Consider the following 267,668-nt stretch of genomic DNA (forward strand, 5'->3'; position numbering starts at 1 on the left):
TTTACGAATACAGACTAACACGGCTGTTACTCTGAAACCTGATATTTGTATCTAATTTCTCTGTTTGGCTGCCATGAACATAACAAGGGGATGAGCTGAGGATCAGCTAGAGATTGGCTATTGCCCTGAAACATGCAGATTTAACTGGACAAAACTGGACAATACAGATTTTTGCATTTTTGTATCCAAGATTCATTTTAACTAAGACTGTTCTCTAGAGTTTCCATCGTTGGGGAGGATCTGAGGAGGGAGGAAAGGTCTCATTCCACATAAAACAGAAAAAAAATAAAAGCAGCTTTTATCCTTGTGGGTAGAGAGTTCTTCCAAAGAATGATCAGCATTCTTTGGACCCCTCCTCCTACTTTCCCACCCTGAAGGACCCAAGCTGCAACCGCAACTCCTTTAAGCAAGAGAGAGGGTGGGATGCCCATTACCTCTTTAATCAGTCACTGTCAAGTGACATCAATTGCACTATATCCAGAAGGGCTGAACACGTGACCTCTGGATACAATGCCAGAATCAAGCTTGAACCGTCCTTGGCACTGCAGAACACAAATGAAAACACTATGTTTATGGAGCCCTTTCCACTTAAGGATCTCAAAGCCTTCTACAAACATTAATGAAAGGGCCCTCTCAGCCAGGGAAGTGTTCTTTCCTTGGAGCACAATGAAGCCCCGAGATGTAAGATAACTTGCCTGAGGTCACACAGGAGATCTGTGTCAAGCCAGAAAAAAGACCCTAAGTCTATTGACCCATGGGCCTTGTGTTTTAACCCAAGACCATCCTGCCTCTAGGCCAGTCCCATGTAGTTTTAAACACTCTTTCCTCTGTCCCTCCCAAGTACTGGGGAAGGATTATGATTAATACACAGGGCTCATATTCAGCCCTGAGTTGCATGACTGCAGCAAAGCTGTCTTTTGTGGGACTGCATGGATGCAAGTGAGAGCACAGGTCGACCCACTGTGTCTTATTTACACAGGACTCTTTGCCTATCATATAAGATGCCTCTTATAGCATGGGAGCTGAGGGGAAGCAGAATGCAGGGAGAGGCAAACTGAATACAAAAAAAAGGAAAGGAGTACTTGTGGCACCTTAGAGACTAACATGTCCGGTTCTGTGAGATGGCCTGGTTCTCCCCAGCTCAGCAGCAATGGGACAGGACAGGCCCTCCCAGTGCAGCTGCTGCTTAGGGCCGGATCTACAGTTTTTGCCGCCCCAAGCAGTGAAAAAAACTGCCGCTGCGGATGGCAAAGGAAAGAAGCTGCCGCCGATTTGCCACGGTGGCGGGCAGAACAGAGAAGCTGCCGCCAAATTGCCGCCGCGGCCGGAGGAACTGCCGGCCCTTTTTCACTGCCACCCCAAGCACCTGCTTGGAACGCAGGGGCCTGGAGCTGGCCCTGCCGCTGCTGCTCCACAGGCCCATGACCTCACCGTGGGGTTGCACTGTGCATGTCTGGGAATGTCTCCGAAGGTGAATGTGCCAAAGATTAGTCTTGCAGAGTTGAAGCAGATGCTTGCCAGAGGCATGTCCAAACCAGAGCTGTTTACTCGCTTGATCAGTAATAATATTGTTTTCTCCATGTGACAGCCCAGGGCATTTCAGTCAGCCTGAGACCAGGAGGAGACTTTCAGTCTCACTTCTGCTGAATGAAGGGTGAGAGTAGGAAGGCTGTCCATTCTTACTCTCCCCCTCCCATGAAATCACTGGGGGACTGGGGTTGGCAGTGGGTCTACTTGCTGGCTGCTGGAAGGATCAGGTGCATGAGAGCCATGGGCCAGATAGTCACTTGATGAGAAATGGGATTGGGGGAGGAGGGCATGCCAGCGAGCCAGCCTCAAAGAGATTTGAAAAAATATATACATGACCTCCAAGCCAGGGGTGCTGGATCTAGGGGTACTGGGGCTACAGCTACACCCCCTGGCTTGAAGTGGTGTCCATCATATACAGGGTGTACAGCTTGTTCAATGGCCCTGAGTACCCCCACTATACAAACTGTTACAATGCCACTGCTCCAAACTGCCCTCACCAAGATTACGACTACAGGCACAGGGGAGGTACCATTAGGGTATGTCTACACTACGAAATTAGGTCGAATTAAAGAAGTCGGTTTTGTAGAAAGCGTTGTTATACAGTCGATTGTGTGTGTCCCCACACAAATGCTCTAAGTGCATGTAGTCGGTGGAGTGTGTCCACAGTACCGAGGCAACCATCGACTTCTGAAGCGTTGCACTGTGGGTGGCTATCCCACAGTTCCCGCAGTCTCCGCCGCCCATTTGAATTCTGGGTAGAAATCCCAGTGCCTGATGGGGCTAAAACATTGTCGTGGGTGGTTCTGGGTACATATCGTCAGGTCCCCATTCGCTCCCTCCCTCCGTGAAAGCAAGGGCAGACAATCGTTTTGAGCCTTTTATCCTGAGTTACCTGTGCAGACGCCATACCACGGCAAGCATGGAGCCCGCTCAGCTCACGGTCACCATATGTCTCCTGGGTGCTGGCAGACGCGGTACTGCATTGCTACACAGCAGCAGTTTATTGTCTTTTGGCAGCAGACAGTGCAGTATGACTGGTAGCCGTCGTCGACGTAGTCCTGGGTGCTCTTTTAACCGACTTTGATGAGGTCAGGGGCGCCTGGGCAAACATGGGAGTGACTCAGGCAGGTCATTTCCCTTGTTTCGTCTCATGGCGATTGAGTCCTACCAGCAGTGCACTGTCTTTTAATCTACAGCTAGCAGAAGACAATGGCCAATAGTCATACTGCACCGTCTTCTGCCGAGCACCCAGGAGATGACGACGGCTAGCGGTCGTACTGCACAGTCTGCTGCCAGCAAGATGTATGAAGATAGATGAAGTGGCTCAAAACAAGAAATAGACCAGATTTGTTTTGTATTCATTTTCTCCTCCCTCTGTGAAATCAACGGCCTACTAAACCCAGTTTTGAGTTCTATCCTTGAGGTTTTGAGTTCTATCCTTGAGGGGGCCATTCAGTTTCTCGCAAAGCCACCCCCTTTGTTGATTTCAATTCCCCGTAAGCCAACCCTGTAAGCCATGTCATCAGTTGCCCCTCCCTCCTTCAGGGGAACGGCAGACAACCGTTCCGCGCCTTTTTTCTGTGCAGACGCCATACCACGGCAAGCATGGAGCCCGCTCAGATCACTTTGGCAGTTAGGAGCACATTAAACACCACACACATTATCCAGCAGTATTTGCAGCACCAGAACCTGGCAAAGCGAGTAGGCGACGTCAGCGCAGCGACGAGAGTGATGAGGACATGGACGCAGACTTCTCTCAAAGCACGGGCCCTGGCAATGTGGGCATCATGGTGCTAATGGGTCAGGCTCATGCGGTGGAACGCCGACTCGGGGCCCGGGAAACAAGCACAGACTGGTGGGACCGCATAGCGTTGCGGGTCTGGGACAATTCCCAGTGGCTGCGAAATTTTCGCATGCGTAAGGGCACTTTCATGGAAGGAGTCAAACAACACGGCTGGGGTAGTGGTGGCTGAACCCCCTAAAATGGCATGCAGCTCATCATAGAAGTGGCATGTTTTGGGCTCTGACCCGGAGTGGCTGTTCGCCTCTCTTGTTTTCTGGTAGGCTTGCCTCAGCTCCTTAAGTTTCACACAGCACTGCTTCGGGCCCCTGTTATGGCCCCTGTCCTTTATGCCCTGGGAGATTTTGACAAATGTTTTGGCATTTCGAAAACTGGAATGTAGTTCTGATAGCACGGATTCTTCTCCCCATACAGCGATCAGATCCTATACCTCCCATTCGGTCCATGCTGGAGCTCTTTTGCGATTCTGGGACTCCATCATGGTCACCTCTGTTGATGAGCTCCGCATGGTCACCTGCAGCTTGCCACGCTGGCCAAACAGGAAATTGAAATTCAAAAGTTGGCGGGCCTTTTCCTGTCTACCTGGCCAGTGCATCTGAGTTGAGAGTGCTGTCCAGAGCGGTCACAATGGAGCATTCTGGGATAGCTCCCGGAGGCCAATACCGTCTATTTGCGTCCACAGTACCCCAAATTCGACCCAGCAAGGCCAATTTCAGCGCTAATCCCCTTGTCGGGGGTGGAGTAAGGAAATCGATTTTAAGAGCCCTTTAAGTCGAAAAAAAGGGCTTCATCGTGTGGACGGACAGGTGCAGGGTTAAATCGATTTAACGCTGCTAAATTCGACTTCAACTCCTAGTGTAGACCAGGGCTTAGAGAGGAATATTTGGTGGTCCAATAGGCCAGTACTTGGCTGTGCATAGTATTTGAGGGCCTACATTCAGGGGCATCCAAATATGCTGTGTCATCTGAATACAGCAACTCAAATCCAAATTTCAGCCATTCATTATTATGGATCTGTAACTAAAACAATGTTCTGTAAGAGATAACCCTAGGAAATGTGTAGCACCAGTTAACACAACACAATGAAAAGGAGATCGGCCAGCCTAAACTTAACTCTTCGTGCCCTGCACCTCCTGCATATAAAATTCTCAATTGTCCTCTCAAAGTGTGCATAAGCCACTTCCCTTAACATGCAGGGCAGTTGTACACGCAAAAAAGAAGGAAACAGGAAATAGGCAACATCACTTAAAACAAATAGCTCAATAAAGTCTGATTCTTCATGCAAAATCCCCGAATTTATTGCAGTAGTGATCTTATTCTATATAAACCAGCCAATGTATTTAAAGAAATACAATTTCTTTTTTAATGAACATCAGTGCATTGTTAGAATGAACCTTTACTTACAAGACAGGACATTTCAAGTAAGTAGGTTTCTATTTTTTTTTTAATAGGTACTCATATTTCTCTCTTCTGTTTGCTCAGCTAATCGTACCTGATCATGCAGGCTTGAGCCTGATTTATGATGAAAGATTATCTGAGTGATATTGAAATCACATGCCGTGTGGGTGTGGGCGTAAATCCTTGAAGTATGCCAGCTCCATGGACTGAGTAGTCCGACCTGTAGGATCAGGATAGGAACTTGCTTTTTTGCTCTACAGTGAGTTCGCCAGCTGGTGTATAAGAGCAAACTAGAATCCTGCACTATCTTAAAAAACTACTGATAAGACTGCATTTTAGTAAAAACTGAATTGAAATGAGGAGTGAAACTGAACTATCAGGTGGCAATCCCATTACTGAGCACGAACCAGCGTATAAACAGTAATGTTGTGATCTAGGATTGCTATACTGAAATGAGTACATTTTAAGATAGATTAAAGTTTAAAGTAATTGTCATCTTCCTTTAGTTGGCTTTTGTCATACCTGAAAGGATACGTTAAAATACTGTTCTACACTGAAGTCAGTCTTTAAAGTCACAAAAGGCTTCCTCTCTTCTAAATGTCATTGCCAGAGCCTAAGATCATGGGCAAGAAAAGGATGTGGTCACTGCATGCTGCCACCAGCCGCCCCATCAGAGATGTTTTAAATAAGGTGAGTCAAACATGTCTTCAGAGCATAGTTACAAAACAAGGAAACCACTGATGAGTAATGGCCTCAGACAGACCTAATTAACTCGACTATATTTTTTTCATATGTGCTTCCATTCAGGCAGTAATAATGATGAAATTCCTGCAGGTCTGTGTAACACCTGCAGCCACAGTGAATGCAGAGGCTCCAATACAGCTGGTTGGAATGACCCCCACCCTGCTTGGAGCTTCTGTGGTCTCTAGTGTACCAGCCTCAATATCCTCATCACCTCCCGTTTGCATAAAACATGAGTATTTTGTATGAGCTGCAGTGGGGAAAGAGGACAGTCAGGTGGGTGTGGCTAGTCCACAGTCAGCCTGCAGCAAGGGAGGGCTGGTGGCATGCTCCTCCTCGCGGCCCCCATTCTCTGGTGCCTGATGGTTTTTGTCTGGTTATTATTTCTGCAGGGCCTTAGGTAGAGGGGAGACAACACAGCAGCAGAGAAAAGGAAACTCTGTACTTGGGGAGCATTATTTACCACAATTCAGGCCGTGACTGCTGCTTCACCCTGATTAGGTTTGGTAAATTACAAGTATGCTTTGAGGCAGCGGTTCTTTAAGGTTTGATAGTCTAGGAAGTAGCTAATGCTGAGGAACCCATGGGGTCCTACCACTGCGCTTTACCCTGTGTCTAACCACAGTCCCCTGATAATGCTTCAAGATAAGCACCTGGGGTGGCATCCACGAAGGCACTTAGGTGTTGCAGCTCTGACTGTCACAATGCCTAACTTTTAGCCATCTAGAAAATCAGCCACAACGCTGAGATCCACAAAGCCAGGTTAGGTGCCTAGGCACCCTATACAATGGATGAATTGAACTTACATGAGAGGAAAGTGATCAGGAACAGTCAGCATGGATTCACCAAGGGAAGGTCATGCCTGACTAATCTAATCGCCTTTTATGATGAGACTACTGGTTCTGTGGATGAAGGGAAAGCAGTGGATGTATTGTTTCTTGACTTTAGCAAAGCTTTTGACACGGTCTCCCACAGTATTCTTGTCAGCAAGTTAAGGAAGTATGGGCTAGATGAATGCACTATAAGGTGGGTAGAAAGCTGGCTAGATTGTCGGGCTCAACGGGTAGTGATAAATGGCTCCATGTCTAGTTGGCAGCCGGTGTCAAGTGGAGTGCCCCAGGGGTCGGTCCTGGGGCCGGTTTTGTTCAATATCTTCATAAATGATCTGGAGGATGGTGTGGATTGCACTCTCAGCAAATTTGCAGATGATACTAAACTGGGAGGAGTGGTAGATACGCTGGAGGGGAGGGATAGGATACAGAAGGACCTAGACAAATTGGAGGATTGGGCCAAAAGAAATCTGATGAGGTTCAATAAGGATAAGTGCAGGGTCCTGCACTTAGGATGGAAGAATCCAATGCACCGCTACAGACTAGGGACCGAATGGCTAGGCAGCAGTTCTGCGGAAAAGGACCTAGGGGTGACAGTGGACGAGAAGCTGGATATGAGTCAACAGTGTGCCCTTGTTGCCAAGAAGGCCAATGGCATTTTGGGATGTATAAGTAGGGGCATAGCGAGCAGATCGAGGGATGTGATCGTTCCCCTCTATTCGACACTGGTGAGGCCTCATCTGGAGTACTGTGTCCAGTTTTGGGCCCCACACTACAAGAAGGATGTGGATAAATTGGAGAGAGTCCAGCGAAGGGCAACAAAAATGATTAGGGGTCTAGAGCACATGACTTATGAAGAGAGGCTGAGGGAGCTGGGATTGTTTAGTCTGCAGAAGAGAAGAATGAGGGGGGATTTGATAGCTGCTTTCAACTACCTGAAAGGGGGTTCCAAAGAGGATGGCTCTAGACTGTTCTCAATGGTAGCAGATGACAGAACGAGGAGTAATGGTCTCAAGTTGCAATGGGGGAGGTTTAGATTGGATATTAGGAAAAACTTTTTCACTAAGAGGGTGGTGAAACACTGGAATGCGTTACCTAGGGAGGTGGTAGAATCTCCTTCCTTAGAGGTTTTTAAGGTCAGGCTTGACAAAGCCCTGGCTGGGATGATTTAACTGGGAATTGGTCCTGCTTCGAGCAGGGGGTTGGACTAGATGACCTTCTGGGGTCCCTTCCAACCCTGATATTCTATGATTCTATGATTCTATGATGGGGAGAGAGAGGCACCTGAGAATGAGATCCACAAAAGCCAGCACGCTAGGGGAGGAGTGGCTGACACTACGTAATGGGAGACGCTGATGAGAAGGGTGTGTGCTAGGCCCTGCCCCCTCATCGGGCATAGATAGGTGCCTAATTCCAGGCTGCAGGGAGGCACCTATCTCTGCTTGAGATCTATGACCATGAACCTGCTGCCTGGAGTCAGGTGGCTGAGACACATAAGCCACTTCGCTGTGGGACTGAGGTAGGTGCCTGCAATTCTCCACACAGAACTCGAGGTGGGGGTGGTGTCACCTACCTTCTTACTTGCAGTCCAGTGGTTAGAGCACCCACCTAGAATGTGGGAGACCAATTCCCCCCCTCTCTGCCAAAGGAGGAGAAAGCTTTTCAGTTGGGGTCTCCCACCTTTCCGGAGAGTTCTGGGACAGCTGAGCTATGGGCTATTCTGAGGTGGGGTTTCCTCAGTCTTTGCTCTTGAAGCTGTTCCACTGTGGCTAAATAATGAAAGAGTCATTGGAGCAGGGGGACTGGCCCCATGGTCTCCCCACTCCCAAGTGGCTGTCCTAACAATAAAGCTAGAGTCATTCCCTCACTCTCTATTTCTCTGGCCCAACAACGGCTCCATTGTGGATATTTACATAGTCACTGGGCTAGAAATGATTCTGTAGCTCAATTGTTAGGACATCTACCTGGGAGGTGGGAAGACTGTAGGGCCAGTCCCCCTGCTCCCTGACTCTTTCATTATTTAGCTCCATTCTAATCCTTTCTCCCCATTTTGAAGAGAAGGGAGAATTGAACTTGGGTCTCCCACACCCAGGTGAGGGCTCTAACCACTGGCTAAAATTTATAATGTGAGTGGCACCACTACCTCCTCTGCCTCAGTTTGAATGGGACCCAATCCAGCAGGTGTGCTCAGAAGCGCCTACCAGCTCGGGGCCCACATGCAAGTTAGATGGCTGAATACCTATTTCCTCCCAGTTTGTGATGTAGGAGGGAGATCTGTGGCATAGGCAGTAGATAGATATCCGGACGCCTACAGTGGGGCAGTAGTGGGCATGCCCCAATGGCTAAACTTAGGCATGTAGGGAACTTTTACGGCAGAAAGCCAGGTGCCAGGTGAGTTTAGGCATCAGCCAAGAGGGAGTTTTGTGGATCACAGTGGTGCTTTACATAGGGATTTAGGCACCTAACTGTGGAATTCAGGCACCTACATTGCTTCATGGACTGCACCCGTGGCTCTTTGGGAAATGAGGGAATCTCCTTCACTGCTGCTGCTGCTCTTGACCCTCTGTATTTTGAGTATCAGCTGATGATGAAACTCAGATGCCATAAAATGATGTATAATAAAGCAGCAGTGCCCAGGCAGTAGGAAGTGAGGGAATTCTGCACGGTGGGAGGAGCAGTCAAGGGGAGTGTGAGCCTCTGACAGGAATACACAGAAATATGGGACCTCTGACTGATCCTCAGCAGTGATGGTAGGAGCTAATTGTGAGGAAGGATTACAAGTAAAATGAACAATTATCAGAAGGATAGCCGTGTTAGTCTGGATCTGTAAAAGCGGCAAAGAGTCCTGTGGCACCTTATAGACTAACAGACGTACTGGAGCATACGCTTTTGTGGGTGAATACCCACTTTGTCAGCTGCATGATGTACAATGAACAATAATCAGAAAGCAGGGGATTCGGAGCAGGCAAAAGACCCAGGAACACTTACTGGCAAAGTCAAATTGATCCAGAGAATAGCAGGGAGGGAGGTTGCTCAGATTTTGTTTACCAGGCTCAGAGAGAGCACAATAAATACTGTCACTCTTTCCAAGACACTGAGTAAAGATGGCTCCCTCCTACCTTCCTGACAACGTGGGATAGGCTCAGCCATTCAGAAATAACATGTGACTTGTTAATTTTGTACAGAGTCATGGAACAGGATCAGTGGTGTGACATGAAAGAAGAGCCAGTTCAAATCATGCCTTTAATTTAACTGCGGGACATGTAACATGCTGCAAAATATCATCACCCTAACTGCAAAATGCTGCAATACATATACATGGCCAAGTACATCACTGCAGTCTAGATATAATTTGCTGTTGCAACAACCACAGATAGGGCATGAAGAATGGAGGCAAGTGTTACATTTACTCTATTCCTAATCCTAGCCAAACATTTCATGTTCACCTAATTCTGATCTCAGGTACTGAGAGAGTCTAGGCTATGCAAATACGGTCTTTGCATAGCACTTTCTCTCGAATGATCTCAAACCGATTTACAAACAGCAAGTAAATCGCACAACACCATTATGGAACTTTGTTCAGAAATTTGTAGGACCGATAAAGTTTACAGTGTTGCCAGCTCTCACATTTTATCATGAGTCTTGTCATACTTCGTGGTTTTCTTAAAGCCACAGTCTCTGGGGTTATGTGAGTGGGTGAGAATCTCAGCTTTAATTAAAAAAGAAAGAAAGTAAATGTATGGTCCTTATGGCTGAGATAAAAGCTGGAAACTGTGACCTGAATATACCACAAAGACTCAAAACCAGAAAGCAAATATAAAGAACCCGACAGATCTTTATTTTTAATCTAAGCCAATCACACGATTTTTCAATGCTTGCGGTTGGCATTACTGAAGTTATTGTGGTGCACTGCAAATGGCTTCCTGATTACACAGCTCTTAATAGGAGGAGCCCGTGCAAGAGCCTATTCCTATCACACAAAGGAATTATAAGGAGACAGGTGGAGCTTGTAATTCAATAGATGGCCTATGGGGCCTGGAGTAAGAATCCTGAAGAGGGGCCTCTGACGGACTGGTATATTCATACTTACAGTTTTAGTACTGTTAATACATTTAGTAAAGTTTACGGTTTAATTCCTCCTTAAATCCATTCAGATGTCCATCCTCATTCTCTGTCCTGATAGCATTAATGCCAATTATCCACACACAAAAAATCCATCCAGAAAGGCTAATGTGTTTAAACACTGCTTATTATAATTAGACTGTAAGCTCTTTGAGCCAAGGACTCTCCTACTCCACGTTTGTACACACAATGGGCATTACAGCCCAATCCCAACTAGGGCCTTCAGGCAATACAACTAATTATTATTTCTGTTCAGACTACTTTGTTCATTCTTAATGTTGCAACAAATCAGCAAAGTCTACGCAGTGAGTCCTATTGCTTACTCAGTGCCAGTTAGGTTCATCAGGGCAGGGAGTCTCTCTCTCTCTCTTGTGCATAGCACAATAACAGAATCATAGAAATGTAGGGCTGGAAGAAACTCCATGATATCACTAAGTCCAGCCCCCTGTGCTGAGACAGGACCAAGTAAACCTAGACGATCCCTGAGAGGTGTTTGTCCAACCTGTTCCTAAAAACCTCCAAGGACAGGGATTCCAAACCTCCCTTGGAAGCCTGTTCCAGAGTTTAACTACACGTATAGTTAGAAAGTTTTTCCTCATATTGAACCCTTTCTGCCGATTAAGCCCGTTACTTCTTGTCCTACCTCCAGCAGACATGAGAACAATTGATCACAGTCCTCTTTATAACAGGACTTAACATATTTGAAGAAAGTTATCAGGTTCCCCCGTCAGTCTTTTTTTCTCAAGACTAAAGATGCCCAGTTTTTTTAACCTTTTCTCAGAGGTCAGGTTTTCCAAACCTTTGATCATTTTTGTTGCTCTCCTCTGGACTCTCCAATTTGGCCACATCTTTTCCAGAGTGTGACACAATTGCACTGCCCCAAGAGCAAGGCAGGAACCAGGGTTCCTGCTTCCCCTGCTATGCTGGTGCAGCTGGCTGGCACTTTGTGAATGCAAGCCAGGGGTGAAAGTAAGTCGAGTGACTTACCGGTACGCTAGGGCCAGCTCTAGCCCCTGGAAGGGGTGGGGCCTAGGGCGGAAGGGGCGCGGCTGAGGGGGTCAGAGCCAGCCCCAGTCCACCCTGTAAGGTAAGTGCCCCCTTCTCCTCCTCCCCCACCGGGGTAGCAGCAGCAGCCTGGGGCTCCGGGGGCTATTTAAAGGGCCCGGGGCTCCCCTGCTTCTACTGCACCAGTCCTTTAATTAGCCGCCAGAGCCCTGGGGAAGCGGCGGGGCGCCAGTGGCTATTTAAAGGACTGGGGTGGCAGAGGCAGCTGGAGCCCCAGCCCTTTAAATAGCCCCTGGAGCCCCCACTACTCCAGGGTTCTGGGGGCTATTTAAAGGGCCTGCAGCTCCCCTGCTTCTACCGCCCCGGTCCTTTAAATAGCCCCCAGAGCCCTGGAGTAGCGGCGACGGGGCTCCGGTGGCTATTTAAAGGGCCGGGGCAGTAGAAGCAGGGGAGCCCCAGGCCGTTTAAATAGCTACCGGAGCCCTGCAGCCGCTACCCCAGGGCTCCAGCAGCGGGGCTCTGGAGGCAATTTAAACAGCATGGGGCTCCAGCCACTGCTGGGAGCCCCAGGCCCTTTAAATTGCCCCCGGGGAAGCCGGGCTGCCCCAGTACGGTACATTGGCTCTTGCTGGTACGCCGCACCGGGGCGTACCGGCTTACTTTCACCTCTGATGCAGGCCAAGGCTCCACCCACTCACCACCCGTGCCCCCTCACTCCCTGCTCACCTGCACTGGACAGGAGCCAGAACAGGGGTTCTCACAGCAAATTTTTTGGTGGCCAACTCTTGCTGGTGGCTGCTCTGAATTTTTCCTAAAATATTTTATTAACTTTAGGAAAAACAAATAAATATGCACATCTACACATCCAAATCATTGTAATTAATTTATGTGGAGGGTTTTTTTTTGCAGACTCAATAATAAAAATAAGGGACAGTTGTCTCTCTTCTTTACTGGACCTACACAGACTAGAAATACAAATAAGGTGCTTTGCATCGTTTGCTTTTTTGGTTGTTTTTTTCCCCAGACTTGCTAGCTAGGAAGTCTGCTACTGTGAAAACTGAGAGTTGTATATTTGTTAATATCACTTTTCACAGCAGACTTACGCAGCCCCAGCAAGCTGGGGGACAAATTAAGCCCTGGATAGGGAGGTGAGGGGAGTAGGGAGGGGAGGGATGAGTGGGGGGCTGGAGGAGGCAATGGGGTAAGGGGCGGCATGTGTGGGGAGAGGAGCCCGGGGCCAGTGTCCCACTGCATAGCTGGGGACTGGAGGAGGCAGTAGGGTCAGGCGCGGCGTGGGGGGTGAGCTCAGGGGCTGGACCTAGCCTCCCCCAGCTGGCGGTTCACACACTGCCCATGACTGGACTACAAATAGTAGCTTACTAGTGCAGGCACAGGCGCCGACTTCATGGGTGCTCTGGGACTGGAGCACCCACGGGAAAAAATGGTGGGTGTATCACCCACTGGCAGCCCCCCGATCAACTCCTCTCCCGCCTCCCAGCACCTCCCGCCCACCGCGGGCCCTGCCAATCAGCGCCTCCCCCTCCCTCCCAGTCCCTACTGCCTGCCATGGATCAGCTGTTTCATGGCGTCAGGAGGCACGGGGGCGGGATGGGGAAGGAGTGAGGGCACAGCGCACTTGGGGGAGGGGGTGGAACTGGGTGGGAAGAAGCAGGGCAAGGGTGGGGCATTGGGGGAAGGGGTGGAGTGGGAGTGGGGTCTGGGGGAGCCCCCCCGGGTCAGATTAGAAACTCGGTGCCTATGAGTGCAGGGTCTGGCAATCCAGAAGCCCTGCTCAGGGGAATAAGGGTCTTCTTATGTTTCCTTAATCCCCTGCACAGGTGCTCAGTGGCTCATGACTGAGCCTAATGTGAGAAATTTTGTAAGTTAACTAAAAATCAGTAAGAAAAACTAGATGAAGACTAGGGTTCTTCAACCTCAAAGTGGGATGGCAAGATTGATTGGTAGCAGTCTAATATGAATCACTGACTTTTAAATAGATGAGTAAAGGCCTAATCCAACACCCACTAAGGTCAATGGAAAGATTCTCACTCACACTGGTGAGAGCTGAATCTGGCCAGAAGGCAGTAACAATAAAAAAAGTAATTATAATGAATTGTATGATTACAGGAGACTAATTTCCCAGATATGGACTGGAGAAAAACTGCTACTAATAATAGTAGGGCTGTGATGTCTGACAAATTTCTTCACTAGCCACTGAATCAGCAAGAGGTAATGCCATTTTAGATTTAGCATTGGTAAGTACTGAGGACCTCATAGATGAACTGGGGACAAGCTTGGTTTGAGTGATCATGAGTTAATTCAGTTTAAACTAAATGGAAGGATAAAGAAAAATAGGTCTAAAAGTGGGGTCCTTGATTTCAAAAAGGCAAACTCTAAAAAATTAAGGAAGTTAGTTAGGGAAGTGGACTGGCCTGAAGAACTCAAGGATCTGAGGAGGCTTGGAATTACTTCAAGTCAAAGTTGCAAAAACTATCTGAAGCCTGCATCCCAAGCAAGGAGAAAAATTTGTAGGGAAGGGTTGCAGACCAAGCATCTCAAATAGGTGATTCAAAGAAAGCAGAAAACCTGCAAGGAATGGAAGGTGGGAGGGATCAGCAAGGAAAGCTACCTCTTGGAGGTCAAAAAGTGCAGGGACAGTGAGAGCTGCCAAAAGCCAAGCAGAGTTGGACTTTGTAAAGGAAATTAAAACCAATAGTAAAAGCTTCTTTAGCCATATAATAAAAAGAAAACAAGGAAAGAAGAAGTGGGACTGCCAAACTCTGAGGATGGGGTGGAGATTAAAGATAACCTACCTAAGTATGGCCCAACACCAAAATGAATACTTTGCCTCAGTTTTTAATAAGGATACTGAGGAGCTCGGGAGCAGTGGCAGGCTGGCTAATGAGAACAAGGATATGGAAGTAGAAATTACCAATCCAAGGTGGAAGCCAAACTCAAACAGCTTAATAGGAGGTTTCAGAGTAACAGCCGTGTTAGTCTGTATTTGCAAAAAGAAAAGGAGTACTTGTGGCACCTTAGAGACTAACCAATTTATTTGAGCATAAGCTTTCGTGAGCTACAGCTCACTTCATTGGATGCATACTGTGGAAAGTGTAGAAGATCTTTTTATATACACAAAGCATGAAAAAATGGGTGTTTACCACTACAAAAGGTTTTCTCTCCCCTCACCCCACTCTCCTGCTGGTAATAGCTTATCTAAAGTGATCACTCTCCTTACAATGTGTATGATAATCAAGCTTAATGGAACCAAATCAGGGGATCCGGATAATCTCCATCCAAGAATATTAAAGGAACTGGCAATGAAATTGCAAGTCCACCAGCAGGGATTTTTAAGGAATCCATGAATTTGGGGATTGTACCCTATGACTGTAGAATTACAAATATAGTTCCTAAATTTAATAAAGGGGAAAAATGGAATCTTGAAAAATATAGAGCTATCAGTTGGACCTCAATTGTATGCAAGGTATTGGAATAAATTTTGAAAGAGAGAGTAATTAAAAACACAGAGGTAAATGGTAATTGGGATAAGATACAAGATGGTTTAACAAAAGGTAGATCAGGCCAGACCCACCTGATCATAGGCACTGACTTCCCCCCTTTTCCCTGGGTGCTTGACCCCCGTCTCTGCCCCCAGCCCCGCCCCCACTCCACCCATTCCATGAAGCTCTGCCCCTGCCCCGCCTCTGCAACATGGGGCACAGGTCACTTGCTGGTTTGAACTAGAATAAATGTCAAATTCTCTGTAAGTTGAAGTCTTTAAATTAAGATCTGAGGACTTCAGTAACTCAGCCAGAGTTTATGGGCATCCTACAGGAATGGGCGGTTCTGTGGCCTGCAATGTGCAGGAGCTCAGATTAGATGATTATGAAGGTCCTTAAACTCTATGAGTCTATCATATGATACACTTTGTTCATTTAGACAAATTTAGTTTCCTTTGATTGTCTAGGATATTACTTCATAGTATTCCAGAAGTAGCACTTGGTATTTTGAGACCACAGTAGAAGACTCTGTTATGTGAGTCCCATGTTTTGTGTGTGAATTATAGTGTAGGTAGAGTAGTGAAGAGTTGTTTAGGAAGAATCCACTGTAACACACATTGTGATTCATAAGACACTACACGGGGGGAGGGGGAGAGGGAAATCACAATTTTGCTTGAACAAACATTTGGTAAGATATGAAAAGAAATCGAGCAAGGATTATTGCATAGTCAGAAAATGCTGAACATTAAGTAAACACAACTTTATATATTCTAAACTACATAAATAAATGCAAATATTATAAATGTCATTTATAATGTATCTGGATCAAGCTATTGCAATAAGTTTATACAGAGTATCAAATACAACAATATTTTGATATCTTTTTTCTGTCTTTCTTATGAAATGTTTGTTTCAAAAACCAACTAGTGTTGTTAAGTGGTAACAATCGTTCACACAACCCAAGGGCTTAAAAGAAAGGAATTGATTGGTTAAGGACATCATAAATCTTACATTGCCCACATAACATTCGTGCACATTATTATTATCAAGTACAGCAAAATGCATGTTTCATCACACATATCCTTACCATTGACAAAATATACCATATAAACCATTTCTGTAAAAGGGACATAACAATTGTATGTGGACACACACACTGATCAGTCTCAAGCACAAGTCCACATACATACATACATACATACATACTGTAATTTTACCATACATTGACAATATTATTCACTTTTCCTGTTGAAACAGTGTGACATAGAGGCCCATTTGTGGCTCACTACTCTGTGTCAGCAACTCTTGTCAGGTCTGACATATTCACACACAGGTGTTATGATATTTATTTAAACAGTGACATGTAATATATCATTTGAAATTTAATAACACACTGGTCATTAATGTTACTGTACAATGTTTGTAACAACTAGGTAAGTGAAATTATGAATACGCTCTAATATTATGTCCTTGAGTCTGTAAACAGACAAAGGTGACAAAACGGGTTTCTTCTACATGAAGGGGAAAGAAAATACGGTGGCAGATGGCCTGTCTAGGAAAGAGGGCTCTGACCAGCTGCCTCCAGGTCAGCCAGTGGGTAACCCTCCTGCACCTTTGTGAGGGGAGGGGGCTGTGATCCTAAGAGCATCCCAATGCCAGAGGGGAAGGGACTCACTGGTATCAGGTAGTGAATTGCACCTGGCCTGACCAATTCAGTGTGCCCCAACTCACTATGGTCATAATCTGTATTTGAGGTTGTCATGTAAGAGATCATTGGAAAACTAATAATTCACAGATAATTAATTATGAACATATGCTGGAATTATGCCTAAAGTGTGTTTAAACCAGGTATGTCAGGGAGAGTTGGTAAACAGGTCTGTCTGAGACAAAGGAATGTGTACTTGATTCCCTGACCAGCCCAGTCTTCAGGCAAAAACAATAAGGTCCATTAGGACCTATATATTAGGCAAACAAAGCTATTAAGCAAACAAGTGGGAGGAGAAAGAGCATAGCACTTGAATACATAGTGTGGCTTAGTGGATAGAACACTGGACTGGGACTCAGAAGACCTGAGTTCTAGTCTTGCCTATCACACAGTTGTGGCCAAGTGGTTAAAGCAGTAAACTAGCAATCCATTGGGATCTCCCCATTCAAATCCTATCAACTATAGAAGCATTAGAGTGTTGTTACTGTTGTTGTCTTACTGCCTGAGCATCCGCAGAGCCAACTGGAGCCAGACCGGGTCTCACTCGTAGGCTGCGTACACTTAAACTGCTGCTGTGACACTGCTATAGCACTTTGAAGTAGATCAGAGGTGGGTTAACTTTTAGTCTCCCTGGTGGTCTAGTGGTTAGGATTTGGCCCTTTCACCACAGTGACCTGGGGTTTGATCCCAGTCAGGGGAGATTACACTCTTCAACAAAAATCTCCCTTCCATTCCTAACTTGCAATTCAATAGAAAAAATGCAACTCCTTGTCCTTCTTCATGACAGTAGCAGTCCCAGTGGCCTAATGGATAAGGCATTGGCCTTCTAAGCCAGGGTTTACGGGTTCAAATCCCATCTGGGGTAAGCAGGATTTTAACTACAACAGGGTTCAAAAAAAGAACTCAATAAATTCTTTGAGAATAGGTCCATCCATGGCGATGGGCAGGGATGGTGTCCCTAGCCTCTGTCTGCGAGAAGCTAGGAATGGATCACTTGATGGACTTTCTTCACCACTAAACTTCATGTTGCCTTCCTCACAGCTTAAATAAGCTTTACTTGGAGGGGTAACCCTCAGAAGAATTCATTTCAAAGATGTATTGGTCTATAAAGACAGGGGTACTGAACCTCAAGTGAAACACAGTTGAATCAACTGATTGTATACAATATTACTGCATCGTAACAGTGTAGAGAGTGAGGTCTTTTCTGGACGCAAACAACACACTGGTGATTTATACAATTGTGTAATGTATGTACTAACACTATATGAGGAAATATGGATACTTCATGATATTGTGCTTTAAAGTATGTGGCCACACAGGGAGAAACAGGTTCCCTCTCAAACAGGAGAGAAGGCAGTTATTTACCTGTCTCCTACATAAGCATGATGGAATCAAAACAATGGAAGCTCCATTTACACGATGGGACGCCCCCAGGAAGGGAAAAAGCAGCGTGAAGTCACCCTGCCTCTTGAAACAAAAGTCACTGAACATGTGAAGATACAGTAACTCCTCACTTAAAGTCGTCCTGGTTAACGTTTCATTGTTACGTTGCTGATCAATTAGGGAACATGCTCATTTAAAGTTGTGCAATGCTCGGTTACCCCATCTCCATAGAGCAGGGGGGACACACAACAGGGCTCAGGATGGAGGGAGCTTCCTGGCAGCAGCTGTGGTCTCAGCTTGCTGATTAACTTAACAAGGCAGCATACTTAAGAGTGGGTCAGTGTACTTAAAGGGGAAATGCGCATCTCTCTCTCATACACACACGGTATGTGTCTCTGTCTGCCATGCTGTCTCCCCTCTTTCCATTCCTGCTGCCTTGTAGAGTGTGAGGCTATATTAACAACAAGTTAACCCCTTGAGGGCTCAGCCAATTGCTAGTTCATCATTTAGCAGTAAGGCATTCCCTGGGAAATATCCCACCCTCTGACTCCATCACCTCAACCAAGCTTCACAATCATCATCGCTGTGTACGAGTATTAAATTGTTTGTTTAAAATGTATACTATGTGCGTGTGTATATATAAACTATAGTCTTTTGTCTGGCAAAAAAAAAAATTTCCCTGGAACCTAACCCCCCCATTTACATTAATTCTTATGGGAAATTGGATTCGCTTAACATTGTTTTGCTTGAAGTCGCATTTTTCAGGGACATAACTACAATGTTAAGTGAGGAGTTACTGTATAAGCAAAGACAGAAACCATCTTTGGCATCCATCACTAGACAGACACAAGGGAACAAAGCTCTTGCAAGCTGAGAAAGATGGGTCCTTCCAGAAGTCTCTGGAAACTGAATATAGGTGAGAAAACATCTTGAGCAAACCCTGTAATTTGCTAGATTAAGTTTTATACTCTCAGATGCGTGTTTTCACTTTTATTTGCTTGTAACCCTTTCTAAATTTACTTGTTTTACTTGGCATCACTTAACCTATGTCCTTTCGTTAATACAATTGTTTTATTTTTACTATAAACCAACTCAGTACTGTGTTTAAATGGAAGGGTATATGTACCCAGTTAAGTAAAAAAGCTGTGATGTGTTTTTGAGTCTTTAGGGCAGTGGTTCTCAACCCGCAGCTCCTGGGCTGCTTGCGGCCCAATCAGCACACAACTGCGGCCCATGTGACATTCTCAGGACCATACAGGTAGTATATATATTGTGTGGATGCGGCCCACATAACAGAGAGCTGCATATGCAGCGCACAATGGTAAATAGGTTGAGTACCATTGCTTTAGGGGAACAAACTAATCTTATTATTTCTCTGAACTGTCCAGAAATGGGCTGGACACTGCGGAGCACACAGTTTTGGGAAATTCAGGACCAGGAGTGTGTTGGGGTCACCCTGCAAGTAGTAATCGAGTCTGGTGGAAGCCAGAGTGGAACTGTAGAGCTGTACACAGATTGCTGGGTCAGAGCTGCTGAACCAGGGCCAGCTAGCACACAGACACTCAGGCTGTGACTTGCATGCATGTAGGCTGGTTGTGAGCAATCCAGGCTGGGAACTGCAGCGGCAAAGCTCTGTGAGGCACACCGGGTTGCAGGGCAAGTTACGACACAACCATTCACTGGTCTGGATTGCACACCTCAAACCCGGTAACAGACAGACATATATATATATAATTGTAAATATATATATATAAACAAACAGTATTCTCAGAAAACCACTATTACAACTAGCGTGTGTGGCTATTAGGGATAGGTAATTTTATTTATTCATTGTTAAAAAAAAAAGTCAGATTTTAAACCATCAAGTTGTGTAACAAGTCAATGTAAATCCATGTAAGGCCCCAGTGCAGCAAAGCACAGGCTGACCTTGAGTTATCTCATTCGTCATCCCATTCATATATTAAAAAATTGCTCATGTGCTTAAGTTAAGCACATGCTAACATTCTTTACCGGATCAAAGCCTAACTGCGTGATGTCAGTCCTCCATTCCCTAGTCCCTTTTGGTTTTTTAATCACATTCCTCTGTTGCCTCCTGGGAACTCTTCAAGGCAGAGTGTTTATATGGGTATTGGTACAATAGCTAGCACAGTAGGACACCAATCCTGAGAGAGGACTTGTGTCCTACTTCAACATAAATAACTACAGTGCAATCATAATCAATAATAATTAAAAGAACCAAAATTTGTATTATCAGTTGATAAATATATTAATGGATTATTTCCCCTTAACATAAAGTAATAAAAATAATATATAAGAATAACCCGGGGTCAAAGGTAAGGTTGTGCTGCTGTGATTAAATATGTTTATCTTTGCAGTGGATAAGAATAATGTATTTATGTGGGGACTGTCCCATTTATGATGTCCTTAACTATTAATTTCCTTGCCTTTAATAGCTATATTTTGCAAAAGAAGTAATGTATAACTACACTGTTGTCATTTAGCAACCTTAACTTTTTCAAAATTAATGTTTTAGGTTTCTATATAGATATAAAGTCATCCTTAACCACTGATACATATGGGGGGGGGGAGGGAAGCTGTTGCTTTTAATTCCTTTTTCCTAGTGAAAAAAAATCAAGATATAGTTCTGATTTACAGAATTATGCAATTCTGTTTTACAGAACACCATTGACTGCAGAACTCTGGGTTCCACACAAACCCTTCCCACTGACCCATGGAGTGCATTTTCCCACAGTGTTCTGGGTTTTAAATGACATTGCACTGTAGATATAGGAAAAACCTAGTTCTGATACTATAATGTGGCAGATACAGAGCTGTGCCACTCCACAGAACTGCAGACTATACTGTAATGGAGGCCAAAAGAGAATTTGCTTTTCACAACACATGAAGATTTTTTAATTATCACTTTACAATATTTTCTTTCCAACTTAACAAATAGCTACCTATACCTCAAGGAGGATTAGCCACATGTGCTGTTTTAAAAACTCAGCCATCTGAGCTATCTGTGTGTATAAAAAGTCTTAAAAATACATGAAACATGGGGAAAGTATGTATGGTTCCTGCATGCCTAATTCAAAAACAGCTGAATTGACCCAACTTCCCACACACAAATAACTGTTTAGTGAGGATCAGGTATATAAAGTTTCAGTTTAAAAAGAGACATTTAAGAAAAAGTGACAACAGGAGGTTATAATGAAAGTTGAGTTGTAGCTTTGCTGTGCAGTTTCTCCCCATTTGCTATCCAAAAGCAACGTACAACCTGTGGTTTCACAAGCTAACATGCCCCATATTAAAATGCCCAAGGTTTCCACTGCATGGGCTGCATAACTGAAGCACAGTGAAACCGTACCACACATTTTCACTAATGGCAGCCATTCAAATTCAAGTATTAACAAACAGTTCTTGGGAAAGTTAAAATTGATTTGTTCCTTCTTTATAACAACTCTTAAACGCTACCCAGTTCCCTGGAACACTTCACCAAAGGCCAGTTCCATTTTGTAAGAAACAAAACTTCATAAGTAATGCAGGACACATGGCAAAGCTCTCACTTGGAGGTGGGCCAGTCCCAGAGTGACTCTCTCATCATCATATCACTGGGCTGCAAGAAGTGTGACCCACATTATTATTTTTATTTACTCTTTATGGCAGCACTCACAATGTGCTGGTACTTTCCAGACACGCCTGGTCCCACATGGAAAGCATTTATGGTTATAACTTTGCCAGAAGGCAAACAAAGTCGGATGTTAAAGTTTTAACAGATCCCATGATAAAAACAGAATTTTCACCAGGGGATTTACTAAAGCTATGTCTACACTAGAGAGCCGACAGTGGAACAACTACCGATGCAGCTGTGCCACTGTAAGATGGCTTGGGTAGCTGCTCTGTGCTGATGGGAGAGAGCTCACCCATCATCTTAATTAAACCACCCCCAAAGAGCGGCGGTAGGTGAAGGTGCTGTGGATACACAAGACCTCTAAAAAATCATACCCTGGGTATCTACAGCTGGACGCTCAAAAACTGAGGCATCCAAAATCAGAGGCCACTTTTGAAAATTTGGTCCCCAGTCACTTGCCCCTGGTCACCAATAAGCTAGTCGAAGAGATGGGAATAGAATCCTGGTGTCCCCACTAGCCAGAGCAATACTGAGTGAGGGAGCAATACTGAGGCCTTGCCCACACTACACAGGTTCTGCTGATGCAACTATATTGGTATAGCACTACCAGCAGAGCCGCTTAATGTAGACTCAGTGCATGTCAACAGGAGAAGGCATGCTGCCAGTAAAGCAATGCCACCTCCTCCCTGAATGACATAAGCTATGCTGGTAGAAGCCCTGTTGTATCTGGCGTAGCTGGGTCTACACTGGGGGTTTTACTACCACAGCTATATCAGCTAGGGGTGTGGCTTTTTCTCACCCCCCCGACGGACACAGCCATGCCAACAAAACTTTGTACTGCACACCTGTACAACTGCTGAGTGATTGCCACTGCTTGCAATGCAGTCTTACCAATGGGGCACGTAACCACCACAGCCTTTCCTGCTTTTTTGAACTGTATTGCATAGGCCCAACATTACACCTCTTCTGAAGCACAGTATGTCACCATCACTGCAGAGGAGAGGGTTTTCTGGGACCGATCCTAACAGAATGTGCTCTCCTGTGATGCCACAGCAATATGAAAGGAGGAGGATTGAGAAGGAAGCAACATTGGGGAGCAATTTTCTGAATTTAAAGAGATATTAAGAAAATGTTTCATAAAGGTGAACAGTGCCTTATGCAAAACCCCCAAAAAACTAAACTTTATGCATTTTCCATTGAATTGTACAGAGGTACACCTGTACCCGCAGTGCAAGAGGCCCTGAAAATATGCAGAACGAGACATGCCTTTCCCACACTATAAAAAGTTTAACCAGCCAATTCTTGGTGCGCTATATACACAGGGCTGTCAACCCACCTGCATTGGTCAAGGCTTCACCTGCAGCTGCCCTCCAGTCATCCACAATCAGATCAGAGCCAGAAACTGTTTTAAGAGTGGCTCAAGATAGCATATCAGAGTATGTAAATCATGAATGCAAAAAGCAAATTCTTGGTTTCAGCTCATTCAAGGTCACCTTGTTTTGCGTCTAATGTGCCGCAATGCTGGACACTGACATTTTTTTCTCCATTTTTTTGTCAAACTACCAGTTTTGTCCTGTTTTACATTTAATATACAGATTATTTTCTGATCTCCAGTTTATACAAAAAATCTGGAGTCTCATTCTCTATTGTGCTGCACCTGTGCATAGTGTGTGTATCTACTCTTCACCATATGCACCTGTGGAAAGTGTATCTACTTTTCTGATTTGATAGCATTGTACAATACAAGGAACAAGGCAGTGGAAACTCAGGCCTCCATAACACCTTCCCCAGTGGGATTCTGTAGGTAACATTTCATTCCTTACTAATATTAGGCTGTTCAGCTAAGTCTTCTCTCCGGAGTTTTGCTCTTGTACAGTTTGGTTATCTACATTTAAGTGCCCATACTTGAGTTCCGATTGTTCCTCTCTCTCCTATACATAGACAATAAATTATAAGGATCAATACGAACTCCTTCCATTTGATCCTCACATCTAAAATGAGCTGTCTGTGAGACTTACTAAAGTGTTAGTTTTCCAAATCAGAGACACATATAGGAAACCCTCCCTCTTGGAAGGGTGGAGCAAAATTGGATCAATAATTTTCAGGACAAGAAACACTGATCAAGCTAAAACTGGCTTTAATTGGCAGCCTATCAAGCTGTACCATTGTCTAAGTCTTATTAGTGGTCACTCAAAGCTGGGAGGATTTTTTCCCTACCTTTGAAATTACTGAAGAAACCTGAAAGAAATCCTTATCAAATGGCTTGATCCAAAACCCACCGAAGTCAATGGGAGCCCTCCCATTGATTCCAGTGTATGTCTTTCCATTGTCTTCAATGGACTTTGGATTAGGACCCATCTCTACAATGGAAAAACCTATTGAGTAGTATAAGTGAGGGGCAAATACGTCAGCACAAAATAGGGTGACCAGAGTCCCAATTTTATAGGGACAGTCCTGATTTTTGGGTCTTTTTCTTATATAGGCTCCTATTACTCCCCCCTCCCGCCGCAATTTTTCACATTTGCTGCCTGGTCACCCTAGCACAAAATGTGAACTGGATCTTGTAAAGTAAGAGTTAACCCACACAGCCAAATGACCACTTCAAGTGGTAGGCAGTAAAACCAAATTCCACTGCATATTTATTTAGTTTAGTTAACTGGACTTCTGTAAGGGCTCTGTAGTCTTTGCACTGGTTCATAACAACATATCATAAAGCTTAAATGGTATTAGCAAAGACAAATTATTCATGCTTACATTTCCAGATCTTTGTCCCTATGGAAACTAGTGCATACAACATTATACCTCTATTTATGTAAGGTTACTGCAATTACATGCATTAGGGGAATTTACCTGATTACATGCCGCCGTGAACTGTAAGCATGACATGTCATTGCACGCACAACTGGGGCTGACCAGGGCTTCTACCTGCTGAAAATCTGAACCTTAAGCTTATCTTATTTTGACTCAAATTATTTTTTAAAAGTTTTATAAACCATAACTATAGTTCTGGTTTCTAATGTATACAGGACATCAGGTACACCGTCCCCCGGCCTACAAGAAGAGGTACATAGGGTAATACATCATTTATTAACATTAGGATAGCCAAATTCATCACCATCACCAGGCGCTCATAACATAACTGTCAGATTACAACTATGATGCAACACTAATTACACAAATTTACCAGCAGGTTTTCATTTGCATCTATTCACACCCAAACATTTATTTTAGTTTAGATTTCATAACTGTTATTTGGAAATTAAACTCCTCGGACAGTGTACACTGGGGACAAAAGGGCAAATAAAAACAATATTAATCTGCTTCTTCAAAGAAAACCTGACATTTCTAATACCTATCCCTTTGGATGTTCATAGCTTAAATATTCTATATATACTATATTTAAGCCACTTCCTTGAATATTCAAAGGGATAGGTAATAGAGACATTAGATTTTCTTTGAAGAAGCAGATTAATATTATTTGTTATTTAGCTTTTTGTCCCCAGTTTACACATACCATGGAGTTTAATTTCCAAATAGACGTTATACAATCTAAACTAAAATAAAGGTTTGGGTGTGAATACATATTCCACCCTTTCAAAATAAAGCAGGGAACAATTCTTCTAATAGTTTATGTAACATACTGAAGCTATAATTTGAAGATGGATTAAAACAAAACATATAAACTGGTAAAATTAAGAAAAATTCAATGCAGTGAAGAAATGAATTAATGAATGATGTAGAATTACAGTGATTGCATTTTTTAAATAATACTATCCCAAGTTGGCTCAGAATCACTCACCTTCTTTCTTGCACTTATATAAAAAGATGTATAGTGGCAATTGGGACATTTATAATAGTTTGGGGGGGGGTTGTTTGTTTGTTGTGATTGTTCAGAAAAGAGAACTGGGAGTATGATTTTGTTTTGGTGGTAGTAGATTGTAAGTGACTTAGACAATTGCTATCTATTTACATAATACCCACTAATATTACACAGCCATATTAGGTTTGTTAAACATGAATTGTTATGTAGGTATGTGGATTACACTCAATACACAGATCAGGTACAATTTATAAACACATTTGTATATTACCTTAAGAAAACTCCCTGATGGGATGGAAGGAAGGGCAGTAATTAGATTAGAATTATTTTAATGAAATTGATTCCTTCCACCAGAGTTAATTTCAGAGCCAGGATTTTCACCCCAGACACACAATCCAGGCCTCATCATTTGTTTTTCCTCCAGCTGGGACACCCTGGTGCACTGTCCCAGCAGAGAATTGCTAGTAGTATTAACAGTAGATGCTAGAAGTTCTATCAACATTTAGTTCTGGGAAAAGCACTAGGTGGTGGAGAGCACGGGGAAGGGGGAAAGGAGTGGGAAAAAGGAAAAGAAAACAGGGGCAAGAGAAAAATCAGAAAAGAATGTTTCCTGGCAGTGGAAGGAGCTCATTAGCCTGAGCCCTGAAAAGCCACTTCAGACACTGGGAATCGGGAGGGGTGACAGGCAATTCGATTTAAGGTAAGAAAATAAATGGAGCCTAAATGTTACTTTTAGAATTTGTTCCCCCTACCGGTAGCCACTTATGTGACATAGCCCCATGCTGAAAAATCTGTGAAAGCAGGGAACAATTCTTCTAATAGTGTATGTAACATACTGAAGCTATCATTTGAATATGGATTAAAACATAGGGAAAGTAACCCTGCTCTAGGATGGAAGTTAGTTTGGTTATTTCCACACAAAAACCCACCTTTACACAGAGTTTCCCTAGAAGCAGAGAAGTCCTACCTCATAGAAGATCTTCTCTTCTCCACAGCAGTCTTCGGGTGTCTCTGGAAAGATGTGTCTTCCGATGGGGTAGTGACAATAGGATATCTCTTCTCCGTCCTCTGACTTGCTCCCAGTGCTCTGGCTGATAGGGGAAGGGAGGAGAAAGGGGAGATGCTAATCCCAATGCGAATACAGCATTTATCACTTACTGGCCGGTTGCACCCTCAGGGGATTACCATAGCATGGTGCAGGGCACTTACTACAAGGGCTTTCCTATTGAGAAAAGTTGCAAGAGTTTAACTAACTCAGTTCAAAATCTATCTATCAAAATGCTCTTAAGCCAGTTTATCCTTTCCTAAAATCAGTTTGTCTTGCATTGATAACTGACCAACTTAAGAAAAACTAGTGAAAGCAAGGGTTAAAATGGTGTAAGTTTATCTACAGGAATGCATCTCAGTTGATTTAGTTAAACCAGTGAAACTTTTCTAATATAAACCAGGCCAAAATCAGGTGAAGCTTTGCTATGAGTGGAGTGAAAATCCCAGGGAATGGGTATAGAAGAATTCTCAAAATTCATTTCATTCCCCTCTAAGGCGAGTTTCCCTAAACCCAGGCTTCTAAAAGGGGCTGGAAGAAAATAAAGACCCTAAATGAGATGTACCAGCTTTGTTTTGAAGGCATGTCCTTGCACACAGCTCCATCCTCCCTGAAACACTCCAAGGAGGATTCTTGTGTACTTAAATACCCTGTCTGCACATGAGAACAGAAAAGACAGACAGTTCCTGTCTACAGTAGGCAAAATGGAGGTCAAGCAATGGTTGAATGTAGCACTGAGCATTTGCATCATCTGTAAAACTGTGTCCACACCCCAATGCCATCCTAGGAGTTTTACAAGCATTGGGACCATTGATTGGTAGTGTAAGGATATGTCACCACTGCTGAGGCCATGTCTACACTACACCAGCACAGCTACAGTGCTGCAGCTGTGCCACTGTAATGTAAATGCTTCCTACATCGGCAGAAGGGGCTTTTCCATTGCTGTAGATAATCCACCTCTCCCAGAGGCAATAGCTAGGTTGATGGAAGAGTTCTTCCATCGACCTAGCCACGTCTACACCAGTGGTTAGGTCAACCTAACTATGTTGCACAGGGTGTGAACTTTTTTTTAAACAGCCCTGGGCGATGTGGCTAGGTTATTCTAATTTTTAAGTGTAGACCAGGCCTGAGACTATACCTGCATAGTTATGTCAGTGTAGCTATGCCCAGGGGCGCCAGAAGAGAGGGGGCCAGGAGGCCACGGTCCCACCACTTGTTACTGGCTATAAGGGTGAGCAATGGTGGGAGGGGGTGGCGGGATCTTGGGAGAAAGAGGTGGCACAGGGGTGGGGCCTCGGGGGAAGAGGCAGCGCCTCAGGGAAAGGGGGAGTGCGGGGGGCAGGGCCACGGTTCAGGAGCCAGTGGCCCCCCTACTTTCAGGGAGCTTCCATCACCCCTGGCTATGCCGGCATACCTTGTAGTGTAGAAGCAGCCTACCCACACAAGGGGTCTTTCTGTCATGTAGAAACACCACTTCCCTGAATGAAGTTAGCTTCATTAGAAGCCCTCTTCCATCAACATAGCTGCGTCTATGCTGGGGGTTTTGTTGTCATAGCTATGCTGTGGAAATGCTGATATAACTTTTCAGTGTAGACTAGGCCTAAGTCTTTTGTTCATGTCAGTGGTTCCAGTGCAGCCTACAAAAAACAGTTACCTACCTTTTGTAACTATTGTTCTTTGAGATGTGTTGCTCAAATCCATTCCATTCTAGGTGAGTATGTGCCCACGTGCACAGTTGTTGGAGATCTTTTGCCATAGTTCGGCCGTGGTGCCTTCTGGAGTGCCGCGCTCATGTGTCAGTATATCAGGGTGTAAGGCCGGCGGCGCCTCTCAGTTCCTTCTTACCGGCAACTCTGACAGAGGGGCAGGAGGGCAGGTAATAGAATGCACATGAGCAACACATCCCAAAGAACAAAAGTTACAAAATGTAGGTAACGATTTTTTCTTCTTCCAGTGCTTGCTCATGTTGTTTCTAATCTAGGTGACTCATAATTAATATCCATGGAGCCGGGCTCAGAGTTCAGACGTGCGGCTGGTAATACTGCTCTACCAAAGCCGGTGTTGTCTCGGGCTTGCTGGATAAGCGTGTAGTGAGATAAGAACGTGTGAATGGATGACCAGGTAGCAGACATGCAGATATCTTGAATTGGCACCTGGGCCAGGAAGGCCGCTGAGGAGGCCTGCGTCCTAGTCGAGTGGGTGGTTACAATCGCCGGTGGAGGCACTTTTGCCTGTTCATAGCAAAACCAGATGCAGGCGGTAATCCATGATGAAATCCTCTTGGTGGACCCCTGATGACCTTTCATTCTGTCTGCCACCATGACAAACAGCTACGTTGGCTTACAGAATGGCTTGGTCCTTTCAATGTAAAAGGCTAGTGCTCTTCTGACTTCCAGAGAGTGCAATCTACACTTCCTCCTGAGACTTATGAGGCTTTGGGAAGAAGACAGGCAAGAATATGTCCTGGCTCATGTGAAATTGTGAAACAACCTTGGGCAGGAAAGCTGGGTGCGGTCGCAGCTGGACCTTGTCCTTGAAAAACACTGCATAGCGTGGCTCCGAGGTAAGTGCCCTAATCTCAGAGACCCTAAGGGCAGACGTTACTGCCACCAGGAAGGACACCTTCCAGGAAAGTGGAAGCAGGGAAGAAGAAGACAATGGCTCGAAGGGGGCCCACATGAGCTGCACCAGCACTAGATTCAGGTCCCAAGGAGGGACGGGGTCCTGGACATGGGGGTAGAGTTGCTCCAGACCTTTTAGAAACCGGACTGTCATGTCATGAGCGAAGACCAACCTGCCCTGAAATGGAGGGTGAAAGGCTGATATAGCGGCCAAGTGGTTCAGCTGCAGGAGATTGCTGTGGTTCTGGGACAGCAGATCCGACCAGAGAGGCAGCTGCAGCGGGTCTGCCACCAAGAAGTCTAACAGTGTGCTGAACCAGTGCTGGCGAGGCCAAGCTGGGGCTATCAGGATTACCTTCACCCTGTCCTGTTTGCTCTTCATGAGGACTCTGTGGATTATCGGCACCGGTGGGAAGGCATACATCAAAGCCCCTGACCACGGGAGTAAGAAGGCATCTGACAGGGTGTCCCTGTCAAGCTCCTGAATCAAACAGAACATGTGGCATTTCCTGTTCTGACGAGTTGTGAACAAGTCCACTCAGGGAGTTCCCCACCTTTGGAAGATGATGCTGACCACCTCGGGGTGGAATGATTGTGACATTCTGTACCTCAGGGAAATACCCTGCACCCCCATGTTCATCCTTATAATATGATTATGTGGTATCCAATGCAAAGTTTGTCATGTCGGGTGTCTTCAGAAGGCTCATGATGCACCTAGCATTGTTGTTATAGTAATGTTATAGGTTGTAATTTCATGTATATAGTTATGAGGCTGAAAATGTGTCCTCATTGCTTAAAACAAGCCCAGGCAAAAACTCTCCAGGAGCAGAGGGGCAGGTCACACCTCATCAGGGCATGTATAGGACAAACCCAGCCCAGCCTCACAGGAAAAAAGGACACTGGCCTAGGCAGCAACAAATGATCTGTTGAACTCTTGAGTGAGTCACCCCCCTTCCCTTGGTCAGTTTGGGACTACGATGAAGTAATGCTCACCTGACTCTGAAGGGGTGGGGGGCAAAACCAAGAGGGAAGAAAGAACATGATAAAAGGGAGAGACGTTTGCCATGCTCTTCCTCTCTCTTCCACTTCCATCTACAGACATCACCACCATGCGACTGAAGCGCAGATCAAAGGGGAGAGCCTGGGTGAAGGGCAACCAGCCAGCCTGTGGTGAGAAGCATCTAAGTTTGTAAGGGCACTGAAAGTGTTAAGATCAGCTTAGAATGTATTTTGCTTTTATTTCATTTGACCAAATCTGACTTGTTATGCTTTGACTTATAATCACTTAAAATCTATCTTTGTAGTTAATAAATTTGTTTGTTTATTCTACCTGAAGCAATGTGCTTGGTTTGAATCGTGTCAGAGACTCCCCTTGGGATAACAAGCCTGGTGCATATCAATTTCTTTGTTAAATTGATGAGGTAAGGCTGGCTCCCAGAGTCAAAGACTGGAGTGACCTAGCAGATCACCTGTCCAGATAACACCAGGGGAACATCATAGTGACCATTCATGGCAAGACAAGAAGGTTCTGCTGAGGCAATCGGCTAGTACATTTCTAGTCCCCGGAAGATGCATGGCCACATGATGAATAGCACGTTGCACACAGAAGTCCCAGAGCCAGAGAGCTTACTGGCAAAGGGCCGACGACCTGGCTCTGCCTTGCTTGTTGATATAAAACATCACGGTGGTGTTGTCCATCAGGACGTGTACCACTTTGCCCTTGAAGTGGGACCGGAAAGCCTGGCAGGCCAACTGAACCCTCTGAGCTCCCTGACGTTTATGTGGAGGGAGTGATCGTCCCGCAACCAGCGGCCTTGCGTATGAGCTCACCCACATGGGCTCCCCAGCCCAGGTCCGAGGCGTTGGAAGCCAGGGTCAGCGACAGGGACAGGACTGCAATGGGAACTCCCTCCAACACTGACCCGGGGTCCAACCACCATTCCGGTGATGACTGGATGTGGTCTGATACTCTGATTGCCAGGTCCAGATTGTGCTTGTTTGGGATATAGCCAAGCTCCCCTCCCTGCCCGGAGTTATTTCCTGCAGCCGCCATGCTCCCCTCACCCCCTGCCCCACCCCGGAGTTACTTCCTGTGGCCGCCAAACTCCCCTCACCCTCCACCCCCCCTCAGAATGTCGCATCCCTGCTCCTCTGCCTACCTCCAGGCACTTCCCACTGCCAAACAGCTGTTTGACGGTGCTTAGGACTTTCCAGAAGGGAGGGGGGAGGAGCAGGGAGCCACGCGCACAGGGGAGGAGGCGGAGAAGAGGTGGGGTCGGGGCAGGGATTTGGGGTAGGGGTTGGAATAGGGGTGGGGAGGGGGTGGAGTTGGGGTGGGAAGAGGCGGGGCAGGGGTGGGGCCTCATGGAAGGGGTGGAGTGGGGGCAGAGCCAGGGGCAGAGCGGGGCGCTTTAACAGAAGTAATTCTAAAAGTAAATGAAGGTTTGGCCTTCGAGTGAGGTGCATTACTGAGTGTTTATATTTTATTAAAACCGCTCGGAAATGACTTCTTTGAAAAAAAGAACACTCATGGAAGAAAAGAGAGTTTTCCAAGACAAATGGGAGAATTTATATTTTTTCACAGAGGTAAAAGATAAAATTCAATGCCTTATTTGTCAGCAAACAATTGCTGTTCTCAAGGAGTACAACGTGCATTGGCACTATGACACGATGCACCATGAAAAATATGATGCATTCACTGGAAAAATTCGAGAAGAAAAAGTTCGGCAATTTAAAGCAGTATTTGCCAAGCAAAGAAATTTCTTTTAGGAGATTAACAAGTCTAGCGAAGATTCAGTAAGAGCAAGTTCTGTTGCAGGCAGAACAGGGCTTAAAACCCAGAGACTGGGGGATGCCCTGCCTAGAGCAAAGTCCCCGCTGGGACTCTAACTCACTAACTACACTACTTAACAACAACTTGTTAACTAACTAACTGTAAACAAACTATTTACAGGGCACTGAGAAAGGATGACGGGAAGAGCCCCTATCCACTTGCTCCAAGCAACTGTCACGGGTGGTAAGAAGGAATGGAGAGGGTGTAGGGCTGGCGGTGCCTGATATACCGGTGCATGAGCGCAGCGCTCCAGAGGGCGCCACAACTAACCCTACGGATACCGCTAAGGAAAAAATTTCCGACGACTGTGCACATGGGCACTCACATACCGAGAATGGAATCGACATGAGCAAACACTCGAAGAGTGGTATTTTCAGAGTGGATGGGAGGCAGAGGTATTGGAATCACACTGATACCGTCACTCCCCAGAGCTCTATCCTACAGCATAGTATCTCCCTTTTTGGCCACTGTTCTGCAGTGTCCCTCCTTCCCAGGCTTTCCATGAGGCAATTTGACAGGAAGTTACTCACTGCTATTAAATGCCTCGCACTTGCACTAGGTGACAATAGTGCATACTTGGTAACTAGCATCCATTTCTCAGAGACTGTGCATATTTCTTGATGATTTGATTCCAAACTGACCTCAGCAACATTTTAAATCAGCACACTTACACCCCTAACAGAGTGCACCATCTCAAACCAATGTTCAGTGTAACCAGAGCCGTAACTAGGCATTTTAGCACCCAGTGTGAGCAACCATATTTGCATCCCCCACGCGACGCATTGGGGGACACGCAGTGTCATGTGCCCCACTGATTTTTTGGTTGCACCCCCGCCCAACCCAGACAGGATGGGTGGTCCATTGAGGTGAGTCAGGAGGTGAAGGTGGCATTCCCTCCCCGAGCCTCACCATACAGAGCTAGCCCCACCGAGCCCCATTGTGGCTGGTGTCAACGGCCTGAGTCGCCCGCGCAGCTTTGTGCCTTAGGTGGCTGCCCCACATGCCCCACTGTGATTACGGCTCTGAGTGTAACCAGTAAAATATCACACAGGACCTTTGTGGAAGTCAGCATATTTCATTACAAGCTTTTATTCATAAGCAAAGAACAGAAATGGAGGCAGATATTTGATGATGTGATAGATTTTCAAAGATTTCAAAACAAGCTAACGCAGAGCAACTAACCAGCTAAGACATAATGAGACTGTTACTGTGGACATGCACATAGCAAAGAGTAACTAATCTTATGTTTAAAAAGAGTTATTAAAACCTCCTATGACCTTGTCTAGAATCGGGAGAAAGGTGTTTTTAAAATTATATTTGCTAACAGGATTTGAAGCGCCACGTAGCATAGCCACTGCTTCACACCTTGTACATTATGTGGTAACCTAGGTTACAATATGACCAGCTACTGGAATTTGAAGATGTTAAGCAGTGGCTACATTAAGTTCTATGTGGTGTTTCAAATCATTCTTATCTATTATTTATATTACACTGGTGTCCAAAGGTTCAAATCAAGATCAGGGCCCTACCATGCTAGGCATTATACAGACCCATAACAAGAAACAGTCCCTGCCCCAAAGAATGAACTGTCTAAATGGACAATGGGTTAGAGATGACACAGAGGCACAGAGAGGAGATGTAACTCGCCCAAGGCCACACAGCATGTCAGTCGCACAGTTGGGAAGAGAACCCAGGTCTCGGATCAGTGCCCTGTCCACTAGATCCTACTGCATCTTAAGTTAGCTAACAATTTAAAAATAACTCTAACCACCTTTTTAGCTCTTCTAGAGAGGGCCTAAATGGGACACACTTATTTTAGGTAGCAATAAACCACTGGTGACATCAAACTTCTCACTTTGGTCAGGGCAAAGTCACGGGCTGTCAAGCGCACAGCCTGAAAAACTGGGTGAGGCTCTGATGAATTCTATAGGAGCTGGGGGGCAGGGAGGGATTCTGCTCTATTTGATTCAGGTACTTATGCCTTGCCTATCACCATGGTATCTAAGTGCCTAAGGGAGGGGGGAAGGGAAGGAAAAAGTAATTCTCTCACCAAGATTGTGAACAGCTACAGAGCTGGGTTGCAGCAACCCCTGAAGCTATCGTGCTCCTACTCTGTGGGGAGAATGACCGGTGGACCCCTCTCCTATTCTCCCTTGGAGGGGTGCAAGGACGTTCCCTGTATACATTCCACAAATTCTCCTCTCACCCCAATGCAGTCAAATTAGACAGAGCTCACCATGCCCCCAGAAGGTTATGGAGAGCAGAATTTGTCCCATAATGACAAACAGCTGATGTTTGCCCGTTCCTGGACCCCAGCAAATGCAAGCGCTGCTGAGGCTACATATCTCCAAGCAAGATTATCAAATGTATAATTTTAAAAACTATTGTTTGCCTGTCTATTATACAGTATTAATAATGTTGATGCTAGCTAGTATTAAAGAGACAAGGTATGTGAGGTAATATCTTTTATTGGGCCAACTTCTGTTGGTGCGAGAGAAGTTTTTTGTGCTTACACAGAGCTCTTCTTCAGGTCTCTCTCACCAGCAGAAGTTGGCCCAATAAAAGATATTACCTCACTCACTCACCTTGTCTCGCTAATATCCTGGAACTGACAGGGCTACAACAAATCTGCATAAGCTAGTATTAAAGCATTTAGAGTAATCAGATAAAAAGTTTTTTTATGAATTAGTTTCTTAAGCAGTTCCTGTCACTAATTAATAATGTAATGACAATTTGGATCACATTTTGAACCAGCCTCTGCATTCGCACAAGGGCAAAAATCATTGCTTGCATATTGAGTCACCTGTTCTGCAAATATAGACTTTTGCCTGTGGAAATGGAAGCACCCACTTTTGTGGAGACCTGCCGATAATTTGCCTTTGTGTATTACAGAGGATGCAACTCAGTTGGATTTCATTTGTTTTTTCAATTTGGCAAGACCCATCAGACATTCATCTCTCCCTGCTCTCCTGGCATTTAGATGTTCTGGATCAGCTGGAGTTTTTTCACTCATGGCCTGAAATAAAGAAAATAGAAGATTAAACCTCCTGTTGCATGTTGGAAATTTCTTACCAAGATTGTTTTTATCGGTTTTCTCCCCTCTTCCAATTAACATCCATGCTGGTAATTGTCATACGGGTTCTGATTCTGTTGACAACAGACAGTAGGGTCACAAGGGCCATTAGTTGCCTGTTTAAGGCCAACATGCCTCTTTTTCATGGAAAGGAGGATACCGTTAATTCATCTTTTTTCCTTTTTGCAGGCTGTCCAATCCACTAGTTAGAAGTTAGTTAATCTCTACGGTGGACAGTGAAGATCTGACAGGGTGGACAGTGAGAAAGACCTGAAGTACTTGGAGGTGGGAGCTCTCACCTTTCACTGTAGTTTGGAGAACATTCTAGCCTAATATTGTGTGTCTACACTAGAAACGCTACAGTGGCAGTGTTGTAATGTAAACACTTCTTATGGTGATTGAAGAGGTTCTTCCATTACTATTATAAATCCATCTCGCTGAGAGCCAGCAGCGAGGTTGATGGAACAATTCTTCTGGTAACCCAGTGCTGTCTACATCTGCGGCTTAGGTTATCTTAACTCCATCTCTCAGGGATTTGACTTTCTCACAGCCCTGAGCAGCATAGCTAGGTCAACCTAGCATTCTAGTATACACCAGCTCTCACACAAGGCCATGTAAGTCTATCGGCAGCAACTTGGCATTAACCTATCTGCTTGGTTTGCCCATGAGGCAGCGTCAAGTCCTTCTGACAAAACCCTTTTATTAACTTGGAAGGAGGAGACCCAGCCTTGGCCTTTTAGGCAGCTAGATACGTGCTCTAATCCAAGTACACATGTAGGAGTTTGAAGACTTGATTTTTTTTTTACTCCTCATAAACCACGTTTATGAAGGTGTCACTTTTTAGGAGTGCAGCCTTAGAGAGATAAAATTATAAGGTAAGGCACATCCAAGAAATGAAGCTATCACTTTTTGCAAGCGTGGGGTCAAGAGCAGGCTGAAATTATTAAATGGGCTTCCAGTGCTAAAAGCCATGACAAGGTGGCAGGCTGCACCTAGAGGCAAAAAACAATACCTAAAACAACGTGCAGGAAAGTGGACCCTAGTGTCTGAGTGCAAGGATTAAGGACCTGAAGATCTATATGTTAAATGGATCACTGCAAGAAGAGCAACAGTAGGTAATAAGCTCGTGCCAGCTGCATGTTACTGACTGATGTGCTCTTAGAGAGGGAAGTATTTCCGAAAGTACAGAGACAGACCCAATGCCATCTTTGCCAAAAGGAGCGGCCCATAGTTCAGAAATTTAAAAGATAAACAATGAGCAATATAACAGAAGCCGGATAAAACTCGGGCCCAAGTCATTTGCAGCACTGTTTTTGCCAGGAATAATAATTCACAAGTTGCAGTTATTCTAGAGCAACATGGGGGGCAGAAAGCAGCATAAAAAGTGTTTAATGTTTTGCCATTGGGGAAGGTTCCTTGTAAGCCTAGTTTTGTCCATGTCTTTGATGAAGCCCAAGGAAAAAGGAGAAAGAATCAGCCTGAGGCCAAATGGGAATATAGCACTCTGAGAAGATCACAAAACTCTGTTTTTATGCTTTCATTTATAGAGGCATTAAGAAGGATGATAGATGGAAAGGCATAGTTTGCTATCTATTGTTGTTTCCTGATTTATATTGATTCAGCAATAAACCCATGCGGTGATTATATATTTGAAATCACACTGGTGATGAACTCAGATGCAAGATAAACAACCGTGGGCCCCAATCCAGCAATGCACATAAGGAGGTGCTTAACTTTAAGCATGTGAGTAATCAAGTTAGCCATGTGTCTAAATGCTTGGCAGATTAGGGTTTTAGTTAATAGAATATATAAATAAAAGAATAAAAACAAGAAACTGTTATCATAGAATCACAGAATCATAGAATATCAGGGTTGGAAGGGACCTCAGGAGGTCATCTAGTCCAACCCCCTGCTCAAAGCAGGACCAATCCCCAATTAAATCATCCCAGCCAGGGCTTTGTCAAGCCTGACCTTAAAAACTTCTAAGGAAGGAGATTCTACCACCTCCCTAGGTAACGCATTCCAGTGTTTCACCACCCTCCTAGTGAAAAAGTTTTTCCTAATATCCAACCTAAACCTCCCCCACTGCAACTTGAGACCATTACTCCTTGTCCTGTCATCTTCTACCACTGCAAATAGTCTAGAACCATCCTCTTTGGAACCACCTCTCAGGTAGTTGAAAGCAGCTATCAAATCCCCCCTCATTCTTCTCTTCTGCAGACTAAACAATCCCAGTTCCCTCAGCCTCTCCTCATAAGTCATGTGTTCCAGACCCCTAATCATTTTTGTTGCCCTTCGCTGGACTCTCTCCAATTTATCCACATCCTTCTTGTAGTGTGGGGCCCAAAACTGGACACAGTACTCCAGATGAGGCCTCACCAATGTCGAATAGAGGGGAACGATCACGTCCCTCGATCTGCTCGCTATGCCCCTACTTATACATCCCAAAATGCCATTGGCCTTCTTGGCAACAAGGGCACACTGCTGACTCATATCCAGCTTCTCGTCCACTGTAACCCCTAGGTCCTTTTCCGCAGAACTGCTGCCTAGCCATTCGGTCTCTAGTCTGTAGCTGTGCATTGGGTTCTTCCGTCCTAAGTGCAGGACCCTGCACTTATCCTTATTGAACCTCATCAGGTTTCTTTTGGCCCAATCCTCCAATTTGTCTAGGTCCCTCTGTATCCTATCTCTGCCCTCCAACGTATCTACCACTCCTCCCAGTTTAGTATCATCCGCAAATTTGCTAAGAGTGCAATCCACACCATCCTCCAGATCATTTATGAAGATATTGAACAAAACCGGCCCCAGGACCGACCCCTGGGGCACTCCACTTGACACCGGCTGCCAACTAGACATGGAGCCATTGATGACTACCCGTTGAGCCCAACAATCTAGCCAACTTTCTACCCACCTTATAGTACATTCATCCAGCCCATACTTCTTTAACTTGCTGACAAGAATACTGTGGGAGACCGTGTCAAAAGCTTTGCTAAAGTCAAGAAACAATACATCCACTGCTTTCCCTTCATCCACAGAATCAGTAATCTCATCATAGAAGGCAATTAGATTAGTCAGGCATGACCTTCCCTTGGTGAATCCATGCTGACTGTTCCTGATCACTTTCCTCTCGTGTAAGTGCTTCAGGATTGATTCCTTGAGGACCTGCTCCATGATTTTTCCGGGGACTGAGGTGAGGCTGACTGGCCTGTAGTTCCCAGGATCCTCCTTCTTCCCTTTTTTAAAGATTGGCACTACATTAGCCTTTTTCCAGTCATCTGGGACTTCCCCCGTTCGCCACGAGTTTTCAAAGATAATGGCCAATGGCTCTACAATCACATCCGCCAATTCCTTTAGCACTCTCGGATGCAACTCGTCCGGCCCCATGGACTTGTGCACGTCCAGCTTTTCTAAATAGTCCCTAACCACCTCTTTCTCCACAGAGGGCTGGCCATCTACTCCCCATGTTGCGATGCCCAGCGCAGCAGTCTGGGAGCTGTCCTTGTTAGTGAAGACAGAGGCAAAAAAAGCATTGAGCACATTAGCTTTTTCCACATCCTCTGTCACTAGGTTGCCTCCCTCATTCAGTAAGGGGCCCACACTTTCCTTGGCTTTCTTCTTGTTGCCAACATACCTGAAGAAACCCTTCTTGTTACTCTTGACATCTCTTGCTAGCTGCAGCTCCAGGTGCGATTTGGCCCTCCTGATTTCATTCCTACATGCCCGAGCAATATTTTTATACTCTTCCCTGGTCATATGTCCAACCTTCCACTTCTTGTAAGCTTCTTTTTTATGTTTAATATCCGCTAGGATTTCACCATTAAGCCAAGCTGGTCGCCTGCCATATTTACTATTCTTTCGACTCATCGGGATGGTTTGTCCCTGTAACCTCAACAGGGATTCCTTGAAATACAGCCAGCTCTCCTGGACTCCTTTCCCCTTCATGTTAGTCCCCCAGGGGATCCTACCCATCCGCTCCCTGAGGGAGTCAAAGTCTGCTTTCCTGAAGTCCAGGGTCCGTATCCTGCTGCTTACCTTTCTTCCCTGGGTCAGGATCCTGAACTCGACCATCTCATGGTCACTGCCTCCCAGATTCCCATCCACTTTTGCTTCCCCCACTAATTCTTCCCTGTTTGTGAGCAGTAGGTCAAGAAAAGCTCCCCCCCTAGTTGGCTCGTCTAGCACTTGCACCAGGAAATTGTCCCCTATGCTTTCCAAAAACTTCCTGGATTGTCTATGCACCGCTGTATTGCTCTCCCAGCAAATATCAGGAAAATTAAAGTCACCCATGAGAACCAGGGCGTGCGATCTAGTAGCTTCTGCGAGTTGCCGGAAGAAAGCCTCATCCACCTCATCCCCCTGATTCAAATATTATTCATAACTTGTCACATAGGTATGCCAACAATCAGACCTCCAAGTTCAGCTCATCAGAACACACAGACGGGAACAAAAGCTACAGAAAGCAGATCTCTTACTGTTGTGTACAACCACTAATTATCTATGAACACTGTGAGATGCATCTACACTAGCTCTCAGAGTTCTACCAAGGCATAGTGAAAAGCTTATAATAATGCTACGTAGCTCTTAGATAGTACTTAAGGGTAAGCATGTCAGGGTAGTCAAGCATGTCAGGGTGGTGGAATCGCCTTTCTTAGACATTTTTAAGGTCAGGCTTGACAAAGCCCTGGCTGGGATTGGTCCTGCTTTGAGCAGGGGGTTGGACGAGATGACCTCCTGAGGTCCCTTCCAACCCTGATATTCTATGATTCTATAAGCACTGGAACAAATTATCTAGAGAGGTTCTGGGATCTCCATTATTGGAGGTTTTTAAGAACATATTAGACAAACGCCTGTGAGGGATGGTCCAGAGATAATACTTAGTCCTGCCTCAGTGCAGGGGGCTAGACCAGATGACTTATCTAGGTCCCTTCTAGTCCTACATTTCTATGATTTTTCATCCATAGATCTCAAAACGCTTTGCAATGGGATTTATGTTATGTCAATTCTATTTTAGCATTTTCAATCAGTCCAAGTGTATACCCCCACTGTGAAATACAGATCAGAGGCACTTTGAAGAGTCACTCAAACAAGTGATCACTTCAAAGAAATTAAAGCCAACATTTGTTATTTTGATTGTCCTTATGACATCACATCAATCCAGTCTTGTACACTCACCTGGCTGATTTGCTGCTCAATTTCACCTGAAAAATCTGGTACTGGCCCAAAGGTGTTCAGAACATGTATCATTCCTTCACGGTATCTTTCACAATAATTTGTCATTCCTAAAACAGGAGTGAAAAAATGTATTTGGTCTGTTCCAAAATAGAAATTCCTACAGTTTGTTTCAATAATATAAACCTTTGTGCTTAAGGACTGCCTGGATAGATATAAAGTACTTTCAGCACTAGTAGTATATACATATACACACACACACCATGTTTAAAAAAAACACTTAAATTTGCAAAGTCAAGTCCTCCAAAGTTAGGAAATGTCAGATTTAGGATTGCCTGTGCAACTTTCATTCACCCCCACTTATGCATTTTTATTTATTCTTTTCCAAGGGATCCCTGCCTCATTCAGTGCACAGGAGAAATGGTGCTCTGGGAATGACTCAAGTTTTCACAGGGAATGAGGCTGTTGCTTGTAGGACCCCAGCGTCATTTGCTACAGAAGTTGACAGGTACGTATGTAGTGAAGAAGACAGGAGAGAACTGCTGTACAATCTTTGCTGTTGCAGTTGAATTGGTTACCAGTAGCTTGTAGATTTCTACAATGTGATTTGCAAAGCTGGAGTTTCAGGAGTAAGTTGGGGCATAGGTGCCGACTCCGTGGGTGCTCTGGGGCTGGAGCATCCACAGGGAAAAATTGGTGGGTGCTCTGCAGCCACCGGCAGCTCCCTGCCCCAGCTCACCTCACCTCCTCCCCTGAGTGCGCCTTCCCCGCTTCTCCTCCCAGCACTTGCTGCTGCGAAACAGCTATTTCGTGGCGTAACAAGCTGTGGGAGGGATGGGGGGAGGAGGGGGAACGCAGCACACTCAGGGGAGGAAGCGGCGAAGAGGCGGGGCCAGGGCAGGGATTTGGGGAAGGAGTCCAATAGGGGCAGGGAGGGGGCAGAGTTGGGGCGGGGACTTTGGGGACGGGGTTGGAATGGGGGCGGGGCAGGGGTGGAGTTGGGGTGGGGCCGGGGCTGGGGGGAGGGCACGAGCACCCACTGGCGCCAGGAGAAGTTGGCGCCTATGAGTTGGGTGCGGTTTCTCGGCAGATTGGGACAAAGCATGGAAAGGAGCCATGGGATAGAGAGACACTGCCACTAGGGAGAGGGGCTGGGAAACAGTGACACTGGACAAAAACAGAAAGGATGGTCTCATGGTTAAGACTGTTGAAAGCCACCCAGGAGAACTGGATGCTATCCCAGCCACTCTCACAAAGTTCCTATATAATGCTGGGCAAGTCACATAGGCTATGTTTTCAATTTTCACTGCAAAGAAAGGACTATTTTTACACTGAGATAGCTAACAAGATGTCTTCACTAGGATTATACATCGAGAGAGCTAAGGCACTGTAATTTCTACCTCGAGGTAGTTAGTTACGGTCAACCCTATACTGCCTGCCTCATGAAGGCACTTTACCAAAGGGTTTCCACTACTGGCAGATCAGTTTGCTCCCTTTCCCCAGACACAAACAGGCGAGTGTTGACTCACAGTGGAGAGACTCATGTGTCCTCTTGTACTCAGTTCATGAAAACCCAAGGAGCTAGTGTGGTGTAAACCTGGATATCTACGGTGAAGGTGGAACTGATGCAGGATTGAGGAAGGGGTGTCTGGGAAAGGAATGTCTGACACAGATCTTTAAAACAATGTAAAGACTTGTAGTTTTTTCTTCAGTCACCCCAAAATGAGATGTTTCACAAAAATATGTATAAACCTGGTTCCTGCCCAAAGAAGCATGGAATCTACAGTCAACACAGCACCATGACTAAGGGTCGCAAATAGAGCTGGCTGGAAAGGGGGACACCTTTCCACACTTTTCATGTTTTTAAGAAAAAGTTTAATCCCAAAAAGAGATGAAACATTAAAAACATGAAACTTTTTGCAGAAAGAGATTTTAAGAAAAATTCCATTTCAGGAGAGCCTAAACAGAACTTTTCAGCTTTACTGATCCTACTAAAGTGAGAAATAAATGATTGGCCGATGAGAGGATATTTCATGGCATGATCAGATAAATTAGTACTCAAATCATTCATTAGGCACTGCCATAATAGAGGCACAAAAGTTCTTCCTCACTCTCGAGTGGATCATATTAAGTTTGAGAAACTCTCACCTTTTGCAACCATCTAGAACTTGATGAAAACTAGTTCCCTACATGGTAGCACAAAACACTTCACCACTAAACCAGTGGGCAGGACAATACAAATCATCTACACTGTTGAGTGAAATGTATTAATAACAAGCATATATTTCAACTATAGCTGAGTATATAAAAGCCACACCCAGCTATATTTTATGAAGCTCAGCAAAGAAAGTGACTCTGGATCATTGTTTGATGTTTCTTTTTCATTTTGATATTTAGTGCTTTTTACATTTCACACCCTGTTCACCACAACCCTACCCATCTTGGAGAGATTTCTAAAATGAGCAAGAATGCCCACTAGTGGTAGAAAAATCATAAGTTTCACCATAAAGTTGAGGCCATGTGCTGCTCTTAATCTCTATCCAACTCCTGCTGATAGAAGTGGAAATCCCCACAGTGGATGGTGGACAGCACATAACCCTAAAACTGCATATTATTATTTTTATTCTCACACTATTTAGAAGTCCCTCATAGTCTCAATACCCAGCACATGTGCTAAAGCATTGCCTCCCAAATGATGGGTCCCGACCCACCAGTAGGTTGCAGGAAGGGTCTAGGTTGGTCACGGATGTCCTGGAGCTGCCCTCTATAGCCCCCTATCCCACTACTCTTACATCCCCTGGGCAGCAGATAGCACTATGGGGAGCGGGGTCTGGGTGGCAGCACCAGCAACATGGAGGAAGCACCTTTGGGCACAGGTGGGACAGGGAGAGGATGCTGACTGTCTGCTTGCTGCTGCCTGGATCCTGCTCTGACTTCCCCTGGGCAATGGGCAGCAGTGCGGAGAATTGGAGCCAGGCAAGGGCAGCAGCAACGTGGGCGGAAGCAGCTGGGCCAGCAAGCAGATCAGTCACCAGCCTGTTCATGCCCCAGAAGAACTCCCACATGCTCTCACGCAGCAAGCAGCAGTGTGGGGAGCAGGATATAAGGGGTGGTGGGGGCTGGCAGGAGTAATGGCTGGTCCCCCCAAAAGAGAGAAAATGCAGTTGGCGTGTCACCTTAGTAAACAGTTTGGAAACCACTGTGCTAGAGTTAGGGCCAGATTCTGATTTTGGTTTTGCATTTCACTAGTATAAATTTGTAGTAACTACACTGAAACAACTGAAATCAGAAGAGCCCATATCCCCCCATACCCTTTTTACAGATTTAAGCATTTAAAAATTATATTTATGACCACTTATTCTCTTATTGGACAGCTGATTTTTCACAGAGATTGAAGTAACTCTGAAAGCTTAAAAACAAACATATAATCTTACAGAGTCTGGACAAACTTCAACAGATTAACAGATAGCTCATTACACACACAAGGAGGTACTGTGTGCATTAAAATAATACTGTGATAGATAAATGAGAAAAGACTCTAAAGTACGATATTGATGTTTATTGCCAGGTAAAGGGCGGATGGCATTTCTGTGTGGTGGTACCATGCCAAATCTTAAAATAACCAACTCGGTAAGTTGAAAGCGGTAAGGAACTTATTGGATCTGAAATCAACATTCACCATCATCATGTTAAGTTGAATGTCCATAGTACTTCCCTTGTTTTTATGGGCTTCCTTTCTGTCTGTTCCCATTCAGTTCTCAAGTTTCTGTCTCAATGCCATTAGTGACTTGAGATAGGCATTTTGTTCTGTATTCAAGACTATTGGCACAGTACTGTATGTTCAAATCTCTTGCTTGAATAATAGGGTAAAGTGATCTAGGTAATAGCCTTTGGTCAGTCAATTTGCAAAAATGGGGGAAAAGAAAATAAGAGACAGAGTAAGGGAGGTTAGGGGGTCGGAGCATTTGCAGGTGGGTGGTTTGTAGGAAGACCTTCGGGTATCCTTCCCACAGCCAAACCAACACTGTTCTCCAGGAGTATCCTTATGAGTCAGGTTCTCCTCTCCCAAAAGAGAAGACTATCACTTCCTCCACTTCCAAAATAAATCCCTCTCTCCCCACATCCAAAATTTCATCCTTCACGCCCCTCCCAAAGAATTCCATTTTTATCCTCACTAATTCTTCCTGTATCTCACCTCCCAAATCCTATGTTGATTCCCTCTTTGCTTACTGACCTGAAGCAAGGCTAGGCATCAGACGAGCTGCTAGGGTGGATTTCTGGCTGAAGAGAGATGCTGGCTGGCTGGCTGCAGGCAGCTGTTGTTGGGTTGGTGGGATCTGCTGGGCTAGGGAGACTGGTAAGAGGAAGAGAGAGTTCACCTACACCTCACCCTCTCCCCATTTGTTGCAAATTGGAAGATGAAGCTAGTGCTGTAGGTCCAGGAGATCTATCCTGGGGAAGGAAGAGGGACCTAACACTGCTAGTTCTCACACTATCTAAAGCAGTGTTGGAAGAGCAAGGACAAAGCTGGTACAGAATTGAAGCTGATGTCCATTGGTTGCAATGAGGCATGGCATCCAGCAAACGACGCTGTTAAATCCTCTCTGATGAGAGCAATCAGTGGCAGCACTGTCTGCTGGATCCTATATAAGCAGATTCTTTGCACTTCCAGCCTGCATCAGCAGGACTGGGAGCAGATCAACACTCCAGATGATGAAAGGAACCAAGCAACCAGCGGGGGGGGGAGGGGAAATTTTTTGTAGCGATAATCAAGGTGGGCCATTTCCATCAGTTGACAAGAACATGTGAGGAACAGTGGGGGGTGGAGGTGGGGGGAATAAACATGGAGAAATAGTTTTACTTTGTGTAATGACCCACTCCCAGTCTCTATTCAAGCCTAAGTTAATTGTATCCAGTTTGCAAATTAATTCCAATTCAACAGTCTCTCGTTGGAGTCTGTTTTTGAAGTTTTTTGTTGAAGAATTGCCACTTTTTTTTTAAGTGAGCTGTAGCTCACAAAAGCTTATGCTCAAATAAATTTGTTAGTCTCTAAGGGTATGTCTACACTACGAAATTAGGTCGAATTTATAAAGTCGTTTTTCTAGAAATCAGTTTTATATATTCAAGTGTGTGTGTCCCCACAGAAAATGCTCTAAGTGCATTAAGTGCATTAACTCAGCGGAGTGCTTCCACAGTACCGAGGCTAGAGTCGACTTCCGGAGCGTTGCACTGTGGGTCGCTATCCCACAGTTCCTGCAGTCTCCGCTGCCCATTGGAATTCTGGGTTGAGATCCCAATGCCTGATGGGGCTAAAACATTGTTGCGGGTGGTTCTGGGTACATATCGTCAGGCCCCCGTTCCCTCCCTTCCTCCATGAAAGCTAGGGCAGACAATCGTTTCGCGCCTTTTTTCCTGAGTTACCTGTGCAGACGCCATACCACGGCAAGCATGGAGCCCGCTCAGCTCACTGTCACCGTATGTCTCCTGGGTGCTGGCAGACGCGGTACTGCATTGCTACACAGTAGCAGCAACCCATTGCCTTGTGGCAGCAGACGGTGCAATAGGACTGGTAGCCGTTATTGTCATGTCTGAGGTGCTCCTGGCCACGTCGGCCAGGAGCGCCTGGGCAGACATGGGCGCAGGGACTAAATTTGGAGTGACTTGATCAAGTCATTCTCTTTAGTCCTGCAGTCAGTCCTATTGAACCATCTTATGGTGAGCAGGTAGGCGATACGGATTGCTAGCAGTCCTATTGCATCATCTTCTGCCGGGCAGGCAAGAGATGAGGATGGCTAGCAGTCCTATTGTACCATCTTCTGCCGAGCAGCCATGAGATGTGGATGGCATGCAGTCCTTCTGCACCGTCTGCTGCCAGCCAAAGATGTAAAAGATAGATGGAGTGGATCAAAACAAGAAATAGACCAGATTTGTTTTGTACTCATTTGCTTCCCCCCCTCCCCCATCTAGGGGACTCATTCCTCTAGGTCACGCTGCAGTCACTCACAGAGAAGGTGCAGCGAGGTAAATCTAGCCATGTATCAATCAGAGGCCAGACTAACCTCCTTGTTCCAATAAGAACAATAACTTAGGTGCACCATTTCTTATTGGAACCCTCCGTGAAGTCCTGCCTGAAATACTCCTTGATGTAAAGCCACCCCCTTTGTTGATTTTAGCTCCCTGAAGCCAACCCTGTAAGCCATGTCGTCAGTCGCCCCTCCCTCCGTCAGAGCAACGGCAGACAATCATTCCGCGCCTTTTTTCTGTGCGGACACCATACCAAGGCAAGCATGGAGGCCGCTCAGCTCACTTTGGCAATTAGGAGCACATTAAACACCACACGCATTATCCAGCAGTATATGCAGCACCAGAACCCGGCAGAGCGACACCGGGCGAGGAGGCGACGTCAGCACAGTCACGTGAGTGATCTGGACACAGATTTCTCTGAAAGCATGGGCCCTGCCAATGCATGCATCATGGTGCTAATGGGGCAGGTTCATGCTGTGGAATGCCGATTCTGGACTCGGGAAACAAGCACAGACTGGTGGGACCGCATAGTGTTGCAGGTTTGGGACGATTCCCAGTGGCTGCGAAACTTTCGCATGCGTAAGGGCACTTTCATGGAACTTTGTGACTTGCTTTCCCCTGCCCTGAAGCGCATGAATACCAAGATGAGAGCAGCCCTCACAGTTGAGAAGCGAGTGGCGATAGCCCTGTGGAAGCTTGCAACGCCAGACAGCTACCGGTCAGTTGGGAATCAATTTGGAGTGGGCAAATCTACTGTGGGGGCTGCTGTGATGCAAGTAGCCCACGCAATCAAAGATCTGCTGATATCAAGGGTAGTGACCCTGGGAAATGTGCAGGTCATAGTGGATGGCTTTGCTGCAATGGGATTCCCTAACTGTGGTGGGGCCATAGACGGAACCCATATCCCTATCTTGGCACCAGAGCACCAAGCCGGCGAGTACATAAACCACAAGGGGTACTTTTCAATAGTGCTGCAAGCTCTGGTGGATCACAAGGGATGTTTCACCAACATCAACGTGGGATGGCCGGGAAAGGTACATGACGCTCGCATCTTCAGGCACTCTGGTCTGTTTCAAAAGCTGCAGGAAGGGACTTTATTCCCAGACCAGAAAATAACTGTTGGGGATGTTGAAATGCCTATAGTTATCCTTGGGGACCCAGCCTACCCCTTAATGCCATGGCTCATGAAGCCGTACACAGGCAGCCTGGACAGTAGTCAGGAGCTGTTCAACTACAGGCTGAGCAAGTGCAGAATGGTGGTAGAATGTGCATTTGGATGTTTAAAGGCGCGCTGGCGCAGTTTACTGATTCGCTTAGACGTCAGCAAAACCAATATTCCCACTGTTATTACTGCTTGCTGTGCGCTCCACAATATCTGTGAGAGTAAGGGGGAGACGTTTATGGCGGGGTGGGAGGTTGAGGCAAATCGCCTGGCTGCTGGTTACGCACAGCCAGACACCAGGGCGGTTAGAAGAGCACAGGAGGGTGCGGTACGCATCCGAGAAGCTTTGAAAACCAGTTTCATGACTGGCCAGGCTACGGTGTGAAAGTTCTCTTTGTTTCTCCTTGATGAAACCCCCCGCCCCTTGGTTCACTCTACTTCCCTGTAAGCTAACCACCCTCCCCTCCTCCCTTCGATCACCGCTTGCAGAGGCAATAAAGTCATTGTTGCTTCACATTCATGCATTCTTTATTCATTCATCACACAAATAGGGGGATGACTACCAAGGTAGCCCAGGAGGGGTGGTGGAGGAGGGAAGGAAAATGCCACACAGCACTTTAAAAGTTTACAACTTTAAAATTTATGGAATGCCAGCCTTCTGTTTTTTGGGCAATCCTCTGTGATGGAGTGGCTGGTTGGCCGGAGGCCCCCCCACCGCGTTCTTGGGCGTCTGGGTGTGGAGGCTATGGAACTTGGGGAGGGGGGCGGTTGGTTACACAGGGGCTGGTAGTGGCAGTCTGTGCTCCAGCTGCCTTTGCTGCAGCTCAACCATACACTGGAGCATACTGGTTTGATCCTCCAGCAGCCTCAGCATTGAATCCTGCCTCCTCTCATCACACTGCCGCCACATTTGAGCTTCAGCCCTGTCTTCAGCCCGCCACTTACTCTCTTCAGCCCGCCACCTCTCCTCCCGGTCATTTTGTGCTTTCCTGCACTCTGACATTATTTGCCTCCACGCATTCGTCTGTGTTCTGACAGTGTGGGAGGACAGCATGAGCTCAGAGAACATTTCATCACGAGTGTGTTTTTTTTTCTTTCTAATCTTCACTAGCCTCTGGGAACGAGAAGATCCTGTGATCATTGAAACACATGCAGCTGGTGGAGAAAAAAAAAGGGACAGCGGTATTTAAAAAGACACATTTTATAAAACAGTGGCTACAGTCTTTCAGGGTAAACCTTGCTGTTAACATTACATACATAGCACATGTGCTTTCGTTACAAGGTTGCATTTTGCCTCCCCCCACCGCGTGGCTACCCCCTCAACCCTCCCCCATCCCCGTGGCTAACAGCGGGGAACATTTCTGTTCAGCCACAGGCAAACAGCCCAGCAGGAACGGGCACCTCTGAGTGTCCCCTGAAGAAAAGCACCCTATTTCAATCAGGTGACCATGAATGACCTCACTCTTCTGAGGATAACACAGAGAGATAAAGAACGGATGTTGTTTGAATGCCAGCAAACATACACTGCAATGCTTTGTTGTACAATGATTCCCGAGTACGTGTTACTGGCCTGGAGTGGTAAAGTGTCCTACCATGGAGGACGCAATAAGGCTGCCCTCCCCAGAAACCTTTTGCAAAGGCTTTGGAGTACATCCAGGAGAGCCGAGAATGCCAGGGCAAATTAATCATTAAACATGCTTACTTTTATACCATGTGTAGTATTTTAAAAGGTACACTCACCGGAGGTCCCTTCTCCACCTGCCGGGTCCAGGACGCAGCCTTGGGTAGGTTCGGGGGGTACTGGCTCCAGGTCCAGGGTGAGAAACAGCTCCTGGCTGTCGGGAAAACTGGTTTCTCCGCTTGCTTGCTGTGAGCTATCTACAACCTCCTCCTCCTCCTCATCTTCTTCGTCCCCAAAACCTGCTTCCGTGTTGCCTCCATCTCCATTGAAGGAGTCAAACAACATAGCTGGGGTAGTGGTGGCTGAACCCCTAAAATGGCATGCAGCTCATCATAGAAGCAGCATGTTTGGGGCTCTGACCCAGAGCGACCGTTCGCCTCTCTGGTTTCCTGGTAGGCTTGCCTCAGCTCCTTAAGTTTCATGCGGCACTGCTTCGGATCCCTGTTATGGCCTCTGTCCTTCATGCCCTGGGAGATTTTGACAAAGGTTTTGGCATTTCGAAAACTGGAACGGAGTTCTGATAGCACGGATTTCTCTCCCCATACAGCGATCAGATCCCGTAGCTCCCGTTCAGTCCATGCTGGAGCTCTTTTGCGATTCTGGGACTCCATCATGGTCACCTCTGCTGATGAGCTCTGCATGGTCACCTCTGCTGATGAGCTCTGCATGGTCACCTGCAGCTTGCCACGCTGGCCAAACAGGAAATGAGATTCAAAAGTTCGCGTTCTTTTCCTGTCTACCTGGCCAGTGCATCTGAGTTGAGAGTGCTGTCCAGAGCGGTCAAAATGGAGCACTCTGGGATAGCTCCCGGAGGCCAATATCGTCGAATTGCGTCCACAGTACCCCAAATTCAACCCGGCAAGGCCAATTTAAGCGCTAATCCACTTGTCAGGGGTGGAGTAAGGAAATCGATTTTAAGAGCCCTTTCAGTCAAAATAAAGGGCTTCATCATGTGGACAGGTGCACGTTTACATCGATTTAAAGCTGCTAAATTCGACCTAAAGTCCTAGTGTAGACCAGGGCTAAGGTGCCACAAGTACTCCTTTTCTTTTTGCGAATACAGACTAACACGGCTGCTACTCTGAAACCTGTCATTATGCAAGGCACTGAATACTCACAGACACTTGTCAACTGGAAACACAAACCCAGCTGAAACAACAAGAAGTCGTTGTGGCACCTTAGAGACTAACAAATTTATTTGGGCATAAGCTTTCGTGGGATAACACCCACTTCATCAAATGCATGGAGTGGAAAATACAGTAAGAAGGAATACTGTATTTTCCACTCCATACATCTGATGAAGTGGGTTATATCCCACGAAAGCTTATGCCCAAATAAATTTGTTAGTCTCTAAGGTGCCACAACGACTCCTCATTGTTTTTACTGGTGCAGACTAACACAGCTACCCCTCTGAAACCAAACCCAGTTGAGAAACACAGGCACAAGTGATCTTAATTGCATGACTGAAAGGAAAAGTTAACAAAGATGTAACAGATAAAGAAGCACACAGTTTCTGTGCCTTGCCATTTCATTACCTGTCTGCTGTACCAAGCAGAGAGAAAATATCTATGTGATTTATATGCTGAGTTATAAACCCTGAAGAGGATGGAAAAACCGCAAGAAATCAGCAGATGAAAAATGAAAATATCTAGAATGGACCTTGCTCTCCAGAGTGGAGATGCAACTTCGCAAGAGTACACAACAGTAGATACTTTAAGTGGTGTTTAAGTTGATTGGTATGCAACTGGATTGGCAAATTGAAGGATCTACACTGAGGATTCATAATTCCATATTGGTACCAAAATTGCTTATTCAGAGAGTAGAGATGTAAGACAAGTTTCCATTCCGTGACTAACTGAAGATATAGACTTAGGATAAAATTTATAACTGTGCCATTACATTCTGTGATTATTTCACTACTGTGTGACTATATTTCATATATATTCTTGGTTTGCAGTGATTTGATTTTTATTTCTTGATATGGTCACATTTTGTGTTAACAATTCTTTAAAATTTTGTAACCACCTCTATTTTCTGTCATTTACCATTTTTTGTTCATTTTATTGTGGTTAATAAAATTAACAAAATTCTAAAGGTATTTTAAATCTGTATTTTGGCTAAGCAAGCTCATGCTTCAGGGCTTCAGCCTCCACCTGCAGGGGTCAGGAAGGGATTCCCCCAGAGTATTCTGGGAGGTTTATTTTGTAAAATCTTCTAAAGCATCGAGGATGGTCCTGGCTGCAGATTGGACCCTGGGTGGGGTGGGCCAGAGGATTCTCTCTTTCTCAGGTGCATAGCTGGCTGGTTCTTGTTCACATTGTCAAGGTCTAACTGATAACCACATGTGGGGTCAGGAAGAAATTTACCCTTAGGTCAGATTGGCAGTGACTTCAATGGTTTTCGCCCTCCTGTGAAGTGTGTGGGTGTGGATCATTTGACAGGATTATCTGGGTATATCTCACTTAACCATTTCCCTTCCATTGCAGGGGCTTCAGGCACTGGTGCACCTCAGTCCCTCCTATTCTCTGCCTGTGGCATGTAATAGTCTAGTCTCCTGTGGGCTGTAATACTGTGGCCTAATTTCGGTTGTTGGGTTTAGTGTGCAGGTGATGGGTGGTGTTGGTGGCCTGTGACATACAGAAGGTCAGACTAGATGATCTGGTGGCCCCTTCTGGCCTTAATATCTATGACTATGACTAACACAATATCTTTAAAACATGTGAGAAACATCAAGTGGTATTGTTAATTGATCAACTGCAGTGGCTTAGGGCATTGCATATAACACTTGTACTCACGCACCTAGACACATTTATCAAATTGGTATCAATGTGAATGAACCTAGAACCCCTGCACACACCCGAAGAGAGTGATCTTGTATTTGCACCTCAGCCTCTGGTGAACTTTTCTGACTTGTTCTTCCGCTGCTGGCCCTAAAACCGGGCTAAATTACATGTAGGGGAATGTTTCCAAGGGATTGGGACAAAAATTAGTAACTCAGCCTAAATTACTGAGAGTTAAAAAACAGAAACTTAATCTAGACTCAGACAAAGAGTTGCTCAATATCCACCCCTTCTGTGACAGATATGGCAATCTCCTGCAATATCCTTGAAAGCCCATATTGTGTTACGTTTATGTATTATGTCAGCCGGGATTGAATGTAACCTCCCTGGGGGAAGATGAGACATATCATTGGGGTTCATTGTTTTAAATGGATGATTTATGTATGATTGTGTTCTGCTCCAGTGGGGAACGCAGCTACCACAGCTCATCCAGGAAATAAACAGTGGGTACCAATTAAGGCAAATCAGCCAGATGTAGCGTCCTCGAGAGGTACCATCTCCTGGCAAGCACATTCAAACCACATTCTCCAGAGACCAACAGACATAAAAAGGACTTTTAGATAAACAGCCTGAGTTTAAACTGACTCAGGGCCTTCTTTCTGATCCAGCAAATGGCCAAGCAGGATTGGGGGTAATCCTTGTGGAAGGATTGGAAGGAATTGACTTGCATAAGATTGATGGGTGACCTCTAGTCATCTGTTAACATGTATATAGGAACTTTTATCAGTTTTTATTATTGGTGTTTATATGTTTTCTCTGTAATGTTATTACCTCAAGAATAAATGTGCTTGCTTAGAAACTGTGTGGTAATTTATAACTGCAGAAAATACACTGGTTATAGCCTTCTTAAAGAAAGCAGGCACTGGCCTGTTTAGGCAGCCTGGCTTGTTGAGGATCACGTATAAATCCAGGGGAGCTATGCAGCCTAAAAACACCAGTCAGGAGGGAGAGAGACGCAGGTCTCTGTCAAAGAAAGGTGATGACTGGGAGCCAGAAATCTTCAAGTGTTGCCCTCAAGGGACATGGAAGGGGGAATACAGGTGCAGTTACCCTGAAACTGTGAAAGCTTTCATATGATTTCAAGACGTGAGACCTACCTTATTATGAAAAGAGAAAAGACATTTACAGTCTATTTTACACTGGCCTGAACTGTTAAGACAATATTAGCAAAGCTTTATGCAAGAAATCCTTGCCTTGAAAAGTATTATATTTAAGTCTTAAGGGATAAAAATTGCATACCTTCTGCATTGAGATGCATCGTTTCAAGCGGCCCTATAAATGCATACCGCATTCCCAATCCATCAGACATCACAAGGTCTAGATCAGCAGGAGATATTACTCCTTCCTAAGTGGCAAAAGAAGGACAGAAAAATCTCAAAGTGCACAGAATTTTATAGAATTTCACTTAGTTTCTTTATTTAGAATATAATCTGTTATAGCAAAATAGAAAATACTACCAAATAGAAAAACAGATCCCCAGACACATCTCTCTTATAACAGGACTTATTGTTGTTTAGCATTTATATGTATTAGCGAATTTAAGAGGTGGGTTTTTTGCATATGATTGTCATGTTTTAGCACCAAATTATATTCTTTGCAAATCTAAACAAATGAGTCTCTTCTGTGATCCCAGGGGTTGCTTAGGACAGTATTTATTTTTAAGGGGGAAATAACCAGAAAGAGATATGAAATTGCTTGGAAGTTCTGTTTAAGTGTATTCATATTTTATTTATTCTCTTCCCCAACATCCCACCCCAAAAAATAAGGGAAGACCCCAAAACCACAAGAAGTAAAGGAATAGAAAAGGAAAGGAAGGAAGGGAAGGAGGCAGGAATGGGAAAAGAGAGCGACATCTCAGTTTCCATCCACTAGGGATTCATCAAAATTTTCTAAGAAGTCAGACCAAATCTTTTCAAATTTGTCTAAAGTTCCTCTTCTCCAGAATGTTGCCCACTCTTTAGCTGTCAGGGCAACCAAGTCGCTGAGCCATGCTTCTATCGCAGGAGGCAGTCTGCTCTTCCACCTAAGCAACATGAGTTATTTGGTTACAAGCAGTGCTCTAGAGAACCAAGCTTTCCACGAGTTGGAGAGTTTCCAAGATGATGGGATATATCCCAGAACACAATTCTGGGAATTAGTTTTTAAGGGGCTATCCATTATCTCTTCATCCTCCTGTCTACTTCTAGTCAAAAAGATTGTATCCTGGGACAGTCCCAGGATACGATGAGCCAGTGTGGCTCTGAGAGACCCACATCTCCAGCAGCAGTTTGTTCTGACAATGCCCAGGCACTGTAAGCTATCCAAAGACCAATGTGAACAAAATATAATCTTCTGATGGATCAACCTTCATCACAGAGCAATAGTAGAGTTATTAATGTATTGCAAGACAGCTCCACATTGGCTAGGGTTCAAGATATACACAAATCTTAGTTCCAGGCCTGGAACAGACAATCTAAATTAGGGAAGTTCTTTTGGACCAGGAAGTTGTAACAGGCTATAGCTGGTTGGCTGACCCTATGGAGCTCTCTCCACAACAACAATTCTGGAGTTTCTCGTGCTCCCGGGGCATCAGGACCAAATATGTCCTTCAAGAGATGCTTAAGATGCAGGCAATGCCATGCAGCTGGACCAGGTACGTTGTAATGTCGTTGGAGTGACTGGAATGGTAGCCAATACCGTAGGGGACATTTTACAAACAAACATTAACACACTGAACCCAGTATTCCTGTGAGTGGGAGGGGATGGACCAGCTCCTGTTCCAGCAGCAGCCAGGGAAAGGTCTGTTCTGTTCCGTCTGGAGCCACCAGGCTGCCTGGCTAAAGATATAGACTGTATGATAATGATCCAGATGAGATTGGGAGTTACAATCTACACAAAGCAAGTTTTGGCCCCCCACCCCCAGAGAAATATTGTAAAAATTTTGTTGCGTTTTCCTAAAATAAAACTGAGGAACAGTAACTGGGAGATCTCTCAGGACATACAGTAGTCAGGGAAGCACATTCACTAACTTGTCAGACCACTTTCTATTATTTATTTACTACATCTGCATATTACAAATTTTAATTAATTTTAGTCATTATGTGCTTTTCTCAGGAGGTAGGAAGCAAAGGACATAGTATTGCTGAGCATAAGATCATTGACAGAACCAAATCAAGAGATTATTTTATCAAAATCCATATACTGCAGCAGAACTTTTGAATGCAGGAATCTCAGCTAGTGTTCATGCCCCCCTTTTATTCTCTCGCATTTGTCCCCCCAGTTCCTGGCTCTTACTGCAAAATAATCATTTTGAGAGAGAGGGCAGGTTTCTCATTGTCCCTGAAACCATTCCAAGGAATTAGCTGGGAAAACGATGATTAAAGATAGACAATGCAGGTGTCACTCATTTAACTGGAAACTGACTACATCATGTATGGAACTTTACTCAGCCTCAAACTGCCTGGGTTCTCGAGTTCACTGCCAACCTCAAGTCTCAGATCTGGCAGGACACTGAGTCTGTGAAATGGAGAACCTTCTTGTTGAAAGCTCAGCACAGCAGTCACACCCCTGGGGTACACATACAAAGAAGCCATCACACCTCATAACCAGTTGGGACAGACACATCATTTCTTTTCTACAGGTTACAGCGCCTCAAATCTTTTCCTGAAAATAATGTTTTCTTTATACTGATGTTTCTTGCCCTCTCTCAGATTAGAAAGCTAAGACTGAACTAAGACCATGTTCTACCCCATTCCATCAAGCCTGCCCACTTCGCCCCAGTGGACACCTAACAAATTATTCTCCTGGCTGCTGGGAAGGTAGAAGAGTTGTCAGGCTTCTTCTACCTTTTTTTCTCCCTTCTTGCTGTTTGAGGGGAAAGGGATGCTATTCTCCTCCCCTCCTGGTGGCCTACCTCTTTTCCGTGGCTGATAAGGTTTGGTTGATGGAAGGAATTCCTTTTTACTACTCCCTCCTATAAAGCCTGAGCCTGTGAGCGCCCTCAAATCCCACTGCTTTCAGTGGGAGTTAAGGGCACACAGTGTCTGTCAGGATGAGGCCCAACATGAGGGTTCCACCTGTCCTTTCGCTGAATGCTATGATTCAATCGCAAACTGAGGTCCAGAAACAAGAACTTCATTGCAAACCCCATAAAGGTATAACAGCAGGATGCTTTACCTCTCACATCATCTACAAGACTGGGTAAGTACACAACCACTGAAAAGCAAAGAACTGACAGGCTAATGACACCATAAGCCTTACTTGATGAGCACATCCTCACCGAGTACAAAGAAATGGAGATTTCAACACCACAGCCTTAAAAGGAGCTCTTTAAAGGTCTTAATGTCAAATCTCAATTGGTTAGCAGGTGTTGATCCTGTTAGAGGATGTAGCACTCAGCTGATTCATTGTTGCAGGTGGCTTGTTATTATTAACATCACCCTGTATATCAAGGAAAAGGTCATACAATTATTTGTTTTACAGTAATGCCTAGATGCCCCAGCTAAGAACAGGTCCCTTCTCTGCTAGGCCCTGAAAAGCTTGCAGTCTAATTAGACAGGACAGACAATGGTGGAAAAAGTGATCTCCATTTTACAGACAGGGAACTTAGGCACAATGAAGTGACTTGTCCAAGGTCACACAGGAAGTCTGCGGCAGACCTGCGAACTGAACACAGGTCTCCAGAGTCCCAGCCTAGTGCTTCATCCACAAGATCATCCTTCATCTCTAGAGCAGCTTAGAATCGCATTTTAAACTGAAACAATTTTTAAGTACTCCCAACTGTTTATGGAATTTTTGCATTTGCAATCTGGGACAGATCAGTGAAGCCATGTTAACCACCCAAAACTGTTTGCAAATGGAAGTAGACTTTGGATGTAAACATAACAAATGACAATGTTCTAACAAAACATGGAGCTTTGATTAATGTTTCATTTAAATTAAAAACTGTAAACATAATGGTATAATATTTAACTCCAGCATCAGGCAGGATTCTCACAATAGCTCTGAATCACTGTAAGATCATTTTCAAATAAGAAATAAATTAGTCTCTCTGCTACTATAGACCCACCAGTTTCACAATGCTGAGATATGAAGAGCAATACACTCAAAACCATTAAACTACAATTCTGCTCTCAGTCCATATCTTCCACAAACTTTATGGCTCGCTGAACCTGAAGACACTGTCTCATCCAGTCAAAATGTTAATAAGAGAAGTAGATGGCCTTCCAGCTAGATGCATGACAGATTCCTTCAGCTGAGGTTTCACATTACCCTAGTGAAGTGGGCTCAGCTGTTCAAAGAAAAATGTTTTCTTCTCTGCTGCCAGGCAGAGCACTATAAAAACAAAAGCCTTTGTTTCCTTAGCTTTATGACTTCTTCACAAATTAAAGAAAATCAAATAAGGAATCCACTAAACTAATTCCCTTAGGGAATGTTCCAGCTCCCATTTAAAGTGAAGGAGAGTGTTAGCTGGTGGAATGATTCAGCAAAGGGGAAAGGAAAAAAGCTGCAGTCAGCAAGGTGTTTTCCTCAAGGGTTGGTGCTTATGGGAAGAAAGTAAAGAAGAAAGACTCCCAACCCACTGTGCTTGGGTGTGGAACCCAACCTTCCTGAAGGCATTGTCCCCCTCTGCCTCCCAAGCAGTCAGTGATAAGCCTGTCGGCTGAGCACTTATGCAAATGGCAAGAGGAAGCTGAGCTATAGTGAAATATATGTTCATCTGGAGGTGGTGGTAACCCTGCAACATGCATAGTCATTGACTTTACTGGCAATAGGATCAGCGCCTTAGGTAGATCCTGCTTTCACCACAGTTGTTAATGACGTCTTCCTGGTTATGCTGCAGGGCCTTTGCTCCATCCTTGACCTTTAAGCTGCTTGTGATGCCACTAATCACATCCTCCTTGAAATTTTATTCTCCCTAGGCTGCTGCAATTCCGTCCCTTCCCAGTTCTTCCCCGATCTGTCTTGTTGTTCCTTCAGGGTGTCTGACTATTGCAGGGTTCTTCTTCCCTTTCTCACTGTCTGTGAGGGGACGGGTCTCACAGGGCTCCACCTCTGGTCCCCAACTTCTCTCGTGAGCTTATTCACTGCATGGCTTTAATCACCATCCATATGCCTGTGACTCAGAAGTCTACCTCTACCCCATCTCTTCACCCAATCTCACATCTTGGCCCATCTCTCTGACAATGGCGTACCAGCAATGTAACTTTTGCATGGCCAGAACTGAATCTTACCTTTCCTCTCAAACCCTGCATGCCAGCCTCTTTCTTTGTTGACAGCATCACCATCCTCACTCAGGCCCGTACCTGAGATTTATCTTTGACTCAGTCTTCTCTCTGGCCCCCTTGTCTAAATCCACTGCTTCTTCCCCCGCAACATGTTCAAGATCCAGCCATTTCTCTCTGAACATCACTAAGACCGTCATCCAGGCCCTCCTCTCCCAGCTTGACTATTGCCGCCGCCTCCTCCTCTGGCCTCGCTGACACCTATCTCATCTTCATCAAGTCCATTAAAAACACAGCTTCCTGTCCTGTCACTCTGACTATGTCACTCTTCTCTTTGATCCCTCCACCAACTCCCCCATGTTCCATTTAATCACATTCAAACTTCTTGTCTTTATCTTTAAGGCCCAGCACAGCTCCGCGCCTCCTTCCTTTTCTGCTCATGTACCTCACTCCATTGCCCCTTCATCCACCCCACTTCCCAACAGCATTAGCCTCAGTCATCCATTTGTCCAATTTTTCCCACTGGCATCTTTGAATCTTCTTTCATGCCACCCTTCATGTATGGAACACCCTTCCCAAACTAGCCAGTGAAGCCACTACCTTGTCCTCCTTATTCTGTCTTAAACACTGTAATACAAATAAAACAACAGATAACAATGATTATAGAAATAAAGATCCCTGTCAATACTCAGGGAATGTCAAAGCTATTCAACTGAGAATGGAGAGGTACAGAGGCTAGGGAGTGAAGCCAGCGTACCTGGTTGCTATGAAAGCTAACTGAATGGACACAAAAATGACTGCCTTTGCAAGAGGCTGGTAACAAAGGCCAAATGACAGGGCTTCCAGTTCTTCCCTTCTCTTCCTTTAGATTAGACAAGCCACAAGTAACCCACTTTTAAACAAAAAATAAATTGAAACTGTTACCAGGTCTCATATAGAGGAAAATTACAGAATCCTAAAATGTACATTCAAGTTTCATCGGCAGGGAAAGGTTCTAACCAGGAGCTCAAGTTTGATGCTGGTTTCAAGAACCTTAGTGTGAGCGGATCATTACCTCCTGAAAAACTGCCTTGTTACTCCTCACGATTTCCGTGGCCATGTCATATGAACCACTCCAAACACCAGCTTCATATTTGTAATAAGGTCTTGAAGATCAATCAACAAAAGGAAGACAGTCCTCAATTTTAAAACAAGACCAAACTATCTCAAAGCAACTATTGTAATAAATGATCTTGGGTGGCAGGAAGAGTTCCCTACAGCTTTATGGTTATCTTTTGAGTAAGATAGAGCCCAACTGTCTGATTTTGAAATATAGTCCCATGCCACTGTACAAAGGTGGGGTACTGATAAGGAACTGTAAATGGATTCCGCTGTTATTTATACAGTGCTGTGGGTGTGTACAGTGCTTAGCAAATAAATTGATAGGTCCCTGCAACAAGGATCTTACAATCTAAGATATAACACAGCGAAGATGATAATGGAAGTAAAGTGGAAGGATGAGGATTACAACAGCAAAAAGTCTTTGAGATATGCTAATTGTTCCTCCCTTTTAAAAAACGTATAATAGCTATAGCTGATCTATACAAAAATCCCAACAATAAACATGAAGTTTGTTCCCACAAGCAAGCCTGAAAGAAAGGGATGCTTGTGTGTTAACTTCTCCTGGAAGGCACCCGTGGTGATGGGTGACCTTGAAAACACAGACACAGGCAGAGACCTGGAGCTTGAAACATACTGACCAAGTATAGCAAAAGTAGGACCACTGTGAATCTGGAGTAAGGGGAGGCAAGTGATACTGAAGTGCTGTGGCCACAAATGCTTGAGCGGTTTGAGTGCTGCTGTGACATATAAGTCAAAATAGCATGACAAAGTGATTTCTGACAGACTTTGAATGGTCTGCCTTTCTTCTGTCAGACATCTCATTCCAGTGGTCTTGCCTCAGAGTGGCTGATGGCAGTTATTGGATACTCCATTTAGAGTAAATTGGTAACGCTACTGCTTTTGAAGGCCTAGTCTACAGTAGAAAAGGTTTGCTGGTAAACCTATAAGGATAAACTCTTCTAGTCTAGATGCAGCTTATACCAGCAAACATTTAAACATCAGCTCCCCAAATGAAATAAGCTGTAGTTTAATATATACATATCATACCTTCAACCAACATTATTGTACTGGAAAAAGTTTTAAGTTTAGACCAGGACCAAGGTTCCCTAGCTCAGTTCCCAGCAGAGGCAGTCCTCAGCAGACTGAGAAGGCAGCTGCTTGTTTAAAAGGAATTGGTTTAATATTGTTATATGGACCACTAATGTATTCTTCAAGTGGACTCAAGACACTTTCATGAAGACTGCTGGTCTGTCTAGGTACAAGTATGGCCCTTATCACCACAGCATCTGAGCACCTGATAATACCGCCAAGGAACTGTTACCGTACATTGATACTGTGGTACTCCATCAACAATGCATATTTTATTTATTTATTTCTTCAGTACCCACCACAACCAAAATCAAGTCATAAAAAAAAAAAAAGACTCATTTTGACAGGTGGCTAAGTAAAATTATTGCCCCCATCCACCATAAAAAGTATCCTTAACCTAACATGCTGGTTGTTAGTTCATTGACTGCTTTAAACAGGCAAGCGCTCCGCAGGCTGCCAACTGGCTTTCTAGAAAATTCTAAACATAGAGCTCCTTTGCTGCGTCACACTGGAATTGGAAATAGGATTTATTCAGTGCTAATCATTTTTGTAGATGGATTATGTGCTGTTCCTTTTGGAGAACTACTTTGGCAAAGTCAATCTCTGGGCAATGGGGAAACTTGCATGGAAAAATCAGGACACTGCAACTGAACCCCAATTAACTGTACCCCAGCTAAGGTACTATCTAGAAACTGAGTGTGACAAAAACTGTGCCCATTTGGTCCCTCAACAAATGCTTTCAGGACTATTCACTAACCATTAAAAACTCTGCTGAAACCTTTGAGACCTTTGGAACTGGGGAATTTGGATGATGGGCAGTGGTTGACGGAGTGGGTTGGAGGGGGGCGATGTATTTTCAGGATCTAGGTGCCCAAAAGAACAAGAATACCCATTTTTCTCCCTGAAACATAATTCCCTTTGTGGATGTTTTGCAGCATGCTCCTTAGAAGCAAATCTTACCTAACAATACTCATCTAAGCATAGTTCCCTCCATAGTTCCAAATGGGCACAGCCCCAACGCAGAGCAGTATTTAGCAGACTGTGATAAAGTCATCGTTCATGCTGAGAAGCATGCTGAGTGGGAGCCAGAAAGAGATTATTAAAAGCAAAATATAGTAAAACATGCATGCTCAAAGTTGCCATGTTACTCATGTTGTTGTGGTTAAATATGTAAATTGCTTGTATTAGCATTAAACTATCCTTCCATGCATAACACAACATTCTTGCTCAGTTGCTCATGAGGAATGCACCAAGCAGGGATAGGTGGTAGATAAGAAAAGGGTTTGTTTATTGGCTAAGGTTTCCGATGCACGAGGGCAACATGCTTTGCTAAAAAGTATATAACCTTTGCATAATCTGTATTCGGGGTTCCCCTCCTGGCTAGCAGGGGGGCACCACGCTCGAGCGTAATAAACTTAGTGTCTTTTGGGAACTCTGCAGTTGTAGACTTTGTTTACGTGCCTCAGCCTAGATTCGAACTGTGCGTGACCTATCAGGTATAATTCGCAGCATTTGTGTGCGTGTCCTACCAGGTGTAATTCGTAGCATTTGTGTGCGTGTCCTATCAGGTATAATTCGCAGCATTTGTGTGCGTGTCCTCTCAGGTGTAATTCGTAACATGAGCATGTTGCTGACTAATAATGATGGTGCGTTACTTTTAACTGTTGCATCATACCCATAAAACTGAATTTCAGACACACATATTTTTTACTGCTGGGATAGTTTCATGTGAAATATTCTACTAAAACTTAAGTCAAACAGTTTCAAATTGTCTGGAATTTTAAATGGAATATTGTGATGGCGTGTATATACTTCAGAACCATATGAACAGGAAAGGAGCTAGATCTCTTAATGAACCTTCAGGTGTGGCTCATTAAGACACAACCATAAAGAGGGTGTGGGGAGGGGGAGAGTGGTTTTTGGCAGCAAAGTTCTGAATTTTGTCTCACATTGAGTAGAAGGCCTATGATGGAATGCTCTAAAAAAAGCAAAGGATGAAGCTGGGTGGCTACTTTTCTGGGTGCAAAAGGAAGACTTACAGGGTATGTCTTCACTGTACAGTAGCCTGTGTGATTGGCAACTGGGTCTCAGCACCTGGGTTAGCCTAGCCCACGTATGAGCATTCCCACTGCAAAGCTGTATCGGCACAACTGTGTCCTCACTGTTTCTGCACTCTCACATGTGTCTCTAGGGGCACATCCCAGGAATCTGTTTGCTGAGACACTCCAGGATTCTTTCCCAGTCAATTGCAGGAAAAGCTGTCAGTCCTTCAGGGGGAACTATGGGATGGACACTGGAGTACTATCAGCACTTGAGTGATTTTTGCCTGCATGGTCATTCTAAAGTTTGTGGTGGGAGAGGAGTGGAGGTGTTGTAGCCCAAGTTAAAGTGGAACTCTGGCTCTAATCCACTGCCCAAACTGTGTAAGCTAGTCCAGGCTTGAAGCACCACCAAACTCAGGTCAGAGATTTCTCTGTGAGTATGGTGGAGGGGGTGGGCTAAGTAATAGCCAAGTAAGAAGCCAGATTAATTGTGCAGTGAAGACATACCCACAGGGTCAGATGTTCAACTAGTGTAAATCAGCATAGCTGCATTGATGTTAATAGAGCTCTGCTGATTTACACCACAGTTTGGCCCACAGTGTTTATCTGATCCTGCTGAGAAAGGAACCCGTGTTTTTATTTTTTCCTGCTACAGAGGGAAAATTTAGAGAGAGTCAGGTTTTCAGAAGTGTTTGTACCTGATTTGGTGCAAACTCTGATGTATATATGCAAACCCTGATTTATGTACAGGTGTGCGTATGCTTGTGGAAATCTAATCCCTACTGTTCTTCTGAGTTTACCGAGAAGAGAAAGGAATAGCCATGAGAAGAGGAACCTATGAACTAATCATTCAAGGTACTTTTCTGATCATCAGAGAATAAGAAGCTAAATCAAACAGAACTGATCTCTTCTGGAATAAGGGCATAGCCCACAATTTCTGGGGTGATGATCATCTTAAACAATTTTCTATGTTAAAAACATGCATCTTTTAATATTTATTTCTGAATTCTCCAAGCAAGTTCTCTATTAACTAGTTGACACCCGCCCTAACATTTTAGAGTGATAACCACTACGTGCAACTACAAGTGCTGACGCTGTAGAACCTTCTACTTTCTATGTTTTCTAAGCCCTGGTCTACACTAGGATTTTAGGTCAAATTTAGCAGCGTTAAATCGATGTAAACCTGCACCCGTCCACACCATGAAGCCCTTTATTTCAACTTAAAGGGCTCTTAAAATCGATTTCCTTACTCCACCCCTGACAAGGGGATTAGCGCTTAAATCAGCCTTGCCGGGTGGAGTTTGGGGTACTGTGGACACAATTGGACGGTATTGGCCTCCGGGAGCTATCCCAGAGTGCTCCATTGTGACCGCTCTGGACAGCACTCTCAACTCAGATGCACGATTGTCTGCCGTTGCGCTGACGCAGGGAGGGGCGACTGACGACATGGCTTACAGGGTTGGCTTCAGGGAGCTAAAATCAACAAAGGGGGTGGCTTTACATCAAGGAGTATTTCAGGCAGGACTTCATGGAGGGTTCCAATAAGAAATGATGCACCTAAGTTATTGTTCTTATTGGAACAAGCAGGTTGGTCTGGCCTCTGATTGATACATGGCTAGATTTACCTCACTGCACCTTCTCTGTGAGTGACTGCAGAGTGACCTAGAGGAATGAGTCCCCTGGGCGGGGAGCGGGTTGCAAATGAGTACAAAACAAATCTGGTCTATTTCTTGTTTTGATCCACTCCATCTATCTTTTACATCTTTGGCTGGCAGTAGACGGTGCAGAAGGACAGCATGCCATCCACATCTCATGGCTGCTTGGCAGAAGATGGTACAAGAGGACTGCTAGCAATCCGTATCGCCTGCCTGCTCACCATAAGATGGTTCAATAGGACTGACTGCAGGACTAAAGAGAATGACCTGATCAAGTCACTCCAAATTTAGTCCCTGCACCCATGTCTGCCCAGGCGCTCCTGATCGACCTCACAGAGGCGACCAGGAGCACCTCGGACATGACGATGACGGCTACCAGTCTTACTGTACCGTCTGCTGCCACAAGGCAAGGGGTTGCTGCTGCTGTGTAGCAATGCAGTACCAAGTCTGCCAGCACCCAGGAGACACACGGTGACAGTGAGCTGAGCGGGCTCCATGCTTGCCGTGGTATGGTGTCTGCACGGGTAACTCAGGAAAAAAGGTGCAAAATGATTGTCTGCCCTTTCTTTCACGGAGGGAGGGAGGGAAGGGGGGCCTGACGACATGTACCCAGAACCACCCACGACAATGTTTTAGCCCCATCAGGCATTGGGATCTCAACCCAGAATTCCAATGGGCAGCGGAGACTGCGGGAACTGTGGGATAGCTACCCACAGTGCAACACTCCAGAAGTCGACGCTTGCCTCGGTATTGTGGAAGCACTCCGCCGAGTTAATGCACTTAATGTACTTAGAGCATTTTCTGTGGGGACACACACACTCCAATATATAAAACCGATTTCTAAAAAACCGACTTCTATAAATTCGACCTAATTTCATAGTGTAGACATACCCTAAGTTCACGGTGGATACCACACTGTAAATGTACTGAGACTATGGAAATATTGACCCAGAGATGGGTAAAAGCAAAATCAAATGTGGATTGAAACATCTTAGGTTTGGAGAAGATAATTTTGTCTTATTTGTGTGTATATAAAACTCATACCTATTACTGAGAGGTTTAAGTGATGGAAGGCTAGTATTAAAATTGGATCACAGTGCACCTGCTCAAAAGCAATGAAGTTATCACCTCTTTTCTGTGTGATACGCATGTGTTTTAAATATTCAATTTTAATAAGGTATCTAGAATTGTGAGAGGTTTAAGAATTCACAACTCAGCTGACTGAAATGTATGAAGTCTTCAGAGTTTTGCCCACAAAAATTATGTGCTTGTTTATTCTAGAAATACCATGGCAGATTCTCAGCTGATGTAAATTGTCATAGCTCTACTGGATTCAGCTAAGGATCTGCCCCATCATGTCTAGATTTCCCTCTCTTTGTCGGAGGACCTCAGCAAGATCATTCAAAGGCCTGCATGGTGATATCATAAAAGGACAAAACCTGAGCTGTATCTCTCCCTAGCCCTAATTAAGAACTCCAGAAGAGGATAGGCTCGATATTCCTAATGTGGAAAAACAAGCAGGATATTTTTAAAGGATATCTTCTACAGCATAAATGAGGGGGAAAAGGCATAAACTCTACTTTTGCTTTGCTGTTCACCTTTAAAAGGGATTAGGAAATGCACAAAGTAAGCAATTTTCCTTAGCTTCTCATCCCTTTAAAGCAAAGAAACAAAGAAAATGCTAACAGGTTGAATAAACTGTTGTCAGTAATTTATTCATACCATCATCTTCTCTTAATCGTAACCTTGGAATCATTGGACAAAATGATTTTTTTTGGCATTAAAACTCATCTCTTTTGTAATCTAATCTACTTTTAAATAAATATTCTAAATTTCTCTTTAACCCCTGACATTGATTGTACATTGTAGCACTTGATAAGAGATTCCATTGGCTTTCGTGTAACATCTTCTAGAGTATGATCTATTGTGGGTATGTAGGACTAGGTGTATGCATCTTTCTGAACCAGGCTCTGGAAGGCACAGGGGATGGACCACTGACAACATCCCCAGCTCCAAAGGAATTCTTCTTTTTAGGACAGCATGATTAAAATATTCCTGTTTCCCCCTTGCATACAGTGCATATTTACAGAGGAATAAGATTACTTGTTTAATTATGCACGTGTATTTGTATTGTTTCTTTAAGTTTGCTTTAACCATAGCACAATATAAAATGAACAATAAAATGTGTCCTGAACTAAATCTTCTCCTACTTGCCATTTTGCAATGCTGTAAAGAGCAAAATACTGGGAACTACATCCTTCAAATCACATGCAAGATACATCACCAAATGAAAGTCAAGATAAACAAGCCTAAGTTCTGAAGATCAGAACAGGGCCTTAAGCTTAACATATTTGATGGATCTGATACATACAGTAGAACCTCAGTGTTCTGAACACCTCAGGAATGGAGGTTGTTCGTACCTCTGAAATGTTGGTAATTCTGAACAAAACATTATGGTTGTTCTTTCAAAAGTTTACAACTGAACACTGACTAAATACAGCTTTAAAACTTTGCTATGCAGAAGAAAAATGCTGATTTTAATCATCTTAATTTAAATGAAACAAGCAAGGAAAAAATTTCCTTACCTTGTCAAATCTTTTTTATAAATCTCTCTTTATTTTTTAGTCGTTTATGTTTAACACAGTACTGTACTGTATTTAGTTTGGGGGTTTTTGTCTCTGCTGCTGCTGCTGCCTGATTGTATGCTTCCAGTTCCAAATGAGGTGTGTGGTTGACCAGTCAGTTCGTAACTCTGAGGTTCTACTATATGTTCATTTCTCCTCTAAATTTTTCTGCTACTTCTGAGCTGAATTCTGCACATACACCTCAGTCCTGGAAAGACTTATGCATATGACTGTGTATTTTCTGCAGATGTGTAAGAGTTTGCAGGAATGGAACCAAGGTTACCCTGGTGTCCTTTCACTGACATCAGTGGGATTGCTCCTATATAACTGAACAGAATTTGGCTCTGTAACATAAAAGTGCCATGAATGAGTTCATGCTAAGTAATGATCACCACTGAAAAACAGCATAAAGTGAGAGAAACTGCACCAAATTTAAACAAGTTAAATAACTGTACAGTTTTTAAATGATTGCTCTTAAATCAGATCTCACTTTCAAGGATCCGTTGTATCTCTACTAGTGCATTTCCATCAACAATACTTTACGGGCTAAATTGTGGATCCCCCTGCCAGGGTGTAGTGAATGAGGAGAGGTCACAGGAGACACCCAGATTCTAAACACAACATGCCCTTAAGTGCTAGCCTGTTTGACCAGCCAGCATGCCCAGTGATGCCCTTTGCCCCCAAGAAGGCATGACCACTGTCTTACCTCGCTTGCACACCTGCTGGAGTTAAGCAGCAAGTTGTGTGAGGCATATAATATTTCTTTATTAAGAGCAGTAATATTGCCAACCCCAAGAGTTCAAAAATCATGAGTCAGACGCCCTCACAAAATCAAGCCATTGACACAATATATGTACATATATATGGGGGTTCTTTTAACTGTTTTTTGTACCTTTAGAGTTCACATTTACAAGATTTTCTTCTCATCCTTGAGGGCTAGAAAGTGACTTTTTTTTTAAATGAAAGCTGAGATTCTCGCATAGCAACATGACTCCAAGAGCTGAGGCGTTTAGAAAAACACCAAGAATCACAGAACTTGCAATAAAATTGCAAAAATTGGCAAGAAAGTAGTAGGGAAAGCTAGGAACCACAATGTCCCAATAATACTTGAGTTATTCTATTTGTATAATCTCACAGAATGTAAATTTAGTCATCAAGTGGTTAATGATTACAACCATAATTGTCTGAAATATAGTTATGTTATAAGAGAACAGAATAGCGGTGGGGCAGGGGTGTAAAACTTGGAGGTTTGGGTAAAACCTAAGCAAGCAAGTTTCATGCCTCTTTGTCAGCACTATCTCCTTAGTGGTCAAAGTCCAACTCTAATTAAAAGCAAGCTAGAGAATGCAAAACTGTAAGTCAACATTTTAACAATTAACTAGGAACTTTCAAGTTCTTAACACTTTGTACTCAGTATTTTGTCAAATATGGCCAAAACTTTCAGAGAGTTAGGCACCTAAATCCATCTTTAGACACAAAGTCAGAGGCCTGATTTTCCAAAATTCTGGACACCCATATAATTTACAGCGAATTCAAAGGGGATTGGTTTTCTTACCATCTTTGGTAATCAAGCCACTTATTTTGGTGGCTAAATATACTTATTGTAGATGCCCAACTTTAGGTACCTAAATTTGAAAATTTTAGCCATATATACACAATGCCACGAACACTTAAAGTCCTAGTATCATTATTTCACAGAAACCAAAATTTTGGATATTGAGTGTAGTGAGCAAAAGTTTTCCACTGTGGGAGCAACGTGTGCATAAAAAGTGCACACATGCCTACGATACTGTATTTGCATGCACAATCCAGTGTGCTTTACTACTACTGATTTGCATGTGCAGTAGTTCACTTTGGGACCTCAAAAGAGTATTTGCACTCACAATTACAGATTTTGTGGGAGAAATAGGTAATGTGTATGTACTTTTCTGGGTGCACCAACAACTAAAAAATTGGCCATCATAGAGGAATCCTTCAAAAAAAGGTTAACATATGCTTAAGGGAAAGCTCTTTTAACATACCCCAACACTCAGTTTGGTTTTGTCCTGACTGCTTCAAAGAACTTCCTGCATAAAGTAATCAAGCTCTGGGAGGGGGGTGCAATTCTTTAAAAATTATCTTTCAAAATACTTTTAAATTGTGCATCATTAAAAATTATCTTAAATAGGGAGCATTCAGTACTACCCAACTCCAGGGTTTTGATGTGATGCTTATGTTACTGGAGACACTAAGGGGTGGAGGGGTGGGGAAGGAGGAATTCATTAGCTTTCCAAGATCTGTTGGAAGCACCTGCAATAAAAATAGCTCAGAACTATGGACTCGATATTTTTGATCAAAAGTTCAAAATACGGAGGAAAGTCCATTAAAGCATAATCCCTGAGGGAGCTAGATGCTCTGCTGCCCCTCTGAGCACATCCTCTTCCTCCTGAGTCTCTTCAAAGGCTCTACATCTCCTTCCACATTAATTCCTCAAATTCCAATCGCCCACCTTCAAGGCTCTACATACCACTGCTTTTCCTACATTTTCCTCTTGCACCACTCTGCCACTCAGGATTTATGTTGTGTTAATTCTGCTTCCCTTCATGTCCTCTTTGCATCCTCTGGCACCTCTGTCATTTCTCTAACCTTTCCTCTCCACTTGCAATAACATCTTCAATCTCATTTGCCATGCAGCCTCCATCTCCTTCCTTCAAATTCCTCCTCAAAGTTCACTTCTTAATGGACTGTTGGATGGGAACTGACAGAGTATAAATAAAACAGATCCATCCACTAACCACATAGAGGACGAGATGACAGACTAAGGACTCTTCAACGTCTGTTTAAAGGTCCACAGTGCACCTGCCCTGCATAAAAATGCTGAAGAATCAGACCAGGGCAAGGCATTTGCAGATTTGTAGGTTTTTGGTGGGAGGGGATTTGTCTGTCTCTTAGGTATGTAAAGGCACATATCACCAAGGTACCCAAGCACTTATTAATCTACATTGTTCATTAATTGTGTTGACACTAGTAATACATATGTCTTTATATGGAGAAGAATAATAAAATTATACAACAAAGTCAGTGGGGTCTGATCCAAGTGCAGAAATTATGGCAAGTATAATGGCAGACAAAAGTGAAACTGGGTGCTGAGAGTAGAAAAAAACAAGCATGATTAACATATGCCAGTAGTAAGGTCCTTAACTTTCCAAACCTCAGCCTCACTTGAGACAATTATCCACTGGCGAGATTGCAAAGCTGCAGGCATTATACACTCACTTATGAGGCTGCTGGAAAAAGTGAAGGCTGATCATCTCCCTGAGGGCTTTGATAAAGAAATTCAGGAAAAATAACCAAAAATATACTCCAGACTCTTCCAGCACACAGGGAACACATGAACCAAAGATTCCAAAGGGCCCTATGAACTTGTGTCCTTAGAAACTTGAGTGCAGCCTGAGATTTGCGGATGAGTGTTCTGTTCCTGGAGGTTCAACTATCAACGATTTAAACACTTCACTACATTTCACTCTCTTTTGAGTTGAGACAGAGTAACTGTCTTATTATCCCACTTAACACAAATGGAGGACAACTTAAAACTAACATATCTGAGGGGAACCTACACCATAATACATGGCAATTAGAATCACAGCATTGTTACACTTTCTTCTTTAACTAAAACATTGAAATATCTTATACTTCAGAACTTCAAGCACCATTTTGTTCACTATTTGAACTTATTTGTCAGAATTATTTGTTTATAAAAAGCAATTCCCATTATACATTCCAGGTCAGTCAATACCCCACAACATAGTATAAACTGGTTGCAGCCTTCTTATTCACTTCCTGATCTAAACTATTAGACGGTGTTCCTGTGGGACTATGAACAGAGGCTGTGCATCAGTTATGGGTGAACTGAAATATAAATATAAAATTTGTAAAGTGCTTTGCGATCCTTCAGGAAGTGTGGTAGATAAACATCTAGTTATTATTACTCTAATTATGATGACTTACAAACTTGAGATTCCTGTGCTTTTTTATTTTTAAACAGCTTGAGAAACCAGAACATTCTTCAAGAAAAAAAACTGGCCCTGTTCAAAACACAATTTAATCTCCCACAGTAATAGTGGGTGCACTACTCATCTCCTCCTGCTGAAAGGTCATACTTTGTGGCACAGAACGTGTTGCTGTGGGAAAAGTTGCAGTGTCACAAACAGATGATTATGAGCTAAAAGTCTGAATGGGAAGGAGGTGGAGAAATCTGTCTTTAAATACCAGTATCAAATAGCTACCCGAAAGAGGAATTCCTGAAAGGTAAATGGATTTCTATTTAAAATATTATTTTCATTACCCTTTCACTGAGCGCAAAAAGTATGCCAATAACATTCTGAAAGCAGCAGGAAATGAAAAGAGACAACCTGAAAATCAGTATTGTGGTTTCTGACCCTTTAACCTTGCTCTTCTGGCTATTCTGAAAATGACCATATTTTGGAACAGCTCTAGTGTTTCTCGTTTTGCTATTATTTAGCTTTTCTTCCTCTGTCTTCAGTATTTAATAGCATCAAAACTTCTAATTTTTGTAAAATTTACATACTTGTCTTTATTTTCATGTAATCTAAGGGGCTGAACATTTAATAATGATGAAGACAGAAAGCTAAAGGAAATTTAAATACTACAATACTCTTTGTTTGTTGTGCCTATAAAACTAGTAGCATATGTAAAGAAAATGAAGTTACACGTACACCCACGAGTCTCCATGCCTCACTTATAACTGCATACTGGAGACGGTTCAGAACAAACCCATCTATCTCTTTGATTAATCTGACGGGTGACTGTCCAATCTTCTTCATCAGAGCATGGGTTTTATCCACCGTAGAAGGCTCTGTTTCTGGATGGGGAACCAGTTCAACCAGTGGCACATAATAGGGTGGATTTACCTTAACAAGAACCAACAAAAAAAAATTGTATTAATTAACATTGTTACATTGAATCAATTAAATGTAAAGCCTATTTTTACTTGTACAATTTTATAACAGAATGGGCCTTTTCCAATAAACAGGATGGGCCTGATCTTCAAAAGTACAAGGCACTCACAAAGCCAGTTCACAACAAGAATGGCATGCACTCAACATATCAGAGAATCAGGCCCTGGGGGACAAATCCACCATGGCTGTAACTCCACAGAAGTCAATGGAGTTACACCAAGCATGAGCTCACTCCAATATTATCAGTGTACTTTATGCGAACTCAATTCAATTAATTCATTTCTAATTTTCAAAACTGTTTGTTATTCAGATGCTGATTATAAATAACATACCTCTTTTCAAGGGAGCATCTCAAAGGAAAGATTTTCCGCAATAATTTTGCTGTTGTCATAAGTGACCTACACTTCCAAGCAGTCTACATAACTTCTTTTCAAGATTCATTTATTTTACTTACTAAATTATATTGACCTGCCCCCTAACATACTCTGGGTGCATTAGTGAATATGACATAAAACGCTATTCCAAGAAAATTACAAGACAGAGTGCCTCTGTCAAGGTTCCTTCCCCACTCTGAACTCTAGGGTACAGATGTGGGGACCTGCATGAAAGACCCCCTAAGCTTATTCTTACCAGCTTAGGTTAAAAACTGCCCCAAGGTACAAACTTTGCCTTGTCCTTGAACGGTATGCTGCCAGCACCAAGCGTTTTAAACAAAGAACAGGGAAAGAGACCACTTGGAGATGTCTTCCCCCAAAATATCCCCCCAAGCCCTACACCTCCTTTCCTGGGGAAGGCTTGATAATAATCCTTACCAATTGGTACAGGTGAACACAGACCCAAACCTTTGGATCTTAAGACAGTGAAAAATCAATCAGGTTCTTAAAAGAAGAATTTTAATTAAAGAAAAGGTAAAAGAATCACCTCTGTAAAATCAGGATGGTAAATACCTTACAGGGTAATCAGATTCAAAACACAGAGAATCCCTCTAGGCAAAACCTTAAGTTACAAAAAGACACAAAAACAGGAATATACATTCCCTCCAGCACAGTTTATTTTACCAGCCATTAAACAAAAGAAAATCTAAAGCATTTTCTAGCTAGATTACTTACTAACTTCACAGGAGTTGAAAGGCTTGCATTTCTGATCTGTTCCCGGCAAAAGCATCACACAGACAGACAGAACCCTTTGTTCCCCCCCGCCTCAAAATCTGAAAGTATCTTGTCCCCTCATTGGTCATTTTCAGTCAGGTGCCAGCAAGGTTACCTTAGCTTCTAAACCCTTTACAGGTAAAAGGGTTTTGCCTCTGGCCAGGAGGGATTTTATAGCACTGTATACAGAAAGGTGGTTACCCTTCCTTTTATATTTTTGACAGCCTCCAAAAACTACACCCATTCATTTAACAAAAGAGAAATCTCTCCCAGCCATATCCCAATCCCAAACAGCATTTCTCACCACAGTCAAGAACTTTATTATGTAAACATTAAGGAATAATTAAATAAACAGTTCATTAATGTTCTTGAATTCTGAAAGAAAGTTCTATAAACACCTGGAAATTGTACCCATGTTCCTTTCCAGCAGTCCATGGAGCCACAAAATAACTGGCACCCATGTGAGTTTCAGCAGACAGTTCAAGGACTGCATGGGCAGATTTCTGTCAGTGGCTGGTTCTCATGCCCTGCTCTCAAGTTCTTGTAAATGCAGCTCTCATGACCAATAGTATTGTCCAGCAAGAGCACCCAAAATGCTATAAATGGCCACTATACATAGCATTTGCATACACCGGATTGTAATAAAGCACCAATGTTGCCCCCATCCCCTATTGCAATTGTAATCACATTCACTTTTCCTCAACTGTGCTCATCTCAGTGCAGACTTTGGTGAGCAATGTGGCCCTTTCTCCAAATTATCCATCTATGGTACTTCTATAGCCCTCATTACCACAGCACCTGAGCACCTCACACTCCAAAATTAGGAAAATACAGCTATCTGCATTTTACAGAGGGGGAACTGAGGCACAGAGAGACTAAGTGACTTGCCCAAGATCACATGGAAAGATTGTGACCAAGCATGGACTTGAACTCAGGTCTCTCATATTTGAGACTAGTGCCCAGACCACTGGACCATCCTTCTTGTTATGAAGAAGCCTTTCTACACAGATCCTGAGCTAACAGGGGGCCTGATTTTCAGGTATCTGAACCTCCCACTGACTTCAGCTGGATTTGTGAACCCTCTACCCTTCTGAAAGTCAGGTCCTGAGCACTCAGCATTAGCCCTTGGGCACTCTGGACTTCTTTCAGGAGCACTCAGCAGCCTGCAGGATACCACCCTGGCATTAAGACTCAGATTAAACATGTAGGATTAAACATAAAGCAATTAACAGAGTCTGTCGGAATACTTACAGGATGTGCCACAATACACTGCTTCACATGTTTAAGGCCAGTGAACAGCTTGGTAGGCAAAAGCGTGGAAGTTGAGCTGCTTAGGATAACATCATTATTGACAATAAGATCTAAATGACCAAAAATTTTCTTTTTTAATTCTAGTTTCTCTGGCGTGCATTCCTGGAATAAAAAGTAGTAATAATAGCATTAGAAATCCTCCAGTTAATACTAATTATCAATACATTTATTTATTTTTCCAATGTATATACTTTTGAAGCTTCCAAAGAGATCTAGGCAACCAGACAAACAGATTTAGATGTACCCGCCAGCCATAATACTCTTCTCAGATCAACTCATCCACTTAGGACAGGCCTACATGAGGAAATTGACAAAGGAAATAATTCTTTTGCTATGGTAGGCCAATGTAACTTCCCCACGTTGATGCTCTATTCTGGAATAAAAGGGACTTTATTTCAGAACAATTCTTATTCTTCAGCATAATTCTGCTGTAGCAATGCTGGTTAATCTCCCTATGTAGGCAAGCCATAAGTGAACAGATAGGCAATGCAGCGTGCCTTAAAAGGTAGACGAACTCAGGATCTGTAGGACCAAGGAGGATGAAGCACGTTTCAGGGATCAGGACCCTGCACTGGAAATGTCTGCCAGTGGCCCTGAGACATGCAAAGCTAGGGATTGTCATCTGAAGTGCCCCAGATGACTTCATCTGTGAAGGAGAGAAGAGGTCTCCAAACCTTAATGGGCACTGTAGGTCAAAATACTCAAAATAACTAGCTGGAAGTCAATGCAGTCTGTGGAGCACATGTATGAAACTTTACTAAATGGGTGGACAGCCATGTTCTTCACTGACTGAAGTTTTTAAATGGTCTCCCAGTGCAATCCCATGCAGAGCATGCTGCAGTAAGCCAGTCTAGAAGTAACAAAGGCACAGAGGATGACTACAGTGAAATCCATATCCAAGAGCCAAAGTCGCAACCTCTTTGCCAAGTGAAGATGGCAAAAAATAAAAACAAAACAAAAAACACACACAACTCTTTTCTACACGCTATGGTTGCTCTCTGGACACCCAACAGTAGGCAGGGTTCAGAATTTCTGTAACAAAAGGCAGGTTTAGCCCCTCAATAAAAGGGCAGATAACATTTCCATCATCTCCTGGGGTCAGAGCCCCAACCCACCCATCAGCATTACTCCCCAGTGTTACATTATGGAAAGAGATGGGGGAGTAGGCTTACACTTGGTTTATAAAACTTCAGATGGACTCTCTGTGGATGTTTGGGATACGGAATTCCACCAGACTGAATACAAATAGGTAAAAAATCTTTTTTTTTTTAAATCAGTTTGTGTGGAATTTTACTAAGCTTTAAGTTATAAAATGTCCATGACTCAGAAAGGATAAGTGAGGTCATTTAAGAATGGTAGATAGAGTCCATTGTAATAAATTCCATTATCAAAACAAAATGATACTTTGCTTGCAATTCCTGGATCAGTTAAGATAGCAAGTTGGTTAAATTTAAATAGTTTCTTTTAGCAAAGCCACAGATGAAGAGAACTCTGCAGATACTGTTCAAACTAATAAAAGAGTTGCACTGAATTGCTTTATTGTGAGAACTTATTGTGAGACTCTCTACCTGAAATACTATGCCTTCTTTCAGATCATATGATAATCAAAAGGGGAAAGCTCAAAACTGTAGGAAACCCAAACCAGCTATGATTATGTAAGGTTTCTGAATGGAACATTTGCTTGAAGTTTCTTGTATAGTGACACAATTGTATTCAATCTGTTGGACCAGTGGAATAAAGTTTCTGTCCTTGTGAAGCATGGAATTATTTTCTCAATCAGGGATCCTGACTTCCTGAAGAACAGAGAGAAAATTAAGCCCTAAACAGTCTATTAATCTGGAACTTCACTTGCTGTCAGTTAGAAAACTTGGAGAAATCTGTAGCTATTCTGTTTACCTTCAGAAAAAGGAGATCAAATAATAAGTAGTTAAAATACAGTACTAAGCCTCTCATATGGTCTCTGGAATAGTCAGTGCAATAAGGTTAGAGTCCATCTGAATGCATTTTAAGTGACACTGTATATACCTGTGCCTGCCCCCCCACCCCCACACTTTTTTTGAGGCTATCACGCTTCTCTTTTGCTGCAAATAGTACACCCTTATTCCAGGGCTCTAATGCTTGAATAAGATCACTATAACCCAACTTTCAACTTAATTAAACCTTACAATAAACATATTTTGTAACAGCCTCACAAGAACATGCCAATTTGTTGGCTTTCAACAACAATGCCCTGGAGAGGCTGCACTGTACAAAAGTTTGTTTAATACCTTTTAGATTTTAACCAACTTCCGAACAGTGCAAACTTTCCAGTGAATCTAAAACCACTCTGTGAATCTAAAATATAAATTCATATAATTCAGAGTAAATACATGTTCAAACTGGAAACACTGACTCCACCTGCCAATTAAGAGCCCGATCCTGAGAGATCTGGCAATTCTAAAAGGGTAGCTGTACACTAGAATTTTTTACCTCAAGTTAATTTATTGCTATGCCTCAGCCTTGGGTAGAAGTACAAATGTTTGTAACCCAGAACAAAAGCCTCTAAAAACTTAGCTACCTCCAGTTAATTGGCAATCAATTAACTTGTGGTCAGAAAGCCTAGTGCAGACAAACCCAAAGACTTCAAGTAGATTGAATTATCTTGTACAACTTTGCTACATTGTGCATTCAACAAACTTTTTAAAAGCCGTCTCTAGCCTTCATAATCTTAACTTACTGTACCTGCCAAAAGCAAATTCATAGGTACTGTGTCAATGTCTGGTACTCTATAACAGCTAAAGGTGTTTATTATTATTATTATTATTATTATTGATATGGTCTTCTGATACTAGTTCAATTCTTTGTAAGACAGACCAAACAGGACATTCTCTCAGATCCTCGTTTTTAGTCAAAACTACTAAACATACCGGTAGTTGTTTCAAAAACTCAATCAGTGTTTTTTTTGTGATTAAGTCCTAAAGTTAATGTACAGTAGTAATACATGACCGTTTGCTAAAATAAATGTTTCATGGCTGTTACAATATTTATGAGCCACTTTCATTAAAGATTTTCATGTTTAAATGTGAATGCCTATTCCAAAGTTGCTGTTTCTGCATGTGCATGCAAGTAATTATTATTTAGTATTTTCACTGCAGTATCATCTCATGGCCCCAGTCAGGGACCAGAGCTCCATTCTTATAGACACCGAACACATATATAAGAAGAAGTCCCTGCCTCAAAGAGCTTACAATCTTGGCCTGGATCCTGCAGTGGTGCTCTGCATGAGCAAAGAGGTCTGACTCCACAGATCTCATTGCAGGATTGTGGCTATAGTAATCCTAAACACAATTTTCACTATTTGCTTGTCTGTACAGTTGGGTAATGCGCCCAATGGGGGTGTGATTTCTAAAGCACACTAATGAGTTGCACATTAATTGGTCTGTGAGGACTCTGCCAGTGTGCATTAAAGGTTCCCCAGCCTGCTTTCAGAAGCATGTTAGGGAACCTTCAGTGTGCACCCGCAGCGTCTACACTGACCAATTAATGCGCAATACATTAGTGAGCTTTAGAAATTACATCTCACAGTGCACACTGCTGCCTATTTTTCTGTTGCATGGGGTTGAGCAACTCTTATGTAACGGAGAGTCTCAGCTTCTAGCCTCAAGGAGCTGTTTGTTTTTTCTTAAATGAAAAACCTGTGGGGTGGGGGTGGGGGGAGCTCTGAAAGGAAAAGCACAAATCAACATGGCATAATGGCACCTGAGGTCTTCCCTTAACCACTGGCTCACTCTTCCGCTTTTCAGCATATAAAGCCTGATTTCAAGAAATGCTGAGCACTCACAGATAGTCCCATTGACTTTTACTGGAATGATGGGTGCTCAGCACTTCTAAAAATCAAGCCCATAATGTCTTTCCTGTGGCTATGGGAGTAACTGCTGAACCAAGGAAGCTGTGACAAAGAAATCCTGATCACTTTCTGATGATTACAAAGTGTACTCTGGTTATGTGAAATTAGCTAGAGGTTTCCCTACACTACAGACCCTGGCAGGATGATTTCTCATACATATACTTTACAGCAGATCATTAATCTCTCTGACCACTGCAGCACTACTGTGACAGGAGCTATGTCCAGTCTAGCCCTCAGCTAGTGGGACAGTTGTTGAGATGCAGCAGTGAATGGAAGGATTAAAACACAAGAAGAAACCTTCGGACTCAGTAAACCCCAGCAGAAAAATAAAGTGATAAGTCTAATCACTTTTTCTAAATACCTTCAGCTTCTTTCATAGATAAAATCCACTCAGAAAAACAGTGTGAAAAGATAAACAGAGAATTCAAGCATAGTTATTGCATTATCATCCAACTACTGAAATAGCTAAGAAAGCCACCTGGATTTAAAAACAAAAGGCCTGATAAGCGTAAACCTACATAAAGAATATGGAGGCAGCTTATCAGTGTATTGATAGGCACCACCAAATATTTGGAAAAGTTATTTGGAAATTTAGTCAAGAATCCCTTGAAATTCTCTCATTGTGTCACTTAGCTATAAAGCTGGTGGCCACAGTAAGTTAAAGATAATTTTGTAAGACTGCAGCATATCTTTACTAGAAAAGTGACTCCTGTAGAAAGCAGGCCACTCTGGAAAGAAATAATGTGCACACTCCAAAGTTACTGTCAAGAAATAGTCCAAGCTTAGCTCTATGCAAATTGAACATTATAACTTAGGAGCAAATTCTAGTTTTCTTCCAAAATTAGCATTTAAGATTTTTGGGGGGGGGGAAAGGACGTACGTGGCAGTACAGGAGTACATCCATATTTTGGCTAACCCCTCCAATAGGAAGGATGCATGCGTAAGAGCTGAAATACATGATGAGATAAACTGCAGAACCCATACATTCATTATGAAGTGGGTCAGAAAGGTACTGACAAAAGTGGATTCAACAGTACAACAAACAGATGGTAGTACATATGTAGAATCCCCTCTTTGCACACACAGTTTCATACATTCCAGTGAGGAAAACAAGAGACTAAGATCCATGCAACCAAGCTATGGAGTCCCAGTTAGTCAATGTGCTTACTAGAAAAGGGGAGAATAAGCAGAAATTTGGTTAGGCTACACATCAGGAAACAGGATGTTCACTGAAACAGAAACCATAATTCTACGGCTGCTGAGCAGTTCTGCAGGCTACGCCCAGCACGAGTTCACCAGAATGCTGAAGAGGTGTAGTCTATGATCAAAGCCACAAGCACAACAGAGATTTGTGTCTGTATGGCACTGGAGACCTGCATAATCAGTCATAATAAGTGAACCACACAACAGCAGACTAGTGAAACTGTGCAAGGTACAATAAGACTAACAAAGGGTGTGATTCAGCGCCCCCTGAAACTAATGAAGAGGCTCCTCATTGACTTCAATGGGCCTTGAATGAGTCCCAAAGCAACACACAGTGGGCATGAATACTGGGTAAATGAACGAAGGTAAACTGTGGTAAACCTGGCATATTCATTTTGATAGTGGTATGATCGCCAAAAACTCATATTCCCTAAAAAGCTGTTTCACGTCAGAAAGTTTTACATATAGTTTACTGATCTTGTCTGAAGAAGTTTTAAGTAAAATAGTTTTAAAATATTAGGTCATCCAACTTCAAAGTCTTTTACTTATGATTCTTGGTTCTGCTAGCTCAGGCCTCTGCTGCAGGATTGGGACCTATATCGTACTTTTCTTCTCGAAGTCCAAAAATGTAAATTAGAGCTAGGGAACAGGTGGCCATTTTTCTTGCATTTATATCATATCCTGATGTGCAGTCTTCTCAGTGAACAATAATTATCTGCCTGAAGCTAGCAATTCACACACTGAAATCCTAGAATTTTAAGATTATTCTTACACCAGTGTTTACTGTCTACAAAAAAAATTAAAATTAAATGGTTAGTGTATAAGAAGGATTACAAAATGAAAGTTAGTGGCGCATTTAGACTGCAAAGTTTTGTTTTGCTGGTTGTTTTAAAGCAGCTTCTGGAACAAGCAGAGAAACAAAATTGCTATTTGTAGTTATTACAGCCAAGATGAAAGCACCAATTTTGTTTCCAATCCTAAATTATTGTTATATGTGCCCATTACTTTTGCAAAAAATATAATGAATAAAACTGTAAAAAAAAATATTGTTGGCAAATGTAGTTTTCATTGTCATTCTAATAAACAGTTAAATGATAGATACACCAAAATATATCTAATAACTTAAATAAAGAGAAGAGCACTTCCAAAGATTTACACTTATTTAACAAATCAGTTAAAACTTTCAGCATTGTGAAAATGGCAATACCTTTGAATTTTTCCACTGATACACTTTTGGGATGGTTTTGTTTTTAATTAAAAAACTGCAGATAAATTTATTTGCATGCATTTTATTAAATCTCCAGGACATAGAAGATAGTTCAGAAGTGATTGATCTAAATAAAAAATGGTAGAAAGCTTGCCAAGACCATAGAATACACCACCACAGACAAGTTGATAGAAATCAGACAGTGGCTTCTGACTCCATAGAATGCCAGGCACACATTTTCCCACACTTCACTGTACACCTGTTAGCAGCTGCATCATCTTCCTGCTGAGTAACTGTGTTTGTTCCACAATTGTGTTTTGTTTTCTATACGATGCACAATGTGAAGGGGCTGTGCCAAGGTTCCTCCCCCACTCTGAACTCTAGGGTACAGATGTGGGGACCTGCATCAAAACCTCCTAAGCTTACTTTTACCAGCTTAGGTTACAACTTCCCCAAGGTACAAATTAATTTTATCCTTTGTCCTTGGAATATCCACTGCCACCACCAAACTCTAACTGGGTTTACTGGGAAACGCAGTTTGGACACGTCTTTCCCCCCAAAATCCTCCCAACCCTTGCACCCCACTTCCTGGGAAAGGTTTGATAAAAATCCTCACCAATTTGCATAGGTGACCACAGACCCAAACCCTTGGATCTGAGAACAATGAAAAAGTATTCAGTTTTCTTACAAGAAGACTTTTAATAGAAATAGAAGTAGACAGAAGTAAAGGAATCACCCCTGTAAAATCAGGATGGTAGATACCTTACAGGGTAATTAGATTCAAAACATAGAGAATCCCTCTAGGCAAAACCTTAAGTTACAAAAAAGACACACAGACAGAAATAGTCATTCTATTCAGCACAATTCTTTTCTCAGCCATTTAAAGAAATCATAATCTAACACATACCTAGCTAGATTACTTACTAAAGTTCTAAGACTCCATTCCTGGTCTATCCCCGGCAAAAGCAGCATACCGACAGACACAGACCCTTTGTTTCTCTCCCTCCTCCCAGCTTTTGAAAGTATCTTGTCTCCTCATTGGTCATTTTGGTCAGGTGCCAGCGACGTTACTTTTAGCTTCTTAACCCTTTACAGGTGAGAGGATTTTTCCTCTGGCAGGAGGGATTTTAAAGGGGTTTACCCTTACCTTTACATTTATGACACGCCCCCCAAATCTCAGCTAGGGTGAAACACTGGCTGGGATTTCTTCCTGGAGCTCTAGGAAAAACAGAGTTAATAAGACACATGCATCTCTAAATATACTACCAAGTACATAAAGACTAACAATATTTTCCACATCTCAAGAACGATTTTAACCAGTTGAGTCTGGGAAACTTTCACGGGAGAGTGCATCAGCCACTTCGTTAGAAGCTCCTGAGATGTGTTGGATGTCGAAATCAAAATCTTGGAGAGCTAAACTCCACCGAAGACGTTTTTTGTTATTTTCTTTGACGGTGTGAAGCCACTTCAGTACAGCATGGTCCGTTTGCAGGTGGAAACGCCATCCCCAAACATATGGGCGTAGCTTTTCCAGAGCGTAGACAATGGCGTAACATTCTTTTTCAGTGACTGACCAGTTGCTTTCCCTCTCAGACAGTTTTTTGCTGAGAAACACTACAGGGTGGAATTCTTGATCAGGTCCTTTCTGCATTAAAACTGCTCCCACACCACGCTCGGACGCATCTGTGGTTACTAGGAACGGTTTGTCAAAGTCTGGGGCCCTTAGTACAGGGTCAGATATGAGTATCGCTTTAAGCTTGTTAAAGGCCTTCTGACACTTTTCGGTCCACTGAACGGCATTTGACTGTCTCTTTTTGGTTAGGTCTGTCAGTGGGGCGGCGATTTGGCTGTATTGCGGTACAAATCGTCTGTAATAACCGGCCAAGCCTAAGAAGGATTGAACCTGTTTCTTTGACTTTGGGACAGGCCACTTTTGGATAGCATCCACTTTGGCCTGTAGGGAGCTGACAGTTCCTTGACCCACCTGGTGTCCAAGGTAAGTCACTCTGTTTAGGCTTATTTGACACTTCTTAGCCTTAACAGTTAGTCCTGCCTCCCTTATGCGCTCCAGGACTTTTTGTAGATGTTCCAGGTGGTCTGCCCAGGAATCCAAAAATATGGCCACATCGTCAAGGTAGGCGACTGCATATTCTCCTAATCCCGCTAGGAGACCATCTACAAGTCTTTGGATGGTGGCGGGTGCATTTTGCAGCCCGAAAGGGAGTACATTAAATTCATACAGCCCGAGATGTGTGGTGAAGGCTGACTTTTCCTTGGCAGATTCATCTAGCGGTACATGCCAGTACCCTTTGGTTAAGTCCAAGGTAGAGATGAACTGGGCCCGTCCCAGTTTCTCTAATAGTTCATCTGTGCGTGGCATTGGATAGTTGTCTGGGCGAGTTACAGCATTTAGATTACGGTAGTCCACGCAAAAACATATTTCCCCATCTGATTTGGGAACTAGAACCACTGGAGATGCCCATGCACTTCCAGAGGGGCGGATTACACCCGTCTGTAACATATCCTGGATCTCCCGTTCTATAGCAGTTTTAGCTTGAGGAGACACCCGGTAAGGTTGGACTCTAATTGGGTGAGCATTACCTGTGTCAATGGAGTGGTATGCCCGTTCAGTCAGTCCTGGGGTGGCTGAGAACGTTGGCGCGTATCTAGTGCACAGCTCCTTGATCTGCTGTCGCTGCATACGCCCAAGGGTCATGGAGAGGTTCACCTCTTCCACACCACCAGCACTTTTCCCTTCGTAGTAGACACCTTCAGGCCACTCAGCGTCGTCTCCTCCCTGGGCTGTAAACTGACAAACCTTTAATTCTCTGGAATAAAAGGGCTTTAGAGAATTAATATGGTACACCTTAGGCTTTCGGTTGGAGGTGGGGAATGCTATGAGATAATTAACAGCTCCCAGGCGCTCCTGGACCGTGAATGGCCCTTCCCACGATGCTTCCATTTTATGGGCCTGGAGCGCCTTTAAGACCATGACCTGGTCCCCTACTTTGAAGGAACGCTTTCTGGCATGTTTATCATACCAGGCTTTTTGCTCTTTTTGAGCATCCTGTAAGTTTTCTTTAGCAAAGGCTAAAGAGGTTCGGAGGGTGTTTTGTAGGTTGGTTACAAAGTCCAGAATGTTAGTTCCTGGAGAAGGTGTAAATCCCTCCCATTGCTGCTTCACCAACTGTAATGGCCCCTTAACCTCATGGCCATATACGAGTTCAAATGGGGAAAACCCTAAACTGGGGTGTGGTACAGCTCTGTAGGCAAAGAGCAACTGCTGCAACACTAGGTCCCAATCATTGGAGTGCTCATTTACGAATTTACGTATCATGGCCCCCAAAGTTCCATTAAACTTCTCCACCATGCCATTTGTTTGATGGTGGTAAGGAGTGGCAACCAAGTGATTTACCCCATGAGCTTCCCAAAGGTTTTCCATGGTTCCTGCCAGGAAATTAGTCCCTGCATCTGTGAGGATGTCGGAGGGCCAACCTACCCTGGCAAAAATGTCTGCTAGTGCCTGGCACACACTTTTAGCCCTGGTGTTGCTTAGAGCTACTGCTTCCGGCCATCGGGTAGCAAAATCCATGAAAGTCAGTATGTACTGCTTTGCTCTGGGTGTCTTTTTCGGAAAAGGACCCAGAATATCCACAGCTACTCGCTGAAATGGAACTTCAATGATGGGGAGTGGCTGGAGAGGGGTTTTGACCTGGTCTTGGGGTTTTCCCACTCTTTGGCATACTTCACAAGACCGGACATAGGTAGAAACGTCCTTGCCCATTCCCTCCCAGTGGAATGAACCCCCCAAACAGTCTTTGGTCCTGTTCACCCCAGCATGGCCACTAGGGTGATCATGGGCTAAGCTCAAGAGCTTGGCCCGGTATTTAGTTGGAACTACCAACTGTCTCTGAGGATGCCAGTCTTCCTGGTGTCCACCAGAAAGAGTTTCCTTGTATAAAAGTCCTCTTTCTACAACAAACCTGGATCGATTAGAAGAGCTGAGAGGCGGTGGGTTGCTCCGTGCTGCCGTCCAAGCTCTCTGGAGGCTTTCATCTGCTTCCTGTTCGGTCTGGAACTGTTCCCTTGATGCTGGAGACATCAGTTCCTCACTGGATTGTGGACCTATGCTTGGTCCCTCTGGAAGCGATGTAGGGGATGGGGCTGTTTCCGTTGACTGTGAACCGCTCTCCCTGGGACACTATGTTGGGGTTCAGGCTCCGGCTGAGCCTCTTGTGTAGGGTTATGGGCTGCTGCCGGTTCAGGTTCAGTGGGGCCCTCTGGTATTGAGGTTGCAAGTACTGGATTCAGTGCTGGCAAATGGTCTGGTGCTGGTTGTTCCGGTGGTTCCGGTTCTGGGACTGGTTCCGTCTGGGTCTCTGGGACTGGCTCCACTACTGCTGTTGCAGACATTGGCCTGGGGTCCGGGTCCATCACCTCTGACCGGGTCCTGATAGAAGTTTCCGGAATAGAGCTAGGCCTCACGGCTTGTTTAGCCTGGCTACGGGTGACCATTCCCTCCCTCTTGGCCCGCTTCACATCATTGGCCAAGTCTTCCCCCAACAGCATGGGGATGGGATAATCATCATAGACTGCAAAAGTCCACGTTCCTGACCAGCCCGGGTACCGGACAGGCAACTTGGCTGTAGGCAAATTGAAAGAGTTGGACTTGAAGGGTTGAATCGTCACTTGGATCTCTGGGTTGATTAAATTGGGGTCCACTACGGAAGCATGGATAGCTGACACTTGTGCTCCGGTGTCCCTCCACGGGGTGACCTTCTTCCCGCCCACACTCACAGTTTCCCTCCGCTCCAAGGGTATCTGGGAGGTATCTGGGCCTGCGGACCTCTGGTGTGATCCCGGTGCAATGAACTGTAATCTGTTGGGGTTCTTAGGGCAGTTGACCTTTACATGCCCCAGCTCGTTACATTTAAAACATCGTCCAGCTGACGGGTCACTGGGGCGAGGTGGGTTGCTGGAGAACGGGGTGGTGGGACGATAAGGGGTCTGGAGGGTTCTTTGGGAGGTAGGTGGGGCTTTGGGCGGCCCCCGGTAATAGGGTGTGGTCTGGGGTTGTCCCTTCTGGTCTCCGCTCCAACTGCGACCAGTTTTCTTCTTCTCGGCCACCTCCACCCATCTGGCTCCAATCTCTCCTGCCTCGATTACAGTTTTGGGCTTCCCATCTAGGATGTATCTTTCTATTTCCTCAGGAACACCCTCTAAGAATTGTTCCATTTGCGTTAGGAAGGGCAAATTTACCGGAGATTCAACACTTGCTCCTGATATCCAGGCATCCCAATGTTTCACAATGTGGTAGGCATGTCGGGTAAATGACACGTCTGGTTTCCACCTTAGGGCTCTGAACCTCCGATGAGACTGCTCGGGTGTTATCCCCATTCTGACTCTCACCTTAGATTTAAACAGTTCACACTTGTTCATGTGTTCTTTAGGCATTTCAGCCGCCACCTCAGCTAAGGGTCCACTGAGCTGCGGCCTCAGCTCTACCATGTATTGGTCAGTAGAGATGTTGTACCCAAGGCAGGCCCTTTCGAAGTTTTCTAGGAAGGCCTCAGTATCATCGCCTGCCTTGTAGGTGGGGAACTTTCTGGGATGGGGAGTGGTACTTGGAGAAGGATTGCTAGGGTTTGTGGGTATATTCTGCTGAGCCTTTACCTTCTCCATCTCCAGTGCATGCTTCCTCTCTTTTTCCCTCTCTTCTTCCACATGCTTCCTCTCTTCTTCCACATGCTTCCTCTCTTCTTCCTTCTCCTCTTTCTTCAGCCACATGAGTTCTATCTGTCTTTCATGTTCCCTTTGTTTTTCCTTAGCCTGAAATCTGGCTAATTCCAGCTTTTGTCGAGCCGTGGATTTTGTCATCTTAACCTCTCTGTTTTTTAACTAACTTTACACCCGAGGTTTAGAAATAAACAAACAAAACTTGGCTGTAAAATTTTGCTGTGCTGGAATAGAATACCTATTCTCTGATAGTGATTGTCAGCCTACAGAAAAAGACAATTCCCTTGTCTCTGCTCTGGCCTCAAATCAAAGCAAAAAGCCTCCAACTACTTGGAAACCTGCATACCAGCAGCCCAAAGGAAAAAAAAAATTCCTTTTCAAACTTGTGCTCCTTGTAAAAAAAAAAAATCAAAATCCTAAAAAAAAAAACCCTGCCACTTTTGTCTCCAGGCAAATGGGTAGAACACCCCCCCCATTTACTTTTAGGGATAAAAAAACTCTTCTGGTTTGGAAGACTGTGAATTTCCCTGCAGGAGTTAAGTACCCTGCCTCCATGCAAAGAAAACCTGCAATTCACAAAGATAATCCCCTTTTGTCTCTCCTCTGGCTTCAAAGCAGAGAAAAAACAAGCTGCTTTCAGTTTCAGCTGCTTTCTGGACCTCCTTTCCAGCAGCCCCAAAGGAAAAAAAAATCCTTTTTAAAATCTGTATTTCTGGTTCAAAAAATCTCAAATTGATCTCAAAATGATTTCAGGTTAATCCCACCACTCTGCCACCATGTCAAGGTTCCTCCCCCACTCTGAACTCTAGGGTACAGATGTGGGGACCTGCATCAAAACCTCCTAAGCTTACTTTTACCAGCTTAGGTTACAACTTCCCCAAGGTACAAATTAATTTTATCCTTTGCCCTTGGAATATCCACTGCCACCACCAAACTCTAACTGGGTTTACTGGGAAACGCAGTTTGGACACGTCTTTCCCCCCAAAATCCTCCCAACCCTTGCACCCCACTTCCTGGGAAAGGTTTGATAAAAATCCTCACCAATTTGCATAGGTGACCACAGACCCAAACCCTTGGATCTGAGAACAATGAAAAAGTATTCAGTTTTCTTACAAGAAGACTTTTAATAGAAATAGAAGTAGACAGAAGTAAAGGAATCACCCCTGTAAAATCAGGATGGTAGATACCTTACAGGGTAATTAGATTCAAAACATAGAGAATCCCTCTAGGCAAAACCTTAAGTTACAAAAAAGACACACAGACAGAAATAGTCATTCTATTCAGCACAATTCTTTTCTCAGCCATTTAAAGAAATCATAATCTAACACATACCTAGCTAGATTACTTACTAAAGTTCTAAGACTCCATTCCTGGTCTATCCCCGGCAAAAGCAGCATATAGACAGAGAGACACAGACCCTTTGTTTCTCTCCCTCCTCCCAGTTTTTGAAAGTATCTTGTCTCCTCATTGGTCATTTTGGTCAGGTGCCAGCGAGGTTACCTTTAGCTTCTTAATCCTTTACAGGTGAGAGGATTTTTCCTCTGGCCAGGAGGGATTTTAAAGGGGTTTACCCTTCTCTTTATATTTATGACAGGCTGTATATATGTAAGGTAAATAAACTGCTGCATGTCATGTCTGATAAGTTTTGACACTTGTCTGTGTACTGACTATTTTAGAGAGTTTTAAGCATTTTACTAAGATTAATATTTTGTATCCCTGCCATCTCTACAGCCAGATGCCTTGGTTACTCTGGACCAGATTCGTTGCAAGAGGAGAGGCAACTTATGTCTGCTTCAGCCCTGAGGGCTGTCCGATCTCTTGCCCTTGTTGTTGTGGATCCTAAGGGCTATTGCAGTATGTAGTGCTGCTGGACCACAGGACTGCCCTCACTACTCCCACCCATAAAATCTAGAATGCCCCATATAGGAGCATTCCCAGGAGGGCAGGATGGCCCCTATGCACTGATTAAGACAGTGCAATAGGGCTGTAGTACAGGGATGAATTCTCCTGCATTAATCAATCAGCCTATACAGGTCTCAGAGAGAGACACATAGACACAGAGACAGAGAGAGAGAATGAATGCATTATAAAATTTAAAAAACCTTAAAAATGATTTTAAAAAATGACTTTTGTACATCTACAATTAAAAAAACAGCATATAAAAAGTCCAATATCTCAAGACATTCCAGGCCCAGAAGCAAGTGCTGCGTGTTGCACTGGGACGCTAGTATTCTCATTTCCATTGCCTTAAAGCTCCCATTTCTAACCTTTCAGCATTGTGAGATAATAGACTTTAAACTTCAGGATTGAATATTGCCTGCCCTGGCTATCAGACCCATATCACATGTCAGGGGGTCGGGACAGTGGAATATGTAGGGAAAGAAGGAAATATTTTTCTGTCACACTGTCAAAAATAAAATAAATAAAGTAACTCCAAAGTAGCTGTTGGAAGCAACTCAGACATTTGTAACGTTGGAAGCAGTCTCAATGGAGATGGATCTGTGTGTTCCAAAGTGCATTATAAATATATGCCATTGCAGTTTATCTCATGGATATCATCTCCACATATGCAGTATAATGCACACATGCAGCTATCTTAGTGAAACTTTTGTTTGGGAATATATTATGGATTCACAGATTTTCATGCCAACAGGAACCATCATGATTATGTAGTCTGAGCTGCTGCATAACACAGGCCACAGAATTTCAGGACCGGATGCCACTGTGCCATACCAGGGTACAATTCAGACTAATGAGTAGCCGTGCCATCCCTGCCCTGTAACAGGGGTTTCACTTTACAATGCCTTGCTGCTGTAGCATCAGCCTGGACTGTTCACAAACAGCCTCCAGACTGTAAGTCACTCCCAACTTTGTCTGTGTGTGCTGCAGCCAACTGGCCACACTTTGATTCTTACCAGCCTTAAAGCCTACCACAGGGTGACCCCAACACACTCCCAATTTCAGATTTTCCCCAGAAACATATATCCTGTACTGTCCAGCCCTCTCCTGGACAGTACAAATACACTAAGTCCATTATTCCTTTAACAGAATAATATGCACACAACTTGTTACCCCAAATGGAATAACCCAGACACTTCAGCTTTGAACACATTGGGTAGGATAAAACAATAAAACAAGTTTATTAAATATAAAGAGATACATTTTAAGTAGGGCTGTCGATTAATTGCAGTTAAGTCATGCAATTAACTCAGAAAAATTTATCGTGATTAATCGCACTGTTAAACAATAGAATACCAATTGAAACTTCAGCCAATCACTCAGACAAACAAGTTTGGTTATAATTTGCAGGAGATAATGCTGCCCGCTTCCTGTTTCAATGACACCTGAAAGTGAAAACAGGCATTCACATGGCACTGTTGTAGTGGGCGTTGCAAGATATTTACATGCCAGATGCACTAAAAATTCATATCCCTTCATGCTTGAACCACCATTCCAGAGGCCATGCAATCATGCTGATGATGGGTTCTGCTCGATAATGATCCAAAGCAGTGCAGACTGATGCATGTTCATTTTCATCATCTGAGTCAGATGCCACCAGCAGAAGGTTGATTTTCTTTTTTGGTCGTTCGGGTTTCTGCATCTGAGTGTTTCTCTTTTAAGACTACTGAAACCATGCTCCACAGCTCGTCCCTCTCAGATTTTGGAAGGCACTTCAGATTTTTAAACCTTGGGTGGAGTGCTGTGGCTATTTTTAGAAATCTCACATTGGTACCTTCTTTGTGTTCTGTCAAATCTGCAGTGAAAGTGTTCTTAAAACGAACATGTGCTGGGTCATCATCCAAGACTGCTATAACATGAAATCTATGGCAGAATGTGGGTAAAACAGAACAGGAGACATACAATTCTCCCACAGTAAGTTCAGTCACAAATTTATTAACACATTATTTTTTTAACGAGCATCATCAACATGGAAGCATGACCTCTGGAATGGTGGCCGAAGCATGAAGGGGCATACGAATGTTTAGCATCTGGCACAAATACCTTGCAACCCGGCTACAAAAGTGCCATGCGAACACCTGTTCTCACTTCCAGCTGACATTTTAAATAAGAAGCAGGCAGCATTATCTCCCATAAATGTAAACAAACTTGTTTGTCTTAGCAATTGGCTGAACAAGAAGTAGGACTGAGTCGACTTGTAGGCTCTAAAGGTTTACATTGTTTTGTTTTTGAGTGCAGTTATGTAACAAAAAAATCTACATTTGTAAGTTACAATTTCACAATTGAGAGATTGCGCTATAATACTTGTATGAGGTGAACTGAAAAATACTATTTCTTTTGTTTATCATTTTTACAGTGCAAATACTTGTAACAACAAATAATAATACAAAGTGAGCACTGTACACTTGGTATTCTGTATTGTAATAGAAATCAATATGTTTGAAAATGTAAAAAAAATCCAAAAATGTTTAATCAATTTCAATTGGTATTCTATTGTTTATCATTGCGATTAATTGCAATTAATTTTTTTCATCGCAATGAATTTTTTTGAGTTAATCGCATGAGTTAACTGTGATTAATCGACAGCCCTAGTTTTTTTTTATTATACAGGTATTATAAAGCATCCATTAAAGTGTTGGCCAATCTAGTTGTTTTTTTTAATATAATGACTAACTCCTAACTCAGTTACTGCAAGTCTTCTCAAGGCTAAAGAAACAAAAACAACTCCTCAGATATCCAAAATGCTTTAGCTCATACTAATGTGAAATTTGATGCTTGCTAAATACACTGGCTCTTAAAATGACAGAAAAATCTCTACCCGTATGATACTGTACAGATAACCACTAACTCAGTAAGGTGAAACCCAGAATCTTGAAAGAAACATTTTGTACTTTTCTACAGTTCAGAAAACAAATAAGCTATCAGTATTCTAGTTCCCTCAATTTCAGATTACTGTACTTGAAACCTACTGCATGCTGTTCGGAGCAAGTAACTGCCTTACAAGTGTCTGTTCAACTTTACTCAATATAAAATACAAGAAAGGGTACATGGACACTAATTTTCAGAACTACATTACTTAACTAACCTCCCCCGTCTTCCACTTCTGTGTTGTACCCTTTAATATACTCTATTAACTAGACAGCTGAAGTACTTTACATATGTATATCAGAGACAAGGTGGGCTAGGTATCCTTTATTTGGACCTTTTATTCTGTTGGTGAAAGAGACAGGCTTTCGAGCCTTTAATATCCTGGGACCAACACGGTTACAATATTGCAAACATATATAACAGACAGAGAGATCCAGCATGATCTTATGCAGGGAAATCTTCTAGAGGATTTTAGGTTGTATTTATTTATTTTGGGTGGGGGAATCTTGGAAGAGAGGAGATGATGCAATTCCACAGCCCAAAGCCCGAAAATGATGAGGCTGCTGTCAAAATGGAATACCAGACCGAAATCTGCAAACGATTTGATGTTCTAGCCCTTGCAGATGAAAGCCTTGAACACAAGCAAATAAACAATTTGTACGACAGTTTCCAGTCTTCTGTTATGGCTGTCACCAACAAAGTGCTGGGAAAACGGCATCTCAGACCCAAACATCAATGGATCGGTCAACAGACCCTGGATATCACAGAAAAATGATGTATGACTTGCTTAAAGGACCAACCAAGAATACCAACTCCTCAGTACCTTGCATAACACAGCTTTAAAACAGGACAGTAAGACGTTTTGGGCAAAGAAGGCTCAGTTGATGAAAGCTGCATCTGCCAGAAACAACTACAGCACTGTCTATAAAAAACAGCACAACTTAAAAGCCAGTCCATGAAACAAACTTTTGCTTGTCAAAGATGGATGTGGTAACATACTGAACCCCAGGGCAGAATGTCTGAGTAGATGGAAAGAAAACTTTCACGAGCTTCTTAACCACCACATCCGCTCTGCAGATCTGCAGCTGCAGGAGCACCTGAGAGTCCAGTGACTGCCTTTCCACGTAACATAGAGGATGTCCCTGTCAAGGAGGTTCAAAGCGCAGCCTGTAAACTCAAGAATGGCCATGCTGCCAGTATTTGTCTTATAGCTGCTAAGCTGATCAAGCGTGAAAGGGATTCCATATTGGAGTGGCTGACTCACATTAGCAACAAAGTACGGATTCATGAGAAACTACTTGTAACAGAGACCTGGCTCCTCCCCCATCCAGTTTGCTGCAGAAACTTCACAGACTCCACCAGGGGTGATCTTAGTGACACTTTATTTCTATTTTTCTTCACCAGTATCACCACAGTCCCCCATGCTCCTGCCTATTTACAATCTTTGCTGAGCTTCAGGCCCTCTCAGCAGGACCTGAGGGGAACAGAAGTCTCCCAACTCTGAGGCCTCTGTATGGCTAGGCTCAGCTAGCTCTGTTCCTCCCTCTCTCCCCCCTCCACTTTCTTCCTGTGTCTCTTTTATCAGCCCTGGGATGATGGGGCCAACTGAGTTCTTACCCCACCTAGCCCACGAGGCTGATTAGATCATTACTCCCAATCAGCGTCTCCTGGATCAGAGTGCAGGCTCACCTATTCACTCCCTGCGTTCTATCACATGACCGGACGACTGGTGCTGGGGGATTATTCTCCCACTTTGGAAAGGGAAAGGCGATGCTCTGATATGTTCCCATCAACTCAGCATCACTTCGCTTTCCATTCCAAGCAAACTGTTCATGCTGGTTCTTCTTGAACGTGCTACGCCTGCCAAAAGCAATCTACACCGTCTACAACAAACCAGGTTTATGCCTGGATGATCAACCACAGCGCAGATTTTTTCAATAATTTGTGTAACAGTAAAAGTCCAAGGGTTTTGTCCCAGGAAAGATGATGTGTCTATAGTCTTTATTGATTTAAAAGCTGCCTTTCCCTCTGTTGATCATCGCTCCCTTTGGCACTACCTCCATGGCAAACTCCTTAATCTTCCTGAGAAATGCACTGCCATAGCGAGAGTTGTGTCTTCTTCGGTACTAGGATGTCCAACTGGTTTGAGTGCAATAGAAGTGTCTGTCAATGGTGTGTGGCTGCCCCTGATTTGTTCAACACCATTACTGACTGAACGACGGAAGCCATCACTAGCGGCATACGTTAAGCTCTGAGGCTTTTTCTGCAACCATATTAGGAGATCAGCAGTCATAAGCCCAGAAGCAGGAAGACACATCCTCACATTCCATCTAAATTACATTAGAATAATATAATATCGGGCTGTTAAGAAGGAGATCCTGTCCTAACAGTACCTATCACCATCAGATAAAGACACAGATCTTAAGATGTTTAAAGAAAACTTTGTTTGACAGCATTCTGTCTAGCAAGGAGTCACCTATCAACAGTTGTGGGTGTAAAATCTGTACCTCGTTATTGTTTTGCTTTTATAGAATCATAGGACTGGCAAGGACCTTGAGAGGTCATCTAATCCAGTCCCCTGGCCTCACAGCAGGACTAAGTATTATCTAGACCATCCCTGACAGTTGTTTGTCTAACCTGCTCTTAAAAACCTCCACCACCTCCTTAGGCAAATTATTCCAGTGCTTAACCAACCTGACAGTTAGGAAGTTTTCCCTAATGTCCAACCTAAACGTCCCTTGCTGCAATTTAAGCCCATTGCTTCTTATCCTATCCTCAAAGGTTAAGAAGAACAATTTTTCTCCCTCGTCCCTGTAACAACCTTTTATGTACTTTAAAACTGTTATGTTCCCTCTGAGTCTTCTCTTTTCCAGACTAAACAAACCCAGTTTTTTCAATCTTCCCTCATACGTCATGTTATCTAGACCTTTAATCATTTTTGTTGCACGACACACAAAAAACGTAGCGTGGCCACTTTTTACAAATTTGTGTACAGTGAAGGGTGCAGACTGACAACCAAGACAAAAGAAATAACATGCTCCAGTGCAGAGATTCTTAAGTTCTGGCAGAAAGTGAATAAGATGAATTCAAATCATTTTTCACTTTTAGCCAACTACTATAAGGTTCTAAATGATCAAACTTTGATAATGGGTTATAACAGCTAGCAAATATTATTATGAGGCCTGATAAGGCATCAGGATTTTAAGTCTCATATTAGCTGCATGACAATTTTTTTTTTCAAATAAAAAAGAGTTAAGCAGATAAATGAAGATATATATAGGTTTAAAGTTTACTGTTTCGGTGTGTATTTAACAGTGTGCCCCCAACCGAACATGACAAAATATTGCAATAACCTTTGTTTGCTAGAAATGGAAAAGTCCTCAACTCACCTGAATGAACATAGCACCCTCTACTGCTGTCTTTAAGTCAGTACAGCCACTAATGAGAGACAATTGCTTCTCTGCACTCAGAGTTCCTTTCAGCATTCCTGACTTTTCCAGCTCCTTCATTTCTTTGCTAGTGAAAACACAGAATACACATATAAATTTGTTACACCGCATGCTCTTTTTACCAGCTGGCAACCATATCTAGCCATCCTTTGAAAACTGTATTTTTGTTATTTTGCAATGTCACTTTATGAGTTTGATAAGTTTAAGTGCATGGTTAACAGTTAATGCTTCCCAGTTGGAGGAGAGAAAGAGTTAAGGAGAGCACAGTTGAAATCACTGGGGAGGGAGCGGTGAAAAGTACATGACCCCCTACACACAACTTTTTCTTACCCTACTTATGTCCTCCTCAATATGGCTCTAGGATCATTCTTGGTTCCATCAATTTTTTAAATAATCAAATAGTGTGATCCTGCACCATTGAAATCAATGAGCTTTGCTATTCCCTTCAATGTAAAGAGGATCAGGCCCTTACTGTGGTTGCACTGGAGGTAAGAGTGACAGTCAATAAATGGTCCATCCTGAAATGGGCCTGTATCACCAAGCCGACTACACATAAAGTGTCTGTATTTTAGGACAGATCAATTTCTACAGAAAGAGGGAACATACTTTGATTGCATTAATGGACTGTAGAGCATCAAGCACTATTTTATGAAAGTGGAGGTCTGTACTATTTTAAACCTAATATTTCACGTGTTTATAACATGAAGTTAACTATGGTTTGTTTTAGAACTTAGTATATGGTCATAGCCTGGAAAGAAGGCGTTTTCTATTTAACCTTTGCTTTCTTAGGGGGGAAAAAGCCACTGTTAGAGGAATCTCCTACTCTCATATATGCTAGAAATACTTTTTATGTTTTTAAATGCAATTTTGTGGGGCTTGTCCCTATGCTGTCCCTTATGTAACTTCTCCAAATCAATTATCTGAGCCACTACTCTGTCTTCCTTCAAATGTGTTTTTTAAGATTAATCTCTATTGTAATAAGAAAAGGAGTACTTGTGGCACCTTAGAGACTAACAAATTTATTTGAGCATAAGCTTTCGTGAGCTACAGCTCACTTCATCAGATGCATTCAGTGGAAAATACAGTGGGGAGATTTATATACATAGAGAACATGAAACAATGGGTGTTACCATACACACTGTAACTTAACTCACTTAAGATGAGCTATTACCAGCAGGAGAGTGTGTGGGGGGGAACCTTTTGTAGTGATAATCAAGGTGGGCCATTTCCAGCAGTTGACAAGAACGTCTGAGGAACAGTGCGGGGGGGGAGGGGGAATAAACATGGGGAAATAGTTTTACTTTGTGTAAAACCCATCCACTCCCAGTCTCTATTCAAGCCTAAGTTAATTGTATCCAGTTTGCAAATTAATTCCAATTCAGCAGTCTCTCGTTGGAGTCTGTTTTTGAAGTTTTTTTTGTTGAAGAATTGCAACTTTTAGGTCTGTAATCGAGTGACCAGAGATATTGAAGTGTTCTCTGACTGGTTTTTGAATGTTATAGTTCTTGACGTCTGATTTGTGTCCATTTATTCTTTTACGTAGAGACTGTCCAGTCTGACCAATGTACATGGCAGAGGGGCATTGCTGGCACATGATGGCATATATCACATTGGTAGATGTGCAGGTGAACGAGCCTCTGATAGTGTGGCTGATGTGATTAGGCCCTATGATGGTGTCCCCTGAATAGATATGTGGACACAGTTGGCAATGGGCTTTGTTGCAAGGATAGGTTCCTGGGTTAGTGGTTCTGTTGTGTGGTGTGTGGTTGCTGGTGAGTATTTGTTTCAGGTTGGGGGGCTGTCTGTAAGCAAGGACTGGCCAGTCTCCCAAGTTCTGTGAGAGTGATGGGTCGTCCTTCAGGATAGGTTGTAGATCCTTGATGATGCGTTGGAGAGATTTTAGTTGGGGGCTGAAGGTGATGGTTAGTGGCGTTCTGTTATTTTCTTTGTTGGGCCTGTCCTGTAGTAGGTGACTTCTAGGTACTCTGCTGGCTCTGTCAATCTGTTTCTTCACTTCAGGAGGTGGGTATTGTAGTTGTAAGAATGCTTGATAGAGATCTTGTAGGTGTTTGTCTCTGTCTGAGGGGTTGGAGCAAATGCGGTTGTATCGTAGAGCTTGGCTGTAGACAATGGATCGTGTGGTGTGGTCTGGGTGAAAGCTGGAGGCATGTAGGTAGGAATAGCAGTCAGTAAGTTTCCGGTATAGGGCTGGAGAAAATGCCTTATAGCGAGAGGCTTAAAGTGCTCGATCAGTTTAGCTTATTGAAAAGAGAATTGAGAGGTGACTTGATTTCAAGGTGTAAGTACCTTCACAAGGAGAAAATACTGGGTACCATAAGGTTCTTGATTAAAGTGAAGAAAGACATAAAAAGAACCAATGACTGCAAATTAACACATCTAGGAAGAAGGAACAGAGGCCATACCTACTGCATTTGGGGGATCTATCCTGGAAGGCAATGACACTGAAAAGGTTTTAAGGGGCATAGTGGACAAACAACTCAACATGAAATGCCAGTGTGATGATGTTGCAAGTAGGGTTAACGTGATCCTTGGATATATAAACAGGGGAGTAAGAACAGGGAGGTGTACAGTATCTTTAATCTTTGTACAGTATTGATAAGACTGTGTAGAGTTATGGTGCCCATATTTTTAAAAGAATATTGAAAAATTGAAGAGGTAGCAGGGAAAAGCCACACAAGTGATTTGAGGGCTGGAGAATATGCCTTATAGCGAGAGGTTTAAAGTGCTCAATCTGCTTAGCTTAAAGAGAACTGAGAGATTACTTGATTTCAAGGTGTAAGTACCTTCACAAGGAGAAAATACTGGGTACCATAAGGTTCTTGATTATAGTGAAGAAAGACATAAAAAGAACCAATGACTGGAAGCCAGGGTGGATAAAAATCAATGATTTAAATAAAAAAAATCATATTTTTTTTAATTTAAATCAGATTTTTTTGATAAAATGCTTTTTGAGGAAAAAACCTATCTAAAAATAGTTTTAATTAACGTACATTATAGCTCAAAGATCTCTCATCATGGAATAGGGATTATAAATTCTAATGCTATAGTATGAGACAATATATTCATGCAATGTTTAAGAAAAGTTTTGTAAATGAGTTCCAATAGTTCATGGATTAGGGACTCAATCTTATGGGTTAATCTTTCTATCTACCCAATGGGACTCAATGCTCAGTCTAGAAGATACCATCAGAGATGCTTAGTCTTGCAGTTTTCAAACTGTGGATTTGTGTTTCCAGAGATAACATGCTTGTTAACAGCAAAAATGTTTTTAAATAAAATAATAAATAAATAAATATATAGAGGTAACAGATCTCAACCCTATTGTCCCTCTGCAAATTTGCATACATAGAGTCAATCCCTTACCTCTCTCTAGAAGTGCAAAGTTTCAAAAAGTTCATTGAATAGAAGATTGTTGGGGGCGGAATAGATCTGGACAAGGAGAAGAAGTCTGGAGATAAATGTGAGAAGGGAGGGACAGGCAGTAAAAACAAAAGTGAAACTGTTTGAGCAGCATATTCCAGAAGTCTTGGGGTCTTTCTGAGTGTAGCCTTCATTGATTTGAGATCTACCATACCACTCTCTCACTAGAAGGGAAAACCCATAATGGCAGCAGGCTGTAAAAGAGACCCAGTTTGGGAATATTTTAATGAAGTTCCTCTACCTGTGGGTAAGACAGGCAGGCGTGCAAAATTCAAACAGTGCAACAAAGAAATGCAAGGCCTGGTTGCCCGAATGAAACAACATCATGAGAAGTGTTCCTTCTTAGGAGTAAGCTGCGCTGAACATGATGAAAGGAACGTGTCTGAACATGCAGGATCTTCAGGTTGGTAAACTTTATTTCATACTTCTTTCTTAAGGACTGTCCCTCTTCCTTCTGGACTGTTCTTGAATTCTCATGTTTAAGCAAAAAAAATAATTGTTACTCTATGGCACTATCATTTTAGATGCAGTTGTGATAAATAATAAATGGCTGAAATAGGCAGATCTTTTTTTACAATTTCACCTTTAAAGTAGTACCGAGTGTCAGTGAATGCAATGAGTAATACTAAATGAGCAGTATGGTAATAATAATTAAATAACTGCATTGACTTATTTTGTTTTGGAGAATCCATCCTCAACATACAGGATTCTGAAGACTATCCACCTTCAAGATCACAATCATTTTCTATAGTTTCAGAGTTATCTGCCAATGACAGTGTTTCAGTCACATCATGTATGTCACAGAGCCACAGTATATCACCTGTAGCAAAAAGAAAAAAAAATCTCCATCATCCAGAAACAACCATAGATAAGTTTGTGATAAGAACCAGCAGATTACAAAAAGAGGTTATTGATGAAAAAATTGCCCCGTTTGTTCGTGCAACAAACTCTCCTTTCCGTATGATTGAGAACCCACACTTCATTAACATGCTTCAGTCATTAAGATCAGGATACAGTCCACCCAACAGAGGAGATGTTGCAGGCAAATTGCTGGATAAAGTGTATGAAAGAGAAACTGAGCAGTGTGCAAAAGGTCTAGAGGATAAAATTGTTAACCTGAGTCTTGATGGGTGGAGCAAGGTCCACAATGATCCTGTTGTATGTGCTTGTGTGACAACAGAAGAAGGGAATGTCTTCCTTACAGAAACAATTGATACATCAGGAAATGTACACACAGCAGAATACTTACAAGAAGTAGCAGTAAAAGCTGTAACAAACTGTGAAAAAAAATTCAAATATCTAGTATGCAGGTTGGTCACAGACAATGCTGCAAATGTATCCAAGAAGAGAAAAAAATTTAGAAGAGAGAGTGAAGAGACTCCCAGCTAATAACACACAGTTGCAGTGCTCATTTGATGCACCTCCTAGCCAAAGATTTCAGTGTTCCAGAAATAAAGGCTAATGTTGTTGAAATTGCAAAATACAGTAACTCCTCACCTAACGTCCTCGCACTTAACGTTATTTCAAAGTTAAGTCGCTGCTCCATTAGGGAACATGCTCGTTTAAAGTTGTGCAATGCTCCCTTATAACGTCGTTTGGCTGCCTGCTCTGTCCACTGCTTGTAGGATTCTGTGGAAGAGCAGCGACTTTACAAGGGAGCATTGCACAAGTTCCTCTTCTCCGCCTCCTCCCCCTCCCTCCCAGTGCTTCCCTGGCACCAAACAGCTATTTGGCGGTGCTGAGGACTTTCTGGGAGGGAGGGAGAGAGCGGGGAAAGCGCTGTGTCTCCGCTCCTCCCCATCCCTCCCAGAAAGTCCTAAGTGCCGCCAAACAGCTGTTTGGCAGCAGGGAGGTGCTAGGAGGGAGGGGGAGAAGCAGGGATGTGGCGTGCTCCGGGGAGGAGGTGGAGTAGGGGTGGGAAGAGGTGGGCCTGGAGTGGAGCAGTGATGGGAAGAGGTGGGCCTGGAGCATCCCGTGGCAAAGTCAGCACCTGTTTTTCTGGGGGGAAGCTGCCGCTGCTGCTGCACAAGGTGCTTCCTAGCGTTCTTGCCTGCCTCATTGTCTGCAGTGGGCTGTGTCTGTGTGGGGTAAGCCAGGGGCACCTCTCAACCACAGTACAGTACAGTACCGTACAGTATATAATGCCTTTTGTCTGCCCCCAAAAAATTTCCTTGGAACCTAACCCCCCCGCATTTACATTAAATCTTATGGGAAAATTGGATTCATTTAACGTCATTTCACTTAAAGTTGCATTTTTCCGGAACATAACTACAACATTAAGTGAGGAGTTACTGTACTTCCGTAACAACCACTTTGCAGCAGCTGCTCTGAAAAAAGTGGGCGGAACCAAGCTAACTCTCCCACAAGACGTGCGATGGAACTCAGTAGTGGTCTATTTTGAGCACTATATCAAGAACTGGCCTAATCTGATAACAGTTTGTGAACAAAATCATGAAAAAACAGATGGCACCATCACAAAGTTCTCAACAATGGGCTTAAGAGAAATGTTGAACACATGCTTAGTACGCTGAAGCCTATTTCTGTAGCCTTGAACAAAACGCAGGGAAATAGCTGTTTTATTGCTCATGCTGTTGAAATTTGGAATGAACTGAGTGAGATCTTAAAGAGAAATATGCAATGACAGAGTTAAATTACAAGCATTAAAAAAACAAATGGGACAAGCACTATCGCCAGCTCATTTTCTTGCAAATATTCTCAGTACTCGGTACCAGGGTCAAACCTTAACTGCTGAAGAAGAGGAGTTGGCTATGACATGGACATCCAGCAATCATCCCTCCATAATGCCAACTATAATAAACTTCAGAGCTAAGGGTGAACCATTCAAGAAATATATGTTTGCTGATGATGTTTTAAAGAAAGTCACACCAGTGAACTGGTAGAAGTCACACTTAAGCACTTGGATTCAGAGACTGTTGAAGTGATAATCTCACTTTTAACATCAGTAGCTTCTTCTGCCGGTGTAGAAAGAATATTTTCTTTGGACTAATTCATTCCAAATTGAGAAATCGTTTGGGACCTGAAAAAGCAGGAAAGCTTGTTTTTCTTTTCCAGATTATGAACAAACAGGAAAATGGAGGTGAAGATGACTGAGTTAGCTGCAGAAGCCAATATTTGAAGTTTCTCATGTTGACCTGGCTGACATAGTCAATTTAATTATATTTTTTTAAATATTTCATTTAACTATTTTAGTTAAAAATTTTTACAATTTTAACAAAAACAAACCTGATTTTAAAAAACTTGAATGTTTAACTAAATTAAAAAATTCATATGCTTGTTTTGTTAAAATATTATATGTTTCCTGTTGAAGAAAAACATCCAGAATACATAACGTTGTTGTTTTAGTTACATAAAACAATTTAAATGTCTGTCTGGTGATGTTCTCCTCCTAAGACAGCATGGCAAGAAAATCCTCCAAATATTAACCTGCTGAATTGGAGATAGTTTACCTCCCAATGACTTCATAAATATCTGCTTCAATTACCTTTGGTAAATGAAATAACTAAACAATCAGTAATTTTCTGATATAGCTGTAAAACTAATCTGAAAAGTTTTCAAAATAAATCACTTAAAAATCGATAGCGTATACCTTCTAAAAATGAAACCTACATCTATTTCTGAGTTGTGAAGAATATGTATAAAGGTTATAACAACCAATAAGAATGCACTTTTATGTAGAAATCCATGATTAAATCAAGTCTTCCTGACTAGTGATTTAAATCATGATTTAAATCAAATCCACCCTGCTGGAAGCTGAAGTCAGACAAATTCAAATTAAAAATAAGATATTTTTAACAGTGAGGGTGATTAACCATTGGAACAAGCTACCAAGAGAAAGTCTTCCCATTACGTATCAAAGAGAAACCCCTCAAAACGCCTGATTTTTCTACATCTATATAGAACACAAATTGCTAAAAATAAACCTTGAAAAATAAAGTTAATAAACCCTAAAGAAGCCCTAGTTATGGACTTTAACTCCAAATGTCCTCAATGGATTATAAAGAAGGTGGAATTTTTATTATACTAGAAAGAACAAGTGAGGCTAATCATTGCTTGGAACATGCAAGATGTCAGCATGTACTCTGGCTCATGATTCTTAAAAAAACTTTTTCCTCTTGACTTGGCCTTTGCTTTAAATAGAGTTTACATTTTTTTTTTGTAAGTAACTTTGGGTAAGTTTTACTGTGCTGTAGAGTCGACAATGCCATCAAAAACAAAAAGAAAATGGATCAATGACACAATGATCTTTAACTTCCAATCTAAGAAGTGCAAGCCTGGGTAAACAGCCAGAGATATTGCATTCCTATTCTCTCTTGAGCATCTGTACTGAAAAAAAAATCCAATTATTCATTCTTTGTTAGGGGAATGAAACCAGAAGTCTGAAATGAAAACAAAATTTCTGGGGTCAGTTTGGCTTGCAACTCCCTGCAGTTGCTTAAATCCATAATCGGCATTAGAATTTACATTTTAGTATATGCACATTTTTAACCTTCTGCTGAGACTTTTATTCTATTCATAAATTCTTGCCTGTTTTGATTGCAAATGCATCTACAATATTGAGAGTTCACCATAAGTATGACAGAAAATGGAAGTGACTGACCTGTAATTGGAGATTTTTCAAGATGTGTTGTTCCTATCTATATTCCACAAGTGGGTACACATGTGCTCCTTGCGGCTGAGATTTGTGAAAGTAATGTCTGTTAGTCCATGCAGGTACAGTTGTTCTCCTCGTGCTCCGAACCGAGGGCACAAATGGCAGAGCAGACTGACACCTTTCCAGTTCCTTCTCTTACCGTGAATCAGATGGGATCCGAAGCAGAGGGGAAGGAGGACAGGTAAAGATGGTCTCTTTGGGTGTAGAAATGTTTCTAAGGAGGACTCAGGCCGATAGAGGAGGAGACTGTGGATAGGGCAGAGTGAAAATATCCTCTGGTGAGGTAAAGGTTTCAGTCCCTCCCGGAGTCTGAGGAGTCCCTGAGGTGGGAACCAACTAATCAGGGGTGTCCACTGGTCTGGTACTCAGAGGATCCCACAGGGAATGTGCTGGATCTGTCAAATGGGGGTCCAGCATAGTGTTTCCAGACCGGACCAGTGGGTGCTCATCTTTTTGTCTTTGGACAGCGCCAGAACCAGCACTGATACATCTTCTTCCTTTGAGTCTTTCCTTCTTGTATGGAAGGTATGTGCAGGCCTAATTCCTTAGGACCTCTGCTCAAGGACTCACCCAATTTGGATCAAGATGGGAAGGGAATCCTTTTCTTAGAGGCAGATCTGAATGAGGATCTGTCCTTATGCTATGGTCCTGTCCCCAACTCTCATGAGAGGGTTTCTTAGGCTTAAGTGTTTTGCCTCTACTCTGGAGCTTGTGCTCAGAGGAGCACTGCTCACAGTCTATACGGGGGGGATCTCCTCGGCCTTGATCCAACTGGGGCCTCATGGCCTGATCCACAAGCTGCTACTGTCCCTCACAAGACTAAGGAGGGTCGGAAGCCGCAGGTGCTGCACTTGGGGTGGCAATGTGAGCGCCCCCATCCCCCCCAAAGCAGTAAAGGCAGTGCTGGAGCTTGTCACTGATGGATAAGAAACAGGGGCAAGAGACCCATGGCTCCTGGACCAGTCCTCCTTGGAGAGAAGCTCCCACAGGTGGGTGACTAAACTAACGATAAAAAACACTAAACACTAAGTCTAAACTTGTCAAAAACTTTTTACAATCTGTATTTACTGTAGAGGAAGATCATAGTGGACACAGTATTCTGACTCAGGCCAAACAGAGGTAAGAAGGAACTGGAGAGACATTGGTCCACACCACGCCTTATACCCTCAGTCTGGAGCACAAGGAGAGCAATTGCACACATATGGACCAACGGACACTACTTGCTATAAAACTCCAGACTCATGCACATGAATGCATGTGTGCCCATACATACAGGAACCAGCACTCACAGAAGAATCAGACCTTTTCTGCCTGAAATTTAGAGCTGGTTGGAAATTCTCTAATGGAATATTTTTCTGCTGGAGAATACAGATTTATTGAAATCGAAACGTTTCAACGAGACTGAGCTTCCAGGTTCTCAGCTCCCCTTTAGCCCTCCAGGTTCTTTCTTAAACACTGCTCTGTGCACATTAAACACCATCCCTGAACTAACCTATAAGGCCACAGCCCTCTTATCCTTACAATCCAGCCTCAAGACCCATTTCTACTCTTATGTCTACAAAAAAACCCAGACAATCAACAATGGTTAACTAGAGGACAGTGTTAACTGGTATTTATTAAAAACACTTATTCAAATACATCAAAAGGTGCACACAACTACCCTATATAATGATGAAAAGTTATTACTGTCACTTTTGTCTCCTTTTTCCCCCTTCTCTTGTATGGTTTATAATACTTACTTTTGTGTCTTGTCTTAAACTGTTAGTTCTTTATCAGAGGGGTAGCTGTGTTAGTCTGGACTCTTTGCCACTGTTAGTTCTTTGGATCATGGGCCGTGTCTTCCTAGACTGGAATCTCTTGTTGGTGGGCAAGGAAGAGAGATTTCCCATGGTCTTTCTTATTCCTTATAGTTTTAAATAGTTTGTAATGCACTGGCTTGCTTATGTATAGTATTGTGCACCAATGACCTCTGCTGGACAGAGTGTTAATCCTACTTACAAACTCATCTAGATTCATTGCTTTTAAAAGCCAGAAGGGATCATAATGATTATCTAGTCTGACTTTCTAAATAATACAGGTCACAGAACTTTGCCCAGTAATGTCTGCATCAAGACCATAACTTTAGCTATTGCATATACCTTTTAGAAAGACATTCAATCTTGATTTAAAGATTTCAAGAGATGGAAAATCCACCACACCCATAGGTAAATGATTCGAATGGTTAATTATCCTCACTGTTAAAAATGCATCTTATGTCTAGTTTGAATTTGTCTAGCTTCGGCTTCCAGCAATTGCTTCTTGTTATGCCTTTGTCTGCTAGGTTAAAGAGCTCTCTATCATCAGAAATCTTCTCCCGATGTAGGTACTTACAGGTAGTAATGAAGTCACCTCTTAACCCTTTTCTTGGATAAACTAAATCAATTGAGCTTTTTAGTCTCTCACTGTAAAACAGGTTTTCTAGATCTCCAATCATTCTGTAGATCTTTGCTGAATAATTTCCATTTTTTCCACATCCTTTCTGAAAAGTGGTACAATACAACCTCAGAGTTACAAACAACTCAGGAATGGAGGTTGTTTGTAACTCTGAAATGTTCGTAACTCTAAACAAACATTATGGTTGTTTTTTCAAAAGTTGACAACTAAACATTGACTTAACACAGCTTTGAAACTTTACTATGCAGAAGAAAAATGCTGCTTTATTTAACAGTTTATGTTTAACACAGTGCTGTACTGTATTTGCCTTTTTTTTGTCTTGTATACACACACGTTACCTTTAGTTAAATTGGTGTAATTTATTTGTAAACTTATTTTGTTAAACTGCTGCAAGTCAGCTTGAAACCAATGTAAGCTTCACCACTCACAAAACTGGACCAGTTTAACTAAATCAATTAAAAAAAAAAAGCAATACCGTTAATTAAACCTTTTGTTAGCATCCTCTGGATTTAGACCAGACCTAAGTCTTTGGGAAATCCCTGTACTGAACTGAGTGAATCCTGCCTTTTAGAAGCAGAGAACTCCCTGCACTGATATGTACTACATCCAAAGGAAAAGTCTTTAGAGCCAAAATTTTGCTACCAATCAGTTTTTAAATACAGAAAAGGAGGGGTCACCACTGTGATGGCTGAATCAATTTTGAGTTGGAGCAATATAGTTTTTCCTATTTATATTATAGTAGCACCTAGAGGCCTCTACCAGGATCAAGACCCCATTTTGCTAAACAATGTATATATACTGAGCAGGAGACAATCACAGACCTAAAGAGAGTAAGAGTTAGAGAGTAACAGAGGCACAAAGAGGTGAAGTAACTTGCGTAAGGTCACACAGCAGATCAGTGGCAGAGCTGGGAACAGAACCTCTGTCTCCTGGGCCTGAGTCTCATGCCACATTTACTACACAATATTGCCTCCACTCAATACGACCATCACCATTAATTATTAATAATTAGCTTGTTACATCTTCAAAGTTCCATAGAAATATTAACTATTTAATCCTCACAACAACCCCTTGTAGACCAGGTAATTACATATTATTTTCTCCACTTTACAGGTGTGCAAACTAAGACAGAGAGGTTAGTAACTTGCCAAAGGCATTAGGAGTGATACATTAATCCCATGCTTACATATTTGCCCCATGCTTCAACCAGCCTAGCAAAAAGAGATTCCTGAAGCATCCTGAAGGTGAAGGTAAGGAACAAAATACCTCCTGTTCAAACGAAATGTGTTACAAAGGATTAAGAAATGTGATCTAGTTTTCTGTACTTTTCCACAAGCATTTAGTATTTTCAACTACTCTCAGAGAAGCAAGAATATTTCGGCATTGCAAAGTGCACTATATTATCACTCCTGGAATTCTGTTGCTGATAATTAATATTCACATTACCAATCTATGTCAGATGGGGTCCATTTTGAGGTACTGTATGTAACAACATATCCTATTAATTAATAACTGTTTCAACTGAACGTTCTCTGTCTTGACTGGCTGTTTGTGCCAACCCTCTCTCCCCACCTTCCCTCATAGTCTTGTCACTACAGTTCAGTCCACACCTGCCCCTCTTACTCTTGTCTCCCCTACCCTGTCCCATAAACATCCCTTCCCTTCAACTTTCTCTCTCTCTTTGCTTCTCTTTCCGTTTAGCTTATCCCCTCCTAACTAAACCCACCCCCCAAAAAACTGTGGAACTAACACAACTTTGCAGCCATCACATTGTACACTCTGCTTGTGTGTTACACCCCTTCCCCCGACCCTGCGTCCGTCTTGTCTATTTAGATTGTAAGCTCTTCAGGGCAGGGACCATCTACTACTCTGTATAGTGCCTAGCACAATGGGGCCACATTCTTGGTTGGTCCTTAGGCAGTACCATAATAAACAATATTATAATGAGATACACTGACAAGTTACTGGCTTTACTGATTATTCATTTGGCACCCTCCCTGATTTTTAGAAACTTGAAAAATACTATTCCTAGCAATGCTGTCCCTTCCCATTTTTTCCCTCTGACAGCACTTGAAATGATTACATCTGTACTGCATACTTCTTGAGATTTGTTAGTTAGCTATTGCTTCTGATCAAGTGAGCAAGAGACGAAACAAAATACTGCTGGTTTTGGAGAAGGGCAGTGAAGGGGTTATCTTATGTTAAAAGGGAAGGCTACCCTGATAAAAGTTTCTGTCACAGGAGCCACAACATGACGCTAGAGCTACCACCATACCCCTCATCAGAGCACTCTGTGGATGGAACCCTCCACAGAATTTCCCAGGGTGAGCCGCCAGCATCCTGCATGAAGAAAAGAGCAACAGAAGCAATCTTCAGCAGCATTAGGGGCAAGGACTAGACAAGCCCAAACAAGGAGCCAGTAGCTACAGCAGTCTGCCTTCCTCCTTCCCGCAGCACCAGAGGGCAGCACATTTACACAGACAAAAGCCATTCAGTCAGCAATTCTGGATTCTGTGAGCTGTTTTGGGAGACTGATGGCTTGAGTGAGAGGTGTGAGACAGTTGTGTAGGGTTGAAGGGGCACGTGGAGATAACTGGGAAGAGGGGTAGGTAAGGACAAGCCCCAGTGGCAACTTCACAGTCCCAGACAGTAGTGACATATGAGCTTACATTCCAAAACTGACCAATGAACTTTCTGCCCTCTTCTGTCCAGTGGCTGTAAGAACCCACCCTAGACCCCTGGACTGCAAAACAGAGCAGGAGGTTCCTGACACAGGCATCCAAATGTGTGTGTGCTGGGAGAGACGAGTTAAGATGTTATGTAAAGGAAGAGGGCCCATTGTTCAAGGGAGTTGTGTGGATAGCTGTTTTTAAAAGAAAGAAAAACAAATAATGCTAGGATAAGCAGCAACTGGAGTGGGAAAAATATACATATACACAGTGAGACAAGGGACCCTGCCCGGAGATCACATTTTAAAGTGTACAAGACAGTACAAAACAATGCAGAACTATAAGTAGGGTATGTTATTTACAACCAGGATACTTCCCAGAACAAGCGAATTTTGAGATGTTTTTTGAAGGAAGAATTTCTTTACATGATTCTTTCGTAAAAAAAAAATTAAAAAATTAAGTATAGGCAATGTGGCATTGAGACATGGCAAGATCACAACCCAGAAGCTGGTCTTTCCTCTGTCTATTCCTTCCTGCTGTGACTCAGATTGCAGAGGTGTGCAGATGGATGGTTGGCTTGAACAGCAGTGGCAATAAAGCACTGAATTCAAGCTGTGAGGTTGGGATACATAGAGCTCATGAAGTCTTGTTCTGGAATAGCATATTGTGGGATTCTATGTGACAGAATATCCTGTAGCTGTGGGGAGGAAGGGAGATGGAGGGACTATCCTAACTTGTCCTATAGATTCAGGCCCTACAGAAAGTAGAAGTCCATGGCCTAGTGATAGAGGGCACCCTGCCGCTGTATCTGAGGGTAGTGGGTGGCTAGGGAGTCTGTTGGTTTAAGCAGGGCTACACACACACACACACACACCCCTCCCCCCCCCTGCAAGATTTCGCTATACCTGGTAAACCAAAAAGGTAGGTGCAGATTATATTAAGAAAGAAAACACATAGAAAAATACTTATGAATTCATATATGTAACAAAAGAAACTAAGGCCAGAATTTTTAACGGTAGGTGCCTAAAGCTAGGCTCCTAGTAAAAGTGTATTGATTTTCAAAGATGGTGAGCTCCTGTATCTCCCACTAACTTCAATAAGATTTATGGGTGTTCAGCACTACTGAAAATCAGGCTATTTATTTAGGTACCTAAATATTGCTTCAGGAACCTAACTTTAGGTTTAAAGCTTCTGGTCTTCATTTCTTTCATACAGTGATTAGTGGAGCTCTCCCTTACTGATTGGGCAGCCACCACAAGCCCCAGGAAGAGCCAAAATTAAACACGTTGCTGGTGCTATGGCTAGGTATTTCCAGATTCTAATACTTAGGTCATTTTTTACTGTAGTGTTCTAAATTCCTAACTCAGATGCTTAGTTTTTCTTTTGGCGTGTACACTAAATGCATGAGCAAAGAAACAACTTTCAGATAAGCTTACTCAGGACCACTTCAAAAAGTGACAAACTTCTCAGGCTCTCTCTATTTATTTGGTGAATATGAGGGAGAAATGGGGGGACAAAAAAGAACTTTTATAAAGATATATACGGTATTTGTTTCCACTTATTTTGCCAATAACTTCCATTGATATAGTTAGGAGATGAAAGATTACTGTCCAATGTTTTACCACTCAAGATTCTGTAAGAGTCTGTTCTATTGAATTTCAGCTTTGGAATTCTTTTTAAAAAGTTAATTAATAGGATATACAGAGAATAGTGTTTTATTTATATAGAATAATGTTACTCAGTCTTGCTTCTGTATCTCTAAGTGTTAGCTGTGGTGCAATTTTGTTAGTGGCATCCTTAAAAATACATACAATAATATATGGGTAAAAGCCGGCCACGCACAGCTACAATCAGAATACGTTAGTTTCTGCAAGAAGAAAAACTGACCACAAAACTAACACAAGTTCCTTTTTCCCCCTCTTTTTCCCGATAATTCACTTTTTCCCTTACATTATTTTTCCTTATAAGTTAAATGTTGATGTGGAACAAAAATTACTCCATAAAACATGAATCAGTGACCTAAGGGAAAATACTTGTCATCCTTTTCAGATGTTTCTTATCTCAGTTGCATAGTTAAGCAGTGCACAGTGGGATGAAACACTTTTAATGTGTAAACATTTCATAGAACAGAATATGAAGCCACATTCATACAAAGTCTTTCTGGAATCTGACTTCCCATTACTTTATATAGCTTCCTTCTTGCCTTTCCATAAGCAAATGCAATATACAATGAGTTCTGTGTTTAGTCTCAGAAATAGGGTACTACTTGGTTTTCTGACCCACTAACTTTCAACTTTAACACGCTGTTCTCAAAGAATTCTGTATTCATAAACCAAAGGGACTGCTACTTGCAGGAAAGGAGTTTAATGAATTGCAAAAAGGTTATAGTATACACTTTACACAGCAGGTTGCACCATTACTGAACAGAGACCATGAGAATTTAGCAATTGTAGAATTCTTCATTAACTTGTCCATTCAACTGAGCGCTTCTAGGCTGTTCCAATATAGTGAATTCTTGTTAAGAATGCTACTAGTGTTAATTCTAGCTGGGTGTATGTCACTTTTACAGCATGACCTTCCCCTTTTCCTCCTATTTCCTCTGTGTCAGGACTCTTAACTGCTATGTGCCTGATAACCATTAGCGAGGCAGGAAATCTGTCTCACTTAGTATTATGCCTTATACATTCCTGTTTCCTTACCTGGTGTGCTGTATGTATGCTCCCTGCTAATACACCTCCATATTTTCAATCTTGCCAGAGTGGGCCCAAATTTCATTATTTCATTTGTTATTTCCTAGCATATAATTACTCTATTAGTCAACACACCTGCCACAGAGCATGCTTTTAATTTTCAATACTGACATTATTATTGAGGCAGCTTTATTGATATTCTAATTCCACCTGGATCTCCTCTCCAGTCACAGAGCTATGTATGACGGAAATAATTTAGTCTGTTTTGCAGATGCATTATCCATTAATATCCATTGTGTAAAACTTGCATAAAATCTGAAACACTTGCTTCAAATATGGTTTGCAAACCATTACTCTGGGTTTTCCTTTTATAAACAAGGCTTACATCCTAAAAAGTGATGAATAATATCCAAGTTTTATTCCATTTCTTTGCACAAGTAATTTGGCTTCTGCAGTCATTTATTATTTTTAAACACATTTTCTCTTGGTAAAAAGGGTGATCTACATTTTTTCTTTTTGGTATACTCAAATTTCTCATGGTTTCAAATAATTGCATACAATAAATTCAGGGTATGTGAACCATAAAACAGTAGATATTTGATACAAAAGCTAATTATAGTGGAACAAAACTCCCTTTTTTCAGTTTTAAAGGTGTGTAACATGATAGATATGCTGACATCTTGCCCAATCTTCTTTTAGAGGAGTTAAAAATAAGGAAAACCAATAACACCAAATTCACAAAGGAGTAGCTGTCAACTTGTTTTGTAGGGGACACAGTACATGCATTCAAGAACAACATGTAAAACCATCATTTTACTAAGCTTCCGCTGCAATTAAATATTTCAGCTCCTGTAGCAGAACCCAGCATCATGCCAGTGATTCAGAGTGAATTATAGCAGTCTGCAATAAAGTCAGAGTGTTAAAAGTTTTTATGCTAATGTGAATTTTAACTATCAATATAATTTTTATCATCAGCTAATGTAATTGTGCAATCTGTTCTTACTCATATAAATATTGAATGAGTTTCAGAAAATCATTCAGCAATCTACTTCTATTAAAATATGCTGTGTCACTGAGGTCATGGCTACACTTGCAGATGTAGAGCACTGTGAGTTAAACCCGCCTTCGTAGAGCGCAGTAGGGAAAGCGCTGCAGTCTGTCCACGCTGTCAAGCGCACTGGTGTGGCCATATTTGTGGCAGCGGCATTGGGAGCGGTGCATTATGGGCAGCTATCCCACAGAGCACCTCTTCCCATTCTGGCGCTGTGGCTTGTGGGAAGGGGGTGGGGTCCTGTCCCAACGCCCCATGATGCATTGGTTCGCATCCCAGCATTCCCTTTGCTTCCGTCCACATTTGGCGCCATCTTTCAACATTTTTTGTACTGCGCGCTCTGTCTTCCCTTTCGGTCTGCAGGAATGGAGCCCGAACTGCTGAGGAGTATGCTGACGAGTCTCGCTAGCATATCACATTTGGCAGTCGAGTTATTCCTTATGATCCAAAGTGACAGTGAGGGCTCCGAAGATATCGACTCGTGTAACGCATATGACACGAGTTTGCTTGTGGCATTCACGGACATGCTCACCACCGTGGAATGCCGCTTTTGGGCTTGGGAAACAAGCACTGAGTGGTGGGATCACATCGTCATGCAAGTCTGGGATGATGAGCAGTGGCTGCAGAACTTTCGGATGAGAAAAGCCACTTTCGTGGGAAGGTGTGATGAGCTCGCCCCCACCCTCCGGCACAAGGACACGAGATTGAGAACTGCCCTGATGGTGGAGAAGCGGGTGGCTATTGCAACCTGGAAGCTGGCAACTCCAGACAGCTACCGATTGGTCGCTAACCAGTTTGGAGTGGGGAAGTCGACGGTTGGAATCGTGCTGATGCAAGTTTGCAGGGCCATTAATCGCATCCTGCTCAGAAGAACCGTGACTCCGGGTAACGTGCATGACATTGTGGCTGGCCTTGCACAAATGGGTTTCCCTAACTGCAGAGGGGCGACAGATGGGATGCATATTCGAATGCTGGCACTAGTCCACCTAGCCTCCGAGTACGTTAATCGGAAGGGGTATTTCTCGATGGTTCTCCAGGCACTTGTGGATCACCGTGGGCGTTTCATTGACATTAACGCGGGCTGTCCTGGAAAGATGCATGACGCACGCATCTTTCGGAACACTGGCCTGTTCAGGAAGCTGCAAGCCGGGACTTTTTTCCCAGACCAGAAGATCACCTTAGGGGAAGTCTAAATGCCCATTGTGATCCTTGGAGACCCCACTTACCCTTTAATGCCGTGGCTCATGAAACCCTACACAGGGAGCCTTGACAGAAGCAAGGAGCAGTTCAACAACAGGCTGAGCCGGTGCAGAATGACTGTGGAGTGTGCTTTTGGCCATTTAAAGGGCCGCTGGCACTCTCTGTATGGGAAGCTGGACCTGGCCGATGACAGCATCCCTGCGGTTATATCCGCGTGCTGTACCCTCCATAACATTTGTGAAGGGAAGGGTGAAAGATTCACTCAGACATGGAACTCGGAGGTTCAACACCTGGAGGCTGAATTTGAACAGCCAGAGAGCAGGGCTATTAGAGGGGCCCAGCGCGGGGCTGCAAGGATTAGGGATGCCTTGAGGGAGCAATTTGAGGCTGAACGCCACCAGTAATGTCTGGTGCCCTGCATGGGAGTGAAGTGCAGTTGTTCCAATGTTAGTAGGAATCGGTGTTTGCTACGCTAACTTGCAGTGTCTGTTTCTTTCCTGGGCTATGGTATCTTTTACTTTATGCAATAATAAAGAATGTTTTCAAAGCCAAAAAATCCATTTATTGAAAAGAGACACAGCTGCTTGGGAAACAGAAAGGGCAAGGGGGTGGGGAACGGTACAATCACAGATTTGCGTATGTCCTGTCTGGAGTGCTGTGCAATGAGTGCTGCACTTCAGGATGGCTATCCTGCATGGTAATGGGGTTTGAGTGCAGAGGGTAAGGGTCGTAGTTTTCAAGGCTGGGTGGTGAAGCTACAGGTGTTGGAGGCAGCTGGTGGCAGTAAGAACCCAGATGTTGGGGAAAGTGGGTTGGAGGTGACATGGGGGCACAAGGGAAAGAGTTTCGGGACAAGGGCTGCAAGGGCGGGCGGGCGCGGTAGTGCTCTGCCTACATTGCTACGAGTGCCTGTATTGAGTTCGCTTGGCGCTCCGTGATGCTTAGCAGCCGCTCCATGCTTTGGAGCCGGCAATCCGCATTCTGCTGGAGGACCCTCCTTTCACTCTCCCGCCACTCCTGCACTTTTTGATTTTCATTACTTGAATGCTGCATTACTTCATGCAACACGTCTTCCTTGCTTCTACGTGGCCTCTTTCTGATTCTTTGGAGTCTTTCAGACGGTGATAACATGGACGGCTGAGATCTGAAGGTTGCATCTGTAAAGGCAAAATGCAACACTTAACAGAGGCAGCATTGTTCACACCAGACAGAGCAATGATTCCCCCGTACTTAAGGGCAAGCACAGTCTACACAACAACATAATTTGCCCATCCCAAAACGAGTGCACATAACCCATGGGAGCCTCTAAATGGTGAGTAAGCACAGGGTCAAGCGTGACTGATTGTTTCACGGCTGTACTGTCCTCTGGGTTTCTGTGTCATAGGGAGAGCCAACAGCGGCAGGGGGCCCCTACACTGAACACTGTCCCCACATTTTCCACAGGAGTTCGTCCTGAAAGATATCTCGCTGCTGAGGGGTACCTGGGAAGCAAGGGAGGGTCTTCTACTGCAATGCAGCTTCCGTCCTGGCCCATATGCAGCTTGCCTGTGTGCAGCAATGGTCCCCCCGCCCCTCACGGCACAGTGGTGCGGACAAGTTAGACTGACTGGGACAAGGACCACAGTGGCTCTCCCGAGAAACCTGTGCAAGCGCATTGCCCAAGTTCTGGATGAGACCTTTGAAGAGATCACTGAGGACGATTACCGCGATGTGAGAGAGCACATCAACGCCCTATTACGCATCTAGGCATGCATGCAGCTCTAACTCTCCTAGCCCCAAGACCCCGCACCAAATAACTTCCTTCCCAAACTAAAAGCCACTTACCAGGAACCTCTTCTGATGTTTGTCCTTCCCCAAGCACCGGCCACCGCGACTGGCTACCTTCCTCCTGGCTTGAGAACAGCTCCTGGCTGCATGCATCTAGGGATTCCGGGGTGTCTTCCTCTGCCTCAGCACCCTCGTGCCTGCTTTGCTCCTCCTCCTCCTCCTGCCGCCTTGTTGCACTGGGCTCTGAAGTGTCCATGGCAGTCTCTGGAGTGTAGGTGGGGTCGCCCCAAGTATCGCATCCAGCTCTTTGTAGAAATGGCAGGTCGTGGGGGCAGCACCGGAGCGGCGGTTTGCCTCACGGGCTTTGTGGTAGGCATTCCGCAGCTCCTTCACTTTAATCCTGCACTGCACTGCACTGCGTCCCGGTCATGGCCCCTTTCCATCATGTCCCTTGATATCTGCCCGAAGGTATTGTAATTCCTACAGCTGGAGCGCACCTGAGACTGGACAGCTTCCTCCCCCCAGACACTGATGAGGTCCAGCAACTCACCATTGCTCCATACTGGGGCTCGCCTGGCACGTGGAGGCATAGTCACCTGGAAAGATTTGCTGATAGCACTCCACGCCTGGCTGAGCAAACAGGAAGGGATTTTTCAAAATTCCCAGAGAATTTAAAAGGTGGGTCTGACGGTTGGTCACCTGAGGGCAGGGCAGTAGAGTTCAAAGTGATGACCAGAGTGGCTAGCACAGGCATTGTGGGACACTTTTGGAGGCTGATCAGAGCACACTACAGGACCAGGGCGTCCACACTGGCGCCCCAGCACTCCAGCGGGGGCGCAGCAAACATTATTCCACTAGCCAAGGTGGAGTACCAGCAGCGCTGTAGCCACAGAGTCAGAGCATGCTACGTGCCTTGCCAGTGTGGACAGGTAGCGAGCTAGTGCACCCGGGGCTCCTTTATTACACTGTAATTTGCAAGTGTAGCCAAGGCCTCAGTTTCACCGATTAATTATATTGTGTTAAGGAAGAATTAAGTCTCTTGACATGTATTGCTTTTTACTACAGAGTGCCTTAAGAGTTATGCATGAAGGAAGAGACTATGTGGAAACATCCAACTAGTCTATCTCCTTTTATGCTCTTTTTTCTGTGCTCAAAGTGCTTGGGTGAAATCCTGACCCCATTAAAGTCCATGGGAGTTTTGCCAGCATTTCACACACAACCTTTTCTTAGGATATGTCTACACTCAAAACACTGCAACTGCACCACTGTAACACTTCAGTGTAGACACCTACTACAGGTTTCAGAGTAGCAGCCATGTTAGTCTGTATTCGCAAAAAGAAAAGGACTACTTGTGGCACCTTAGAGACTAACAAATTTATTTGAGCATAAGCTTTCGTGAGCTACAGCTCACTTCATCGGATGCATTCCTGTGGCATCTTAGAGACTAACAAATTTAGTCTCTAACGTGCCACAGGAAGTTAGTCTCTAAGGTGCCACAGGAATGCATCCGATGAAGTGAGCTGTAGCTCACGAAAGCTTATGCTCAAATAAATTTGTTAGTCTCTAAGGTGCCACAAGTACTCCTTTTCTTTTTGCGGACACCTACTACAGTAACAGAAGGGGTTCTCCCGTCACTGCATTTAATCCACCTCCCCAAGAGGCAGTAGCTAAGCTGACAAGAATTTTTCTGTAGACCTAGAACTGTCTACAGCTACATCTCTCAGGGTGTGAATTTTTCACACCCTGAGAGAAGTAGCTATACCGATGGAAGTTTTCAGTGTAGTCCAGCCTTTACTTTCCTGTAGATACTCTAACTCCTTCACAGCCACCACTGATTTCTCTAATTCAGAAAGGCACAACCTGTGATATTGTGGTATAAAGGTATTTATATTGGGTTATGGTGTAACCAGAACATATGAAGTTATTTCATGTCATAACAAACATCACAAAGCAACAACAAAATGTCATGCCTACAGTAAGTGAAGGACTCATCTCCCATCACGTTGCCCAATTTCCTAGTTTAGGGCTAGACAATGCATTTTAGCACAGCCCTGAGTAAAACAGTGGGTAGCTGGACTGCACCACAAAGAACCACAGAAGACGTGCTTTTCTGCCCACCTTAGTTCACTGGTGTGTAATCTGCGACAACCCTTTTTGGTTCATATTTCTCTCCCCACACAGTCAGCTGGCTCTGCCGCCCCATGTTCCACCCACCAGAACCATGGCTCAGCCTACACGTCACCTCTCCCACTTGCTTCCTTGGGATGTAATATCTGGCTCTCAGCCTCTGTGCTCCCCCCAGCACTTGGAGGTAAGATCCACGTAGCTCTAACTTGGCAGACAAATTGGAGAAGAAGGGAGAAAAGCTTTACTCCCCCCCCCCCCCCGCATGATCATATAAGGGCTAGATTGTCACTAGCCCTAAGATGGCTTACAGTTCTTTATAACACTTTCCCATTTCAATTAACAATAACTGAGTCATCAGTAAAACTTGCTACCTCACTATTCACCCTTTCTGCCAGGTTGTTAATAGATACAGAACACTGAACCCAGTAGTGATCACTGAGGAACACAACCATTGATATCCTTCCATGTTGGAAGCTATTTAGACTCTGCTTCCTTTTCATTCAAAAGCCTCTATGTGCATATATTTTCAGCTTACAATTGTAGAGTGGTACCAAATTCTCTCTTGTACTCCATTCCTGAATTATGAAATCACCAAGTTTAGAATTGGTGGGTGACTAAACCCTAAGATCCTGTAGGCCGAAGTTTTCAAAAATAGGAGATTAAGCTCCATATCCATCTTTAGGCCCTTACAGGTAGTAATTTTTAAAGACCCTAAATGACTTAAGAGCACAATCCAACTGAATTCAATGGCACTTGTGTTCCTAAGTCACTTAGGCACTTTTGAAAATTACCACCCGACAAGCTAACTTTAGGCTCCTTTTTTAAGAAAAGGGATTGTGGTCAGAATATTTTCATAATTGTAAATGCTAGACCTGAATAGAGATTTATGTTGCAGTGCCAGTTTATCTCAGTCAAAAAAATCAGGTGACCTACCTAATGTATTCCAGAGCAGTTGTTATCTGCTGTTGCACAACATCATAAAGTTTCACTCTGAAGCCTCCACCAGCAAACACCATAGCCCAGCTGCGACCAATGAGTCCGCTAAAGAGGAAATAAATAAAAATGTTTATGCGTGTAACTACATGGTTCACTTCTGCACCATCAAAAGGATTGGCACTCAATTGATTTAAATGAGTATTGACTTTTCCTACCTGAGAAAAATGTGCACTGAATGCAGTGGACTGCAATATGGACTCTATCTGTCTGAACACCAATATAATAATTTATATGACTAATCATAAAGGATTTTGGAGGGGCAGGTAGCACGGAAACTAGAGAAGAGGACATAATAGTGAAAGGCTGGAAGAGGGAAGGACAAAGAGGGGGGCACAAATAATTTGCGGTTTTGTTTTTTATTTAAACTGTTAAAATAAGCTCTCAATGATGTGACAAGTCACTGAAAACATAGTACTCTGTTCTGAGTTACACCTCCTGGACAATGCAGTTCAGGAGGTACAGCAGGAGATGAGAAGAGGGGCAAATATGGCTTTAAGGCATCTTTGTGTCCTCTGAATTCTGGACACACCCCAAAGCTTGAGTTAGACCAGCCTAAGAACTCCCATGCTGAGGTGTGCCACCAGGCTGTAGCCTGTGCAGAAGAGCTCAGTCAACAGCCTTTGGAGAGGTCATGTCACAGCTTGCAACCTGCATGGTACAAACGAGTGAAGAGCAGCACAATGATAGTTCATATTTCTATAGCATCTACTCTCCCAGGATCTCAAAGCAATTCACAAATATTAATAAATTAAGCTTCACAATATCCATTATTCTCAGATAGGGACACTAAGGTACAGAGTGGTTAAATGACTTGACTATCGTCACACAGCAAATCTGTAACAAAGCCAAGAATAGAAACCAGATCTTCTTACTTCCATTCATGTATTTTTTAACTATTACACCATGTTTCCTCTTGTTGCTGAGAGGAACTGCTCTTGTATTTCCCTTTGAACTGCATGAGTGCCACAGACTTGGAAAGTTTCATTCTACAAGGCCATGTGACCAACAGTGAAGAAGGACATGGGTAATGAAAGAGAGAACCAGCAACAGGCCAGGGGGCAACGGAAAGGCAGAAGAGAAAAGAAAACCGGAAAAGTCTTGCTCCAGCCTTCAGTTAAAAACAAAACAGGAAGCTTTTCAAGGAGACAGAAGGAAACAATGGAAATAATTGGAACAAAAACAGAATTTAACTTCACATTAAATGTTGCTGAGCTGGCGCAAAGCTGTTCTCTCCTCTTTCTCTGAAGAAAGAAACAGGATTCCATTAAAAAAAAAAAAGCCCCAGTTCTCATCAACTTCTAAGCAGTTTCCTGAACCCATGCAGATATGGGATTAAAACTTGTTAGCCACTGTGGCATCCTTATATTGTGGTTATCACTGAAGTATTTGTCAAGTGCTTCTTAAACTATTATAAGCTTCTTATTATTTTGCACCTTCAATATTAAGGAGAAATCCATATATTGTGGTGTCTTGATCCCAAGAAAGAAGTCAAGTTTTAGCATGCTTTTTAAAATCTCCGTTCTATACTTTGACTAACACACTCAGAGAGCACAGCACTTGTAAGATGTCAAAACAACACTGGTGCAAGAGGGACCCAGGACTTAGTTTCAGGTAGCTATAGTGTGCCCACCTCTCACAACATTCCCACACTTTGTCTTGGTTAGGTCATGTCGTATGGTGGCATTACACATTATGTACAGACAGGACAAGACTTCTGACCCTCAGCATACCAATGGCAAATGACGGGTAACTAAGTGTGACCCCTAGTATTAGTCTAGTCACTGTCATGTGACAGCATGAAGACACGTGCCTGAAAATATAAGTCACACCTCAAATGGTCTCTCAAGGCAGGTGGCAGAGTACTTTAGCCAGTCAGTAGCAGGTGTGCATTTACAGTAGTTACTCAGAGCCATTGATAAATCTGAAGTAACTGGAAAAAGCTACTTTTTAAAACTGATTAGCTTTTTTATTTAATCTCAAAAACAAATTGAAATGAGACTTGTATTAATGCCTCAGTCCCAAAATGCTACTTCTTCATGTCTTGCTTCAAATAAGTATCATTGTGATATTGTATCTTATCTCTAAGCTTCTCTGCATGCTTTATGACCTTTACGTAAACCTGAACACAACTTTATTCACCCACACATCATGCAGAAAAATACATGGAGCGTTGTGCTTCACAGTAAATGAATATGGAGAAAATGAGCACATGCTCACCAAGCTATAAAAAGGCGTAACAAAAAAGACTACACTGGACTGCAGCACACAGTTTTCAGAAGGATCCAAATTTATCAGTAACAGAATGACACATGAACATATAGTAAACCAATCACATTAGAGCAAAAGTTTTCCCAGCTGGAGAATAATTTTAAAGGGGATGCCTTTTGTACTAATTCTGAGTAATCTTCACTGTTGCACAATTTAGATAGATTATTCTCAGCTAACACCTCGCTGTGGTATCTGGCTGCTGTTACAGCAGCAAAAACTAACGCAACATTTTGTGCCTGCACCTATTGGCAGCACACAGACAGCATCAGGAATCGATACCAACAGCCCAAAGTCCAGGGCTGTGGTTTCACTGCCAGGGTTGAGGTGAAATGCCCAAACCCTTCCCACTTCCCTGTGGCATTTGTCACCAGAGCCCCTGGTGGCTCTCAGCACCGCCGGTACCTGCTGCTCCCTCTGGCCACTGCATCTAGACTCTAGACCCTGCCTCCAAACAGGAGAGACCGCTGGAGCTTACCTGCCAATCACCACAACCTGTCCCGCCTGGGTAGGCTCCATGTCCTGGAGGGACCCCTGCCGCTGCAGGAGGGGCGCTAGAGCGGCAAGAGCGGGACGCACCGCCACAGCCGTAACCTCCTGGGGCAGCCTCCTGCCTGAGGACACTCTCTCCCCATCCCTCACAGGATGTCACAGCCTCTCTGATTGGCTCCCTGTACACGTGTTCCGATTGGCTCTCCGAAAGGCCCCTAAGCAGCGGCTCCTATGGAGGCCCTGTGCCGAGATGTTTCGCTTTCCCGACGGGGAGAAAAAAAGAGGGGCGGGCGGGCACGACAACCATCAACCCGTAATTACCAGGGGTTAGGAGCGTGATTCTCTTTCTCGCTCATTGTGAGAACGACTGGGGAGGGTGGAATTTGGAGGCAGAGAGTCTCCAGCTGGGCTATCTTTGGGGAGCCCCATCTCCCCGTCCTCACCACAAGCGCCCAAACGCCCCCATACAAAGTCCCCTAGTCTTAACTCCTTCCCCCTTGCAACCCTCCCCGCAGTGCAGCTCACTCTCATCTCTCCTACCATCCCCCCAAACTCCTCCCAAAGCTTCCCCTATAGGAATGCCCCCTCTCTCTTGCTTGCCCCCACCTTCACATCAGCTCCCCCTGGTGGTGCCTCTTCTCCCTACCCTTCCGTGGGCAGCGGGAGGGTGCACTGGAAACATCCCTTGCCCTCCCCACCAGGCAGTGCAGTCATTGCTGAGGCCCAGGGCACCAGCACGCTGCACAGGCGGGTGATCAGCATCCTGGTGCGGAGGGGGGACATGGAATTCCAGCTATTGCTTATCAGCAAGGAAAAAGGAGCACATGGTTCTACAGTTGTTCTGCCCTGATTGGTGTGCCTGTCATTCAGGCAATGTCTCACCTCTTCCCCACCCCTCTCTACCCCACCACTGTTTTACCTACAAAGATGACAAACTCCTACCCTTTTGCCATGCCACCTATAATGTCCATGCAGTACAGGCAGGACTCGAGTGTTTAAGGTCCTTTGAAAGAACTACACACATTAAAGTGCAGGGTACTCAGTGTATTTACCCCAGAAAGAGGAATTGCTGAGCTGACCCTCTTTGTTTAAATTAAAAGTTCCCAATAATGAGATTGGCAGGTCTTTTCCTAACACAGAGTCTGGACAGAAAGAAGTACTATAATTTGTCAGACCACAGTTGTCCTCATTTCCAAATGAACTATTTGCCTTAAGCCTAACCAGTGATGTGCCTTGATAGCAGCTCCATACTGAGGTTGAAACCTTCAAAATCCATTCTGTGCATTTGTATGGCAAGAGAGGTTTATTATTTTAAAACAGTAAGTTTCCATTAGAACTAAGAAAAAATAATGGAAATATTTCTGTTGATCTGGTTTTGTAAAAACTTATTTTTTTAAAAAACAAAATGTTGTGCCACATTTGACTTGATAATATTCATTTAATGCCTTCAATTGGTTTACAGTATCCTCTGTTCCTATTGTAGTGCTGCGTCTCCTATCATTGTGCACTAATCGAATGGATTCGCCTCATGTCTAAGCATTCTCTCTTGTAATCTTACGCTGGATTTCCCTGAAAACAAAAAATAAAAAGGTTAATATTTTAAATTCATAGATTACAATGACAGGAGGGACCACTGTGATCACTGACCATGGTCTTCTGAATAACACAGACCTTAGGACTTACCTCAATTAATTTTTGTTTGAACTGGAGCCTCTTTTTTAGAAAAAATATCCAATCTTGATTTTAACAGTGCCGATGATGGAGAATCCACAGCAATTAACAATTTGCATCTCATTTCTAGTCTGAATTTGTCTAGCTTCAATTTCTTGCCGTTGGATCATATTATACCTTTGCCTGCTAAATTGAAGAGCCTATTATTAAATATTTGTTCCCCATGTATGTACTTATAGACTGTGATCACATCACCCTTAACCTTCTTTTGTCACACCTGCTCTTAAAAGCTATAGCATTGTGGTATTAGCATTACAGTAGTGGTTGAAAAGACACTTCCATTCTAAGCACCTGTTTTCAGGAGCTTATACGTTTCAGAAACATTTGGGTTAAAAATTATTATACTCAGACCATATGTGAATGTTTGTTATTTTCTTGGTAGAGTCTGGTGAACCTCTGTTGGGATAATTCACAAATGGCCTAGCATTTTAAAGGTATTTTTCACATATTCTTTTTAATTCTTCATTAAATTAATTTAAAATATCATTTTCTAAATGTTCTAAATGCTCCATCTGGGGGTGCAGTCCCTGGGGTGGGGCCGGAGATGAGGAGTTTGGGGTGCAGGTGGAGGCTCTGGGCTGGGGCCGAGGTGTTCAGAGTGCAGGAGGGGGCTCAGGGCTCGGGCAGGGGGGGTTGAGGCATGGGAGGGGGTTTGGGGTGCAGGCTCCGGGTGGCGCTTGCCTCAGGCAACTCCCAGGAATCTGCCAGCATTTCCCTCTGTCTCCTAGGCGGAGGCCTGGCCAGGCAACTCTGCAGCTGCCCCTGCCTGCAGGCACTGCCCCTGCAGCTCCCATTGGCCGCGGTTCCTGGCCAATAGGTACTGCGGAGACGGTGCTCGGGGTGGGGAGCAGCATGCAGGGCCCCCGTTGCCACCCCTAAGCCTAGGAACCAGAGAGAGATGCCTGCAGCTTTCTGGGAGCCACGGAGTTGGTTGGCACCTTGCCTGCCCCGCTGTGGGCGGCCAACTAGACTTTTGACGGCATGGTCAGCAGTGCTGACCGGAGCTACCAGAGTCCCCTTTCAACTGGGCATTCCAGTCGAAAACCACATGCCTTGCAATCCTATACTGGAGCCTGACCCCATTAGCCATTACCCAGGCAAAACTTCCACAGAAGACAATAACAGATTCTTCTGTGTAAGAACAAGACAACAGGCATATTCCCTGCTGTCACTGATGCTCAGACAGTCTAATGCTTCCACGTGGTCAATGAATAGATGGATGGGCAAGAACAGGAAAAAGAAGAACAATGAAAAGATTAGAAAAGGAAAAGGGGAGTACATGGGAAGTGAGATTTCCAAGGTCAAAATGACAGGAGAGAGGGTGGAATAAGGAAAGAAGAGTTCCCTTGTCTGTCACAACATAAATATTTGCAGATCCGTTAATTTGAGTAGATGGCTGGTGACTCTTCTCTTTCCTGATGTAAACAGAGTCAGGATGAGCTCTACCCTGACATCTGGTGGCGAGTTGTGGAAAAGAACTTCAGGGGCTGATCTCATTTGTATAGGCACACCCACCCCACCTAGATGGTCACTCTGGCTGCTGTAGGAACCCCAGTTTCTCTGTTATTGGGGCAGAAAGAATAAACTGTTATTATCCTGATTATGTAAATCAAGGACGGTGGAACTGTACTTGGCCTTTTGTTATGATGGAGGGACTCGCCATCAACTAAGCAGCACTTGCTAGGCAAGGGTCATGGGTTCCAAAATCCAGTGAATTGAGGAAGGTGAGGGATAGGTATTAAATGCCTTGTGGTATGTCCCCCTGTGAGGGCCCCAAATTCTAATTGCACTGTCTCCTCTCTCCACTGTGGAATATCAGAGCTAATTTTGATTCTATTAGGAGTCTAGTTACAAGCTGTGAGCTGAATTCACCAGTACTGAGGCTCCCCTACTACAAGCTGAAATTACTAAAGAGTTAAAATTACTAAAAGGTGAAATCAGTGAGTGCTGTGTTAGGTGGCGCAGGGCCTGAAGATATATTGCAGGGTGGCTTATGGGATGGCTGGCGGAGCAGTCGGCTTGGGACCACGTAAGGTGCCCCTTCACCCCTGCATTTCCACCCAGGCTGGGAGGTAAAATTCTGCAGATAAACTTTCGAACTCTGGGGCTGCATTGACCAGGGACAGAGGCTTTTGGGTTGTTGGACTTTTGGGACTTTGGGTGACTTTTGGGTTGCTGGACTCAAGAACCAAAGGGAAAGGACATGGCCCAATTTGCTTGGGGTGGGTTTTTGCTCATGGGTTGTGTTATGAATCCTGTTGGTGGTGTTTCCCCAACATAATGCCACATTGTTTCTCTCTGTTATCAAAAGGCTTTTGCTACACTGAGACTTTGTGCTTGCGAGAGGGGAAGTATTGCCTCTTAGAGGTGCCCAGGGGTAGTGGTATACGTTTGTCCCAGGTCACTGGGTGGGGGCTCAAGACAGTTTTGCATTGTGTTATTGGAATGGAACCCCTAGATACTGAACCCAGCCCTTGTTGCTGCCAACTCTGATGGGCAGAAGGGTTACACTGTGATCCCTGTGGAAAGATCAAAAACCTTAAGCCTATTTAGCAGAGATGTGATGAAAGATTCTGGGCTTAATTAGAAAAAGAAAGCAGAGTTTATCTTGACATATGAGATGTCCAAGTGGAGCAAACATGCACTCACCAAACTGGGCGTTCTTTTCTTCTCTCAATGCAGAGATTCTTTCTTCTTAGTCTAGAAGCAGTAGGAGAAGCCTTTCACAGTTTCATTGACAGCAGCAAAGATGACCACTCCATTATTTTTTTGTATGTGTTCTCTGTTAAACATGCTCCACTTTTATACCATATAAGGGCAAAAAACCTGCTATTGGCTGAAGACAGGATCTTACTGTAGGGGGAGGAGCTAGGGATCTATAAGAGTAGCTTGGTGAAGCAAAGCAGGGCAGAGCAAATTATTATTTTAAAAAGACTGAAATGGATATATGCAGGAAAGTAAATGTTTGTTTTCTCCCAGGAAAGCAAGGAATCATGTATCTCTGAAATACAAAGTGTTTCTTAAGTTAGGAAAAATATACCAAACCCAGTGGAGTGGAATGAAAACAGAGGCATAGTTCACATCTGTTAAATATTAAACGCATTACTTGGTCACTAAAGCAATTGGAAACAGCATGTTTCAGTTGAAACAAACTAAGGTATGTTGCTAGTTACAATACTAAAAGCTCAGACAAAACTGATCATGCTGAAAAATGAAAAGTTAATTAAAATGCTTTTGTTTTAGTAACATTTATCCATTTTTTGTAAAGTTAAATGTAGCCAGTAATGTTCAATGCAAATTATCAAAAAGAAAAGGAGTACTTGTGGCACCTTAGAGACTAACCAATTTATTTGAGCATGAGCTTTCATGAGATGCATCCGATGAAGTGAGCTGTAGCTCACGAAAGCTCATGCTCAAATAAATTGGTTAGTCTCTAAGGTGCCACAAGTACTCCTTTTCTTTTTGCGAATACAGACTAACATGGCTGTTACTCTGAAATGCAAATTGTGATTCTAACTTATTACCAATCTTATATGTAAAAATACTATGATCCTGTAAAAAGCTGTCTACATGAGGCAAAAGAGCAAGTGTATTAGGAAGGTAGATGTTACAAAGGACATGCTATAAATGTGATTTTTACAGAAAAATGTTTTAAAGATGGATTTCCTTGTTAGATAACATCTGCTTTACACACAAGCTACAACACAAGCACTGTTCATAATCAAGATTTTTTTCACTATATATTTTAGACTTATTTATTTATTTTCAAATTCCATATTGGATCAGTTTATGTATTTAGGTAAAGTGAGAGTACACTGAATTGCTGTTTGGAATAGAATACTATATATACACACTAGATCACCTATGCTCATAACTATATTACTGTGATTGATTTTGCTTTTGTGCTGTATATTTTACTTTTCTAGATCAGTTTTTAAAAATATCTGCTGTTGACCATTTTTAGTGTAATATGGAAGACAAGGAAAAAATGTCATTTAAAGGGCCCAATTCTGAAAACGTTATTGGGCCTACTGCTTACTGCTGGTACCATGAGTAGCCTTAGGGACTCCAGTACTATTTTCTGACTTTTATTCTCTTAAATCAAAGAACAAAATAATATCAATACACTTTATAAATAAACCTTTTAGAAAGCCAGGCATGCAAATACTTCCTACCATTATTTTAATTGGGCTACATTTCACATATTCACAGACCAAAAAAAGCTTTTTTAAGTTAAAGTTGCTATAGTAAGTACTATGCATTGGAAGAAATAAATATCAAGAATGGTGAAAAAAAATGAGTATGGATAAAGAGTTGATGTGTATATAGATTCAAATATCCATATTGTTCATGTACTCTAACAAAAAACATATACATATAACAGGCAACATACGACACATCTTGCAAGCTCTTTTCCCCAAGATATAGCAATCAAGAAGCTTATCAGTTAATTTATTAAATAACGTTTTAAAAAACTCACTTCAACACATTATCTGTATTGATTGTAGCTGTCTAGTAGCCAACTACATAAGCAATAGCCTTTGCAGCATATTATATATAATAATTAATTAGGCAGATATTGCACAATGAGCACCCCCCGTCCCTTAGAACTTACAAGGTTTGCATGGACTCCCACAAATACTGGAGTGCAGCACATAAAGCATTGTGGGATAAAACAACAGTGATTACATGACCCTTGGGGTAAGTTTGTTGTCTGTAGCATGTATGTTTGTGGTGTGCTTGCTGCTTGACTGAAATATGGTGTGGTGTGTTCGTTTGGGGGATCACGTGCCAAGCCTAGGGGCCTGGTAGGCAAGGCTGAGAGCTTCTTAACAAGGCTTTGATCCCTAAGCCCGTTAGCATCCATCAACCCTTAACCAGGGGGCAAGGCTACTGAGGAAGACTAGGGCTTTAAAAAGCCTGCTCCTAAGCAACCAGAGGAGTTAGTAAACAGGGGAGTTTTGCAAGGGAGTTTAGAAGGGGATGGTGAGGGGGAAGCTAGATATACTTAACATTCTTTAAACTTAAGGCAATAAACACCCCTGATAAAAACAAAACAACAAAGGAAGGAGCGGCAGGAGTGAACAGAGAATGCAGGCAGAAGTCCAGCAACAGAGTTGGGGCTATCCAGTTTATTTACATTCCACGTAGCATGTATGATTATCTGCCCTATAGACAGGTGGCGTATGTGTGCATTTGGTGCCAGGAGCTCCTGGCCCTCAGAGACTGTGTACGGGCTATGGAGGCTAGAGTGGCTGAACTGGAAGAGCTAAGGTAGACAGATAGTTACATATATGAGACTTTCCAGGACACAGTAGAACGGTTCTACCCCTGGTCTGACAGCCTCTGTGCTGTTGAGGAGGATGAAAGTCTCAGGGAAGGAAAACATCCAACTGGAACAGAGGGAAACGATCCCATAGTTGGGACCCTCCTTCCAGATGATGTCATAGTATCCTCTCGCACTGAGGATACCTCTCCGGGGAGGGAACTCGAGGTATTAGGAAGAGACAGGTAATAGTTATGGAGGATTCAGTCATTAAAAACTTAGATAACTGGGTTTGCGATGACCGGGAGAATTGTATGGTGACTTGCCTGCCTGGTGCAAAGGTTGCGGATCTCTCGAGACATCTAGATAAGTGTGCTGGGGAGGAGCTGGTGGTCATGGTACATGTAGGTACCAATGACATAGTGAAGGAAAGGAGAAAGGTCCTGGAGGCCAAATTTAGGGAAGAGATTGAAGGTCCAGGAACTCCATGGTAGCAGTCTCTGAAATGCTTCCAGTTCCACATGCAGGACTAGTTAGGAAAAATGGCAGGGTCTCAATGCATGGATGAGGTGATGGTGTAGGGAAGAGGGGTTTAGATTTATTAGGAATTGGGGAAACTTTTGGAAAAGGGGGAGCCTATACAGGAAGGATGGGCTCCACCTAAACCGAAATGGAACCAGATTGCTGGTACTTAACACTGAAAAGGTTGTAGAGCAGTTTTTAAACTAAGGGCTGGGGGAAAGCTGACAGTTGCGGAGGAGCATGTGGTTCGAACAGAGACATCCCTTAGGAGAGGATCTATTAATGGAGATTCTCTATGTGCTAGAAGGAGAAGATGGAAGACGATAAAATACAGTTAGGATCTGATGAGAAACAGTCAAATTAAAAAGAGTCCTATTCAGTTACATCATGTAATGGCAGACAGCTAAAAGTGACAGTTTTTTAAAGTACTTATACACAAATGCTAGAAGTCTAAATAATAAGATGAGTGAACTAGAGTGCCTCGTATTAAATGAGGATATTGATATAATAGGCATCGCAGAAACTTGATGGAAGGGGGATAATCAATGGGACACAGTAATACCAGGGTACAAAATATATCGGATGGACAGAACAGGCTGTGCTGGTGGGGGAGACGTAATATATGTGAAAGAAAGCATAGAATCAAGTAAAGTAAAAGTCTTAAATGAACCAAACTGTACCATAGAATCTCTATGGATAGTAATTCCATGCTTGAATAATAAGAATATAGCAGTAGGGATATACTACTGACCACCTGACCAGGATGGTGATAGTGACTGTGAAATGTTCAGGAAGATTAGAGAGGCAATAAAAATAAAAACCCCAATAATAATGGGAGATGTCAACTATTGTCATATTGACTGGGTATGTCACCTCAGGATGGGATGCAGAGATAAAGTTTCTTGACACTGTAAATGACTGCTTCTTGGAGCAGCTAGTCCTGTAACCCATGAGACGAGAGAGAATTCTTGATTTAGTCCTAAGTGGAGCACAGGATCTGGTCCAAGAGACGAATACAGCTGGACCGCTTGGTAATAGTAACCATAATATAATTAAATATAACATTCCTGTGGCGGGGAAAACACCACAGCAGCCCAACACGGTAGCATTTAATTTCAGAAAGGGAAGCTACACAAAAATGAGGAAGTTAGTTAAAAAGACATTAAAAGGCACAGTGCCAAAAGTGAAATCCCTGCAAGCTGCATGAAGACTTTTTAAAGACATCATAATAGAGGCTCAACTTAAATGTATACCTCAAATTAAAAAACATAGTAAGAGAACAAAAAAAGTGCGACCGTGACTAAACAACAAAATAAAAGATGCAGTGAGAGGCAAAAAGGCATTCTTTAAAAAGTGGAAGTTAAATCCTAGTGAGGAAAATAGAAAGGAGCATAAACGCTGGCAAGTGAAGTGTAAAAATATAATTAGGAAGGCCAAAAAAAATTTGAAGAACAGATACCTTTTGAATCTTTGGCTAATAGCAAAAAAATTGTTAAGTACATCAGAAGCAGGAAGCCTGCAAAACAACCAGTGGGGCCACTGGATGATTGAGATGCTAAAGGAGCACTCAAGGACCATTGCAGAGAAACTAAATGAATTCTTTGCATTGGTCTTCACGGCTGAGGATGTGAGGGAGATTCCCAAACCTGAGCCATTCTTTTTAGGTGACAAATCTGAGGAACTGTCCCACATTGAGGTGTCATTAGAGGAAGTTTTGGAACAAATTGATAAATTAAACAGTAAGAAGTCACCAGGTCCAGATGGTATTCACCCAAGAGTTCTGAAGGAACTCAAATGTGAAATTACAGAACTACTAACTGTAGTCTGTAACCTATCATTAAATCAGCTTCTGCACCAAATGACTGGAGGATAGCTAATGTGACACCAATTTTAAAAAGGGCTCCAGAGGTGACCCTGTCAATTACAGGCAGGTAACCCTGACTTCAGTATCAGGGAAACTGGTTGAAGCTATAGTAAAGAACAGAATTGTCAGATACATAGATGAAGATAATTTCTTGGGGAAGAGTCAGCATAGTCTTTGTAAAGGGAAATCATGCCTCACCAATCGACCAGAATTCTTTGAGGGGGTCAACAAGCATGTGGACAAGGGGGATCCAGTGGATATAGTGTACTTAGATTTTCAGAAAGCCTTTGACAAGTCCCTCACCAAAGGCTCTTAAGCAAAGTAAGATGTCGTTGGATAAGAGGGAAGATCTTCTCATGGATTGGTAACTGGTTAAAAGATAGGAAACAAAGGGTAGGAATAAATTGTCAGTTTTCAGAATGGAGAGAGGTAAATAGTGGCATCCCCCAGGTATCTGTACTGGCACCAATACTGTTCAACATATTTATAAATGATCTGGAAAAAGGGGTAAACAGTGAGGTGGCAAAATTTGCAGATGATACAAAACTACTCAAGATAGTTAAGTCCAAAGCAGACTGTGAAGAGCTACAAAGGGATCTCACAAAACTGGGTGATTAGGGAAGAAAATAGCTGGTGAAATTCACTGTTGATAAATGCAAAGTAATGCACAGTGGAAAACATAATCCAAAATATTCATACAAAACGATGGATCTGAATTAGCTGTTATCACTCAAGAAAGAGATCTTGGAGTCACTGTGGATAGTTCTCTGAAAACATCCACTCAATGTGCAGCGGCAGTCAAAAAAGCTAAAAATGTTGGGAATCAATGAGAAAGGGATAGATAAGAAGACAGAAAATATCATATTGCCTCTATATAAATCCATGGTACGCCCATATCTTGAATACTGCGTGCAGGTGTGGTTGCCCCACCTCAAAAAAGATATATTGGAATTGGAAAAGGTTCAGAAAAGGACAACAAAAATTATTAGGGGTATGGAACAGCTTCTGTATGAGGAGAGATTAATAAGATTTAGACTTTTCAGCTTGGAAAAGAGATGACTATGGGGGGATATGATAGAGGTCTATAAAATCATGACTGGTATGGAGAAAGTAAATAAGGAAGTGTTATTTACTCCTTCTCATAACACAAGAAGTAGGGTCACCAAATGAAATTAATAGGCAGCAGGTTTAAAACAAACAAAAGGAAGTATTTCTTCACACAATGCACAGTCAATCTGTGGAACTGGTTGCCAGAGGATGTTGTGAAGGACAAAAAGTATACCTGGGTTCAAAAGAGAATTAGATAAATTCATGGAAGATAGGTCTATCAATGCCAATTAGCCAAGCGCATGCAACCCCATGCTCTAGGTGTCTCTAAGCCTCAGACTGCCAGATGTTGGGCCTGGATGACAGGGGATGGATCACTTGATAATTGCTCTCTTCTGTTCATTCCCTTTGAAGGAGTTGTTATAAACACTGGGATTAGGCCTTGTCTATACAACAAAGATAACCATGTTTAAACATGGTTGTAGACAAACCACATTATAACTTTTTTAAAAACTGCCTCTGTAGGCAAAAAAAATAAAAACAATACCAGAAATCTATAAGAAAACTATATTTTAATGCTGATAGCTACCTAGGCTAAAATATGGTTCCTTAACATGACTAAAACAGTGGAGGGAGGGGTTCTTTCCACGTGGGAAAGAATAAACATGTTATAACATGGCTTAGCTATAACCATATTAAACATGTTTATTACTGTTGTATATATGGGGCTGTAGAATGCAGAAGTCCCTTGTTCTCAGTCCAGTGTTTAGTCCACTAGATCATACTTCCTCTCGCTATTTTTGGCTTCCTCTTCTTGACGCTACAGTGGCTATCAACAGGTGAGTCAGCTCAGCTACTAGCAGACAGCTAGAAGGGAACTGTGGCAGCTGTACTACCAGCAACAGAATCCTGAAAGGCAGTGCCTCATAAAAAGCCATGAACTGAATGGGCATTCTGCCAAAAATCAAAGTACCTTTGGCTCCGGTTTACGTGGACACCAGGGGCCAGCTACAGGGAGGGACTATAAATACTATGATCTTTAGAAAGACTATAATCTAATGACAAACTTTCAATCATAGCAAACAGTTTATATCAGGATATCTTTGCCAGGAAAGGGGACAGAAAACTACATTTTTAAAAAATGAAGTAGTGGGGTAAGGGGGAGGGGGAAAAGTTGCCATGGGCTTTGCAGGGCCTAGAAACTAGCTCTCAATTGGGCCATTTATTTACAAAATTGTATCGACTTAAATGTCTAAATCCTAGATTGCAAAGTCTCTAGAACAGGTTTTCTCAACTTGTGGGTCATGAGTCATGACCCAAAATTGAATCACCAGAATGTGTTGAAGGGACATGGAGGCCCTTGAGGGGAGGAGAGGAGTTGGGTCCTGTTTCCACAGAGATGTGGAAGGCTTGTGGTGGAAGGGGTTCAGACCCTGCACCTATGTCACAGCAGCAGCTCCTGTGGCTTCAAATCTGGGGCTGACGGGGCTCGGCTTCCCACTTGGGGAGTTGCTACCTCTTTCAGGGGTCATAGCACCACTCAGGTTTGGCCCTCCATCATGATGATGGAGAACCAGCCATGCCAAATTTGAGTGAATGGTACTGTGATCCCAGGTGCCAGTTTGCAATGCCACTTATATAAATTTGGCCTGGCTGGCCCCCCTGAGTAACGCTACGACCCTTTATGTCACAACAACCAGAGCAGGAAGCCAAGTCCAGCCAGACCTGTGGGGCAGGAGCTCCCACTACGGTACACATAGTGTACTTATTATATTAATGTGTATATTATATACTGTGGGTAAGAATATTAAGTAAATGAGGTTCATTTATTTGTTTTGCTCTAAAGCTGTTTATTAGGTTGTGACAGGCTATCAAGTCTACAAATTGTTCCTGAGCCCAAAAAGGCTGAGAACCACTTTTCTAGGGCAGGGATTTTCTTCTGTTATTTATTTGTATAAGGTATAGTACAAGAAGGTCTTAATTCCTGTCTGGGATCCTGAGCCACTACAGCTATGGAAAGAATAAAAAGGTACAATTCCTATAAGTTAGTGTCATTAATTAACCTGCGTGTCCAATACCTTCACAGTGTAGCCTTTCCCAGCCCTCAAGACAGCCAGAGAATTACAGCTGACCTATGTTCTTCTATTAAGTAAACATGGTACAACTTGTTCCTTGCTATAATCTAAACTAGGTTAAAATGTACCATAACCATTTAAAAACATGTATCAGTCAACAATCCGGAGATGATTAGTTTGTTTCATTAAAGATACCTTGCTATTAAGAAGCACCTTTGGCCCAGCTACTTAAGGGTTTTTAGGCTCCTAACTTCCACTGAAATCAATAGAAGCAAAACAGGAATGTTTGCCTCACTAAGATCCTACCTATTCATGAATTATTGCCAGTGTCCTTCCAATCTGCCACATGCACATTCAACAGTTATCTTGCACCTGCTCAGAGAGTAATTAAATCGTTCCTTGATGCTGTCCAGTATCTGGTATATGGTTTCATGAGCCAGGGATACAAAGGGTAGGGCAGCTTCCCCAGAATCACTAGTGGCATTTGTGACAGTTTGTACCCTGGTGTTCATCCTTTTTACAAAACTATGATAAATCTTGTACAAAGTTATTCTTTGTGACGTATCATTTGAAACCTTATAATTTGCTGATCATCGTTGTCCTGGTAAAATGTGTATGGCAACATTGTATGTAAAGTTATAAGATTCTACTGTATGACATTGCTGAGACATGATCCAAGTTTAGAAAAGCAGGCAGACACCAGTTCCTCAGAGACAAAAGGAAAACTGATGCCTCAACCAAGTGTCAACAAAATCAAATGGACTATCACCTGGTTAAGCGGCCATTCTTTGGCAGGAAGAAGAGTGTGAGTGAGAAACTTACATCTTGGCTAACAGACTTCTTGTCGCCTGAACCCTAGCTGGAGATAATTCTCAAAGAAGAGAAATGCTATAAGAAGGGAGAACAGAAGACACAAAACACATCTCACCTCTCACTTCGGCTCATGGCAGCAGCAATGTTTGAAAGAGAAATGAAGCACCATTGAACTGGGGGAGTGGTCCTGGCTGAAGGAATCCAGCCAGAGTGCTGTGAGCATGTGGTGAGAAAAACCTTTTTGCTTCAAGTTCACTTAGCTTTTTAAGTTAGGTATTAGTTTGTGTTTTACCTTTTATTTCTTTGTAACCAATTCTGACTTTTATGCCTCATAATTTGTAATCACTTAAAATTTATCTTTCTGTAGTTGATAAACATGTTTGTGTGTGTTTGGACTCTCCATGTGAGATAAGAGGGTTTGTATATATCATTTTCTGTTAGTCTGTCATTTCATTTTCTGTGAGCTTGTACTGCCCAGCAGAGGGTGCTGGGCAGTACAAGATGCACATTTCTGGGGACAAGTCTGGTACTCAGAATTTGCTGGTATTGCTCTAGAATATAATTCAGGAGTGGCTGGCTAAGAACACACCTATAACTCAGCTGGGAGTAATTTATATGCTAGAGGCTGCCTGTGAGCAGGCCAGGAGAGGTTGCTCTCAAAGCAAAGCAGTGTAAAAGGCACTCCGGCTTGGAGAATTGAGGGAACACAGCTGTGCAGCAGTCCAGATTGTACTCTGGCAAATGTCACTGCATTCTAGCAGTGCTAATGTGGTGGTGCTGGTACAGGTTAAGTATCCCTGCTTACATCTTTTCAAAAAGTCCTGTATTCTTAAAGACATGAGCGTCATGTGTCTTCCCTGACCAGCCATCATTAATGTCAGTGAAACACCCTCCGGTAATACACAAGTGCTTGCATAACCAGGCACAAGTACCCCTTTCTGTTTATGTACTAAGCAGTAAGGGGGAGCAGGCAGCAGAATCAGGCTATGCAGCCTATTACCCCACCACAGTTCAGGAAGTCCATTGCTTCAAGTCCCTCTATTATTTCCTGCACATTGCCCAGAGTCACAATACTACGCAGCAAGACACGCTTAATAGCCACGCACACCTGGATGACAACCGCCCCCACCATGGATTTTCCAACACTGAACTCATTGTCCATTGACTGATAGCAGCCTGGGATTGCAAACTTCTAGAGCACACCCTCTTTCCTACGGTCAAAGCAGCTCTCATTCTGATGTCTCTGCAATGGAGGGCTCAGGCGAGCTCAACACACAACCCCAGGAAAGTGGTCTTTGTATTTTAAAGTTCTACAGCAACTACTGCTCATCTCAGATCTGCCTCACAATATTTGAAGTTGCACCACTTCATCCTGATTTCATGGGCCCAGAAGTGCCACTCGATCATGTGGAGCTGATCAGCGAATGCCAGCAGCACCTTGCAATTTTTATGCACTTTCTGCATCATCCATTCTTCCTTCTTGTTTGTCTCATCTTCATCACAGAATCACCAGTTTCTGTGGCAGTCATTGAAGCTCTGCAAATATAGAAGAATCATGAGACCTGTCTTTAAAACAAACACAATAATGCCAATCTGTTCAAGGTGATCCTGGATGGCAAGATAGCAGACACTGAAAGAGCAGCACAAAGAACTGTGCAAATTTTTAAAAAGTCACAGAAATTATGGGCTGGAAGAAAGGGAATTGCAGGAATTTAACCCTGAGCTCCCATAATTTTCTGAATGTACTGCTGGTATTCCACAATGCACTGCAAATATTACGCAGAAAGGTGTGCACCAGATGGTGGTATTGGGTACACTAGGATACGTAAACATACTGCACCACATCTTTTGCTGACAGAACTTCTGACAGTGAGGAAGCATAGCAACAAAGACTGCTAAGTGTGCACATGCTCCACTGACATAGAAATGCTGGTAATGTTCTACCAGGAAAACTTTCTAGTTTAGACATAGCTTTAGATTGTAAACTCTTTGGTGTAGGCTCGGGACCATCTCTCTGTGTTTGTACAATGCCTACCAAAATGGGGTTCTGGTCCATGACTAGGGCTCCTAGTCACTATGGCAATACAAATAATAAACGAGTTATAAATATTATGACTTTCTATTATATGCAATATAGAGCAACATAGTAAAAGAGTTGCCAGAATGTTACCCACACACTCTAGGGCACCCCACCATTACCCTTCGGTGGGCTCAAGGCATAACCCAGTTAATTTAAGCACCCCAACCCTTACCCAGTTCCTAGGGCTCAGGGTGAAAGGAAACTACCCTTATTCAGTTCCTAGGGCTTAGGGTCACCCTTACCCAATTCCTAGGGCTCAGGGCAAAATCTTCTGCAGGTTTGAGGGCCTTTTACCAGTAAAAGAACCTTACACAGTAATATCCTTAACCTCTATTAAGAATTACCAAAACAGAATACACACGCTAAGCATACAATGCTCACCACTCCCAATAAAGTAGACAAACTTTTCTTGGAGGCCAGTCAGCAGGATGCTGAGAGTGGGAGTTAGAAAACACTTCCCATATTGAGGGCATCTCATTTTTTGCCTCCCTTTCAAAATGCTTATCTTTCTTCCCAGGTACAACTATAGCAAATTCTGACAGATGATCATCTGTCAGAATGTGCTATCCCTGGATCAGGGGATGAGGAAAGGTGAATGAGGGAAAGCATATTCTGACAGGATATAGGATTAGCATTAGCCGTCCTAATTTTCTGGTCTAAAGGATGAGGAAAGATGAGCAGAACAATATGCTGCCCCTTGGTAAGCACACAGGCTACAATTTATAAACATGCTTAACGTAACTCATAAAGTACTCACATAGAATCGTGGGACTGGAAGGGACCTCAATAGGCCATGCATAACATTAGGAACATACATAAGTGTTTGAAGGATTGGTGTCTTAGATGGTATGATGATGGATGCTACACAGAATCATAGAAGGATCAAACAGGAATAGTCAACCTACATTAACCAAAATATTTAGGTGCCTGATCTTTCCCAGTGGCCCACGCAATTCTCTTGAAGAATCAGGGCCTAAAAGTTTTCACTAGTCTTTTTTCCTATTGCTTCATAGATTCCAAGGCCAGAAGGGACCACTGTGATCATCTAGTCTGACCTCCTGTATAACACACGTCATAGAAATCCCCCACAAATCATCCAATCTTGATTTAAAAATGGTTAGTGATGGAGAATCCACCATGACCAGTGAGAAATTATTCCAATGGTTAATTACTCTCACCATTACAAATTTATGCCTTATTTCCAGTCTGAATTTGTTTAGCTTCAACCAGGGCCGGCTTTACGTTTTTTGCTGCCCCAAGCAGCACCAAAAAACAAACAAACAAAAAACCTGACAAATACGCAGCTGCCGGAGAGAACAGAAACATCGGAGGGAGCTGCCGCTGAATTGCCACTGACGGCAAGACCCAAGTCAGAAGAGTCGCCACTGAATTGCCGCCGCGGGAAACAACGGAGAGGAGCTGCTGCCAAATTGCAGCCGGGGCTGCTGTCAGAGTTCCACCCCAACGACAGCCGGAGTGCCGCCCCTTCAGCAGCGCCGCCCCAGGCACAAGCTTACTTAGCTGGTGCCTACAGCTGGCCCTGGCTTCAACTTCCCGTCACTGGATTGTGATATATCTTTCTCTGATAGATTAGATATTTGTTCCCTGTTTAGGTAATTGTAGACTAATCAAGTCAGTCCTTAACCTTCTCTTTGTTAAACTAAATACAGTTTGCTCCTTGAGTAAATCACTTAAAGCCAAGTTTTCTAACTCTCTAATCATTCTCGTGGCTTTTCTCTGAGCCCTCTACAATTTAGCAACATCCTTCTTTAGTTGTGGTCACCAGAACTGGCTAGAGGATCCAGCAGCAATTGCACCAGTGTCAAATACATGTAAGGGGACTGTTGCCCCCTTACTAACATTCAGTGGGGGTGTTTTAGTTGCTAGCTCCCAATACTAAAAAGGGGGAAGGGTCGATGGGGAATCTGGACCCTGAGACTGACAGCCCCCAGGAACAATGGGGAGAGGCCAATGCTCCAGGTCAGCCTGAATGACAGGGTGAGCAGGCTAATCAGGGAGTCAGGAGGCCAGGGAGGTCCCATGCTCCATGCGAGATGGATTTGCCTGGGTCAGACAGAGTGGGGCTGAACTAAGGAGAAAGCAGGGGCCCAAGCTAAGCTGGGGAGCAGAGCTGTGCCAGATCCAGAGGGACCAGAAAAGCAGCCCATGAAGCAGGTCAGTGCTGGGAGCAGAGTCACAGAAGCAGCCTGCAGTGCAGACCTGTCCTGGGAGCAGAGCTGCAGCAACCAGAGCCAGAGGGGCCAGAGAAGCAGCCCAGGGAGCTGGAGGCAGAGCAACAGAGACAGAGTGGTGGAGCTGGGGCTGGAGCAGTCCAGAGCTGGGTGCTTGAGCAGCTGGGGAGACCGAGGGGGACCCTGGGCAGCGGGCCCAGCACAGGGAGACACCTCAGCCAAGAGGCTCTGCAGGCCAGGCTTGGATCGTAACCCTGACAGGGCGGGGCCGACACTGGAAAGAAGGGTCCTACCACTTAGAGCCTGAGAGCGTGTAGCCACCACCAGAGCAAGTGTCCAACCGACAGCATCCCTGCAGCACAGCCAGGGCCTGAGAAGAAGGCCTGGGACTTACAAGGAACAGACTGTGAACTGCCCTGACATTCCAGAGACACTGTTCGTGATGTTTCCTGCCACAGAGCGGGATGATGTGTTTCCTTTAACCTTTCCCATTTTCCCTTATTCTTTTTAAAATTAATTGTTGATTAAATAACTTGCATTTGCTTTAACTTGTATGTAAAGGTCAGTGGGTCAGAGAAGTGCCCAGTGCAGAGAGTACCCCGGAGTGGGGACACCCTAGCCCCTGTCCTAGGTGACCACAACAGGGTTGGGGATCGAGCCCCCCAGGAATCCTGGGCCCAGCCTTGTTGGGGTTATGGGGACTCTGCCAGACAGGAGAGTGGAAGGGGAGTCCTCAAGGGCAGGGAGGCCACTGGGTAAAGGAAGTGGGAGCGAGGACTCAGATCCTTTCGCTAGCCCACTTCACCGAGGTAGTGCAGAAGCCAGGAAAGTTCCCCACAATAGCGGGACTATTCCCCTGCTTACATACAGAAGTAAAAATAATCTCTTGACTCTTACTCGATTTGCATTTATGCACTCCAGGATTGCATTAGCTCTCTTGGCTCCAGCCTGGCCCTGGGCCCTCATGTTCAGCTGATTATCCACCCCCAACTCTTTTTCTTCGTGAACTGTGGGTCATGAAGGAGCTTCTCCGTTTTGTGCCTGTTGCTCGCTCCACCTTTCTCCGTTCCACATTCAGCAAGGCCAGGGTTACTTGTTTGGTATGTTTTGGGGAGGGGGTTGGCTTTCCTGAAACTGACAAGGTTTCACGTCTGAACCTGACTAACCTAGCAGGGAAAAGGAAGACCTGCCTCAGAATCAAGCCTCCAGCAGGCAGGTGTTTACAGTCTCCCTGGCGTGGCACAGCTAGAGGCCGGGGCACTGGGGTAGAGGAGGCCCCTCGCCTCCGCTTTTCGGCCCCGCCCTTTGCTCAGGGAGCAGAATCTGAGAGTCAGGGCCGAGTGTGAGCCACGGCTTCCAGGCTTGCTGCTGCGCATGCTCAGCGCGTGCAGAGCCTCGCAAGCGGCTGTTTCTGACGCTACAGAGGCCTAGGCCTCCACGAGTCGCTCTCGTCTCTTAGCAACCGGACGCACTGCCCCCTCCCGTTCCGCTCGCCGCGGTGCGTTATGGGATGGGATCGTGGGCGCGACCACTGCCCGGAGCCCGTGCGGTGCGGGCCTGTTACCGGCTCCCCTGCTAGCGGGGCCGCAGGGCGGGCTCCTGGACCAGGTAGAAGGTGGAGCGGGAAGATGACGGGGCTGGAGTCGATGCAGCAGAAGGAGCAGCAGCAGCTGCGGAGCGAGCGAGGGGGGGGGCAGTGCTGGGGAACCGGGGGCCAACGGGGAATCGCGCCGTTACACAGTCTAGCGGTTTCCTTTCCCTCCCCTCCCCGCGCCATTGGCGGTAGCCCTGGCTCCTGGGGACAGAGCCCATGTCTCCCGCTGTGTCTGGGCGCTCCGTGCCGCAGTGGGGCCCCTCGCCCTCCGGCCGGGGTAGGGGCCCTGGCTCCCCGCATTTGAGGAGTTCCACAAGTCCCCACCTCGTTTTGCCCGGCATCGTGTAGCGCTGGCGGGGGGCGCGAGCATCCAGAGCTCGGCCTGTTCGAGCTTCAGTTCTGTACCTCTGCCAGAGCAGGGGCCGGCCACAGGCAGGGCCGGACTCGCGGGAGCATCGGGCCAATTATTAATCCCTTTTCCTGACCCCCGGGTGCTTCAGATCTGCTCAGAAGCTCTTTGACCTCAGTGGGGCTTGTTACTTCTTCAAACAGACTCGATTTCAAGTGGACTGTGTCCCTTTAAATCTACGCTGAAGCTGTTTGTCCAGGTTTAATTCAAAAGCTGCTGAAGTCAGGGGTCAATTTCACTGCGGTTTGGATTAGGTCTAAAGTTTTAGCTCTTGTGAACGGAAAAAGCTCAGTACTATTCATGATTTTACAATTGTAAGGAGACTTTTGATAATGCTGAGAAAATATTTGGCATAATTAATGTTTCTCAGGTAAAAATGATGCAAAATGTCCACCTGGCACCTAAAGCGGATGAAGATGATCTTTATTCGGGCTACAATGATTATAACCCCACCTTTGACACAGAGGTACATCTACTTACCATTTCTCAGTTTTTATGTGTGTAGGCCATGCCTTTGTGCATGATATAAGGCAATCTTCACTGGAGTTGGCATTCTGATGGTGCTTTAGATATGATCAGAAACAAACCAGCAAGCATTGCTGCTTTGAAGTTAGTTTTCCTCCACCCATCCATACAGATTTATCAACAATCTCAGAGATCATTTTGAGTGGTTACAATTTTATTGCTGGGTTTCTGTTCTGAGATAGACACTGGTTGAAGGTGTACAACAAAACTGTTTGCTGTTAAGATTAGAATATATGAAATATTAAATTGTAACTGTTTAAAAGTAGAGGTTTTAGTAGGTTTGTGTTTTGGCATCTGGGGTGAAGTCCTAGCCCCATTGAATTCTATGGGAGTTTTGACATCACCTTCAATGGGATCACATTGTGATTTTTTTTAAGTCAAATTTACATATTAAATAGAATAAAATCACTAATTTATCAAAATAAAATTATATTCTGAAAACTACTGTTGCATAAAATCATTTTAACCCAATTAAATAAGAATGCAGACTAAGCATTCAGTCAATAGCTTCTGTTCAGTGTTGAACTACTTGAACTTCTTAGGTCCAGCATTCTAGAACTCATTTATTTTACACTAAAGCTGTCCCTCACCACATGTACCTTTATGTGAAATAATGGAATCATAGAAATAAGTGATGTAAAAGACATAATAGGTCATCTAGTCCATTGATCATTATAGTGTATTTTCAATATATTGTTTCCTCCTCCATAAGCTAGTGAGATTTATACTACACCCTGCATGTTTAAATATATAAATAGCGGAATATCCAATATATGTTTGTTTTAAAATTTTCTCACTGGAATAGCAATATGAGATGCACACTAGGATCAGTTAAGAATTCAAATTAGTACAGCCCTTTAGACCGAAATAAAAATGCTGTGTATGGTAACTACTAAGTATTATAAATCAAGCTCAGTTTTCTCCCAATGTATTACTATTCAGTGGTTGCTCTGTTTTGATATTGCTTTGTGTAAACTAAAAGTTCTTTAAGTTGTATAATCATAGCTTATTGACACTACAAACTGTAATTTGGCAATATCCAAGGGCATCCTAACTCAGGGGCTAGTGCCCCCACAGTGGAAATATTGTAGGCGGTCCACCCCCACATATACTTGTGCATGCTTAGTGGGGATGAAGGGGAGGCAGAGGCCGGAGTGGGACCAAGAGGGGCTGAAGGGACTGCTGCAGGGCCCAAAATCAGGCCTGGGAACAGATAGGAACTCCCAAGCTCCCCTTTCCAGCCTGGAACCGGTTTCCCCCGCAGCCAAGTCTCAGTACCTCCTTTCACTCCCTCTCCCATTCCTCATCTCCCTGGCAATAGTAAAGTACTGTAGGAGCAAATTAGGTACCTATTTTTTTTTTTATTTTCTTTGGATAGTTGTTACATTTTTGTTTTGTTTCAGGATTTAGAAAATGACACAGCTTTTCAGCAGGCTGTGAGAACTAGTCATGGTAGAAGACCCCCAGTAAGTAAATTTTAAAATATGTTGCAATTTTTCTAAACATTCTCAGGAAGTTTGGGTTCTAATCTTGGCTTTGCCACCCACTGCCTTTGGGCAAGTCTCAAGCTCAGTATATTGCTAAAATGATGATGGAATGTTTAGCCATTTGTGAGATACAAGGCCAAAATTATTAGAGCTACAGCATGAGATTTTAAACTTCCACCATTCAGTAAGTATAGTTCTTATACATGATTATTTCTTAAATATTTGGATGGGGAAGAGTTGGGGGGGGGGAAGGCGGGGGAGAAGGCAAGGCATCCACAGTCAGCCTGTGGAACTTTTGCCAGAGGATGTTGTGAAGGCCAAGATTAACGGTTCAAAAAAGAACTAGATAAATTCATGGAGGATAGGTCCATCCGTAGCTGTTAGCCAGGATGGGCAGGGATGGTGTCCCTAGCCTCTGCTTGCCAGAAGCTGGGAATGGGTGACAGCGGATGGATCACTTGATGATTACCTGTTCTGTTCATTCCCTCTGAAGCACCTGGCATTTGCCATTGTCGGAAGATAGGATACTGGGCTAGATGGACCTTTGGTCTGACCCGCTATGGCCGTTCGTATTTTAAATGTCAGGGGGTGAGCCTCTCCAGCACACCCCTATGTGCCCTCCCCCTTAGGTTCTTTCAATCAATTACCAGATTTACACTGACTTAAAAGAATGCACCCCTCTGTGGGGTCTGATTTATTAAGTTTCTACAAAGTGTGACTTATCTGGAGGAACTAACAAAAGTCACCTTGCTCTGGCTCCTTATAAGACTCCTCATCAGCTCTTTGTCCCATTTCAGGAGACCTTCTTCTGGAGCTCAGGTTATGCTTTAGACAGTCCCTCCTCGGGCAGGGTATACATTAATGAAACACCTAGTCAGTCACTCTCCTCATAGCAAGAGCCCCAGCCCTCCTCTTGGGGCTAGGTTATAATTTAGCCAGCTGTAGGGCCTTAACCAGCTTCTGCCTCAGCTGCCCCTTTTTCATCAGTTAATCCTGAGGCTAGCAGGATCCACCAGGCAGCCTTCTCCCCACTTATGCAGGGACCTTCTTACTCTCTTCAGTGTCTGCAGGCATCTCCCTGAGATGACAGAGGATACAGCATTTATGCTGGTCCCCTTCTCCCAGCTCGTTCCCAGTTGGTGGGGGGCTCTGCCCCCCTCTGCAAGGCTCCTGCCCCAGGCCCTTAAAGATACAATGACAGGATTTCCTTCCAAGCACTGTTCATTCCCAGGACCACTTTCTCTACATATCCCCTTTAGTCTTTATGTTGGATCCTTCAAATCCATAAAAAGGCCATACCACATGGCAGAGTGGCCTGACCACTAGGCACTACTGCCTTGTTCCTATATGATAAAATGAGCCAGATACTGATTACAATGAAGTAACAGATTCTAAAAAAGGTCCTCGCATAATGCATCCAACCAGAAGGAAGTTGGCCTTGACATGGTACCTCAAGCGTGGGATGGAGAATGGAGTATAATATACAGAACTCTGGAGTGTTGTTGCAATTTAATTTTATTCACATGACTTTGGTTACTTTTATTTAGTTATGACTTCAAAACTCTTACATCCTTTTTCAAAAGAAATGGAAAATTGACATGTAGACCCTACTTTTGAAATGTATATTCTGTTGTAAGGACTGTGTGCTTCTAAACAAGAGCTGAAACCATTAAGAATCATGTGCAATTTAATCACCAGAAAGGTACATATTTTAAAGAGGGAGCTATGGTTTATACAAATAAAACTGAACATAGAGACATAACTATAGAACTTTCTGTACTTTTTTTAATGCATGATCATTTCTGTGAACTTGTTTTATTAACCTATGTAAAAAGACTGAGTAATCACATTTGGATTAATTATGGTTTGTTTTTGTTTTTTTTTAATGAAGATAACAGCCAAAATTCCAGGCACATCAGCTTCACGACCTTTAGCTACAGGATTTGGGGTAAGTTTTAGTTCTGTGCTTTAAACTTAATCAAAGAGAGGCTCTACCTGGAGTCTTGAGTATATACAACCCTCTAAATCCTATGTACAGCATTGTCTCTTTTTGTCTCAGTCCTTTCCTCCAATGAGCCACACTCATTGCTTAACTTTGAATATCAGCAACTGTGCACTTAGACCTGGTCTACACTGGGGGGGATCAATCTAAGTTACGCAACTTCAGCTACGTGAATAATGTAGCTGAAGTCGACGTACTTAGACCTACTCACTTCAGGGTCTTCACTACGGTGAGTCGACTGCTGCTGCTGCTCCCCCGTCAACTCTGCCTGTGCCTCTCGCAGCAGTGGAGTACAGGAGTAGATGTAGACTAGACTAGACGCGATAAATCGATCCCTGCTGTATCGATCGCTGCCTGCTGATCCGGCAGGTAGTGTAGACATACCCTTAGACAGGGCACAGTTACTGATTTTTCAGGATACTCGACTGTGCTTCCTAGGTATTGTATTAGAGGGCAGAATCCAACATTAAAGGTTTGATTGAACTTGCATTGAAATTGATGGGAAGACTTCCAGTGACTGCAGTGAGAGTTGGACTGCACCCTTTGTGTTTATGTGGTGGACAGTTTTGGAGTATGCTGTAGAAACTGCATGATCCTAAGGTAAATATTAAATTGTAAAGAATTTTCAAATTACATTTAAATTTATACAGATTTCTTTCTAGTTCTTAAACCCTAAATATAGACAAGATCATTTGAATAACTAATTAATTGTTAATTACTTTAATTATAGGTATTTTTGATGCCTAATTTCTCTTCAGTCATCTCGGATACCACTGCCAATGCAAGATTAAATTGGAAGGAACATTCTTGAGTGCTTTTTATCTAGTCCTATTTAAATAACTCAAGCAGTGTAATTACTCTTATGAACTATTCCACAGTACATTGGACTTCTGTCAGGAAATTTTTCCCAAATAGTCATAATTTTCCTGTTGTCTAATTTGATGTCATTACTTCTAGTTACACCCTTTTGGAACACCTTAAAATTTCTCCTCATCCTCAGTGTTAAGACCTTTTAAGTATGTGCTTCTCTAGACAGGTATATTGCTTTAGCTATCTCTTAGGCAAGCTTGCTGGTTAGAATTTTCAAAAGCGTCGAAGTCCCATTGAAAATCACTGCACTGTAGGCTTTTCTCTGCCCCTGTCCTTTGATCAGGCCACACCCCTTTACCAGATTATTCCTCCCTCCCCCCCCCCCCCCCCCAACACTCATAGTTGTGGATATTTGGTGTAGTAATTAGTGGTGTTTGGAGTAGTTAGTTTGGTAAAGGGCTGTGTGCAGAGGGGCAGTTCCCACAGTAATGGAAGGCTGGCATTATTATTATTTGTATTATAGCAGGTGAGGGCTCTGGTCATGGACCAGGACCCCATTGTGCTAGGCACTCTACAAACATGGAACAAAAAGACACTCCCTGCTCTGAAGAGCTTACAGTCCAAGTATAAGACAAGAGAAAAAAAAAGATATAAACAGACCAGTGGGGAAGTACAAGGAAGCGTAATGAGAAGTAATGGTCAGACTGGCTACGCTGAGGTCTCAGCACTCCAGCACTGTTGTCAGTGTTTTTGTGGGCCTTACAGCAAAGGAAGGTTCTGAAGGGGGATAATGCGTTAGTTTTCAGATGTTTACAGGGAGCTTGTCCCAAGCATGAGGGGTAAACTTGGAAGAAATCATGAAGGTGCTTGAAAATTTAACAAATGTGCAATAAAGGCTGACATAATGAGATATTAGAGGCAACCTTTCAATACTGGAAGAGAGATGATAGTGTGGGAGATATGTCATGAAAGGACTTGAAAGCAAAGAGAAGCAGCTTATGTTTGATACAATTGAGAAGAGGAAGCCAGTGAAGGGAATCAAAGAGATGAGTGACATGGTCAAAGCAGCAGGCTCGGAAAATGATACTTGCAGCAGTATTATGAATAGATATAAGCGGGGCAAGACTGCATTTAAGACCAGAAAAAAGAATGATGCAGTAATCAAGATGCAATATAGTGAGAGTACAAGTTTTAACCGTGTGGCTAGATAGGAAAGGACATATCTTAAATATCTTATTCAGAAAGAATCTCTAGTGGGACAGAGTTTAAGCTGTGGTACATGGTCTATGGTATACAGTAGTTATCACTACAGTGAGGTGGGGGCCTGTGGCTGGAGAAGTAAATGGTCTTTACTGTTAGGTGGCTTAACTTTTCATTTACTTGCTGTCATGTGTGTTATGCATGCAGCAGCCGTAACTGTTTATAAATGAAGATGCTTAAGTGGCAGGGAAGGGGGTAGAAGTGGTGATGGAGAACATATTATCTGCTGATGGAGAACATATCAATTAGCTGTTGCAAATTAACCCTTATATACCTTCTTGGCTGAAGGATAAAATCTGACAGAAAAGCATAGCTCACAGTGAAGAGGCTTTTATGGGCACCTGGCCCCATTTTATCAGGTTTAGGTTAGGGATGTAAAATGTTAACCGGTTAACTGGCCTCCAGCTGACCCCAGCCCCATGGCCAGCTGACCGACTCCAGCCCCTGTCCCTGCCCTGCCTCGACAGCCAGAACAACCCCAGTCCTCCCCCTTTAATCGATTAACCCTTTAAACAATAGAATTTTAATCCTTTAAACAATTAACTTTTTAAACAATATTTACATCCCTAGTTTAGGTATAAAGCAACTGTGCCTTACAGCCAAAGTCTTCCTAAATCTAATTAAAAAATAAAAACTATCTATTGTACCAGGTCTATCAGGATACACCTCTCTACTAATATTTGTGTTGATTGACAATTTAAAAAAAAAGTCAATAATGAAATGTACGATTGCCATGGACAAATTTCAACCAGAGCCCATTAAAAACTGATGAACAGAGACTAAACAAAAAGTATACAGAAAATTCAAAGGGCGTAAAATCTGTGAAATTTTACAAGGCTTGTCTCTTTCTTCTAGAGAAAAACAGGAATTTATTTAAATTTTAAATCAATTTTAGAACTCAATCATAACTATGGAGTTGCTACCAGGTACCTTCATAATATTTATGCCCTATAATGGAAGTATATCCTGCCTCAGTGAAGTCAATGCGAGTTTTGCTATTGATTTCAAGGGGAGCAGGATCGTATCCTAAAGTTGTACATTCATGAGACAGAAACGCTACATATTTAAGTATTTATAGTTTTGGTTTTAAACTTCTAAAGTAGAAAAAGAGCTTATGATTGTTAATTTAAATTTTTTTTATTTTGATAGTCAAAGACAGCATTATCGTCATCAATGGGAAGACCAATGACAGGAGCTATACAGGTAATATTTTATTATTTACTTTGAGTGTGGGCTCAGTATGCTGAAGTTATACTGTGAATGTTCTCTTTTTTTAATGCAAATGTTCCAAGAGGTGGATATGCTGTCTCTTTGCCAGCTGTGAACTCTCCCAAGCTTGGGGATTTCTCAGCTACTGAATTACAGCTGGTTTCTAGACAGCTTGTGCCTCTTTATCTTGTCCAATTCCACTCAATCTGACCCATAATTTATCAGGGCTCTCAATCCTTGCTGCGCAGGGAAAAAAAACTCTGACACTCAGCATGGCAGCATGTGACAGCACATTACAGAGCCACTAGTCTAACAGGCCAGCTCCTAAGAAGAATATTTTAAAAATGAGAGACAATTATACGGCATATGTTAAAATTATCGGCAACAAAAAAGATTAGGGTTATCCATGTAAAAAGGCATTTGGAATAAGTTATGTGAATAAAACAGTTTGTAACATTTATTACTTAGAAATAATTCCAATATATATTTTGCTACTGTAGAGTCTGTTACAGTATACCTAAGGGTTGTGAAAGACACTGGTCAGCGTAAACGAGGCTTACTAATACTAGGTCAGCCTGTATCAACCGTAAAGCATGCTTCCCACTTATGTTCCAATATGTAACTTAACCAAAAATGGGGAAAAAGCAGGGGGATTTCAGAATATTTTCATTCATAAAAATGTCTTTTTCTTTTAATTTAAGGATGGAGTTGCTCGACCTCTAACAGCAGTTCATGCAGCAGGTTACACTAAAGCAGCTTTGAGAGGTAGGGTGGATAGCATTCACTGCCTGTCATGGAATTCACTGTCTGTCATAGAATTTACTGTTCTCAGTGCCATGTGTTAATTTGCAGGTTCTGTATTTGATCCCCTTGGTCAAGCAAGAGGTCCTGCTCCTCCTTTAGAAATGAAAAATGAAGATACGTACGTAGCCACATTTTTGTTGTTCTGTTTAGAAACAAATGCTTTCAGCATTCTTAGAAAAATCACAACAACATGGTACTCAGGAAGCCTAGGGGCTAGATTCTCTTTCTGCAGGAAGAGGCCCGATCCCGCAAACATGCACATGCTTAACTTTACTAGATTTAATAGAGTTCAAGGCCAGAAGGGACCATTAGATCATCTACGCTGTCCTCCCTATTAATTGTCACCCAGATATCCTTACGTTCAGTCTAGTTATTTTAGATTGACTAAAGTATTTCGGTCCTTGGGAAGCTAAACTGTTATGTACCTCAGGCAAAGAACAGGAGAGACTGAGGTGCCACCAATGCTTGAGGCCCCTACAGTGGCGTGGAATTTATTATGCCCAGATGATCAGAGCAGGTGATCCACACCCCGTGCTACAGAGAAAGGTGAAAACTCCCTAAATTTCCTGCCAGTCTTACCTAGGGGAAAAAATACCATCCCAATCCCAAATCTAGCCATCAGTTTTACCCTAAGTATGTCAGCAAGAAACTCCAGCCAGACATCTAAGAGGATTCTCTGTACCATCTCAGAGCACTGGTCCACTCCAACTGGTGTTTCCTCTCTAGCTGTGGCCTGTCTCTGATGGTTCAGAAGAAAGTGAACCCCATCCTCACCCTAAGAATACATCTCACCAGTAGTGCATCGGGTCAGGAGATGCCTTCCTGTTCCCTGCAGGTGACCAGCTGAAGTCCTGAAACATGGGATTTGATTATTTTCATTGTCTTAATGTGGAGCGGTTCCCCGTTCCCGGCCAATGGGAGCTGTGGGGGGTGGTGCCTGCAAGTGAGGGCAGCACACAGAGCCCTCTGCCCCCTCCTCCTCTAGGGGCCGCAGGGACGTGGTGCCAGCTGCTTCCGGGAGTGGTGCAGGGCCAGAGCAGGCAGGGAGCCTGCCTTAGCCCCGCTGCACCACACGGGTGGCAATCTCACGGGCCAGATCCAAAGCCCTGACAGGCCAGGTCCGGCCCGCAGGCCGTAGTTTGCCCACCCCTGATTAAGAGCATGCTCAGGGCAATGCAGTGATCCTATTACCTCCATGGCCCATGGAGGAAGGGGACGACCGGGGAATTCACAGATTCCAAGGTTACCAAGTGATTCAGATTATTCTGTAACAGTAACCTATGCCTCTTATTATTTACTACCCCAGCAGTCTGTGTCATCTGTAGACTTTACCACAAAAGATTTTATGTAATCATCTAGATTGGTCCAACATTATTTAATATTTTTATCAACAATGTGATACCACCATAAATAGTCCTATTGATTTCAATGAAACTACTTATGCTACTAAAGTTAAGCGTGTCCATGGGTTTTTGCAGGCTTGGGGTTTAAGTGTGATTCCTGCTGAAGTCATGGTTCATATCCTGCAGAAAGAGAATAGGGCCTCTGGTGGTTAAAAAAACAACTAGCTTTCCTCCCACCCCACTCTTGTATTTTGTGCTTTGTCTGTGGCTCAGGATCCTGAATATAGGTGTGGCCTTTGTCATCACTGAGTGCTGTGGTAGGGAAAAGGATCAGATCGTTAGAGGACTGGAAGAGTACTTGCTTGGCAAGGGATGCCAGTGGTGCATGTAGATTCATACCCCGAAATTCCTGCTATCTTCCCGCTAGGAAAGACACAGTAAATTTTACCACTTCTTCCCTCTGTTCCTTCTTTCCAGGATCTCATAACCCAAACAGATTTCACATATGCCAGAACTGAGGTGGTGAATATTACTAGTCTAGTGTAAATGTTGGATGGTGCTAGAGACTTGGCACAAAACAGATTGGGGAGGAGGGATTCACGCAGGGCCGTTGAGCTTCCTGAATGCCAGGGGTAGTGGGACATGTTACAAGTGGAGAAAGAAGGGAAATAATCAGATTATTATGCAGCTAATTTTTTGTCACAGATTAAATAATTCTGGATCAATCACAGCTTTTGATAAAATCTGTAATTCTGATGAAAAGTTGTGCTGACACTGTTTAAAAAATTATCATTACAAATTGAATTTCTACTTTTGATTAAACTAGCTCTTTAAAATAGTACATATGCAATATTGGATTTCCATTGGGTGCTTAAAAGTTTCACCCAGTGCATGTATCTATACTATCTTTACCCAAACAGCTCAAGTTGAGGCTTGTTACATTAAGAGGATCAGAGCCCAATAACCCAAACCTCTTTTCCATCATTAAATGGATCGCTCACTGAAAATGGTGAAACTGCAGGATTTTCTCTTTACTTTCTTCACTAGCCCACATTACTGATAGAACTTCTGATAGTGCAGTAACAAACGGCCACTTTTACAGTTGTGTTATCCATCAAGAAATGTCAGATGCTATGGCATATTAATGAGACCCAAGACAGCTATAAATACATTTTATTAAAAATAATGTACTATATTCAAACATCTTTATATTATTACTGGTATTTGCATAAGATAAATGATGCATTATTTACCCAATTTTAGTCCAGAAGAAAAGATTAGACAGTTAGAAAAAAAAGTGAATGAGTTGGTTGAAGAAAGCTGCATTGCCAACAGCTGTGGAGACTTAAAATTGGTAAGTTATCTGGGTTTCATTTGTCTTTTAATATTATATGCAGGGACATCTCATACATGCAAATATGCTTTTTAAATGCTAATTTGACTTTTGGTTGGTCATAAAATTTCCAGTTGTTAAAGCTAGGTTGTCTTAATTTTGATATTGTTGTGGCTGATCTTGTGGTCATGGTCTGCACTGCCACAAAGGAGACGGAATCTTGATGCTTAGTGTGTGTCTGTCTCTCTCTCTACACTCAAGTCAGTGATATTTGGTAATGCTGGAGACAATGTGCATAATATTATATAACGGTAATCATTCTGCTGTCACATAGACTATGTCTACACTGGCGGAGTTACAGCACTGGTCAGAGAGCGCTCAAGGGAAACCACTGTTGTGTGTTCACAGTGTCAGCTGCCTGCACAATAGTGTGTTCACGCTTGCGGCACTTGCAGTGGTATTCGGAACGGTGCATTCTGGGCAGCTATCCCACAGAGCATCTTTTCCTCTTCTGCCAGTAAGAGTTGTGGGAAGGTGGAGGGGGTCGCGGGGCATGCTGGGTCCTGTCCCAATGCCTCATGATGCATTGCTTCACATCCCAGCAATCACTGAGCTTCCGTCCGCATTTGGCGCCATCTTTAAGCAGTTTGTGTACTGCACGCTCTGCCTCTTTGGTCTGCAGGAATGGATCCTGCACTGTTGACCAGTATGCTGCTCATTCTTACTAACATGTCACAAGTGGCAGTGGAGTTATTCCTTAAACTACAAAGGGAAGAGGAGTTTGACACTGATCTTGCCACGTGTAGTAGCTATGACATGAGATTGCTTGTGGCATTCACAGAGGTGCTGACCACAGTGGAACACCGCTTTTGGGCTCGGGAAACAAGCACTGAGTGATAGGATCACATCGTCATGCACGTCGGGGATGACTAGCAGTGGCTGCAGAACTTTTGGATGAGGAAAACCACATTCATGGGACTGTGTGATGAGCTCGCCCCAGCCCTGCGGCGCAGGGACATGAGAATGAAAGCTACTCTGCTATTGGAGACACGCGTGGCGATTGCACTGTGGAAGCGGGCTACTGCAGGCTGCTACCAATCGGTCGCTAACCAGTTTGGAGTGGGAAAGTCGACCGTTGGACTCGTGTTGACGTAAGTGTGTGCAAGGCCATTAATCGCGTCCTGCTCCGAAAGACCGTGACTCTGGGCAACATGCGTGACATTGTGGATGGCTTTGCACAAATGGGCTTCCCTAACTGCGGAGGGGCAATAGATGGCATGCATATTCCAATTCTGGCACTAGACCATCTAGCCACCTAGTACATTAATTGGGAGGGGTATTTCTTTATGGTTCTCCAGGCGCTTGTGGATCACTGTGGGAGTTTCATGGACATTAACTTAGGGTCGTCTGGAAAGGTGCATGACTCACACATCTTTTGGAACACTGGCCTGTTGAGGAAGCTGCAAGCAGGGACTTCCCCTACGGTGATCTTTTGGTCCAGGAAGGAATTCAGAATGCCCATTGTGATCCTGGGAGACCCTGCCTACTCAATGTCGTGGCTTATAAAGCCATACACGGGTCACCTTGACAGCAGCAAGGAGCAGTTTTACAACAGGCTAAGCAAGTACAGAATGACCATTGAGTGTGCTTTTGGCCGTTTAAAGGCCCGCTGGCGCTGCCTGTGTGGGAGGCTGGACCTGGCTGATGACTATATTTTTATGCTTATAGCCGCATGCTGTACGCCCCATAATATTTGTGAAGGGAAGGGTGAAATCTTCACTCAAGGCAGGATTGCTGAGGCTGAATTTGAACAGCCAGAGAGACCAGGGCTGTTAGAGGGGCGCAGCGTGGGGCCATAAGGATCAGGGATGCTATGAGGCAGCAATTTGAAGATGAAAGCCACTAATATTTGTTGCTATGCTCGGGAGTGCAGTGCTTGTAATGCTAGGAGGTGAGAGAAGGCTTTGGATTCTTTGACCATGGGATGGTGTTCAAAGAAGGAGGAGTGCTAGGCAGAGACAGGAAGAGAGGGAAGGGCATCTTTGCAAGCAGGCTGGCTAACCTAGTGAGGAGGGGCTTTAAACTAGGTTCACCGGGAGAAGGAGACAAAAGCCCTGAGGTAAGTGGGGACGTGGGATACCGGGAGGAAGCACGAGCAGGAGAACGCGAAAGGGGAGGGCTCCTGCCTCATACTAAGAGCAGGACAAACAGCAAGTTATCTCAAGTGCCTATACATAAATGCAAGAAGCCTGGGAAACAAGCAGGGAGAACTGGAAGTCCTGGCACTGTCAAGGAATTATGATGTGATTGGAATAACAGAGACTTGGTGGGATAACTCACATGACTGGAGTACTGTCGTGGATGGATATAAACTGTTCAGGAAGGACAGGCAGGGCAAACAAGGTGGGGGAGTTGCACTGTATGTAAGAGAGCACTATGACTGCTCAGAGCTCCGGTATGAAACTGCAAAAAAACCTGAGTGTCTCTGGATTAAGTTTAGAAGCGTGAGCAACAAGGGTGATGTCGTGGTGGGAATCTGCTATAGACCACCAGACCAAGGGGATGAGGTGGACGAGGCTTTCTTCCGGCAACTCATGGAAGTTACTAGATCGCAGGCCCTGGTTCTTATGGGAGACTTCAATCACCCTGATATCTGCTGGGAGAGCAATACAGCGGTGCACAGACAATCCAGGAAGTTTTTGGAAAGTGTAGGGGACAATTTCCTGGTGCAAGTGCTGGAGGAACCAACTAGGGGCAGAGCTCTTCTTGACCTGCTGTTCACAAACCGGGAAGAATTAGTAGGGGAAGCTAAAGTGGATGGGAACCTGGGAGGCAGTGACCATGAGATGGTCGAGTTCAGGATCCTGACACAGGGAAGAAAGGAGAGCAGCAGAATACGGACCCTGGACTTCAGAAAAGCAGACTTTGACAACCTCAGGGAACTGATGGGCAGGATCCCCTGGGAGAATAACATGAGGGGGAAAGGAGTCCAGCAGAGCTGGCTTATTTTAAAGAATCCTTATTGAGGTTACAGGGACAAACCATCCCAATGTGTAGAAAGAATAGTAAATATGGCAGGCGACCAGCTTGGCTTAAAAGTGAAATCCTTGCTGATCTTAAACACAAAAAAGAAGCTTACAAGAAGTGGAAGACTGGACAAATGACCAGCGAAGAGTATAAAAATATTGCTCGGGCATGCAGGAGTGAAATCAGGAAGGCCAAACCACAATTGGAGTTGCAGCTAGCAAGAGATGTTAAGAGTAACAAGAAGGGTTTCTTCAGGTATGTTAGCAACAAGAAGAAAGTCAAGGAAAGGGTGCGCCCCTTACTGAATGAGGGAGGCAACCTAGTGACAGAGGATGTGGAAATAGCTAATGTACTCAATGCTTTTTTTGCCTCTGTCTTCACAAACAAGGTCAGCTCCCAGACTGCTGCACTGGGCAGCACAGCATGGGGAGGAGGTGACCAGCCCTCTGTGAAGAAAGTGGTTCAGGACTATTTAGAAATGCTGGATGAGCACAAGTCCATGGGGCCAGATGCGCTGCATCCGAGAGTGCTAAAGGAGTTGGCGGATGTGATTGCAGAGCCATTGGCCATTATCTTTGAAAACTCATGGCGATTGGGGGAGGTCCCGGACGACTGGAAAAAGGCTAATGTAGTGCCCATCTTTAAAAAAGGGAAGGAGGAGGATCCTGGGAACTACAGGCCAGTCAGCCTCACCTCAGTCCCTGGAAAAATCATGGAGCAGGTCCTCAAGGAATCAATTCTGAAGCACTTAGAGGAGGGGAAAGTGATGAGGAACAGTCAGCATGGATTCACCAAGGGCAAGTCATGCCTGCCTAATCTAATTGCCTTCTATGATGAGATAACTGGCTCTGTGGATGAGGGGAAAGCAGTGGACATGTTGTTCCTGGACTTTAGCAAAGCTTTTGACACGATCTCCCACAGTATTCTTGCCAGTAAATTAAAGAAGTATGGGCTGGATAAATGGACGATAAGGTGGATAGAAAGCTGGCTAGATTGTGGGGCTCAACGGGTAGTGATCAATGGTTCCAAAAATGATTAGGGGTCTAGAGCACATGACTTATGAAGAGAGGCTGAGGGAGCTGGGATTGTTTAGTCTGCAGAAGAGAAGAATGAGGGGGGATTTGATAGCTGCTTTCAACTACCTGAAAGGGGGTTCCAAAGAGGATGGCTCTAGACTGTTCTCAATGGTAGCAGATGACAGAACGAGGAGTAATGGTCTCAAGTTGCAATGGGGGAAGTTTAGATAGGATATTAGGAAAAACTTTTTCACTAAGAGGGTGGTGAAACACTGGAATGCGTTACCTAGGGAGGTGGTAGAATCTCCTTCCTTAGAGGTTTTTAAGGTCAGGCTTGACAAAGCCCTGGCTGGGATGATTTAACTGGGAATTGGTCCTGCTTCGAGCAGGGGGTTGGACTAGATGACCTTCTGGGGTCCCTTCCAACCCTGATATTCTATGATTCTATGTCTAGTTGGCAGCTGGTATCAAGCGGAGTGCCCCAAGGGTCGGTCCTGGGGCCAGTTTTGTTCAATATCTTCATTAATGATCTGGAGGATGGCGTGGATTGCACCCTCAGCAAGTTTGCAGGTGACACTAAACTGGGAGGAGAGGTAGATACACTGGAGGGTAGGGATAGGATACAGAGGGACCTAGACAAATTAGAGGATTGGGCCAAAATAAATCTGATGAGGTTCAACAAGGACAAGTGCAGAGTCCTGCACTTAGGACGGAAGAATCCCATGCACCGCTACAGACTAGGGACCAAATGGCTAGGCAGCAGTTCTGCAGAAAAGGACCTAGGGGTTTCAGTGGACAAGAAGCTGGATATGAGTCAACAGTGTGCCCTTGTTGCCAAGAAGGCCAATGGCATTTTGGGATGTATAAGTAGGGGCATTGCCAGCAGATCGAGGGACGTGATCGTTCCCCTCTATTTGACATTGGTGAGGCCTCATCTGGAGTACTGTGTCCAATTTTGGGCCCCACACTACAAGAAGGATGTGAAAAAATTGGAAAGCGTCCAGCAGAGGGCAACAAAAATGATTAGGGGACTGGAACACATGACTTATGAGGAGAGGCTGAGGGAACTGGGATTATTTAGTCTGCGGAAGAGAAGAATGAGGGGGGATTTGATAGCTGCTTTCAACTACCTGAAAGGGGGTTCCAAAGAGGATGGTTCTAGGCTGTTCTCAGTGGTAGCAGATGACAGAACGAGGAGTAATGGTGTCAAGTTGCAGTGGGGGAGGTTTAGGTTGGATATTAGAAAAAACTTTTTCACTAGAAGGGTGGTGAAACACTGAAATGCGTTACCTAGGGAGGTGGTGGCATCTCCTTCCTTAGAAGTTTTTAAGGTCAGGCTTGACAAAGCCCTGGCTGGGATGATTTAAGTGGGGATCGGTCCTGCTTTGAGCAGGGGGTTGGACTAGATGACCTCCTGAGGTCTCCTCCAACCCTGATATTCTATGATTCTATGGTTGTGATTGGTGCAGACGATGCACTATGGAGGTTTAAGAAAATTGCTTGTTGCTTTGCAGGGTTCTGTTTGCTGTCAGTTAATGGAATAATGATTGCTTTCAAACCAAAACAATTCTTTTCTTAAAAAACAACAACTGGAGGAGAGAGACAAACAAAAAAACACATCAGCACTGAGAGGGATGGGGGAAGGGAGGGTCCCAGAACGAGGTGGGGTCCCAGGACAGTTAAAGATTTGTGTATGTCCAGGTATCATATCCAACCTTCTCCTTTGGAGTACAGTGCAGCAGGTACTGTACTTCAGCAGGGCTAAACTGCAGAGGGACAGGTGTTGAGTGCTGTGGGTACTGAGAGTCCTCAGGGCTGGAGTGTGATGGGGCAGGAGTGGAATGCAGCGGCTACAGACTGGAGCCAGGAGGTTGATAAGAGTGTGTTGACAGTGTTTGGGGTTCGCATGGGAAAGAGTTTTTTGCAACAGCGGCTGCAGGGGTGGGCGAGCACAGGCACGGAGCTGCTCAGTTTGCAGTGCCAGTAGCACCTAGAGCGTGTCCGCTTGGAGCTCCATAATGTTTAAAAGCCGCTCCGTGGCTTCATTCTGACGCGCCACGTTCTCCTTTTGGTCCCTCTTCTCGCTGTCCCACCACTCCTTCAATTCTTGGTTTTCAGCCACAGAATGCATCATGACATCACCCAGAAAGTCCTCTTTAGGTCTTTGTGGCCGCTTTCTAATTCTGTGCAGTCGTTCCGCCGGCGATAACAAAGAGGGAGGCTGGGCTCCCAAGATCATATCTGTGAAGCCAAAATGCAACATTTTACAGAAGCAGTATTGTTTGCAACACAGAGACCACTGATTCAGTGATTTAAAACACAGCCACTATTCACATACCTATCACTAACTGGCTGACCCCAGGCAAGCACACATGAGCCACAAACCCCCAAAATGGTGAGTAACCACAGGGGCAGGGGAAATCAGTTTTCCAGGACCGTACTGTACACTGAGCACTTGGCATTTGGGGAAGGGGGGGCCTTATAATCATTCCTGTCCCCACGTTTTCCACAGGCTGTGTTCATTATGGAAGATATCTCACTGCTGAGGGTGAGCAGGGAATCAAGGGAGGGTCTTCTCCAAGACTGCGGCTTCCGCCCTGGCTCTTATGTGGCTCGCCTGTGTGCAGCAATGTTCCACCCTCTCCCCCGCCCCCCGTGACAGCAAAGTGGCACAGGAAAGTTACCCTTAATGTGGGAAGAAACAAAGCAGCTGTGCCAAAGAACCTGCTACAGTGGATTGCCCAGTATCTCCATGAGGCAGATTCCCGTGAAGTGAGGGAGTCCATCAACACCCTGTTCCGCCACTCAGACAAGGCATGTGGTGGTACGCGCATCATACAGACACAAGCCTGCTTTCTGCAACCCTCCTGCCCCCAACAACTAGCTTCAGCGATTCCCAAAATCAGAGCTACTTACCAGGGGCCTCCTCTTCTGTTTGCGCTTCGCCAAGATCCGACAGCTGTGACTGGCTAGCCTCCTCCGGGGTAGAGAAGAGCTCCTGGCTGCATGCATCTCTGACCTCCAAGTCATCCTCTGCCTCTGGGTCCCCCTCCCCCTCCACATCCTCATCCAATATTTCCTCCTCCTGTCTCAGTCCACTCTCGACTGGCACGCGAGTCACCTAAGTATCTACAGTGGCCTTCACAGAGGAGGTGGGGTCACCACTGAGTATCATGTCCAGCTCTTTGTAGAACCGGCAGCTCGTGGGCGCAGCACCGGAGCGGCAGTTTGCCTCCCGCTCCTTGTGGTAGGCGTTCCGCAGTCCCTTCACTTTGACCCTGCACTGCAGTGTATCCCAGTCGTGGCCCCTTTCTGTTATGCATCGTGAAATCTATCCTTAGGTATCAGAATTCCTATGGCTGGAGCGCAGCTGGGACTAGACAGCCTCCTCTCCCCAAATGCTGATAATGTCTAACAGCTCAGCATTGCTCCAAGCAGGGGATCGCCTGGTGTGGAGCAGGCATTGTCACCTGAAAAGATGCTCTGAGACCACTGTTGCCGGCACAGTGTGCCTGAGGCAAGCAACAGCAGGGGTTCGTTGCCCAGTGTGCGTCACCCAATAATCACAACGGGGTGGAGAAGTAGAAAAGTTTATTTGGAATTCCAAAGAAAGGTACAAGGAGAGAAATCTCAAATCCTGCACATCAGAGCAGGTCATTACACACACTTTTATATTCCTTAATGCTACTGCACTACACATCAGTCAATCAAAGCTTTGCACAAATACTCTGCCTCCCTTATATGGGTTACAACAATGTTTATTTTCTGCAACCTCTAACAAGGATTCCTAGCAACTTAAACAACCAGCACATCCTGTCTGGCCTTGAAGCTGTCTCCTCCTGTTATCTTTAACTTGGCGTCAGCAAACCTTACACTATAAGGCATTATCTGCGGCTGCAACATTGTTTTAAGAGCAAAAAAGCTTACTCAAACCGGCCAGGCCTGAGTTCCGTTAAGGGGGGTTGACAAGAAGCCCTTAGGCCAAGAGCAGAGAGATTTCCTCGACCCTTATGGCCTTCCATCCCCTCGACTTAACTAGTGGCCATGCCCTGGGGTCCCCAACACCACTGCACATGTCACCGAGCCAACAAGAAGGGGACTTTCAAAATTCTCAAGGAATTTAAGGCTCATGGTTGGTCACCTGAGGGCAGGGCAATAGAATTCAAACCAGTGACCAGAGAGGTGAGAACAGGCATTGTGGGACACCTCCTGGAGGCCAGTCACAATGCTGTAATCGACCAGGGTGTCTATACTGGCACTGTGGCGCTGTAGCCCCAGCGCAGGAAGCTCTATGCCTCTCGTCAGGGTGGATTGTTACAGTGCTGCAACTGCGCAGTTTCTGCGCACTAAGTGGCTTGGCAGTGTGTACACCTCCAGAGTTACAACGCAGAAAGCTGCTTTACTGCCCAGAAACTTGCCAGTGTAGACAAGGCCATAGTGTCTTAAGGCTAGATTTTTTTTTTAAAGTCATTAGGCCTAAATACCTTTAAAAACCTAAGTAAAATGGTGTGACTGTTTTTTGATTTTCATATTTTGTTATAACATTATTTCTCATGCTCTTTTTGAGATCGTGCATTAACTGTAGGGTGACTAGTGTATTATGGAGGTTGCTTTGCTGAATTTTCATTCAGAATGTTGTTTTAATCTAAACATGCCTTTTTGTATAATAATGCTGCTTATCTGCTGTAAGGTGTGTGTTCATATGCTCTGTGTGCATAAAGGAAATATGTATGAAAATAATGTATTTCCATTTTAAATATATGGAAGTGGGTCTTGAGAGGGAAGACAGAAGGCAAGACTAAACTGTAATATCTACTTTAAGGCTCTGGAAAAGGCAAAAGATGCTGGAAGAAAGGAAAGAGTGTTGGTGAGGCAACGTGAACAAATTGCATCTCCAGAAAACATCAACTTAGATCTCACTTACTCAGTAAGTACTGAAATATCTGTGTGCCTGAATAAGATCTGGGTGTAAAGTGTGCTTTCCAGTAACATGCCTTTTTAATGAAATTGAGTGCGCTGTAATGCACATATTTTGTGTGAGTTCCCAGAACAAATTTCCAGGTGAGATACACTGTATATTTAGAAATGTGTTTGAAAATAGTTACTGTAATTCTGGAAAATAGCAATTAAAGGGTACTTTTGTTGTTGTTAATATTCCAAAAGCTTAATGATAATTTTAAAATTAAGGATTTGTCTTCAACTCTTAAAATTGGTAGTAGGCTTTAAGAAAAGATTAAGTAGGGTCTATGCCCTAATATTTCAGGAGAATTTAAAGTTGTACATTAGTTAATACTGTACTGGAAGTATTTCACTAAAAATATGTCAAGCCAGGCTAAACTGGGGGGAGGTATAGCTCAGTGGTTTGAGCATTGGCCTGCTAAACCAAGGGTTGTGAGTTCAATCCTTGAGGGGGCCATTTAGGGATCTGGGGCAAAAATTGGGGATTGGTCCTGCTTTGAGCAGGGGGTTGGATGACCTCCTGAGGTCCCTTCCAACCCTGATATTCTGATTCTATGATAATATATTTGAAGGCAAGTTAAAACATAAAAATGAGAAAGTGATGGATATAATTTATCTGGATACAGACAAGGCTTTTCTGTTTTTCTTAGTAGCATCTTGCAGAAGTCTCCCTTCACGAGCAGATAGACCACAAATAGGGGCATATATCTTGTTGAACTATGCTAAAAATTACAAACATTTTATGAGTTAAAAATAAAAAGCCATTTTAATAACAACCTTACCTCATAATTTACTCATATTTAGGCATAAAATGTACAACAACTGTGAAGAGAGTTCTTTTGCCAAGGTATAGCTTCTGCTGAATAGGTGGGTATCATGAGGCTCATGATAGAAGTATACAAAATAACAAACTGTATAAGCAGGGGTGGCCAAACTTCCTGATCCTCTGAGCCCCGCTTCTGCTGAAGTTCTGAGCCACGGCAGGTGCCTCCTGCGGGGCTGAATCCCTATCAGCCTGCCGTAGGGAAGAAGCCCAAAGTTCCCCCCAAGTCTGGTAGGTGGAGAATGTGGGGAGGGGTATATGGTTTTCTGCAAGCTGCACTTTAACTGTAAAAGAGCCCCATGTAGCTTGGGAGCCATGGTTTGGCCACCCTGGTATAGAATAAGTAGATGGGGGAACTTCTGTTCATTCTGTCTCATCATACAAGAACAAGGGCATCAGTTCAAATGAAAGTCCAAAGCTGTTCAAAACTGAAAAAAAGGAAATACTTTTTCACCCAACACACAATTAGACCATGGAACACATTACTACAAGATACAGTTGCAGATTTAAAAAAAAAATATCCCTGTTTTATGTTTATCCTATGTGTTCTCCACAGCTTATGTTTGCTACCTCTTCCTTAGATAACTGGGAAAGTGGGAAATATGAGAAAGACAAGGTGGGTGAGGTAATATCTTTTATTGGACCAACTTCTGTTGGTGAAAGAGCTACAGAGAGCTCTTCTTCAGGTCTAAGAAAGATAATGTGTGTCACAGCTAACTACAAGGTAGAATAGATTGTTAAGCATAAGAAATTAACACATTGCAAGAAACTATTCAAAATGAAGTGGGTTATGAAGTTACAACAATCTGTAACCTACTAACTCACCTTTTGACCTATGGTTGGTGTTAATTACCCACTTCATTTTGAATAGTTTCTTGCAATGTGTTAATTTCTTATGCTTAACAATCTATTCTACCTTGTAGTTAGCTGTGACACACGTTATCTTTCTTAGACCTGAAGAAGAGCTCTGTGTAGCTCTTTCACCAACAGAAGTTGGTCCAATAAAAGATATTACCTCCCTCATCTTGTCTCTCTCCTATCCTGGGACCAACACAGCTACAATAACACTGCAAAAAACTAAGGAAATATCTCAGTCAACAAATGTATTAAAGCATCTTTCTATCTATTTTGTATATTGAAGTTTTTCTAATGGCTGCTTTGATTCATATTGGTTACTTTTTGAGAGAGATATGTGGTTATGTTATGTATTCCCCCCCCCCCCACAGGTTCTTTTCAATTTGGCCAGCCAATATTCTGCTAATGAAATGTATGCTGAAGCACTAAATACATATCAAGTAATAGTGAAAAATAAGATGTTCAGCAACGGAGGTAAGTTACACACTAAAATGCCTGATATTGATGGCAACACATTCACTAACCAGGTACTTGACTTCACTTGTGAGATCCTGAGCACCTTCCCATGGAAGCCAGTCAGAGTTGACAGCAAACACCACCTTGTAATGTCAGACCCCATGTCTTTGAATGGTTTGTGGTTTAGTCCTCCAGCTAATCCAGAAAGTGTTCCCTTTCCAGGCTAAGTATAAGTCCAGATTAAAAAAAAAAAAAATACATCCTTTGCCCTCCACAGGCCACACTTCATCACTGAGGATGCAGGGTTGGTCAGTACCAACAGTAGTTTCCCCTTCCTAGCCCTTTCCATCATTGTCTGCCCTGGTTTTCCCCTGTTGATTCTGAAGTGAAGGGGAGGTTCCTTCCCGTCCTCTGGAAGCCCCAGCCATGGGCCCCAAATTAGGAAGCTAACATTTCCCATTTTGAACCCTCTGTGCCACTTTCTTCATTCCCTTCTCCCCACCCTCTCCAGTTTCCTTCTGTATCTTGCCTGTCTCTAGGTCTCTTCCCAGACCCCCTCCTGGTGTGCTTCCCCAAGCTTTCTCAGCAGAGAACACCACAGAAAATCCTGTCTCATCCCTGATCTCCTAGACTGAGTAAGAAGCTTGTTTTATATAGTCCTTCCTTTCCTAGAATTCCTTGCTGTCTCTCCCTGAATTCTCTCCATTCTGGGTGGAAGTCAGGAACAGGCTGTTTTGGACCATGCCTTAGCTTAAAGGGCCACAGATACTGGTACATGAAGAAGGTGCTTCTGCAGTCTCACTGGTTCAAAGTTTGCATGAGGAGGGATGATATGAATATTTTTAAAAGATTGGCACATAATTCATTCACCTTATTTTTGTGATAGGCAGACTGAAGGTGAATATGGCAAACATTTATTTAAAACAACGAAACTATTCAAAAGCTATCAAATTCTACCGCATGGCTCTAGATCAGATTCCAAGTGTCCATAAAGAAATGAGGTGAGTTTGTACTGTAAAAGTTTTGAAATTCCTTTCGTTTTGTATATACAGTGGTACATATGATTTGAAAATATTATTTAACAATGATTTCTTTAATTAGGATTAAAATAATGCAGAACATTGGAGTTGCATTTATTAAAACTGGCCAGTACACTGATGGCATTAGTTCCTTTGAACACATAATGAGCACATCTCCAAACCTGAAAGCAGGCTTCAACCTGATCCTTTGTTATTTTGCCATTGGAGACCGTGAACAAATGAAAAAAGCTTTCCAAAAACTGATCACTGTTCCATTGGAAATTGATTATGATGACAAATATATTTCACCAAATGTAAGTATGAACTAAGCAAAATCTACAAATTTTATTTGCAAAGTGGGAAAATTTTGAACATTGAGGAAAAATAATCTGTTATATATAATGTGTACATACATGTATGTCTGTGTACACATACACACATGATAGTGTGATGTTTTACCAGCGTGAGTTGAGGAAGGAAGTACTACCTCACTAGTGATAATACTCTTGAAAACATTTCCAAAATAGTTTTTCTAGAAAATGTGACATACATAAAATATGTGATTGTGTGTCGTAGTATAGAGTTGGCACTCATTTGGGGTGACTTACTGCTTTGTCACTTTTATTTCTAAAACATTTACATAAAATACTTGTGTTTAAAATAATAAAAATGACAAACCAATGAGTAAGTTATGCAAGTCATCTCAAATGAGTGCCAGTAAAACCTATAATACCACAGCACACACATTATACAGAAAAACAATTTTATTAAAGTTTTACAGAGGATTTGGTTTTAGTTCGTTTTAGTTTATTGGAACTATTTTTTTAATATCCCTCCACCAATAAAGCTCGTTGTACCATGAAACCAACTCTTCATGACTCTGAGGTAAGAAAAAATAACGAATAAACTCTAGACACCTCTTAAAATAGCCTAAAATAGTTTTTCTATCCAAGGTCATGATTTACTAGGGCTATCAGCAAGTCCTCTATATCCCATGGGAAAGCTGTGAATCCCTTATTCCGGAGTAAAGCTCCATTTCTAGCCCTACATCATGATGATGTAATGGACCTTAAAGATGTTGTTGTTGATGTAGGACTAAATATTGCACTGCCGCTCAGCATAATTTGGAATAAAATTCCACATTTGGTAGAGAAAAACTTTTTGTGACAGGTTGATTTAGGGGGAAAAAGGAACCTCTTTTAATCTACTCAGAAGTTTGACATTTTAGAAGTGATCCTAGACAGCAGGAATAATGGGCAGAATGCAAATGAATGCTCAAAGGCAAATTGAATTCATTTATCACACACAGTGATGTGGATTGCTTGGTAAACTGGGCATAAGCAAACCATGTGTGTTTCAATGTGGCCAAAACGTTAAGTCATTTCTAGGAATAAAGAATGTAGGCTATATTAAGAGGATGGATGGAAGCTATCCTGGGAAGCAGTGACTCTGAAAAATGCTTGAGGATCATGGTAAATAATCAGCTGAATGTGAGCTCCCATTTTGATGTTATGTCAACAAGAGCTAATGCAATATTTGGATGTGTAAACAGGAGAATATCAAGGAGGAGGAGCGGGGAGATTATACTCCTTCTGCGTTTGGCACTGGTGTGACTGCCCCTGGAATAGTGTGTCCAGTTCTGGCATACACAATTCAAGGAGCTCTGTCTATTTAGCTTATCAAAGAGAAGGTTAAGTGGTAATCAAATCACTGTCTATAAGCACCTACATGAGGAGCAGAAATTTGATGATAAAAGACTCTTCAGTCTATCAGACAAAGGTGGACAGAAAGATCCCATGACTGGAAGTTGAAGCTAGACAAATTCGGACTAGAAATAAGTGCAGATTTTTAACAATGAGGGTAATTAGTCACTGGAACAATTTATCCAGGGTTGTGGTGGATTCTCCCTCACTGGAAAATTTTAAATCAAGATTTAAATCAAGAGGTTTTTCTAAAAAATATACTGTAGTTCAAACAGGAATTAATTCTAGGAAATCCTATGGCTTGTGTTATACAGGAGGTTAGACTAGATGATAGCAGTGGTCCCGTCTGGGTTTATAATCTATATATTGATGAGAGATCCTCCACAAATACATGGGGTGGGTGTGTGTGTGTGTATGACTGACTTAAGAGACTGACTTCATGATTTAATAGACTCTAGAGATGGGAAAGACCTATGATTATGTATAATCATAGAACCTGAAGACTGAAAAGATCTATTACATGATGTAGTCAGACTCCATGCCTTCCTTGCTGAATTGGGGCCTCTGTGCAGCACTAGCCTAACTTTAAGCATGAGAGTTGTCCCATTGCTGTCAGTGGGACGACTCACATGCTTATGTACCTTGCTGAATCAGGGCCATAGATTTGATACACAGAGTACTATAGTTGGTAACCTATGTGGTTAACAAGAAGTGTGATTCACATACAGTAGCAGACAAACAGTATAAGGCTACTGTCACAAATGTAATTCTTTTTAATTTTGTAATTAAAATTTGTTAACCACAACCACTAGTGCATTATTCCAAAGGTCAACCAATAAAAATCGGTACATAACAAGTTCTTTGAAAAATGAGTCTAATTGTTCAATTGAAATATGCCTTTTAAAAAATGTATAGTGTGTAATATGTCAGTTGCTGCTTATACTCTGTGTTAATATACATATATGGTTGTACCTTATATATAAATATACATTTCCATAACTTATTTTGTTTTGATTTTTTTAGGATGATCCACATACTAACCTATTGATTGAAGCCATTAAAAATGACCAATTAAGGCAAATGGAACGTGAAAGGTAATACTGGAAACATAGGTCCCTATCCATTCCAAATATGCCTCCATGGTTGCTAGCACATGGAAACTGACACCAGCTTTCCAAGCTGCAATGCCTGAGAGCTATTCCTTATTCTGGATGGAATGGCTTTAAAGTACTACATAAATTCCCTAGTAATGACTGTTTGGGCTTGTGAAAGTGTCAGGAAAAATACTAGATATGCTAAAACAGGTGGCCTGGTTGGCTGAAAAATAGCTAGGGAATAAGATTTTTAAGGGACCTTCAGAAACCAATCCTGTGTCCTTGGCTAACAGCTCCATTTTGAAGCTCAGCCAAGTAGAATAAAAGGCCCTATGATTTTGAAGATTTCTTCTACCTCCTAACTGTTAGTTAGGAACTGGGCTGGTATTTGGTTTAAAATAAGGAAGCAAAAGGAGAAAAATCTGGCCCTGGGTCACAGTCCTGTGTATCCCTAGGCAGTGGGATAGGGAAGACGAACAAATGGAGCAGAAGAAGTTACAAAATACTTGTTTGTGAGTTCCCCATCAGTGAAATACACAGCTTGGAAGTGGGGGCTTTTTTTAATTTTCTGAGCCCTGTGCAAAAGCCACACTGGATTGCATATGAGTAATTTAGACCACTGCAAAGCATCCAGCATATGTGGCCTGCTGGCACTGGAAGGTCATATAAATGTTAGACTGTAGGGATATTGTACACTGCAGCTAGGAGCAAGCCTCCCAGCCCTGGTAAGACTGACTTGAACTAGCAGGGATCAAGCTAGTGTGCTAAAAATAGCAGTATGAACATTGTGGCTCCAGCAGACACTCAGGCGGTTCTGAGGTCAGGTGGCTACCTCAGAACTGGGGGTTCGGTGGGCTTGAGAGCCCAAGCTGTCACCTGAACTACAAAGTCCACACTACTATTTTTAGCATGCTACCGCAAGCCCCGCTAGTATGAGTCTGTCTACCTGGATAGAAGGCTCACTGCCAGCTGCAATATAAACATACCCTATGGAGCCTTTATTATTTTGATATACTGTATTTTCAGATCTTGTTTCTGTATTATAAATTATTATGCTCCTATTCATATGCTAGGATAGGATTGTTGTGTAATGATATATTTTAATGACTAACCTCTCTTGGATTTATAAAAAGAAAAGGAGTACTTGTGGCAACTTAGAGACACAAGTACTCCTTTTCTTTTTGCGAATACAGACTAACACGGCTGCCACTCTGAAACCTGTCATTATGCAAGGTCTTGGATTTATGCAAGTCTCACAAAACTTCTTGCCTTAAGAAATACTGTAGTGTTACTAGCTACCCAATCTATATATTATTCATTGAAAGATGTAATATTATGCTTAAGTCATACTATTATTTTACTGATGTCTTGATTAAACAGTAATATAGATGTTGCTGAGGCTTAGTTGGTGAATAGCGATTCAAGGCACAGGATAAGGTAACTAAGTTTTTGATGTTTTCATATATACTTTTTCTAAACACTGATATATATCTATTTTAATTCCTAAGGAAAGGCATGGCAGAAAAATATATCATGACAGCTGCAAAATTGATTGCACCTGTAATTGAAACCTCCTTTGCCATAGGCTATGACTGGTAGGAGACAATTTTCTTCAGTTTAAATATGCATGCCAATTTCTGTCCATAATCATAAAATCAAGTTCACAAATGTAGAAATCTAGGATATATAGCATTTGAGTTGTGCTTCTCGATCAAAGCACCCAAAGTACTTTGTTAGCCCTGATAGCAATGCCCTGGAAAAAAAATCAGAAATATTGTGCTTTATCCATCTACAAAACAGTTTTATTGCATCACAGATCATAGAAACTCAAATGTCAGTCACATAGTTATTGAGCTGCTTTAAGACTCTTTACATTCATACAAAGTATTCATACAAGAATCTTACAAATTCTTGATTAGACAAATCACGTACAGAAGACAATCGTTCTGCACTCTTCACTAAAGATCTGAACATGACATGCTGAAGACCTACAGTGTCTTACTCTTCTGGTGCTAATGACTTCACACAAGATCAGGGCCTCTGGTTCCATGTGCAAACCAATTGTTTAAATATTATGTTACTGTTCTGCCAGTCAGAGTTGGCAGCAACAAGAACTATGTTCAGTATCTAGGGGTTCCTTTTCAACAATACAACACAAAACTGGCTCGAGCCCCCACCCAGTGACCTGGGACAATTACACACCACCCCCCGGCGCCTCTAAGAGGCAGTACTTCCCCTCTTGCAAGCACAGAGTCTGAGTGTAGCAAAAAAAACCTTTTAATAAAAGGGGAGAAATAACTCGGCATTAATTTGGGAAAACACCACAAGCAGGGTTCATAAACATTAACCATGAGCAAAAGACCCACCCCCAAGTAAGATGGGCAGCGTCCTTTTCCCTCAGGTTCTTAAGTCCAGCAACCAAAAGTCCCTTTAACGTACCCATCCCTTCTCTGCATCCCACTGTGCAGTTGTTGTCCTTGGTCAATGCAGACCCAGAGTTCACAGGTGCATATGCAGGATTCACTTCTCACTCTGGGTGGAGGGGGTGGGGAGTAAGAAGGCACCTTACTCGCTCTGCTGCCCGGGACTCGCTCGCCCCTCCTCTTCACCGGCCACCATGCCTCTCCACCAGCTGCCCTACTGGCACATCACTAATCCGTCCGGATGTCTTCGGGCCACCACACAGTTCTCAATGAATTCAGCTGTTAGTGTGGGAGCCTCACTGCTGGTTCACAGTGGGCAGTCTCTTGCATCAGAAGCACTGTCCCAAAGCAGGTCTAAGCATTAGACTTAGGTACCAGTGATTTCAGCTCTGCCGTGTGCAACAAGACTCTCACTTGAGTCTAAATTAGATCTTTTATTACACAGTGGAGAGAGGAAGGGCCAAATGTTGTCAAGACTTTTAAGCAGAGCCCACACCACCAGATACAAGTACTTGTCCCTACCCTCTCTGAACTCACTGGGCTTTGGAACCCATGTCCCCTGCCTGGTGAGTGCCATTCCGTTGAGGGTGAGTCCCTCAATTCAGGTATGCCAAGTACAGTTCTGCTGCCCTCGATTCACACAACAAGGATAACAACCCTTTATTACTCCTGCCCCCAATAACAAGGAGACCGGGGATCCAACACCAGCCAAAAGTGATCATTTGGGCAAGCAATCCCATCATGTTGAACACCTAGGCAGGGTGGGTGTGCCCAGGCAAACAAGATCAGCTCCTGAAGTCCCCTTCCACAGCTCATCACTAGATGTCAGGGGAGAGCTCATTCAGACTCTGCTTACATCATTAGACAGAGCTATCTTGGCTCCATTTATAAACCTTATGTGCCTTGATCATGCTATTAGAACATTTGCATGACAAGCGTAAAAGTTAACGTGGTGATAAAGCAGCTCATTAGCATCAGAGATGTATATGTATTAATATATTAAACTAAAGTTTTCTGGTGCACCGAATAATCAAGAAAAGGAGATAGTATGTAAATGCTGTACATGGAGAGAGTAATGTATTAGGGTGCCTTCTCAAAATGCAATTTTAATTCTAGGTTTCTGATTTTTGAAGGGTTTGTTGTTTGTTTGTTTAACTCTGATATTCTTGAAAGTTAATATGCTCTCAAACCACTGATATGTGCCAACAGCTTCAGCTTCACCAGAGGAAGTTTTTGTGTTTCATTTCCTTAGTATTTGAAGTAGTTGTAACATGGAAGTGAAGGAAGCTTGGGTAGGGAAAAGCCCTTTTTCCTCAACATTTCTCCTGCCCATAAAAATGAAAATAAGTTACCACTCTTAATGATTTATGAATATACAGAAGCAGAGGAAAATTTTCAAGAGTTGTAGATCCTACTATTACATTTTGATAATATACCTATCTGTAGATAATTTAAAATAATCTCTTACGCAAAAGAGTGTTTAGTCCACTGAAGCCCACAATGTGATGTTTGATGATTAAATAATAGATAGAATCATATTATTTCCCTAGTATAGCTGCTCTGGTTTCTTAGACCCTAAATATGTTTGGTGAGGAGTGGCTTCTGGTTAGCAAGTCAAATTTGCTTCCTCTGCATCTGGTAGTGTGTTCAAAGGAAGATAAAGAATAGATTCATTTATTCATTATGCATTGTCTGTGCATACATGTAGGTGTATATAAATACATATACAGTTATCTTTTAGTTTTCATTCAAACTTTCCCTAGTCCTGCCTGTATTCACTAATTACTTGCCATGAATACACACATGCCTGTAGTCAAATTCTGAAAAAAAAAGTTCTTCTTTATATCTAATAACTTACGACAAAGTTATGGACATTCGCTTAGTGGCTAATTAAATTATTAGACACATTAGACGGGTTTGTGTATATTGGGGCAGATTCACTCACAGGCTGTAGCTGCCTTGCACAACTCCAGCCACACAAAGATGTTGAAATTCTTAATTCGACAGTTGAATTTTCAGCTACTTTCCATTGAGTTCATGGCATATTACAGGTATATCTGTGCTTAATCAGATTAATTTTCTTTGGAGAAATGAAGTAGGCATGGATATTACGTAGATTTCTTATGTTACTGAGGTGTCTCAAACTTCAGTTAAAAAGAAGTACATGCAACTTACTCATGAGACTATTGTTTGATCTTCCTCCCATGAGGGATTGATGGAGTATTCAGGTCTGTCAATATCTTTTGGTTAAAAAGGCTTTAAAACTGGCCATCAGAGTATCTCTGGCCTCTTCTCTCATAGCAGACTGTTTTGTAATGTTTTCAGTCCTATCCTTTTCCTCTGATGCCAAGAGGTATTTATAGACTTTGGAGAGGTGATTCACATGCCAAACAGATTATAGCTAAGGCTACGTTTTAGTCACAGGTATTTTTAGTAAAAGTCATGGATAGGTCACAGGCAGTAAACAAAATTAATGGCCCGTGACCTGTCCATGACTTGTACTATATACCCCTAACTAAAACTTGGGCCTTAGGTGCTCGGGGAGGGGGTGGTTCAGGGGCCCCGCGGGGGAAGCGGGCAGCGGTGCGCGGCCCTGGACCCCTCACTGGTGCTGTGGGGGAGGGTTGACAGGGCTGGAAGGCTCCCTACCCAGCTCTGCGCAGCTCCCCAAAAGTGGCCAGCATGTCCCTGCAGCTCCTAGGGGAGGGAAGGTCGGGGGGGCTCTGCGCGCTGCCCCCGCCATGGTGCCAGCTCAGCAGCTCCCATTGGTCAGGAACCGCAGCCAATGGGAGCTGTGGGGGCAGTACCTGCAGGCAGGAGCAGCACACAGACCCCCCAGCCGCTCTGCCTAGGAGCTCCAGGGACATGCCGGCCGCTTCCAGGGAGCCCCCCCTGAAGTAATCGCTGCCCCAAACCCCTGCCCCAGCCCTGAACCCCCTCCCAGACCCAAACTGGTGCTGGCATAGGGGCGGGCTGAGCCAGAGCCAGCCAGCCACACCAGACGCTGCAGAAGTCACGGAGGTCACAGAAAGTCATGGAATCCGTGACTTCCCTGATAGATACACAGTCTTAATTATAGCATCTGCTGGGTTTGATCCTGGCCCATGTCACCAGTTCTTTCCAGAACATACCACCCTAATAAAGCGCACAGAAGTGCTGACTGGAAGAGAGTGCCTCGGTGGATGGGAAGCTATGAATGTTCAGTTCCATGTCAGCTTTCTTTTCCTTGTACCTTGTACCACTGTATAATTAAAGGCTGCCCTAGAGGGGATGAACAGGAAGAGGAGATGATTGTTTAGCATCATGCAGCTGGAGGCTTGGGCTTAATAAGTTGGGTTCTAGAGATGATGGTGTCTCACACATACAAGAGGGGTTGAGCTGAGGTTAGGCATGAATAATATATAACTAAAAAGAACCTTCTGAGACTTGTTCTGAGAGAGGTTTGAAAAATGAACTTTAAATGTGTTGCCAGACTCAGGCTCTACTGTAGTGTGGCTGGTGCTATGTTATAATGTCTGAGAGTATCCTTAGAGATTTTTTTGTAATTCACTTTTGCATACAGTACACATTTACGACACAACTTCTGGGACATGTATACCATTTCTAATTAATTTATCGAATCAATACATTTTTATTTTTAGGGGTTATGTCATTTTAGTACCCAGGGACCAAACTATAGATGCATCCCGAGCTTTGTATAGTTTTACCATTACCAATTCTTTCATAGAATCCAAAAAGCCAAATTTGATTAAATTTGAACTGTTCTTTAAAACATGGTTGATGTATGGAAACACTGTGTGTGTCTGCAAACAGGGGAGTACCTAACATAGCAGAGAAACTTCCTCTAGATAACTAGTTAGCAGCATACATGAGTTGAAGTGACCTTAATACAGATACATATTATTTATAGAAATTATTTCTGTGGATTCCTTTTTGTTGTAGGTGTGTTGAAGTAGTAAAAGCTTCCCACTATGTAGAGTTAGCCAATGACCTGGAAATAAATAAAGCAATTACATATTTGAGGCAAAAGGACTTCTATCAGGTATGGTACTTTTTAAAAAACATTTTTATGAATATTGTATTGGTAGAAGCATCTGAGGGTATGTCTACAATGTGGCTGGGAGTAGACACTTGTGCTAGTTAGAGCACAAAATAGTACTGTGGATGTTGTGACACAGGCAGCGACTAAAGCTAACCAGCTAAGCTCGGGCTCAGAAGTTTCTGACAGCCTTGGACTCACGTTGCTAGCCGGAACCCCTGCCTATGCTGCAATGTCCACACTTCTATTTTTAGTGGACTAGCGCTGTTCAAGCTAGTGCGAGTTTGTCTACCTGGGCTGGGAGGCTCACTCCCAACTCCAGTGTAGACATACCTTTATAAAGCAGCAAGGCCATATTTTTCCAGCAAGAGCTTCCTCTTTAATAGTTGCTTAGAACCTCGATAAAAGTGTTGATATTGGTCTTTATTAGAATAATGCTACAAAAAACATTGATTGGGGAGGGCTTTACCTACATTAAATTTGTCTGTTGTCACAGGAGGGAGTTAATAAGAGATCAGAGTATGAGCAGATGCACTTGCTGTTATGTTATTGCTTGTGGTATTGTACCAGTGATGCCCTGCCTCCATTCCTGCATATGTACTATTATACCCCATTAGGGTACTGTAATCTGTGTCAGAACTGCAGTCCATCATCTTGTCCTTCCATGCAGGGACAAACTTAGGAAATAGAGGTAAGGCAGTGGCCCCAAGAATTAAACACTCTAACGTGTGTATAAAGGAAGAGCATGAGTATAGTCTTTCCATACTTTAAAGTAGAATTTTGGGGGGGGGGGGGGGTGTCTGTCTTTTCTATGATATTTTAAAATTAATTCTACTGGGACAAAAAAAGTGAACCTAAAAATACATGCATTTTAACGATAAAGGGCTTTAGGGGCCACCTTTCTGTTTGATTGGTATTTTGAGGCCTTATCCATCCTCAAAGTAGTACCGGTTTAACTAAAATGAGTTTTTAAATGATTTAGTTAAACCAGTGCAAATGCTTGTGTGGACACTCAGATTTAAACCTGGCTTATTGTTAACATAATTCAGTTAAGAATTAAGGTAAACTAAATATAAGCCCTTTTTAAATTAATATAAAAGTGACCACTAGGGAGTTTGCACTGATTTAACTAAATCAATTTAAAAACTCACCTTTAGTTAAACCCTTGCAACTTTGTATGTACACAAGACCTTACTAATTAAACTATAGGAAAAGTATATAGAAAGAGTACAGCTCCTGACTGGCTAAGAATTGTTATCTTTGTTACCCTGTCTTCTCTGCCCCCACCCAGACCCACTTGTCTCTTCTACCTGGTATGTCTTGTCTTTTAGACTGTAAGGTAGGGTAAGGGCTGTCATTTAATTTGTGTTTGTACAACACCTAGCACAATGGGGCCCTCGTCTGTCTGGTTTCTAGGTTCTACTACAATAGAACTTTTAAATAATAATATAGGAACCTCTAAAAACATACTACTTTTTTAAATAGAAAGTGTTCCCCAAAGCACTTAGGTACTTTTGATTCTGGGGCTATGTTAGTACCTACATAGCTACTTAGATGGCCTCCATCATCATAGCGTCTGTGCATCTCACAAATATTTATGACTTTATCATAGCAATGCTGCTGTGAGGTACAGAGTATTATTAACCCCATTTCAAAGAGGGGAACTGAGGAATAGAGGTATTAACTGACTTGTCCAAGGTCACACAGGTTGGTGGTAGAACTGAGATTTGAAGCCCATTGTCGTGAGTCTGGTGTGTTGACCACAAGACTGCCCTTTCTGCAGACCATCTCCTCCTATGAAAAAACAGTAGTAGTTAATTTTGGGTGGGCAGTGCCTTGCATCTATGTTCTAAGCCTGTCCCTCCAGTGGAACTACCAGGAAGGGGTAGGAAAAGCCACCGTTGTTCTAGTGCTGACACTAGTATTATGGGTAGTTTACCCATGGATGTTTAGGAGCCAATAGGGAGAATCCTCGAACAGGGGCACATGCACAAATTGTCTTGAATATACATTTACAGCCAGATAAAGTTATACTCACTCAGAACATTAATATATTAATATGCAGTATTTTGCAATATAGGTATATTCAAATGCTTCATCATCCCATTTGATTTTACAGTATGCTTTTGTAGTATAGAACAGGATCGTTTTAAAATTTTGAAGGACAAATATACTCTGTTTTGGTTGGAAGTTACAAAATTGACAAAAGAGGCAAATGTATTCCTACTTTTCCCTCCATAGACACATAGCAAACCTTGAATTTCATTTCTGCCTATTAGGATAGGTTTCTATCTTTATATTGGCTTTTCTTGCATTAGAATTTGACAACTGACTCAATGTCTAATGTGTAATGACAGCAGCTGTGCAATGATTTGGGGTTTTAGATTAGTGACCAGGACTAAACTCTGAAATTTCAAGTGTGGTTGAATTTGAACAATTTCTTAGTGGAGCACAAAAGTCTCACATGTTGATTGATGATTTAGTAGATATTTTCATCCTATATGTCTCCATTCACACATTCAGTGTCTTGGTAAGATTAGTTTAACTGTGTTTTTAAAAATGTAATTTTTGCTTTCCTTTCAATATTGCTACTTTCGTTGTGTCTCGCATTTTATTTGATATTGTAAGTATGAAGAGGTAGGTATAGTATTAAAATATGGCCCTTAATTAGCTTTAGTCTTCTAGAATAGTTGTAACTTGGCAATGTTTCCTGGCTATGCCCATAATAAAGGAGTAAGTAAAACAGTACTTCTGGTGGAAGTGTTAAGAAGGTTTTGTGTTTCATTTAGAAACCCAGTTTTACCGTCTCATTTCCTGACACACAAATGGATTGACCCTAGAGGAACTATTTTCAGGAGGGCAGTGTTTTATTGTTCAGATTTTAGGCCATTTTCTTGTATTCTTATATTCTTTCTTGTATTCAAATAATGTCCAGTTGCTGATTCCTATGATACCCATTTCTAGGAAAAAAAACCTTAATGAAAGAGCTGTATTTTACTGTATATCGTACCCTAAACCTCGCAAATCTCGGACTCTGCTGGGTTTCTGTTGGGAGTTAATTTCAGAATTGAAAGAACGAGGAGTACTTGTGGCACCTTTAGAGACTAACAAATTTATTTGAGCATAAGCTTTCTTGGGCTAAAGCCCACTTCATCAGATGCATGTAGTCGAAAATACAGTAAGAAGAGATAGAGATATAGTGTCTAACAGAGAACATGAAAAAATGGGTGTTGCCATACCAGCTCTAACGAGACCAGTCAATTAAGGTGGATTATCAGCAGCAGGAGGGAAAAAAAACTTTTGTAGTGGTAATCAGGATGGCCCATTTCAAACAGTTGACAAGAAGGTGTGAGTAACAGTAGGGGAGAAATTATCATGGGGAAATAGTTTAACTAAAAACTATTTTAAAAACCTTCTTGGCAACTGTTTGAAATGAGCCATCCTGATTATCACTATAAAAATTTTTTTCTCCTGCTGATAATAGCCCACCTTAATCGATTGGTCTCGTTAGAGCTGGTATGGCAACACCCATTTTTTTCATGTTCTCTGTGTGTATATATGTGTGTGTGTGTGTGTACAACCTTGCTACTGTATTTTCCACTACATGCATCTGATGAAGTGGGCTTTGGCCCACAAAAGCTTATGCTCAGATAAATTTGTTAGTGTCTAAGGTGCCACAAGTACTCCTCGTTCTTTCTGCTGATACAGACTAAACGGCTACCACTCTGAAACTTTTTAGAATCGAGTGACCTATACTGAGAACACCACTTTCCTAGTCCTTAACAGTTCAGTGTTTGGACTCAAATAGCTGACACATTTCAAACTGGCTGCAGCTGCCATAATGGGGTACTGGAAGAAGATAACAGGGGTGAAAAAACCTCTGGAGTCACCTGGTCTAGCCATTTTTGTGGAGCAGGAGTTTCCTCTACTTTGGCCTCTCGGGTGTATGTAGTTACCTACGCTTAAATGCTCCAAATGGTGGTGCCTTACCTCCCTCTGCAGCTCATCTTAGTCCCTAGTCTCTAACAATTCTTTAAAAGAAGGTGCTTGTAGTCTCTCTCATTCCCAGTCCTTCCATACTGCATTCACTGGTATGCATTCTTTCAGTTGATGTGGTGAAAGTGTTTACAGAGCAGTGCAATATTGTCCTGTGATAGATTATGGCCTATGTGATGTTACCCAGTTCTGATGATCCACAATACTTAAGTCTTGAGAGAGCTTTTGGATCTGAGTCTCTTCCGCCCCCACATCTACATGTGCCATTGGCTGGGGTATTGGGATAGCTGTCCATTGTGTTTCTTAACTCAGTATTAACATTTTTTAATGTTTTTATTTCTGAAATAAACTTTCACTTAATAAATGAAGTGGTGTAGAATTATATTGAAGATCTGAGGCAAATGCTTGAGACAGATGGAAGATGTTAGTGTGTGTTGTCCCCATCAGAGTGATAGAATGAGAAAAACAATGATAGTCAACATTCTTCTAACTGTAGAAAATTCACTGCTTAAAATAAAAAAAGAAACATCAAGAATTGAATAGTAGCACATTTTAAAGCAGAAACCCTACTGTCTTGGTTTCCTACTGAATTATTAAAATTGTTGGAAGCATAAAGAATGAGAGGAAAGACATCGACATGAAAAATAAGCAAGTTTGGAAGTAGCATGTTGGAGGATCTTGTCTTTTCTAACCTATTCTGCACTATGCAAACCTCTACTTACTCTTTCCATTAAATAAGTTCTTTCATACTTCTGAGTCCAATGAATTGCCTGTACAAATTCTGTCTGTGAATATAAAAGATCGGGTGCCTTGATGATATAAATTCAGCCAAGAAGTCCCTTTTTTTAATTGTTCTTTTGACACAGCTATATTAACAAGGTAACCAGGAGGCATCCTGTGACCTGACTGTTGCTTCCATGACACTGTCACTATTCTCAGTGCATTGGTATTGGGGCTTAGCCTGGGCAAAGTAAGAAAGAACCTCAAACAAGAAAGCTGCATTTTATTTTATATTTTGGAGTGCCTCATTCCTGATCATAGTATACCTTTTGCTCCTCCATATTCACATAAGTGTAATGTACATAATACATAAGTGAATCATTTTCTTAAACTGGATACCCCTTACTAATGCAAACACGTGGCAGCTTTGCATCCTTTATGCTGCACTCCATACTCAGAAGACTGGAAATGTGAAAGTTAAGATACAGTGCACTACCTTAACACTGCAATTATGCATGAATGTATTAGGATAGTCTTTACTTATGTGATCATACAATTTCTCAAATATATAATGAAAAATGCATTTTTCTATAACCTTAAATACAACCTGTAACCATGTATAGTAATTAGAGAATGTACACAGAGACAGTATATACGTAATATGCTCTTTCCTAACTTTCACGTGTCATAGATTTCCAATCTTACCTTTGCATTACTCTTGCATTTTATTCAAAGAAAAATATAGAAGAGAGGTCCCGTTCCGTGGGTAAAGTCTTGGACAGAATTTGATAAAATTGAAAAATGCTTCATCTGAACAACAGCAAACTCAAGAACAATTGATGGGATTTTTCCTCAAACTTCCAAAAACAACAACAAAAAAACCACCTTACACCACCCTTCACCTTTGGCTGAATTAAAAACATGGAAAATTTCAGTCCCCAAAGTAAACTTCAAAAAGTTTTATAAGTGTGTAAAAAGAGAGGTTAAAATGAAAATCTTCTGCTACTGTAACTATAATGGGTGTAACTGAGCACTCACTGTAGCATACACTGATGAAAGCATTAAAAGTTTAAAAATCAGAGGGGAAAAAATAATTCACCTTAAATTAATAACACAAAATTTGCTGTTCCATATTTTGGGTCTTTTTAAAGCAGCAAAATGTAATTATAAAATATGACCTAAAGCTGCTGTAGGAACTTCCGTTTTGAATTTCTTGATCTTATGCAGTGTTAGAACTGTTTGCATCTAATTCAAGAATATTTTTATTTAAAATTACATATGTAACACCTTCTAGCATAGTGTCTCGAAGATCTTTGTGAAAATTCATTAATTAAACCTCACAACAGCACCCCTCTAAGGTAGGAGAGTAGGTAAAAGGAGGCATTTGAGGTTACATGACTTGCTCATGGTTATACAGTGAATCTGTGGCAGACACAGGGATAAAACCCAGGAGTCTTGGCTCCCTGTCACCTGTTCTATCTGACAAACTTCCTCTCTATTCAGTAGTTATCAATTAGAGTTTCCACTTCCTCGCCGCAATTCCATGCTTCATTGTATCCAACAGTTTTTTCATAATTCTACTGGAAACTACAAGAGAAATAAAATTACAGATGTGAGATTTAAATGGTATTTCTGTTCTGTGGGGCTAGTACTGGTAGGAACTGGTGAACTTCTGGAATGCTGAATTGAAACCTTATACAGAGTTTGAGATTGGAATGATGTACTGTGAAACAGTAGCATCAGTTTGAAGTCAGAGGACAGTTAAATCATGAAATAATATGAAGGACCCACATTCTGAGGAATATTATTAATGTTAGTAGTATGGTAGCAATGGGAGGTCCCTGGGTAGGATTGGGGCCTCACCATTCTAGGCATTGTACAAATACATAGTAAGGGTGTATCTGCCCAGAAGACTTTATAATCTAATTTAACAAAAGATTTTAACACGTAAGAGTAGCAGTGACATGAGCACATGGTTATGTGGACTAGATAGGTACACAATGAGATGGTTTCAGGTCAAAGATACAAATAAATTCATAAGTAAAATAGATATCGGAAATCTCTACTGACCATCTACCTAGCCATTTTCAGGCTTACTTATTGTTTTAAAATAATCTTTGTGTGTTAGTGGTGTTTTGAATCTCTCTCAATTTACAAGATGGTTCTGGTATAAAATTTTAAAGCAGAACACTGGGATTTAGCCTTGTGAGTTCTACTACCATTACTGAGAATCCACAGATTAGGCCAGGTGCATTACATTTAAACTTTGCCCTTGTACATATATAATGTGTACAGTGGAATCCAGTTATAAGGATTGGTTTTGACAATGTATTTTGATGGTTGTGTCCAATTGACCATTACTCTTAAGATACATAAATAGTGAACTTCCCAAATTGAGACGTGTATATAGAATCAACATTTCCACTTTCCACCATGATAGAATGAGTACCGCTAAGGCATTTTAGTGCCACGACATGTCATGGCTTCATCTGGCTCACAGTCTATAATATGATTTACCAGCAGCTGAGCAGCACCCAAAATCATCTGTGAACTTCTTTTCTCTCTTTGAAAACAAAGAAACTACTTCCACTTTAATCTTTATAACCAAAGGTGCCACCATATCAGTAGAAGGAAAGGGCAAACAAATCAGCAACAATAGGAAATGACTTTAGGAAAGCAATTAGATATATATAGCTGAAAGGTCAGTAAACCAGAATTCCATTATAACTGAGATGTGCAGCCTGAACTTGAAGAAACAATTTAATGGTAGAATACCTCAGATATACAGTACTGTACTTATAGATCTATGGGACCAGTTCTTTCTTGATTCAGTCAAATACATAATGAGAACCAAAATCCTTATAGCTAAAGTCTTGAGTTTCAAAGCCCATAAAATTTGAAGTCACGCATTTTGAAACTATTTCCTTGACTCTCAAATTGGTGCTTTTCTCAGAGAATTCTATATAATTAAAAAAATGTTCTCCTTTGTAGTAGTTTGTACTTCCTATGTAGTTTGCTAGGGAGCAATAAACTTCAGCTAACTGTGTAAACTTTACATGTCCTCTTATGCCACACTAAGTCATGCATTTTGAGTAATGTAAAAATAGTATGTTCGTGGATCATTTTAAAACCTTATATTTTTTCCCCTGCCTTGGCACACCACCAGAGAGCATTATGCATTCACATTACTATGATAAGCAGATTCAAGATTTTAACTTGTGTAGGGAAAAAGGAGGAGTTTTAATCGTGGGTAACCTGAAGTCCTTACATTTGCATTGATGTAATGGAGAGTGGAACTGAGGCAAAAGTATCATTAAACAGTTTTTAATGAACATAATGTAAATATTTAGTAGAACCTAGCCAAAGATTTTGTTATATTTGGTCTATAGAAATATATTTTTTTATATTGCTGAAAAAATTGCCCTTTATTTTTAAATTTGTTTAGTTAATTATTATATCATTTTTGTTACTCTTTTCACATATCAGTATCGCCTCGGCAAAGTTTACGAAATTAATTTCTGATGTACAAAGTGATCTGTAAAACTCCTTAGATTTGCATATGTATTGTCCTCAATCCTCACTTCTCTGAGCACATTGTGTAGTATGAGATATGAAAATGATTGGTCATTTCTGATCAATACACAAAGCAAAATTTCTATTTGTACTCCAAATGTACTGTGTTACATACTTTTTGTATTGTTACATTCATATTTTTTTGTTTGTAAGTCTTTAAGAAAAAAATCTTGGGTAAAGATACAGAAAAAGTGAAAATACTTACACAATACAGGTAGTTGACAAAATGAATATGTCGAAGTTTTTTTTTTTTTTTTTTTTTTTTTTTTTTAATGAATGGAACTTCTGTGGAAAAGTGTGGCTATCTGAACAGAAAGTTCAGGTATTTTCTAAATCTGATCCATATGCTGCAAACAAAACTGCCAGTACTGTGGGAATTTTAAAAGTATGAAATATCAACTATTTTGCAATAGAAAAGGTTATGTATAATTTTTGTCTAAGTAGTAATTAATAAATTACTCACTAGTAATTAGTAATATAAGTCAAGTAGTCATTTTAGTTGTTTATTCCTTCAGAAAAACATAGGATTGACCTGCACAGTAATAGTTTGAGTAAGTTTGTTACAGTTTAGTAACTTGATTGTAAATTAATTCTAGGCTGTGGAGACTTTAAAAATGTTTGAAAAAAAGGATAGCAGAGTAAAAAGTGCAGCTGCAACAAACCTTTCATTTCTTTATTATTTGGTAAGTATGCCTTTTTGTTGTTGTTGTTAACTATGAGCTCAGAAGAGCCTATGCTTCCATAGCAATTTTTGTATCTATCTACATGTTCTGTCTCAGCATTAAGAGACAATGCTCATGAAAACGAGAGGTAAGAAAAGACACCATTTTAACTAATCAATGTCTGTTCAATGTTTTGAACTATTAAGTGCAATGCAAGAGCAAAGTACTTTATTATTTTTGATTATAAATGTTAAATATTTAAATTTCAATTGTTGCCTTCACTTCCTAATTGAAAGTAGGGGCTGTGGGAGCAGAGGCACCAACTTCCTGAGTTCCCAGAGGGTGCTCGTACCCCTACTTTGACCCAAGCTCCAACCCGCTCTCCGCCCCCATCCTGCCTCTTCCTGGCCCATTCTGCCCCCTCCTCGCATCTCTTCCTGCCCCCACTCCTCCCTCAGCGTCTGCTGCTGAACAGCTGATCACTGGCAGGTGAGAGCCGCTGCGAGGGAAGAGGAGGAGCTGATTAGTGGCTCTGCCGGTGGGTGCTGAGCACCCACTACTTTTTTCCCCATGGGTGCTCCAGCTCCACAGCATGCATGGAATCGGCACCTATGTGTGGGAGTGCTCTGCTTTTATAGAGGTACAGGAAGCAGAGCAGACAGAAAGGAGTGTTCCAACTGCTATGCCAGGAGGAATGAGACTGAGCCACTGCTGGGGTATAAGAGACTCTTCCCTCATGTGGATGTTGTGAAGGTGAATTAGTTAATGTTCATGAAGCTCTTCATATATGTATGTTCTAGTTATTTGTGCCCTGGCTTCCTACTGCTGTTGTGCTCTCTGAATGTATGTATTCAGCTGCCTGGCCTGTCACCCATTCCTTGTCTCCTGCTGGGCTCACCTGCACTTTTATCTCCCTCCATCTCTGGCAGGGTTCTGTTCACCTGCACATCAGTAATAGGGCTGTGATCCCACGCTCAACTCTCATAACTATACTCAGGGAGGAGTGGAGACAGCAACATTTAAAACACTGCTCTATGCTGTCTGCTCTGCCTCTCTGATTAATATTAATTTTCAAGTAGAATATAAAATAAGTTCATTTTGGAGACTTAAATGATTCTACAGTGTTTCCCCTATCTTTCCTACCAAAATAAGGAGCAAACCAGCATTGGGAGGGAGATGGACAAGATGACGATTTAGGTCTCACTCTGTAATTTTCAGGTTTCTATGACCTGAAAAATGTGAGTGATCTGTTTTCTACAAGCTCATAAAAAATAGTATTAGGATTGAAGATTCTTACATTTTTTTCAGGCTGCTATTATATCAACCATAAACAACTAAGGTTAGCTCCAAAGAAAATTATTGATTGATAGTATATTAAGTTGTTAATGTACTATATATATTTTGTTTACACAGGAGAATGAATTTGCACAAGCAACCAACTATGCAGATTTAGCTGTGAATTCTGATAGATACAACCCATCAGCTCTCACTAATAAAGGAAATACTGTGTTTGCAAATGGAGACTATGAAAAAGCAGCAGAGTTTTATAAGGAAGCTCTAAGGAATGATTCCTCATGCACTGAAGCACTTTACAATATAGGTAATGTAGAAGTGTTTGCATGGCTTAAAGTTTGGATAAGGCTAGTACTAATGTGTTTGAGATTCTAGTTTTCAAACTTGTCCTTTTTAGAAATGTTAATTGAAATTAAAATATGTTCTGTCATTTCCAATAAACTGTTAATTCTTTTACTTCATGATTTAAGACATAAAGTAAGGTAATGTCCTTTGCTTCAAACCTCTTCACAGAAACTCTGCACCAATATTACTCATCTGTTCTTAGAGTAATTGATGTCGGTAAATCACTTTGAAGATAAAAATTGCTATAAGTGCGAAGAACTATTTTCTATTCAAAATGTAGGTTTTGGATAGTACTACTCAATCAAATTATCCCCCCTTCCATTTCTGATGCCCCTTGTTAAAGGGATGGTGTTATGTATGGCGGTGGGCCTTGCCTGGAATCATGACCATTGCCCTAATCAGCTTTGGTTCATTCAGGTCACACTGCCTGAAAGGACTGTCAAGATGGTTCTTAACCAAGCAGCACAGCAAATCTACTGAGATGCAGTTGAGATGAGAGAGTGATCATTGGGGAAAGCGCAGTTATATTGCATTTACCTCTAAACAGTGATGCAGCTTGCTTTTTAAAAAGGACTCCAACTTAAAAAAAGTTAAAGGTAGTTTCAAATACCACATCTGCCTTGAGTATCCCTGTGGCTTTACAATCCTGTTTTCTTATTTTTAGAAAAAACATTTTTTAAAATCTGTTGCTTTATGAAAACCCAAAATAAACAAGGAAAACTGACCGACTATCAAAACAGTGAAATTGACTATCCAAAAAGGGCTGCCAAATGTACAGATTAAACAAACTGAAAACAGAAAAATATTTTTTCAGTCTCTTTCATGTGTTCCCTATTGCAATAATACAGGAACAAAAAAATCAGACAAAAATATGATTTTTAAGTTGATAGCATCCATCTAAATATTGCATTTCTGCTTCATTCTCCTTGGTTATTCTGCTAAATTACTATGCCTGTACTGATGTTTTATTTTGCCTGTTGAATTCATTTTGTAACTTTTATTTTTAGGTTTAACATATAAAAAGTTAAACAGAATAGACGAGGCTTTGGATTGTTTTCTGAAACTTCAGGCAATCCTTCGAAACAGTGCCCAAGTTCTCTACCAAATAGCAAGCTTGTATCTTTTTCTGGGTCATGATGCCAAATATTGAATTTAGTCTACATTAGAGGATTAGCTGAGATTAGTCTTAATCAAGACATAAAAGTTGTTTTTGTATGGCTAAAAAAATTTACATTTAATCAGGAGGCATTTGTGGGGTTAAAATATATTTGGTGTGTGAAAATAAGGCCTGATTCTGCAACCCTTTATTTTGGTGAGCAATGTCATTGAAGCTAGTAGACTAACACACATGAGGAAGGCCTATTTATATAAGGATAATTAACATTGAGGAGAGCCCTGTAACCCTTTAAATATGCATCTGATGTTATTTTGAAAATAATGTAACAGACATAAGCATAATGGATGTAAAACTTTGAACAAAATATTTCATTACAGTGAAGTTCTATTCTGAAAAGGGAATTTGTAAAAATAGCTCCATAGGGTTCCTTGTTTATTTTCTCAGTGGCTTCCAGACCAAGTCTGCTCAGTTTACATGTAAAAGCATAATCATCTGTCAATCCTGCAAAATTAGCCTGGGATCTGAAAGCCAAGTTGGGGTCTTTCTTAGCTCTCTGCCTCATCAGCAGTAAAGATTCTGCAGCCAGAACTTAGTTAAGCATTCTGTTCATGATGTGCAAACCACAATAGAATCCCTTCCAAGGCATAATGGAATCCCATTGCAGTATTGGCTCAGCATTTTTAAAAGTAGTGAAAGTGATAAAACGGATAATAGAAAAGTAAGCAGATACGAATCTAACTAGACACAAGGGGTGAGGTCTTCACTCCTGCTCCCGCCTCTTTACAATGGGTTAAAGCACTGGAGTGGAATAAAGGGGTTCTAAAGCCCTGGTTCTGGCTGGGGGAGTATTCCCCTGTATTGACACTGGATAACTCTGCCTTTAGAGGACTCCCTTGTAAGCTTGGGCATCGGGGGCATTCTGGGGACGGGGTTGAGAGTAGGAGGAGTGTGTTGGGGAGGAGCTACATCATTCTGTGGGGATTATGAACTGTGCTAGCACCCAGGAAGGCTGCTGTAACTAAACAGGCCCCTTAAGGCTGTCTAATTACAGTGGGGACTGCTCCAGCCCTCAGAGCTGCCCAGAAGTGAAGAGTGCAAAGGTGGTTTAAAGCCCTCTTCCCCTAAGCTGCAAATTCTGTGCTGTGCTTTAGAGATGCAGTTCAGAGTGGCACCTAAGGAACAGATTTACTGCATAAGGTGGTGACAATTTTGCCTTCTCGTTTCGTGTAGCACAGAACCACACTAAGAAAACCTAGGAAGTTTGTGGGGCATAGAAATAGGGTGCCTAATTCTCCTTTCAGTTGCACTGTTATAAATCAGGAGCAACTCCACTGAAGTTAATGAATTTATACCAATGTAAAATTAGTGAGAGAGAGAAGAACCACACCAAAAGTGTTTTTAAGGTTGAAAGAGCAGCCTAGACTGTTAACACTTAATTATGTTGTTTATAGTAAACTAAAGTACATCTGAGTGGGAAGAAATTATTAAGTAAATGTGCAAAAAACCAAAATATATGTCCACTTCGCTATGTCTGGCAAATCTTTTCAACATGCAACTTTTAAATTACATTTACATTATATAACATAAGAATTCCTTTTGATGAATCCAAATATGGTCACCATTTGAATTGTCCTTAACTGAAGATACCTCAGATATGAAATAATGGAGGATCCCAACCAAGCCATAGAGTGGCTCATGCAGCTTATCAGTGTAGTTCCAACTGATTCATATGCACTGTCGAAACTAGGGGAATTGTATGATAATGAAGGTGATAAATCCCAAGCTTTTCAGTATTACTATGAGGTATGTGACCTACGCATTTTCTAATATTTATAGAAATAAAATTGTGCAATAGGCACATGTGACAAGGCAATGTTTATTTATGTAGTATTTAAATTGCCTAAAGTATGTATAGAAAGTAAATCAGATTCTTTTCTTAAGAAAGTATAATTCTTTGTAAATCAGGCTTTTCTTGTCAGCTCTTTATAATAAGGAGCACACCAAAAAAGGCTATGGGATATTCTGATGCGGGGCTGCCTCAATCTCTCCTATTGAAGTTTTTCCTCTGTAATTAAATAATTTAATAATTAAATATTAACTGGGCCAGTGAAAAGAGTTGAAATGGCTCTATAGCCTAATGGTTAGGTCACTCATCTGAGAGATGGCAGATCCCTGTTCAGATCACTTCTCCTCATTCCCTTCTCATCAGGGAGAAGGGAGGACTTGAACTGGGGATTTCCCACATTCCAGGTGAGTATACCCTAACTGCTTCTATAAAAGAGTTCCCTCCTCCCATTCTGCCCCCTGGGCCCGATCTGGTAGGTGTCTCTGAGCCCACCTACCAGATCAGACCCTGCACGTGACTTATGTGGCTGAATGCTTATCTTCCCTTGGTTTGTGAATCACAAACAGAGATAGGTGCCTGCTTGTAGCCTGAGTTTAGGCACCAAAGACTGCAAGGGGAGCGTGGCAGTAGTGCACGCATCCTCTGGTTGGCATCTTCTACTGGCTAGATTAGCTGGCTCCCTGTCTAGCATGCTGGTTTTGTGGATTTCGTTTTAAGGCACCTGTCTCTCCCCATTTATTGCATAGGAGCCTATGCCCCTAACTCAGGCTTTGTGGATAACAGTGCTGTTCCTGAGATTTTTTTTTTTTCAGCACCTAAGGGCTTGTCTACACTTACAGCACTGCTGCGGCACAGCTGTACCAATGCAGCTCTGCCCTTGTAGCGCTTAATGAAGATGCTACCTACACCAGTGGGAGAGTTTCTCCCGTCAGCATAGGTACTCCACCTCCCCAAAAGATGGCAGCTATGTCAACAGGAGAAGCCCTCCCATTGACATAGTCCTGGTCTACACTATAGACTTACGTTGGTATAACTATGTCACTCAGAGGTGTGGATTTTCCATACTCCTGAGTGATTTAGTTGTACTGACTGACATAAGTCTGTAGTGTAGACCAGGGCTAAAAGGTAGGTGCTCAGATGCTCAGCACCGCAACGCCTAAGGCCATGTCTACACAAGTGCTTATGTCGGCAAAACTTTTGTCACTCAGCGGTGTAAAAAAACCACACTCTTGAGTGACATAAGTTTTGCCAACATAAGTGCTCATGTGCACAGCGCTGTCAGCAGGAGGCGCTCTCCTGCCAGCATAGCTGCTGCCACTCAGTGAGCTGGTTTTATTATCTCGACAGGAGAGCTCTCTCACATCAGCATAATGAGGCTACCTGAGTGCTAGCTTGTAAGTGTAGACATGGCCTTAGTCCCTTCATGGGTCAGGGCCTTAGTAAATATCCCTCCTCTCTGTAAATCAGAAGTGAACCAAAGCCCCAGCAATGCTGGTAGGAGAAAAAGTAAAATATATGTTATTCTTTCCATGGAAACGTACTAATATGAAACTTGATTAAAAAGTGACCAGTATCTGGATATTTGGCTACCTTTTCTTATTTGTGCTAACACCTAATTCACTAAGCTAATTAATGTTTGTACAATACAGCCTCTTGTGCTATGTTGGTTGTGCATTCTGTTTACCTTTATTATGCAATTAATTTACAACAATAATTCTATTGTTACCTAAGCATTTCTAAGCATTTCTTTTTGTTTGTACAATTCTAAACCTTTTTTTAGTACTCAGAAATAAAATTCTTGAAGTTCTGACCACCTATGGCCATTAAAAGATGCCATGGCATTTTTTCCAGGAGAGTAGGAATGTTAACCCTGGCAAAATTCCAACTCTTGAATTTACATCCTGGTCTACTGTACTTAAATCTCTCCCATAGTGATAATTAGATAAATTTTTCTTCATTTCTTGTCCTAAATTGTTTTGTAGTTTTACTGGCACTGGTAAACATGCCACATTCTTCCCCATAGTTGGCTTTATTTTAGAAGTAGGTAAAATTATTATTTATACTTTATATATATATATATATACATATACATACACACACCCCGCCCCGCCCCACCCCCACCCCGATCAATGTTAAAAAGAAGCATTTGCCTTATTGTTATAAGCCCTGATTCAGCAAAACATTCAAGTGTGTGCCTAATTCTTAAGTATGTGCTTACTCGTACATCCTAGTGAAATCAGTAGAACTTCTTCACAATCTTAGAGTTAAGCACATACTTGCACACTTTGCTGAATCTGGGTCATAATGATTTTCCAGGATAAATTGTGGCAATTTTCACTACTTATAATGTCAGATGAGTGATACCTTCTTTAGATTTTCCACTGTACCTGTATACTGTGTATATATCTATAATTGTCTTGAAACTGTAATTGTATGCTTGAAATTGTCTACTTCAGTTGAAATGCATTCTATAAATTGATGGTGTTAAGTTTGCAAATGAATTGTAGCTCAGCAGTTTCTCTTTGAAGTCTGTTTTTGAAGTTTTTTTTGTTGAAGAATGGCTACTTTAAAATCTGTTGTTGAGTGTCCAGGGAGTTTGAAGTGTTGATGATGTGCTGGAGAGGTTTTAGCTGGGGGCCTATTTTTGCTGTCTCTGACTCAAGGAACATTTTCAACACCCACAAAAGCTTATGCCCAAATAAATCTGTTAGTCTTTAAGGTGCCACTGGACTCCTCGTTTTTCTGGATACAGACTAACATGATATTATTTGGATACCTCTGATATTTGTTGGAATGAAGTTTAAAAGTCTAAATGCCTCACTTATTTTTTTTTATATTTATTGGTCTAGTTTAAATTTGCCTTATTCCAAACCCCAGTTTTTCTACGTACTGGTGCCAATTTTAACCCAGACCACCTGGTAAAAAAAAAAAAAAATTACACTTCCAGATTTTTTAGCATTGTTCCCTTAGTATTAATTCCCTTGGAATTATTAACATTTTGTACTATAGTAAATTTCCACTTTATGTCAATAAAACACTTGTAACAAATTTTGTTTCTAGTAAATTCAGAGATTAGTCCTATTTATAATAACCAATATCCCCCATCAGTAAAATTAAAATCTATAGACAAAAGCTTTGTTTATTTATGTGGCATTAATCCCAAAATGAATTAAAAACAGATTAGAAGTATTCCACTGAAATAAAGTGGATATGTGCATAGACTTGACTCTCTCTCTTTTTCAGACATTTAAAGTTAGGACTGACAACTCTGTAGACTGGCCTCTTTATCCACAGAACCCGTAAAGTGAGGGCACTCAGCACTAGCTTCCTTGCGCTATTCTGACTGGGTGCCTCACTCCTGTTCTGAAAGTAAAAAAATTGTTGTTCAGTGAGTTTTCCAGCAGACTGCTTGGCTATCTGAAACTGATTAGTGAATTTGTTTATGGAAACAACTTGCTTAGCATTTTAATTAACTCATTTACATACAGCAGTAATCTAAGAAAACAAACTTTTTTGTGTGGAAAAATACTCTTCTGCTGCTACTAACTATGCTAAAATAATAATTCTAGTAAGGACAGATGGAAAATGTGAAACTCATCTCAGGTAACTCTTCTAAAAAGTATTTTGTAATTACAAAACCTGACAAGTTCTCTTTAGGGATTAGTTGGTATAATACAGTGCTTTCATTCATGTATTACATATTTTTGGCATCTGGAGAATTAAACACTTAAGTGAGTAAGATATTCCAGAAGTAAAATAAAAATGTTGTTCATCACTAAAATTGTGTTTCTTTCACCTTCCTTATTTTGTCAGTCATATCGGTATTTCCCTTCGAACATTGAGGTCATTGAGTGGCTTGGAGCCTATTACATTGATACCCAGTTTTGTGAAAAAGCCATTCAGTACTTTGAGAGAGCAGCACTTATTCAGTAAGTAATGATTTATTGTATGTTTAGTCAAATATCTTGTATTGAGGGTTTTTCTTCTTGTAATTATATCTTGGAGACATGATGCGTTAATTGGCCATAAGCTACATCAGCATTAAATACAGCTTTAGGTATTGTTTCATCAGGTTCCTCACCTTGTATTTTGTTTGGAGGGGTGTTTTTGTTTCTATTAGGTAGCTCTAATGCAAACAAAAGTAAAAGACTTCCTTTCCAGGGTTTCCTCATCTGGTGAAGACTGTTGATTCAACCTCATAAACAAAAGCATCTTTCAGCAATTAACTTTGTTTCCTTGTTCGTAGTGTTCCTATTCTCATAAAAAGAGTCGAATTGCAGAAAACATCAAACACTAAATAAAACCACCAAGAGTACAGTATTAACAGCTAACAATGGATATATGTTGACAAATCTAATTTATTCTGAATTTTATATTTGACCTGAGTAAAACTGTGTTTGTGCACTTCACAGAATGAGCTATTTAAGGTAGTCTGCATATTTTATTCGAGACTTACAAATGGAATTTAACATACAAGCGACCTACATGTAAAAATTTGGCCAAATTTGAAACTGGAGCTCGGAGTTCAACCAAAATTTATAACTATAGAAAAATACGTATTTCCTCATAAAAGGACCACATACATATTTCCATGTGGAATTTGTGTCAACAGACAAGCTAAAATTCACATAACCCCATGAAACCCAGAGGTAGCATTTCTCTTTTTGTGTGTGTTTTGGGAATCCTATCCAAAATCAGCCTGAGCCAAACTCAGTTATTACTTGGCTTGTTTATGATTATCTAAAATTTGACCTACTGTCTGATTCACGTATGGCACTCCGGTTAAAATGCCCATGAAAGTACAAGGAACTATTTATGTGTTTGGGCAATCCATTCAAGAGAAGACTATACTGCAGAAAGGTTATTAAAAATGCAGCAGAAATTAATATTTTAATTGAATGGGGGAGGGTATATATAATAAAATTATAAAAAAAGAATATGGTTTAAAATAATTTAAAACAAAGAAGGCTAGGGTTAAATGTAAAAAAAGGGGGAAAAAGCAAGAGTTAAACTCAAATGTTTGAGTAAATTGTAAACAAATAGAAAGACAAGGCTAAATGCAAAATATATAGAGAGTAAAGTCAAGAGTTCATATAATTAAAAAAAAAATAGGCAAGGGATAAGGATAAATAACCAAACAAAAAAATGAAAATAAAACTGGAATTAACAGGACTTTTGCCTATCACCACCCTGGCAAAATGGCTTGTATTTTTGGATTCTTTCTCCCACCTTTTGTCTGCATTGTCTTTGTAAATTCTTTGGGGCAGAGATTTCTCTGTGTGTTTGTACATCGGGGCCTCAAATACTGTTTGGAGCTTTTGGGCACTAACCACAGCATAAGTAAATTATTATTATTAATAATGCTAAAAGCACAAGTCCTGGTTTTAAAAATGCTCTACTGATCCAAAATATGACAGCCTACCTGCCAAGCAACATTGGTAAGCAGGACTATATAACCCTTGTATTGAGACATTGGCTCCCCATTGATTATCTGATCCAATTCAAGATCATGGTCCTGATCTCCAACACACTCAGCTACCTGAAGAACCACCTTTATCCCCATGACTAGGACCGTCCACCATAGCTCCACAATTCATGAGAAATGGAGACAGCTTTCTTGGCTGGCCCACTACTGTTGGGTACTCCCTTCCTCATGAGACCAGAATGACCTGAAATCTCACCATCTCCAGGACGACATATGAGAAACATCTGTCAACTTAGCTTTTCCTTTACAAATAATAATGAAAGTCAACAGCAAAAACCTTTCATCTTGTAGTTAAGATTGAGACAGTATATTTATATGACACTTCTGCAAACTTTATAACAAGAAAATTACAAAAGAATCCCAAACATTAAATATGGAAATAAATAGGTAAGATAATTTATAGAAATATTCCATTATCCCTTTTGCCCTTACAGTCAGGTCCACATGGGAAGTTCCTTGTATATAAAGCCCCCTTTACTAACATATACTATTATATAGAAAGTCTAAAAATATAATAATTGAAATTAAATTCTAGTAAAATGCTCAAAATGAAGTTCTGCTTTCCCACTGGTTACTGTGCTTCTTATTAATTGTAAGGAAAGGATTGGTACTGTAAACAAAAACAAATGCAGCAGCAGCATGCAGCTCTAGACACAACAGACACAGAAAGAGGGGAAGGAAACAATGTTCATCAGAATGGTATCGTCAGCATTGGACATTGCTTGGTAACTGCAGTCTTGTTTGCCTCAGGCCTCAATTTCTCCAGCTAGTCATTTACTACCAGGAAATGTCCAACCCATTGGCTTCTTTTTCTAAAACAAATAGCTTTTAAAAATGGAGACAAACCAGTGAAAATATTTGGGAAACACTGATTTAAAGACTTGCTATCATGCTGTTCAGTGAAGCTGCCAACCCCTTAAAACTTTGTAATGCAGTCCAGCTCTTGGATCACATATGTTGGCACTCTTAGCCCATTTTAAAACACTGGAAAGAACACAGCTGAAACTAGAAAAAATTCATACCGATTTCATAATCTTCTGGCACAGACCTAAATGTTTAAGGCCTAATTCTCTAACCACTCAATGCATGAAACTCTGTGTATTGTATATGGATTGAAAAGTATCTGTGAATTATTAACCTCTGAAATTCTTGATTATGCTGTGTAATTACAGTATCTGTGAGAATTCATTTTCCAGGAGAGGAGATTGTTAATTGTAGCTAACAGAACATAAATATTTGGGACCTTGTTTGGCGCTAAAACTTGTACATGCTATTTGCAATTTGTTAATCCTAAAAATAGGCCACAGTAATTTAACAGTTGTTGTTATGCTGATTGTAAACAAGATGACATTTAAATGATAACTTTGCCTCAACCCCAATCCCCAGTTCTCAAATCTGTTTTAGTGGAATATTAATTCCAGTCATTCAGTGATATTTTATATTTAAATCACCTCCTTTAACTTGCATTTTAAGATGTATTTTGAAATGAATTGAGAAATTGTGATTTTGAGAAGCTTGCAGGGGCAAATTTTAGCAACATGTGCAATTCACACAATAGTGGGAGTTGTGGAGCTTAATTCTGTGTCCTAAAAATGCAGGATTTTCATACCAAGTTGCCTACTAATAATTTGTGTTACAATGAAGGTGTGTTAGGTGCTCACTTGCATTCCGTTGCTGTGTGCAGCAGGCACACACGTGCTGCAACTGAGAAGTATGCAGTAGACTTGTTTTACATAAGCTTATTGTGCAGGGCACTAGACTGCAAACAAATAGAGAAATTGTTTGGAGGTCAAATTGCCTTGACCTGTGGTTGAATAAAAAATAAATAAATAATGGATGAACAGTACAGCCAGTAAGGTAAAGAAAAATGCTAGATTTCCACTAGAGAAGCCTCCCTACAAATTGTTAGAGTGCAATATCTTCTAGGACATATTAACAATCAGACAGTACTATACAGTCCAAAGAGCTTTCCACATGTGGTTTCGGTCAGTTTTGAAGAATTGACATGGCAACTGACCAGCCCACACATGGCTATATCTTTATTATCTTTTTACTTGCTCATAATAAAAAAATGCTGTTAGTTTATGTGCCCTTCCTAGAAAGGGATTCACCCTGAGTGAGCCGACAAGTAGAATTTGGTGAGACTGGTTTAACAGTGGATGTACACCAATACTTTGAACTTCACAGAACAATTCGTCTATTTCATCATTTGCTAGTATACTAAATGTTTTTATTTATTTATACACAGACCAACACAAGTGAAATGGCAATTGATGGTTGCTAGTTGTTATAGAAGAAGTGGTAAGTGTCTCTCCTTGTTCTGTGATTTTTTTTAATTGATTTTTTTTTTTTTACTTTATGTATTTTGAATTTTTATCTACTGATCTTTTGTACATCTGCTGTATGAGTTCTTGGTTCTAAAATCTCCTTAGCATGCTTCTGCTTTGTGAATTTTCTTGTATAACAAAGTATGACCTTCCTTGAAGTCTTGGTTTTAGTTACTCATGTTTGTACTGTCTTGTACTTATGAGTGGAGCAGTCACATGCAAGTAAAGAGAACAGGCCAAACTAGCGTAAATAGTCATATTGTATTTAATTTATGTCAGTGCACCACATCATGTCACAATAGCCAAGTAGGAAATTTCTAGAGTTGCTCAGCTGAACCGACCACATTTACAATATATAAAGTGGGTACAATTTCTAGATTTGAAAATTTAAATTGTACAAACAGAATACACACTGCAACTCGAGACTGAGCACTCACTGAGCTCTCAGCTGCTGAATTTTATAACTGGGATTCTACAATTTGAATCTGCTATTGATCATAACCACACTGGGACAGAGTCCATGTCTTCCTCTTTGTATTGTTCAGCACCAAAATACACAAGATATTTTAATAATACTTTTCTTTCGTGCTGTCCCATTGTTCCCACTCTTTCCCTTGCTCCTTTAGAGCCTTACAGAGAAGATCCGAATGACAAATTTTCAGGTTTTCTTATGTTGTTTACCCCGTTACCTGATTCTATGGGATGGGGGAGTAGAAGCTGGGTGACTATGTGAATTGAAAGATAAAGTCAGCACCCAACCAAAATCCAGCACAGAAGAGCTTTCTCAGCAAAGGAGCAAGACAACTTGGCCAACATTATGTTCATTTAGATATGTTGGGGAAAATCCCCAGTATGTCCTACCAGCACATTCCAATTCAGTTTGAGCCCCACCCATCATTTAAAAAAAGTAAATTTTGAATTTTTTTTTTCAACTGTTTGCAGCCAGCCTTAATTATTATAGTCGGGTAATAATTAAAGAATGCCAACTTTAACTGTATCAATTGTGATCTAGGATTATTAAACCATGTACTCTTAAAAATAAAGCAGCTGAAAAAAGCTGGGGGGTACCGAGTCACATCAGTTTCTGGTCTGATAGTGTGTGTGTGTGAGTGATGTTGTTTATTTTGTTTGCAGGTAACTACCAAAAATCTCTAGATACATATAAGGAAATACACAGAAAATTTCCAGACAATGTTGAATGTAAGTTGTTTCATTGAATGGTGTAGTTTTCAAGGTAAAGGAAACTTTATGCTATATTGAATATATCTATTAGTAATCCATATTATGTAAGTATTTTATAAATAGAAAATATTCTCGCAGACTACCTTCTTTCCCAATACTAATCCTGCACATTCCTTGTGACAACTCTAGGGCTTGACTAAAGTAATACTAGGGCAATTTTGAGGAAAGAAGATGAAAATAAACTTGCTTACTGACTTCCTTCCTCCTATCCTCTTCCTGCAGTCAGGACCAGCTCTAGGCACCAGCAAAGCAAGCATGTGCTTGGGAGGGCACAATTCCAGGGGTGGCATTCCGGACTCTGTGTTGTCTACAGGGGTTAGGTGAGCATAGTTGTCTCTCTCAGGGGAGTGGATTTGTCACACCCTTGAGAGATGTAGTTATGCCAATGTAAGTTCCCAGTGTAGACCAGCCCTTTAAGTTCTATGTGTGTACTTACAGAAACATCCGTTATTACCTTTAGACCCTGCAACTGTAATCTCCACAGGCCAGATTGTTTCTCTTGTGTTTGCCATCCTTCCATTTTATAGTCTACAAGTCTTACTGTGGTTACAAGTTTTACCAAAACCAAGGATCACAAAAAGACATGAAGCATTTTTTTAAAGTTTAGTTGTTCAGGTAGTCTCTGGAGGTCCTTAGAGAGTGCCAGACTGGGGATACGTGGTAACAGGAAACATCACTTCTCGAAGACAGACAGATGCTTCGCCACTGGCAGAAGCAGCTCTGTGGGTGAATGGAAGAGCATCACAGAGCACGGTTTGGGAACCATTGCTCTATGTTGTTGTAGCAGCCCTCTGACCTCACTCATTGTTGAGCACCTCAGTACTACAACAGTCAGTTTGCCACTTACCAGAATTACATTTTTAAACAGTTTAAGGCAGAACATTTACTATTTTTTAAAAGTAGACTTGCAGCATTTTTTTCAGCTACTATTAATTTTATCAAGTTTCCTAAATTCTCTTGAAGAGCAGGCTTTAAGGAGGTCTACTGTAGTAGAAAAACAAAACTTTTGCCTTAGTTAACAATGGCAACACAAGTTTTACAAAATGGTTTCTCACTTTAAGAACTATAGGTAAAAAAAATATAAGGCATGTTAATATTTGTAGTGTGTGAATCAAAGGAGTGGACTATTTTGAAAATCTATCAGTAATTCTAACATTCTTTAAACATTGCCGGCACAAATCCATGACACTGAGGATGCAGTACAGAACTGCCAGGAAGGTAGTCACTGTTCGTCATTCCACTGTTTTGTTAATTTGTAAAGGCAATGAGTCAGAAGCTCTCTCATCTCCCTGTGCTTCTTCAGCTATTGTTAAATCACCTTTTAACTAGTTGTTGAGGTTTTCTTCTGTTTACTGGTTATTGATAGTTCAGCGTGGTATTTAGGTAGGTGTCATTCCCTGCTGCTGTGCACACAGAGACAGTGGCAGCTCTTTTCCAAATTGGGGCTCTGGCTCAAAGTAGTTCTCTATTCCCCTTAGTTCTTCCAATTTTATCATATAAGCCTGGTCTACACTGAAAAGTTATATCAGCATAGTTACATCCGTCAGGCTGACTGGCATAGCTATTCTGACAAAACCCCTAGTGTAGACGCAGCTGTGTCAATGGAAGAGGGCTTTGTTCAGGGAAGTGGGGTTCCTACAGCAACAGGAAAAACCCCTTCTGTCTGTGTAGGCTGCGTCTGCACTACGGAGCTATGCTGGCATAGCTATGCTGGTATCGGCTCTTTCTACACTAGCACTTTTGTCGGTAAAACTTTTGTCAGTCGGGGGTGTGAAAAAACACACCCTTGACTGACATAAGTTTCACTGACAAAAGAGCTGGTGTGGACAGCACTATGTCGGCGGGTGATGCTCTCCCACCAACGTAGCTGCCACTGCTCGTTGGAAGTGGTTTAATTATGCCAACGGGAGAGCTCTCTCCGTCGGCATAGAGCGGCTACACAGAAGACCTTACAGCAGCGCAGCTGCAGCGGTACAGCTGTGCTGCTGTAAGGTCTGTAGTGTAGACATAGCCATAGTCTCCATAGCATAGACGGCCATCGTCATATTTAGCCTTCATTTCAATTTTTGAACTATATAGAGATTGATATTAACGCAGGAGCTAAAAGGCCACCCACCATGCATGTGAAGTGCTGACTCAACACTGGAGTAATTAGAAAATCTAACTATGTCCATTATTTTCAGCTCATTTGGCATTGATGACTTATTTTCAATAAAATGCTATTGGGGAATTGTTTCTCGATAGATTAGCATATGTATAATGCTTTTTATTTTCGAAGCATTTCACAAACACTAAGTAACTAAATTTCACAACACCCCTTAGGTATTATTAACCATTCTACCGTCAACCACAGAAAAGTTAAAATTGCTTGCATAAGATTCCAATCTGAGTTGCTGGTATTGTAAAGCAGGAACCCCTGATCTCCAGTCCTATGCTATGTCCAGAAGACCATGCTGCTGCTCTGTAAATTCGGTTTTACTAGGTTAAACACACTACTATTTTTTTCACCTGCTATCAAGCCCTTTTCTAAATATATTTGTAATGTACAATTAGGTCTACGGTTCTTAGTTCGTCTCTGCACAGATATGGGACTGAAAGAAGTTCAAGAATACGCGACAAAGCTCAAGAGAGTGGAAAAACTAAAAGAAATAAGGGAACAGGTCTGTTTGTTTTCTCCTATGAAAAGTGGATTTTTTTTTTCGTTTTCATTATGTAACTTCACTGCCTAGCACAATGAACAGTAAAACGTTTGCTATAGTACTTTAGCCTAGCTAGAGTGGACCTTCACTTCCTGGTTTACGGATGTTTAAGTTGGTTTTGCCATAACTCTTGGATTCTTTGGTTTTCAGAGGTTTAAATACAGGTGCATTCTGGAAGGGTACAAGGCTCATCTAGTCAACCTTAACATTCTGCCTTAATGAAGTTTTTGGGCAGTGAATGTCCCTTGGCTTTGAGGAAGTGCTAGTCGTGAAGGGCGCATGACTGAAGGGCACAGGATAGCTTACTGGGAACACCTCACTGTCACTAAGCTACCAACTCTGCCCTCCATCAAGCCCCCCAGTAGGATCAAGGGCAGGTAGGAAGGTGGTAAACAAAAGCCTGTGAAGAGCACATCTACCAGATGGTGATACCAACGGTGAGAGGAGGGGAGCCCCAAAGTCTGTTCTCCACTTTTGGGACTAGCATAGGGAGAAGGGGTTCTGCACAACCTTCTGGAGCATAGGAGGATTGCAAAGATGTGAAGTGACTCATTCATCTCAATGGAATGTTTTCAGGTGAATCCAAACACCCCATGGAGATTAATACAGCCTGACAACAGCTCTTAAGTGGTGTGATCCTGCCCATTCATTTCAATATGTATTCTCCTCCCCTCCCCCTTCTACCTCAAAATCTACCTCAAGCCCAGTCATGCAATACAGTTTTCAGGACAATCTTATTATGCACATGGACTTTAGAGCAATTTGAATACTAAAATCAGCTCCTTATTGAGAGAGAGGGCTGCATCTGAGAAATGTCTTGATAAATTACTCCAAATTTACCCCAAGAAATATTTCCTGGCCCCTCTTGTGTCATACCAGTATTCAAGATAATCTCACTAGCTACATATATTTCACTGCATATTGAAAATGTAAAGCAGCTCATAATGGGGGGGGGGTGGTTATTGGTAGGGTCCTACCAAATTCACAGTCCATTTTAGTCAATTTCACGGTCATAAGATTTAAAAAATCATAAATTTCATGACAGCTATTTAAATCTGAAATTTCACAGTATTGTTATTGTAGGGGTCCTGACCCAAAAAGGAATTGTGGAGGGTCACAAGGTTATTGTCGGGGGTGTTGCGGTACTGCTACCCTTACTTCTGCGCTGCTGCTGGCAGAAGATCTGCCTTCAGAGTGAGCAGCTGGAGAGCAGCGGCTGCTGGCTGGAAGCCCAGCTCTGAAGGCAGAGTCACCGCCAGCAGTGTCAGGATCCCTTTTGTGTCAGGATCCTCAATTTGAGAAACTCTGGTCTCCCCATGAAATCTGTGTAGTATAGGGTAAGAGACCAGATTTCACAGTCTGTGACGCATTTTTCATGGCTGTGAATTTGGTAGGGCCCTAGTTATTGGGAACTCCTCAATCAAATGACCCCATATTTGTACCATAAACTCTACCGCAGCCCCTGTTGCAACATAACAGTTTGAAGACAATTTCCCAAAGCATGTGGGACTTAATGCATTTAGAAAAATTGACTGCTAAACAATAAGCAAGGCTCAGCCTTAACTTTGGTGGTGGTGCCACCCCACTATAATGACATTAGTAATGAAACAGCTAAGCAGATAAAACATTACCTTTTCAGAGTACAACTCCAAGAGCTTCTCACTGAAATGAGTTAAATTGGTTCTGCTTTATCTCTAGTGGGTAATGGTCCAAGTTACAAACACACTCACTTTGCCACAATATGAAATAACTGGTAAACTCTGCTCAGGAAAGGTCAGGAACTAAACTTGAAACTGGATTAATAAAAACTGGATTAATTCTTAATTGGAGGGCGGAGATCCCTGGGATTGGAGAGGTAATTACTCAATTGTATACAATACCGGCACTACTTTTTCTTGAGTTTTTAATTATGCAGCGTAGGGCAGCAAATAAAAGGAAAGAAAAGTACCTTTTAAAAAATATATTCACACTTTTTATACAAATACTATTTTTATTTGGTTGTTTGTTTATTTTTAACATTTTTACTTGATGATGTGAACCTGAGTTTTCTGGGTACTTTTGAACACTTACTCCTTCTGTGCATTAAACTACTAGTGAAAATATTTAAACAATTAGATTGTTTAACTTAGTTGTTTAAGATTATAGCAATATGTCAATGATGTTAAAAATGTAATATTTCATTTGACTTAATACATTAGTCACTGAAAGTCCAGGGACTAGCTGCTGAATACTATAGTCCTCCATTTAATCACAAGATATGTATGTGGAAGCACAAACTCTAATACAATCCATTTTATACTGCTATGGTAAATTAACCATAATTTGGAGAAGCTAATTTGCAGATGACTGGAATGTTATGTTAATTACGACAGTGCATCATTTTACATGTTCTGTCCTAACACCAGCATGGCAATGCAAAATAAGGGTCTCACACTATGATTCACTTTGTGCCTCTCCAGTTGTTAGAGGTTGAATTCTGTAGCTCAGAAATTATAAAATTCACCCCTTACGATTCCCTGCCAGATACTGATTTCAGTCCGCAAAGAAAGGGACAGGTCAGTTATTGCTCTCTGTTTTCGACAGCAATTTAAACTCAGTTTCCCTTCCTCGATATTTCAGACCAAGCCGTGATCTCTTTACTACTGTGCCAAGTGGTGAGGCAGTAAATAGCTAATTAAATACTTGTGGAATATGCCCTGCTTTTCAATGCGTCTTACTAAGGTCTTGTCTACATTTGGAAATTTACCAAAATAGCTATTCTGGAAAACTCCTATGTGGCCACTCTTATTCTGTAATAAGAGTGTCCACACAGGGGCTTATATCAAAATAACTATTCTAGAATAACTATTTCTGTAAATTTCCAAGTGTAGACAAGTGCTTGAAGGTCTCCAGCCAGAGATCTGGAAACATCTGTGAGGTAGGTGACTATTCCCCTGAATATTCCTTAGTGCATTAACATTTCCCTGATATTTCATTTAAGAGATGTGCACACATACTGGTACTGGTAACAAATTCACAAAACCTTATTGGCATTGGTTCATATGCAGGTAATAGCATTGCGTATTTATTTCTCTACGTGAATTTAATGACTGAGTGCCTGATAAGCTGTGATGTGAGCCAGGGATAATATGTACAGACACCATATGATTTTCCTCAGTGCATCTCAGTTCTAATGTGTAGCACATTTCTGCTCTTCCAGTCCTGGGTCTCTCTTGACCAGAGGCTGCCAGTTGTGCCAAAAAGAATTCTGTCATCCATGTGGGAGTAGGATGTAAAGCAAACTCATTTCCACTTGTGACCCATTAGAGAATTTGATCTTGCGTTTTCACAAATGAAACGCCAACACATAAAACCTACTTGTTCCACATTAGACCCACGTCCTTCATTTCCAGTTGTTGTTTTTTAAATTTGCCCTGATGTTTGAAATACTCAAGAGCTTTCCACAGTGCTGTGAGTATGAAGTTGGAATGCATGTGCCCGCACTTTGTATGTTATACAGTACATACCTTTTCGAGACTTTTAGGATCATTTTGCAGCTGCTCAGTCTCCAGAATGTAAGTGCCTTTTTGTTTTCAGTTATATGGGATGCAACCATTAACTGGAGATCAAGATAAATTTAAAATAAAATAATAAAAACCATGCACAAAGTAAAACTAGACCCTTTGCATAACATTAGTTTGCAAGAATTTCATAAGGGAAATAAATATTTTAAAATAAAATAGATGTGAATTTATGTACATCTTTAGGGTACTTTGAGAGGATTGGTCGTGATGGAGGTAAATAATCCACCAGACACTGTTGTATTTATACAACATAAGAATGGCCCTACTGGGTCAGACCAAAGGTCCATCTATCCAGTATCCTGTCTTCCGACAGTGGCCAGTGCCAGGTGCCCCAGAGGGAATGAACAGAACAGGTAATCATCAAGTGATCCATCCCCTGTCACTCATTCCCAGCTTCTGGCAAACAGAGGCTAGGGACACCATTCCTGTCCATCCTGACTAATAGCCATTGATGGACCTATCCTCCATTAATTTATCTAGTTTTTTTGAACCCTGTTATGGTTTTGGCCTTCACAGCATCCTCTGGCAAGGAGTTCCACGGGTTGACTGTGCGCTGTGTGAAGAAATACTTCCTTTTATTTGTTTTAAACCTGCTGCCTATTAATTTCATTTGGTTACCCCTAGTTCTTGTGTTATGAGAAGGAGTAAACAACACTTCCTTATCTACTTTCTCTAAACCAGTCATGATTTTATAGACCTCAATTATATCTCCCCTTAGCCGTCTCTTTTCCAAGCTGAAAAGTCCAAATCTTATTAATCTCTCCTCATACAGAAGCTGTTCCATACCCATAATCATTTTTGTTGTCCTTTTCTGAACCTTTTCCAATTCCAATATATCTTTTTCGAGGTGGGGCAACCACACCTGCACGCAGTATTCAAGATATGGGCATACCATGGATTTATATAGAGGCAATATGATATTTTCTGTCTTCTTATCTATCCCTTTCTCACTGATGCCCAACATTTTTAGCTTTTTTGACTGCCGCTGCACATTGAGTGGATGTTTTCAGAGAACTATCCATAATGACTAAGATCTCTTTCTTGAGTAGTAACAGCTAATTTAGACCCCATCATTTTATATGTATAGTTGGGATTATGCTTTCCAATGTGCATTACTTTGCATTTATCATCATTATATTTCATCTGCCATATAGTTGACCTCTTATCCCGTGGCAGTTTACTTTGCGTAGGAACCTTTGGTGAGGGACCTTGTCAAAGGCTTTCTGAAAATCTAAGTACACTATATCCACTGGATTCCCTTGGTCCACATGCTTGTTGACCCCCTCAAAGAATTCTAATAGATTGGTGAGGCATGATTTCCCTTTACTAAAGCCATGTTGACTCTTCCTCAACAAATTATGTTCATCTATATGTCTGTCAATATTGTTCTTTATTATAGTTTCATCCAGTTTGCCTGGTACTGAAGTCAGGCTTAAAGGCCTGTAATTGCCGGGATCACCTCTGGAGCCCTTTTTAAAAATTATCTATCCTCCAGTCATCTGGTACAGAAGCGATTTAAACAATAGGTTACAGACTACAGTTAGTAGTTCTGCAATTTCACATTTGAGTTCCTTCCGAACTCTTGGGTGAATACCATCTGATCCTGGTGATAGCGTAGATGATGGCAAAGGCCTCAGTCCTGCAAACAGTCATGCAAATGCTTAACTTCATGTGTGTAGTCACACTGAGTTCAAAGGGATTACTCCCTTCATTGGAATTTAACTAGATTATGCTTCATACTTTAAAGTTAAATACGTACATCATGTTTCCAAGATCAGGTGCTAAAATGTTAAGGCCTTAAAGAACCTCAACTAATTTGTTATTACTGAATCTCCACTCAGCTAAACAATTTCAACTAATATTAAAATAAACTGCTTAGGAAAGTCATTTTATGTCACATGATCTAGGTTTTCAACCAAGGGCTTATATAGTCCACACATCTTTTTTAAACAGGCTCTTAATTTTATACACTGAATTTAGATAGAGCTTTTTTAAAAAAAAAAAACAACTCACAGATGGAGGCTCTAAATGTTGATTCTTTGCAGCTGTCCATCAAAAGGTCCTTATTAAGATGTATATTTTCTGTAATTGACAAGATATATGCATCTGAATATTGGGATTTCGAAATCAGAGGCCTATTCAATCATGCAATACAGAGGTATTGCTTGGACAAAATAACAGTAACATTTTTAAATCTTAAAAATAACACAGCTGGAAGGTGTTTGTGGTCCTTTCCTCATTCTGAGAAAGTTGACATTTTAAACATAGTTTTTATACTATTTACCATTACCTTCATGTTAGATTTAGCACTCAACGACAAATTAAATTAACTTTTTTCCTGACATACAGTCCTGTGCCAAATATTAGAAATGTAAGACCTGTGGGGTAAATATTTCTCTTTCTAAATTTTCTTCCTCCCCACTTGAATCTTTACAATAATAAAACACTTCTTGAATTTACAAGATGTTAGTAGGCAAATACTACTTTGAACTTATGTAGAGGGGGATACCTTGAGAATTTTTTCAGCTGTACTAATCAAAACTTCATGTAAGATATTTTTATTCTTATATAAATGTTATCTGAAAGAACAGATTTTATTGAATTTTTTTGTTTGAACTTCATTAGTTCTGTGTAAACATTGTATTTAACACTGATATCAAATGCAACTTTTTGTACTGAAGAAATAAGATTTTAGTTGCACAATACAATATTACTGTAATTTAAGTCCAATTTAGTGTTCTCTACTGTTTATAGCAGTAAATTGAATTTTGAGCTTCAGCAATTCTATCTAATATAATTATGCTAAATAGGGTTTGTGTTTGTTCCTTCAAGCTTATTTCACTGTTGTTCTAGCGTGTTAAATCTGGCAGAGATGGCAGTGCGCGTAGCCGCAGAGAAGGGAGTGGTAGCGGGGGTAAGTACTTGGAATAACAACTTTGCTTAAGTGTTGGAGTTGTCAAAGTTCTAAAAGAAGAGTTTTTCTTAGAGTTGTAAACCCTTTTATATTTATACAAGTACATATTGAGTAATACATAAATATTATTTTGCAAACTTCTCTTACATTTTTTAGCTCCTTTGGTCCTAGTATTGTGAATATTAATCTTTGCTCTGTAAAATCTCCACTAATACAGTAGCTTTTTTGTTTTGTTTTAGGGTTTATATAGCACATACAGGTCTCACAGTTTTCCTAAAAATACATCTGTGACCTGTTTATAATAGTTTAACTGAACACTCTTTGAATGTTAAATTTTGGATGAACAACACTTATTTTAAAGAGTCATTGCCAAGTGCCCTGAGAGAGAGGAAAAAGCAGCTATAAGAACAGGTTTGTAAAATGCTTCTGTGAATTGTTTTTAATTGGGGAGATTTTTGCCATGACTTGCAGACACTTCCTCAAATCCTAAAACTTGGAACTGGTTCTCTGGAGGAGGAGTGTGATAACAATTATCAACACTGGGACAAATTCAGACAGATTTACAATTCAGCATAACCATTTTGATTTATAGATGTCAAATCCAATAGATGCAGATGCAACAGAAAATCAGCTTTTCAAAAATCTAGCAGGGATAAGAGGATTTTATAAACAAAGGTGATCACTATAATGTGTAAGTGGCCCAAGAGAAATTTAGCATAGTGCCATAAAGTAGGAAATACAGGGGGATTTTCATAGATGCTATAAAAAGACATTTTGGACTGATCACACACAAAAGTGAATGCCACTGTGCATGTGTGGATGGTCACATCACATTACTCATGAATGGCAAAGCCATGGGTGACTTATGCAGGTACCAAATACGTGCTTGGAAAAGTTTCATACCACCTATCTTACATTCTGCTTACACTTCCTGTTACAGAAAACCAATGTGTGGAATGGTTCAGGAAGTTTTTGTTTTTTAATAAAAATTGGACTATTTTTCTTATCCTTCCACCTGCGAAGCCAGATGTCTTAATTACCACTTATCCAACTGTATAAGGCTCAGAGAGAGCCATGAAAACCACCAACATAGCCCAAAATAGCTTTTCAGGACTTAAACATTTTACATCTATTAAGTCTCCTATTTTAGGATCTTACGGGGCTAGAACAGAGTCCTGGGGTGCCTTAGGAAAAGGGTTATATTTCTATTTTGTAATGGTATGAAGCCCCCATTTTCAGCTCTGCCATCCTACGAGATAGACTTTGAATTAATTACATTTTTATATTAATTATATTTTTATATATATTAATTATATTTTTATATATTTTTATATAGAATCCCCATCACTTGTTGGGGATTTGAATATTGCCGTTTTGGGCCTCAGGCCAAGATAATTTTAAGGGGAAATTTCTCATGGTGGGAGGGAAAAGAGGAAGAAAAGAGAAGAGAAGAAAACATTTCTGGGACAGTTTTTTTGAATCTGCTCAGGGATTTGAAATATTAGAATAAATCCTACACAGATAGATTAGTGAGCAAAGTGCAGGTCAGGCAGTCAAAAGTGCATGATAAACAATACATAGTTCTGCAATTTATTGCATAGATATGACCGCCACATGTTTATGTATGGGATGTTTTAGTCTGCTTTATCACACACACCTGTACTGTCACCTAAACATTTATTCACATTAATTAAATCTGAAGTTATAGAAAACTGTTATATTTAGAAAACATACGATAATATCATTTCAGATTGCCTCATTTTCTGATAACTGATTTTTGGGTTCTTGTCACCTATATGAATCTTGGAGATTCACGATCCTTATGAATAGGGCCTACCAAATTCATGGCTGTGAAAAACACGTCATGGATCATGAAATCTGCTCTCCCCTGTGAAATCTGTTGTAGGGGGCTTGCGATATTGCCACCCTTACTACTTTGCTGCCTTCAGAGCTGGGTGGCTGGAGAGTGCAGAGTGATGGCTGCTGACAAGCACCCAGTTCTGAAGGCAGCACCACCACCAGCAGCAGCACAGAAGTGAGGGTGGCATATTATGCGGGGAGCAGGGCCAGCCTTACGGGTGGGTGACGGTTGAGCTGGGGAGGGATGGAACTTCCTCTTTCCCTGCATGGTTCGCTCCTGGGACCAGGGCAGACCCACCTCCAGGAACCTCCCCGGGCTGCAGGAAGCTGCACAGCTGCTGTCTGGAGGTCCAGCTCTGAAGGCAGTGCTGCCACCAGCAGCAGCACAGAAGTAAGGGTGGCAATAAAACGTCCCCTCTACAGTATCCATGCAACCACCCCACACGACCCCCTTTTGGGTCAGGACCCCCATGGTTACAACACTGAGAGAGTTCAGATTTTTTAAATCCTGTGATTGTGAAATTTACCAGAATGGCCCATGAATTTGGTAGGGCCCTACTTATAAACCCTAAGGAAGAAATTCACTATAGTGGGCTGGGCCCAGACAAAGTCCTCTGCACCTATGGTCTGGTTACAAAGTAGCCATGCAGGATGACTTGTGGACCCCATGCTTGTTTAGGTAGAAATGGAGGGCAGCGTTGGGGTCAGACCAAGGGATTCAGACCTGTGCAAAACAATGGCCCTGATATCCATGTAAGTGTTGCAAAGGGCCTCTTTCACTGCTACATTCTGTCATCGTATGTACCCTTGTTAGTGAAAGAATGGAACATTAACTGAGAGAGAAAGGGATGTTTGGTAGCTTAATAAATAAGGATATAAATGCAAGAGGACAGCTAATAGGGGAAATAAGAAAGATTCTAGCTGAGAAGTTAAGACAGCATTAAAGACCCTGAGCTAGCATTTTGCCAATAGCTCTCTTAAGGACAAAAAATATATGTGGAAAATGGAAAGACAGTTGAACTCATTAGGAGCTTCTGCCACAAGCTCTAGTAATTCTAAGGCACTGAGTTTTTTCAATTCCACAGATTCATACGTCGGCCATAGACCACATGTAGAGAAACGTATGGACCCTTGGAACACTAATGTAAGAGATCAAATCTCATAAGAGCAATGGGGTCTGAGTTGAGCTATAGCTGTGCACTCTTCCATATTGATTTTGATTTTTGTGCAAAGTTGTGCAGTTATTGTATTTAACTCCTGAGAGACTGAAGAGAGTTTATGCTTTGGGAACAAATCTTTGTAGGAAAAGGTTCTAAGGATGCTCATTTATGCAAATTTGGTGCAACTGACCAAAGATCAAACAGTTTTTGAAACAGCTCAACAAATAAGCAGTATTACAAAGGAGGCTCTGTACTGAGCCTGAAGGTATTTTTGCTGGGGCTCCCAATTAAAAGTTGAGGCAAGATGTACTACTAAAACTTTTCAGAAGCAGTCAAAGGCACCACCAATTGATAACTGGGTATGCTAGCCCTCGGAAACGCTATCAGTGAAGAAGTTGGCACAAAAGAGGCAATAGACATAAGGACTGTATTGTTGTATAGCTCCCATTTACAAACTTGCAGTAAGATCCAGTGGGACCAGAAGCCCTAAATACTCATTTTTTCTGTGCTTGGCGTAGCTCAACAGGATTGCAAGTCTATGTTTCACAGTTTAAAAATTCTATGTACACAGTCTGCCTGAGTCACACAAATAACATAAATGTGGGTTACTTTATTCAAGATTTTTTGATATGTTTATTACTAAAAAAAATTAAATACACAAATTTGGGGATTATTTCTTCAGTTTCTTTGCAAAGACCAGTGGGGATCATTTTTCTGAACTATTTTAGAGATTTAATATCATGAGCTGATCCAGGAAAAATGTGGAATCCTGAACTCAGTTCTTGTCTGCTGAGTACAAGGGATTGTTTTTACATACTATTTTTATAATTTTTAACTTTACTTTCTTGCAGCCAAACATGCCTATGTTTCTTTATTAGTTTTCATAGACTTTTTCAAATGTTTTATCCATATCTACTTACTTATTGTTAAGGTTAAGATTCTGTCACAAATATTTTTATTAAAAGTCAGGGACAGGTCGCGGGCAATAAACAAAAATTCACGGAATCCCGCAACCCATCCCTGACTTTTACTAAAATACCCTGTAGGGGAACAAACAGAGCACTTCTGGGGCTTGCAGCTGCTCCAGCCCCACTGCTGCTCCTGTGGTAGGGGCTGATTACTGCTGCTCCAGCCTACTGACCCAACACCAGCCACTGCTCTGGCAAGCCCCTAGGCTGGCCGCCGTTCCGGGGGCTAATGCCCCAGGGCTGGCTACAACCCTGGGGCTGACAGCTGCTCCAGCTCTGCCCCAGAAGAAGTCATGGAGGTCCCAGAATCTGTGACAGAACTGTATGCTTACTTATAGTAGAACCAATAATAGTACAAGGCTCCCTTGTTTTGGACAGTGACACTGAAAACACATGCAGAGTGGAGACTAGTGGGAGGATTAAGTGGGCTAGATTTGCCCATAAAACTTAAAAATAATATACTACTTTTCAGAAATAAAACCATACAGAAGATGCAGGAGAAACATTACAGCATAATTCTAAGAATTCAACTCTTGTCTGCATATATATGGCAGATAGAGTACAAAAAGGGGAGACCAGAAAAACAGAGATCTGCAAGAGTGTTCAGTGGAGGACTGTAGCTCTATCATAGCAAAGAAAAGCAGTTAAAAGTTATCCAGTCTTGGTTGCTTTTGAAGGTTTAATTTGTTCAAATTTCAAAAAAGGGAACCAAGTTGTGTTGAAATCACTACGATTTATTTTTGTATTGTTAGCAAGGTTTTCCACAAGAAATATGTTCCTGACCCTTTAAACAGTTTCAAGGTTCTTTCTTTTTCCAATGCACAACTAAGTAGCATTTTGCTACAACAGAGAGATGAGAAATAAGCTTGGAATTATTTTTTTCTTTTACAGAAAGACCCAGAAGTATCACTAAAAGATCTAGACACAGTCTAGATCTGGCAATTTCAAAGATTATAGCTAAAATGAACATCCAAAATTTGACCACTTTGGGGTTCTCCTAACATATGTAGAAAACATATCTTTCCTCAGCAAGCCTCAGATTTGCATTTTGCATTTTTTTTTTTTTTTGGGTGATGGGATGGGATGAGATGATATTGGTTTCTCACCTTACAATGCTTTTCTGTAATAAAAAAAATACAGAGAGGAGATAGTGGCCCAGAGAGGCAGTTTAGAGTGAGCAAGTTGTCTGCAGGTGGGTTGGTCCCCTTCTCTCATCCATCTCCAGAATCCATGGGATTGAAAGGCTGCACTGCTCGCCTTCTCCTTGACTCCCCAGACCCCAACAGGGAAAAAAGTGAAGGAAACTCCACAAGGAAAATCTGAGTTTCTTTGCCCTCTCCATCCCTCCTACAGTTACCTCAGAGAGTGGAATAGGGTTGGCTCTTCATATTTGTATACACTTAGTAGAGCCTACAGGAAGCTCCTTGTGTAACAAAGGGACACATGGATTTTAGAGTATGAAGGGCAATAGGCATTGCAGTTCAGGTCTGCACTGTAAGGCAAGAGATTTGCAGAAAGTCTTCTCACTATCTTAAGGCAAGAGCTTCACAATCAGTTGTATTTTCAGTTGGCTTCCAGGGGGGACTGGACTATTTTCCCCTTCATGCTCCATTAACTCCAGATCCTCACACTGGAATAAACTGAACATGTTTTCTGTGTATTAGCACACCCTATGGGTTAGTTTAACTTCCATGCTAGAAATGGTTTACACTTGAGCAGAATTTTAGATAAAAGACTTTGCATTAGCTGGGCAGAGTGCTGAATTCATGGGTTTTGGTCAAATCAAACCAAGCTCCCTTTTCTCCATGGACCCCCACCACCATCACCACCACCATCATTCAAAAGTTTGCCCTACTCTGTGGTAGAGGCTCATGCACTAAGCTCCAGAGATCCCGGGTTCAATCCCGCCCGCCGACAACCAGGGTCTGTTGGTGTAACAAGTGGGAGCTCATCCAGGATTTCAATTAGGAAGTCTCTGAAGCTCGGGACACACTTCTTCAGTTAGGGGAAGTATGTACCCCGCCCGCCGACAACCGGGGTCTGTTGGTGTTACACATGTAACTAATCTGCCGACTAAGAAGTACAAAAACATTTGCAGAGAAATTAGAACCTTTTCAGCTGGAGATAGCAGTGCCAAAACCTTTAAGTATTCCAAAGTAGAACTACGTATACAAGATTTTGCTGTACTAATCATTCTTCCACATAAAAATTACCAGTGGATTTGTTTTTTATGTTCATTCTTTTTAGTTTAATTTTCCCTTCTAGCAGTCTGCACCATCTGAATGTACAATAATCAACAGTAGCTTTTAAAGTGCAGTTGAAAGTATATGAGTGAACCATTAGTAAGTGTGCACATTTATGCATAATATGTAATTACGCTAAATTTTACATTAAGCATATGACATAAGTAGCTAGGAAAAGCAGAGAAACAAGGTGTTTTAGGTAATATGTTTATTGAATCAACTTCTGTTGGAGAGAGAGAGAGAGAGAGACACAAGCTTTCAGACTTACACAGAGCTCTTCTTTTGTGTAAGCTCAAAAGCTTGTTTCTCTCACCAAAGAAGTTGGTTCAGTAAAAGATATTAACTCACCCACCTTGTCTCGCTAATATCCTGTGACCAACACAGTTACAACAATACTGCATATAGGAAAATCAGAGTTAAGGCTGCCACTCTACCCTTAACCCACCTTGTTTTGTGTATTGCAAAGATCAGATAAAAGCATATATGATTTATTTATTTTAATGCTTTGTTTATTTAGGAAGTTTTAACAGGTTTACAAATGCATGCCATGTAAATATAAAAAACAAAGCAATCATTACAACAGTGAGCTCTTGTGTAGAGCGACATATAGGAATACAGTCATCAGATCTCTCTATTTAACAGGGTGTTACGATATTACTGAGTGAGCATGATTACAACGTCCATGACTTGTCTTTTCTAGTGATTTTATGAACTCAAGTGAAATCTCTGATTTCATATTTAAGACTAGTCATGTCAATCAAATGTTAATTTAAAAAATTGGTAAGGTGTGCTAGTGCTTTCACAGGGGAATGTACTTTGTCTGTGTATTGAATAAATGGTCACCAAATCTATTTTGCTGTGAATGTAATTGGTGCATTGGTTTTTCCATAACAACCTCTGATTTTTTGTTGACCTTTCCTCTAGAGTTAGCCTCACACTTGAAAATGACAAATAGTCTGTCAGTAGCCTAGCAGCTACCAGCAGATGAGAGGTTAATTCTTTATTTTCTTTTGTGTGACCATTTGTGCTAGGAAACCCCAGGAGGATTGGCACAGGATTTTATGCACAGTAATAAATCCCAGGATTCGGAGTGTATTATCCATCTCTATGCATGTATAAATCCGATTAACCATTATGCGCACAGATTGAGAGAAGAAGTAAGGGAGATTGAGAGTGGTAGCCATAATTCCAAGTTTACTTGCTTTTTATGATTAAATATAATTTTTAAATCAAATTTATAAAATATCTTAACCTGCTTTTTGTATTCAAATTCTTTTAGAGGTTTTTTATTTTTTGGTTCTTTAAACCAAAGAAAAACATTCCTTCAATTAATATTGTATTGGTTTATTGGCATTTTGGATGGACCAAAAATCAATACAGTGTGAATGGCCCTGCTCGACTAATTACAATGATGATATACTAATGGCTTTTTATTAGAGAATGATAAATTGCTCCTTTGCAGATTAAAGTCACTTTACTTTCACTGGAAGTTAGTCACTGACACAAAGAGCTAGTTCAACTCTTCACTATATGTGCCATTGTTAAATAAATAAAGTTAATTGACTAAAATTTGTGACTGCATATAATATTGTTTTCATTATGGGCAGTAACTTTTATTATTTTAAAAGTAAATGATAAAATTGCTCTTCTTACTATTTGTACTGTTCCTAGAATAAGGTAGGTAGAACTTATTTGCAGTCTGAGAAATGTTTGCAGTGGATCTTTACTGCAAGTGCTTGTTTAGTCTTTCCAACAATTACACTGTTATTATTATAACTCAGAATCTATACAGTAGCAGATAAAACCTCTACAGAAATTCCTTGCTTCCATAGAGTTTTCATTGTCATCCTTTGTCTTCATATTATCTTTATATTTTTATTTCTTTATACATGCCTTCTGACAACCCAGTGGTTATAACAGGTTTGTGAACTTGTCCTGCTTTTGGTTTCTTTGGACTCTTTCTTTGCCTGATCTCTATCTTTCCTCCCATTTTGGCAGCTGTCTTTTCCCTGAAAATAGGTGCAGACCTTTCTCAGAAGTGTTAAAAGGTCTGTGTAAATTATTCTTTAATCAAGGGTGATGCATTTTTAATAACACATTTTTATTTAATTTTACAGCTGTTTCCTTTTTTCCTTGGCTAGACAGGCAGACAATCAGTGGTCATTTTTGGTGAAATTTGGTGTTATTTCCAAAACCCACAAGTGTGGAATGCATATTAAAGCAAACCAGATTTTCTGTTGACTACAGACGAGAAATCTCACCTCTGTGAAGTATGCACATTTGTGCTAAAATGATTTAAAAGCCAGCTCCTCCTTTGAAATTCTTCTGTCCAGTGTGGGGTCCTACAGTCCTACAGTCTCCATTGCAAAATTAAGTTCCATGGAGTTGGCCAAATTACACATTTAGAGAGAGTAAAAAAATATATAAAAGATTTATATGCAAAGAGAACTGCAAAATGTAAAATTTTATGACAGAAGTTTTCACTACTTACAATCATATTATAAAGCTCTCAGTCAGCAAGCTTATTAATTACTACCCAGTGACGGCCAAGTCATGCATCCCTTGCTAGGGTTTAACACCTCCCAAAAGCAAAGATTCCCCTCTTGATAAGTAGGAGCGGCTTTTCCTTTCAATCTCTGTTCATAACCCCCAAAGATATGGGAGTTTTGCTTGAGCAGAAACTTATAGGATTGGTTTGTTGGTTGGTTTGACTCTGGTAGTTCACTAAATATGATGGTTTTCAGATTGAAAAAAATCAATGAGAGGTGAACACTGTTGTTTTGTGTTGTACTGCTTGTATAGAAGATACAAAAAAAAGTGTTCTACAGGTTTTGCAGCCAGGCTTATTCCATCTTGTGGGGTTGTGTTTTTTTTTGGGGGGGGGGGTGGTTAATGGTTTGCTCTTGGATATGCACCCCATTAGCATAGAGGTCTAAATCCTCAGATCCTAAACTCTAAACTAAATCAGAAACTAAATCCTCAGTTTTTTCCAGAAAAAAAACCCAACCCAGCAGTTTTTGGAAAGTGTTCCTCTTCTGAACTTGTGTGTCACTCTAAAGTATTTATATAAATATAGCATTCATTTGAAAGTTTTTAAATCAAGCTCTAATTTCAATCTGTGAGTGAAAGCTTTATTCTAAATAGTTAAAAGGGAAGTGATGAAAACACAAGAATGGATCTTTTTATGCCTATTAAGAAACAAAAGGGGAAAAAATGTCTAGAAGCCCAGAGGGGAAGAAAAATGGGTGGAGTCATTGCTAATTGGGAGATTGTTGGTCTGGAAGGTGAGCATCTTAGTTATGGAAGTAAAGCTATGGAAGACAGGACAGTTGATTTCAGAATTATATCCATTATTAACAGACCTCCACTTCTGTCCAGCCAGCTCAGCATCAACAGAGCATGTCTTTAGCAAATTCAGATTGGTTTGGTTGAAACTTGGTAATGGGCTAGGTGTTGAAAAGGCAAATAACTTGGTAAAAGTGTATCAGTATTTAAAGGCAGATACAAAAGAGTGGTAGGTCTCGCTAGTTAGTAGAATGAACTCTTTTTATAGTCCTGTATTTTGCTTTGAGAATTGAAAGCTTTTCATTTTGTACAATGGGTGCTGTTTTATGTGTAAGGAGTAAATATGCAGACAAAGCAAATCACATACTGCATGTTGTATTTCACTTCAGAAAACCTTCATTTTTTTTTCAGTCTGCTAGTTTTTGTTTTGTCAGAAAGAAGTGGTTTCTTGTGTTTGAATAAAAAAAAATAGGGAAATCCACAGCTACTCTGTCACATGTCCCATTCACTTAATGTCATGATAATTTTGCCTGAGTAAGGACTAAGTAAAAGCTACATAAGGATTCAGTCCAAGAGGCCTCATAGTTAAAATTGCTCAATTTAGGGTGCTAAAGTACAGTGGATGGTTTATTTATGAGAGGGACAAGGTGTATGGGGCAATATTTCATTGGACCAACTTCTGCTGGTGAAAGAGACAAATTTTTGAGGGACACAGAGCTCTTCTTCAGGTCTTCAGTTTATTTATAGTCTATGTTCAGCTCTTCTCCTGCTTTTCTGTTTATGTCAAACCCTGCTGCTGCTGCTTTGCAATATCTCTAAATTACGTGCTTCCTTTCTAACTGTCAGAACCCTTTCACATGCTACCTTGATTTTCTTTATCTTGGTTTCAGCAACCTCCTCCTCTCTGAAACGAACCTATTAAATTTATACAATTGCTACCATTAGTAGTCTTCCTCTCTGGCAAGCCCAGCCATGTGATTCCCCTTTTCACATCCCTTCACTATCCCTCTTCATATCCCTTCCTTTCCTGTCACTTTCATCAAGTGCAAACTTACTGTCTTCAGAGTCCTACGGCATTATTATTATTTATTATTTGTATTATTGTAACACCTAGTGCACAGATCCTACCTTCTCTCTTAGTTCTCCCTGCAGACCCTTTTTAATCCTCCGATTCTCATCTTCACACCTTCTTCCATACTACTTCTAGCTTGCTACTCACTTCCTGGCCCCTGAGTCTTGTCCAAAGCATGATGTAATTAGTAAGAGACTTCACTGAGCTTTGGATCAGGCCCCTTCTCTCCCAACTGATTTCTGTTTATTCAAATCCCTCCTTAAAACACATTTCATCCATGAAGCCTTTCGATAATAATCCACCAAAGATAGATAAATAATAAACCCTTCTCCTCACCCTATACCCAAAACTATATTTTCTCTGTCTGACTTAGATTATATGTTCCTTGGAGCAGAGGCAATGTCCTCCTGTAGGGCTTGTGAATGGCTGAGCATGCTGCACTCAGCAGTCATATTAGAGTAAAATAAATATTTGTCTTCCTTGGGGAAGAATACATTTGTAAAAATTATAACAATTTATGAACAGAACATATGTAATAAATATGGGGAATTATAATTTGTAGCCAACTCCTGACTTCATCCCCGTTGCCTGTTCCCTTTCAGCTGGAAACATTTCTAATAACAGCATTGTTGCATGTTGCAGAGCAGTATACTTATGTTTGGCTGCATGGCATAAGCTGCTCTGCAAATACACCAATCCAAAACAAGGGGCATTTTCCCCTGGAAGCAAAATATTGAATCTCAAATTGTTCCAGCAGACAAAATTGAAAGCTTCCAATAAACTGTGAAAAAGATTCAAGGCTGCCCTGTGAATCTACCGTTTAGAGGGTCTGGAATACTGCTGTGGCACTAGAATGTTAATCTGACAGTGTCTGGATACTAGGCAGCCATCAGAACAGTCGCATTCCAGGGGGCCCATTGCAAACTGAGCTGGGAATAGAATGTTTACGGCAAGATGCAGAGCCAGGATGTGCCGTATGCATGAACTGTGCCTGACTGCCATGCTAATAGCAGTGCCACACAGGCCTTTCTAATGAAAGGCAAAGTAAGTGTTCTGGATTTAAGACTGATAGTCTGACAGGTGGATCACACCAATATATATATACATGTCTGAAATGTGTGTATGCATTGTAAAACAGGCATCGTTTGTAGGAATCGCATGTTTTAATCTATTTAAACCCTCAAATATTACTTTTCCTTAATTTTAATAGATGCTTTAAGATGTTAGAATTTGAAGCTAAAAAGACGTAAAATAAAAGTTTAATTATCCCACAGCATGAGTGGCACTGTGTATTTTGTTACACAGATCACAGAGGTCATATTTTTAGAAATCTGTATTAAAATTCAATATGGTGGCCCTCAGGAAAATGGCGTAAGATATAAAAAACTTATTTCATGCAAATTAGTCCAATTTCAGTTGCTTAGCTTGCTTTCATGAAGAATGCGACAGTGTTTTATTGTGGTGTTTCTAATTTTTTTTTTCCAGATAGTGGCGGTAGTGCTAAAGGGGAACGACTAAGTGCCAAGCTGAGGGCTCTGCCTGGAACAAATGAGCCCTATGAAAGCAGCGGTAATAAAGAAATAGGCAAGTGGACTGTGGTACCTTCTGAGTTGCCCCATCTTGCCGAGACAAAGGGAATGAGAAAAATAATTGCTAAAAATCATATTGAATTGCACAAATTGTGGAAGAATTTTCATCATGAAACATGGATGGAAAAATAGTTATAGCTTCTTTGTTCCCAGGTCTACCATTAAATCATTAACTTATGCTTGTATGTGGTCAAAAGGACATATCCATTTCAAAAAGTGATTTCAACTACCGAATCTGCTCACTGCAATCCTCTACCAGTTTTTGTACTTTTACAATCACACATTCTTATTTTATTAAGGGGAGCTTTTCAAAAGAGCCTAAGGGAGATAGGCACCTAAATCCCATGGAAATTCATTAATGCCTGGAATTCTCTTACTGAACCCATCCACCATTCCTCCTCTGCCAAGCCCCTTCCTAAAACCTATTTCTCTAAGTCTTGCATATTGACTATATACCTGTAATAAAGCAATAGAAATAATTTTGAAAAAGAAACTCTAGCCACCAGAACATCTGCATGACTGCTATTGTTCTCTTCCTCCTCTCTGTGTTATCTCCTCCTGTTCTGTAATGGGGTAATGTAGACCCCCAAACCTGCATATACTCTTACACCCATGCAGAATCTCATTGACTTAAATGAGACTGCACGTGGGTATAATGGTTTGAGCTAGTAAATCCCAATGTGGTAAACTCTTCAGGGCATGAAATCAGTGTCACTCGTGTCCTGTAAAGCATCTTGCACAGCTATAGCATGCTCCACATAATTCTTGATTTTAGTCTCGTGTGATTGATACAAGCTCATAGACTCATAGATATTAAGGTCAGAAGGGACCATTATGGTCATCTAGTCTGACCTCCTGCACAATGCAGGCCACAGAATCTCACCCACCCACTCCTGCAATAAACCTCTCACCTATGTCTGAGCTATTGAAGTCCTCAAATCATGGTTTAAAGACTTCAAAGTGCAGAGAATCCTCCAGCAAGTGACCTGTGCCCCATGCTACAGAGGAAGGCGAAAAAACCCCAGGGCTTCTTCCAATCTGCCCTGGAGGAAAATTCTTTCCCGACCCCAAATATGGTGATCAGCTGAACCCTGGGCATGTGGGCAAGATTCACCAGCCAGATACCCAGGAAAGAATTCTCTGTAGTAACTCAGTTCCCACCCCCATCTAACATCCCATCACAGGCCATTGGGCTGATTTACCATGAATAGTTAAAGATCAATTAATTGCCAAAATCTTGTTATCCCATCATACCATCTCCATAAACTTATCGTTTCAACTGTTTTCTTTTGAATCCTAGATGCTTCCTATGTAGATCCACTTGGACCACAAACAGAGAGACCAAAAACTGCAGCAAGAAAAAGAATGGATGAAGATGAGTTTGCTGATGAAGAGTTAGGAGAGGATTTGCTTCCAGAATAATGTACAGTACAGGATAACATTTATGTGTTTTGAAAGTTTTAGCAGAAAAATATTCAGAAATGATCATTTTATATTAGAATTTGATAAAATGTTTGAGGAAAAATTCATGTTGTATTTATGGTAATGTACATATAAAATTGTGAATTTGGAGTCAAGAGTTTCTATTATAATCAATAAAAACAGTAAAAAATGAGTTTTTTGTTTTGATCGTGCATACAAGCAGTGCTCAGGCACTTTTCTAACAAACTGGTTGTGAATTGTAGCAAATTTAGAAAGCTTTTGTTTGCACAGATATTACACATTGTAACAGTATCAAGCATAGATGTCTCTTCAGTGGCTGTACATTTTTATAGAATCTTTCAACCCCAAATACCTCAAAGATCATGCAAGAAGGATGGAAATTTCACAGGCCTAATGAGAGAGCAGAATTTACTTTAATAATCAATATGAACTGATTTACTTTAATAGTGTCACACATTACACTGTCATCTTCAAGGCGCAATTCAGCAAAGCACATAAGCAAATGCTTAATTGAAAGAGACATAAGCACATACTTAAGATCAGGCTTAAATGATTTGCTGAATCTGAGCCAAAATGTAGCTAAACTCAGACTTCAAAATTGGCACCTACCTCCTCACTCAAGAAGTCAGCTCCTTGGGTGTTTAAAAGCAAAGTATCATATTTTGTCATTTTACTCCTGTTAGCCCAGGGTGTGGACAGAGTGCGCTGGATATTATTCTAGCATGTGCATCATAAACAGAATTTGTAACTAGATTTCAGTTGCAGAATCGTAGTTATTGAGAACTGAGCTTGATTTTCAGATCCCAGGTTGAGTGTGCAGAGCTGACAGAAAAAACATCATTTTACTTGTGAACTGAGCGAAGGAGCTTCAGATCATGTAAGGTGCCTCTTACCCCCGTCCCATCTCCACCCAGGGTGGGAGGTAAAGCTCCGCAGATAAACTTTCGAACTCTGGGGCTGCCCTGACCAGGGACAGAGACTTTTGGGTCATTGGACTTTTGGGACTTTGGGTGATTTGGGGTTGCTGGACTCAAGAACCAAAGGGAAAGGGGCATGCCTCAATTTGCTTGGGGTGAATTTTTTTTTTTTTTGCTCATGGGTTGTGTTATGAATCCTGTTGGTGGTGTTTCCCCAACATAATGCCACATTGTTTCTCTCTGTTATTAAAAGGCTTTTTGCTACACTCAGACTATGTGCTTGCGAGAGGGGAAGTATTGCCTCTTGGAGGCGCCCAGCAGGGGTGGTATATATTTGTCCCAGGTCACTGGGTGGGGGCTCGAGCCGGTTTGCATTGTGTTATTGGAATGGATCCCCTAGATATTAAACCCAGCCCTTGTTGCTGCCAACTCTGACAGGCAGAAGGGTTACACATACAAAGAAACCACTGTCACCAAGAAAGCCCAGTGCTTAACATAAGAACGGCCATACTGGGTCAGACCAAAGGTCCATCCAGCCCAGTATCCTGTCTACCGACAGTGGCCAATCCCAGATGCCCCAGAGGTAGTGAACCTAACAGGTAATGGTCAAGTGATCTCTCTCCTGCCATCCATCTCCACCCTCTGACAAACAGAGGCTAGGGACACCATTCCTTACCCATCCTGTCTAATAGCCATTAATGGACTTAACCTCCATGAATTTATCCAGTTCTCTTTTAAACCCCTGTTGTAGTCCTAGCCTTCATAACCTCCTCAGGCTGACTGTGCGCTGTGTGAAGAACTTCCTTTTATTTGTTTTAAACCTGCTGTCCATTAATTTCATTTGGTGGCCCCTAGTTCTTATTATGGGAACAAGTAAATAACTTTTCCTTATTCACTTTCTCCACACCACTCATGATTTTATATACCTCTATCATATCCCCCGTTAGTCTCCTCTTTTCCAAACTGAAAAGTCCTAGCCTCTTTAATCTCTCCTCATATAAGACCCGTTCCAAACCCCTAATCATTTTAGTTGCCCTTTTCTAATGCCAGTACAGTGGAGTCGCATCTTACACAGGGGTTAGGTTCTAAAGTCAGCGCATACGGCTAAAATTGTGTAGAGTCAAAATTACCCTTGAAAATCCCTTAAATCGCCCATAAAGTACAGTATACTACACATGGTTTTGTGTATACAACCCTGTACAGTAATATGTATAATGTATACAGTAATGTACAGTATATAATAGAGTACATATGCAAAATATAATTTTACAGTACTGTATTTTTAATTACAGGCGGTCGTCAGGGCTTGATGTCAATCCAGGAGACGGAGGTGACGGAGAGTGAGTCGTAGTGGTTGGCTCTGGTTCAGCTCGAGAAGTTGATTACGTAGGCTGATCTGCTGCTGGTGGTTTTTCCTTGAAAAACATGGTGATGGGCAACTGTCGCAGTTGTCTCTTGAGCTGCTCAAACATTTCTTGATACGGTCTCAAATCGTCCGTAATACTACGTGTGATTTTGAGGCTTCATTCCATAGAGGGATCGTATTCAAAAATTAAATCATTCTTCATTGGCAGATGCAGCTTCACCAGTAGTCTGCACGTTTTTGAGGTTGAAGTGGTTCCTAAAACTGTTAAGCCAACTTTGGCTGGCTTTGAATTCCTTCTCATCAGAAGGCTGTCCCTCTTCGGCGGGAGGTTTGAACAGCGCGTAGAGGCTAAGAGCCTTTTCTCGCAACATGTTGCCATCAATAGGCACACGTTTACGGTTCATGTCTTCCAGCCATAAGTTTAATGCCTTTTCAGTCTTCACTAAAGTCTTATGACACACCTGGCTCATCACTTTAGCAGTTATTGGAGCACTTGATGCCATGGCTTGATGAATTTCTCTCTCTCGAATCTTGATGGCATGGATGCTAGATTCATTGCAGCCATATTTATGCGCCACGTTGGAGACCAACATGCCATCTCTCAATAAGTCCAACACAGCCAGTTTTTCCTCCAGCGTTGGAACAGATCACTGTTTCTTCGGTTGAGTACCAGATGAAGTAGTTGGCTTGCGTGTAGGGGCCATGTATGAAAAATATGTATCTTTAAACAATAAAATCACACTCAGCATGGCAAGATGCTCACAATATGAGAGGCACGCAGGAACTGAGACCGACTGAGGGAACAGCAGATTCATGTCTCCCATCTCACGCTCACTCCAGGGCATACGCTCATTGAATGGAATGGTGGGTGGAATTGCCCACACTATTTTACAGGTATCTTGTTGTTGTTCTTTTTTTTTTTTTGCCAAGCGCGTATAGTTAAATTTGCATAAGTTAAATGCGCATATGATGCGACTCACCTGTATATCTCTTTTGGATGCGATCAGCTCATCAGTAAAGAACAGCTGGCTGAAGCGGAAACTGGGCAAGATAGAGCTGATGCTGGTGGTCAGAGGAAAGTATTTTGAAGATTTGCAACTATGAGGCAGTCTTCTTTGGTTGCAGGTACACCCCCACAATTGGTCAAATCAGCCTGTGGTTTAGGAGCACTCTTACACGCCTCATTGAAACTAAGCTTTCACATAGCAGCATCCGCAAGCAATGCTTTCTATCGTCTCTGGTTACCAAGGAGACTCTGTCCCATCCTGGTGGACAATGAACTGGCCTCAGTTATTCAAGCTTTGGTCACCTCTCAGCTGGATTACAGCAATTCAATATACCTGGGCATGAAACCTTCAGCACTGAGGAAATGTCAATAATATTGAACACTGCAGCACTTCCCCTCAGCCACATTGGCAACGTCTCCGACTCAAGGAATATTTCCAACATACCTCTGAACAACATACTAATCCACAGAGACCTCCCTACCAACACTACAAAAAGAAGGATTCTAGGTGGACTCCTCCTGAAGGTTGAAACAGCAGACTGGACTTCTACATAGAGTGCTTCCGCCGACGTGCACGGGCTGAAATTGTGGAAAAGCAGCATCACTTGCCCCATAACCTCAGCCGTGCGGAACACAATGCCATCCACAGCCTCAGAAACAACTCTGACATCATAATCAAAAAGGCTGACAAAGGAGGTGCTGTTGTCATCATGAATAGGTCGGAATACAAACAAGAGGCTGCTCGGCAGCTCTCCAGCACCACTTTCTACAAGCCATTACCCTCTGATCCCACTGAGAGTTACCAAAAGAAACTACAGCATTTGCTCAAGAAACTCCCTGAAAAAGCACAAGATCAAATCCGCACAGACACACCCCTAGAACCCTGACCTGGGATATTCTATCTACTACCCAAGATCCATAAACCTGGAAATCCTGGGTGCCCCATCATTTCAGGCATTGGCACCCTGACAGCAGGATTGTCTGGCTATGTAGACTCCCTCCTCAGGCCCTACGCTACCAGCACTCCCAGCTACCTTCGAGACACCACTGACTTCCTGAGGAAACTACAGTCCATCGGTGATCTTCCTGATAACACCATCCTGGCCACTATGGATGTAGAAGCCCTCTACACCAACATTCCACACAAAGATGGACTACAAACCGTCAAGAACACTATCCCCGATAATGTCACGGCTAACCTGGTGGCTGAACTTTGTGACTTTGTCCTTACCCATAACTATTTTACATTTGGGGACAATGTATACCTTCAGATCAGCGGCACTGCTGTGGGTACCCGCATGGCCCCACAGTATGCCAACATTTTTATGGCTGACTTAGAACAATGCTTCCTCAGCTCTCGTCCCCTAACGCCCCTACTCTACTTGCGCTATATTGATGACATCTTCATCATCTGGACACATGGAAAAGAAGCCCTTGAGGAATTTCACCATGATTTCAACAATTTCCATCCCACCATCAACCTCAGCCTGGTCCAGTCCACACAAGAGATCCACTTCCTGGACACTACAATGCTAATAAACGATGGTCACATAAACACCACCCTATACCGGAAACCTACTGACCACTATTCCTACCTACATGCCTCCAGCTTTCACCCTGACCACACCACACAATCCATCGTCTACAGCCAAGCTCTGCGATACAACTGCATTTGCTCCAACCCCTCAGACAGAGACAAACACCTACACGATCTCTATCAAACATTCTTACAACTACAATACCCACCTGCGGAAGTGAAGAAACAGATTGATAGAGCCCAAAGAGTTCCCAGAAGTCACCTACTACAGGACAGGCCTAACAAAGAAAATAACAGAACACCACTAGCCGTCACCTTCAGCCCCCAACTAAAACCCCTCCAACGCATTATTAAGGATCTACAACCTATCCTGAAGGATGACCCAACACACTCACAAATCTTGGGAGACAGGCCAGTCCTTGCCTACAGACAGCCCCCCAACCTGAAGCAAATACTCACCAGCAACCACATACCACACAACAGAACCACTAACCCAGGAACCTATCCTTGCAACAAAGCCTGTTGCCAACTGTGCCCACATATCTATTCAGGGGACACCATCAGAGGGCCTAATAACATCAGCCACACTATCAGAGGCTCGTTCACCTGCACATCCACCAATGTGATATATGCCATCATGTGCCAGCAATGCCCCTCTGCCATGTACATTGGTCAAACTGGACAGTCTCTACGTAAAAGAATAAATGGACACAAATCAGATGTCAAGAATTATAACATTCATAAACCAGTCGGAGAACACTTCAATCTCTCTGGTCACGCAATTACAGACATGAAAGTTGCTATATTACAACAAAAAAACTTCAAATCCAGACTCCAGCGAGAAACTGTTGAATTGGAATTCATTTGCAAATTGGATACAATTCAAATAGCCACTCCCAGTCTCTATTCAAGCCTAAGTCTTTATGCAAGGTAACCTATTTCCCCTTGTTTTTTCCTACCCCCCCCCCCCCGACGTTCTTGTTAAACCCTGGATTTGTGCTGGAAATGGCCCACATTGATTATCATACACATTGTAAGGAGAGTGATCACTTTAGATAAGCTATTACCAGCAGCAGAGTGGGGTGGGAGGAGGTATTTTTTCATGCTTTGTGTGTATATAAAAAGATCTTCTACACTTTCCACAGTATGCATCCGATGAAATGAGCTGTAGCTCACGAAAGCTTATGCTCAAATAAATTGGTTAGTCTCTAAGGTGCCACAAGTACTCCTTTTCCTATTGGCAACAGTTCGTACCTCAAACCTGTCCTCTGCTCTCTACACTAGCTTCCCACAGAATGTCAAATCAAGTTCAAAGTCTCAGTCCTTGTCTAAAAGAGGCTCCATGGTATCTAAAAGATCAGCTAAAGCTCCAGGATGAAGACTCTGGTAACAACTGGCACAAGGGAACTCCCTCCAATAAGGGTAAATCTTGTCTGTGCAGGAGACTACAGTAATTAGTACGGTATAACAACGCCTATAGAATAGATCCAGGGTTTGTTACAATCAATTAGAGACAAGGGCAAGCAACAAAGCTCAGATCCAGTTCTAAGGTGTTTGGCTCTGAAGTGCTGATCCTAGTCTATGGTCTCTAAGAATTATTCCAGCCATGTGCAATCAGGCTTGTACTCATTGCTTAGAAACTCCACCATCCATACTCTGAAGGCAGCAGTGTCACAATCGTTTTATTCTGACCCATAGAGCTGCACGTGTATAAACTACCTGTTCTTTTCATTTCTCCCACATGAATGTAGACTGAAAGCAATTCCAAGTGCTTTTCTGGTGATCTTTTTGGGAAAAGATAGAAGCTGGATCTGTCTGAATCCTGCCATTCTTTGGCCCAACTTCCCAAATTATACCAACCAAATAAAGAGCAATTCTAAAGGCACTGCACCGAAACAATCCTGACCTCCATGGAGGCTAGTGCAGGAGGGTTACAAAAACCTAGATCCAGCCATATTTTCAGCCTCAAGCTCCCAAATTTAAATACCGAAAGAGAGAATTAGCCTTGCTGCTCCCGGTGCACATACATGTTCTGGAACTTGGAGCATGTGCACTGCAACACCCCTGTTGGCAATTTTGCATCCCAAGGCAAAATCAATAGAAAGTGAACATAGCCACTTCTGCTTCACTGGGAAAATCTGGATGCTGATGCCTCTCAGCCCAAAAGGACTGGTAAAACACATTGGATACTGCACATATTCTGCCAAGTTTCAACGCTGTGTCCCCCAATTGTACAGTCTAAATGCAAGAACAATGAAGCAGCCCTTAGTGCATCCAAAATCCAGACTATTCAGCAACGTAGTACAGCAACACAACACAAGATAGTTTTATAAATTCCAATCTCAGCTACATAGAGAAGTGCAACTGCTCTAAATTCACTGAAAAAAAATCCAGACCCCCCTAATTCACCCCTCTTCAGCGGTTCTGTAAAGACACCTAGCCAGCACCTGGAGCCTATTATTTTGGGGCACCAATCCCCCCAAATTTTACCATCAAAATAGATAACTGAAAGCGAAGCTTCTGGCACAACCCCATGTAAGATCAATGCACAAACATATGGGACACCTGGACCATGCCAAATGCAGAATTTTGGGGGCCAAAAACCTCTAAATTCTACTACATAGAGACCAAGTGCAGCAGCTCCTGGCCCCATATGAAATGCTCCTCCTGGCACACTTAAAAAGCCCACATATGGGCCTGGATCCAGGAGGGCTGTACCTATTTTTCCATTTAGGCCCACAAAGTGTTTCCATCTGGTTAGACCGGGATCTTGTACATTAAAGGACTCTATTCCAAGCTACTGTGTTCCAGGGAAGCTATAGCAGCCCAGAGCTCCTATCTTGACCTTTCTAGATACAGCTAAATTGCAAACCACCACACTTACATTTTGCAGAGGGACTGATCACATTAGGTGTGGTAGCTACAGTAGCTGGCTCTTGTCGTGAGTGACCTTTTCAAAGCAGTGTCGGGGACTGAGACCTCTTTAAATTGATTTTAAACACGTTTCAGCTGAATGCTGGCATCAGCAGGATCCATGGTGCCTACATGTATGGTGCACCATGATGCAGCCGCGCGCAGGTTTTTCAGGTGAAGTAGGAGTGGCTCGGTTTGTTTTCCATGGCCATTGTACAGATTGCGATTTGGGGCCCAAAAGCGCCAAATCCCTCTGGATCCAGGGGCCATCGCTGAATTTTTGTGGCGCTCGCGCCTGTTTCCTTGGTGCAGTAGGAGCAGCTGAATTTGCAGGTTAGGGCCCAAAATATGGCGGGATCCAGCAGCAGCCAGGTGCCGGATCCCGGTTTTTGCAGTGCTCATGCTCCGGATGCAGCGGGACGCGGGAGCATCAGGAGCAATTAAGCCGAGTCTCTATTTTGACGGTACAATTTAGGGGGCTTGGGTTTTGACACGGACAGCATCTGGCAGGATCCGGGTAGATCCAGCTGTTCCCTTCTCCTGGCACAGCTCAGCGCAGCGTCCTTGGGCGCTTGCCATATTCGGACACGGGCTCATTGACCACCCCCACCCCATACGCCGGGACAGGCGAGCTCGAGGCTTTGAAAATTCGCCTCCGCTGTGAGCGTCTACAATGTTCTTGGCACCCGGGGCCCGGGGCGCCGCAGCGAGACGCGGGGCGCTTGTCCAACATTCGCTCCAGCTCCTCCACCGCGCGAGGCCGGGTCTCTGACACCCCGGCGCTGTCAGCGGCGTGCTCCCGCGGCCGGGCTCGCCTGAGAGCCAGTCCCACCATGCAGCGAGGCCAGGTAAGGGCTGGGGGGGGTGGGGGACAACAGCCCCGTTCTAGGGTGCCAGGGAAAGTAGACGATCGGGCAGACACTTGTTGCTCTCTGTCTTGCGATCACTCCTCCCCCCCGGACAATCTTTTGCCAGCTGATGCCTTGGGGCTCGTTCCCGTTTGGCGCGGGCTGATTCAGAGCCAGAGTTACCGGGGGGGCAGATGCGTTTCCAGACGGCTGGGATGGGCTGGAACCGGCGGGAGGACCTGGAGGCAGAGCTGCGCTCTCGCTGGGTGCCAGGGGAGCGGAGGGATCTGTGCAGTGCGGGCCCCGCTAGGAAAGCTCAGCGACCCCGCTCTGCGGGCTGGAGGAGGGCGGGCTGCGCTGCATTCGGGGACAGCGACGTGCCCCAACTCCCACGAGTCGCCCTGCGCCAGCCCCCTGTCCCGTGTCTCCCTGGCTTACAGCGGCGGCCGCTGGGCAGAGGCGGGCAGGGCAGCAGGCAGCAGCCCACGAGGAAGCGCCGTTTCTCGCTGTGTTGTTATAGGGCTGGGTGCTGCTGGCAGCTCTTCTCATTGCTGGGCTGGGTCGCTCCGCATCCGAGGCCTTCAAGATGAACAGGCGCCCCGCGCGGACTCGAACCTGCGCCGACCGGCCGGAGGAGCTGCTGGAGCAGCTGTATGGGAGGCTCACCGCCGGCATGCTCAGCGCCTTCCACCACACCCTGCAGCTGGAACCGCTGGAGAAAGACCATAACGTGAGCTGTCCGGCAGGGGGCAGAGCAGCCAGTGAGAAAAAGTACCGCCTCCCTATCAACCTGCACAGCGTCTCCCCCTGGTCTTACAGGTGACTAGCGCCCTTATTTACTTTGCTACACTCCCACGGGTGGCACAAGCCAAGGGTGGGGATTATTGGGACCACCACTGCCGTTGTCTTCTTCACGGGCTGTTTCTTGTCAGACCAGAGCTGTTCCCCTGGCACAGGGCACAACAAAGGCGGGTTGAGAAGGAAGGTTGGAACAAGACAGGATATCCTTCTGAGAGATAAGCTCTAGCCCAGTAGGAAGTTATGCAGAAATTGCTGAGGTAAGGCTCTATGGTTCATATTATGCAGGAGGTCAGACTAGACGATCATAATGGTCACTTCTGGGCTTAAAATCTATGCTTCTGAAAACCTGAGATCCCTTAATTAATATGCAAAAAGGTTTTCTGTAACTTTGTGGCATGATTCTACTTTTCATGTAAGGACCTAGCTCCATTCAGACAAGCCTCCTGATTCAGAGGTGTGTTGAGCATCAAAGTCTCTGAGACACAGGTGACCAACCTGAGCCTGAGAAGGAGCCTGAATTTACCAATGTACATTGCCAAAGAGCCACAGTAATATGTCTGCAGCCCCCCCATCAGCTCCCCCACCCTGCTCCCAGGGCCTCCCACCCACCGGCAGCTCTGTCAATCAGCCCCTCTCCCTCCCTTCCTCCCCCTCACCTCCTGATCAGCTGTTTTGTGGTGTGCAGGAGGCTGGGGGGGGGGGGGGAGGAGCAAGGGCACTGCAGGCTCAGGGGAGGGGGCAGGAATGGGTGGAGTTGGGGGAGGGCCTGTGGCAGAGCCAGGGGTTGAACAGTGAACACCCCCCCGGCACATTGGAAAGTTGTCTCCTGTAGCTCCAGCCCCAGAGTCGGTGTCTATACAAGGAGCCGCATATTAACTTCTGAAGATCCCCGTGTGGCTCCGGAGCCACAGTTTGGCCACCCCTGTTCTAAGAGAATGTCTCACAATAATGTGCACATGGACTAGTGATGCTGGAACACACGAGAGTTTAAACTCTTGGAGTGAAATCCTGGCCCTATGGGCACTTTGCCATGGGCTTCAATGGGGCCAGGATTTTACCCCTAACATTGACAATACTGTAATGTCAAGTTCCCTTGTTCCTCCCAAGAAAAAGGCTGAAGCCCACTCACTACCCCAGGAGTCACTTTGACTTTCCTTTGATGCCTCAATTGAATGTGAATGGCCTGGCCTGCTGCGCTGCAGTGACAGAAGAACTAGGTGAAGGACCGAAGGCTGGGTTCAGGAGCATTGATCTTGAGGTGTGAGGAATCATCTTGGGGAGCACAGTGGTTAAAAGATATTAGAAAAAAACAGACAAAGGGCTTTAAAGAGTTAAAATATGCTAGAAAATAGTGCAGTGTGAGGTAAAAATATAAAGCTGCCAGAGAAATGCATAAAACAGGCTAAAAAGAGAAGTGAACAAGAAAATGGAGTTGACATTAAGCTTTTTTCTTAACTAGAAAGTTTTTCACCACCATCCGAAAGGTGGCACATGGTGCACACTGCCCCATGCAGAATCAACTCCCTCCTGTAAAACTGCATCCAAGAATCCCCCATGATTTTGCAGCTGTTCCATGGAGGTACACACCCACAATTGGTCAAGTCAGCCTGTAGTTTAGGGGCACTTTTACACTTCTCATTGAAATGAAGCTTTATACCAGATGGGACATGATATAGATGCTGTTTGGAAAGGGAACATTGGTTACGAATTCCACAATCTTTACTGTTTAATAAATTGCACCTTTTGAAAGAAAGCATCTGACTGGCTGTCAGAGCCCACAACAGTGCAGGAATCTGATATAACTACAGGGACTAAGGGACAGTAACCTCTTCAGTGAAGAGCTCTGAATTTTCAGTACATTTATTTTTTCAGTTACATCAGGAAATAACAGATTCGTGCATGAGAGAAATATGGGTGGAAACATGACTCGATTACCTAAAATTTCACTGAAAATAAATAAAGGAAATCCAATCCAAGGTAAAGTTAAACATTTAGGAGGCATTTGGCCTTTAGCAGAGAAAATAAACTATGAAGAAAGCAGGAGCAGAACACCAACAATGGTGGGAACCATTAATATTTTAGATGATTTCCTCAGAGAGAGAGACATTACTGTGAACTTAAAAAAATCTGTAACTAAATAAAGAAAAGCTACCATGTCCTAAAGTGCAGTTATACTCTGAATGGTGAGTTAGGCCTTGTCTACACTAACAAGGTCAGTCGATCTAAGTTATGCTAGTTAAGGTACATAAGTTATGTAACTGAAGTCGACATAGCTTAGATTGACTACACCGCACTATGCCGGCGGGAGACACTCCCCTGTTGACACAGCTTCCGCCTCTCAAGGAGGTGGAGTACTGAAGTCAACAGGAGAGCACTCTCCCATCTACTTATCGCGTCTTCACCAGACCTGCTAAATTGACGCCGCTGCATCAATCGCAGCAGTGCCGATTTAGCCCGTAGTGAAGACAAGCCCTCAGTATCAGCAAAACCATAGGGCTTCATGTTTGGCTCTCAAGGTTTTCCATACCATAGCTGAAACTCAGAAATAAAAAGGTGTTTTTCCTAACTGCTGGTCCTGAAGACAGCCTGGAATCTGAAATTTAGGTCCACATTGTCCTCTGTGTAGATTACTCCTGTGTAGGGATTGGTAATGCCACCTGAGCTTTCCTTTTGGGGCAGCCACTCTCACTCTGACAGAAGGGGTTTTCCCACTGAAACTCAGCGATTTTGAGAAATCCAGAAAAGATCAGGATGAGGAGGCAGGAGGCCCTGTGCTTTCACAATGCCTTGATTTAGGTTAGAAACCCCCATGGGGCTATGGGTGATAATCCTGTTGAGTAACGAAAATATTTAAAAATAAATAGTAGCGAAGGAGTGTGCATGGAGACAGCATAACAATGAAAGCCATGGATTTCATAGCAGTTAGTGTCCTTAAGCCAGACCACTGTCCTGGGATCTAAAATGCATCCGAGTGCAACATGTGCCATGTTTACAGTTATGATGTTCCAAGGAGGTTCCTTCACATTCCTCACTGCAAACACTGTCCCCAGGGGTTGGCTCCTCTCTCTCGGGATGCCAGGCCACACACAAGGAAGTAAAATAAAATGAGAATTTTTTAAAGCATTAAAAACGAGCCATGATCCTGCCCTCTGTACTTATCTGGGTGTTGTGCCTGAAGAAGGAATGGAGGACTCGGTCCTTTATTTTCAATCTTCTAAAAGGAGATTGTGAACAACAGAGAGTTAAAAACAAGCCCAAACCCAAAAGACCTTGTATTTCTCTTTAAATTTCATATGTGCTCCCTTTATGATGCCCTGAGTGAAGGACAAAGTCACAGTCGTGTAGCAGTCTTGAAGATAAAAATACCACTTCATTAGGGACCTCCAATAAATATTTACTTTGTGGCATGTTCCCTGCTTGCTTTTAGCTCAAAAAATAATCCTATGTGAGATAAAAACAGTTCATTTGCTCAATGAGGCCTTTATAGACAAACTAATATATTTAGGAATATTACATTTTCTTGTAAACATTGAGGATTTTTTTTATAGCTACATAAAAAATTCACAGAAACCCCAAATATGTTGAAATGCTGAGAATAGCACATACCAATAACTTAACTAACTCATACTCATTTGTTCTGCCATATATTGGTCCTCTCAGGATGTTGGTCTACCTGGGATAAGAACAACAAAGCAAGGCCTCAATTCTGCCATTGTAGCTGCGTGGGCAGACTTCTTTGACTTCAGTGGAGCTCAGCACAGGCACAGCAATCTGTCCACCCAGCACCAATCACAGGAATGGGGCCAGTCTTAGGAAAAGGGGGATCAGAAAGCCATAAATCCACTGCACTCTCCTCCAGACATCTCAAACTATGCCAGTCAGACAGCCCCAACCTCTCTCTAGCCATTCAAGTAACCCTAGACTTTTAATATTTATTTACAGTATTGTATTACTGTGTCACCTAGGAGCCCCAGTCTGGGGCCAGGACCCCAGTGTGCTAGGCACTGTACAAACACAGAACAAAAAGACACTCCCTGCCCCCAAGAAATTACAAGCTATTCTTGGTATAAGACAAGGGACAACAGATGGATACAGTCAGACAGGGAGCACAAGGAAACAGTGAGACAGTACTGGTTAGTGTGAGGGGCAGTGGTCTCTGCATGTCATTGGCCTCACACTTTTTGTCGGCATCATGGCAAAGGAGAATTCTGAGGAGGGTTTTGAAGGAAGACAATGAGGTGGCTTTGGGGATGTTCATGGGCAGCTCCTCCCAAGCTTGAGGGGCAGCTTGGGAGAAAGTGTTGAATAACAGAGAAGCTCCCCATGTTTTATAAGGACTGTTTTTTTATTTTTAGTTTAAATTTTCAGTTGGAGCTCAGAATGAAGGCAAAAGAATGTTTGAAAGTAATACATGATTGGAGGGGAATCCTGGCCCAGTGATGCAGAGACCTAGCGTTCACTGCCTAAAAATAGATCTAATTGGCAGGAAAATTTGCCTGATATTCAGACTTTTATTAGATCATTACAATAATGGGGCTCCAGGAGCCATCATAAGACAAACAATAAAAATGTATTATCTTATTTAAAACATGTATTCTCTTGTCCTGTACTGTCTATGGTACTGTAAATTCTTAATGTCAGCCTATGATTTTATAGACGTCTGAGGCCAGAAGGGATTATTAGCTCATCTAGTCTGGCCTCCTGTGTATCACAGGCCATAGAATTTAACCCCGTAGTGCCTGAATCCAGCCTGTAACTGTTTGAGCAATAGATTATCTTTTAAAAGGATATGCAGTCTTGATTTAAAGATTTCAAGTGATGAAGAATCCACCACACCCCTGGGTAAATTGTTGCAGTGGTTAACTAGCTTCACAAGTGCCACCCTAAATATTTCCTCTCCCTCCTTGATGTTTTCATTCTTTGAGTCATTGTAGACAATGGTCATCCCCACTTTAGCAGTCTCTTAGCCAAGCTTCTCTCTAACTTTCCTTGCAAGCCACTGCCTGCCACCTCTCTGACCATCATTTGTTGCTCTGTTCTGAATTTCTGCTAAGTTGCCAGTGTTTTTCTGGTGGTAGGGTGCCCTGAAGTGAGTGTAGAGTTCGAGGTGTGATCACACTGATGCTGCATGCAGAGGGATTGTCCCTTCCCCTACTCCATGACATGATACCACTGAACATGCAGTCTAAAAGTGCTCAGATTATACCACAAACACAGTATCACCCAGAAGTCTAACAGCCTTAGTGCTCTCCAGTTTTCTCTTTGCCATTCAAGAGCTTCATTATAGATTTTTTTTTCTTTCCAGGTGCATTAGCTTAGTTTTTCCCAAATTTATGTTTCTGCCCCTGATTTTAATCTGTCTGGGATCTTTGGTATTATTTCTCTGTCTTCATTTGACATTTGCAACAGCTCCCCATGCAGCAGCATCTGCAGATTTCATTATGAACATCCTGTTTATACCCCCATCATTAATTCTATCCCCCATCATTAATAATTGAGAGGTTAAGTCAGTCCCAGCCTACCTCCAAGCCCTGCAGTACCTCCCAGGGCACCTGCCCCCAGCTCAGCACACTGCCATTTATCACAGTTCCTTGTTTAATCTCTCAGTTCATATGACAGCATTCCAAGCCAAACCACCTGGGATTTGTCATATAAGAGTTCCTGAGAAAGAATCAAATGCTGCACTGAAATCCTAGTGTCTGACGTTCACCTACCATATCCCCTCATCCAAGTGTGTAATTCTATATCCAGCTACACAGATATATTTTCAAAGCAATCGACTTAGGCTGGAAGGATGCATGCACGATCCGTCTGCAGCCTCTTCCCTTGTCTTTGTTCTGCACTTATTACTGCTTTCCTATCCTTTGGCCCTTCATTTGCTTATACAAACATCAAGACTTACATCATTTTTGGCTTGCTACCCCTCAGAAACACACGAGTTGCCATATGGATCAGGCCATAGGCCCATCTGGTCCAGGATCTCGCTGCTGGCAGTATCTAACCCGTGGTGCTTCAGGGGGAGGTTGTTGGAGGGGGAATGCATAAAGTACATCTGCCTGATATTGAAATCCCATCCTGCTGGCCAAAGAAGATCAGTATACGACCTGTAGTATGAAATTTAATTACCCATATCACTCTGTTACTTTGCAGATCTATAAAGAGCCAGTAAACTTAAGTCACTAAATTAAAGTCAATGACTTTAATTTTGTTAGTGTGTTTGTTTTGTTTTTTACAAATGATTTTTCTCTCTATAAAAATGCCAGTTTTAGTGCTCATGTATTTAAAATTCTAGTAAAGAATTACAGGAGGAAATCGATCTTCATCTTTGCTAACGCTCAGGCTGGCTTAAAAAACTGCAATACTTTTTAAAAAATTATATAAGGGAAGGTATTTTTCTTGTGAGTAAACTTCCATTGACTTTTTCAAGCACCATATCCAGGACATTTTACAGAGTTCAGCATTATTGTACAATACAGTGGAATAGCACAAAGGTGCAGCAGAACACAAATCTGCTATTAATCAGATCCTTATTTTAATGCATCTGTGTAATGATCAGCTGGACCTTATCAGAGTTCTAGAATGCAGAGCATCCTCCCATTACTGAACATTCTGAACAATTTACATGATGGAGATTTCAATGCTGCCAGTTTTGTTATGGAGAGGTACCTCTTTCTCTACTGGAGGTGTTGCTAGGGTTCTTTCGTTAACTCACTTTACACTTAATTTGTTTTACATATATATTGGGCCAACTCACTGATGGTGTAAATGGACACACTGACACTGACTTTGCAATCCCGCAAGTCCTCATCCCAGCACTGAATCTGACTGAGTGCATGTAAAGCGCTCGGAAATTGTGAAGTGCAATATAAGTGATAAAGTATGATTTTGAAGATCACCTACAAGCACAGCACTATAGGACAACCAGATCTTTAGACAAATCAATGCTTTGCAAGTGTTGCCGCTTCTGACAAAGTGGCCTTTCAAAGCTTGCAATCATACTAAACAAACAGCAGGAAGTTTGCTTTTCACTGGGAGCTCTCAAACCACTCAACAGGGTCACAAGAAAGAGTAAAGCCAAAAACTAGTCACATTTCACCAGCCACTTCAGTTCAGTTGGGAATTTAAATTTATTTAGAACAAACATTAAACACAGCATCTGTGTACAGCTGACTGCCAGGAGATCATTTTTCTATGTTTGGACTGCTGTCTAAAGGCCAGTTAGCATTAACCACCAATAACACACTGATTACGTGGTCACATCTTTAGTCACATGTGGGAAAGCATTCATGTGAAATTAGAGCATTCCCCCAACCTATTCTGTACTGATACTTCTTATAAACAAATAAAACATTTTTAGTCCTTTTCTAGGGAAAGAAACAAGTTTGTTATGAATTGAAATCCTATGAGCGATGGAGCTACACTGATTTGCTACAGTTGAGGATGTACCTGGACCCTGTGCATGAACATTCATGTTCTACACATGAGTACAGGAACAAGTGTGCAGTGGCACAGATTGTATGAAAGGAAGACATTAAAACGGACAGATTTTCATGACAGCAGCCCTGGCAATCTCTGAGCAATTCAAACCAAAGGAGGCATAGCACAGAAAGACAATGAGGCTTTACAGTAAAGGTTTCCTATTAAGATTTGGGCTGAAGCCTCAAAAACTTGGATCCAGATTCAAAGTTCAGGGATACTGGGGTCCAGAATTTAGCTTCAGCCCATTTTATGGAGAGAAACCAGCTGTGAAGTTCTGGTCTGGCTCCAAAACCTTTCCAGAATTCAGATCCAGGCTTTGGCTCAGAATCAGCTCGGATTTTTTCCATTCCTTTTATTATTATGGAGCTAGGGTAGCAACCCCACAGTTCAGATTGTAAGACGCTTCCCATACAACACCCATTTTGATCCCCAATCTAGCTTTCCCCAGTGCCCCTCCCCCGCCTCATGAAATTTAGAATATATACCCCTCTGCTTAGAGGATATTTTTGGGGAAAGATCAGGGTGGATCAGTGAAGGTAAAAAACAACTAAAAACTCATAACTTTGCATGGGGCAAGAAGCCTCTGTTAGCCAGTCTGGAAGTGCTTTCATGGGATCCAATAACAACCTAAATCAAGTGGCAGAGGTGCGTGACAGAAATTACTGGTCACAGTTCAGTGTGAGGTGAAGGTTTTAAATATATCAATGGAGGAGATGAAGATTATTCATCATCCCCATTTTGCTGGCTCCAAATCTTTTTATTTCATGGTGCTCTTACTTGTGGTAATCTTGAAATACACAGATATTACCCAGAGAAAGAGAGCAGGCATAATGGAGAAAGAGGAAGGTTGCAAAAGGCCTGTAATGTTGTTGACATTTGAGTTTAAAGGAGTTATTCATGTTCTGTGGCGAAAAGCCAACACTTAAGAGACAACAACATACCATATGGTATAACCCAAACTATGCATCAATTGCCAAAATGTACCTTTTTATGGGGCTGTTGAAAACAGTTGTGTTTCTGACTGAGGGGGATCCCTGCAGTCTACCCACAACAGCATGCTCCTTAAACTAAGGATACACCAACAGGCTGGGGCTTTTATATTGGGAAGTGGGTATAACCCTTGATCCTAGGCCTGTGGCATTCTGGGAAATGTAGTTCAGGAAACCAGTGTGAAGTCTAGCATGTCAGCTTACAACTAGTTAATTTAGAGAATGTAAGGAGGTAATGAGTTACCTGATTAGTTTGCATCACACATGAGTAAATGTCTTCATTCTTTTCAATGAAGAGGGAAATTTTAACTCTCTTATGGGAACACAGGAGTTTCCAGACTGGATCAGATTCGTGGTCCATCTAGTTTTGCACCCTTTCTCCAACAGTGGCCAACACTATGTATTTCAGACAAAGGGACAAGAACCCCAGAGTAGGCAGATGTCAGGTAACCTGCCCTCCATGAAAGTCTAATCATGATCCCTTTTAGTTAGAGATTGGCTTAAATCCTGAAGCATGAGATTTTACCTCCCTTCCAATACTTTATTTTTACCATTAACTATTATAACTGGACATTCTTATTATCTGAATAAACATCCTACCCCTCTTTGACTCTTGCTAAGTTCTTATTCATAGATTCATAAATTCCAGGTCGAGAAGGGATCACTGTGATTATCTAGTCTGACCTCCTATATAACACAGGTCATAGAACTTCCCAAAGTGATTCCTAGCACAAATCTTTTAGAAAACATCCAATCTTGAGTTAAAAATTGTCAGTAATGGAGAATCCACCATGACTCATGGTAAAATGTTCCAATGGTTAATTACTCTCACTGCTGAAAATGTGTGCCTTATTTCCAGTCTGAATTGGTCTAGCTTTAACTTCGGCCATTGGATTGTGTTATACCTTTCTCTGCTAGATGGAGGACCCATTATCACATATTTGTTCCCCATGTAGATACTTACAGACTAATGACATCATACCTTAAACTTTTCTTTGTTAAGCTAAATATAGTGATTGACTCAAGGAGCTCAATCTTAGGGTATAAAGAACAGGAGTACTTTTGGCACCTTAGAGACTAACAAATTTATTAGAGCATAAGCTTTCGTGGGCTACAGCTCACTTCATCAGATGCATAGAATGGAACATATAGTAAGATATACATATGGCATCTTGATTATCACTACAAAAGTTTTTTTCTCCTGCTGATAATAGCTCATCTTAACTAATTAGCCTCTCACAGTTAGTATGGTAACTTCCAACTTATCTGTATGTGTGTATATATATATATATCTTACTATTTGTTCCATTCTATGCATCCGATGAAGTGAGCTGTAGCCCACGAAAGCTTATGCTCTAATCAATTTGTTAGTCTCTAAGGTGCCACAAGTACTTCTGTTCTTTTTGAGGACACAGACTAACACGGCTGCTACTCTGAAACCAATCTTAGGGTATGTTTACACTGCCAGAGTTACAGCACCAGCAGTTACAGCACTGCTCAGAGAGAGCTGAAGGGAAACTGCTGTTGTGTGTTCACAGTGGCAGCTGCCTGTGCAATAGCCTGTTCACACTTGCGGCACTTGCAGCAGTATTCGGAGCGGTGCACTCTGGGCAGCTATCCCACAGAGCACCTCTTCCTCTTCTGCTACTAAGAGTTGTGGGAAGGTGGAGGGGGTCGCGGTGCATCCTGGGTCCTGTCCCAATGCTCCGTGATGCATTGCTTCGCATTCCAGCAATCCCTGTGCTTCCATCTGCATTTGGCGCCATCTTTCAACGGTTTGTGTACCGCGCGTGCTGCCTCTTCGGTCTGCAGGAATGGATCCCGCACTGCTGACCAATATGCTGCTCATTCTCACTAACACGTCATGCGTGGCAGTGGAGTTAGTCCTTAATCTACAAAGGTAAGAGGAGTTTGACATTGATCTTGCCACGTGTAGTAGCTACGACACAAATTGCTTGTGGCATTCCCAGAGGTGCTGACCACAGTGGAACACCACTTTTGGGCTTGGAAACCAAGCACTGAGTGGTGGGATCACATCGTCATGCACATCTGTAATGACAAGCAGTGGCTGCAGAACTTTCGGATAAGGAAAGCCACATTCAGGGGACTGTGTGATGAGCTCGCCCCAGACCTGCGGCGCAAGGACACGAGAATGAAAGCTGCCCTGCCATTGGAGAAGCACGTGGCGATTGCACTGTGGAAGCTGGCTACTCCAGACTGCTACCGATCGGTCGCTTAACAGTTCAGAGTGGGAAAGTCGACCCGTTGGACTCGTGTTGACGGAAGTGTGCAGGGCCATTAATCACATCCTGCTCCAAAAGACTGTGACTCTGGGCAATGTGTGTGACATTGTGGATGGCTTTGCACAAATGGGCTTCCCTAACTGCGGAGGGGCAATAGATGGCATGCATATTCCAATTCTGGCACGAGACCACCCAGCCACCAAGTACATTAATCAGAAGGGGTACATTAATCGGAATGGTTCTCCAGGTGCTTGTGGATCACCGTGAGTGTTTCATGGACATTAACGTAGGCTGGTGTGGAAAGGTGCATGATGCATGCATCTTTTGGAACACTGGCCTGTTCAGTCAGGGTCTTCTGGACCAGAAGATCACCATAGGGGAAGTCGAAATGCTCACTGTGATCCTGGGGGACACTGCCTATCCCTTAATGTAGTGGCTTATGAAGCCATACACGAGGCACCTTTACAGCAGTAAGGCATGGTTCAACAACACAGTGAGCAAGTGCAGAATGACTGTTGAGTGTGCTTTTGGCCATTTAAAGGCCCGCTGGTGCTGTCTATATGGGAGGTGGGACCTGGACCATGACAATATTCCTATGCTTATAGCCATGTGCTGTAAGCTCAATAATATTTGTGAAGGGAAGGATGAAAGCTTCAGTCAGGGCTGGACCGCAGAGGCTCAGCGCCTGGAGGCTGAGTTTGAACAGCCAGAGACTAGGGCTATTAGAGAGGCGCAGTGCAGGGCCATAAGGATCAGGGATGGCTTGAGGCAGAATTTGAAGCTGAAAGCCACTAATATTTGTGGCTATGCTCGGGAGTGCAGTGCTTGTAATGCTAGGAGGTGATTGTGATTGGTGCAGACGATGCACTGTGAAGGTTTAAGAAAATTGCCTGTTGCTTTGCAGGATTCTGTTTGCTGTCAGTTAATGGAATAATGATTGCTTTCAAACCAAAACAATTCTTTTATTAAAAAATAACAACCAGAGGAGAGAGACAAACAAAAAAACACATCAGCACTGAGAGGGATGGGGGAAGGGAGGGTCCCAGAAGGAGGTGCGGTCCCGGGACAGTTAAAGATTTGTAAATGTCCAGGTATCCTATCCAACCTTCTCCTTTGGAGTACAGTGCAGCTGGTACTATACTTCAGCAGGGCTAAACTGCAGAGGGACAGGTGTTGAGTGCTGTGGGTACTGGGATTTTACAGGCTGGACTGTGATGGGGGAGTAGAATGCCACGGGTACAGACTGGAGCCAGGAGGTTGATAAGACTGTGTTGGCAGTGTCTAGGGGGCACATTGAAAAGAGTTTTGTGACAGTGGCTGGGAGGGGAGGGCGGGCACGGAGCTGCTCGGTTTGCAGTGCTAGTAGAGCCTGGATCGTGTCCACTTGGCACTCCATAATGTTTAAGAGCTGCTCTGTGGCTTCGTTCTGGCGTGCAGCATTCTCCTTTTGGTCCCTCTTCTCATTGTCCCGCCACTCCTTCAATTCTTGGTTTTCAGCCACAGAATGCATCATGACATCACCCAGAAAGTCCTCTTCAGGTCTTCGTGGCCGTTTTCTAATTCTGCGCAGCCGTTCAGCCGGCGATAACAAAGCGGGTGACTGGGCTCCCAAGGTCATATCTGTGAAGCCAAAATGCAACATTTTACAGAAGCAGTATTGTTTGCAACACAGAGACCACTGATTCAGTGATTTAAAACACAGCCACTATTCACATCCTGTCACTAACTGGCTGACCCCAGGCAAGCATACATGAGCCACAAGACCCCCAAAATGGTGAGTAACTGCTGGGACAGTGGAAATCAGTGTTCCAGGACCATACTGTACACTGGGCATGTGGCTCTTGGGGAGAGCCAGCACTTTGCAGGGGGGCCTTATAATCATTCCCGTCCCCACATTTTCCACAGGCTGTGTTCGTTATGGAAGATAGCTTGCTGATGAGGGTAAACAGGAAATCAAGGGAGGGTCTTTTCCAAGACTGAGGCTTCTGCCCTGTCCTTTACACGGCTTGCCTGTGTGCAGTAATAGTTGCCTCACCCCTGCACCCCGTGGTGGCAGAGTGGCGCAGGAAAGGTACCCTTAATGGAGCAAGAAACAAAGCATCTCTTCCAAAGAATCTGCAGCAGCGGGTTGCCCAGTTATCTCCATGAGAGTTTCATGGAGATCTCTGAGGCAGATTCCTGTGAAGTGAGGGAGTCAATCAACACCTTGTTTCGCCGCTCTGAGTAGACATGTGGTGGTATATGCATCATACACAAGCCTGCTTTCTGCAACCCTCCTGCCTCCAACAACTCGCTTCAGCAATTCCCAAAATCAAAGCTACTTACCAGGGGCCTCCTCTCCTGTTTGCTCTTCACCAAGCTCCGACAGCTGTGACTGGCTAGTCTCCTCCAGGGTAGAGAAGAGCTGCTGGCTGCATGCATCTCTGACCTCCAAGTCATCCTCTGCCTCTGGGTCCCACTCCCACTCCACATCATTGTCCAAGATTTCCTCTTTCTGGCTTGGTCCACTCTCGACTGGCATGTGAGCCATGGAAGAATCCACAGTGGCCTTCGCAGTGGAGGTGGGGTTGCCACCGAGTATTGCGTCCAGCTCTTTGTAGAACTGGCAGCTCATGGGCACGGCACTTGTGGTAGGCGTTCCACAGCTCCTTCACTTTGACCCTGCACTGCAGTGTGTCCCAGTCATGGCCCCTTTCTGTTATGCATCATGAAATCTGTCCTAGGTATCATAATTCCTATGGCTGGAGCGCAGCTGGGACTTGACAGCCTCCTCTCCCCAAATGTTGATGAGGTCCAGCAGCTCGGCATTGCTCCAAGCAGTGGATCGCTTGGTGCGTGGAGCAGGCATGGTCATCTGGAAAGATGCGCTGAGACCACTGCACGTGTCACCAAGCCAACAGGAAGGGGACTTTCAAAATTCCCAAGGAATTTAAGGGGTGGGGCTCACGGTTGGTCACCTGAGGGCAGGGCAGTAGAGTTCAAATCGATGACCAGAGAGGCAAGAACAGGCATTGCAGGACACCTCCCGGAGGCCAGTCGCAGCACTGTAATCAACCCGGGTGTCTACACTGGCATGGCGGTGCTGTAGCCCCAGCGCAGAAAGCTCCAGGCCTCTTGTTGGGGTTGATTGTTACAGCCCTGCCACTGCAGTTTCTGCGCACTAAGTGGCTTGGCAGTGTGTACACCTCAGGAGTTACAACGCAGAAAGCTGCTTTACTGCCCAGAAACTTGCCAGTGTAGACAAGGTCTAAGGCATGTTGTCTAATCCTCTAATCATTCTTGTGGCTCTTCTCTGAACCCTCTCCAATTTATCAACATCCTTCCTGAACGGTGGGCACCAAAACTGGAGATAGAATTTCAGCAGCAGTTGGACCAGTGCCAAACATAGAGATAAAATAACCTCCCTGCTCTTAATCAAGATTCCCCTGTTCATGCATCCCAGGGTCAAATTAGCTCTGTTGGCCACAGTGTCACACTGGGAGCTTGGGAATTTCTGTGGCTGACTGGCAGGCACATGCCATAGGCTACCCAAGAGCCTGGGCTCTCCACTCTGCCTGATTTGGAGCAGAGACTTGCCCCCAAGTCTTCCACATCCCCGGAGAGTGCCCTAGTCACCAAGTGATTGGGCAGTTTGGGGCGCAGCTTTCACAGTCTCTCCTATTGAAGTCGTTCCCTTTGTATAAATAATGGGAACAGCTTCACCAGGCACGACTGAGCACCAGCATCCCCGAATGCCCAATAGCCTAGTGGTTCGGTCACTCCCCTACCCTGCAGGAGACCTGGGTTCAAGTACTGCGCCAACTCAGGCAGAGCAGCAGGCCTCTCATAGCACGGGTGAGTGCCCTAACCACGGGGAGATGGGGCGGGGGGAGGCTCTCTCTAATTGGTTATGAAAAGCAGCTGACCTGGCTAAGGTGCCTAACTCCAGGAGAGGGTTCGGGATATTTATACCGCAAAGCTGCGGCTGCAGAAAACCCCTGTGAAAGACAGCCCGAAGATTTGAACATGTTAGAGTCGCCGGTTGGTGTACCCCTGCCTGTTGTGCTGAGTCCACGATTCCACACAGTTCCGTGCCCGACTGTCTCGATCTGACAGCTTTGGAAAATAAGGCAAGTCAGATCTCCGTGTCCCAGACCCTGATCCGTTCAGTCGCTGCCCAGCCCTTTTTCTTTCCACTTTACAACGCAGCAGCACGACAGCAATAGCTACAGCTAGTTTGCCTGGCAAAAACCCCAACCCATTATAGAATGTGATTTGATGTCAGCATTTGCTGTAATGTTTTCCGGGTGGCTTTCATAAAAGCATGAAATGAATATTTATTATTTACTTCCATGCAGAATTTCCTACGATCCCACAAGGTATCCCAAGTACATTCCTGAAGCATACTGTCTCTGCCAGGGCTGTCTCACTGGGACTTACGGCGAGGAGAATTTCCACTTCCGCAGCACCCCAGTGTACATGCCAACCGTCATCTTGCGCCGCACTTCAGCTTGTGCTGGGGGGCGCTACGTGTACACAGAGGATTACGTCACTATCCCTGTGGGGTGCACTTGTGTACCGGAGCAGGAAAAAGAGGCAGACAGTGTCAATTCCAGCATAGATAAGCAAGAAATGAAGTTGTTGGTAAACCAGAATGACAAGCCAGCATCTGAATGAGAAGCATTCAAGGAACCCTGTGTACAACATTGGCTTCAAGTTAATATTTCACTGACTCAGGAGGTTATATAGCAATAGGGGGGAAATCATTTTGTCTAACTATAACTGTTGCAGTTATAAGGGGGAGGCTGTGTTCAGTAGATTGTTACTCAGCCATGGCAGACAAGACACATCGAGTAAGAAGGATCTTTTCAAAGTTCAGCTTCCTTAAGTTTGTATTGTTTAAAGTTAAACACAATTTTATTATATCCTTGCTTATTTTGGATGAATTTTTGAAGGGGCTATAAGCATGTAACATACCAGCTACTTTCATAACAAACTACTGGTTGCAAATACTTTACAATCATTTTATAGTCTGCCTTTTGGTAATTCTATATAAAAGTCACTTAACTACGCCACATGTCCCATGTTAGCAGTAGAAAGGAAGCCAGTAATTCTGATTGCTGGGGTCCTCCTGTTACATTGCAGATTGTAAAACTCCAAGTGATGTTCTTGGCTGCTACAACCATAGTTATTTAGAGTCTACAAAATGGGAAACCTTTACCACTTAGTATTTTTCAACTGTGTTGAATTGCTAAAGTCATTCATACAATACTCGATAAAAGGAGACACTCATAAGAACATAAGAATGGCCATACTGGGTCAGACCAAAGATCCAGCTAGCCCAGTGTCCTGTCTTCTGACAGTGGCCAATGCAGGTGCCCCAGAGGGAATGAACAGAACAGGTAATCATCAAGTGATCCATACCCTGTCGCCTATTCTCAGCTTCTGGCAAACAGAGGCTAGAGACACCATCCCTGTTTGTCCTGGCTCATAGCCATTGATGGACCTATCCTCCACGAACTTATCTAGTTCTTTTTTGAACCCTGTTTTAATAAACTGAGTTAATAAACTCTCTTTATTATTGCTAAATTCTCCATGCTGCTATGAATACAAAACCTGCTGATAAACCATATCAGAAAAATTAATATTACAGTTTTGTAACATTCTACTCAATGTTTTAACTCTTTCTAGTAATAAAAAGACACATATATAATAAAGAGACAGACTCTGGGACACAAGTATTCTACATTATACCCCATTCCTTGTCAACCTCTTAATTGTTAGTCATGACAGCTGTATTCTGTAACTTTGCAAGCCTTCTCATGTTGACAATAAATCCCACTGAGGGAAAGTCAATAGTAAAGAGAACTAATGAAATTCAGCTATTTGTACAACGTGTGTTATTGTCTTTCCTGTGCATTATCAATAATTGGCTAACAACCCATGAAAGATTTATAATTATGTAGTTAGTGGCTCTGGAACAATTTGTATAGTGGGGTTGCTGAGAACCATTAAACCAAATTGTAAACCCTTTATATGATAGAAACCACTTCAAGCCAGGGGGTGTGGTAGCACCCCCAGCACCCCTAGTTCTGGCACCTGTGTATGTAGTACCATTTGGTCTTATACCCCCAGCAGGCTACAGGCACTGGAGGACAGTGAGATCTCATATTTTTGCAGAGGTCTGATGTACTAGTTGGTGGACCTAACAGTGGTATCCATATGTTGGTAACACATCCTAGCTATTTGAAAGACTGTATGTCTCCCTCTCAAGGGGCCGTGACTCAGGCTGAATCAGCCAAGTGACTTCTGTAGCACAGACACACACTGTGTGGCCACAGCCACCAAGGAAGCTGCACTCACCAGTGACAATGGCTCTCTCAACAGGGAGAGTAAGACGGAGCTTTTTCAGCAGGAGGCTCCTGACTGTGTCACTCCATTACAGAAGAGCTGAGGATGAATGTACTTGTGTAGTAATATGTTTGCTGCATCAACAACCTCAAAATTATACTTGGTCCATGCAGGTGTTCTTTATATTAGACAGAGTCTCCAATGCCGGCAAGAAATCAAGACACTACCCAGACCAACATTCCTTTTCTTGTGTCCCCACAGTACATAGGGGTAGTAGTGAGGCATAGGAAAGACCATGAGCAAAGCAGAATTTAACAAGCGGAATAAGCAGCGAATTAAAAATCAGTCACGCTACATTACGTGTCTTTTAGTGTATAATGTCTTTTGTCTTTTAGTGTATAATGTTTAAGGTTAAGGTTTTGTCGCAGGTATTTTAGTAAAAGTCATGGACAGGTCACAGACAATAAACAAAATTCATGGAAGCCCACAACCTGTCCTGGACTTTTACTAAAAATATCCTGGGCAGAGGGAGACTAACAGTTGGAGCCCCACCAGGGGCTGATAGCCAGCTCCTGCTCCAGCCCTGGCCACTGCTCCTGGGGCAGGGGCTGACCACTGGCATTGGGGGCTGCTCTGACCCCAGGCCACTGCTCCTCTAGCCCTGATGGCTGCTGCTCTGACCCTGGGGGCTGACCCAGCCCTTGGCTGCTGCTCAGGTGGCAGCTGCTGCAAATCCAGCAGCCCCAGGCCACTGCTCCTGTGGTGGGGGCTGACTACTGGCCACTGCTCTGGTCCCGGACCATTACTCCGGCCCTGCCACTACTCTTGGGCAGGGGCTGACAGCTGCTCCAGCTCTGCCGCTGTGGTGGGCTGAAGCTGAAGAAGCCACAGAGGTCCACTGAACTCACAGAATCCATGACTGCCATGACCGAACTGGATCATAAGAACGGCTACACTGGGTCAGACCAATGGTCCATCTAGCCCAGTATCCTGTCTGCTGACAGTGGACAAAGCCAGGTGCTTCAGAGGGAATGAACAGAACAGGTAATCATCACGTGATCCATCCCCTGTTGCCCATTCCCAGCTTCTGGCAAATGGAGGCTAGGGATCCTTATTAATGTTCACCATGCCTTTTATACCTTGGTACAGTAAACCAAAATTTTTGTACTGCAGTTAATCCAGCTTCTTATACATCCTCTAGAACATTTAAAACTCAATAATTCTATAATCCATTAGGTAGGAACAAAACCCCTTCATGATATAAGAGTAAAATATTTAACAGGCTCTAATAAAGTAATATTCAATACACTTGTTTAACAGTTACAGACTATCCTATCCCCTTGGTCAAAGGCTTCTGCTGGATTTTTGTTTAGCTTATGTTGTAATTTCAGAATTTTACATACATATGTTTTGTCACTAAGCATTGCCCTAAATTTTGCAGGATATAGAGTTTGCAGTTGTTATCCTTGTGCTAAATTTCTTTATGACATTGTTTATTTTTTCACTGAGGCTGAAGCTGATCCTTTAGGCTCAACCCTGTGTGAAGTCATTTTCCACTGTTACAAAATTGCAAAAAAAGTTAGCATTTGATAACCACACAAAAATGGATATTCGTCAGCTAATGTGTAGGAGTTCATCAGCAACATATCCAAATCATTGGGGTTCTGAGACACTCTCCACCACAAGCATTCTTTTGTCCAGACCTTGTTTGGGCACAATATTCAGAATGTCTACCAATAGTCAGATAGAAAAGGTGGGTGAGGTAGTATCTTTTATTGGCCAACTTTTGTCCAATCAATCATTCTAGCATTAAACAATTATAATCCATAGTTGATGGGAACCATATCCTGAAAGAAATCTTTCCTGAACCTCCTCTTCTGGCCTTCAAACAATCCCTCAACCTCATCAAGCTCATCATCAAAAGCATGCAGGACATACCAACTCAAAGTGGCACCAGTCCCTGCCAGACCAACAGATGCAAAGCCTGAAGATATATCTCCACTACTATAATGATCAACACCCTCCACAACACACCGTTCAAGATCCATGGGTCCTACACATGCCTATCACAACATGTGGTGTACCGTCTCCAGTGCACTAAAGGCCCCAATAACAACTATGTGGGTGAAACCAGACAATCACTACACTCTCAAATGGATGCATACAGAAAAATGATAAAAGACAAAAACATCATCTGACCCATAGGTGACTATGTTTCACAAAGTGTTCACTCCATATCTGACCTCTCAGTCCTCATCCTCAAAGGAAACCTGCATGTAGGATAAGTATAAAATTAAAGAGTTAAAATTAGCTTATTGGTTAAGAAAATATATATGTGTTGTAAAGAAAGGTCCTGACTAGCAAGTAGAAGGCCTCAAGTCATAAGGCCAAAAGGAATGAAGTAGGGAGGATATCTGGTTCAAAGAATAACTAATAAAATAAGAGGAAGTTTCTAAAAAGAAGGCCTCTGACCAATAGGGGTGACTGCAGATGGTTTAAAATCAAACAAAGAATCTGTCTTAAAATGAGCTAACACGGCCCTTTCCCACCGCACATATCCACGTCATCTCCTATGTGAACCCAGGTTCAATGAAATAGCTGTTGGTCCTCAGAAAGGAGGGGAAGAGATAAGGAAGAAAGGCCTTGGGAAGGAAGGAGGTTGTAAATCTTATCTGGATTAAGACTGGAATTAAGGGTGAACCGTCTCAAACTGGTTTTTATTTGAAGTCATTAATTGGCAATGACATCACTTGTTTGTTAAAGGGTATAAAAAGTCATCTTTTAAAGGGTTCATTGCTAAAACCTGCCTGCCCATGCTGGAGCCAACCAATATGGGTCTCAGCACCCCTGGGTTCAGCCCGTTTATAAATATCTTCATCAAATGCTTATAAATGTTTTGTTAGTGTTTCGCTGTAGTAAAGTGCTGATTAGTTAGACTTTTTAAGAGCACTTGCATAAAGTACCATTTGGCCTTTGGCTTTAGAATCATAGACTATCAGGGTTGGAAGGGACCTCAGGAGGTCATCTAGTCCAACCCCCTGCTCAAAGCAGGACCAATCCCCAATTTTTGCCCCGATCCCTAAATGGCCCCCTCAAGGATTGACCTCACAACCCTGGGTTTAGCAGGCCAACGCTCAAACCACTGAGCTATCCCATAAAGGCATGTATGGTTAAATTAGTGTTGGTTGGTTTCCCATGAATATTAATAATTTCAAATATTATTAATAATCCCAACACTGCACAACACCTTCAAAAGACGAGCCTGGGAATTTAAATTCATAGCTCTGCTAGACACCAAAAATCCTGGACTTAATAAAGACACTGGCTTTATGGTTCGTTACAACAATCTATAACCCACTAATCCACCTTTGTTGTATGAGTTGTTAACGTCACCTGGCACGGTCTCTTGAAACATAGGTTATCGCTTTATTCCACCCTTGTATTTAGCTATGACACTCCAAGTACCTTTTCCAGACCTGAGGAAGAGCTCTGAGTAGCTTGGCAGCTTGTTTTTTTCACCAATAGAAGTTGGTCTAATGAAAGATATTAGCTCTCCTATAGTAGTAGGATTTTATGTTTGTATTTTATATAATTTAAAATAAAAAAATAAAAAATAATAATGTAGCATGTATTAAATGTATTGATGTATGATTTGATCATATCCTGCCAGCCACCCTTTTTCAATAACAAAAAGGAATGACCTAATGGGCCAATGGGTAGAAATACATCAGCCAGAATCTGTGTCTGGACTGATTTCAAAGCAGTAACAGATCTTTAAGGGTCATCAATTTGTTGTAGGTTTCGCATTTTAAAATAAGTAAAAGAATGCCATGATTGTTTTCTTTTGCAATGCAATTTGATGTTCCTGTTCAAAATGTTCTGTGTAAATTAATTCTGTTTTGTATGTGAATAAGGAATGTATGTGTTAAGAGAGAAGTGTAAAGGTCATCGCTGAACCAGAGGTATGAGGGAGGAACTGGAGACAGACACAAGGGCACTAGGAGGCTGCAACACGCCCCTATTGAAATGTCAAAGGAGGGCAAATTAATGACTCTAAAAATAAAACAAGCACCTATGAATGGGAACAAAACAGCTGTAATCAAAACTAGCATAAAATAACTCCCTAAAAATGTAATTAAAAAAAATCTAAAAAAATAAAAAAAACAATTTAAAAAAACAAGCGCTCATCAAACAAAAATTAATTACAGCATGATGGTGCAAAACTCATTGGTCCCAATGAAGGAAAATCACTATATAAACAGGGTACCTTGCCATGAAACTTTGGGTTCGTCCTGCCAAGACTTCCCTGGAGCATCATGTTGCAACCTACAGAACCCAGCTCCTCCCTACCCGTGATCAACCTAGCTGGCCACTAGATTGAGCCGAACTCTAACATCAACTGGCAGGACAGTGTGTGTGTGTGTGTGTGTGGTGTGATTAAATGCATATGCTAATTGTTATATCTTCAATAAATGCAATGTATTGCTTTTTCCCCTGAAAAAGATCCCGTGTGCTTCTTATAAGCATAACACCCCTACCTTGTCTCTCTAATATCTTGGGACCAACAGGGCTACAATAACACTGCCAACTACAACAAATCAGTTATTAGCGGACATGGATTTATTCGCATGATGTGGAGGAAAGAAAATCTATTTCTCATAAAAGTATCTCAGTGACTGTGGTGTTTGTTTTAAGTTGCTGCTATGTGGTGACCACCTGTTAAGCAATTCTCCAGTCTTTCAGGCGCAAGCCATGAGATCAGTTTCAGATTTTCAAGTCACAAGCGCACGTTCTAGAGAGCCACTGGGAATAACAGGCTGAAGGAAGAGCAGGTAAGTGGAACATGATCTGGTCAGTTCAAACCAAGAAAAATGACACATGCCTTAGCTTAGACTTGAAAGTTTTGAGAATTGACTGAGTCAGAGGAAAGTATTAGGCCAGTGCAAAATCTCAGCGGATCAATAAATTATGTGTGCTGGAGGCCTCTTCCTCTTTGTGCAGGAACAAGTGCAGAAAGCATCTTCTCAAGGTTACCAGTGAGCTCAAGTAGAATGTTGCCTGAGTTACACACCACCTTTATTAATCCACTTCTCAGCCACTTGTGTGAATAATTTGTTGGAGGAGCCAGTTAGTTTTCAGGCTGGCTGTTTTCAAGTGAGCAGTTGTTTGCTACTAACAGTGCTATTTAACATAAAAAGCATTTTACATCTCCAAAGCACTGTACATATATTACTTCTCACAGCATGCCTTTGATGCAGTTATTACCATCTCCATTTTATTGCTGCAGCGTTAGGGGCTTTAAAAAAAAAAGACATGGCTAAATGTAAGTTACCATGTTATGGACTTATCGCAATCTGACATCAGCTGTGATGTGACATACTCCATCGCCTAGCCCTCAGATACCACCATGCTAGAACTGCCTTATGTTTGCATGAAAGGGGTTGGGGGAAGGTTCATTGGCATTACTTCAAGGCTCACAAATTGTTGACACAAAGAAGGCATGATACACCTCTTTGAACCCAATTCAGGGCCAATAAATGCGAACAATTCAAAGCTGAAACTACTTGGCAGCTGTAGACTATCTGATCCCTTTTCTGTTGTGCCAGGAAAATGTTTTCCCTTATTGAGGTTGTCCCTGGAATAAATTAGGAGCTTCAAAACATGCAAAGCTCTCCTTAATAAAGAGCATCTTCTGTATAGTAAGAACCTAAGAGAGACTGGAAAATTCAGGTCATGCAAGAAGGTTGAGAACATCTTGAGAGGCTAATTTTGTTTTGATTAGCCAGTCACTATAGCATAAATATGCTAGACAGACAGTAATGTACTTGGAATCGCAAAAATAAATAAATAAATAATGTCCTGCAGCCAGGCAGCGAGCTGGTAGACATCTACGTGAACGGGTGTCCGAAGTGTGTTAGGCAACAGGTCAGCTGCTAGAAATGGCCAAGACACATATGAGGGAAACTTAGCCATTCATAGATAACCTATTGTGTGGTGGCATCAGCTACCCTCCTCTTGTGTACGCAATGGCTCCTTCTGAGAGGACAGCCCAGCCCACGCTCAGATACAGGGGCTAGCAAACAAAATGAGACAGCACAGCTGTGAGCAGATGTTTGTTGACCAGTGGCTTTTGGATCGTGGAGCGATGACCCATTTCAGACCCATGTTTTCTGAGGTATGTGCTTGTGGCTGGAGGTGACCTGCTTGTGAGGGAATGGCACACAGCCACCCCACAGATACAGATATCTCACATGTGCTGTGGTGTGTGTGCGCGCATGCGTGGTCTGTATCTGTATGGCATTATGTATGGGATGGACCAGTCTTCATGGATATGCAGATGCTGCCTTCATAAAAGCAGCACGGCCGGTCCTAGACAGTGTGATTGGCTGCACGACTTCAGTAGTGTCCTGAAGGGCTTGCATGGAGCTGTGTTGTGACCTGTCTCACACAAGGCTGTTACACTCCTCCCAAGGACCATGGATACATTTTTCCTCCACATGCCACATTTTCAGTCACCACATACGTGACTGTGAGGATGTGGAGAAACCCTTCTGCTGCCCAGAGCCTGCTAATGCAGCTTAGGGGCTAGAGCAGCCTTTGGTCCCACCTCACTTGATGGGCATACTTTCATGGTCACAATAGTGTGAAATGCTCACTGCTTTACTGCAACAAAGAGTAAGTTGTGAATAGAGTTGGGAATTTTTCAGTGAAATCAAAACTTCTGTATCAGGTTTGACAAATGTTGCATCATGAAAGGTTTTCCGGTCCAAAATGGAATTTCTGGTCAAAACCAAGAGAGGACAAGAGTAGACACCCACCCCAGGATAGCTGGTAGTTTGGGCATGTGGGAGACATCCGAGACCAGGGAGTTAAACCAGGGTCTCCCACTTCCACTAGGCTATTGGATATGGCTAGGTGGGCATGTGTCTCTCTCTGCCTAATGCAGGCCAGGGACTTGAACTAGAGTCTCCGTCATATTCTGGGTTGCAATCCAGACCAATCAGGGTTGTGTCACCACCTGCCAATCAATCGTGGGCACCTCACAATGCTTTGCAGCTGAAGCTCCCAACCTGAATCACTCACAAACAGCCTACCAGCAAGCAGGTCACACCCTTGAGTATCTGTATATAGCTGCAGTCCTGGTACAGTAACTCCGACCCCAGCAGCCTGTCAGCAACACACCAACCACACTCTGGCTTCCAGCAGCCTTGATTACTACTTGCATGGTGACCCCAACACACTCCCAGGCCTGAATTTCCCCCCAAACCCATGTTCTGCACTGTCCAGCCCTCTCCTGGACAGTTCAGATAGTAGAGGGCCGTTGCCCCTGTAAGGGGTCAATATCCAACAGTTTGCTACTTTAATTGGAGTTACCCACACAACTCAGTTTAAACACAGCACTGGATTCATTTTGATTAAAAAAATAAAACAAGTTTATTTAATTACAAAAACAAAGATTTTAAGTGAGAACAAATACAAGGTATTAAAGTCCGAAATGTTACAAGACAAATTAAGACAAAACACTTTCTAGTAACTAAAACTTAACAAGCTAGACTTGGTTCAAGGTAAAATCCTTATCGCGTGTTCCCAGCAACATTGCTGACCAAATTCTCTGGCCAGGATCCACCCCCATGAAGTGAAAGGGCTGGTTCCTTTGTCTCCTTGGCTGAAAGAGAGAGAGAGGTAGAGAGAGAGAACCTGAGGTGTTTTGCCCCTCACTGTTTTAGACCAATCACCCTTTGAAATGAATCTTCCTGTGCGTTACCCCCTAGATAGGGTGACCATCCGTCCCATTTTTAAAGGGATAGTCCCATTTTTTGGGGACTTTTTCTTAAATAGGCGCCTATTACCTCCCACCCCCTGTCCCGTTTTTTCACAGTTGCTATCTGGTAACCCTACCCCTAGATAAAGTTCCTTCCCACAGTGAGGCTGGAGATATGGAGTCTCATGGTGAAAGAGAGTCCATGTGGTTGCTTGCTAAAATGCAGATACATCTGTTCCTGCCCCCCTTCATTGCCAAAGAATGGCCACTTGGCAGGTGATTGGCAATCAACTTTGATGACACCTCTCTAGAGGCGTCAGCTTGTCCTTTGTCTTTGAGGAACAGGTTTACCCCCTCCCCAGACTTGTCAGATAAACACATTTCAGTCATAATTTCAACTTATGTTCATAACTTTATATATAATGTTGCTACATAGATTTCACCAGATTTTTGATTATTGATCAGTGAGTTATTAATTTTCAAATGATACCCCACAAGGCATATTTTGTACAAAGATTATTACAATAGAGTTTGGGGAGTGAATATGGGGGATGCATTCGGTCAGTCTCCCACACCCACTTGCCCTAACCCCCAGGCTACTGGATATTCTGGGGTGGGCATCTCTTTTTTTGGTGAAAGAATTTGAAAGGTTTTGGTTTTGTCCCACTACAGAATGGGAAAATTTTTGAAACCTGGAACATTTTCAGGGGTGAGAAATTTCAGGGGTGAGAAAACCATTCCCCTCCGCCAACTCCAGTTGTGAATTTTGTTATCCAAGCTGCTATATAATCTCCAGTAAAGCCATACAATTTAAATATTAAGAAGACGAGTGTGAAAGCTGAAGAATCCTGCTTCACAAAGACACTTTTTGAGAGCACAAGGACAAAGCAATAGTTCATAAAGCTTAGCATACTCGAAAGACAGACGCTAGTAGAAACTGACCTGCTCTGTTGAGCATCCATCTTCAAAAATCTAAATTTATGCTCATCTTCATAATCATGTGTCAACAGCTTGCTTATTTTCAAAGCATAAACAAGTACATTACACATCAAGAGATTACTTTGTTTTCTTGGTGGTGGATGTCTAAGGCAGGATGAAATTAAGTTCCACCACCAGAAAATAGATTGTATGTTGAGCTGGTCTTTGGAGATGCTAGTGTAGGTATTTTTAAATATGAATATAACATAGAGCCCAGTAAGATTCTCTTACATGGAGAACCAGACATGGAGATTAAAACTAATCAAAGACCTAAATGGTGAAGCAACAATTTAGATGCATCTTGTGATTGGAGCAGCTTGCTCAAATTGGGATTAAGGAGGAGGAAGAACTTCTCTAGTTGGAAACCCATTGGTTCTGGCATGGAGACCTGTCCAATTTAAAGCAGGAGTAGCTAGTCGCCTAGCTGAGGACAAGATTTCTGTGCGTGAATAGGTACTACATTGTCTGTCTGCATGGCGGTCTGGAGATCTGAGGTAGTGAATCTAAACCACGCTGCAATAGTGCGATAGAAATCTGTATGCCAACGTGTATATATTTAATGTTCTGTTTTCCTATTTTCTCAATAAAGTAAGAACATAACCCTTTGCAAAATAACTAAACCCCAGCTGGATGTCACCTGGGTACTTTAATTTTTAGGGGATTCAGGCGAGTGGTGGATGCTATGGCAAGGCGGGTTTCTGGTCTTTGAGCGGCAGGGCTGTGTTGGAACACATGCTTGCAGTGACTCGCTAATGACCAAGTCTCTCCATTCTGCCTTTGGGCAGCCCTCCTAGTGCACCTTCCCTCCCTAAAAATGCTCATTTCCAACCTCTCCCTTTGGGAACAGAGCAGCACAGGGGTTGAGGGGGGAACAAACAGCAGCAAACCTCCAAATACTCCATGCAGGGAGATCGGGCCAACAGAGGTAGTATATCAGAGGTTCTCCCTCTGAAGGAGAGGAAAGGGTAGACTCTTCTGGCATTCACCAGGCAGGACTCAGGAAGTAGGAGCGGTCTTTTAGAAAGTGGCGAGAAACAAGTAGGGGACTAAGGAAGTAACTTAATGGACAAGTTTCCATCTCCTAAGGGGGAACCAGTTCCAGGCACTAAGATGTTTACATCATGTCTAGGTTACCCTCATTCATTTGGGGACTGGGGTCCTGTCATAGGACCAAACCAGAAACTACCTACAAAAACAAAAGTATTATTTTTTAACCATTTTAGTGCTAGCTTTAAAGGGTTTGCTAAGCTCATCCTCACCAAAATAATGTGACTACAATTCTAACTCCTTCCCTTCTCAATGAACTTTTACCAGTAGCAAAGGTATTAAATGAAAGGTTATGCCCAATACCATAGAAATGTAGGGCAGAAAGGGACCTTGAGAGGTCATCAAGTCCAGCCCCCTGCCCCAAGGCAGGACCAAGTAAATCTAAACCATCGCTGACAGGAGTTTGTCCAACCTGTTCTTAAAAATCTCCAATGGCAGGAATTCTACAACCTCCCTTGGAAACCTGTGCCAGTGCTTATCTATCTTTATAGTTAGGAAGTTTTTCCTAATATCTAACTTAAATCTCCTTTTCTTCAGATTCAGCCCATTACTTCTTGTCCTATTCTTAGTGGACATGGAAAACAATTGATGACCATCCACTTTATAACAGCCCTTAACATCTTTGAAGACTGTTATCGTGTCTCCTCCTCAGTCTTCTTTTCTCAAGACTAAACATACCCAGTTTTTTTAACCTTTTCCTCATAGGTCAGAGTTGCTAAACCTTTTATCATTTTTGTAGCTCTCCTCTGGACTCTGTCCAATTTGTCCAAAGTGTAGCACCGAGAATTGGACAAAATACTCCAGCTGAGGTTTCATCAGTGCCGAGCAGAGTGGGACAATTACCTCCCATGTCTTACATGCAACAGTCCTATTAAATACACCCCAGATTATCAACCTTTTTAGAAAATGCATCACATTGTTACTATTAAATTTATGATCCACTATAAACTCCAGCTCCTTTTCAGCAGAACTACCAACTCCATATTTTGTAGTTGTGCATTTGATATTTCCATCCTCAGGAACTTTGGATTTGCTTTTATTGAATTTCATCTTGTTGATTCAAGACCACTTCTCTAATTTGTCAAGGTTATTTTGAATTCTTATCCTGTCATCCAAAGTGCTTGCAACCTCTACTAGCTTGTTATCATCTGCAAATTTTAAATGCATACTCTCCATTCCCTTATTCAAGTCAGTAATGAAAATATTGACTAGTACTGGACCCGGGACGAATCCCTGGAGGAGGCCACTACATACGCCCTCCCAGTTTCACAGCAAACCATTGATAACTCCTCTTCGACTACAGCCTTTCAACCAGTTACACACTCATCTTATAATAATTTCATCTAGACCACATTTCCCTAGTTCGCTCATGAGAACACAATGGGCTAGAAGATGGGACTGGACGAGCGGGGATGGATCACTCAATAAATTGTGCTGTTCTATTCACTCCCTAGGAAGCATTTGGCACTGGTCATAATTGGAAGACAAGATACTGGGCTAGATGGACCACTGATCTTACCTAGTATGGCCATTCTTGTGTTCATATGTGGGACTGTGTCAAAAGCCATGCTAAAATAAAGATATATCATGTCTACAGCTTCCTCCCTATCCACTAAGCAGGTTATCCTGTCAAAGAATGAAATTAGGTTGGTCTGGCATGATTTGTTTTTGACAAATCCATCCTGACTATTCCTTATAACCCTTGGGATGAGTTTCTTGTCTGTTAGTTTGTTTAGTTTGTTGTGTGCTTGCTGCGTACGCCTGCTTGATCGAAGTTTATAGTGTGGTCTGTTTGGGAGGCTGTTTGCTGAGCCTAGCAGCGTGCTAGGCAAGGCTGAGAGCTTCCTAATGAGGCTCTAGTTTACCATCCTTTGTTTCCTGATCCATTTAGGGTCCCTTGATAAGGGAGCGGGGCTACTCAGAGAGAACAGGGGTTTAAAAAACCAGTTCCTAAGCAACCAGAGGAGATAGCAAACAGGAGCACCAGCATAGGAGCTTAGAGAGGGAGCATGAAAGCCAGATACACCTAATGAACATGTTTTTAAACTTAGGCCAATAAACACCCCCCCCCCAAATAAATAAACAAAAAGTTGCAAAAGTAAAAATAATGCAGGTAGAAATCCAGCAGCAGAGTGGGGGCTATCCAGTTTATTGCACCCAATGCAGCATGTATGATCACCTGCCTTGTGGGCAGGTGGCATGTGTGTGCACATTTGGTACAAATAGTTCATGGCCCTCAGAGACATATCAGGCTCTTGAGACCAGAGTGGCTGAACTGGAGGAGCTAAGGCAGACAGAGAAGTACATAGACTTGGAGGGAGGGATAGCTCAGTGGTTTTAGCATTGGCCTGCTAAACCCAGTGTTGTGAGTTTAATCCTTGAGGGGGCCATTTAGGGATCTGGGGCAAAAATTGGAGGTTGGTCCTGCTTTGAGCAGGGGGTTGGACTATATGACCTCCTGAGGTCTCTTCGACCCTGATATTCTATGATAGACAAGACTTTCTGGGACACAGTAGAACTGACAGCCTCTGTGCTATTCAGGTAGATGAAAGGCTTTGGGAAGGAGAATATTAAACTGGAATAGAGGGAAATGATCATTTAGTTGGGACCCTCCTTCCAGCTGACGTTATGGTATCCTCTTGCACTGAGAATACCCTCTAGGAGAGGGAACTCAGTTATTAGGAAGAGACAGGTAATAGTAAGGGGGATTAAATTATTAGAAATATATAGTTGGGTTTGTGATGACCAGGAGAACTACATGGTGAATTATTTGCTGTGTGCGAAGGTTGCAGGTCTCCTAAGACATCTAGACAGATTTATGTGCAGTGCTGGAGAAGCAGCCAGTGGCCATGGGACATGTAGGTAATGCACATTGGGGGGGGGGGGGGAATCTCAATTATATATACAAATTTGACTCCTTCATTTCCAGTTTTGGCATGTTTAACTTTCTTTGAAGAATTTGCATTTGAGTCATAATCAGTGAGGATTTCTGCCTTCCATCGTAACAGATTTTGGATTTATGTTTTTCTGACTCCAAACTGTCTGGTAATTTGACGGCAACTGATACCAGCTTCTAGTTGTGATATTGTTTTACGTTGCTTTGGTGTAAGAAACACTTTGGATTTGCATTTTTTCTTTTTCGCTTCCATGTTGACGTCTTTTAGCTTTAAACTGTAAAAGACTGTTACCTTTTCCTTAACTTGGAATAGGTTTTCTTCAAGATCTGTTGCTCATGTCTATTCCACAATAGGTGTGCGTGCTCACCACGTGCACCGGTGCTGAAAGTTTTTCCCCTAGCAGTACCCGTAGGGGAGGAGCGCCCCCCACAACTCCTGGAGTAGCACCTGCCTGGTGTGGTATAAGGGAAGCTGTGCTCTGCCCCCACCCTCAATTCCTTCTTGTCAGACAACTCTGACAGAGGGGAAGGAGGGCGGGTTGTGAAATGGACATGAGCAACACATCTCGAAGAACACCAGTTACGGAACTGTCTTTTCCTCTTCGAGTGATTGCTCATATGTATTCCACAATAGGTGATTCCAAGCTATATCTGTTGGAGATGGGTAGGAGTTCACAAGTTCCCAGGATGGAGGACAGCCCTGCCGAACTCGGCATCAACTAAACTGGGAGGAGTGGTAGATACGCTGGAGGGGAGGGATAGGATACAGAAGGACCTAGACAAATTGGAGGATTGGGCCAAAAGAAATCTGATGAGGTTCAATAAGGATAAGTGCAGGGTCCTGCACTTAGGATGGAAGAATCCAATGCACCGCTACAGACTAGGGACCGAATGGCTAGGCAGCAGTTCTGCGGAAAAGGACCTAGGGGTGACAGTGGACGAGAAGCTGGATATGAGTCAACAGTGTGCCCTTGTTGCCAAGAAGGCCAATGGCATTTTGGGATGTATAAGTAGGGGCATAGCGAGCAGATCGAGGGACGTGATCGTTCCCCTCTATTCGACACTGGTGAGGCCTCATCTGGAGTACTGTGTCCAGTTTTGGGCCCCACACTACAAGAAGGATGTGGATAAATTGGAGAGAGTCCAGCGAAGGGCAACAAAAATGATTAGGGGTCTAGAGCACATGACTTATGAGGAGAGGCTGAGGGAGCTGGGATTGTTTAGTCTGCAGAAGAGAAGAATGAGGGGGGATTTGATAGCTGCTTTCAACTACCTGAATGGGGGTTCCAAAGAGGATGGCTCTAGACTGTTCTCAATGGTAGCAGATGACAGAACAAGGAGTAATGGTCTCAAGTTGCAGTGGGGGCGGTTTAGGTTGGATATTAGGAAAAACTTTTTCACTAAGAGGGTGGTGAAACACTGGAATGCGTTACCTAGGGAGGTGGTAGAATCTCCTTCCTTAGAGGTTTTTAAGGTCAGGCTTGACAAAGCCCTGGCTGGGATGATTTAACTGGGAATTGGTCCTGCTTCGAGCAGGGGGTTGGACTAGATGACCTTCTGGGGTCCCTTCCAACCCTGATATTCTATGATTCTATGATTCTATGATCATCCCTGGTTTGGGGGACGATCGCATAGTGCGAGGTGAATGTGTGAATCGAAGACCATGTGGTGGTCCTACAAATGTCCTGGATGGGGATGTGGGCCACGAAGGCAGCCGACGAGGCCTGCGCCCAAGTCGAGTGTGCCCTCACAATGGGTGGCGGGGGGACACCCGCCAGCTCATAACAGGAACGGATGCACGAAGTGATCCAATTGGAAAGCCGCTGAGTGGAAATCGGCTGGCCTCTCGTGCACTCAGCCGAGGCGATGAACAGTTGTGAGGACTTTCTGAATGGCTTGGTCTGCTTGAGGTAGAAAGCCAGAGCCCGCTGCACAGCAAGCGTGTGGAGAAGGCACACCACACTGGACGTGTGAGGCTTGGGGCAGAGGAAGGGTTGAAAAATGAAAAAAGAGGCTTGGGTTGAAAAATGTCCTGACCCACCTGGTAGGTGGAGACCACCTTCAGGAGGAACGCAGGGTGTGGGCGGAGCTGGACCTTGTCTTTATGAAATACCATATATGGTGGCTCGGAGGTCAGGGCCCTGAGCTCCGAGACTTGCCTGGCGAACATGATTGCAACCAGGAAGGCCACCTTCCACAAGAGGTGAGACCAGGAGCACATGGCGAGTGGTTCAAACGGGGGCCCCGTGATATGAGCCAACACCAGGTTTAGGTCCCACTGCAGGACCGGGGGTCTAGAATATGGAAAAAGACGGTCCAAACCCTCAAGGAACCGGCGAGTCATAGCATGGGAAAATACCGTGTGCCCTTGCACCGGCAGATGGAAGGCCAATATGGCTGCCAGGTGCACCTTGACTGACGAGGGCTCCAGGCCCTGGGCCCTCAGGTGGAGGAGGTAATCAAGGATAAGCTGGATTGGGGCAGTCACCGGGGAGACACCCTGGTCCGCCACCCACCTAGAAAACGGGAACCACTTTGCCAAATAAGCACGGTGAGTGGAGGGCAGTCTACTTTTGAGGAGGACACACTGAACCTGATCTGAGCATGTCCTTTCCTCTTCACCTAACCACAGAGCAGCCACGCCTCGAGGTGAAGAGCCGCCAGGTTAGGGTGGAGGAGGCGGCCCTGGTCCTGAGAGAGCAGGTCCAGGCAGAGCAGCAACGGCCATGGCAGAGCTACTGACAGGCCCGTGAGGGTCCCATACCTAAGCTGCCTGGGCCACGACGGGGCAATCAGGAGGGCCCAGGCCTTGTCCGTCTTTATCTTCTCCAGGGCCCTGCTGATTAGAGGGAATGGGAGAAAGGCGTAGAGAAGCCAGCCTGACCAGGACAGGAGAAAGGCATCGGAGATAGTGCCCCACCTCAGGCCCCCCCGGAGCAGAACCGGGGGCATTGCTGGTTCTGCAGAGTCACGAACAGGTCCACCTGGGGAGTTCCCCACCTTTGGAAGAGCTGGTGGACCACTTCCGGGTGGAGGGACCACAAGTGTTGCTAGGAAAAGTCCCTGCTCAAGCGATCCACCCTCTCGTTCCAGGCGCCCGGTAGGTGGAAGGCCTTCAGGTGGATGTCGTGGGCTATACAGAAGTCCCACAGCCTGAGGGCTTCACAGCAGAGGGCAGAGGATTGGGCCCCGCCTTGCCTGTTGATATAGAACATTGAGGCCATGTTGTCTGTGAGGACCCTGACTACCTTGCCTTCTAGGTGCGAGCAGAAGGTCATACACGCCAGCCGCACCGCCCTGAGCTCCTTGACATTTATATGTAAGGTCAGGTCTTGAGCCAACCATAGGCCTTGGGTCTGAAAGTTCCCCACATGGGCCCCCCAACCAAGGTCCAATGCATCAGACACCAGCTCCAACGACGGGGCCCTGTCCCTGAATGGGACCCCATGGAGCATGTTGTTTTGGGGTGGACCACCACCATAGGGAGGTGATCACAGAGTCCTGCATGGTGAGGACTTTGTCCATCCTGTCCGTGGCCTGGGAGAACTTCGAGGCCAACCAGAGCTGGAGGGGGCCTCATCCTAAGTCTGGCGTAACGGACTACATACGTGCACGCCGACATGTGACCCAAGAGTTGTAGGCAAACCCTGGTTGTTGTCACTGGGAACCTTGTGACCTAGTCGATGAGACCTTTCAGGGCCCTGGGTCTACACTAGGACTTTAGGTCGAATTTAGCAGCTTTAAATCGATGTAAACCTGCACCCGTCCACACGATGAAGCCCTTTATTTCAACTTAAAGGGCTCTTAAAATTGATTTCCTTACTCCACCCCTGACAAGGGGATTAGTGCTTAAATCTGCCTTGCCGGGTCGAATTTGGGGTACTGTGGACACAATTCGACGGTATTGGCCTCCGGGAGCTATCCCAGAGTGCTCCATTGTGACCGCTCTGGACAGCACTCTCAACTCAGATGCACTGGCCAGGTAGACAGGAAAAGGCCCGCGAACTTTTGAATCTCATTTCCTATTTGGCCAGCGTGGCAAGCTGCAGGTGACCATGCAGAGCTCATCAGCAGAGGTGACCATGATGAAGTCCCAGAATCGCAAAAGAGCTCCAGCATGAACCGAACGGGAGGTACGGGATCTGATCGCTGTATAGGGAGAGGAATCCGTGCTATCAGAACTCTGTTCCAGTTTTCTACATGCCAAAACCTTTGTCAAAATCTCCCAGGGCATGAAGGACAGATGCCATAACAGGGACCCGAAGCAGTGCCGCGTGAAACTTAAGGAGCTGAGGCAAGCCTACCAGAAAACCAGAGAGGTGAACGGCCGCTCCGGGTCAGAGCCCCAAACATGCTGCTTCTATGATGAGCTGCATGCCATTTTAGGGGTTCAGCCACCACTACCCCAGCCATGTTGTTTGACTCCTTTAATGGAGATGGAGGCAACAAGGAAGCAGGTTTTGGGGATGAAGAAGATGATGATGATGATGAGGTTGTAGATAGCTCACAGCAAGCAAGCGGAGAAACCGGTTTTCCCGACAGCCAGGAACTGTTTCTCACCCTGGACCTGGAGCCAGTACCCCCCGAACCCACCCAAGGCTGCTTCCTGGACCCGGCAGGTGGAGAAGGGACCTCCGGTGAGTGTACCTTTTAAAATACTATACATGGTTTAAAAGCAAGCATGTGAAAGGATTAATTTGCCCTGGCATTTGCGGCTCTCCTGGATGTACTCCCAAAGCCTTTGCAAAAGGTTTCTGGGGAGGGCAGCCTTATTGCGTCCTCCATGGTAGGACACTTTACCACTCCAGGCCAGTAACACGTACTCGGGAATCATTGTACAACAAAGCATTGCAGTGTATGTTTGCTGGCATTCAAACAACATCCGTTCCTTATCTCTCTGTGTTATCCTCAGGAGAGTGAGATATCATTCATGGTCACCTGATTGAAATAGGGTGCTTTTCTTCAGGGGACACTCAGAGGTGCCCGTTCCTGCTGGGCTCTTTGCCTGCGGCTGAACAGAAATGTTCCCCGCTGTTAGCCACGGGGTGGGGGGAGGGTTGAGGGGGTAGCCACGTGGTGGGGGGAGGCAAAATGCGACCTTGTAATGAAAGCACATGTGCTATGTATGTAATGTTAACAGCAAGGTTTACCCTGAAAGACTGTAGCCACTGTTTTATAAAATGTGTCTTTTTAAATACCACTGTCCCTTTTTTTTTCTCCACCAGCTGCATGTGTTTCAATGATCACAGGATCTTCTCCTTCCCAGAGGCTAGTGAAGATTAGAAAGAAAAAAAATGCACTCGTGATGAAATGTTCTCTGAGCTCATGCTGTCCTCCCACACTGACAGAGCACAGACGAATGCGTGGAGGCAAATAATGTCAGAGTGCAGGAAAGCACAAAATGACCAGGAGGAGAGGTGGCGGGCTGAAGAGACTAAGTGGCAGGCTGAAGACAGGGCTGAAGCTCAAATGTGGCGGCAGCGTGATGAGAGGAGGCAGGATTCAATGCTGAGGCTGCTGGAGGACCAAACCAGTATGCTCCAGTGTATGGTTGAGCTGCAGCAAAGGCAGCTGGAGCACAGACTGCCACTACCAGCCCCTGTGTAACCAACCGCCCCCCTCCCCAAGTTCCATAGCCTCCTCACCCAGACGCCCAAGAATGCGGTGGGGGGGCCTCCGGCCAACCAGTCACTCCACCACAGAGGATTGCCCAAAAAACAGAAGGCTGGCATTCCATAAATTTTAAAGTTGTAAACTTTTAAAGTGCTGTGTGGCATTTTCCTTCCCTCCTCCACCACCCTTCCTTGGTAGTCATCCCCCTATTTGTGTGATGAATGAATAAAGAATGCATGAATGTGAAGCAACAATGACTTTATTGCCTCTGCAAGCGGTGATCGAAGGGAGGAGGGGAGGGTGGTTAGCTTACAGGGAAGTAGAGTGAACCAAGGGGCGGGGGGTTTCATCAAGGAGAAACAAAGAGAACTTTCACACCGTAGCCTGGCCAGTCATGAAACTGGTTTTCAAAGCTTCTCTGATGCGTACCGCGCCCTCCTGTGCTCTTCTAACCGCCCTGGTGTCTGGCTGCGCGTAACCAGCAGCCAGGCAATTTGCCTCAACCTCCCACCCCGCCATAAACGTCTCCCCCTTACTCTCACAGATATTGTGGAGCGCACAGCAAGCAGTAATAACAGTGCGAATATTGGTTTCGCTGAGGTCTAAGTGAGTCAGTAAACTGTGCCAGCGCACCTTTAAACGTCCAAATGCACATTCTACCACCATTCTGCACTTGCTCAGCCTGTCGTTGAACAGCTCCTGGCTACTGTCCAGGCTGCCTGTGTACGGCTTCATGAGCCATGGCATTAAGGGGTAGGCTGGGTCCCCAAGGATAACTATAGGCATTTCAACATCCCCAACGGTTATTTTCTGGTCTGGGAATAAAGTCCCTTCCTGCAGCTTTTGAAACAGACCAGAGTGCCTGAAGATGCGAGCGTCATGTACCTTTCCTGGCCATGCCACGTTGATGTTGGTGAAACGTCCCTTGTGATCCACCAGAGCTTGCAGCACTATTGAAAAGTACCCCTTGCGGTTTATGTACTCGCCGGCTTGGTGGTCCGGTGCCAAGATAGGGATATGGGTTCTGTCTATGGCCCCACCACAGTTAGGGAATCCCATTGCAGCAAAGCCATCCACTATGACCTGCACATTTCCCAGGGTCACTACCCTTGATATCAGCAGATCTTTGATTGTGTGGGCTACTTGCATCACAGCAGCCCCCACAGTAGATTTGCTCACTCCAAATTGATTCCCAACTGACCGGTAGCTGTCTGACGTTGCAAGCTTCCACAGGGCTATCACCACTCGCTTCTCAACTGTGAGGGCTGCTCTCATCTTGGTATTCATGTGCTTCAGGGCAGGGGAAAGCAAGTCACAAAGTTCCATGAAAGTGCCCTTACACATGCGAAAGTTTCGCAGCCACTGGGAATTGTCCCAGACCTGCAACACTATGCGGTCCCATGAGTCTGTGCTTGTTTCCCGAGCCCAGAATCAGCATTCCACAGCATGAATCTGCCCCATTAGCACCATGATGCATGCATTGGCAGGGCCCATGCTTTCAGAGAAATCTGTGTCCATGTCCTGATCACTCACGTGCCCGCGCTGACGTCGCCTCCTCGCCCAGTATCGCTCTGCCAGGTTCTGGTGCTGCATATACTGCTGGATAATGCATGTGGTGTTTAATGTGCTCCTAATTGCCAAAGTGAGCTGAGCGGCCTCCATGCTTGCTTTGGTATGGCGTCCGCACAGAAAAAAGGCGCGGAACGATTGTCTGCCGTTGCTCTGACGGAGGGAGGGGCGACTGACGACACGGCTTACAGGGTTGGCTTCAGGGAGCTAAAATCAACAAAGGGGGTGGCTTTACATCAAGGAGTATTTCAGGCAGGACTTCACAGAGGGTTCCAATAAGAAATGGTGCACCTAAGTTATTGTTCTTATTGGAACAAGGAGGTTAGTCTGGCCTCTGATTGATACATGGCTAGATTTACTCTGCTGCACCTTCTCTGTGAGTGACTGCAGTGTGACCTAGAGGAATGAGTCCCCTAGACGGGGGAGGGGGGGAAGCAAATGAGTACAAAACAAATCTGGTCTATTTCTTGTTTTGATCCACTCCATCTATCTTTTACATCTTTGGCTGGCAGCAGACGGTGCAGAAGGACTGCATGCCATCCACATCTCAGGGCTGCTCGGCAGAAGATGGTACAATACGACTGCTAGCCATCCTCATCTCTTGCCTGCCCGGTAGAAGATGATGCAATAGGACTGCTAGCAATCCATATCGCCTGCCTACTCACCATAAGATGGTTCAATAGGACTGACTGCAGGACTAAAGAGAATGACTTGATCAAGTCACTCCAAATTTAGTCCCTGCACCCATTTCTGCCCAGGCACTCCTGATCGACCTCACACAGGCAACCAGGAGCACCTCGGACATGACGATGACGGCTACCACTCCTATTGCACCATCTGCTGCCACAAGGCAATGGATTGCTGCTACTGTGTAGCAATGCAGTACCGCGTTTGCCAGCACCCAGGAGACATACAGTGACAGTGAGCGGAGCGGGCTCCATGCTTGCCGTGGTATGGCGTCTGCACAGGTAACTCAGGAAAAAAGGCGTGAAACAATTGTCTGCCCTAGCTTTCACGGAGGGAGGGAGGGAACGGGGGCCTGACAGTATGTACCCAGAACCATCCGCGACAATGTTTTAGCCCCATCAGGCATTGGGATCTCAACCCAGAATTCCAATGGGCAGTGGAGACTGCGGGAACTGTGGGATAGCTACCCACAGTGCAACGCTCCGGAAGTCGACTCTAGCCTCGGTACTGTGGAAGCACTCAGCCGAGTTAATGCACTTAATGCACTTAGAGCACTTTCTGTGGGGACACACACACTCGAATATATAAAACCGATTTCTAAAAAAACGACTTCTATATATTTGACCTAATTTCGTAGTGTAGACATACCCAGGGTCTTGAATCTGTCTGGCGGGAGAGAGGCCCTGGCCAACACTGCATCCAGGAGCGCCCCGATAAACTCTATGCCCTGGACCAGGACTAACGTGGAGTTGGTGCTGTTTACCAACAGGCCCAAGGTGGTGCAGGTGGACAGGAGGAGAGCCACATGATCCCTCACCTGTGACTGGGAGGTGCCCTTGACAAGCCAATCGTCCAGATAGGGAAATATCTGGGCCCCCCGCCGCCTGAGGTAGGCTGCTACCACCGGCATACATTTTGTGAACACCCTGGGGGCAGTGGACAGACCAAATGGGAGGACCATGAATTGGTAATGATTCTGTCCCACCACGAAATGGAGGAAGCACCTGTGCCCCTTGAATATGTGGATGTGGAAGTACGTGTCCTGTAGATCGAGGGCAGAGTTCCAGTCTCCGGGATCCAGGGAGGGGATGCTGGAGGCCAGGGAGACCATGCAGAACTTGAGCTTAACCATGTACTGGTTCAGACCTTGGAGGTCCAGCATGGGCCTGAGCCCCTCTTTGGCCTTCGGGATAAGGAAATAATGGGAGTAACACCCCTTGCCCATGAACTCCCCGGGCACCACCTCTATCGCTCCTAGACCTAGGAGCTGCCCCCTCCTCCTGCTCGAGCAGAGCTTCGTGCGAGGTGTCCCCCAAGGGAAATGGGGGCAGGGGTGGTTGGGCGGGGAGGAAGTAAACTGGAGGGTGTAACCCTGGGAGATGGTGTTGAGAACCCATCAGTCTGAGGTTAGCCGCAACCATTCTGGGAGGAAAGCACACAACTGGTTGGAGAAGGGAAACTTTATTGGGGGTGGATACCTGATGAGGACTGGTGGGGTGCCCCCGAGCGTCCTGTCAAAAAAGCCTTTTCCCCGCCTGCTTGCCTTTGCAGGACCCAGATCCTGCATGGAAGACTGCGCCTCACTGGACAGCCCAGAAAGCAGGAGCCATGATGCCATCTCATGAACACCGCAGAGGCCGTTGATCGTGCGGCCATGTCCGCAGCATCTGAGGCTGCCTGCAGGGACACCCTAGTGGCCGCTGCCCCTTCCTCCACTAGTGCCTTGAACTTCTTCCTATCGCGCTCCTGGAGGGAGTCCTCAAACTTGGACAGGGAGCCCCACAGATTGAATTCGTACCGGCCCAGGAGAGCCTGATGGTTTGCCACGCGTAACTGGAAGCTCGAAGATGAATACATTTTCCTTTGGAAAGAGTCCAGTCTCTGAGAGTCTTTGTTCTTTGGGTTCGGGGCTGGCTGACCCTGCCGTTCCCTGTGGTTGACCAACTCGACCACCAGGAAGTTGGGCGAAGTCGGGTGGGTATACAAGTACTCATGCCTCTTAGTGGGTACAAAGTACTTGCATTCCGCCTTTTTAGAGATGGGGACCAGCGAGGGCGGTGTTTGCCACAGGGCATTTGAAATCTTAGCCACCCCTTCATGGAGAGGCAAGGCCACCCTACCTGGTGCCAATGGGAACAACATGTTAAACAGGGAGTCTGAGGGCTCCTCCATCTCCTCTGCCTGGAGGTGGAGGCTTGCTGCCACCCTCTGTAAGAGTTCTTGGTGGGCCCTGAAGTCCTCCTGCGGGACAGAAGGGGGCAGGGCCACAATTGCCTCCTCTGGGCGGGGCGAAGAGGCCGGTGCGGTGCCCTGGGTGTCGGCTGGCACTGGAGGGTCCACCACCTGGTTGGACTCCGGGCACAGTACCGAGGATGTACGTCCCACCGCCTCCTTTCTCAGGGGTCTAGAGAGGGAGGCCGACGATGCCTCCAAAGCTCCAGCCACCAAGCGAGCTCCCACTGGGGGCTGCGCAAGAGGTCACAGTGCCCACTGGTACCATTGGGCCGGCCATGATGCTCGGTGCCACTGCACCTGCTGTGGCACCGGCGGGTCCGGCTGTTCGGGTTGGCTGGCCTGGCCCATTGAAGGATGGCTACGAATGGAGACCGGGCTAGCGTAAGATCTGCTGCTGTCTCTGGCCCGGGAGGAGCAGTGGTGCCAGGATCTAAGAAGGCCACGGGACCATGATCTCGATGTGGAGGACCGGTACCAGCAGTAACAGCTGCTCCTCGAATGGCCTTGACAGGTGGACCCGCAATGGTGAAATGCCGGTGATCAATGCCTGGGCTGCAATGTCTTGGTGGAGACTTGGAGCGGGAGTCCGAGCAGAAACGGCGCTGATGACCATGCCGTGACCAACTGTGGTACCCTCTCCGAGATGAAGACCAATGGCGACGCCCACTGCAGTCCCGCCGATATTCGCTCCTTGAGGACGAGCTGTGCCGCGAGTCACAGATGGATGGAATCCAGCCAGACAGTCTGATCAGTGTCGAGGGCGATCCACCTGGACTCTGTCTCATAACATCCCGGGCTGCCTGGAGGGCTTCAGGTGTGGACGGCATCCGGACATCCGGAGAGGCCTGTTCCGAAGAGGCTGGGCTACTCCACTCAGTGTGAGTCGGAGGCCTGGGGCCTGATGGGGATCGAGGACTGCCCGACATGGGCCTAGCCTCTGTCCCAGAATTCCTTCTGTGCCGCTGGGAAGAAGGAGTCTTCCTGGTCCTCTTGGCATGCCCCGTGGATGGGGAGCAGTGCCGACTGGTCAATGGCACCAGAGGGTCGCTGTGTACCGATGCTGCGGTGCTGGGTACCGGTTCAGAGTGGCGTGCTGGGGTCGGGGTCAGCACCG

General features: G+C 43.0%; 4 protein-coding genes and 1 long non-coding RNA gene across 8 annotated transcripts; 2 read left to right on the forward strand and 3 right to left on the reverse strand.

The window, feature by feature from the left end:
• Positions 1–33,055: 33,055 nt before the first annotated feature.
• On the reverse strand, positions 33,056–124,692 carry CRYL1 (crystallin lambda 1). Of its 2 annotated transcripts, none has more exons than XM_074958144.1 (8): positions 124,537–124,692; positions 117,337–117,444; positions 94,294–94,420; positions 73,986–74,147; positions 71,344–71,538; positions 53,154–53,259; positions 40,211–40,317; positions 33,056–34,981 (listed from the first exon to the last, which is right to left on the reverse strand). In XM_074958144.1, exons 2-8 carry the CDS (start codon positions 117,417–117,419, stop codon positions 34,868–34,870), a joined length of 894 nt encoding a protein of 297 aa, XP_074814245.1. In that variant the 5' UTR covers positions 117,420–117,444; positions 124,537–124,692; the 3' UTR covers positions 33,056–34,867. The 2 variants fall into 2 exon arrangements, with proteins under 2 accessions (XP_074814245.1, XP_074814236.1); XM_074958135.1 differs by lacking the exon at positions 124,537–124,692 and adding an exon at positions 120,143–120,337 and having other exon boundaries at positions 33,057–34,981.
• Positions 47,920–49,816, reverse strand: LOC141981826 (uncharacterized). The gene is made up of 2 exons (XM_074943459.1): positions 49,134–49,816; positions 47,920–48,548 (listed from the first exon to the last, which is right to left on the reverse strand). Exons 1-2 carry the CDS (start codon positions 49,357–49,359, stop codon positions 48,166–48,168), a joined length of 609 nt encoding a protein of 202 aa, XP_074799560.1. The 5' UTR covers positions 49,360–49,816; the 3' UTR covers positions 47,920–48,165.
• Positions 124,693–132,686: 7,994 nt separating the features above from the next.
• On the reverse strand, positions 132,687–139,675 carry LOC141990680 (uncharacterized). The gene is made up of 3 exons (XR_012640235.1): positions 139,665–139,675; positions 138,644–138,880; positions 132,687–135,010 (listed from the first exon to the last, which is right to left on the reverse strand). It is a non-coding gene; the product is annotated as an uncharacterized LOC141990680 (long non-coding RNA).
• Positions 139,233–218,157, forward strand: IFT88 (intraflagellar transport 88). Of its 3 annotated transcripts, XM_074958158.1 has the most exons (26): positions 139,233–139,354; positions 140,120–140,215; positions 141,678–141,740; positions 143,653–143,709; positions 146,983–147,036; positions 147,744–147,807; positions 147,895–147,964; positions 150,453–150,543; positions 159,388–159,492; positions 161,574–161,676; positions 162,545–162,659; positions 162,760–162,991; positions 165,404–165,474; positions 166,983–167,069; positions 171,840–171,939; positions 180,822–180,908; positions 182,301–182,487; positions 183,533–183,641; positions 185,295–185,445; positions 189,302–189,417; positions 193,222–193,274; positions 194,435–194,500; positions 197,096–197,202; positions 203,658–203,718; positions 215,792–215,890; positions 217,196–217,842. In XM_074958158.1, the coding sequence occupies exons 2-26, from the start codon at positions 140,126–140,128 to the stop codon at positions 217,315–217,317; spliced, it is 2,460 nt and encodes an 819-aa protein (XP_074814259.1). In that variant the 5' UTR covers positions 139,233–139,354; positions 140,120–140,125; the 3' UTR covers positions 217,318–217,842. The 3 variants fall into 3 exon arrangements, 1 of the variants encoding a protein (XP_074814259.1); XR_012640233.1 differs by lacking the exon at positions 203,658–203,718 and having other exon boundaries at positions 217,196–218,157; XR_012640234.1 differs by lacking the exon at positions 217,196–217,842 and having other exon boundaries at positions 203,637–203,718; positions 215,792–215,848.
• A 7,548-nt stretch (positions 218,158–225,705) lies between these two features.
• Positions 225,706–244,995, forward strand: IL17D (interleukin 17D). Its single transcript, XM_074958191.1, has 3 exons — positions 225,706–225,925; positions 226,446–226,744; positions 241,775–244,995. Exons 1-3 carry the CDS (start codon positions 225,911–225,913, stop codon positions 242,091–242,093), a joined length of 633 nt encoding a protein of 210 aa, XP_074814292.1. The 5' UTR covers positions 225,706–225,910; the 3' UTR covers positions 242,094–244,995.
• The last annotated feature ends 22,673 nt before the right edge of the window (positions 244,996–267,668 follow it).

Source organism: Natator depressus, chromosome 1, assembly GCF_965152275.1.
Source record: "Natator depressus isolate rNatDep1 chromosome 1, rNatDep2.hap1, whole genome shotgun sequence".
NCBI lineage: Eukaryota > Metazoa > Chordata > Testudines > Cheloniidae > Natator > Natator depressus.

Bases quoted from the DNA above. Each gene is read 5' to 3' on its own strand.
- IFT88 (XM_074958158.1), top strand. From the start codon at position 140,126: ATGATGCAAAATGTCCACCTGGCACCTAAAGCGGATGAAGATGATCTT. The intron at 182,488-183,532 runs GTAATGTAGAAG...TTTTATTTTTAG, and splicing joins TGAAGCACTTTACAATATAG to GTTTAACATATAAAAAGTTA. The intron at 183,642-185,294 runs GTATCTTTTTCT...AAGATACCTCAG, and splicing joins CTCTACCAAATAGCAAGCTT to ATATGAAATAATGGAGGATC.
- LOC141981826 (XM_074943459.1), bottom strand. From the start codon at position 49,359: ATGTTGTTTGACTCCTTCAATGGAGATGGAGGCAACACGGAAGCAGGT. The intron at 48,549-49,133 runs GTGAGTGTACCT...TTTCTCCACCAG, and splicing joins AGGTGGAGAAGGGACCTCCG to CTGCATGTGTTTCAATGATC.
- IL17D (XM_074958191.1), top strand. The intron at 226,745-241,774 runs GTGACTAGCGCC...ACTTCCATGCAG, and splicing joins GTCTCCCCCTGGTCTTACAG to AATTTCCTACGATCCCACAA.
- CRYL1 (XM_074958135.1), bottom strand. From the start codon at position 120,183: ATGGAGCCTACCCAGGCGGGACAGGTTGTGGTGATTGGCAG. The intron at 94,421-117,336 runs GTAGGTCACCTG...TGTTTTCACTAG, and splicing joins ACTGCTCTGGAATACATTAG to CAAAGAAATGAAGGAGCTGG. The intron at 74,148-94,293 runs GTGAGTTGAGGA...TTTTTATTCCAG, and splicing joins AGGGTGCTATGTTCATTCAG to GAATGCACGCCAGAGAAACT.